This window comes from Ptychodera flava, chromosome 5, assembly GCF_041260155.1.
Source record: "Ptychodera flava strain L36383 chromosome 5, AS_Pfla_20210202, whole genome shotgun sequence".
NCBI classification, from domain to species: Eukaryota; Metazoa; Hemichordata; class Enteropneusta; family Ptychoderidae; genus Ptychodera; species Ptychodera flava.
This window is the reverse complement of record NC_091932.1, coordinates 32,010,687-32,299,044: the sequence shown is the minus strand read 5'-3', so window position 1 is coordinate 32,299,044 and position 288,358 is coordinate 32,010,687. Positions and strand designations below refer to the sequence as shown.

The following is a 288,358-nucleotide window of genomic DNA, read 5'->3' as shown; positions in this document are numbered from 1 at the left end:
ATTGTGGCCATAAACCCATCGATTTATTGCATAGTAGACCTTTATCAAGAGGAATTTCAAATATTTAAGGCGCCAAACCTTTGCGTCTGCCAACCCGTGAAGTGAATTCCTTTTATGCAATGACCTTCAGGTAATTTGCGCCTCGAAAGTGAAAGACTTAAACTTTTGCTCAAAGATTCATCAAGGAATCTTTCAACCATTCTCTTTTAAATTCAAGAATAAAAATCGGGGTGCAAATTCTGGTACTAGAGAAACAAATAACACAAGATTTACCGATACTTGAAATTCAACATGGCCGCCATCCCTGTGTTATCTTTGGGGAGATGTACATTTCCAGTTAAGAAAAAGTCAGACGATGAAAATTTCAAAACCCTTAAAATGAGCCGCCACAAGTGATAAATCGGAAAAGAATTGTTAAAGTTTGAGAGTCCGAAGATATGTCCCCGAGGCGCATTCTACCTAAAACCAATCACTGATGGCTAATTGCATTGACCTTTGACAGGAGCAACTACCATTTAAACTCCTGCAATGCTGAACACACAATCACTCTATTGTACACCAGAGCCGTAAAAACCACCACCCATGTCTTCTTATAATGCGAACGCTCTTGTCGGGAGCAATTTAAAAATCTAGTTTAATTTTAGCAAGCGTTGACGCACAATTGTCACTGGCCATAAACCTATCAACCATATCTTGCATAGCTAATTATGTAAATGTGGTCGACCACAGTGTACAAAAAAAGCGATGTAAATGAAAACTACCCGATTCTCTCCATTATGTATAAAATAAACGCAATATTAATATTGACTATTTGAGGCTACAAATGATTTCTCACAATGGAACTTGAAGAAAAACCGGGTGGACGCACAGCACCTTAATATCAAAATGAGGTCAATCAATAAAAAGCAGCCATTTTGATGACATGACTTTTAATATGATAACATCAAAATGAAGTCATCTGTTGTAACATGCATACAAGTTTTGGACAAACAAGTTCTAAAAATGCCAAGGCAAAGACAAGAGTGTAGCTTGACTATGGTCTCTTACTCAGCTGCTAGATAATGCGACATGGGGTGGTATAACAATGTTTAAACACAATTGCCTGTATCTAAAGTGTATCGGACAGTATACTCCTAAGTGTGTGTTTTATTATGGGTCAATATACATGCAGTCCTCTGATCAGTGCCACTACAATGGTAAATTCAGGAACGAGCTCTCAAAGCATTAAGTAACAACACTTAGATCAATTTCATCGTTCATTCTCACCTGGCTTTCACTGTGACATATGCAACTAGTCTCCTCTAACCGCCTCGCATTTCCACCCACAGAAAAATCTTCCATAAAGGATGCCCGGCATTGTAATCTTGATAGTATTACCTCCAGCGCAAATGGTACAGTCTATTCCATCAATCATTCCATTCACATCATGTGATCTGTGAAGTAAACCCATCACATTTTGTTCATTGTGCACTGTGCTAAGCTGTTGGCAACACCGCAAACCACAGTCCCTCAGGTGAGGCTTTTAACCATATCTACAATTGCTCTAAATCGTTTACGCGACGGCTCTTTGGAAAGTCTCGGTGTCGGAGACTTGGAATATTCTTCACAACATAATCACAGATACCGTACACCTGAGAGTATGTTTTGGAAGGTTTGCATGTTGGCGTTAAGCCTTAACTTCAGCGCGCCATCTTTTTGCCAAGCCGTCGGTCGAGATCTCACCGAATACCGCCAGGATTCGAACGAGTTTCAGTTTGCATGTACCAGTCAACCTGATGTACCTTCCGTCACCCTCTACATGGAAGAAACAATTGAAAGACTCCAAGAGAAATTCAGTAATTTGGGTGATGAAGATGGCACTGAAATGGTGATTTTCTTGCTGGATTTTCAGGAGTACGAAGGTGTAAATCCGATGCTGTACAATTTGACTCATAATTACGGGTTGAGGACTTGGTTTTGGGTTCATGGAGATTACGGAAAATCGCTTCTCAGATTTTCAATAGATGCAAAGTACTTATCCCTTGGTCTTCTGTACAGGAAGGTGGGGACGCTGCACATCAAGTTTAACAACAGAACAAACGTAAGCGATATAGCTTATCTTCCGGAGTCATGCAAGACTGACCTTGGTGTCTCATTTTTAAAAACCATTCTCGATATTCCAGACAAGGAAGATGAGGACAAGAATGACTGCTTGTGTTCTCGATATGTGAATGTGATGTCGGATTCGTTTGAAGTGATCTCTCTTACATGTTGCTGCGACCCTCACTTGCAGTTGATTGGAAACATGACACGTTGTAATTTTGAAACAACACAAGACACTTTCTTGACAACTTTGATTAAAGAAACACTTCTAGCTGCCTTTAGTATCCTGGGAATAGCTCTGATGCCGTTCATCAATTGGTGGCTTTTGTTTCGAGACATTCCTGTGAAAGCCGAATTCTCTATCTGTAGCAATACTACTAGTACTACTGCACCAACAGGATCAGTCTCTGCCGAAAACAAAGCAGATGAAACAATTTGTGTCCCCCAAAGAGATCTCATTAATTGCGACAAGAATTATGCACTGAACATCAAACAAATACTTGCTTTAATTTACCATAAACCAGTGAAAGTAAAACGGGAATTGACAGTCTCATGGTTCCTCCGCGTCTTTGTTGTCAGAGTACTGTTATTACCTCTGGGAATATGGATCTCACTCTTATACCGCGTTACATGTCTTCAGAACAGAGATGAGGAAGAGAACGCATGGAAGCAGTTTAATCCTACCAATAGAAAACTTGCAAACCGTGATTTGTTCTTTTACTTTAACATGATGTATGCATATATTACCGTGAGTGGCGTCGTTGTCATATATTTCACGATATCTTTAATATTGCAACTAAAATTTCAGGAAGTTTGCATTTATTCTCTCAGGTCTCATAATCCATGTGTTGATCATAAAATTTACAGAAACATTCTTTCACATGAATATGTTAGCGAGGACACAGACACGGTCATTTATGATATGACAGCCTCATTTGGAGAAAAATATCAACTTTACATTTACAAACGTAGTCTTAGCTTTCTGTATCGCTGGTGTTTGAAACTTCCCTGCTTGGTGCTTCTGTTAATTTTTCCGCTTTTACTGGTGATCATACTCTGCTTTGTGCTATTAGCTGTCTTTATTCATCCCATACATATATATAAGACCGTTGGACGTCTCACTTCGTCATCTGCATATAAATTTGCAATAGGCAGGGCTGAAAATTACGCTTGCCCGATGCCCGGGACAGACTTATTTCTAATACGGCTCGTGCAAAGCTAGCCCTCACTTGCCCGCGGGCAGAAAGTTTAGAGTCAACTCAGTGTTTTGTCAAGAGTGCGTTCTTTCGTCTTTTGACGCAAAAATTAGAAACAATGTCCCCCAAAAGTACAAGACATGGGTCACTCGGACGCACTCAAATCGGAGCTTATTTTTTTCGTCTCAACGGAAACACTGAAGAAAAATCAGTTACTCTGTTACAGTTTGCAATTCATGGTATAGGCAAGTTGATGTGCGTCCACTAGCCACTTGACCCTGGTGTAAATGCCGGGCCACGTACTTCTCCACTTATTTTACATGTAAAATGTAACGAGATAATAACCAGACAATGATGTTTGAAGCGGAAGCATAGATCATTTTAAATAGAACAACTAACTTTTCACCAAATAATTTGGACTGTGAAACAGTGAAGCAAACTTTATTGACAACTACGGTAACGTTACTCTGTCTCTACCCACTAACCTGCTAGCTATAGTAGTACACAGTGTGTACAGAGAATGAAATTTATAGCCACACTGCACGGAGCATCAAACGGCACTATGTGATGTGATGGAAGCTCACAACTTTACCTAAAAATATCAGTAACTCCAAAATTTTGATGAAGCACTATATCCCTGTCTTTCAAAGTAGTATTTTGCAGTCAGAAATTCTCCAGAATGAGTCTCATGCCACACTTCGATCGTACGCAGCAAGCTTGTGTAGGTCACCATGCTGCATTCCTTATATGGTCAAGACCCCCTATCTTAATTGTAGCGGACCTTAACAAAAGCCACCTAGCTTGTCAAAGCCGTGGTATGGCAAGTTGTTATTGCTAATATGAAGAGAAAGGAGTTCCTCTCAGATATTTAGTGTTTTCAACCTATCTTATTTTTGCAATTTCAATGAAAAAGTGTCAATCATTTGGGCAATTATAAAAATTAAGTGAACTTTACAGAAGTAGTGAAAAAACCATGTTAAATGTCTGCTTTATTAGACTATTGTCTTCAATCACTCCTACTTTTGTAGTCATAAGTGTGATGAAACATCTTACTAGTATTTATTTCTGTTAAACACATCTTAATGCGGTAACTGGAAAGAATTCCCATAAACAACGAAAGCATATTAAATAATTTTCATTATGGTAATGTACTTTTTTTACAATTATAAACTGTAAATACCACCAATTTGTCACAAACCATTGTAGGAGAGATCCCACAATCTGGGTAAGAGCAGAATCATTTTTTTTTTGAAAATTTTCAGGGCAAGTGAGTTTCTGCTACGGACAAGTAGAAAAATAGAGGCTACTTGTCCGGGGACAAGTGGATAAAAATTAAATTTTCAGGCCCTGATAGGTCTGCAAATGTGCCTTAATGTATTTTTCATATCATTTACTGTCTATAACTTTGCCATTATCGTTACCTATCTGCTTATTGGCCTCATACTAAATATCGATGTCATGGCCCAACCGATCACTTTTTTCGTCACTTTGTTCGTTTATATTTTTGCAGAAAATCAAAAACTTACACAGGATTACCAAGATTTAAAAAGTACTACATACGAAATTTGTGAGAAATTACTAGAGAAAAAGAAAGACAATGAGCGTGAGAAATCAATAGAAGAAAAAAACGAAAATTTAACTAAAGGAGAAAAAAAAGAACAAGAAACCAACTTAGACATAGAAGAGGTAGAATTTGTTAAAAATGTCATAGACGACAGAGAGACAAAAGAAGACGCAAAAATGCGTATTATTATTTTCAAAAATGTTCCGTTTACCGAATCAGACTGCCGGCAAAAGTGCATATCACGAGATTTGTTTTCTTACATTTGTTATTATACGGGCCCAATACCGGCGAACCTTACGTTGGTAATTTTAAAACTGCTCATGATGACGGTATTTTTGCTTTTCACATTTGCGGTGGTCAAGTCGTTTGACCAAACTACCCTCATAACAGTCACGGCGACCCTTGCAATTGGGCTCCTACCACGCTTTGTTGATTTTAGAGTAAAGAAAAGGAAAGAAAAGAGGAAATTAGAGCATTGTCAGAAAATCCGTAAAATTGAGCATGCCATGGCAGAGTACTGTGAATCGGGCAAAAGAGAAGAAACGTCCAAAGAGTATTGGATGTTCCTGAAGTCAATACTGAGCATTAAGTCTAGGCATGCTCAAAAACAGGACTATGTCCCTTTAAAAGGTAAAAATATCAAGACAACTGTATAGTGTATAAGGAAATCAAATAGAATGCACTACTTTACACATCACTAGCCATTAGATTGACAGGAAAAACCTAAACGTATGATGTTACCCGAATATGGCCAGTTGAGGTTGGTGACTACCAAAAATCAAAAGTATTTTCATATACTTGATAATTACATATGATGTAGGGCAATCCATATAGACAAAGAAAATAAAGAGAAAAAATGGTGTTCCGATTGTACTTTTTGAGATATTTGACACCGAATCACCCCTTACCCAATGATTCTATAGCTGAAATTGCACGTTTTGCTTATTCTTTTGAATCACCAGGTCGTATTATCAACAAAATATATCTTATTTGGTATTACAACTAACACAATAAATGTAAACATAGCAAAACATTCTCTAGCACAATATATTAAATCATTTTATATTGCTAGCAGACGAAGTGAGTATATCCAAAATGACCATTTGTTCCTGGACACACTCTAAAAAAGAACATGTGCAGACCTGTAACTGTTGCTGTAACTTGTTCTAATGACTATTCGATATTTCACTCATCCTTTCATAATCTTATTTTGAATATAATTGTTCATGCTCTATTAGCTATACATATATATGTTATCATTATTGTACATGTATACATTAACTTTCTTTATCCAATGCTCATACTCTGTAAATTATACCTCTGAACCCTTTGAGTGATGTATTTGTTTTCCCACCAAAATTTTAATGTCACATTTTACCAATTTATATGAATATTTCTATGATTTTTTAAAATAATTTTGGACCAAATGGACATCATATTTCATTGGCTAGTTTTTATCAAAACTTTAGCAGAAATCTGGAGACAATCGACTAGGATATATTTTATAAAGGCGACAAAAATTGACTTTGGCGCTCGGAGGGTTAAATACAGAAAAATCTTGTATTCAACTGTTTTTATAGATGAATAACACAACAACACATTTCTGACAAGTGATGATTTATTTGTGAAGAGACTAAAACTGTCATATTACATAAGAAAATGATTTGTACAAAGTATGAAAGTATACTCAGTACATGTCCTGATACCATACTCTTTTTTATTTCAATAAACACTTCTATTCATATTTTTTGCAACACAGACATTAAATGTCCCAAGATTATGTTTGGTGTTTACATAAACAAAGAACCACATCAATCCAGACAGTAAATTTGCCCTCCCCACGTTTGAAAATACAATATGCACATATTATAAAACACATCCCCTCTTTAGAAAATAAACAAAACAGTTCTGCAACATTGAAACACAAGCCACGTCCTGTGTTATGACCTTTAATAGTACTTCACAACACATGTAAATATATGCCTATAGAAACAGCACCTACTGCCATGTATATATGGCATATGTAGGTAAAACTCATCAACAGTTAGCTATATTTGATTATTCTGTAAAGGGCACATTTTTTGCACTTGTAAATTTCAGGGCACTGACCTCGTGTCAGAGTTTTACAAGAAATTGCAAAGACACTTTTTGAGCAGTGCCTTTATGACATGTGCTAAAATGGTTCATGCTTGAGACAGGGAGAATCATTTTTTTTGACATCTTCAACTGTCATTTATGCAAGTCATACAGACTATATAAAAATAGCCTCAAGATTGTACTTCTATCCATGAGAAAACAGAATATTGAATGTAACTGAAATAACAATTTTTGTCAGGTAGATGACAGTTATGACAACCTCAGACTATCAGTATGACTTTCATTTGAAATCTGAAACACTTATTATACTCATAAACACATTTGTATTGCAATAAAGCTCATCTTGTCACTTATCTGCCAACTTGTCTGTGTACAGAATATAATGTTTTTAAATAGTCAAAGTTACACCACTTACTACAATTTTATTATACAAACATTTACTAACAATACCACGCCTTTCAAGAGTATGCAAAGTTTTCAAGTTGTTTCAATTTTTAGCCCAAATATCTCATATCACTCAGGTTGCATCTGTTGGACTATAAGGATTTCCGTATGTCAATTTTGCATGATTAACGGAGTGCATAAAACATCCCCGTGTAAATATAAAGTCATAAAGGGGTAGTTGTACTTTTTAGTGATTTATAAATAGTTTTTACATCAACATGTGCACAGTGTGCATCATATTCTGCATCTACAAACTTGTAAACAAGGGCTACATGTGATAGAATGGCTATTTTGCATCTACACGTGCACAATATGCATCAGATTCTTCACCAACGAACTTACAAGCAAGGACACAACATCAGGACATTTGATTGGCAACCTGTGGAAAACATTTTCACATCTGCACATGTACATTGTGCATCATATTCTCCACTAATAAACTTGTAAACAGGGGTAACATGTGTATAATGGTATTTTACTTCTACACGACGTGCACAATGTGCATCATATTCTTCACCAATGAACTTGGAAATGAGGGCAACTTGTGAAAAACACTCATAGAGGGGTTATAGGATAATGAATCCAAGTATGTGTGATGACAAGAGACAAGCACTTTTTCCACTTTGTGAGTAGGTCGAAGCCAAGCCACTTGCTGCAATCGTATTGCACATAGATTTACTTATAATCCCGTTGCGCACAAGATCATGCAAAGGTTCATAGTTCTTACTTGTCACCGACATATTCCAATGTGAATGTAAAGTGATCAAGACGTGTCTGTACTTTTTCAATCGGTTTTCTATGAGCTGTTACATCTGCACATGCGTCATGAGCATCATATTGTTCACCAACAAACTTCGAAACAAGGGCAAATGGGAGTAATGTTCACAGTGGGGATTATTTCTGCTTATAAAAACTTAACAAAATGTTGGCTTTTTTACTTCTCAAGTTAAAGGCCAGTAAATCAAGGCATAATTCAGCCATTTCATGTGAATAATCTCTTCGTCGACCACAATTATCAATTTTGGTATCCGGTAGGGTCAAGTTTGTTGACTTCGAACAGAAGTAGATATGTTCGATTCCGTCGAATTCGTGTCAGAAATTTCTTCGCATTGATAGTTCGTGCATGGACAAGCTATTCATTGCAAACACACATCACGGTGGCCACCTTTGTGCGGACGAGTCGGACTGTCAGTGTAAACATCAGTAATCATTTGCGCAATTTGCAAATTTCAAGAAATTGACGTGATGAGTGTGTGCATGTAAGAGGTTTCACAAACCAATGAAACGAGAGTGATAACGTTTATATCCCTTTCAGAACTGAGATGACAATCGCTGAATTGATCACATCACGATTGGAACTAAGTTAGGCAAATTGGATGAAAGTTATTGTTGGGAAAGTGTAACGAAATCGAAATTATTGCAGCTGAAATTATGCAAAATAATAGAATAGTGTAAAATTTGAAATATTGTTTTCATCGAACAAAACAACTAAAACTAAACGATTATTGCATACCTCTTTCATCGGATTTATTTTTATAAAAAAAATTTTATTTTTGTGTTAATGTTATATAAAAATTGTATAAAATTTATCTAATTGACGACTTTTGAGTCAGGGCATTTTTGAAATGTCCCTGACTGACTTGACTGTAAATCAATCGAAAAACTTCATTTTGGTCGAGTCAAAGTGACAAACTGAGATTAGTGGTATTAGTATGTATGTAATGAAGAAACTACTTCAGATATGTTTTGAACAGTATTGTATTATGTACTATCATACACTAATTTCTACTCATAACATTTCAAGAGCATCGTAAATATTGAAAAAATTAAAGACGGTAAGGAAATATGGTGAAATATAAGCAATTTGTAAAATTCTTGAAAAATGTTGCCAATCCAATAATCCCAATTTAGTTCCAATCATGTTTCACATGATCATCAACAGCAAACTGAAGTTGTACGGACACATAGCTTTTTCTGTTGATGTAGTCATCATCTTGGCCTGGTGACGATGCAGTTCTGATGTGAGCGATGTCCATAGTCTGGAACCTCTCCTTAGTCTCGTTACGGTACTGTAAATTGAACTTAATTTGTTGTATTCACCAGAATCCTCAGAAATCTTCAGAACAGACCTCTAACACGCAACGTACATGATCCGTAATAATAAATCAGAAACCCCTCTTCACTGCCATGGTTTGGCCTAAACCCACTGTAATCAAGGGCGATCGTGTGCGGACCTGTTTACAGGGAATTGGGGGAGACTGGGCAGCTTATATGCTTTGAGTGCATTCGAAAATTCCCTTCTACTTTAAATTATTCTGAATTTTTGATATGTGATGACGAGATGTCTTCTCATTCTCGTCTAATTGGCTATTCCAAACATCAATTGCAAGCAAAATCGAACATCTTCATGGCAATTTAAACGATCGTCAGAATTCTTCGTTGCGAACATACATGTATTCTCCCTCAGCGACCTGTGGTTCGGTTTGTTCACAAAAATATATACCGCAGAATGTTTGGACCTTACTCGTGTCCCCTTTCTCGCCCCCAACCTTCAACCTCTCTTATTGTTGTTGTTGAGATTTCTGGCGAACAAAAATAACATGAAAGGAAAATCAGAGATCTCAGTCATTTTGAGTTCCGCCTCGTAGGTTTTGACGGTACCTTTGACCTGTTTTCACTGAAGAAAAATGGAGGTACTGATTATCCAGACCAGTATCTGCCGAATGAGAGACACCTCCCTGTCGGTTGTCAGGAGGCAGCGCCATTACGCTGCCGTAAGGCGTTAACGTAAATGAACTAGCAACACCACTACTGTTCACCGCGAGGCCCTGAAACGTGGTGCGTGTGCCTCAAAACAGTGTCTCTTTTACTAAATATAGATGACTGTCTTTTTTCGAAGAATATTGACCAACTAGAAACAGAATCATACTGGTCGATTGGAAGACTCAAATTGACGTTCTTCGATTACTTTATTGTGCAGCAGAGTAATTTAAATGAGAGCCTGATTTTTACAAATTTAATGACAAGGATTGCCCTAATTATACAGATGCACTTTTCACCAGTATGTACCTATGTAGTCAGCGAGACAGCAAGAAATTATACTTACACCCTCTAGCTCCCCTAACTATTCCCCTAACAGCATTCAACATTCTGCCGAACCATCCGTTGATGGCGCTCGTGCACGTAACGTCACGAGATACGGTGTCGTCATCGACATCTACGTCCTCCACATTACTTTCTTCTTGGGCTTCATTGAAAGAAATGTCTTCGAAGTAGGCTACGTCATCAGTTGCTGCCCACTCGTCATCAAATTCTGTCTGCACAGCTTTGTCTGCAATGGATGGAAGTGGTGATGTGTGCCTAAATGTGTGATTCAAAGAGTCGGCCCGAAATTACCCAATATGAGCTATTTTAAAAATGTTTTAATCAACAATTCTAATTTTCTGCATTAATGATATAACTTTAATATTGCAACTTTCAGCTTTGGGGCACCTATCACTTTTGATAAATTTCAACAATTAAAAAGTCATATTCTCCTAAATTAGTTCTAATCATGTTTCATTCCTACATCAACAAGTTTGTTTAAGCTCCATTATGTGTGGTAATGTTTGATGTGTTTTACATTTGGTCCTATTTTAATTTTCTATACTCCTAAAGTATGGCGAAAAGTCTTGTGTTAAACTTAAAACATGCTCTGATGTATACTTTCCGATGTCACTTTTCTCGATTAACTATGGTTTTTGTTCGGCACACCACAAAAATTTACTTTTTAAAAATAACGTTGCGTAAGGTACATTTGTTCTATTTACGGGGTGAATTATTAGTATTTCAACACTGATGGACCGGGGGATGTTCTGAGAGTTTGCATCAAAACTGATGAAAATACTGTAAACGTTAAATAACTTCCTCGCCTCCTTGACTTTAGAGGTTACTTGGTGGATTATCGACGTCAGAAGTTTAAATATTTACTGGTCATTAAGGTTTTTAAAGGTGTATTTCAGTCATCTCTTTGTTTTCTTCTCTTTCTTAATTCATATAGTTATATTGACTTTAAATTCCTTCCTTCTGTAAATTTGTCTTTCTTATAAGCATGTTTGTGTGCTCTGAAAGTAAGTAAATAAAATAACGTGAAATTATTTACCGGCTGTGGCTTGCTGTACGATTTGTTGAAAATAAACACTGCCGTCATCGCTCCATGAAAATGAATCTGTTGTATCCAGACTAATAAGTGAGCCCTGGCTTGATGATGGTGACATCAATAGGTCTGACGACACTAATGTCCAGTTGGCCAGGAACTGTACAGCGAGTACTATAGGCGAGCGGCGAATCCACAAAAAGGGCCTTATTTTAGGAGTTTAATGTACCCACCTTACATACGGCCACATCATACGTCATTTGAAAGCTTATTATCTCTACTTTAAGAAAATTGACGATGTGGAGCTGCCAAGTAAGGCAAGAACCTCCTATTTGCATAATTAACAAGGGTACCCAATTTGCATAAATGCGATATAATATTTGAAATTTATTGTTAACTTCTCTAACGATACGTTTAAACTATCGAGTGATATATCAAATGAAAGGTCTTTCCATGTAGAATACAAAATGGATATTCAAAGAGATATTTAAATTGATTATACTGAAATATTTTCATGTTTATATGGAAAACAATATTTTCCCCTTTTGAATAACAATATTTTAAAAATTTTAACACATACAGCCACAACACACAGCCACATCATACGTCATTTGAAAGCTTATTACCTCTACTTCACGAAAATCGACAATTTTGAGCTACTAAATAGGGCCATAACCCCCTAATTTGCATAATGAACATGCATACCCAATTTGCATAAATGCGATATAGTATTATAAATTTATAGTTAACTTCTCTAAACATACGTTTAAACTATCAAGTGATATATCAAATGAAAGGTAGTTACATGTAGAATACAAAATGAATATTCAAAGAGATATTAGAATTGATTTCACTGAAATATTTTCATATTTATATGGAAAAAATATTTTCCCCTTTAGAATAACAATATTTTAAAAATGTTAACACATAGAGTCCTATCATACGTCATTTGAAAGCTTGTTATATCTACTTGAAGAAAATTGACAATGTGGAGCTATCAAGGAAGGCCGTACCCTTTATGTCCATAAATTACACTGGTAAGCAATTTGCAGAAATGACATATGAAATTAGAAAATTCATTGTTAACTATTCTAAACACACTTTTACACTTTCGAGTGATATATGGTCTGTGGTAATGGTATTTGCATGTAAAACACAAAATTGATATCAAAAGTGATATTTAGATTAATTTACGGAAATATATTCATATTTCTGTCGAAATAAATATTTCGTCTTTTTAATAATGGTATTTTAAAAAATTAACTAAAATATCAATGCAACAAAAAGATCCACACGAACGACTCTATTGTAGTTGTTGAAATGTAGCTCTGTAGCTGAAACAATGTTAAAGCTGCAGTCAAAGTAATGGCATGATTCATGATCCAAATCATTCATGTCATTTCCGGTAAATCTAGTAATTGTAGGAATTCATCATCCTCTTCTTCACCAGCATTGTCATGAGTAAAAGGGTTGCCACAGTTATCGCTGCCTTGGCAGGAACAAAGGTCTGTGCAGGGAAGATTAATTCGACAGCAGACACAATTGGTGACATGTAATATGAGAAAGCAGCTCCGCAAATCGTTCATATCTTAGTTGTTTTGAATTTTGTGTATGGTACATGTGTATATTGTAAGTGTATATTTTGTTATGTTTGGCCGTTTTATGTATAGTGTTGATTTGCAATGGCGAGACGTAACCCTGATCTACATGTTCTGCCCTATGGGGTAGCAAGACTAATGTGACACTGCGATATCCTTTGATGCTACCTTTCGAGAATAGAGTTGTCTTCATCAGTCCTTCATTTTTTTTGTGAAACATGTGCACTGATTGAATGATTGTAGATGTTACCAATCGAGTTGTTCCACTGAAGTTCAGTTTGTTCAAGTACGGAAGCTAGAATGTCTACTGTTCGTTCAGGCTGTAGTCCGTGGGCTGGAGGGGCCCACCGTGCACCCCCCATAAACCTACTACATGGGTATTTTTTTGTTCTTTGGGATCTGCTGAACTAGAAAAAAGATGTTAACATTGGATATTTTGGGATGCACTACCTGTCTGCACTGGTTTTTGATTTGTATGTACCGCAAAAAATGGCAAAAAATGGGTAGGGGTAGGGGGTACTATATCCTCCCCTAAATTGAGTAAACTAGCATGAAATAGCACAAACCTTACATTTTTGGAAAGCTCAGATACTGCTCTTTTTGAGGAATACCAACTTTAGCAAAATTAATTTGTGTACATAGAATAGGACGACTTTAAAATGAATTTTTTTGACAATTTTGAAATTTTTTACCCAAAATACCATGTAACAATTGTGATTTACTTTTTATTAAGCAAAATTTCACAACTTTTTGTGTTTGAATTATTCATTCCGACATATTAAACAAGAAAAAAGTGTTAACATCAGATATTTAACTATACACTACTTCTCTGGCGTCAATTTTGAATTGCGTGTATCAGTATGGGGTGTGCAAAAGCTAGGGGTAGGGGTACAACATTCTTTCCTTGATGAAGTAAACTGGCTTGAAATGCCATATACCTTATAGTTTTAGAAAGCTTAGATACTGGTCTTTCTAAAATGCATAAGGTTTTAGTAAAAAAATATGACGTCATAGAATTGGATAACTTTAAATCGATTTTTTCTGGTAATTCAGCAATTTTAACCGGAAGAAAATACGAAAACTATTGTTTCCTCCCAATGAAGCAAATCAAACAGATTGATGGATGTTATTTACTAATTGCAATGTGCTGAAGAAGAAAATAAATGTCAAAATTGGGTATTTACAATGCATTATTGTCTCTACTCACTAAAATTGCAAGTTTTGCTACATTGGTATATCGTGAATGGGCATTTTATTGTTATGCAATGAAATAATGCACAGCCTTAAAAAGAAGACTTTAAAACGCACACACATAGTCATATTGCCATTTTCTCCTTAAAGTCAATAGATTGTTGATGACTGTCTATTTTTATAATTTACTTTTTAAATATTTTTTTATAAAATAATTTTGATAAGACGTATTTGGAAAATTGTCTATGCCTCCTTGTCTTACTTATACAGCAAGCATTACTAACAATCTATTAGGCCGTGGGCTAGAGGGGGCGTCTACGTGCACCTCCCCCCCCCCCCACCGCACAGGATAACAAACCTGTATTTTTCAGAAGCCTTGAGATCCCTAGAATAAGAAATAGGATTTTAACAGACAAAATATAGGGACTCAATAGCTGTTACGGTCATGTTTTGAAGGGTACCGCAAAGTCACGATTTTGTGACCCACATGGATTTTTGTCAAACCTGTCTTCATGTACGTCATCTGCTGAGCTTACTGTTGAACATGACCTGGCTTATGGGGTATCATTAGAAAGGTGATTTATTCGTCTTGAAAATGGTATATAGCAATATGCAATATCTTTTATATTTTCATGAAATAGGGCCATGTACCCCAAAGTTTATGTCGCAAATTACTGTCAAAACTAATCTAAATTCTACCAATTATTTACCTAGACATAATACAAAGGGTAATGCTGTGTATTAACTTTGTGTTATTTGCTACAGGTACATGTAAGAAACCTGAAATAAACTTTTGACAGAAAAAATATTGGGATCCTGTAGCTGTAACAGTCATATTTTGAAGGGTTCAACAAAATCACAGTATTACTGAATCACATTCGTTTTTGTTAAACCTGTCTTCTTGTAAGTCTTCTGCTGAGCTTATTTTGAACATAAAGAAGCATATGCGGTATCATTTGAAAGTTAATTTACTTTTCTTTAAAATGATATATTGCAATATGCAATATCTTCTATAGTTTTCATGAAATGAGACCAAAACTTACCTCATACCCAAAGTTTTATGTCGCAAGTTACAGTCAAAACTAATGTCAAATTCTACCAATTATTTTCCTAGACACTTTACAAAAGGCAATGCTTTGTATAAAATATATTTTATTTGGTACAGAGACATGTCAAAATATGAGTTAGACTTTTAACAGACAAAATATCGGATTGAATTACTCTTACTTGCATGATTTGAAGGGTACCGTGAAGTCAGAGTATTACCGACTCGCATATGTTTTTGTTAAATGTGTCGTCTTGTAAGTCATCTGCTGAGCTTACATTTTACCATAACCTAGCTTATGGGCTGCTGTTAGAAAGACAATTTATTTGGCTTTATAATGACATATTGTAACATACAATATCTTCTATAGTTATCATGAAATAGGACCAAACCATACCCCATACCCCAAAGTTTTATGTCGTAAATTACTGTCAAAACTAGTATTTAATTTTGAAAACTTCTATAAAAAAGACAGACTTTGTAAGAACCCTATTTTATTTGTTACAGAGACATTTCCAACTATGAAAGATACCATTAACGGGATAATTATTGCGATTTAATAGCTGTTAGCATCATGGTTTGAAGGATAGCAGGACATGTTACTCAAACCCGTGAAATTTATTAAACAGGTTTCCATGAAATTTATCTGCCAAGCTTTATTTTGTCCATAACCCAGATTGTAGGGTATCATTACAAAGATTTCATCACTCTTATTTTTAGCATATCATAAAGTGCATTATCATCTTAAGTTGTAATGACATAGCAAAAACCTCATCACCCCAGCCCTTAGTTTGATTTGCAAACTACATCTGTTCTAAAACTTTGCAGTTTGCGAATTTGGGATATTGGGTAAGTTTTGGTCCTATTTCGTGAAAACTATTGAAGATATTGCATATTACAATATGTCGGTCGCTTTCTGGCAAAATTGTCTTTCTAATGATAGCCCATAAGATAGGTTAGAGTAAAAAGTAAGCTCAGCAGATGACTTACAAGATGACACATTTAACAAAAACACTTACGAGTGGGCAAGACTGTAACTTTACGGTACCCTTCAAAACATGACAGCAGCAACCATTCAATCCCAGTATTTTGTCTGTTAAAAGTCTATCTCATATTTGTGACATGTCTCTGAAGCAAATAAAACAGATTTCATACAAATCATTGTCTTTTGTAATATGTCTAGGTAAAAGTTTGGTAGAATTTGAAATCAGTAGTGACAGTAATTTGCAATATAAACTTAGGGGTATGGGGTAAGTTTTGGTCTTATTTCCTGAACACTAAAGAAGATATTGTATATTACAATATGTTATATCAAAGAAAAAAAAACTTTTTAATGATACCCCAAAAACCAACTTATGTTAAAAAATAAGCTCAGCAGATGAATTACAATAAGACAGGTTAAACAAAAACGTATGCGAGTTGACAATACCATGATTTTGTGGTACCCTTCAAATATTACTGTTACGGCTACAGCATCACAATATTTTTTCTGTTAAAAGTTCGTTTCAAGTTTCTAACATGAACCTGTAGCAAATAAACTAAATTTAATACAAATCATTGCCCTTTGTATTATGTCCCGGTAAATAGTTGGCAGAATTTGAGATTAGTTTTGACTGTAATTTTGAACATAAAACTTTGGGGTGTGGGGTAAGTTGTGGTCCTATTTCATGAAAACTGTAAAAGATATTGCATATTGCAATATATTATTTTAAAGAAGAGTAAATTAACTTTCTAATGACGCCCAACTTGCCACGTTATGATAAAAAATAAGCTCAGTAGGCGACTTACAAGAAGACAGGTTTAACGAAAATGTATGCGAGTTGGCAATACTGTGATTTTGCAGTACCATTCAAAATATGACTGTTACAGCTACAGCATCCGGATATTTTTGTGTTAAAAGTTTATTTCAAGTTTATAACATGTACCTGTATCAAATAAAACAATTTGATACACAGCATTGCCTTTTGTATAATGTCAAGGTAAATAATTGGTAGAATTTAAGATTAGTTTTGACAGTAATTTACGACATAAAACTTTGGGGTATGGGGTAAGGTTTGGTCCTATTTCATGAAAACTATAGAAGATATTGTATGTTACAATATGTCATTTTAAAGCCAAATAAATTGTCTTTCTAACGGCAGCCCATAAGCTAGATTATGGTAAAAGTAAGCTCAGCAGATGACTTACAAGACGACACATTTAACAAAAACATATGCGAGTCGGTAATACTCTGACTTCACGGTACCCTTCAAATCATGCAAGTAAGAGTCATTCAATACCAATATTTTGTCTGTTAAAAGTCTAACTCATATTTTTGACATGTCCCTGTACCAAATAAAATATATTTTATACAAAGCATTGCCTTTTGTAAAGTGTCTAGGAAAATAATTGGTAGAATTTGACATAAGTTTTGACTGTAACTTGCGACACAAAACTTCTGGGTATGGGGTAAGTTTTGGTCTCATTTCATGAAAAATATAGAAGATATTGCATATTGCATATTGCAATATATCATTTTAAAGAAAATTAAATTAACTTTCAAATGATACCGCATACGCTCTTTATGTTCAAAATAAGCTCAGCAGAAGACTTACAAGAAGACAGGTTTAACAAAAACGAATGTGATTCAGTAATACTGTGATTTTGTTGAACCCTTCAAAATATGACTGTTACAGCTACAGGATCCAATATTTTTTCTGTCAAAAGTTTATTTCAGGTTTCTTACATGTACCTGTAGCAAATAACACAAAGTTACTACACAGCATTACCCTTTGTATTATGTCTAGGTAAATAATTGGTAGAATTTAGATTAGTTTTGACAGTAATTTGCGACATAAACTTTGGGGTACATGGCCCTATTTCATGAAAACTATAAAAGATATTGCATATTGCTATATACCAATTTTCAAGACGAATAAATCACCTTTCTAATGATACCCCATAAGCCAGGTCATGTTAAACAGTAAGCTCAGCAGATGACGTACATGAAGACAGGTTTGACAAAAATCCATGTGGGTCACAAAATCGTGACTTTGCGGTACCCTTCAAAACATGACCGTAACAGCTATTGAGTCCCTATATTTTGTCTGTTAAAATCCTATTTCTTATTCTAGGGATCCCAAGGCTTCTGAAAAATACAGGTTTGTTATCCTGTGCGGTGGGGGGGGGGGGAGGTGCACGTAGACGCCCCCTCTAGCCCACGGCCTAATAGATTGTTAGTAATGCTTGCTGTATAAGTAAGACAAGGAGGCATAGACAATTTTCCAAATACGTCTTATCAAAATTATTTTAAAGAGTAAATTATAAAAAATAGACAGTCATCAACAATCTATTGACTTTAAGGAGAAAATGGCAATATGACTATGTGTGTGCGTTTTAAAATCTTCTTTTAAGGCAGTGCATTATTTCATTGCATAACAATAAAATACCCATTGACGATATACCAATGTAGCAAAACTTGCAATTTTAGTGAGTAGAGACAATAATGCATTGTAAATACCCAATTTTGACATTTTTTCTTCTTCAGCACATTGCAATTAGTAAATAACATCCATCAATCTGTTTGATTTGCTTCATTGGGAGGAAACAATAGTTTTCGTATTTTCTTCCGGTTAAAATTGCTGAATTACCAGAAAAAATCGATTTAAAGTTATCCAATTCTATGACGTCATATTTTTTTACTAAAACCTTATGCATTTTAGAAAGACCAGTATCTAAGCTTTCTAAAACTATAAGGTATATGGCATTTCAAGCCAGTTTACTTCATCAAGGAAAGAATGTTGTACCCCTACCCCTAGCTTTTGCACACCCCATACTGATACACGCAATTCAAAATTGACGTCAGAGAAGTAGTGTATAGTTAAATATCTGATGTTAACACTTTTTTCTTGTTTAATATGTCGGAATGAATAATTTAAACACAAAAAGTTGTGAAAATTTTGCTTAATAAAAAGTAAATCACAATTGTTACATGGTATTTTGGGTAAAAAATTTCAAAATTGTCAAAAAAAATTCATTTTAAAGTCGTCCTATTCTATGTACACAAATTAATTTTGCTAAAGTTGGTATTCCTCAGAAAGAGCAGTATCTGAGCTTTCCAAAAATGTAAGGTTTGTGCTATTCATGCTAGTTTACTCGATTTAGGGGAGGATATAGTACCCCCTACCCCTACCCATTTTTGCCATTTTTTGCGGTACATACAAATCAAAAACCAGTGCAGACAGGTAGTGCAACCCAAAATATCCAATGTTAACATCTTTTTTCTAGTTCAGCAGATCGCAAAGAACAAAAAAATACCCATGTAGTAGGTTTATGGGGGGGGGGGGGGTGCACGGTGGGCCCCTCCAGCCCACGGACTACTGTATTTGTGTACGCTCATTTGAATCGGAGATCGGAATGTTGTAGGTTTTGTGAAGTTTGGCATCATCGTAACCCTTATATTTCCGTTTCTTATGTATGTGATTAGGCTACGCTCACAAATAACGGTGAGAGGCAGAGGAATTCGGGTTGGATTCGAAAATTTTGGGAGACTGTAGAAGGGTACCTGGAGATTTTGATCTGCAAATAGGGGACCTGAAAATGTTTTGGTTCCCTTTAACTATTTACGATTCCAAGGTTTTGAAATTAATTTAATGAAAATTACATTTAAATGTCATCCGATTGTCCAAAGTTAGTAATAGTTAAACAAGATTTAGAGTCGTTTGGTCGCATTTCATTACTTTTATCTCGAAAATATCTTGTATTCTCTATTGCCTTGTTGTTGCATGATTGTTCAAATGTATCGTAATGTTTCGCGACGCGTTTAACAAGGCCCTTGAATGTTGCCGTTTGGTTTCGTGAACCGCAATGTATCTGTTGGTTTTGTGTGTGTTTTGCAGTCGAGAATGTTCTCTTTGCTCCACCGATGACCTTTATAGATAATGAGGTCTAAAGATATGATTTCTTGAGAAGAGCTTTCGAAAATTTGAAAGTATAATGCATTTGTTCATGTTTGATATGAATTCATTAAGCTCGTGTTGAGTTCCAATGAGAATCATACATCGTTTCTTAATCTCAGTCAGAGCGATATTTGTTCTGTGTGTTGCTGAATTATTCTCATTTTGTCTTGTGAAATGTAATGTCGGGAATTTCTGGTAAAACTGGAGATCTCGTACTGCACCCAGATACATGACGGTAAAATTCACTGTCGACTTGAAAGTGTTGTTTTTCAAGATTATTTTCAGCATAGCTATCATGTATTTTGTTGTTGGTTGTTTGATTATGCAATCATTTGATGATCTTTTCTGATTTAATGCTCTGTCGACTGATTCCATTACTTCATTGTGCGTTGTATTAGTGTACATTGAAACAATGTCTAGTGTTACCAATGTCGCATTGGACGGAGCTTTTATTGTCTCAATTTTCCGGGTAAAATCAGTCGTATCTTTGATGTATGTTGTTTATTTCTTCACGATTTATTTGAGAAAATAGTCAATGAATTTTGATCTGTGAAAGGTTGAACTGCATCATCCACTTATAATTGGCGGCCTACGAACTTTCCTCGTGGGCGTCATTTTGTTCACTTGTATTTTTAGCATAGGTACCAACTTGTAAGTGGTGCTAGTATTTTACTCTTAACTAGATCGCCATGGCTAATTAACACTTTATATAAAACAGCCAAACATAATATACACTGACAATATACACAATATCATACACAAAATGCAAACAACGAAGATATGAACGGTGTGTTGAGTTGCTTTTCCTTCATTATATAACAATAAATACGATAAATGAAATATGGTGCCTTCCGTCTACATATTCAACATAACTGAACTGAAAATACAGATGTAACACAGATGTAGTAACCAATGATGTCTCCATCAAACAAGATTTCTAGAGAAATTGAAACATAAATGACATCAATAATACAAAAGGGTCATTCAAAACACACAAGATTGGAACTAATTTGGGATAATTGGATGGTGAAGTAATGTCGGTTTAATTTGCAAATTTGAGCTCATCTGCTTTTCTTTTTACTTGTTTTTAAGAGTAACTTGTTATATTTCAACACTCAACTATAGAGCACAAAACATGCTTAGAAAATTTGCAAAATATGAAGACCCAATTATCCCAAATTAGTTCCAATTGGTTTATGTATTCTTGTTGTTCACCTATATGGGAATTAGACAGGAAAATGTTCCAGTTTGCGTGTCCTTAATAAACAAAAAATCAATTGCAAAACAAATTCAGATATTTATCCCCATAACTTTAGCATTATTCGTTATTAGTACACAATATTTTGAATATTAAAAACTAGTCAAGATGTTTACGATTAATTGAAAATATTCAATAAGAAATATTTTGAATACACGTTTGGAGTTCATGCTTCTATTCAACATGTAAATACCTATCATTTGATATATCACTTGATAGTTGAAAAGTAAGTTTAGAGTACTTTACAATTGATTTTTGTAATTTTATATTGTATTCATGCAAATTAGGTACCCGTGTGCATTATGCAAATTAAATCATTACAGCCCTATTTGTCAGCTGCATATCGTCATTTTTCATGAGGCAGAGATAATAGGCTTTCAAATAACGTTTGATGTGGTTGTGTGATGCGGTTCTATGTGTTAAAATTATTATCGTTATTAAAAAGGGGAAAGTATATTGTTCTACATTAGTTCGAAAAAAAATTTAGTAAAATCATTTTAATATCTCTTTGGATATCCATTTTGTATTCTCCGTGCAAATACCTTTCATTTGATATACCACTCGAGAATTTAAAGTATGTTTATAGTAGTTAATAAATTTCTAATTTTATATCGCATTTATGCAAATAGGGTACCCGTGTAAATTATGCAAATTAAGGGCCACGTCCGTACTTCACAGCTCCACATTGTCAATTTTCTTGAAGTAGAGATAGTAAGCTTTCAAATAACGTATGATGATGTTGTAAGATTTGGCTTTTTGTATTAATTTTTTTGAAATATTGTTATTGAAAAGGGGAAAATATTTTTTCAATATAAATATGACAATATTTCAGTAAAATGAATTTAAATATCTTTTTAGATGTCTTTTTAGTATTCTACATGCAAATACCTTTCATTTGATATATCACTCGATAGTTTAAAAGTATTTTTCGAGTAGTGAATAATAAATATCTAATATTAATCGCATTTATGCAAATTGTCTACCCGTGGAATGTATGCAAATTAGGGGCTACGGCCGTACTTGACAGCTAAATGTTGTCTATTTTCTTCAAGTAGAGATAGTAAGCTTTCAAATGATGTATAATGTGGCTGTATGATGTGGCTGTATGTATTCAAATTTTTAAAATATTGTTATTCAAAAGGGTAAAATATTTTTTTCAGTATTAATATGAAAATATTTCAGTTAAACCATTTTAAATATCTTTTTGGATATCAATTTTGTATTCTACATGCAAATACCTTTCATTTGATATATCACTCAATAGTTTAAAAGTATGTTTATAGTAGTTAACAATGAATTTCCTAATTTTATATCACATTTATGCAAATTGGGTACCCATGTGAATTATGCAAATTAGGGGGTTATGGCCCTACTTTGCAGCTCCACATCGTCAATTTTCTTGAAGTAGAGATAATAAGCTTTCAAATGATGTATGATGTGGCTGTATGTAAGGTGGGTACATTAGTGTGAAAAATAGGTGAGCCTGCCGCTCGCCTACTACGATGGTCGACATCTGCCTCGGTGTTGGTAGTTTCCATTCAGTGTTTGAAGCAGAGGGCGGCGCCTGGCTAAATGTTGACGATATTTCTTCTAGAGCGGCGTCGACAGATACTTGACTTGGATCTGCAGGGAGATCTGCTCTGTTCCTGATTTCAAATCTTGGCGACACCAAAGTTTCAACAGCATCAAGACGATCTGCCTTGTCATGAGAAGTCGATTCGGAATTTTCGAATGGAGCGCCCTCATCGGTAGTTTCTCTGTATGCAGCGATATTCTCAAGTGACCGCTCATTTTGTTGGTGTTGAAAGTCATTGATCTTGAGTTATAGTGACAGGATGTTTTTCAATGTGAGATATGACTGGTGCATTGGAGTTTGATGTCCTTCTAGCAAAAGTAAAAGATATGAGTGAACGTACATGTATGCTTACATATGTCTATGTAGCCGAGAGAGAGAGAGAGAGAGAGAGAGAGAGAGAGAGAGAGAGAGATTTTCTGGGCATGGCAGGTTAGAACATTTCATGGCCGTAAACGTTTGAAATCATAGAAAACGAAAGTTCGCAACTCATACTGACGTGGTTATAGGAAAAATATACATAGTTGAAAGTTTGTCACTTTTTTCATTATTTTTCTCGAAGTAAGCTATTACAAGTTTATCGTTTTCTTCCCGAACTTCTAAAGTACAAGAATTCTGAGTGCAATGCTCTGCGCTGAATAGACAGTGTTATTGTTGACAAATTACTAGTGGTCCGGACTATGTTATTACATTATATAAATTACGCACTTATAAGCTGTGTTGGAAAGATTGATATGGAAGTTCCATATGATTTTATGAGTGGTACAAGAACGATTCTCTGCAAAAGAAGAAAAATTATTGGTATAATTCATGATAATGACGGAACTTTAAGAAAGTTTTGGTCCAATTTGTGGTTAATTTTGATCTTTTATCATCGTTTTTTTTCAATTTAACCTTTTCAGACCTAAGCTATATAGGTTGCTTTGGTTATTCAACAGAAATGTATGCCTGAGACAGTGCAGTTCCTTGCCCCAGATCTTGTCGGAATGCACATGCACAGTTTCTGGCTTGTCAATACAGCCAGTATATGTGAATGGAATAACCGATGTTGTTGATGGAAACTGAAGCCTAGTTAGAAATTGTCTTCCAACAATAACATTTCATATTATTATACTCAGTGTAAAATTTAGAGGTTGTCTCTTTTAGTTCAGTTAGGCGCGACAGGTTATTGATCGGAAGAACAAACTTATCGACCAATAAAAACAATTCACTACACATGGCAAATCTAATTACTAAAGGAAAACTTGCCAAGACTGAAGAAAAGTTGGCAAATGTTCGAGGTCCAATTTTATCAATATTGAAGGGTCGGTGTGAAAACTTGTGAGAAAGATCTAGCCCAATGTTGTTCAGGTGCGCTAAAACTGATTACACTATAAGACGTAATGGAACACAACAACGTAAAGTTTAAATTGTCATAGAAGTATAATTACATGACATTGATATCGGTTTATTGAAAAACAGAAAAAAGCGCTATTACAGAATTAAACATCGGGAATGAAATCTCGTTACCATCTGATAAATTTAGAAAGCGCACAGTACAAAATAGGATAATCCCCATAGTCTTTTCTAATGATTTCTCAAAATATTAAAAACTAGGATTATTCAGTTCTACCCATCCTTCAGCCTTATCGTACTCCATGACAACCAGTAAACCACGGTTACTTTACCCCACACCGTTAGTAAACAACGTACGACTCTAGAGGGTGTCCTTCAAAAGAATCATTTTAATGAGAGAGGAAGAGCATAGACTTTCTGCTTTTATTAGGGATTACTCGTTTTGCTTCGCCAAGAGGTCTATCCAGGTCTTCAAAATATTGGCACCCGCAGACCTTAATTTCGTCCTTAGATTATATAAAGTATTCATTTCAAGGAGACAAGCGCACAAACACCATCAACATTGCAGATTCATGTTCTCTGTTTGTCTCCGTGTTGATCATGGCGCTGGACGTCCAGAGATCGATTTTGTCGAAGCAATGGTGTTAGAATATGCCTTAAAGTCGTGACTTCAATATTCAAATAGATCTGAAATGAATGAATATATTTTGTTCATCAAATCATGATGAACGATACAGCTCTTTTAATACAGATATTACTTTGTAATCATTTCATAACATTATCATACTCCGATCACGTACATAGGACTCCAACAGAAGTCTAAATGTTTGTAAAATAATGGTTATTTTCAATAAGTAAAATAGAACAGATCTGCCCTCATTGCTGGTTATTGATCTAGTGTTCATCGACCCATTTAGTTAATTAAGGTAGAGCTGCACATAACCAACATAGTTTTTTCAAAGGAATATTTCTCATCAAGTAAACCCCCTCATACAATATATTTTCAAAAAGCAGAGAATGTAAATTTGAGTATGGTAGCAATAGATTACTCTAAGAATGAAGGAGTTACATATTTGGGGTAGCAAAACTCAATGTTGGTATTACTGATAAAAATTAATTGAAGTCAAAAACTTGATACTATTTTCTGAAAATTAATATTTCACTTGAAACAAGAGTAAACCGACTATTTTGAAGTATCTATCTTCTAAAATGGAGAGGTTGAAAAATTTACACTCAAAAAGTGATTAAAATTATGATATTGAAAATAACTTTATTGCCAAACAAAATGTTCGTTTTGTTAAATAGTATTAAAAGAACATAATGTGAAAATTTCTGAAAATTATACCCGGCCTGACTGGAGTTATATTCTTTGGACATCTTGAATCTTTGCAAATAAGCGATTTGGAGCAAAATACGCTTTGTTATGTGCAGCGCCACCTTTAACTTGTTTTACAGTATCTGTCGAGTGTGGTGTTATGTTCTAAATCCCTAATAATTATAGCATTAGGTTTGTAATTTTTACACTGTTATAAATTGTAACATCAGTACACAGAAAAAATGTTTTGCTCATCAGAAACTATGGTTATACGTGAAAATATCAAGCTGTTAATTTTAGCATTTATTACATGCCATAGCTCCTCTGGCTCTCAAGTAAGTGGATATTTTACCTGCAAGCAATGACAAAATGTAAGTGTGTGTATGTGTGTCTGTCTGCCTGCCTGTCTGTCTGTCTGTCTGTCTGTCTGTCAGAATCTTTGTGAGCATTAAATTCGTGCCATGGCTACACTTAGGACACACTTAGGAACAAGGTTGTCACTCTCCCCATCTCATTTTTCAAAAGTAGCCATTTTTGTTAGTAGGCAGCTGTCAGCTCTAGGAGTTACAGAGAGAGCTACACAAAGACTGACATTTGATCATTCCTTTGTTGTTTTCGAGGTTTTTGGAGGCTAGGGAGGCACAAACATTTTCGAATACCGATTTGCATAATAAAATGACTTTATTATCAGTTTAGTTGCATAAGGACCGGGGAAGTTATTACCGTTAGCTATTCAGATGCATTTATCATCGCACCCTGATTCGCTCTCCGCAAGTTAATACATACGTACGTACATACTACGTACATACGTACGTAAGTACATACATACATGCATACATACATACATACATACATACATGCATGCATGCATGCATGCATGCATGCATGCATGCATGTATGTATGTATGCATGTATGTATGTATGTATGTATGTATGTATGTATGTATGTATGTATGTATGTATGTATGTATTATGTAGAAAGGAAAAAAGACAAAACAAATGCGCGTTGGAAACTGTAATTTTACAATTTTTTGTGCATTTTCAGTCTTTTTGTTCATTTGTCAATGCTCTGTGTCCAACGTATAAACATAGTATGTGCAACGACAGATGTATTGATGACAACTGGAGATAGATACTTGAATTAATTGATCGATGATAACATAACCAGTTGCAATGTTGTCCATGCCCGAGCATGACTTTATTGCAATTTACTGTAGAGAATGAAAAATGTATTTGAAGAGATCTTTTGTTCAAATGCAGTCCATCCACACTGTATTCATTTAGACTACGGAGATACACCAGCCTTTGTTTAAGTGGATTCATAGAGCGCCATGTTTATCTTCATTTAGATTCCTGACTCAAAAACGCTATTCTGCTGTTCTAGTCTGGTCCTCTGGCCAATTTCTACCGCTGGCTGCGCTGCTCACGAACCGTTTCTGCTGTTCAGTAATAGTATTGCTACTGATAGAGAATCCGGCTTTCATGGGAATGTTGCGAAACAATAGTTACAAATGAATGAATGGCATCAGGGCGATACTCTGGAAACTAATGGCTACAGCCAGTGCTTGTTTAAGCAAAGTTATCAAGAACGTATCTTGTTCCAAAATTACAGCCTGTCATATTTCCTATCAACTGTAAGTGAAAGTCACAGCAACATGTGAGAGAGATCACCTCCAACGTATCCGACACCATATTAAATATATCAACAACACGAGTAGTCACTGTTGTTTTCGTCTTCTTGTCTAAATTTCTGAAACATCAATAATAATTTTTTAGAATGTGACAACAAGGCTAAGCTGCCAAACCCAGGAAGATTAACTATAGCGCCTACAGTTGTTCTCTCATCAAACATGTTGTACAATATGTCAACCTTCCTGTACAGAAGACATAAGGATAAGTACTTTGTTGAAAATCTAAGAAGTGATTTTCCGTAATTACCATGGACCCGTACGAAGTCCTTAAACCGTCATAATGAGTCAAGTTGTACAGCTTCCAATTCATACCTTCGTACTTCTGAAAATCTGGCCACAAAGTCACCATTTCAGTGCCATCTTCATCACACACATTACTGAATTTCACCTGGAGTAGTGCAATAGTTTCTTCCGTATAGAGGGTGACGGACGGGACACTAGGTGGACCCGAATATTCAAACTAAAATTCGTTCGAATCCTGGTGCTATTCGGTGAGATCTCGATCAACCACACTCGGCAAAAAAGATGGCTTACTCACATGTAAACCTTCCAAACAGTACTCTCAAGTCATTTCTGTGAAATAACATTGCCGAAACATAACTCAAACAATTTTGGCATGCATGATCATGTGCGTCAACGCTTGCTAAAATGAAAGTAGAATTTAAAATTGCTCCCGACAAGTGTGATCGTATTCAGAGAAAACATGGAAGTTGGTTTTACGGCTTAGTTCTACAATGGAGTAATTGTGTGTTCAGGATTGCAGAAGTTGATGTAATAGTTCCTCTTGTCAAAGGTCTATGCAATGAGCCATAAGTGATTGGTGTCAGGCCTTTGCGTAAAATGGAATAATGTCACTGCAGGATGTCAGTGTGAAGATAAAAATACGCAGTAGTGCGCCTTCTTTTGTCTCCCCTCCCCTTCCTTTTTTTCTTCTTTCGTTAATTTCTAACCCTGTTTATTATTTTTTGTCGATTTTTCACGCTGTTTCTCTTTCTTCCTTTTTCTATAAATGTCTCGCTTATTTTTAATGTACATGTAGTTAGTCTTAGATCTTAGTAAATCTCAGTTATTTTTCATTTTATGCAAAACTATTAACGAACAAAGTGACGAAAATAGTATCGGTTAGACCATGACATCATACTTAGTATTACGCCAATCAGCAGAAGATAACTACAATGGCAAAATTCTTGTCTGTAAATTATATGAAAATGCATTGAGGCACATTTGCACTCCTTTAGTATTGGAAATTTATATGCAGATGACGAAGTGAGACGTCCATCTGTTTTGAACAAACAAATTATGATATAAGCGGAAAAATCAACAGGAATGCCAAGAATGGAAGTTTCAAACACCAACTATATAGAAATATGAGACTAGGTTTGTATATGTATGTAATACAATTTTTCTCCAAATGACGCTCTCCTATCATAAATGTCTATGTCAGATCTAGACTTTCTGTTCTCGATAATATTTTCATTTGAAAGAATGTTTTTGTAAACTCTATTATTAAATATCATTGGACCAGAGAGAATATTTACAACCTTGCTGAAATTTTCTTTTTGATATTATAATCGCGCGAACGGCTCTACTGCTACGCACGCGCAGATTCATAATATACTACGCGAGTTACCAGAAGTTAACCCGACTTAATTCATGGGCGCCATGTTTTTTGAGTGCTCTTAAATAAAGAAATCAGAAACGTGCAATATTTAATAACATGCCATTAACGAAATATATATCTCTTTTATAAGCCAGTAAGTATTACGATCCACCATGTCACTTATACAAAATATAGTTCCTATCACGCCTAAAAAATAGAAAAAGGGAGAATAGTGTCGTGTATATGAACACCGTCCCTCCACCTACGGTTTGCAAGAACTCTATGGGTATGATTAGACTGCTTTTATGTGTTCTCTTCTTTTCCTATGCTTGGAAGATATGTAACACGCTGTAAGAGAGCCGTCATTATTTACGGCCTGAGGTCTGAGGAATTTTATCGAAAACTCTGAAATTTCGAGTAACCATCTGCAAACCATGATAAATCTTAGTAACCCCCTCCCTCTAACACAGAAATTTAGATTGACCCCTCCGCCCCTAGACACTTACAAAAGGTTAATATCAATAAATGTATTTGTAAAATTAGAAATACAGCAATATTAAAGGCCTTAAAAATCCTGGTGTACCCTATTAGATTATAAAAGCTCATGCTATAACTAGTATCCAACCATATGGCTTTTTTTAAAATTTTGATGATAGGTATCATGACAGAGGTTCAACTAGGATATCTTACAGTGCTCAGTTTGAAAGTATTGAGTGAGAACACGCCTGGGCTGAGGGGAAGTGTCAGAGGGGATGTCCTCGGTCGTGCATGGACAATTTTAGGATGATGTGTGCAATAATACAGTCTGGTGTTATTTTAGAGAAGTTTTAAATTTGTTTTTTTACTAAGTAAAACGTTAGAACACCCAAAGGGGAGAGTACAAGAGGAGTTTTTTCCATGATGCATCGAATTTTTTGAGAAATTTAAGTGTATATATTTTCTCCAAATATTGTCAAACTTGATGTGCACATGTCAACTTAAGCATACGTACTGTGCATCTGTTGGAAATCTAACAAATGATTTTCCGTAATCATCGTGGACCCGCTGTAATAACAAACCAAATTGTACAGCTTCGAATTCATACCTTCGTACTTCTTAAAATCTGGCCACAAAATCACCATTTCAGCGCCATCGTCATCACCAAAATTACTGACTTCCCCTCGTAGTGGTGCAATAGTTTCTTCCGTATAGAGGGTGACGGACGGTATACCAGGTGGACTGGAACATGCAAACTGAAATTCGTTCAAATACTGGTGGTATTCGGTGAGATCTCGATCGACTGCTAGGAACACGATTGGAACTAATTTGGGCGAATTTGATTTCATAATTTTCAAATTTCTCAAACATTATAGGTGCCCTATTGCTGAATGTTGCGATATTACAAATTACTCATAAAAACAAGTGTGTAACTTTAAAAAAAAAAGCAGATGAGCTTACATTTGCAAATGGAACAGAATTTACTTCACCATCCAATTATCCCACATTAGTTCCAATCATGTTTAGGCAAAAAGATGGGCGCCCTGAAGTTAAGGTTTAACGCCAACATGCAAACCTTCCGAACAATACTCTCAAGTCATTTCTGTGAAACCACATTGCTGACATATAATTTTGGCATGCATGATCCAAAAGATGACTTCTTTCTGATTTTTATTTAAAAAGTCAGTCTGAAATCATTTCTCACAAAATCATCAAAATGGCCGCTGCTTTCATTGACCCTATTTCGATTTTAAAGTGCTATGCGACCACTAGATTTTCTTCAAGTTACACTGTGAGAAATTACTTGCAGTCTCCGATGGTCAATATTAATGTTGCGCTTATTCTATACCCGATGGAAAGAAGCGGGGCAGATTACAGTGGACCTACATCGCCTCTTTTATAGATTTTTTTTTCCTACCACATCACTCAATCGCTATGGTTGATAGGTTTATCGCCAGAAACATTTGTGCGTCAACGCTTGCTAAGATGAAAATTGCCCCCGACAAGTATGATCGTGTTCAGAGAAAATATGGAAGTTTGTTTCACGGCTGCGGTTTTCAATGGAGTAATTGTGTGTTCAGGATTGCAGAAGTTATTATAATAGTCCCTCTTGTCAAAGGTCTATACCTTTGCAATGAGCCATAAGTGATTGGTGTCAGGCCTTTGCGTAAAAGGAATAGTGTCACTTCAGGGTGACAGTTTTTACGCAATTGCGCACCTTCTTTTGTATCTCCGTCCTTCTGCACATTTCAAAGAAATTCTCCCTTTTCAATGTATAAATTGGTTTTTTGTTCCTTTTTTCCTTCTTTTGTTAATTTCTCACGTTGTTTGTTATTTTCTTCTGTCGATTTCTCACGCTGTATCTCTTTCTCCCTTTTTTCTTTTATTGTCTCACGTATTTAACATGTAATTAGTATTTAGATCTTGGTAATCGTGACTTATTTAATTTATACTTTTGCAAAAGTATTAAGGTTAAGTACTATGAATTATATCAAAATTAGGTTGCGGTGTCATTTTGTTGAAACTTTTAACAAATATTCTTGGAAGTTGTGCAAGTGCAAAAATGAAATAAAAATGGGGGTCACCAAGCTCGTTTCCATGGAAACGGACGTTAAAATGGCGTCGTTAGAAATAAACAAAAATGACATAATTACTTAAACTTAGAATGCAATTATAAAACGCTTAGCAAATGAGTTAATTTTAATAAATACCAAGACTTAAGATCCATATCTATCGAATGTATAGTTTTCATGATGTTTGTAAAGAAATTTTAACATAAGTATCGATTACAAAATGACGATATCGAAATTATATCACTACATAATTTTCGAACTTTCTTCCTGTCGCTTTGTCATTTTGACCAAACTTGGCGAATAAAATGCTGACATAATACCATTTAGTTTACACTTTTAATAAAAGGGTGTCACCACGCTACTTTTTACAATATCTCCAGTTGAATGGGTAATATGCGCCATGTAAATGGGAAACAAATGTTAATTTTTCAATCATATTGAATAAAAACCAGCTTCCTAGGGGTCAAAATATGACAAGGTTATAGGGAACATGTATTTCTCAGAGACTGGGTCAAACAATTAAGTAAAAGCGCAATTTCAACAATGACAGGTGATGTTAAATACATGCGCAACAAAATAACCAATTTGGCGGCAGGCTGGATATAATCTGCGCAGAAACGTTCAAAAGCCTGTGTGCGTCCGAATTCGTCGCACTTTACCTTACGAACAAAGTGAAGAAAATAGTAATCGGTCGGGCCATGACATCGATATTTAGTATGAGGCCAACCAGCAGAAAGGTAACGATAATGGCAAAATTATAGTCAATAAATGATATGAAAAATGCATTGACGCACATTTGCACTCCTGTGAGAAATATATATGCAGACAACGAAGTTAGACGTCCAACGGTCTTAGATAAGTAGATTTTTCTTCAAGTTACATAGTGAGAATTCTATGGTAGTCTCCAATGGTCAATATTAATTATGCGTTTATTCTATACTCAAAGGAGAGAAGCGGGCAGATTATAGGGGAGCATCATTGTTTCTTTTGTAGATTGTTTTTCCAACCACATAACACAATCACTATGGTTGAGAGGTTTGTCGCCAGTGACAATTGTGCGTCAACGCTTGCCAAAATGATAGTAGAATTCTAAATTGCTCCCGACGAGTGTGATAGTATCAAGAGAAAACATGGAAGTTGGTTTTACGGCTGCGATGTAAAATGGAGTAATTGTGTGTTCAGGATTGCAGAACTTATTATAATAGTTGTTATTGTCAAAGGTCTATACCTTTGCAATGAGCCATAAGTGATTGGTTTCAGGCCTTTGTGTAAAATGGAATAATGCCACTTAAGGGTGACAGTGTGAAGATAAAATACGCAATTGAACACCGCCTTTTGTCTCTCCGTCGTTTTTCACATTCTAAAAAATCTCCCTTTTCAATATCTCAATTGGTTTCTCTTCCTTTTTTTTCCTTTTCGTTAATTTCTCTCCTTGTTTGTTATTTTCTTCTGTCGATTTCTTACGTTCAATCTCTACTTACCTTTTTTCTTTTAATGTCTCACATATTTCACATGTAATTAGTATTAGATCTTGGTAATCGTAAGTAATTTTTTTTCATATTTTGCAAAATTATTAACGAACAAAGTGATAAAAATAGCAATCCGTCGGGCTGTGACATTGGTATGAAGCCAATCAACAGAAAGGTAACGATAATTGCAAAGTTATAGTCAGTAAATGATATGAAAAATGCATTATGGCACATTTAAACTCCTATTGGAAATATATGCAGATAACGAGGTGAGACGTTCATCGGTCTTATATCTGTGGATAATTCTTCAAGTTACACTGTGAGAAATCACTTGTAGTCTCATATGGTCAATATTAATGTTGTGCTTATTCTATACACACACTTGAGAGGAGTTGGGCAGATGACAGTGGAGCTAGCTCGCCTCTTTTATAAATTGTCTTTCCAACCACATCACGCAATCGGCTATGGTTGATAGTTTATCGCCAGTGAAAATTGTGCGTGAACGCTTGCTAAAATTAACGTAGAATTTTAAATTGTCCAAGGTAAGTGTGATCGTATCAAGAGAAAACATGGAAGTTGGTTTTACGGCTGCGGTGTACAATAGAGTAATTGTGTGTTCAGGATTGCAGAAGTTATTATAATAGTCCCTCTTGCCAAAGGTCTATGCAATGAGCCATAAGTGATTGGTGTCAGGCCTTTGTGTAAAATGGAATAATGTCACTTCAGGATGTCAGTGTGAAGATAAAAATACGCAATTGAGCGCCACCTTTTGTGCAAAAGAAATATTCGAAATATTCGATCATGAAGAATGTCCCAAAACGCCTTGGTTAATTTTTGGTTATTTCGTATGCGAGATTTGTTTAGTCCTGTTTGGCTATTCACACTAACCCAGTTCCACGTTGCTGTTTTATGACCGTGTTTTCATCGTACCGAGACCGCCACATTTTCTAAACAACAACAAAACCTTCTTTCCATATTCACGACATGCCAGTCATAAACCGAGTCCATCAGTCGCTACCCGCAGGTCAAAGCAGTCATGACAAACTGTTGTGACATTTTTACTTTGAAATCTGAAATTCACCATTTGCAACAAAAGTGTTGATAAGAGAGGACAACCAAGACTGAACAAAATTGTCGTATCAGGTCGATGATATATCGAAAGTAAATTGTGTATATCTTCAAGTTACACTGTGAGAAGTAACTTGTAGTCTCAAAATGGTCAATTTTAATGTTGTGCTTATTCTATACACACACTTGAGAGGAGTTGGGCAGATGACAGTGGAGCTAGATCGCCTCTTTTATAAATTGTCTTTCCAACCACATCACACAATCGGCTACGGTTGATAGGTTTATCGCAAGTGACAATTGTGCGTCAACGCTTGCTAAAATGAAAGTAGAATTTTAAATTGTCCAAGGTAAGTGTGATCGTATCAAGAGAAAACATGGAAGCTGGTTTTACGGCTGCGGTGTACAAGCAGTAATTGTGTGTTCAGGATTGCAGAAGTTATTATAATAGTCCCTCTTGCCAAAGGTCTATGCAATGAGCCATAAGTGATTGGTGTCAGGCCTTTGCGTAAAATGGAATAATGTCACTTCAGGATGTCAGTGTGAAGATAAAAATACGCAATTGAGCGCCACCTTTGTGTAAAAGAAATATTCGAAATATTCGATCATGGAGAATGTCCCAAAACACGGTTAATTTTTTTGGTAATTCAGTATCCGAAATTTGTTATGTCCTGTTTGGCTATTCACACTATAATAACCCAGTTCTACGTTGCTGTTTTATGACCGTGTTTTCATCGTACTTAGACCGCCACATTTTCTAAACAACAACTAAACCTTACTGCTATACTCACTATGCCCGTCATTATCCGAGTCTATCAGTCGCTACCCGCATGTCAAATCACTCGTGACAAAGTGTGTGACCTTTTTTACTTTGAAATCTGAAATTCACCCATTTGCGACCAAAGTGTTGATAAGGGAGGACAACCAGGACTGAACAAAACTGTCGTATAGTATCAGGTCGATGATATATCGAAAGTAAATTGTGTATATCTTCAAGTTACACTGTGAGAAATAACTTGTAGTCTCAAAATGGTCAATTTTAATGTTGTGCTTATTCTATACACACACTTGAGAGGAGTTGGGCAGATGACAGTGGAGCTAGATCGCCTCTTTTATAAATTGTCTTTCCAACCACATCACATAATCGGCTATGGTTGATAGGTTTATCGCCAGTGACAATTGTGCGTGAACGCTTGCTAAAATTAAAGTAGAATTTTAAATTGTCCAAGGTAAGTGTGATCGTATCAAGAGAAAACATGGAAGTTGGTTTTACGGCTGCGGTGTACAATGGAGTAATTGTGTGTTCAGGATTGCAGAAGTTATTTAATAGTCCCTCTTGTCAAAGGTCTATGCAATGAGCCATAAGTGATTGGTGTCAGGCCTTTGTGTAAAATGGAATAATGTCACTTCAGGATGTCAGTGTGAAGATACAAATACGCAATGGAGCGCCGCCTTTTGTGCAAAAGAATATTCGAAATATTCGATCATGGAGAATGTCCCAAAACACGGTTAATTTTTTGGTATTTCAGTATCTGAAATTTCTTATGTCCTGTTTGGCTATTCACACTATAATAACCCAGTTCTACGTAGCTGTTTTATGACCGTGTTTTCATCGTACTTAGACCGCCACATTTTCTAAACAACAACTAAACCTTCTTTCCATATTCACGACATGCCAGTCATTAACCGAGTCCATCAGTCGCTACCCGCAGGTCAAAGCAGTCATGACAAACTGTTGTGACATTTTTACTTTGAAATCTGAAATTCACCATTTGCAACAAAAGTGTTGATAAGAGAGGACAACCAGGACTGAACAAAATTGTCGTATCAGATCGATGATATACCGAAAGTAAACTGACAGCATGCCGTTAATCTAAGATATCCGAACAAGATAATCTTCATTCGGCCTGAAATTTCTAGGATTTGCGTGTCTCTTCGCCATCGGTAATATACTTTATTGTGATACACTTTTATTATTTGGCAGCCGCTAGCAAAAACAAATTGCTGCGTATGATTGAATCGATTCTTTATTCTCAAATGGCGCTGTATCTGTATCGGAAACTGTCCGGGTACTGAAACACTTGACGTGGCGGGCACGGGAAAATGGCAAGGGAGCAAACGATAGATACCAGATAAAATTTTCAGCTTTAATAGAAAGGACATTGTCAGACAAAACGGACACCAGTAGAGTTCTTGGTTCCATTTTTGACTGGGCGCTTGTAATTTCAAACAAGCGATCTAACGGCCGATATAGCTCCGCTGTGTTTATGTAGAGAATAACTATTTTTAACACATGTTGATGAAGAAGGTGGAAATCTTTGATAGCTCATTTCAGTGGCAAGAAAAAAGTGGCTAAAATAGCTGCAAAAATACACAATTGAAGATTTCATCATAATTTGAATATATCACATTGGTCATCCCTAAGAAAATGTCAACCAAATTTATCTGACAAGTAGATTTTTGAGAATTAAATTTTCCGACCAAAAATGGCAAAATTTGCCCCCCAAAATAAAAATTGCAGATTTCACCATAATTTCAATATATCATATATTAAAGTGGCACTCCCACTTGTAACATTTTTAAAACACATTTTTTTAATGCCAACGGTCGATATTTGACGTGGCGACTGCGCGCGGATCGCGAGATATCGATAAAAACATGTCCTCAAAAAAGTAAAAGTTTGAATTCCGATGGCCCACCTAAATTCAGCTTCCGAACATCGAACGTTCGGCACTGGGGCCATTGTCAACTAAGCTATGGAGTACGAGTCTACGCTAACGCTGCTGTACGCCACAGTACCACTCGCGTCGGTGATCGGTCATGCCCCGTGGGGGAAAGCTGAGTCTTACTGACTCGGAGAAAAAACGGAAAACAAAGTTTGCTGATTCCACCAGAATTCGCATGGGTGACTAGCACAGATACGTGCGGTTGATACATAGCGGCCGCCGCGTGGTATGCACGCATACCACGCGGTGGCCGCTTTGTATCGAACCACGCGCAACTGTGTGGCAGACGACAAAATGTAGTCATCAGAGGCGGCTAATATTTTACACGTAAAAACTGATATCTATGTGGTATTGGTTAAAAATATAATAGAACTGATTGAGAATAATGAAAACGACAAAAACTAAGGAGAAGTTTTAAAAAAGCTTACCTCAAGTAAAGGCATAATGCTGTATATAGGCCTAAAGTCTTCGCAGTGGGAGGTAAAATTGCGTCGTTCGAACTTATTATGGACTCCCTAGAATATCGTCAATCAGCACAACAACAAACCTTCGGGGGATTTCGGGTCATAATCAGAAACGATCGTAAAACTTCGGGATGTGAAAAATACGCTCAGGAAATGACATGTTTTTATCAATATCTCGCGATCCGCGCGCAGTCGCCACCTCAAATATCGACCGTTGGCATTAAAAACATGTGTTTTAAAAATGTTACCAAGTGGGAGTGCCTCTTTAAAATAATCCCTTGGAACCTGTATACCAAATATCAAAGCTATAGACTTGCAATTTTGAGAAACAAATTTTTGACCAAAAATGACAAAAATTCCCTAAAAAATACAAAATTACAGATTTCATCATAATTTCAAAATATCACATTGTGTTCATCTCTAGGAACCTGCATATCGAATTTCAAAGCTATTTGACCAGTGCTTTTTAAGAAAGACATTTTTTGACCAAAAATAGAAAAAATTGCCCCCAAAAATACAAAATTGCAGATTTCATCATTATGTCAAAAAATGTCATAAAGATCATCTATAGGAACCTGTTTACCAATTTCAAAGCTATCAGAAAAGTAATTTTAGAGTAGTTTTGGAAATACACTTTTTGACCAAAAATGGCAAAAATTGCCCCCAAAAAACAAAATTACAGATATCATCAGAAATTCAATATATATTACTTAGTTCATCTGTAGAAACCTGAATACCAAATTTCAAAGCTATCAGACAAGTACTTTTTGAGACCCAAATTATTTGACCAAAAATGGAAAACATTGCCCCAAAAAACCAAAATTGCAGATTTCATCATAATTTCAATAATTATCATTCAGTTTTCTATAGGAACCTGTATACCACATTTGAAAGCTGTCAGATGAGTGGTTTTGGAAATACACATTTTTTTACCAAAATGGTAAAACTGCCCCCAAATACAAAATTACAGATATCATCAGAAATCTAATATATTACTAAGTTCATCTGTAGAAACCTGTATACCAAATTTAAAAGTTATGATACCCGTACTTTTTGGGAAACACATTTTGTGACCAAAAATGGCAAAATGCCCTAAAATTACAGATTTCATCATAATTTCAATAAATATCAATTGGTTTATCTAAAGGAACCTGTATACCAAATTCCAAAGCTATCAGATGAGTAGTTTTTCAAATACACATTTTTTGACCTAAAATGACAAAAATTGCCCCAAAATACAAAATTACAGATATCATCAGAAATTCAATATATTACTTAGTTTATCTATAGAAACCTGTATACCAAATTTCAAAGCCACAGACCAGCACTTTTTGAGAAACACATTTTTTGACCACAAATGGCAAAAATCGCCTTAAAAAAGCAAATTGCATATTTCTGCACAATTTGAACAAATCTGAAATAGATTATCCCTAGGGACCTATGTACCAAATATAAAAGCTATCTGGCCGATACTTTTGAAGAAGAAGATTTTTAAAGATTTTTTACCAAAAACGACAAAATTTGCCTTAAAAATACAAATATGCAAATTTCACCATGATTTTAATAAATCTAACTGAAGTCACCCTAAGTAAACTGCATATCAAATTTCAAAGCAATCGGACAAGCGGTTTTAAAGAAGAATATTTTTCACCAAAAAACAGCAGAAATATGCAAATTTCACCACATTTTGAACAAACTTTAGTGAGGTCACCTCAAGTGAACTGCATATAAAATTTCAAAGCAATCGGATTTGCGGTTTCAGAGGAGAAGGCAATGTTGACGGACGACGACGCATAATCAATCTATTTGACAAGCTCCGCGTCGCTGACAGCGGAGCTAAAAAGTAGCCACCTCGTCCAATAGTATTTGCTGATGTTTTACTTTACATATGAAACGGACATAGTCATAATGTATTTATAGTACCATGTCTCAAATGTCACAGATGTGAGCTGAGGTGGACAACAAGCCTATGGTTTATTATGTAAAAGTAGACATTTGAACTTTCACGGCTCTGCATGACAAAGAATCTGTTCAAAAACCTGAATACGCTGTTTTCTGCAGGCTACTCTACTGTTGATTCCTTCGTGCACGTACACGCTATTTCCAGATGAATTTCTTTGGGTGAAGAGTCAAAACACGATTTTTGGTTAAAATGTCAAAGAGATTTAGAAGAAAATCCGTTTTCATTATATTTCACAATAAAGTTTGCGGTTAATGTGCAACTTGTTGGGTACAATACATAAACTTTACTGCAGCATAACACGATCGGAACTAATTTGGGATAATTGGATTTTCATATTTTTCAAATTTCCCAAAAGTTTCAGTTGCCTTATGTGCCTAGGTGCTTTAAAAAAATATCTGCAAAATATTCAAAACTTGGAATTTCATATTGCTAACAAAAAGAATAAGTTGAACTCTCATCTTAAGAAATGGGGACAGTTTTTAAGATTATAAGTTTTCTTTTTCTCTTTCTTTCTGTCTCTTGTGTGTGTCAACTTGATATTCCCTTTATCTACAAGTACAAGACCTGTATTATTATAACCTGTAATACTACATGAAAACCATAAGATATGTATAATACATTCCTGTAACAATTTGAAAACAACCTTTTTGTAAACCTCAAGTAACCCAATAAAATGTTAAATACAAAAAAAAGTAGCGTGGAGCAAATTGACTGCACCTCGCACAATCATCAACCAACTGATTTATAGAAATTAAGAACAGATTGTCCTGTTAAAATATGTGCTATTCTGAAATATTTTTTTGGAAAAAAATGACAATGTAGAATAATCGCAATCATACCAATCCATAATCCAATAACACTAGGTCAAAATTTGTAAGACAATAGTTGTAAACATAGACACAAAACAGCACAGAACAGACAGTAAATAGACGGTACACAAACAAAGTCAAATTCATGAAAGAAAGATATATGGACCTCTGGCCAAAAGACCAAGAAGTGATGTCAGGTGTTTCGAAAATAGTAAGCGCATCCTGCCCCAAATGTGGCACCCGCCATATATCAATCTGTAAGTCAGATAGGTAGTAGATCTACAGTGAAATTTACGGCTGGTCGTAATTACCCTGCCCCTACAATTCCGCTGCATCTAGTCCCTATACCTCTACTTTCTACTTCAGTCTCCCAGTCACATGATTGACGCTTTTCCTATCGGCAAACCGTGCAAACAACAGTATCCTTATCCTTGCCCGCCGGTTCGCGAGGAAGATGCTTGCGAACACGTTTGCAGAGCAGATTAAATAGTCGACTCGACGATTTGTCGCCCCAGGCACTATCTGTCTGTAAAGAGGGAGCTTCTTAATTATCGGTTTTGGTCTCTATAAGCCCTACTTTTCTTTGCTTCTTGGAGGCTGAAATGTCAAAATTATCCGGGTAAATTGTAGGATGGACTGGAAAAGTGACGTGATGTGATAGAATGCTTAGTTTTCAGCTCATGTGTTTACGCACGTGAGCTATTGTCATACCGATGTATGTGTGTCTGTCTGTCTGTGTGTCTGTTTGTCTGTCTATCTGCCTGTTTACAAGATATCTCAGGAACGGATTCAAATCAGATTTGGTAGACAAGTACCATTTTCAAAGGGCAAGAAATGACTTGTTTTGGTGGTTGTATTTGCATAAATGAGCATTTGCATTCTCATTTGCATAATTAATTATTTTACAAAAACCAGCCATACAATGAGAACAGCAGCACAGAAATGGATGAGATTTGCTACAAATGCTGATTACACAAGGAGTTGTTTTTGTTTTTTACCAGTCCATCATCATCATTGTGTGTGAAGCTTTACTTAAGCAATGTTGGGGGGGGGGGGTCATGAAATTTCTATCATCTTAAAAGGAGGGTCATTAAATTTCTGGTGAAATGGGTAGGGGTTCACTTATTATGACTGACGCGCAGGAAGAATTTGCCGGCCCAGCCCCGGTCATAATAACTGAACGCTCCCTTAACATCATCGCTTTGTTGCTACACCACATCTACTACATCCTTGCCAACCCTTTAATACCCTAAAATGTATGTCTTGGTGTTGTGTCGGGTGAAGCACATCGGGAGCAAAGAATCGGGGTAAGCTGACCAAATTGTCGGAACCACTGACGATTTGGTCAACTATCCCCAACTCATGGCCCCCACTGTGCTTCACAAGAACAATGCAAACCCACTGTATTGACCCGTACGTGCTTTTCAATTGTACGTTGCAAAGTTCACCCCTGTGCGATATCAACCGCCACGCAATTTGTGTACAATGCAGATTACGTTGTTTGGTGTGAAAACAAGCCGATCGGCAAGAATACTGTCTGCGATGATGGTAACCATTTCTATATGTGAAACCTTAGCGGTACACAAATCACAACATTCGTGTCACATAACCGACATAGCCTGAGCGTCAGCCGCCACACAGCAGGTAAGCGTCTGCCCTAAAGTCCCAGCTCGTATAACCTTTGTCACCAGTGATATTTCAGGCTTCGTCTCATTGAAACCGCCCAGCGTACATCACCACGGAAACACTAAATCGCTACACATTGACATCAATAAGCCAAGATCGGCCGATTGATGATAACTGGAGGAAATTTTTATATTTTTTCGGAACAAAACAGTGAATTCCCTGTTTATTGAAAGAAAACCTAATTATTTAAACAGGAGTTTTTTTGGGTTTGGTCTGTTCCTTTATTTTCTTTTCTCTATCGTTAATTGGAAATATTGTTTTACTGTCCATTTTGCAGGAACTGTGATGAATTGTTTTAATGTCATTGAAGATTTTACGACTTTCTGAAGTTTTTAAACATTTATAGTCCCAACATTCATACAATGACAAGCAGTGCTTCTTCTGTTTGTTTAATTAAAAGAGCATGAATTTTAGTGAAACCATATTGTTTATATCCATAAATCATAGCATTAATTGATAAGAATAAATGTGTAAGGTGCAGGTTTGAAACGTTGCGTTGAAATGTTGTGGACTCATTCTCACCTTTATTTATTAAAAAGTGAAATTACAACAATTCGACGATTGATGTTTTAATTAAAATACATGGAATCCATCTGCTTTTTGTTATTTTTAGTTGGTTTTGGGATTATGTGTTCAATGTAATAAAATTAATAACACATGATAGCGAAGATAATACCACAATTTGTTGCCTACCCAAGGGATGGTACTCATTACGGTAATGTAGTATTGATGATGCCCGGGCTGAAATTGTCGTCTTTATCTTGTGTTATCATTCAACTGAATCTTTTTCGACTCTTAACGCACAACCTCGGCGAAATATTGTTGCTTGACTCTATTGGGCTGAAGGCACAGAATCTGCTAAGTAATTAACAATTGATTAAAGCGTCCTCCAATCACCTGTCTTGCCGCCCACAGAAAATCTCTCATAATAGATGCCTAGCATTGTAATGTCAATTTCAGTACCTCCCGAGCAGATCGGACAAAATTGACAACCAATAATCGTTACCATAGCCTTACCTCCAGACTCCTTAAGTTACTGTAAATAATTCAAAGCCACTAGTCAGATGTTACCTTCTGAGGCAGGACACTTCCACAGAAATCAAGTGGTAGTTTCTATCAATAATTATTGCATTTGTCATCGCCGGGGTAAATTTGACTTACTGCCTACGTCTCTTTTTTGAGTAAGTATAAATGCTTGCGCTAAGGGACCGTTCTGTTGTCAACGCCACAAACTGAGGCTTCCCCTCTTGATCCGTATCTGCTACTGACCAAATCGAAGACGTGAAATATTCGAAAGCTCTTTAGTCAACGGCAAAATCCGAGTGGCGGGCTCGACACCTTCTTTACTGTACAATTACAGATATCTTACACTTGGTAATATGGTTTGGAAGTGTTGAATGTTGGTATTAAGCCTTTACATCGGGGCTCCATCTCTTTGCCGAGCAGTCGGTCGAGATCCTGCCGATTATCATCAGGATGCCGAGTTTCATTTTGCATGTTCCAGTCACCCTAATGTGTCTTCCATCACCCTCTACACGGAAGAAACTGTCGAACAACTCCAAGAAACATTCAGTAAGGTCGTTGAAAATGATGACGCTAAAGCGGTGATTTTCTGGCTAGATTTTCAGAAGTACGAAGGTTTAAATCCGATGCTGTACAATTTGACCCATTATTACGGACTGTGGACTTGGACTTGGGTCTATGACGAATACGGAAAAACGCTTCTGAGGTTTTCGATCCAAGCAGAGTACCTGTCGTTTGGTCTGCTCCACAGGAACGTGAAGACAATGCACATCAAGTTTGACAACAGAACAAACGTAAGCGATATAGCTCATCTTCCAGAATCCTGCAAGGCTGACCTTGGTGTCATTGTTTTAGCAAGCATTATTAATGTTCAAGACATACAGGGTAAGGACGAGGACAACTGCGTGTGTTTTCGATATGTATTGAGTTCTTATATGATATCTCATGCATGTTGCTGCGATCTTCAAGTTCAACTGCAATTGTTTGAAAATACTAATATGACAGACTGTAATTCTGAACTAATACAAGATACCAAGTGGATAACTTGGTCAAAAAGAATATTATGTATTTTTGTTGTTATCATGGAATACTTGGTTTGGTCATCCCTTCATTGGCGACTATTATTTCTGAAGGGTCACACCGTGTTGGCAAAATTCAAAACTCAAAGCCAGACGCATGACGAATTTGAAATCGATCAGACCGATCTCATTGATTGCGGCGAAAAATCTAAAGTGAGCATCATAGAACTATTGACTTTCATGAAAAAAGAACAAGATTGCACTGAACGTACTTGCTGTAAAAGTTTGAAAAATGTCTGTTACAGTGGTTCATGCGGAATATCAGTCTGGCGGCTTTTCTGTAACTTAGTTGTCTCCATGGTACTTATCCCTATCGGATTATGGATTCCATTATTTGTGAGTCTCATGTATCCCGAGAGCAGAAAAGAAGAAATGCATGCATGGGAGCAGTTTAATGACGATGACATTACTGAATATAATGATATGGTCCTTTCCTTTGATGGCACGAATGTTTCCGACCTTTTGGCAGTCTTTGCGATTGTCATCTCAATATTCATAGCACGTATTTGTTTTGATAAAATCTGGAATGATCATAGTTTACAATGCATAGCTCACTCTTTTCCCTGTAAGACGTTAGATGAGGAAACTGAGGGAACCACAGAACCAATAGTTTCAAATTCTAATAATGAATCTGATCCACGAACAGAAGCCAATACCACACCTGAGGCTTATAATGGGAACGGAGAGAAATCACCATTTAATTATAACGATGATGTTCATGATATATACAATAGATTTCTGTCCTCTAAAGGCAAAAGAAACTATGGTCATGTTTATGTTAATATGCATTCTCTTGGGGCAAAACTGCATATTCATGTGTTCAGACAAGGAATAACCACTTCTTACAAAAAATTCTGCAGAACTCCCCTCAAGTTTTGTTTGTTGGCGTTACCATTGCTTGTACTGTCTTTAGTGTTCTACCTTGTCCTTCCAATTATTCTGATATACAACCTCCTTCGGCAAGTTAGTAATAAAGGTGAAAAAATCAAGAAGTCATGGTCGGTAGGTTACATCATAGCTGCCGTTCTTTACGTACATGTTGTCTGCGTCACAGTTAGTTTAATTAACTTGTCCTTATTTGTTTCTTTTCTTTTGACGGGGTTTGTACTAAATATCGAGTACATGGCCCAACCGGCGATATTCTTCGTCACTTTGTTCATTTACATCTTTACAGAATACAAAAACATTACTCAGCATTACCAAGATTTAAAGACAGCAACATATGACATATGTAACACAGAAGATAAGTCTTCCCACTGGGCAGATTTTATCTCACATCACAATTTGAACAAAAAATGTGGGAAAAACAAAACATCTAAGAAACATACACTTGTGAAAAGTGTACAATATACGAGCGAAGATGTAGATAATGTCATGCATGGTGGTTTGAATGGCAATAAAAACGGAAACAAGGTATTGATTTTCAGGGATGTTCCCTTTGTTGAATCACTTCGCTGGCAAGATTGCATATCACGTGACTTGTTTTCTCACATTTGTAAAAATATTAGTCCCATATCTAACAAACTGGTGTCGATAATGTTAAGAATGATTGCTGTTACATTATTTTTACTACTCATCTTTTGTGTGGTCAAGTCGTTCGGCCATAATCCCCTTAAATCAAGCGTTTTGGCCTTTACAATGGGGATCATACCAGTTTTAGGACAGTATAGAAATAAAGAAAAAGGCAACGAGTTTGAAAAGGGCCAAAAAGCCAGGGACATTGAGTCAGCAGTAAAAGATTATCTTGAGCTTAGTGCTCCTGAAGACAACAATAAAGAAACCGGTCAAAGTGAAGGATGCTGTACATGCTTAATTTCACTGTCGGAGAGTAAGACATCCCATAATAGTGATGAAAATGGTACAGGACAAAATGAAAATATGCCACTCCTGACAAGAAATTGAAATTTGATATTCCTCTATTCTAGGCCAAGTCACTCACAATCTTCGAATATTCCTTCAGAGTAGCTATCATTTATGGCATTTTACTTTCAAAAAATATCACTTGCAGAGTTAATACAAATTCAACCTTGCTGTTAACATCGACGTCTTAAAGTTAGACCAAGCCAGAACTAAGAGGGAGATACTGATCCGTACACCATAAGTAATTGTTCGGTAGAGAGCCGTTTCATTCTAACATAGATAAATTAAGACGGGAGTAATTTTTAATCAATTTTCGTGGGATCATTCACGAAAAGTTCAATCCTACTACCTATCCTCATTCTGCGTAAGTCTAAATGACGGAAAAAATCCTCATTATATGAAAAAGTAGACAGTAATCCCTAAGTAGAGCAATAATGTTCCCGTTAAACAAGTTTGAAAATGTTTTTTATTTTTTCACTTGTACCTGATGTTTAAGTAATCGTAGTCCTAGCACAGCTTCATTGACATGGAATTATTTTCGTATTTAGTGATTTTTTTATCTTATCAATTTTCTTAAGTCTATTTATCCAGTAACATAATTTGAAAAGATTCACTTTATACATTTCGCATAGAGGATATATATTCTGTGTATAGTGTGAAACTTGTTTTATTTAGTCAAGTTTAGATTAGTCTGAGACGCAGCTGTTGTATCTACATTGCATTCATATTCCTCATTTTAACATACGACAACTTTTGTAACGTGTTTTCCCCTTTCGACGTGTTCAAGTTCATTTTTCCACTGGCAAATTTAAAAAAATATATACTTTACACATACAAAATGTTAATTTTTGTCGATGTGTATATAATTTATTATACTTTGTCACTTTAAGCACTATATTTTGATTTAACTTGATTGATATTGGACTGATTTCAGTTATTGTGATGTTTTTGTCCTCTAATTTTTTAAGAGTATAATCATTAAGTAGAATCATTTTGAAAAATGATGTTTTTACCGAGACCCGACGGTGACAATTTTAATTTTGTATGTTGTTACTCTTCAGAAGTTTCATCATTCTAGATTTAGGGTGAAATTACTTTAAGATTGTTTCACTCAACCATTCTTTGCAACTTTATTCAATTGCTAGCACAGTTTTTAGAATGAATATTTTTTTAATTTCAATTATCTGACGTTCGCGTTTATTACCCTGTATGTAACTCTTTTTATGTGGTCGCGTAGCTTAATTATATATGATTGTTATTTCCTATCAATTTTTGATCCCAGCTATTTTTTTTAATTTCGTGAAATTACTTTTAATTTTCGTGATTTTATTTTTGTCCTATCAATTTTTGAGTTTTAAAATTAATGTCGTACAATCTAGAAAAGTTTATTTTATACCTTCTTACTCATTAAATCTAAAGCAGGTATCATTCTGTATTTTTTATCCTTTCAATTCTCGTGAGACCATTTCTCTGGTTGTATGACTTTAAGAATGCATATTGATATTTGTACGTATAAAACGTTAATTTTTATCATTGTATGTACTCGTTTTGATTTTGCACTTATAGCAGCTTTTAGCAATCGTCGTTATATCCACATGTTTTCCGAATTAGCCTGATTAATGTTGGTTTACTTAAATAACACACGATTTGTTTATCCTTTCATTGTTTGTGTGTGTATTCATCTTCTTATACAATTTTAAAAGAAGTGTATTTTTACTCCAACATATTTGATTTCTTAAATGTTGTTTAACATTGTGTCATTTATTTTGTCATATTTAGATAGCATGATAAGCCGTTGTTAACATTCAATTACTTTCATTTGTTTTTTCTTTTTATCTTCTTACTTGTTGCAAGTTTATTTACCTGGTAGCACAATTTCAATTTCTATTTCAGACTTGTACTGATATTAACCTGATATTTTAAGGTGTGTAACGCTTTCAATTTTTGCCATATTTTACAATGATTAGCGAAAAAAAAATTTTAGCTGACACTAGAGTGCACATTTCATACAATTGCAGGAGAGTCACTTTATTCTGTTCTTACTATAAGAAGACAAGATGCGGATGATATAGTACTTCACCCAAAATATCAAATCATAATACATGGGAGTCCATCAGGCAATTGCAAACTACTGACAATCCCCCCTCCACAAAACAAGCTATATCTGTACATTTATATATGTTTGATAATATATTGAAATGTACTTTGCATGAAGTGGGAAGTAAAAGGTGCATTTTTGTACAAGAAATTAGGTTTTTATATTTCATCGAAATTGTTAATTCACTATACATGGTAATCTACGAGAGAACTATGGACAATTTTTTTTCAAATACAAAACTTTGTTAATTTGTGTATTTATGTATGCTTTATTATTGATATTGATGTTCTTCATTAGACTAGGGTGGTTACGAGTCCATGTGTGTACAAGAAATTTAATTTGGAATTTCAACAAAATGTTGAATCACTATACATGATAGTCCATCAGGAAACTATAAATATTTTTTTTCAATACAAAACTAGATAAATATGTTCATCTATGTACGCTTGATTATTGATATAAATGTTCTTGATTAGACTATGGTGGTTACAAATGCATGTTTGTGCAAGAAATTTGATTTTGGAATTTCACCGAAATGTTGAGTCACTATACATGGTAGTCTTTGAAAAAATTATGAACATTTTTTTTCAAATACAAAACTTGGTAATCTGTGTATTTACGTATGCTTGATTTTGATATTATTGTTCTTAATTAGACTAGGGTGGTCACAATTCCATGCGTATGCAAAAAAATTAATTTGGAATTTCAACAAAATGTTGAATCACTATACATGGTAGTCCATCAGGAAATTATTAATATTTTTTCCGGTACAAAACTAGATAAATCTGTGCATTTATGTATGCTTGATTATTAATATTATTAATGTTAATGTTCTTGATTAGACTATGTTGATTGCAAATGCATGTGCAAGAAATTTGATTTTAGAATTTCACCGAAATGTTAATTCTATGAGAGAACTATAAACATTTTTTCCAATATAAAACTAACAATATCTGTGCATTTATAGACGTTTGATAATTGATGTACACTTTGCTACCTGTCCCATATGTTGTTGTCTCATGTCTTTCATCAGTGTTAACTTTCAAGGTGTTTGAAGTAGGATACAACTGCATCTTCTTTGCTTTTGAAACTTGTTGACTGTATGTATCTAAAAGAATCGGTGTATTTCGTCGGCGGTTTCCTATTCAGGAAATGTTACAGGGACAATCGAAGGTTTGGCCGTCAATTTAGCTTCTGTTAAAAGTAACTCTCCCCCCAAAATAGGTTAATAAATAGTGACCCTCCCCTTGGATAGCTTTCCAAAAAGTAACCCTCCTCCAATCCACAGCATACCCCCTGTAATTACTGAAGGCTCATTAATGCTTATGGTTGGATCTGAATAAAGCTCTGATTAAACTTGCAATATAATTGGTCATGATAAGATGTGCGACTTAAATTTCAAAATTAATATATTGTATCTGACCAACTTTAATCTTCACTTCATGAGGTCGGAGTTTGTAGAAATGTGCTCGCGTGGAGTTCACTTTGACTCAACGAACACTATTCTTTGGGTTACTTAACACAACGCACTCGATATAAGACGTCCAACCCTTCTGATTTCAATGGCTTGGCCAGAACCAATTGTGTTCAGTGGCCGGGTAGAACTTGTGTACTGGAGATTCAGAGGTTGCAGGCCTAAAGATGAAGTTTGAATTGCTATCCATTAGGATAAAATGGGTCACAGCCTAGCTCTCTGTTTTTGTTGTCCTTGTGCTTGTTGTTAAGAAAGTAAGCAATTGTTCACTGCCAGTGGTTCATACACAGTACCTGTATCTGAAGGTTTCGAATGTCACTTCCTGTACTGGTCATAAGACGTTCTGTTCATTCACGGGTGTGAAAATTTCACGTGAAATACATTACTCCGCCTCGTCATTTCTTGTTTTGCTGGACACCTTTTATTCAGGAATGTCATTTCAGGTATTTATGTAACTGTATTCCCTCACGCGTAGAGGTGCAAAACAGGGCAATAATAGCGTCAAGTAACTGAATACTTGATTGATCAAGCTTGACTGATCAATTGATGATCCTTTCACTGAAAGTACAAAAGCTTTCCACAGACAAACCACAAAAACTGGGTTACGTCTCAGTATTGCGTTATTCTCAAACAGACCGTGGAATTAGAGAAAAATCGCGATTTGTCGGGACGAAGCTGGTATTCAGCTGATGTTGAGCAATATTTACTCCATTTATTCATTGATCATTTTTTATTTCGCCTTCTACATTTTCTTGTCATTTTATTTGGATTGGACCTACGCCGCAATCGCCATAAAGTAACCGCGCGTCTGAACCGACACAAGGATAGCTCGATTCGACTGACAACGACGTAGTCATCACCGCGTTCCGGCACAGCATGAACACCCTCGCTTTGATTTAAATGAGATTCCATACATTACAGAAGGAACAAAAGGTTGTATTGAAACTTTTGAAGTAATTATGGGCCTCAAAAAGAGAACAAAATGCAACACAAACAAAGCGGCAACAAATCAAGAACAAGTAAAGCACTGCCGTTTGCACTTTTACTCTGGCATGTCTCGCTATTGAAGTCCATGCCTATTGAGAGTCGACAAGTAGATTTTTAAACGACAACCAAATTATTTTCACTTTCGGAAATTGCATGATTTCTTTATGATTGTCATGTACGCCCCCTCTCCCGAAAATTTCCAACCCTTTCGGTCGGCCTTCATGTGGCTTTCTCTCAAAAAGGAACATGACCGCAAATTTCTTTAGCAATGGCTGGTTAGGTGTGGATTATGTACAACAAAGATGAAATTTCACCCACAAATGTCAGTTCACTATACATCGTCTCTTTTGTGAAATTGTGTCACTTGTAATTTTCTCCAATAAGGCATTCTTAATTATTGATATAAATGTAATTGACTCGATTAGATTGATTAGAAGTGAATATACATGCAATAATAAGATATTAAAATTTGACAAAAATGTCCGTTCACTAGACATAGGAGTGCAAGGGACACATAATACACACAATGTAAACAGGTGGCATGTGCTCAATATGGGATTAATTATAAAGAGTACTTTCCTTTTGCTATGAGTAAGACCAACTGGTGTTGTATGATTAAATATGAAAAACAATGTCAAATTCAAAAGATAAGCAAAGGGTAGAGATATAAACAAGGGGTGTGAATATGAGGGTAAGGCTACGTTCACAAATACTGGTAAGGGAGGGGAGTTGAGGAATTCAGGCGGGATTTGAAAATTCTACGGGTAGTAGAGGGGGAACTTGAAAGTTTTGCCCTCCATATAGGGGGGGGGGGGCGCTGAAAATATTTTGGTTTCCTAGTATTTTTACATTTTCAGATTCCGTTGTTTGGTAGGTAACTCTATGATAAATGAATAACATTTTATGTAATCCAATGGTTCTAATGTTAGTAATAATTAAACAAAAATCTGGAATCATGAATCATTTATTTCGAAAAAAACTAAAAATGGGGCTGAAAATATTTTGGTTCCCTGGTATTTTTTTACATTTTCAGATTCCATTGTCTATGATAAATGAATAACATTTTATGTAATCCAATGGTTCTAATGTTAGTAATAATTAAACAAAATCTGGAATCATGAATCATTTATTTCGAAAAAATCTAAAAATGGGGCTGAAAATATTTTGGTTCCCTGGTATTTTTTTACATTTTCAGATTCCATTGTTTGGTCGGTAACTCTATGAAAAATACCATGAATTTTCATAAAATAAACAACAAGAATCCTTATAACGGGGCAATAGCTGCAACTGTTGATAATTTTTTTCAATATTTCTATGCAATGTATCAAATACAGTTTCTTGCTCTCTCCCTACAGGATGCTGAAACACACAATATTCAGTTTGTCGACAAAGCCTGTATATGTAAACACTATTGGTGATAATTGAATTAGAGTCCAGACTGAAAGTCATTTGTCAATGATACAAATGCACAGTACACATACACAGGCTGTGTTGGCAAGCTGAATACTGGACAGTTCAACATGCTGCAGGGAGTAGAACAAGTAGTTGTGAAAATTGGACACAAATATTGTCAAAATTATCAAAGTTAATACAGCTACTGCCCTGCTACTGTCTATGGGCAGTGTCACTGTCACTGCATACCAGCAGAGATGGAGATAGCACTGACTCTGATGTAGTTGAAGAAGAGTTTGAGTAAACTGTCGCTCATGAAAGTGAATTTATACTTATACTCCAGATCAGGCTGGGAATCAACAAATGGAAGACCAGGAGACTTGACAGTTATCAATAAACAATGGCCAAAAGGGACAATAGGTGTATCACTGTTCACAAAATAGTGTTGACTATGGTATACACAAAAAGTGCATATCTCCTTGAATGTAATGGTACAGTTTATTTCTATTCCTATATGGCTACCTGTATTTTTCATTTTACGATGAATACATTGTCCATAGAGTGTAACAAAGATGTGAATAATCAGTTGATATGTTAAACTTGATTTTTTAACATCATTTTTTGTAACTAATATCTTTTAAATCATGTTGAAATACTTTAAACGTATTCACAAAGCCTGAGTATGGATATGCAGTAGTAGTCTTTTGGTATATTGACATTTCGATGTGGGGGTATATGAAATGCACCTGACAGCAATATGAGTGTACAGGTTGAACCGCATATGAAGTGTTGATAGCCTGACTACTGAATATTTCAATATAATATTATATAGGGCTCAGCCCTTGGTGTCGTGCCAGGGGTTATTAGAAAAGTTATATTGTATTGATTCATGATTATTAATAGTAAAGGGTAAAGTAGAATTAATTGTTACTTGCTATATACGTTTGAACGACAACTATGCCCAATTTACCCTCTGATGAAAACATTTCACCTAGGCCTACACAATGTCAGACCCTGCAGGTATAGATTTTCTGTTTGATGTGTAAAAATGTTGGATATAAATTGGCAATTTTTACTATGATAACTACCTATTGTGTTTAACAAGGGACGTATTGTGCCATCATTATCGTTGCAATAGTAACTGCACTGCCCAACTTCCACTTGCAAGCTGAAAACTAGCGTTCCGTCTAAAAACTGGCAATTTTTGCATCTAGTTATTGACACAGAGGGCGCTTTTCTAAAATTCAATCCCAGCATTCTTTGCGTATGTCCTCGTTCATATGCACGACAGTTTTCTCTCTTTTTCTATTTTAGGCGTGATAGTAACGATATTTTGTATCAGTGACAAGGTGGATAATAATAATTACTGGCTAATAAAAGAGATATATTTTATTAATGGCGTGTCATAAAATAACATTTTGCACGTTCACGTTTCGTATTTGTTTATTTACCAGCACTCCAAAAACATGGCGGCGCCCATGAATTAAGTCGGGTACACTTCCGTATACTTGCATAGTATTTTATGAATCTGCGTATGCGTAGTCACTTGCCGGTGGCGCGACTATTATGACGTAAACTAGTGAGAAGAGTTAATACAAAAAGCAAAATACTCAAAAGTATCACCATTTTATGTTTGTAATATTACTTTCTTTAGGGTCTCACCATGCTCGTTGAAAAGTCTGTTTTTCATGAAAGTCACTTAGCCTACAACCAATATATAAAGCTATGCAAGTTTTGAGATTATTAAGGGGAATCTGTAAAAAAGGTTTAAATCACTATTTCTCCAGTCCCTCCCTATTATTTGTGAACGCAGCCTAAACATGGAAGTTTATCAGAGCGAAACAGTTCTGGTGAGGTCATATCTGCATTTCTAGCTTTGAAAAACGCAGCTGTTTGTGGCAGGGTTGCCGGTTTCATGCGTCTATGCGGGTCAACAAAACACAGTAGCGGGGGTTGACCTTTAGATGACCGGCATAGACCAAGCCGACCCCGCCTCAGACAACTGTATTTTTCCACAGCACTGCATTTCAAGCTTTCGTCTTTGAAGAGGTGATGATCATGTTTTACAAATTGGAAAAGTTGGGAGAGTCACATTTTTTACATGATGGAACAACCCTGAATTTCCCTGGCCGACGTCTTTGTAATTACTGAAGACTCCCGCGGTGTTAACTGTTCCTGAAAACTCTTGAAAATTCTTAAAAAAACTCTTGAGGTAGCCAGAAACACAATATGTAGGTGGAAATCGCCGATTTGACATGTTTTAGCACATTCAAGGCCAGTACGATACTTGATAAGAACAATCTGTGCCATTGCAGCCCCCCCCCCGATAAATATATTTGTGCCGAAAACTATAACTATGAATTTGTGTCTTTTTCAGGATTTAAAACAAGAAAATGAAAGCACATAGGTAGTTAAAGTTGCTTCCATTTCCCAGCTTTGGTGCAAGGAATATTCGCCAAACCTTTGCAACTCTTGTTTCACATTGTGGTCGTCACTGGACGCCGAAACGCAAAATTCTTTCTATTCACTCTGTGGCCGTTAACCTTTGCCCTAAAGAATGAAAAATACTCTCGCAAAGCTCTGAAACCTACAACTATTCCAGGTTTACCTTAGGCCCATGAGTCATTTGCCGCCTTAACAAAGCCTTAACAGTTAAACATTATCATCAAACCGTACCGGGGTAATGCTACAGACTATAACATTTGTAATCGATGGAAAACAAACACTCATGGCTCAATTTTTAGACCTTTGCCTCATGGATTTTATGACCTTTGACACACCATTTACCTTCATCAATAGCTAGCGTAGATCATTGCCGGGCGGAAAATATTTGCGCTCAACTGTTTGGGGCATCATGAACTGGATCGTTCCGGTCTTCTACTGCTGAAGTATGGCGCGTAATGCATGCCAAAATTAACATCCGTTTTCTTACACCACTGACCGAATTTTTCCACTAGTCATCCACATTCGGCTTGCCGATTTCTGAACCCACTCACTGAATTATTCAAGTGGTTAGCGATTTCTGAACCCACTTACTGCATCCTTCACGTGGTCAGCGATTTCTGAACCCACTCACTTACATTCAAGTGGTTAGCGATTTCTGAACCCACTCGCTGAATTCTTCATGTGGTCAGCGTTTTCTGAACCCACTCACTGAATCCTTCAACTGGTTAGCGATTTCTGATAGTCCGTGGGCTAGAGGGGGTCTACGTGCACCCCCCCCACAGGATAACAAACCTGTATTTTCAGAACCCTTGGGATCCCTAGAATACGAAATGGAATTTTAACAGGAAAAATATAGGGACGCAATAGCTGTTATGGTCATGTTTTGAAGGGTACCGCAAAATCACGATTTTCCAAGCCAAATGCATTTTCGTCAAATCTGTCTTCTTGTAAGTCATGTGCTGAGCTCATTTTTAACATAACCTCACTTGTTTGGTATCATTAGAAAGGGAATTTATTCCTCTTTAACATGACATATTGCACTATGCAATATCTTCTACAGTTTTTGTCAAATATAACCAAAACTTACCCCTTACCCCAAAATTAACATTGTAAATTACAGTAAAACTCAAATTCTACCAATTTTTTAGCTGGGCATAATAAAATATGCATTGCTTTGTCTGAAATCTGTTTTATTTGATACAGGGACATGTCGGAAATATGAAATAGACTTTTAACAGAAAAAATATTGGGAATCTACAGCTGTAACAGTCATATTTTGAAGGGTACCGCAAAATAACAGTGTTGCAGATTTGCATGCATTTTTGTTAAAACTGTCTTCTTATAAGTTATCTGCTGAGCTTGTTTTTGGATAAAACCTGGCTTGTTAGGTATCATTAGAAAGATAATTTACTAATCTTTGAAATGACATATTGTAACATGCAATATCGTGTGTAGTTTTCATGATATGTAACCAAAACTTACCCCATACCCTAAGTTTACATTGAAAATTTCAGTCATAGCTAAAACCAAATTCTACCATTTTTTTAGCTTGACACAAACAATCTGGCCGTTTTTGCTATGAAATCTGTTTTATTTGGTACAGGGACATGTCAGAAATATGAAATAGACTTTTAACAGAAAACATATCGGGAATCTACAGCTGTAACAGTCATATTTGAAGGGTACCGCAAAATAACAGTGTTGCAGATTTGCATGCATTTTTGTTAAAACTGTCTTCTTATAAGTTATCTGCTGAGCTTGTTTTTGGATATAACCTGGCTTGTTAGGTATCATTAGAAAGTAATTTACTAATCTTTGAAATGACATATTGTAACATGCAATATCGTGTGTAGTTTTCATGATATATAACCAAAACTTACCCCATACCCCTAAGTTACATTGAAAATTTCAGTCATAGCTAAAACCAAATTCTACCATTTTTTTAGCTTGACACAAACAATCTGGCCGTTTTTGCTATGAAATCTGTTTTATTTGGTACAGGGACATGTCGGAAATATGAAATAGACTTTTAACAGAAAAAATATTGGGAATCTACAGCTGTAACAGTCATATTTTGAAGGGTACCGCAAAGTAACAGTGTTGCAGATTTGCATGCATTTTTGTTTAATTTGTCTTCCTATAAGGTATCTGCTGAGCTTGCTTTTGAATATAACCTGGCTTGTTAGGTATCATTAGAAAGATAATTTACTAATCTTTAGAATGACATATTGTAACATGCAATATCTTGTGTAGTTTTCATGATATATAACCAAAACGTACCCCATACCCCAAAGTTTACATTGAAAATTTCAGTCATAGCTAAAACCAAATTCTACCATTTTTTTAGCTTGACACAAACAATCTGGCCGTTTTTGCTATTAAATCTGTTTTATTTGGTACAGGGATATATTAGAAACATGAAATAGACTTTTAACAGAAAAACATATCGGGAATCTACAGCTGTAACAGTCATATTATGAAGGGTACCGCAAAATCATAGTGTTGCAGATTTGCATGCATTTTTGTTAAATTTGTCTTCTTATAAGTTATCTGCTGAGCTTGTTTTTGAATATAACCTGACTTGTTAGGTATCATTAGAAAGATAATTTACTAATCTTTAGAATGAAATATTGTAACATGCAATATCGTGTGTAGTTTTCGTGATATATAACCTAAACTTACCCCATACCCCAAGTTTACATTGAAAATTTCAGTCATAGCTAAAACCAAATTCTACCATTTTTTACCTAGACATATAACATCTGGCCATTTTGCTATTAAATCTATTTTATTTGTACAGAAACATGTCAGAAATATGAAATAGACTTTTAACAGAAAGAATATTCGTATTCTATGGCTGTAACTGGCATATTCTGTGGAGTACTGCAAAATCACAGCAGTGCAGACTCATATGTGTTTTTGTTAACTTTGTCCCATTGTAGGTCATCTGCTGCGCTTATTTTATTACATAACCATGTTTATTTGGTATCATTAAAAGCTAATTACTATTGTTCTTAATGACATATTGTTATATGCCATATCTGATATAGTTTTCATGGAATATGACGAAAACTTACCCCATACCACAAAGTTTATATCGAAAATTACTTTCGTAGCTATCGTCAAATTCTACCAATTTTCTAGCTAGACATAACAAATAAGGCAATGCTTTATATGAAATCTTTTTATTTGGTACTGAGGAATGTCAGAAATATGAAATAGACTTTTAACAGAAAATATATTGGGACTCTACAGCTGTAACAGTCATATTTTGAAGGGTCTCGCAAAATCACAGTATTGCCAACTCGCTTGCTTTTTTGTTAAATCTGTCTTCTTATAAGTCACCTGCTGAGCTTGTTTTTTGACATAACCTGACTTGTTAGGTATCAATAGAAAGGTAATTTACTAGTCTTTAAAATGACATATCGTAATATGCAATGTCTTGTTTAGGTTTCATGAAATAGGACCAAAACTTACCCCATACCCCAAGGTTTATACAGCAAATTACTGCAAATCTGAAACTCTACCCTTTTTACAATTTATTAACTTTATATACCAAAGGCAATGCTTGTATGCAATCTATGAAATCTGTTTTTGTTAAAAAAGTATGTCACAAATATGAAACTAACTTTTAACAGGAACATAATATGATTTTGTAGCCTTTTGGATCATATTTGGAAGGGTACCCAGGTATCAGGGCAAATTTGCCGAAACACATACATTTGCATATATGGGTTCCCCCTCCTAAAATGATCCAAATGACTACTTAATTGTATCATCTTCCCGTTATAAGTTACTTTTATACTTGTGACATACTTTTGTAACAAATAAATCAGATTTTAAACAAGAATTGCCTTTTGTATTATGTGCAGCAAAAAATGGTTAGAATTTAAGATAAGCCGTAATTTGCGATTAGAACTTTTTGGGTATGGGGTAAAGTTTGACCATATTCCAGGAAAACTATGAATGACATTGTATATGACAATATGTCATCTTAAAGAAAAATAAATTGCCCTACTAATGATACCTCACAAGCCAGGTTGTGTCACAAAATAAGTTCAGCAGATGACTTACAAGAAGAAGAATTTAACAAAAAAGGTGCCAGTTTGCGGTACTGCGATTTTGCATTTCCCTTCAAAATATGGCTGTTACAACCATACAGTCCAAATATTTTTTCTGTTAAAAGTCTATTTCACATTTCTGACATGACCCAGTACCATATACAACAGATTTAATACCGAAACAGAGCTATTTTATCATGTCTAGCTAAAAATTCACGGAATTTGATCACGTTATCTATGACAGTACTTTCAATATAAACCTTGGGGTATGGGGTACGTTTTGGTCATATTCCATGAAAAATATACAAGATATTGCCTGTTACAATATGTCATTGTAAAGAATATTCAATTACCTTTTCAATGATACTAAACAAACCCAGTTATGATCAATAACAAGCTTAGTAGACGACTTATAAGATGACAGATTTAACAAAAACGCATGCGAATCAGGAATACTGAGATTTTGCTGTACCCTTAAAAATACAGCTGTTACAGCTATAGAATCCCAATATTTTTTCTGTTAAAAGTTCATTTCATATTTCTGATATGGCAAAATACAAAATAAAACAGATTTCATACAAAAAATTGTCTAATTTTTTATGTCTGCGTAAAAAATTGCTGGAATTTGACAGTAACTATGACAGTAGTTTTCGATGTAAATTTTGGGGTATGGGGTAAGTTTTGGTCATATTTCATAAAAATCTATACAAGATATTGCATGTTACAATATGTCATTTTAAAGACTAGTAAATAATCTTACTAATGATACCTAACAACTTACATTATATTCTATAAGAAGCTCAGCAGATGACTTAAAAGACGATAGATTCAACAAAAATGCACACAAGTCAGGAATACTGAGATTTTCCTGTACCCTTCAAAATCTGACTGTTACAGCTGTAGATTCCCAATATTTTTTCTGTTAAAAGTCTATTTCATATTTCTGATATGTTCCTGTACCAAATAAAATAGATTTCATAGCAAAAACAGCCATATTTTTTGTGTCAAGCTAAAAAAATGGTAGAATTTGGTTTTAGCTATGACTGCATTTTTCAATGTAAACTTTGGGGTATGGGGTAAGTTTTGGTTACATATCATGAAAACTACACACGATATTGCATGTTACAATATGTCATTCTAAAGATTAGTAAATTATCTTTCTAATGATACCTAACAAGCCAAGTTATATTCAAAAACAAGCTCAGCAGATAACTTATAGGAAGACAAATTAAACAAAAATGCATGCAAATCTGCAACACTGTTACTTTGCGGTACCCTTCAAAATATGACTGTTACAGCTGTAGATTCCCAATATTTTTTCTGTTAAAAGTCTATTTCATATTTCTGACATGTCTCTATACCAAATAAAACAGATTTCATAGCAAAAACGGCCAGATTGTTTGTGTCAAGCTAAAAAAATGGTAGAATTTGGTTTTAGCTATGACTGAAATTTTCAATGTAAACTTAGGGGTATGGGGTAAGTTTTGGTTATATATCATGAAAACTACACACGATATTGCATGTTACAATATGTCATTCCAAAGATTAGTAAATTATCTTTCTAATGATACCTAACAAGCCAGGTTATATCCAAAAACAAGCTCAGCAGATAACTTATAAGAAGACAGTTTTAACAAAAATGCATGCAAATCTGCAACACTGTTATTTTGCGGTACCCTTCAAAATATGACTGTTACAGCTGTAGATTCCCAATATTTTTTCTGTTAAAAGTCTATTTCATATTTCCGACATGTCCCTGTATCAAATAAAACAGATTTCAGACAAAGCAATGCATATTTTATTATGCCCAGCTAAAAAATTGGTAGAATTTGAGTTTTACTGTAATTTACAATGTTAAATTTTGGGTAAGGGGTAAGTTTTGGTTATATTTGACAAAAACTGTAGAAGATATTGCATATTGCAATATGTCATGTTAAAGAGGAATAAATTCCTTTCTAATGATACCAAACAAGTGAGGTTATGTTAAAAAATGAGCTCAGCACATGACTTACAAGAAGAAAGATTTGACGAAAATGCATTTGGCTTGGAAAATCGTGATTTTGCGGTACCCTTCAAAACATGACCATAACAGCTATTGCGTCCCTATATTTTTCTGTTAAAATTCCATTTCGTATTCTAGGGATCCCAAGGGTTCTGAAAAATACAGGTTTGTTATCCTGTGGGGGGGGGTGCACGTAGACCCCCTCTAGCCCACGGACTAAACCCACTCACTGAATTCTTCATGTGGTCAGCGTTTTCTGAACCCACTCACTGAATCCTTCAACTGGTTAGCGATTTCTGAACCCACTCACTGAATCCTTCAACTAGTCAGCGATTTCTTAACCCACTCACTGAATCCTCCAAGTGGTTAGCGATTTCTGAACCCACTCGCTGAATTCTTCATGTGGTCAGCGATTTCTGAACCCACTCACTGAATCCTTCAACTGGTTAGCGATTTCTGAACCAAGTCACTGAATTCTTCAAGTACTGAACTCCCTAAGCTCAACTTCATTAGTTTCTACTTATGACACGAAACAAGACCCCTACGTCACACAGCGTCATGCCTACGTCAAATGTCGTCACAAAAATTGTGGTGTCAATTTTTACTAGAATGCTAAGGGGTCGAAATTTACTTTGACCTCTGAGTTTTACGTCGAGAACAAGTGCGTTTACGTCAACTAACACACTCTGTCAGTAGATTATTTTTATTTTATTTTTTCTTCCAGGCCTTAAAGCCCCATTATTTTTTAACTTTTATCCTTTTTGTTCGAAATTACATGTTATTCCCTTTCATCCATCTTGAAATCTTGTTCAGTGAAGAAATAAGCCAAATTTGTGCTTCTGTATATAGTGACATACAAACGCTAAATACTGCCCGATCGAGTTGGATTGCCGCGCGGGTTTGTTGACACGCACATGTATACGTCTTGCAGCATGCCTCGCACGAGTGATCGCTCGCATGGAAGTACAGCTCTCGTCATCGTACGGTTTCAGAAAAACGACAATATGGTAATTGAATATCGTAATTTAACTGCCTGTAGCTAGATTTAACTTTACCAAAGGCGACAGAAACCTCTACATTCAGTGTTGATAACTGACTTTGAAGTCTTAAATTTCAGCTTCGAATGATCGTGATGACAATAGCCTTAACACAGAAGTGATATTTGCAATCAATACCGTTATTTCACGGTGACCTGTAATTGATTTTGAGATGTACAGTCGTGCAAAATTAATTCAGTCCGGTGATTCTTTTAAAGTGTCTTTACTCTGTACTTGATGGTGAAATAAATTTCTTCTGGTATAATGTCTCGCATTTGTTTTTTTTTAACTCGTCGCCACGTGACTTTCTTTTGTTGAAAAAGTGTCCATTTTACAAGTTCTTTTGTTTAAAAGTGTCCGATTTACTAGTAAACCGGACAGTTTTTGGGGCGACTTGCAGCGATTTCGAAGCTGTCATCCTATTGGTTGGCAGAATCTTACCGTTATAATTAAATAATACAAATAAACTCCCTAAGTTGCTGTGAACAGTGACAATCGACCAATCAGATATAACCTTGCAAACACGCTGCGAGTCAGCCGCAGTTTTTAACAAAAGAACTGTCCGATTTATTAGCAAATCGGACACTTTTAAACAAAAGAACTTGTAAATCGGACATTTTTAAACAAAAGAAAGCCAGGTGGTAATAATAAAATATTCGGTTATGGAAATTAGAAAGCATGGTTAGAACAATGGGCACGAGGCGGAGAGTGGTATAACTAAGTTAAAACAAGGAACGTTCCTAGGAAACGATAAAAGGAAATGTTCTTAACGTATTTTAAGACCTTAGAATAGTTAAGTGTCGTATAATAAGAGGCTCTCATCAGCCAACAGTCCCAAAAAATTCCTGGGGCCATGCCGCGCCCTGCCCGGGCAAATGTCCACGGTCGCTGGCTGAATGACCTGCGAATGATTTTATTTTGTTCTCCTCTTTTCAAAAACGTACTGTTACTGTGTTTCAAAGGATACAGAACTTTGGGCAAGTAAATTTACTTTAATGTGTATCCGCGCACTTGTCTTCCCTATAGCTAAAGGCATGATACTTTGTAAATTTAAAGTTCTGAATCTCCATCAAAGATCAGCGGACATTGTCAAAATTCAATGACTGTAACGAGAAAGGAGAAAAAATCGGAAAAAAAAGGGTGAGAGAAGAGAAAAATTACAAAATAATGGAAAGAATGAAAGAAAAAAGAAAAAAATTGTTCATCCGGAGTGGGATTCGAACACACTTGCTGGGGGGGGGGGGAAGCATTAATCCACACACCTCATGTTGTTGTTTGTTTGAAGCTGCAATTTTGTTTGTATATGTTCTCGAATTCATTTTAGGGGGGCACTTTGAGTCTCGAAAACGTGGAAATTGAGATCGCGAACACGATTTCATTGGTTGTTTATTATGAAACAGCGATAGGATTTTAGCAAGCTATGTCAGCAATTCAATTGTCAATTGAACACGTGGGTCTAAGGCTAATTATGGAGAACACACTTTTAGTCACACGTGGAAACTCTTTCAACACGAAAGCCATACATTTGAGACCACTTGATACAGCAAAATGGTGACATAAGTGTACAATTTGCATTTAATGGCAAGTTATCATGATTGTGTCGATAAGGTCACGGTGCTTTTTCTTGCTTACCAACACGATCATCGTGTCGATAGCCAGAACGTTATTTGGGGCCTGCCTTACGCATGGACCGAATATTAGGCTACGTTCATGCTTAGCGGTATGCCATAGCTCACTCCGAACGTCTCTAGACTACATGTCAGCCTAAGCAAATTGTGCAGATATATGTGTCATGAATTCTTTAAAAAATAAGTAAACAACAGAATCAAACCAAGAGGTTAGTTGCTGTTGGGCCGGGTGTGCACGGGGACGACTTTGCAGTGAGGCCGGCCGGGATCTCTCTTGTGTTCGAACTTCTACCATGGAGCGCCATTAATGTTGTGCTCGCATCTAGCCGGTAATTGTACTACGGTAGTCCTTATGAGGATTAGATACCCGTTACGTTTGATATTATTTGGAAATACTTTTAAATTTACTAAGTAAGACTTTTATACTGTATTTAAGATATAATTTGTTCCTTTCTATGCATTTTCAATTACGGCAACGATATGCGAAGTTGATGGGCTGTAGGCCTACATGTATTGCCTATCCTGTACATACAGCGTAGCCCGCCGGCCGTACACCAAACTTCGTTTGAGTAGACAGAGCAGAAGCAGTCCCGTCATTTATTTTCAACGAAATTTTCATAATACTGCATAATGGAAGAAACGACTAGTTCAATGATTACGATGGTGAAATATTGAATTTTTATTTATATATGTTTTTCTCTCTCAATTCATTCAGCAAACTTGATCTCCGTACCGTCGGTCACAACGTGCAATGCCTTGCATGAAGCTTACAATCGACTGCCTCCAACGTTACTTTAGCTGTTCAAGACGTTTGTTTGCACGGCTCATTATAGTCGGAAAATCTGTTACATATTTATATCTTTCCAGTATTTCGGCGAACTTTTGCGCGTCTTTGGCTGAGTCTCCAGTTTCGATTGACCAGACCTTTTCGAAGAGCATAGGTTTCTATGGACGCCACAGTAAAACAAAACTTGCGTCACAGTCCCTCTATCCATAGAGGGACTGTGCTTGCGTAGATTGACGGTGGTGCCATTACGTTTCGTCTTGTGTGTCAAGAAAGCCTGACTTCTGGTCCGGACAAGAAGTCATTTTTCACTCCTTTTACTGTCCATTGTACACGTTTTGTGAGGCGGGCTGGGCATGCGAACCACGCGATTCAGTATCTATTAGGCTACTTAGGGGAGAACCATTTGATTTCTGGGGGGGGGGATATGGAGGATTTTGAGAAAAAAAATTTTGTCACCAGGTGAGAGAGAAGAAAAAAAAATGATCCTGTCATGGCGTGAGAAAAAAATTGTCAGAACAGACAGAAGAGAAAAAAATTGTCACAATGCACCAGAAATAAGCAAAATTTGGAAACCTTATTCTCATGTATTCTTTGCCGGCGCGCCGCCATAGGCGGCGCAAATGTTTTACCACAAGCAATTCTTATGTTTCTTTTCCCAGCACTTATGATATAAGCATGCACTACATAGGTCTACTTTACACCTCAGTACACTCAATGTTTTCCTTCCCTTTTCTGACCCAAGAAATCATGTTTCAGGATTTCTGTTGCAATATCTCAATGGCATAGGCACTATCTAAAGGGGACTATTTGACTTCTGTAAATTGTGAAAATTTAAAACACAAGACAGGATTTAATAAACTAGTGTAAAAACCAATATATTATTTTTTCAATATAAATTTGTTAAAAAGATGTACCTTCACAATGAAAAATTGAGGAACAACAAATATAATGAAATACAATGTGTGAGCCTTGTTTTCTGACCACAAACACCGGATCGCAAACATACCATATCCAGGCTTTTCATTAGAAGCTGGCAGCTGGAGAAATGACACAAGAAGGTCACAGATTTTCCGTTCCTGTATATTCATTTGTCTTCAGTCTCTGGCAAACAGAACTGTTTTTCACAAATTGTATTGTCATTGTTTTGTTTTTGAATATTGTGACTCAAACACTGATCATGCAAAACATGTAAAAAATATCAGTGTTCAATGTCATTTTAAAACAGTTTTACCGAGTGCAAAATAAACTGAAACTCCTCTCAGATTGCACCATTAAACACATCAATTTCTCAAATTTTCCAATACGAGAGGGGGTTCCCCCTCTCATGCTCTCCTCCTTGGGGTATTCTAACAGTTTCACTTAGTAAAAAAATTAAAAACTCCTCTCAGACTGCACCATTGCACACATCAATATCTTAAAAATGTCCATGCAAGATAGGGGAAAGCCCCTGTGACACTTTCCCCCTAAGCCTCTCGCGTATTCTCCCCCTGTACTTTCAAATTCTGCCCGGTCAGATATCCTAGTGAAAACCCTGTCATAATATCCATCCAAATTAAACAATATACTATATGATTAGATACTGCGTGATCTTTTATATCTTTATTTTATTGTGACTTTGAATTTCATTTTGATGTGTTCACCTTTTTTTAACCATCATGAGATAACTGATGATAGTCTAGCAGGGTACATCAGGATTTCAAAGGTCTTTACTGTTGCTGTATTTTGTAAATTACATGTATTGGTATTTAACTTTTCTAAGTGGGAGGATCTGTCAAAATTTCAGAGTTAGAGATGGAGGTTACTCAAATTCATCATGGTTGGCGAAGGGGGGGGGGGGTCAATTGAAATTTCGGAGTTTCAGGCTGTAAATAATGCCCAATGACGGCTCCCTTATATACAACGCATTACAAACTTGAAAAAAAAAATTTGCACTGCTACTCAATTCAAAAAAAATTGATGCAGGTCTGACAGTAGAAAAAAAAATTGCTGTCACTCTGACAGGAAAAAAAAATTTGCTCTCATACCCTCTTCCTCCATACCCCCCCAGAAATCAAATGGTTCTCCCCTTACTCAGTAAAGATTCATTTCCGGGTCACATCTTACAAGCTTTGATAAAGACCCCCTAGCGTAATGGTCAGCCACCTTCAGAATCCGTGAGTGAATTTGACGGGTCTCTTTTGAGTGACGGATTATGATAGAAAAAATATCAAGTCTGCTGGGGTGCCTAGCGGAATGTAGGCAAGTAGTCAAAGGATTCGGTGAGTTGGTTCAGCAATCGCTGACCACTTGAAGGATTCGGTCAGTGGGTTCAGAAATCGCTAACTAGTTAAAGGATTCAGCGAGTGGGTTCAGAAAACGCTGACCACATGAAGAATTCAGTGAGTGGGTTCAGAAATCGCTAACCAGTTGAAGGATTCAGTGAGTGGGTTCAGAAAACGCTGACCACATGAAGAATTCAGTGAGTGGGTTCAGAAAACGCTGACCACATGAAGAATTCAGTGAGTGGGTTCAGAAAACGCTGACCACATGAAGAATTCAGCGAGTGGGTTCAGAAATCGCTAACCACTTGAATGTAAGTGAGTGGGTTCAGAAATCGCTGACCACGTGAAGGATGCAGTAAGTGGGTTCAGAAATCGCTAACCACTTGAATAATTCAGTGAGTGGGTTCAGAAATCGGCAAGCCGAATGTGGATGACTAGTGGAAAAATTCGGTCAGTGGTGTAAGAAACGGATGTTAATTTTGGCATGCATTACGCGCCATAGCTGAAGTAACACAGTAAAATATTGGATAGCTCTTGCAATTGACAGCGAACCGAGTGACCATTTGACATTTGGACTAGGACAGCGCATCTCGTACACTTCGTACGGACAATATCATGATGGTTAGGAATAACTGGTGTGTTTTATATGCCGCGTTCGTTCACAAACAATGGGAAGCGGAGGCTGAGTATTTAAAGGAATAGTCATCTGTAATCGAAATATGCCCATATATGGTCAAAGGGGCGTTCCTTGGTATACAAAATTCCCATGTGAGGGCGCTGTTTTTAAAAAGCGGCCACCCGCTTAATAAATACCAAATTGGTCATTGATTGGTTAGATTTTCTCTTTCCATGGTAACTAAGGCAAAATTGGAACAGGTGACAGTATACCTTTGATGAAAAGATTCCCTTATTTTTCAAGCCCCCTCTCCCAACTAGCCATACCAGGCAGGATTATCAGTGCTTCCTCCGAACAGAGACAAAATTATCAAGTGTCCTCGGTCGTACATAAACTAAAAGACTACTTTGAGAAAATTTGAAATTCTCTTTCCTACTTCACATCCACTACTTTCAAGTTTCTCATTTGAATAAATGGAAGCTTGCGTGGCAACACTAATCCCGTCTTTCCCTTCCTTAACCCTGTATGTTGGATGACCTACTACCTCCATACATGCAATCACTACTACAGTAATACCAGCCATTAGATAGAATTTGACAGGCGGCGCTCCAAAATCAATAAAATTCAAAGATTATAACCCCGCATCACAATTGTAACATGGCAAATGATGTCCCTTTGTCACATACTATTAATAGCGCTCTCAACAATAAAGATTTGTTACTTTTGTTTTTATCAGAAGAGCTAATCCTTGAATCTCTAATGACAAGCAAATGAATAACGCCTCTCTGGGATGCTTGAGGAGTGGCAGAATAGCTTCCGTGAGTCAGGAATGTAAATGAAGATAAAGATTGGCGCTTTTCTCATCCAATTTTAACAGAGACTGGTGTCTCTCCATACGCTAAATTTGTGGAAGGACAGCATTTGAACAAAAGATCTCTTCAAATACATTTTCTTTCCTTCTCTAGAGTAAATTAAAATACAGAGTAGTAGCCGTGGTAATGTAAGGAAAAACATTGGAAGAACAACATATCATGTTAACTTTACTGTCAACAAATTAATTCTAGTCTGGACTAAACTATATTTTCCATCAACACATCTGCCGTGGCACATTATATGTTTACAAGTTTAACATGAGGCATTTACATGCCTTGGTAGACAAATAAATAATCCGGAAAATCACCAAAAATTACAGGTTATGAAGAGTGAGATGTGTATTTAATGTCCGTTGTGCATTTGTTGTTTTGTCTTTATTTCTGTCTACAGACCTGAAATCTCAGTCCAATAAGTAAATACATGTTTATTGTCACAATTTCCATTATTGGCACAAAATAACTCTTGGCCATTAAAAACTGTTAGCCACTTTTCCTTGTGGTGTAAAGCTTTTTAATTCATGTGTTGCAGCTAGTTGTTTCAATGTAGAAGACACTGACACATTATATTGTTCTGTATTTACGTGCAGGGAAAATTCTGGCATGTGTATCTCAGAAAATGCTGTGCACTGATGGTATTTTCAATAAAGGATCTGTGTATAAACATTGCAACGAAGCTGTAATCTAATGTTCATGGTCTTGCATACTTGTGTGGAGTCACAACAGACTGTGTGAGAGTTTTTTAACTCCCATTTGCTATGTACATAGCGATAGGAGTGTATGGGAATCATGCCTGTTGTACCGGTATGTATGTATGTATGTATGTATGTATGTATGTATGTAGTTTAGCTCTACCACAAATTTAATGTGTACACAAGATTCTGACACACACACACACACACACACACACACACACACACACACACATTGAGTACATTGCTTGCAGGTAAAAGTTCCAGTCACTGGAGAACCAGAGGGGGTTATGTCATGTAATCAATGCTAAAATGGCAGCTTGATATTTCTACATATGTCCATCTTTTCTGATGCCTGAAAACGTTTCCTGTATACTAATAACACGATTGGAACTAATTTGGGATAATTGGATGGTGAAGTCCTGCCGATTTAACTTACAATTGTAATCTCATCTGCTTTTCTTTATACATAAAACACTTGTTCCTATGAGTTATTTTTATTATTACAACATTTAAAGTCCAAGTAATGCTAACTTTTGATGATTATTTCATTTTTTTTATTTTATAAATCAATTTAAACTTCTTATTCTACTCCCAAAAGAATGTTTAAAACACCCACTATTTAGCTTGCCAACTTAGCATCTATATGTGTAAAAATGCATTGTTATTGTTTACATGTGAATTCTAGTCCGGACCAGAAGTCAGTTTTGAACAATAACAATGCAGTTTACAACCATAGGGGCTGAGTTGACAAGCTGGATACTGTGTATATCAACATTCTTTGGGGAGAAGAACAAGGAATTATGGTTCACATTCAAAATAGAAATGGTGAATTATCATCAAATTTAGCAGCACTGGGGCTTTAACTATCTGGCATCAAACACTTTTGAGAAATTTAAAAAATATGAAAATCCAATAATCCCAAATAGTTCCAATCGTGTTTAATGTTACAACAATGTCATATATATATTTCTTTTGACTGCTGGATGCCAGAAGTTACATTTGGTAGTTTGATGGTTAAGAATGAATTGCATGAATTGAATCAGCCATCAGATGAGGGAAGCAGACTTGAAACAAAATGTGTAACAGGTAACAGCCCAGGGCATCTGTATGTCTCTTTTAATCAGATTGCTCACAAACAGGATGAAAGACTTATGTGATATCTTAAGCACCGGTATGGTGGACAGTCCAGTTGGCATCTTGCATTAGTCATACCATGGTCCCTTTGTGGAGGGAACATCAGCAAACACACAAACCTAAAAGGTGACGTCTATGGACTTGAGGGCTAAATTGATGTTAAAAACTATCTACTGTTGATTGACCAATCAGAGTGCTAAATTCAGGGTGTTTTATTTACTCGTAAAGCCTTGGTCACCAAATTCCAGAAACGAATGACAGCGCCGTAGTAAAGTACTGTCCAATCAAAAGTGAACATGTCATATTCTGTAGACATCTGGTACGTTTCTTCCCTAATATTCAAATTTGGTAACAAAGCGGAAACCAGCTGCAACACAAAATCTGCGGTGGTACAAACATAAACTAATGTGCCCTAGGGCATTTATAGGATGTTCCATTACATTTGAAGGCTATTTCACAAATAAAAGTTTTAATTCATATCCTAAACATGTTACATTGACAAAGGGGACGGTTGACGTAAACACATTGAAAACGAAAATATATCAGTTAGGGGCGATAGTTTTTAAGTCGGATAAAACCCTCGTACTCGGGCTCTTCTGGTATATAAAGTCCAACCCTACGATAAAATGTCTCGGCCTGCGGCCTCGACATTTTATCGTTGGGTTGGACTTTATGTACCAGAAGAGCCCTCGTACTCGGGCTTTATCCTATACTTATGGAACACTTTCCAAGTCAGCTTTACACTCACTAGCAGAGCAATTCATCTCTTTACTGATCACTAGCAGGTCAACATTGACCATTCCATGCACTTGTTATGTATTGTTTCACCATCTTTCTTTACAGACAGCACTTTGCACCGTCGGGACAGGTCATTACATCTTGAGAGTGGTTATTCTGAATGTTGACATGCAATGTCTTTCATTGCAAAATTTGACAAATCATTATTTTACCATTTTGCACAGCACCCATACTGCTTCTTCACCCCTAAAAAGTCACACACTTTTGTCATTTTTAACCGCAAAGAAACAGTACAGCTGCTAAAATACTTTTTATGGTAATTTTTTGAAATTGACCATTCATGCCTAATTGGGTGTTATCCCTTTGACTGGTACAGACCTTGCGAAGAAGCATTTTCTTTATGATCATGACAGGTACACATTTCCACTTCAACTGGCGCCATTTGATTGGCACCTAGTACCTAATCTCTGGTGGCATCTCTTTGAAGAGTTAAGTTTATGGTTATTATTTTGTTAACAAACAAAATGCTGAGGTTGGTTCAGGTCAAAATTCATTGTTGGACAAAAAACACTCGTACAAGCTTTATTTATTCCCGGAAAAGTGATATACAAACTTATGATAATATTTTACTAAAACCAGGGAAAATTCTGAACTATCACAGAAGTATATGTACATAATATTTACAGAGTAATGCTTTCATGAAAATTTGCTCATAACCAGAATTGTTTCATTTTTAAATATTGAGTGAAAGATAATGGATTGCTTTGATACCTGGGGATCTGTTCTTTTCTGATAAATTATAGAATCCAAAATGGGGTTGAGTCAGGAAATTATTTCCAATATTTTAAGGTGAAAACAAAACTTTTCAAAATACCAATACAGTATTGGTCCGTTCTATCCTTCCACCTCATCAAGCTAAAATGCTGGTTGTGAAAGAGACATGTCTCCATTTCAGCTCTAGAGGGCACCCATCAACATGTGACAAATACATTCTCCTAACTTAACATAGCAGACTTAATTCTTGGATGCTTCTATTTGATCCCATTTGTACATTAAATAAATCTAACAGTAACAGTTCATCTTGAAAAATGAAAAAAGTACACTCTTGTACAAGAAAAAAGTGACTATATTGCAAAATTTGAACTACACTGTACAAATCTTGCTTTGCCTTGGCGCTGCCACATGTAATCTGCATTATCTTCATCGACAACAGACATCAAACTGTCTCTATCTCTTCTCTCATCACCTCATCACTTTCATCACCTGTAAGAATTTCACAAGTTTGCCACTTGAGGGCGATCATGGACAACAAGGGGGTAGAACACTCTTAACATATTGCCATGCACACACATGGGAGAAGCTGCCACTTCAAACCTGGACTACAGATGACCGTTATCCTTTATGGAAATAGAACAAAATGGACATGTTTGAAACTAATACTGAAATATCGTCACCCCTTGGCACTTTTAGCAATGCACAATGGTTCAGTCCGGTTGTTTTCTATGGGATGAGACGTTGGGAGAGGTAGGAACAGCATACTGCAAAAATATTGGACAAAGATTTCTTGTGCACACAGACAACATTAGGTATTACCTGTCCGGCGAAAATTAAGTGCCAAGGTCAATTTTTGTCAGATTTTTGCCAAAATTTTGATAAAAAACTGTGGCCAATGAAATGTTGTGTTCATTTGGTCTAAAATTATCAGAAAATTACAGAAATGTTCACAAAATTGATAAAATTTTGCACTAAAATTTTGGTGGGAAAAATACAGCACTCATAGGGTTAAAGGGAGGGGTTATCGTATGGCAGTTGGTCTGTTCTTTAACCTGCATAATTTTGTTGTGTATCAAACACAAATACATGAATACATGCATTCTCTTATATACATACAATGCAAGCTTTATTATTCTATTAAATTTTGCAAAGTTGTGACCTTTTAAGAATTTGTAAGTTCGTGGTGATACTGTTATCAATTTAGATATTCCAAACCCATGCATTATTTCATGAAACACAGTTTCAATAATTGACTGATCATCTGAGCTAATAACTGAGCATAGACACTTGTAATTCTCTGCTGCAGCAAATTAAAGTGGCATATTCAAGTTATGCACCTCACCTTGTTGATTAAAGCATCTAGACTTATAAAACCGTTGCTTCACATTCTGAGAGTCGACCATACTACTCAGGAGTAGGGGTGAGCAGGGTACAAGCATGATGCAGCAACACAAACTAAAACAGGTCAAAGGTTATCCGACAATAGATATGCAGATTATTACCAGGTCTGTTGTCATGGTTATGAGATACTTTGCAAGGGCGTGAAATTCTTTATGAAGGTGAGTAAGCGAGAGAAGAGACAGAGACAAAATGCCCATGCCCCCGCGCGACAGAACAGTAGCAGAATGCGAAGTAGAATCCAGCAATTCTTCCTGCGTTTAAAGCTTTAAGATTTAGCCGTCTTTCCCCGGTGGGAGGCTTTCGACTGCGCCCTTGACTTACTTCCTGCTTGCTCTGTTTTCTTACTGCTCGCGCTCGGTTGACTCTTTGCCGAACTCTTCGGTGGCGATTTGATTCTTGTTGGTGGCCCGAGTGCCGCTGGTCTTGGCAGTGCAGTCTTCTCAAACAGGAAGTCCAGAGTGTCATGTCTTTCTTGGACCTTTGTTTCCAGCGTTTTCTGAGTGAACATGATATGGGCTTTGGCTGCCTCATCTATTAACTGAGATAGCTCCTGGCATATAAAAAAGTGAGAAACAACATTACCATCAAAGTTTTTTTTTTTACCCAGTCCTTTAACCAGCAGAATTTTGGTATTTTGCCTATTGAGGAACTTTGGATGAAAAAGTTGAGATGACACAAACTCAGTTTATGATTCAATATGTGTTATTATCTGAAGTATGAATATTTTCATAAAATATAGTTTTACTACAACTTACAAAAGAATGGTATCACACGATATTTACCATACATGTACATGCGCATGTTCGATTGAAGAAAAAACATTTTTTAGGTTTCAAGGGTTCAAGTTTGGAAGGACGATAATTCTCAGAATGTGACTACACTTGATAATTTATCTTTCCATGGGTCTAATATCTACTCTACCATGAAATACTAATCATGAAATACAATACAAAATGAAACCGTACTGTACTGATATACAGCAATAAACTGTTCTAAAAATGACAAAAAAAAATTATGAACCCACTTAAAAATGGAAATGTGTCAGTCATTTGAATCTCCTGATCATAGTGATCGTGTTGCTGTAGCTCTAAAGAATGTAAACACAATGAATTATATCATTTCCTCAAATGATATCTGCCGAATGATGAGGATTGACTTAAAAATGTCAGAAATTTTGCTAGGAAAGGGGTCTTGGCTATATTGCCAACACTCTAAAAAGTAGTGAAATTTCACATTGTACTATTTACACTTTCGACCTACCGTTACAAAATATACAAGGCAAGAACATGTTACAGTATCTACCTTCCTTTCCAAAGGTTCCTCAGCATCCAGACCCTGATAGGGCCCTTCCAATACTTCTTCTTTGACACTCATCAGGTCTCGTTTGTGCTGGGTCATTTCTTCATTTCTAGCTTGTTCCTTCTCTTCCATGTCCTTCACTTTCTGTGTGTAATCCCAGACAGCAAACTCTTTCCCCTTTATGAACGGCATGGGCTCCGGCGGCGGGTAGACGTGGAGTCTGTGTACGGTGATCATCTGCTCCTGTTGCTGGGTGGCGACAAACTGGTATAGTTTGTAGTGTTGCATGAACGTGGAGAAGAAGTGTTGAGTGAAAGTTTTGACGTTGTTCTCACCGACGACATTCGCTAACTCCAGCACTTTGTTCTTGTAGTGCTTGATAGCCTCTGTGATTGGCAGCCCTGGGAATATATGCAAATGAGACATTAAAACGGGACAAAGTGATTGGTCAACAATTAATACTTTGGTAAAACACACGGCACCTTAAAGTTCAACTACTATAACCATAACCTTTCAGGTGAATTCATTCCACTGGTCTGCAGGGGCCTCAGTGACATATCTGCACCGATTTATGAACACTGTTATTCATCACTTCAGGCATTGGACTCAGTGATTTGTAGAAATTATGCCATTTTTGAAGGCATTGTAAATAATTATTCAGAGAACTCCCTGAAAATGGATTTCAACCATAGCCAACAGGTACATGTAATTTAGTACAGCTACAAATGCAATATTCTGATATTTACCTATTGTTTCAGCCTGCAACTCCATTGCAAATTGAAATACTGCACACACGTCTCTCCATGGAAACCCTTTCTTGATAGTTGTCATCAGGTTGTCATAGTGATAATCCAAAATGATGGATGCTGTCAAGTCAACCTCTTCATCAAACTCATCCACATTCCAGTGTAAATATTTTGCTAACTGCAGCCTGCCAGCAGATTTCTGTGAACAATATATATAAACATAATTTTCAAGTTTTGCTAATACATGTATCATGTGCTTGTTTAAGTTGTCCCTGTGATCTCTAAAACTCCTTCTGACATATATTGAATTATCTACGCTTCAAGTTCAAGGGCAAATTTTTCCATCAAGGCATCTAATGGCAATGCAGCATAGCTTTCATGAGCTTTTAATCAATACTAATTTACATATCTATAATTATTCAATAGTTCTATGCTAAAGAGATCACATGATAGCATTACAAACAAGACCACAACAATCATACTGTGGAAAGAGTTGTATTTAAATTCATCATGGAAATTCTAGCATTCAGAATGATGGTATAGTTGTGTATAAACTTCATAACGGTCGCCGCCCGGCCAATTATAGCCCTGCGTACGATGCTGTGTGTTCCGCTACAGCTAATCGCCCCGCTCACCACAGCCCTGCAAAGACCCGTACGTAGGGTCGGTGACTTCAAATCCATTTTGGGACTTGACGTAAAAAGCCAAATTACTGCCGAAATTCAGCGTTCTTGGGCCCAAGTCGTATCCCAGCCTACCTCAGCTACTCGATCGCTTCCAAAAATGCCAGTCTTTTATTCACTTCTCGTAAATAACCGTCGATGTCGGCAACTCTCTCGCTAGCCCTGCGTACGATGCTGTGTGTTGGCCGCTACAGCTACAACACACAGCATCGTACGCAGGGCTAGGCCAATAACTACTTGCACCATGCAGCACGAAGAGTGGTTACTCGATGCTTGCACCATGATGGGATAGGAAGGGGTCCCTTCCTACCTCCATACTCGTACATAGCTCAGCACAGGTTTGTGTGTGCCGGGTGCGCAGTGCTAGACAACAGTGCAGTGCGATCGGTACTCATTCACAGTAAACAGACTCTCTGTTTACTGTGAACATGCTGTGAATCAGTACCGATCGCGAAGCCCGTGAGACCTGCAGGCAGAGCACTGCTTGTCGAGCTGTCAGTTGTCAGTTGTGGTCAAAATGCAAGTGTTTTGAAAACATTCTGACACAGAAGTAATTTTTGGAAAGTACAAATAAAACACGTTCACAGTTGTTTGGGCGTATGTAGGCAGTCGAGAGCGGACGGCGAACGATTTATATGTCGAGTACAACAACTTGAGCAACTGTACTACGAGATCGTCGCGTCGGATGTTGACACTGCACTGTTAGTGTCATTGCTATGACTCCATATGCGAACGTCTCTGAAAGCACCACGACCATTTCGATCACTGACTGATGCGACCTACAAGACTACTGATTCGTATGTCACTCCCTTCTGCCGAATAACAACGATCTAAACGTAACTTACCGGTAGATCCGAAATCTGCCTGGCTTGATCGGCAGTCAGCACGGTGGCAGCCATCTTGGCGTTGTTGCTATGCTGTAGTTGTTGGTGGGAGAGCGCCCACAATCTCGGCAAAAACAAAATAATCTTAAGTGCCTATTGCTGAGGACGCTGTTCATCATACGTATATACTATATACTACGAATAGAAAGCGACATTGTAGTGTTTATCAAAGTTGTTTCATTTTATTGTGTACTTGTGGATCCGCAGCAGCCAGTCACCATAATATTGAGCTAACTGTACAAAAAGTTATTATTCATGGAAATAATTGTAAGCCGGAGATTCCAAGTTACTATTGTCACAATAAAAACGTCTCAGTTTATGGTGTGAATCCATCTGCAATCAGAGAATTTACGTTTTATAAGTTGTAAAGTGACGTGAGGGACTTATTATGTTCATGTATTTCTCATCTCAGTGACTATACATATTATTTTTAAAAAAGTCAATGGAGAGTACATGTGTATCAGATATTACCCTTCTTTAGGGATAGACCATTTGACACTGGGGGGGAGGGCTAAGACTGTTTTTCTCGAGGGTCTATGATGTAAGTTCACGGAAGTTTTTTTCAGAGCAGTCTCATCAGAATCTTTTATTTTCACTCCTGGAGAGACTTTTGATTTTCTTTTCACACCTCATTACGGTGACCGACTTTGTTCCATTACCATATCAACTGTTTTCAAACTTGCCCATGGGGTCAAAAGTTCAGAGTGATGAAAAGAGCCAGTGAGAAATTTGAATGTTTTACGTTTTATTTTTGATGCTCTTTACGGTCTCATTTGACTGGCTTTCTGAAATTTACCTATACTGTGGGGCAAGGGCTGTCCCCTTCATTGTCAAATTTTGTTATTTACTACTGCAAAAGCTCGGTTGACTCCAAGTGAGAAATAAAGCTAGTTAGGAATATGGGTAACTTAATGCTCTGATTTCCTAAATGTGGTCACTTAATGCAAAGTGTGTTAAAGACCATTGTTTGAACATTCAAATCAACCACTATATGAATCTAGGAAGAATACTGTAAAACAATTCTTTTAGAAAGCATTCTTTTTTAGCAAATTAAGCAAAGTCTGTAAATTTGCTAATTAAAATTGCCATTTATTTAAACTTCATTATCTTTACTTTCGTTTGGATGTCATTTTAGCAGAAAACTTGATGACTGCATGCAGCTTGTTCAGAATGTTTTTACAGTATGCATCCACTTAAAATTGTACATTATATAGTACTGTAGTGTCTGGTTACGGAACTATACATTTCATTCATCCTCATTTGTATGATGATCTAGTCAAATATTCTGTACCTTTCATCCACAACTAATGGGGTGTGACAGTTGCCTGGTAACGAGGGGACCTCCCTCCAAGTTTACAATTTCAAACAGAGTGCATCTAGAGAGAACCCCGAAATGAAGAAATGTGCTTTGCAGTTTATTTATTAGTTTCAATCAAACTGATCAACTCAAAAAAAAACCCGACTGTCTCTAAGATTTCATAGGTCATGATCTTTTGTGAAAAGCATGTGAAAGGTTTGTGTGTACTGAAAGTTGAATTTGTATCATGGTATGCTGGTATCTTTTGGCTGGGCTCTCATCAACATGAATGCCTTCTAAGTATGGTACTTACTAAAGCACCATTGGTCATTTACGCTTCAAGAATTTTCCAGTATTTTTATTCTGATTGTGCAATACTGTTTCCTGCTGTACTCTGAATCGTGTCGCAATGCTTGATAAGAGTTCAACTTGTCAACTCAGCCTGCATCTGTGCGTACTGTCCAATACTTCTGCTAATAATTGAAATTTAATCCAGACTAGACTTCATTTCTCAACGATAACAATGCATATTGTAGAGAATGCTTCATCTTGCGCGGCTAAGACTTTGCATTTCAGCACTGTATTTCAGTTATGTTGTACTTGCTTTCGAGAACAAAAACTAATAAAATATTATAAAAAAGGTACATTTTTTTTCCCCGTAAGGTAGTACACACCTCAACAGTGAAAGACTTAACCCCTTCACCACCATGGTTTGGCCTAAACCCATTGTTATCAATGGTAGTTGTGGACCTGTTTACAGGGAATGGGGGGTGAACAGGTTATACTCAAAAACTTTCCTGAATGAAACTGTCAACCATTCTTCTAACCAAATCAAGGGTAAATCTGGGATCACAGTTTAGTTTAGTGCTAGAGAAACAAATGACCTCACATTTACTGATATTTGAAATTCAAAATGGCCGCCATCCCTGTCTTAGCTCTGCAGGGACAATGAATTATGAAAAAACAGAATTTAAAATTTTTGTCACTGAGAGCTTTAAAATGAGCTCCCACAAGTGGTATACCAGAAAAGTATTCAAAAAAAAATATTGACAGCTTAAATATATGTTCCCAAGGTGCCGCATTCTACCTTAATTTGGTGCAACAGAATCTAATGTTCGAAAAGAAGACATTTGACATGCAAAATTTGAAAATATGCTGAAATTTATTGTGATATGTACATTTAAAATCAATAATCAACAGTGACAGTGAATAATGTCATGATAATTTTTTGCAAAAAGTTCATAAAATATACATACCAAAATTATGGACAGTACCTTTCAAATACAGAGAAACAAAATAAACATTTTATTTACAAAGACACTAACATGTGTACTTCAAAATAATTTCTACTATTGGCATTCATAGAGTCACTTTCCCGTCACCTCTTTGAAAAAACATCCATTTGAGAGATTTATCATCTAATGGTGAGACTTCTCTGATGTGATGGTATACACAGCTATATCTTGAAATCTTGTTCTAGTGGAAGAAGGCGTCCTTAAAAAGGAATTTCAATATCTGAAGGTCACATTTTCTTCCCGTACATAACATATAAAGAAAGAACACAAATTTTGAAAAAAATTGCCAAATCATATTGACAGACTTGATATGTTCATTTTTCCACAGTTCAGATTAAAGGAAATTTAAAATTGTACAAAAAATCTAAAATCTATGCAAGACAAAATTATGCAGCTTAGTCATTGCACAAACCTTAAATGACGCCATGTTTCATAATTCCTGTGATTTTTTTCCATTTTTTTCATATTTTGAGGTTTTCATTTCTTGAAATTCTGTGCATTTCTAAGTATACTACCATTGCAATGAAAATGCCTTTCTGTATGGATTATTTTTGTGTTGGCGGCCATTTTGGGTCGACATCCAATCATGCAATAGGTAACATATACATTTTGTACGTTCAAACATAAAGAATAAGGTGTATTTCAATGATAAATAAGTATTCACTGATAAAGCTTGTGGATCTTTCTCTACATGTTGGATTTTAAAGCAGATTGTCTTATGAACAGAAACACAGTTGCAATCAAAACCACACATATCTTGGGAAGAAGTTGTTCTTGTATTTTAATTATGTACAACTGCTAATAAATTGGGCCTAGAAATGTCATGCTAAAGCTTCCCTTTGATTGTACTTTTGCACAAACTTACCAATTGGCAAAACATCTGTTTGAAACAGGTATGTGTTGAATATACTCACTCTTAAAGTTCAATGTATCTGAGGTTATTTGCCTGAAAATTGATTTCAAAATTTTAGACATGCCATTGTAATCTGATATAGAATGAGTTGTAACATGTAGGAAAAGAAACATGTTTTTGTATTTACAAGCCAAAAAACTCTCAATTAGGTGTCAATGTGTAAGATTATTCAGAAAACAGTTCTGGTAATAAAGTTAAATATGATGCTTCTTATGTATTTTTCATAAAATTGTTGTCATGGTAACTGAACGCTAATCAGAATTCAATGCTTAATTTCTCCTTTATCATATTTTGCAATTGTAGAACAAAAACCTGAATTTCAATGTTTGTTCCATACAATTTTTAATACCATTTTGTGATTCAAATTACTGTACGTAAAAGGTACTTTCTAACACTATGACCTATGAGTCTATTAAAATGTAATAGATCAAGTAATATCTATAAATTGAACTAGAAAATAATCCATTATTAAAATACCGGGCAAAGCATAAACCTTTATACTCCGAACAACTCCGCAAAGACCACCACCACTATTTGATAACCTCTATAAACCAAACACCTGCACAGCAGTTTGCTCATCAAGCTGGTGTTCACATTAAAGAGGTGATCAATACGTATCAAACATTCAAATAAGTTTATCTACAAATTTCTCATTGCTATAAACATTCAAATCACTATATTATCTACAAATCTCTCTTTACTTTACAATCTTCTTTGTAAAAATACCCCTTCTTGAATACATACAATTTTAACATATGTACACCGTCAGATCAACATTCTCCAAAGAATCTGAATTTCAAAATTATCTTGAAAACTGTTTTTGTAAGATATTAAAAAGTACAATTTTTTTATTTACACAAATTGGAACAAGTAAATCACACATCGTACACAGTAAAGTTTCTAATTTAATATTCATACTTAAATGAAAATTCAACAACTAAAAAGAACCTAGAAGAAACGAAATTAGATTTCCTGTTTTTGTGTAAACATTTCAATGAATGCACTTTGTGCATAGGTATACCTTAAGGCTTCATAAACTAATATGATTTTTTCCATTTTTATAAAACAATGTTGAATAAATAACGACCCAAGCTCTCACATATACATATTTACATACTGTAGTGTATTTGTGGTTGAGTGTGTAACAAAGAACTAAATGGAATGGTGAACTTTACACTCTCAAGTACTGTCTAATTACACTGTTACGTTTACTTTGTTTACTATAGGGTTTACTGGTTTACTTTGTTTACTACAGGGTTTACTGGTTTACTTTGTTTACTATAGGGTTACTGGTTTACTTTGTTTACTATAGGGTTTACTGGTTACTTTGTTTACTATAGGGTTTACTGGTTTACTTGTTTACTATAGGGTTTACTATAGGGTTTACTGGTTTACTTTGCTTACTATAGGGTTTACTGGTTTACTTTGTTTACTATAGGGTTTACTGGTTTACTTTGTTTACTATTGGGTTTACTGGTTTACTTTGTTTACTATAGGGTTTACTGGTTTACTTTGTTTACTATAGGGTTTACTGGTTTACTTTGTTTACTATAGGGTTTACTGGTTAACTTTGTTTACTATAGGGTTTACTGTTACGTTTACTTTGTTTACTATAGGGTTTACTGGTTTACTTTGTTTACTACAGGGTTTACTGGCTAATTGCTGGGTTTACTCAGGGTTTACTGGTTCACAGCCATGTTACCTACAGGATCTACTGGTTTTTAGTAGGTTTACTACATGGATTACTGCCACATTTACTAAAGTTTACTGTCATGTTTACTACAGAGTTTACTGGTTTACTGCTAAGTTTACTGCAGCGTTTACTGGTTCACTGTTTGCCTTATCTTTGGTTTTATTTATTCACTGCTTGGTTTCCTGCAAGGTTTTATTGTTAAGTTAAATGATTTACAGGGAAGTGTACTAGTCTAACCTACACTCTCATGGTAGTCCCATCTGATCTGTACTCCACTTGGATCGTACAGAAAGTATTCTAATGAGACGGGGTTATCCTAGATGTTTACACATCAGTGTATCCTTTGAAGATCAATTAGGTTTACTGATAAGTTTTCAATTTGATTCAAACGAATTCCACACTTGAGAATCAACCCCACTCATGATCTCAATGCCTTGTCCTTTCTGAATTCTGACAGAACCCATTGTACTCAGGAATGGGTTGAAACATTAGAGGTTGACGTTAAATCTAGTGAATAATGACTGATGTGAATAACATAGACCTTTATGAAAACACTGGTTTCCTTTGGTTTGAATCATTATTACTATCAATTGCAAACTTTCTATTTTAGCTTTTCCAAACAGTTAGACATTACAGATACTCTGACCTATCAAATTTTTTTTTTCTGTGACCTGAGCTTTCAAGGCAATTGCTTATATTTTCATATTTTTTCAAGGCAACTGGTGTGGTTTTTCAACAAGTGTATATTTGACATATTACAAGTCTGTATGCTAAGCGAATATACATTTGGAGTGATGCGTTTAATGCTGATATTGAAGTCATAAATTCTGGGCATAAATTGCAATTTATCTGACATTAAAATTTGTTGCTAGGCTATATTTTTCTAAATTGCATTGAATATCATAAAATTAAGGTAAGACTATGATAGAAACATATGGAGAGAGTTTCCTTAAATCTACATTACAGATTTTTTACGGTTGTAATAGAGTGAATGTTTGTGATAGCTGAAATACTATAGAAATACTATAGAAATGCTAATGAAACTGGTAAATAGCACTTATTCTTTTCTTTAAGCATCATTTTCTGGCACATCAAATTTCTCATCAGTTCCAGCTTCATCTTCTTCATCCTTTTTCTCCTCTTCTTCTTTATCCTTTTCTACATCAGCATCATCATAATCATCTTTCTGCTGTTCATCGTTCTTGTCGTCATTGTCATCTTCCTTCTTGTCCTGATCATCCTCATCGCCCTCTGCCACTGCCTCATCACTTTTCTCATCTTGGTCTCCTTTCTCCTCATTTTCTGTCTTCTCATCTTCATCATCTTTCACTTCTGCACTGTCTTGCTCCTCCTGTCCATCATTATTATTGTTGTTATTTTCATTGGGATTATCTGCTGCTGATTCCTCAGAATTCTCATCTTTCTCTTCTTCATCTTTTTTCTCATCATCCTTCCCATCCTTTTCCCCATCATCGCCTTCCTCATCCTGTCCATCATTGTTGTTATTGTTATTTTCATTCGGATTCTCTGCCTCTGGTTCCTCGGCAGCCTTTTCATCTTTCTCCTCTTCTTCATCTTTTTTCTCCTCTGTCTTATCTTCATCCTCAGCATCATCACCTTCCTTTTCTCCATCGCCATCTCCATCTTCATTATTGTTGTTGTTGTTGGAGTTTGGATTATCTTCTTGTGTCTCTTCTTTTTCCTCTTTTTCCTTCTCTCCATCATCTTCTTGCTCAGCATCTCCTGACTTTTCTTGCCCCACATCATCACTTTCATCCTTCTTATCATCTGCCTCACTGCTGTCATCTTTTGGTTTCTCTTCTGTTGGTGCCTCGGGTACATCTGTGGCCATCGGAGCATCCTCCTGGGCAAGATCTCCATTGTTGTTGTTGTTATTTTCATTGGGGTTGCCATCGCCATCAGCAGGGCTTTCCTCTGGAGCTGGTTCTCCTTCACCGTCACCAGAGGGCAGTGCTTCCAAATCTCGTTCTGTCTTATTGTCATCTTCATCATCAGCGAGCCATCTACAAGAGAAATGAACATATTAGCAAAATATAGACAGGAAAAAAACATGCTGAACATTCTTAATTGACCTTGACTGTGATTGACTATGATTTTGAAATTAAATGATTTACAGTTTCCTTGAAGAAATTCTGAGCAAAAGTTCAAGTTTTCAGTTTTGAGGTATACTAGATACTTTGATTAAAGTCTACAATTGACTGTCAGTGGAATATTTATTTGTACAGGACAAAAGCTTGACTTACCTATCACATGGGAAGACATGTTCCTCTGTGGCATCTGACGATTCCTTGACCACTACTTTGTCCAGATACCATCCCGATCCAGGACCTTCACCCTCGTGACCTATCGTGACCTTTTGGAGGGCGCCAAGTTGTACTGCCTCAATGAGGAATGTATCAACCTGAAGTGAAGGGGAAAAAACCACAGGTTTGTGTTACAGGTTTGTGTTACAGGGTAACAGGTTTGTTACTAAATATAGCTGCACACAAACACACGTAACATTAGACACCTGCTAGAAATTCGACCACGTTTTTCAGTGTTGCATGCGTCGCTGCTGTTGTAATCTGAGTTGTTAATTTATTGCTTGATGTGTTCAGGGTAACATTTTGCAGTTCCCTATTACACTGTATTTGCGTCGTTCTTGCAATGTAAATATAAATTTGCAGACAATCATTTATGCTTGCATAATGAGAGTTTGAGAGAATGATGACATCATTTGTTAACCGCCCCATTTATGAAATTGTACACTTGGTAGATTATGAAAACATTGGAAAACTGATATGGTTAAAGCTTTCTCATCTTAAATGCATATTGAAGCAGTAATCATGATTAACAATAGCATTTTGAGGCTGTTGTACACTAAGAGCACCTGTACCTTTGTCCTCCATTTCCCTGTACAAAGGTCAACTTTGTGAATGGAAAACAATAGGGTGAGGCGAAAAGTTTGAAGTCACAGGGTTAAGATTTCAATTTCTCTCACATTTTAGGTACACAAAAATTCTACCCCTCTTTATAACTCAAAGAGAATTGATTTACAAAATATCAAAAGGCTAGATGACTCCATACCTTTCCATGGCCAAATTTATCATCTCCTTCCAGATTCTTCCGAAGTTCCCGTTTCCCAGTGTCACCTTTCTCTCCATGGATGTTGATGTAGACGTCAGCACTGGTTCCAGCTCCGTCAAACTTGTCTCCTGTATGGACTTTAACTTCATACTTCATCACTGTTACAACAGACATCAGTAAAATAATAAATATCTGCATTGTATTGAAGTTCCATCTTGAATACTCAGAATCATTCAATACTACTAGAGGGATGATGCAATTGAGTGTCATACATGGCTGAGTCTGATGACAGCATACATGTTTAAGGTAGCTTTCCGCCTTTGTTTTGGTATTTTGAGTCAAAAACACGATTTTTCTTTTATCCCTTAAAAGTATTCCTATAATATTGATCTTCCTTGTGTGTAGAATATCTTGGTCGTGAAGTTCCTGTTTTGGGGTGAAATTTTGGAATAAAATGTACGAGAGGCACAGGTGTACATTTGGCGTTTGAGACTACCGTTTAGTCTTGATTGACAAGGGATTACGCTAAGCAAGCAGCGTCACAGTATTCACATGCACTTGGACAACATACGCTGTGAAATCCCATTAGCACCTACCGTTCACTGCGTGGGTCAAGACCACAGTGTGTACCTGGCAATTGGGCGTCGAAAGGTGGGTCTTACCGTTTTCTCATAGGGGTGGCCGCTCCCAAAAGATCACAATTTATCGACACAATCGGACAAGGTCACACTTATGACATTGTTGACGGTACAATTTCAGATTACACAAATGGCCAACGCACTAATGTTTTATCTGGGACATTTTTGTGTTTTTGTAAAAGCACCAGGAGTGGTGGATAAGTTTCGTAATGTTAAACATCTTTGAAGAGGCTGTCCCGTATACATAAATGGTACGTTCCACTGGCGGCCTTAGTGACAGCGGGAACACTTGAATACCGCAACAGACACCCTTCACATCTTCAACATTCAAGCAACATTCGGCCTCTTTCGGCCGAAGTTTCGGCTTCTTTCGGCCCCAAGACATTTCGACACCCCCGTTACGATTTATTTCTATTATTATTAGTAACTGACAGACCAGTCATATTCATAAGCGTGACCTTTGCGTTTTGACCAGTATGATTTTTACAGTGCCGTTTAGGCAACGCTTTTCAAACTTTGACAGTGTCGGCAGCTATTGCTATTGAAAATGATATGAAACTCTTTTCGACGGTTTTTCACCATGTTCTCACAAACTTTAAAGCATGTGAATGCTGACACTATACTTCTCAGTGTTTTGATTTGTAACATTTGGCACGAGTTTCCCCAACCAGATAGTGCCGAAACGTCTTTGGTCGCGTTGCCTAAACGTCTTGGGGTCGGAAATTGTGCGGCCGAAACGACTTTGCGCCAAAAGGTCTAGAAACCCGACATTGTCCGTTCGATGAGAATACTAAGTGAGTTGAACAATTTATGAATAAAAATGAAATATCAGAAGCCGCGGCACTGGAACTACTTGGGATTAGAAAATACAAGGTGGAAACAAATTGCATGGGCTGCAAGAGAGCAACAGCAAATTTTCCCAAGGCAAAATACGTAGCGATGCAGAAATCCCACGCCACAAAACAATAGCTGCTTTGGTTTACAGACGTTTTGCACAATGGCAGTGAACTGATAATGTCGAAGTCGTTTCAATCCCGCGGTCCCGTTTTTCCTTGTCCCTTTCGTTTCCGGACCGCGCTATTACCCAATAATCGTACAATGCAACCACCCTACCACTAAATGAGAAACCGACCTTGACAAGGTAAAACATACGTCGACTAACAAATGTTCATCGTACACCGGACGAATGTGAATCAAATGATTTTATGGGAATGGACACGACAGCATTGTTATCAGTTATCATGGCAGTAGCCAAAATGCTGCAGGACCGAAGACAAATTTCAATATGAATTTGAGCGTCACAACGTAATAACGTAATCGCCCTGAGTTTTCATCAACATGTCATCATTGGTCGGTAAACCATTGAATGAGACGCTTACGGGCTAACTACTTGAATACAGTGCAAAACACCATCCTAATCCTGAGATTAACATGTAATGAAGACGGGTCTGATATCATATTCGCCTGGAATCGATGGTACTCATGTTGGATACGAACAACAGCAGAGAGTTATCTATCTGTGACCATGGAGGTAGGAAGACTACTACCTCCATGCTGTGACGTATGACGCTTGACGAGAGGTCTATCGCATGCAACTTGCGCTTGATGAAATGACGTACTTTTCTCTATGTTCATGTTTTCTCAACTGCTCTCCTTTGACTTTTATGCCACCGACAGGCGATTGTGTCATGACTCCAGAAACGGTCTTCACCCACAGAAATGCTGTACAGAGTGAGGACGAACTATTCGTAGTTTGATTAGTGTTAATCGGTTTTCAAGGCGCGTGAAGATCTAAAAATGGCTGCTCACTGAATCCTCGGTTACTCTAACCGTAATGAATCACAGCATGGAGCTGTTCTTTTTATCTCCATGATCACAGACACCGCAAATGTACATCCACATACAAACGCAGATATTTTTGTTGTCAGCCAATATTGTTTTCCCTATATCACTCATCGGGCTCGCTTTCATTCCGCAGCAGTGAGTCGTTTCCGAGGTCGAATCGAATGCTGCCATAAACTTACACTGTACTGTACGCTTGTCATGGAGGTAATTAGTCCAAGCGCTCGTGTTGACGGCATCGAGATGCCGTAGCAGTTCCGACAGTTAGGTCGAACAGTTAATACTCTATTTAAACCTTACAACTAATCAGTCAACAGATTATGCATAATCCCTTCCCTGGCACTCCCCAAGTTTATTTACTCATCAGCTACTGTGTAGATTGCGCTCTAAAAAGAGTACAACGCTCCCAAAATTCACCCTTTTTAGCCTCATTTCGACCGTTGACACTGATTTCAATGAGTGAATATACTGTTGAAGTTGAACACTTTGATTTCACTATCTGGTTTTAGTGTTTTTTCGGTTGAGTACATTGTTTATTGCCATTCAAAAGGAAAAACCGAACCAATTTACTAAATCGCCTTTTTCTCAGTTCGGCATTTTGTCACATTGCAGCACGTTCAAAAGAGTTTAACTCGGAACGCGTGAACGGAAGTTCACCAGATTTTCACAGACGTTTGTCAAGTAGGTTGTCTCCAAAACCATGTCTCAGTTTCTTTATGAAGATTTTTAAAGTCGAGTTATTGCTGCTTAATTAGGCGGCGTTGTAAGAAAATCGGTGGATAAACTTTGACTCAACGATGTGAAAAAACTAAGGCCTTTTTCAAAAATCTGAGACACGGTTTTGTAGCCTGTATTCTGAAGACCAATTGCCCGTTATCAACTAAACAATAGCCCCTCTCCGCTCAGACTTAAACTTTTTTACGTGAGACCACCCATTTTCTTTACACTTTCACTAAGATCTTCAGAAAAATTCATCGCACACTAATTTTCTTGATAAAACAAAAAATTCATAGCAATAGCTTTCAGGTGATATATAATACTTGGGTAAAAGTACACATCTTGATGGCAAAATTCATGTTTGAAAATAGGTCGACGCAAAGGGGGAAAGCTACCTTAAAGCAAGAAAATATTAAACATTTGTTTTCCATCGTAACTCTCCTACAAAAATGACAAGGCAACAGTTTTTAAATTTTTTGCCTACAAGATCAGAATACCAATACATGGACAACAAAACAGCAATGTTTACTTGCATAATGGTAATTCTGACATGCAGCAAGATGGCCCCAATAAGTTCACCATTCAAAACTTTACAGAGCGTACATGTCATCCTCAGGATATTTTTATCATAGCCTTGTACATTTTTACAAAGCAAACATAAAAAGAGGGCTGACACAGCTAGTCTAGATCAGTGCGTACAAGAATGAGAAACCTTTTCTGTTTATTTGGCCACTTTTGATTATAAAAGGTGTTAGAAGTCATAGGGTAAGTTGACACTGACAGTGTTAACATTTTTTGATATTACCTTCTTTATTTTATATGACTTAACAATTTTATTTATGTGTATTACAAAACAACATTTTCACCTCAGGCATTGATAATTTACCCATTCAGATAACTTATCTAATGATGCTGAGCTGTGAATGACAGCCACTGCTGTCATCAACAAAAGTTGTAGAGATACATGTATAGTATTGGAAATTAAATTTTAATGAACAATCAATAAAGTCGCCAAGATCAAGAATTTGGTCAAACTGTCTTTGATCAAAATTCTTGTTTGTTACTGTTGACAGTACAGTACCTTCTGGTGGTTCCTCTCCTTCATGAGTGGCTGGAAGCTCCCTAACAATCTCTTCATCATCTTGTTCCCTTGACAACCACTTCTCGCAGGGGAAGGAGACTTCGCTTTGGTTTACTTTATCAACCAGAACAATCTAAATAAAAACAAAATTGTAATTATTAGAAAATACAAAATACTTGGCACAGTCATAATCAAATGAATCATGTAAAGTAGTTACGATTTTTCTGATAGCATAAAATATGATATGATGCTGATTTTGTTTCCGATGACTTCATCGGTTTTGTACATACACAGGTATGTTAAAAAATTGTGACTTCTTTGAATTCTCTGGTAAAATTTGAGAAATTTCCTGGTGTTTTGTATATAAATCCTGCATTATGGTCAATTTAATTTTTTTTTTAAAGTGATTAACTTACAAAATATAAACGAGGAAACTTTAGTTCTAGTATGTCGTCATACAACGTCTGTCTGTACTTGCACCAATAATCTGGTTTTTAGCGACATCTACTGCAACATTTTTCTGCCTCACACTAATGAATTTGTCGGTTTACTGGTCAAGAAGATCAACTGATAGAGGATGAAGAGAGCACCATATGTTGAAAGGTTGGTGTATTCGCCCACAGTTAGAACTTGAACTGGGGACATCAAATGCTAAGATTTTCATAGGCGATTATGTAAAAGCGTCAGAAGGGAGCAAGTGTTTAAACCAACATCGCTAGAAAATCTCTCTCACCTTGTCAAGGTACCATGATGGATTGTCACCACTGTTGTCATGGGATACACGCACTTTGTACAGTTTACCGATGTTATCAACATGAATCTATCGACAAAAAACATGTCTTGTGATTAATTACTAGTTGCAAAAAAAAAATTGATGAACACATATATTCTTGAAACCTTTGCAGCATTGGCATATTGCAAAATCCAAAGCGACAAATACTATGCACTCCAAAATAGTGAAAATAACTTTCATAATATGCCACAATGTTAACAAGACCTTGGATTTTATTGCAAAATGTTAATCCTCAATAATCAATATTGATACATTGATAATTTTCCAAATATAAGACACAAGTTACATATTCCTTGTTAATACATTATCAAAATGAATACATTATGAGCTGTGATTCCGTAACATAGACAACTAATTGTTATCATGGTCTCTGCATCTAGATGATATGGGGAAGAATTTATACAGTGAACTAAAAATTTTTGGAATGATCCTAAACCAAAACATATTGACAGTGGAATTTGAAGAAAAAAATTCACTAAAAAACTTGATTGCTTACATCAAATTCATCTGTTGCACCTTGTTGTAACTTGGCGCCATCTTCACCATCTAATGGGATTTCATCAGATTTGTCCTGATCACCGTACACAACGATAGTCACGTTGGCTGTCGTTCCAGCATTCTCATCATCTTTGGTGGTCACCAATACTTTGTAATCACCATCTACAATGTGACAGAAAATGTCAACATGTTTATTTTGACAATTATAATCAATACAGAAACAAAAAGATTAATAGCCTGGTTCTTGAACATTTCAAAAATTTGTTAGAACATCTGATGGTTGGAATTCGACATGCTATCACATGTGAATAAGTCATGAGCTCTGATACCATAATGGAGATGCCTAACTGCTATTCATTTAATACATGCAAATGTATTCAATAAGTATGCAAATTCCATGATGACTCATTATCAATGATGAATATTCATTGTATTGGACTTCATGCATCCTATGAAAATCTAATGAAATATACAATTTTATGACATCTCTTGGACAGAAGAAGGTAGCCGCATGACTTTGACCTCTGTCCTTGACCTACATAACCTCCTATAAAGGGAAGGTCACCATTATTCAAGAGAAACTTAGTTTGTATGAGGACAATAAAGGATTGAATTTTGGGATTCTACCTATTGGGTCTGGTGTGTCCTCACTGGCCAGTATCTCTCTCTCAGTGAGTTTATCATCTTCTACATCAGACAACCACTGATCACACTTGAAAGCCCAGGATTTCTCTGACTCGGGATTTCTGATGACAGCCTTGTTGAGGAACCATCCTCCTTCTGCAAAAGCAGAGTATAAGAACAGACTGTTATGTCAAACCTCAAAATAACGACATGCAAATGTCACATTGAAATCAACTTAAAACCCACAAATGTTAGAACCCAAATATTAGAGGGATAACAACACACATTGTTTTTGAGTTTGCTTGTCACATCATTTTTGAGTTTACTAAGCAGTACATATTCATTTCAATTTTGGGCTGTTTTCATGCTGTGAATAACTTTTATGTCAAATATCACAATAATGAGATTTAAATGTTACATTCAAACCAGTTTACAGCGGCTCCAGTTTAAAAACATTGAATTTTGATTCAGGGATAACGACGTTCATTATCTGACTTAGTACTTTGTTTTTCTGGAGCATGTTCTCTCATGAACATGTTTGGCTGCTCACATCCACTTGATAAAATATTTCTGTCTCAACAACTTTCATATATCAGTAAATTTTACGTAATTTGATTCTTCAGTAACAAAATTTGCATGCTTCCCCCGATTTTTATTCATAATTTTAGACCAAAAAGGGTTAAAAGTTTCCTTCGGGAAAGTTGGTCAAAACTTAAATCTTGCCATTTCAAGGCATGTACTGCCTTAAAGCAAATTATTCTAGCAAAGCATACCTGCATCAACACCATCATGGCCAATGACGGCCTTACTCAGTTCTCCTAGATCAACAGCTTCAAGGACAAATTTCTTCATCTAAATAAAAGAATATAAAAATCATTTATTATTTACTTGATTACTTTCATAGCGTACATATCTGAAAATGACATTGGGTATGTTCATGAATATGTGGAAACTTCAAATAGGATAAATTGGTCAATCTAACTACTTTTTTTTAATATTTCATTTTTACATTTTTCTGTCACAACAAGGTTATGTTGCATAAAAAATTACACTTTAACCCATTATTCATTTGCATGTAACCATGATTCAGGGATAACGACTCTCATCAGACTGCCCAGGACAGATTCTATGAAATTTGGCCATGCAACATTTGTTGCCAAAAGTCATCAAAACCAATACATGCTACATTTCAGACAGCATATCCTGCATATAATCCTCTTCAGTGAGCTGTGTACTGTATGCATATGCATTAATTGACTGCCCTGGCTGTGAAAATTTGGTATTTGATTGTGTGCGACACAATATCCAGCAGGACCATTCCACTTACTTTTCCCTGTGGAAACTTTTTATCTTTGTTCTGTTCATCTCCCTCCCTCTCTTCATTCTCAGCACCTCCTTCATTCTTCTCATCATCTTCCTCCTCAGGTTTGTCCAAGCGTCTCTTTCCAGTGTCTCCGTACTCTCCATACACAGTGATATAGACATTAGCATCTGTGCCTGCATTGTCCTTGTCAGCTGTATACACTTCAACGGAGTACGGAATTGATCGTAATATTTTCTTCTCCGGCCAGATGGCTGGAATCTCCTTGATGACTCCTTCATCTTTGTTGAGCCAACAGTTTGGTTTGTAACTGAACTCTTCTTTTGTGTTGACGTCTTTCAATTTGATCTGTTGGAATGGAATGAACAAAATACAACTCATATGAGAATCTCTCATTGATGTAGGATCTTTTTTCATATTTTGCTGATGTTCTGCGTTTTGCATGTTTTATTTTGCAAAATTTTGTAAATCATTGTTATCTTTTAATATAATGTTATGGGCACTGGGATTATTTGCAAAGTAATAACACTAAATAAATATAGTCATTATTAAGATCTGAAGTTCAAATTAATCATCTATCAATTTTGAAAAAGCCATAATTATTGAAAAATATTTTGTTATTACATGTACTAAATGCAGGTGAATCTTTCCACTGATTGCTTGACTATATTGGCTATCGAATGAAAACATCTTAAAAACATTTCTTTCATCTCCAATTTCTGTCTGTGTGTCTGTCTGTCTGTCTGCCATCACTTTCCCTTCAAAACAGTTTGGGGTAACCTGTCTGAATCAACAAATTTCAAGATATTTATCTTCGTCTGACCTTTTCTAGGAACCAAGATGCATCCTCTTCTGTATCATCAAGCTCAACTCGGATCTTGTAAATCAAGCCAATTTTACCAAGGTTTACCTGCACAGGATAAAAAAGACATCATGAAGAATATAGAATCACCAGGTACATGTAGTTGTCGACCACATCACCAAACTATCTTATAAATTCCTTTTACATCATTGATTCAGTCTATATACCGATTGTAATTGAGGACCTGTTTACAGGGAACTGGGATGAACAGGTTTTAAAACTTGTTGGTTTTAATCGGCTCAGCTCTATATTCACTGTGATAATGTTGAGGCAAAAGGGGTGAACACACATAATCCAGGTGGTTTGGCTCAACCCTTTATTTACTCTAGTAAATGAGGGAAATGGGATGGACTGGTTTGCAGGGAATCAAAGCAAACAGGTCAAGTTGGCAACTGAACACAGTGAGTGATACCAAAATGTGATTGTGCAGTGTTTCATCCAGGGCGACATCAACAGGGGGGATTTTCCCCCCTTTACCAGAAAATTTAGGGGAGATTTCACCAGTTCATGTGTAATACTTGTATCTCTTAGGTGTGAATGGCACCATTTCATGGGGGGCTGGTTCCCCCTTGAAAAATTACTAGGGGGTGCCAACATGTCGACAGAGGGGGAATCCCCCCGTCCCCCTCTCTAGATGAAACACTGGTTGTCAATGAGTTCACAAGGCACTTACGTCTAATTCATCCGTAGTTCCTTGCTGGAATTTCTCTTCTTTGTCTTCGCCAAGTACCTTGGTTTCACTGACACCATCCTTGCCGTATGCAGTCAGTGATACCTTGGCTGTAGTGCCGGCATTTTCCTCCTTGCCAGTTGTGATGTAAACTTTCCATTCCCCTTCTGTCAAAATTCAGAAAGATGGAAAAAGTTGAATACAATACTACCTTTGTCATGTTTTTTGTAAATGTAGCAAATTTTATACTGTACTTAACCCTTTCACCCCCATTTTCCTGTCTAGAGGTCCAATTTTACCATAGAAAACAATGGGATTGGTTCAAACCACAGTGGTAAAAGGGTTAAAGGGCAAGTAATGCTGACTGTTGATGATATTTGTTCAACCCTTTCACCCCCATTTTCCTGTCTAGAGGTCCAATTTTACCATAGAAAACAATGGGATTGGTTCAAACTACCGTGGTGATAGGGGTAAGCTAGATGCAGTCAATTGCAATTATTAAAGTACATCTATTTTTTTGGATCTATATTTTTCTATTACAATGCACCAGGTTCACTTTACAGAATACACCTCTATGTGCTGTTGTTTAATCTCTGAACAGATATTGATATTGGTACAGCATACTGTATAGCAATCTGATTAAAATCCAGCTGTAGTGATGTGCTCGGTGTTTTCGCCCTTACCGTTGTGGTCATTTACTTCCGCGTAGCCTCGCCTCACTACGCGGAAGTAAACGACCACAACGGTAAGGGTGAAAACAACGAGCACATCACTACAGCTGGATTTTAATCAGATTGACTGTATAGATGATGTACGACACACATCAATCCATCGGACCTGAGGTTGTGATGACATGGAGTTTTACCATTTTGTTATTCAATCATTTTTTTCATGTTACTCACAAATCAAAGAATATTTTGTTTACTTTAAAAATAATTCTCATTCAGGACCAACAACGTGTCATAATCCAATGGGTAAACAAATCTGCTTCAGGAAAAAGAAAGACATACAAAAAACTGGCGATACTGACAAATTTTGGTCGACTTACCTGACTCAGGTGGTGTTTCACCCTCAGGCAATGGTACAGCAATTTTCTCACTCTCCTGAACATCAGCAACTGTGAACATTTGCTCAGCTGGTGCTTCCAAATCCTCAGCTCCCAGCAATCTGGAAAAAATTCAGAAATCATATCAAAAAAGGGAAAAAATAATTAACATTCAAGATTACACCCTTGTCTCTTTCTATGGTCTATGATCCAATTGACTTGCAATCAATTAAATATAAAAGAAATTTTACATAATGTAAAAAGCAGACTAAACAGGAAAATACAAGAAAGCATACCCAAGTCTCACTGTTACTGATGTGTGGGTTTTGAAGAATGAAAAAGTTCTTTGCCTAAATTTTCTTTCAAAAATTAGACAGCTGCTTTCTAGATATATTAAACCATGATGACTGCTTCAGATGTTGAAGGGTTGATAGATGAGCAAATCCATTCAGTATTTAGTGTTCCAACCACCAGTACAAAGTAAAGTTCAGCAGTACTGCAGTTTAGTTTGCTAGCCCGGCAGTCTTGTTTGATTAATTGCTGTTTAGATTGCTAGTCTTACTTTCTAAATTGCTAGTCTATCTGTTCTGCTTTCTAGTTTGCTAGTCGTGCAGTCTACGGTACTTTGCCAGTCTTGCAGTATGGTCTACCAGTCCCATGGTCTGGTTTGCTAGTTAACTCTCTCTAGTGTGCCAGTTCTACTGTCTAGTCTGCTTGTTCTGCAGTCTTGTTTGCTTGTCCTGCAGTCTAGTTTGCTAGTCCTGCAGTCTAGTTTGCTAGTCCTGCAGTCTAAGTTGCTATTCCTGCAGTCTAGTTTGCAAGTCCTGCAGCCTGGTTTGATATTCCTGCAGTCTAGTTTGCTGGTCCTGCAGTCTAGGTTGCTAGTCCTGCAGTCTAGTTTGCTAGTCCTGCAGTCTAGTTTGCTAGTCCTGCAGTCTAGTTTGCTAGTCCTGCAGTCTAGGTTGCTAGTCCTGCAGTCTAGTTTGCTAGTCCTACTGTCTTATTTGCTAGTTGTAGAGTCTAGTTTGCTAGACCCTATTTTGCTAGTCCTACAGTCTAGTTTGCTGGTCCTGCTGTCTTATTTGCTGACTAACTATATTTTGCAGTCTAATTTATTCATTCTCTCTAATTTGCTATTCCTGTGGTCCAGTTTGCTGGTCTTGCAGTCTAGTTTGCTAGTTCTATTTTCTAGTTTGCTAGTCCTGCAGTCTAGTTTGCTGGTCCCTAGTTTTTACAGTTCTGCAGACTAGTTTGCTGGACCTGTATCCGCTCTTAATCAAACATTTACTATCTGCCACATGTTTCTGATCATGTCACTAAGTTGTTCAATTCCATCTATATATAACTATGAAATAGAGAAAAAATCTGTGTGTGGAAGATGCATGACTGTTTGCTTACTCAAGACAATGGAATTCTGTTTCTTGCTGAGCTGAGATGCCCTCTTTGATCACAACTTTCTCAACAAACCACGCTTGCCCCGGTGATTTCCACAACACAATCTGTGTGATACTGCCCAGTGATACTGCCTCCACTGTGAACTCATCAACCTGAGGATGGGAACATAAATTATGCATAATCAGAGGTGGTAATAGTAAAGTCAGATTTGAAGTTGTCAATTTGGTCCCTTTGTGGATACTTGTATATATTTAATATGGCATATGTCCGATTGTATCTGGTGCTTGCTGCATCAATATGTATACATGTGTACAGTAGTTTGAGTTGAATCAAGGCCAAATTGGGCACTAGACATACACTGTCGGGTGCAATTAACAGCTAAGCGGTAACATGAGTCGATCATAAAAAAATCAGTTATGCAAAAGTTGAAACATTGTCTAGCAGACGGTCAGACGTAGTCTAAACAACACCACCACATATGTCCAAGCACTGTCCAAGTCTTATCACTTGCTTTCAGGAGTAGTTGTTTTGACTACCTCTGACATGCTGCAAGAAGATGTTTCAACTTTGGCTGAGTTGATTTCTCTGTGGTCGACTTGAATTACTGCTCAGCTGATAATTACATCTGGCAGTGTTGGCAACACCTCATTTAGACAATATGTCTACTTCGCGTAATGTCAATGCTTCAAAGCAAACCACAGTAATGGAGGATTGCCAACACTGTCGGGTGTAACTGGGTAGGTTGTACAAGTCAATAAACATTAACTCAGTGAAAGATGAAACATGAATTTGCTCATGCTGGTTCATGCTATGCATGTTACATGTGTGTATGGGCAGGTATACCAACCTTTCCTGGTTTATCAAAGACCTTCTCATCAGTGTTTGGTTTACTCAGCAATCTCTTTCCAGTGTCTCCTCTCTCTCCAAAGATAGTGATGTAGACATCAGAATCAGTCTCTGCCTTATTGTCCTCAGCAGTGTACACAGTTACATGGTACGGAATCACTATTAATAAAGAACACATTACCAAGTACAGATTTAGATTTCTTGTTAATTATTTGCCACAACAGTCCTTCCAATACCATTTAGTTGGCACAGGATCATAAGCTTTCATCCATAATGGCAGTTTTGTTTTAGTACATAGTTTGCTTGATTTCTGTTAGCCCCTCTGTAATGAACACATAGCGTCTCATGTTGGTTGATTATTTATCATCAATTATCAACTTCCCACTGTTTATCAGGAAACAATTAAACTCTTTCCATGTAATGAAATTAACATAAGCAAATTTTTATGACGAAATTTATTTTCTTTGATATAAATTTTTGAGAATTTGCTTTCACTTTTTTCTTCATATATTTTTCTCTTAAAGAGCTCAAATTAAAAAGCAATAAAAGAAACCAAAATTGGTTTAAACAGCATCCAGATAATGGGTTTCGGGTTCAAGGAAAAATCTTATTTAGGTTTGTTCACATGATGGTTACAACATTTGAGCAACAGTGTTTTCTCCAGGATGCCGGTCTGCACAAATCCCCCCAATCTTATCAAAATCCCCCTCAAATAATCAAAACCACAGGACATGTCACCCTTTCTTCAGAGAGGTTTGAGATTATGATTTACACAGAGTATTTACAGTGGCATTCCACTTCATGATTACTGTCTATGATGTAACATCATACAGTTGATGTAATCCACTATATGTAGCCATGCGCAGTACAGTGATATGAGCTTATTATCTGCAGAAGGATGTGATAGGGTAGGTTCAAATCTATGCCAACATAAAAGTTGTAAAATTAGCATAAAATTTGGACATGTAAATTTCATAATACCAACCAAATGTCAATTTCAGATTACCAGGAATAACCTTATTTAGGTTTGTTTAGATGATGGATGGATTTGCAAATTTTATTTTGTGTCTGTGTTATGAGTGGAATTCAAAGCTGATTCTGAGAAAATCCCAAGATGTTTTGTTGTCAACTGATTATAAAGAGATGCAGTTCATGAACCTTTAAACAGTTTTATAGACATATTTAACATAAATCAAGATATTGACACACTGTAGTCATGATATCTTCAGCTTACTGTAAATCTTTAAAAAAAAATTACTTCATCATCCACAGCTATTTACTCAGCACAAAACAGCCAATACAGCTACACACACTTTTATAAAACTGTGTGATTTTTAGCATTTATTTTCCACTGTAATTGTCATTTCTGTGTCATCTTTTGAAACGAACCCTATCATACATATAGCTTTCTCCTTTGTTTTATCACTTGCAAAGTTGGATTGCTTGCAAGAAAACCTTTTTCAAAAGATTTCCACTCAACGTCAGTTCCAAACTGATATTGCAATCTTCACTTTGAAATGGGTTTGAGTTTAGGATACAGAGTTACCAAACAGTGCCTCAAGTCACATCACATCAAAATATTTGTGGAAGAAAATTATTTTTAAGTCAAAACGTTTCCTCATGAGCAGCTTATCAAGTTATAATGCCGGTTTTCAGTGCACATACACAGGGAGATATAGGGAATTAAATATTGGATAATTATTCATTGTCTCATGCACACTATATCCAGTGCAAAATTTTCAAATCCTGCGTCTACACTATCCCCATAAGTTTCAAGTCCCCCTCAAAGTCCTCCAGTCTTTCATACATAGTATTTGTGAATGCTGCCTGATCTTTAGTTTAACTGCAGATCAAACAGATGTTTAGGTGCAGTTAGAAAAATTGTAACAACTTAACTCAGTTATTGAACCATTCAGTTTAGAGGGTGGGGATTTGGCCAAACAGTTTTGACTGCCATAAGTTGTGAGTAATGGAATCTGATTGACAATCTACTGAATTTAGAACTTTTAGCCAATAGTAACACACTAAGGTAGGTGTGTCCCTATACTCTGTTGCTGATTGGTTAATATTTAGGAAGTGTCTGATCATTTCCATTTCTCCATACATGTGAACATAATAATCACTTCTGGCATTGAAATGTAAGCACAGGAGACCCAACAACAACCCAGAATTACTCTCATGCCTTTGTGTTGACATTTATACATCACTTTCAATGGGTAATTTGTGTCTTCATTGTCAGACTCTGTGGGTCCTGAAAGTTGGTTGCACAACCACTTCTTCTAGTTTAATTAAGTTATGTAAAGAAACTGCGGCATGTCAATAATTTTAGTAAACATACACGCACATTTCTATACATATGCATCTCCTCCCTCATTTGTATTCAATGCTGGGCGAGGTAGCAAATGTGTCAGTCACTGTGCATCAGCCTATACTCTTGCGCTTGCATATGTTGTTCTCTATTTTCTGCAAAACTTTTTCATATCAATAGCCATGCCAAACTGCTGTTTCTTGTGTTCTAGGATGGAAAGGTGTATATAGGCATGACACATTGTGATATGTCTTGGCTAAGTAACAGAAAGGGGGTTAGGGTTGACACATGCACCACAGAAATGCTTTCTATGTGGCACTCTGCCTCAAAAGGCTAATGGAAAACTCTTGTCTTGGAATCAAGAGTGTGAAAAGTCAGAAATGAAATAACTTGTCAAAAAGAATGATTGTGCAATTCTTCAAATTTACAGTGTTTTGACTCAAAACATATGTACTTGCTAATGCATTTCAGCTCAAAACAAACGTGCTATTTTTTAAAAAGGAAAGTATTTAACTAAAAAATGATGACATTTCTGGCCGAAAGTGCCACAACTGAAACTGGATGTGAAAACTTAATTTTGGTGTTGATTACGCACCATATTCTGTGCTTGTTTGTCAAAATTCTCACAGTAACTCACTTCAAGATTTCACTTCTTGAATATTCATTAAATTTCAAAAGGGAAGTCATTTTGTAAATCAGTACACTTGGCAACTCATACAAAGCATCAAAGCATGCTTGTGTAGCGCTGGTATAAGAACTACCCTGAAAACAGCACAGTGTTACATTCAAAATGCAGAGCTGGTCGTGTGTGGTCCTTTGTGGCCTGCTGGTCTCTATGTATGTGACTGCTGGTACTTGCCGATCTGGAAATACGTACTATGATCCTTCCACTGTGCCATGGAAAGTGTACAAGCACAGTGTCATAAATATCTCAGACAGTGAGGATGATACCATTCCACGGAACTTTCCCGTAAACATAAGAGAGCTGTATTTACGTTTTAATCTCATAAGTCTCATCTCTGCTGAGAGCTTCACCGAACTAAAACAGCTCAAGATACTGCAGATTGATTACAACCCACTGAGAGAGATTGGAAAACAACCTTTTGCAAATCTGTCTAACCTGGAAAGTCTCAGTCTAGGATGCTCAAAACTAGCAGTTACGGAATATCCAACAAAACCATACCCATATCCAGAAGTCACAGCAGATGTTTTCTATGGTTTGGAGAAACTGACTTACCTATCCTTGGGGTTATGGGCATCGAGAAGGTATACAGAGATTTCTTTCAACATGTGAAAGCCCTGCGCACTTTAAAGCTGCATAGAAATCCAATTCAAAATATTACCATGGATGCCTTCGACCTGCTGGAGAATTTAGAAATACTGGATCTCTCATTTACATTCATCACTGAGCTACATCCACAGTCTTTCAGAAAGCTGACAAACCTGAAAACATTGAATCTGTCTCCATCCAGGCTGCATACCATACCTTCAGATGCACTGTCACACCTTATCAGTCTCCAGGTCCTAGACATTGGTGGCAATTTCTCAACTATCAAGTTTGGGGAGTCCGTCAGTGAACTTGCATTACGAAAAGTTGTTATTTGTTCAATGTACACAAAAAATGAGTTTGAATACATTACAGAAAGTGAAAGTTATCTTACCCCAGATGCTTTTAAATATTTGAATACCACTTTTTTAGAGACAGAGTTTCCCATGGAAAAAACTACGTCACATGAAACCAAAAGAAACCTGTTTTCCTCTTCATTAAAGCAGTTTACATTGTCATCCAAATCCACATGTTTGAGAGAAGCAGAGAATATTATCAAAGCCTTGCCAAACAGCGTAACAAAACTGAACCTATCACATAATAAACTGAAATCAATCAACTCAACTGCTTTCAGACATCTTCAAGAATTGACATTTCTGAATTTAAGTATAAATGCATTATATTTTCTTGAAAGAGATATATTTTTTGGACTAAAGAAACTTGAGGTTTTAGATTTGTCAGACAATCCTCTTAATTCAAAAGCTCTTCTTTCCCTGCATGTGTTTTCCAACAGCGATTACAGTCTGAAGGTGCTTAACATTTCCAATAACTTGTACATGACATGTGACTCTGATTCCATTTTCAAGTCAGCGTTTAACATTTCCACCTTGAGAGAATTGGTTATGAACCAAATGGGCCTTAGATTTGAAGATGAACTATTGCAAATCAGCCTTTGCAACATTCCTAACTTACAACACTTGAAACTAAAAGGTAATAACTTTTTCAAATTCAGCTTGACTTGTCTAATGGAACTGCAGTCACTTAGGTATCTAGATCTTTCAAACAGTGCGTTAAACCCATCTGGTATTTATTATGATAATTTCACATTTTCCAAACTTCCTTATCTTGAACACTTGGATCTTGCAGGACCTAGGTTTGATCTTAAGGTATTGAAAGGTACATTTTCCATCAGGACTCTGGTCCTTTCAAACACTGGTGTATCTACAGTTACTGCTGATATATGGGTAGATATTTGGTATGACTCATTTAATTTTAAGTGGGCAAAAGTAGGTTTAAAGTTTCCAAAGCTACGTAAGTTATTTCTTTCAAACACTCGTATTTCTTACTTGTCATCTTCCGTCTTTGATAGCATTCCAATGGCTGAGGAACTTCACTTGCAAGAAAATAGGCTGACCCATCTAGATATTTCCCAGTTCAGTAATCTCACACATCTGAGATATCTTGATATGAGTGGCAATAAGATAGTCACTATCAATGGAAGTTCATGGTATTTACCTAATCTGACCACTTTGCTGTTGGCCAGGAATGGAATAGTTTCCATTCCAGAATCATTCCTGGGAGGAAAATTTCTGCCATCTCTGCAACGGGCAGATTTGCGTTGATTGCCCTACAGCTGTGACTGTCAGCTCAGCTGGTTTAGAAATTGGGCAGACAGTGACAAAGTGGTGGCTCTTCAAGCTTTTCATGATTACCGCTGTTCATCCAACCCTGACAGCCGTGAGTCAATGTATGTCAAAGACTTTAATCCTCGCTTGTTAAACTGTGATTCATACCTCACCATGTACATAAGCATTGCCTTGTCTTGTGTTGTTGTTGTTTTAGCCACTGTTTCTGCTGTGTGTGTGTACAATCGCTGGTTTATCAAGTATGCCTGGTTTGTGGTCAAGTTGAAGGTTAGAGGTTACCGTGAACTAGTCGACTTGGAAGAGAAGCAGAAGAAGTTTGATGCATTTGTGTCATACAACAGCAAAGATGAGGATTTTGTTCATGACGAGTTACTTGACCATCTTGAGACAAAATTTAGAATATGTGTTGATTTCAAACACTTCATTGGTGGGAAATCCATCATCTATAATATCATAGATTGTATCCAGGACAGCAGGAAGACCATTCTCTTGTTGACACCAAACTTTGTGAAAAGTGAGTGGTGTTACTTTGAGATGGAAATGGCTCTACATCGATTATTTGATGAAGGCAGAGATGTAGTTGTTCTTGTTTTACTAGAATCAATCCCTGAGAAAGATTTGCCACGAAGGCTGAGAAAGCTCTTTGCTAAAAAGACTTTCATAGAATGGCCCCAAGAAAACAATCCAACTGCTAGGCAGTTATTTTGGGCCAAGTTGGAAGATGCAATTAATGTTCCTGGGAAAGTTGACCGTCTGCACAAAGTTTAATCACTTTCGAGATTGTCAAAGTGCTGACCTGTTAGTGTTTCCTGAATCCTGTGAAATTTGGCATACATATGAGTAGTTAAGTGTGATTGGGAAATTTTAAGTTCTTCTTTTACACAACTGTATAGTTACTGCTTTGAGAATATTGACAAAATCTCTGTATTATCAAAAAGAGTTTAACAACATAGGGCCAAAGTCCCTGAAGCTACTAGACATGGATACAAAATTAAGTATTTCCTGACTGTATGAAATTATCTCACTAAGGTCATCCTAGGGACATGTAAACCAAATATTAAAGCTGTCTGACCAGCGGTTTTGAAAAACAAGCGACTCAACAGTTGACAGAGCTCTGCTGTGTTTAACCTTTTGTGACACATGTATTGATGAAGAAGGTGGATATCTTTGATAGCTCATTTCAGGATGGCCTGACCAAAAATGGAAAAAAATTCCGTAAAAATACAGATTTGCATATTTCATCAGACTATATTAGTCTATAATAGCAAATAAACCAGAGTTAATTACATTCTAATTAAAGTAAACAAGACTTGCTTAAATCAAGATTTAGTCATAAAAAAACAGCATATCTGTCAGGTTATAAAGAATCTTGAGCTGGTTACCTTTATCAGTATTTAATCCTATTAACCAAGCACATTTTAACTTTCAAATTAACATTGTAAGTAAGTTCTGTTGAATAAGTTGAGACTGTACGTACTCAGAGAAAGCACACTGAAGAGACAAATGTTTGAAACTTAAGAAGTTCAAGGTCTCAAAAGCATTATAAGGAATCATGTTACACTTTCATTGCACTGTTTACACAGATTGCATAATTGCTATAAATAGCACATGAGGAATCTTACAGCCAAGCTTTACCATAAAAACCCTATCACTTTGACCACTCTTTTAATTGACCACTCTATTTTTTTCCTCAAAAAGTAATCTTATTTATCCTTACCAAGTCAACCATAAATGGAAATTAGAACTTTCTCTATCTCTATTTATTTGACCACCCTATCATGACAAACTATTATGAGCAATTTCTTTTAGATAACATAAATGGTGGTTCAGAATATATCAAAGTTGGGATTCAGGAAAGTTGCCTTTACATGTTTAATCCTCCAAGATGGTAAGCATTTCACTATGAACTGTCAAAAAAAGTTGAACTTTCTGATAATTCCACACTAAAATTATTTTGGCTTTGATGATTTCCTAATTAATTCAATTATTAAAATCTTATTAATTATTGTTTCTGGGTGAATTGATAGGGTTTATACAGTACAAGAATTATATACATGTAGTTAAATCATAGACTCTCGAGAAAAACGGGACAGGCAACTGCGATAGAGAACAAAGGGTCTATGGGATTAGCAGCGTGCGATCTATCTTGGAATAATTAAGAGGTGTTAATGGGTCGGGGAAGGAATGAAGCTGGGCCCGATCGATTGCACAACGTCCGGTTCATAGACACGTGCATGCGGGTATACGGTAATAATGTTTTCGGATTACAAGTTATTCCGGATTACCCGCAAGTCCATTTTTAGAAATAAAAGTGTTACAACTATTTTGAGAAGAATTCGTCAAAATGGTTTTAAAGTACTTTTTACATATTGGTAGCGAGATTCGATGCAACTAGAAGTCTGCAGGGAGTCAGTATGTTGCTGTAAAGTGACAAAGTTTCGAATAGAAATCCGAAACACATACCGCTGCAGTTCCAGACTTGACAGCAGTTGACATCACAGAGTTGTTTACATTCCGCAATCGTCCGTGTATCTCCGAATTTTCCCTCGTTTTTGCAGTTTTTTAACCGTCGGAATATTTTCTGTGCGAGGAGTGCTCCATGATTCGGTAAAGTATGTATGTTATCTACTGAAATGTTGTTGTTTGAAAACTGTGAACGGCCAAATTTACGAGGACAGCGTTCAGCTTTGTGTAAATGCATGTCTACCTTACCGCTTCTGACTCCATCAACCGATGGATAGTCCCGATTTATCGCGAAGTTTCTCCTGACAGCGAAAGTCAGTGTTACAAATGTATTTTCTAGTACTTTGCGGATGTAAACATGTGTAGCTTATCCAACTTTGGTGTTTCTTTAGGCTAAAACAGTACCAAAATGTTAGAGGTCGTTTTTGAGCTCCGATGAGTAGTCATTTTTGTGTTCCCTGATTTTCGTCAAATGTTGCGTGACAGATGAAATAAAGGTCAGATTTTCGTTTCGCAGGACTGGGGAAGTGTAAACCTGTCTAACTTGTAAATGTTTGTTGTTATCGGAGATTTTTATGGTAGGGAATGTAAACTTATATTGTCGATATCTAGCAAGAGTTTTCTGTAGCGTCTATGGCTAAATGTACACTGTTTTTATCGTCTGGTTTTTCCCGTTGGCTTCGGCTTGAATCCAAAATGTGATCTTCATCGTTACCAGAACATTCACCATGACTAGTATCAAAAAAACCTCAAAATTCTCTGTGTCATTACTCGGAACGTGCCATGCAAGAGCAAAGTGTACATATTCAGAACGTCAGTTTGATCGTTAATGAGATTCAGTGTTAAGTACGAAGTATTGTTGTCGGGGACCGCTTGGCAAATAAACTTTAATGTATTCAAAGATAGATCGCACAAAGAAACCTCAGCAGTTGCTTGTCGCCGTTTTTTCTCGAGAGGTCTATGGTTTAATTTTGACCAAAATGACACAAAAATTACTTACAAAACACATTTGCATTTTCATCACAATTTGAACAAATCTAAGTTGGGTTATCCTAGGGACCTGTATAACAAATAACAAAGCTGTCTGACCAGCGGTTATGAAGAAGAAGATTTTTTACCAAAAACGCCTTTTTGGCGCTAATTTGCATATTTTCAACAATATCAAAAATTAAAAAAAACAGTTCCTCAAATTTTTCATCTACACAACAAATATCAAATCAGTAAGTACATGCGGTTCTCAAGATATTTGAGTGGACGGACGTCTCACAAACGGACATACATACATACATACATACATACAGAAAGACTGACGACGGACGCCGGACGGATACCCATCCCAATAGCTTCTATAGACTATAGTCTATAGTAGCTAATTATAATTAACTTTAAACTGTTACACAACTGTGTGTCAATAATTTGTATAGCACATGTGGCATAGTATAGCATGTACAGTACATTATGCAATGTGACAGTCTTATTTTTTGGTATAGTGGAATTTGAAGAAGTATGAATTTACTCCTAGTTCAATGATGTGAACGATGAAATGTGGAGTAAAATCTTTTTCAATTTATCTTCCATGAAAAGAATTGTTACAGTATATTATTCAACCATCGGATTACATAGTATGCAGTTCAGGATTTTGAAAAATTATGTCCTTTCTTTAACTTCAACATCTTTATATACACACATAAAAACATATGCATGAAAATGAACACATATTTTCAAAGAATAAATGTGATAGATTTGACTTTGACAAGGATTCAATTTAACATGAGTTTTCTCTGATTTGTTATTCTGCCTTTTAAAACTGCAGTAGTTTTTCTTGTGAATTTTTTTTTATATTTGTAGTGTAATTGTTTGATTCAGTGCCAGCATTTGAAAAATTTAATTGTTTTCCATCTTGTTACCAAATAAAAAGTCAGATATGTTATATGTGTATCTGTGTTTAGTTCTTTTCGTGATCTGCCAATACTTTACCCTGACCCAAACCTTTGAGTGCAATTCCAACTTAAAGTTTCAATGCACTTTGTGAGATAATTCATTTGGAAAAGAATCAATTAAATTCAAAATATAGATACACATATCTGCGTCATCTTTAGAAAAAACCTATCATGGTTTTCTCCTTTGTTTTAACACTTGCAATGTTGGATTGCTTTCAAGTAAACATTCCTTTTAAAAATATTTCCACTTATGTCAGAAGTTCCGAACATTGATGAGCAATCTTCAGTTTGAAATGGACTTTAGTTTTGGACACATAATTCCCAAGCAGTGCCTCAAGTCTTGATTCCATCGAATATTTATGGAAGATAGTTATTTTTAGGTCAAAACTTTTTCTCATAAGCAGCTTATCATGTTATAATGCCCGTTTTCTGTTCACATGCCTAGGGAGATATAGGGAATTAAATATTGGATAATCACTCATTTTTGATCAGAAAGTGACATTAGTGTCAAATCTGCCTGCTGGACATATGACTTCTTGTTTCAATCATTATATCCTTAATCAGACACATTGCTCATTTTAATACTTCCAGAATCTGAATCATTCAACACTGGCGTGACACAGTATTTATTATTTTTCTCAGTATAACCAACACAGTACTGTAAAAACATTTTGAATAAGCTGCATGGTATTTTTAATTAGCATTTTCTGATTTTCAATGCAATCAGCAGTTTCTTAATTTAGCTGAAAAGACATCCTAATCAAGAAAATGTGGGGAAAAGCTAAAAAGGGTCCAGCTATAAAGATATGTTTTACAGTTACTGTAGTATCCATGTGGATGATGAAAATTGTCTGCATTTCTATGTATTTCTTGCAGAAAAGATTGTGAAAAGAAGCAAATTAGGTCAACAGTAAGAGTTCATAAGGGATAATAGCTGGTAATACTGTTGGTGGACTGATAAAACCATATTTCATGTTTGGAAAGTGATATAAACTAATCTGATTTAATTCATAAAAGTGTCAGGCAAAGATTTGTTTATCAAGCTGAAAACCTGTCTCTAATTGGCCAAGTTTGCCGCAATTCACAGTCGATAAATATTGAATGCAACAAAATGTTTGACACCTATCCCCATAAGTTTCAAGTGCCCCTCAAAGTCCTCCAGTCTTTCATACATAGTATTTGTGAATGCAACCTGATCTTTAGTTTAACTGCAGATCAAACAGATGTTTAGGTTCAGTAAGAAAAATTGTAACAACTTAACTCAGTTATTGAACCATTCAGTTTAGAGGGTGTGGATTTGGCCAAACAGTTTTGACTGTGATGTCTGTGCTAGGTGACTACATGTAGGTGCCATAAGTTGTGAGTTGGAATCTGATTGACAATCTATTGAATTTAGAACTTTTAGCCAATAGTAACACACTAAGGTAGGGTGTGTCCCTATACTCTGTTGCTGATTGGTTAATATTTAGGAAGTGTCTGATCATTTCCATTTCTCCATACATGTGAACATAATAATCACTTCTGGCATTGAAATGTAAGCACAGGAAACCCTGCAACAACCAGAATTACTCTCATGCCTTTGTGTTGACATTTATACATCACTTTCAATGGGTAATTTGTGTCTTCATTGTCAGACTCTGTGGGTCCTGAAAGTTGGTTGCACAACCACTTCTTCTAGTTTAGGTTATGTAAAGAAACTGCGGCATGTCAATAATTTTAGTAAACATACACGCACATTTCTATACATATGCATCTCCTCCCTCACTGTGCATCAGCCTATACTCTGGCATTTGCGTATGTTGTTCTCTATTTTCTGCAAAACTTTTTCATATCAACAGCCATGCCAAACTGCTGTTTCTTGTGTCCTAGGATGGAAAGGAGTTGAATGACGAAGACCCTTTACTACAATCTGCGTAAATCCCACACGAACATTGTTGTCTTAAAAATATATAGGCATGACACATTGTGATACGTCTTGGTTCAGTTGTAGCAAAATGACTTGATTCACAGCAAGGGGGTTAGGGTTGACACATGCACCACAGAAATGCTTTCTATGCGGCACTCTGTCTCAAAAGGCTAATGGAAAGCTCTTGTCTTTGAATCAAGAGTGTGAAAAGTCAGAAATGATATGACTCGTCAACAATTCTTCAAATTTACAGTGTTTTGACTCAAAACTAATGTACTTGCTAATGCGTTTCAGCTCAAAACAAAAGTTCTAGTCTTCAAAAGGAAAGTATTTAAGTGCCATACTTGGAACTGGATGTGAAAACTTAATTTTGGTGTTGATTACACATAATATTCTGTGCTTCTTTGTCCTAATTCTCCAGTAACTCACTTCCAGGTTTCACTTCTGGCTACATGTATGTTCAATATATTGAATTTCAAAAGGGAAGTCATTTTGTAAAATCATTTCACTAGGCAACTCATACAAAGCATGCTTGTGTAGCGCTGGTATAAGAACTACCCTGAAAACAGCACAGTGTTACATTCAAAATGCAGAGCTGGTCGTGTGTGGTCCTTTGTGGCCTGCTGGTCTCTATGTATGTGACTGCTGGTACTTGCCAATCTGGAAATACGTACTATGATCCTTCCACTGTGCCATGGAAAGTGTACAAGCACAGTGTCATAACTATCTCAGACAGTGAGGATGATACCATTCCACAGAACTTTCCCGTAAACATAACAGAGCTGTATTTACGTTTTAATCTACTTAAGTCTCATCTCTGCTGAGAGCTTCACAGAACTAAAACAGCTCAAGATACTGCAGATTGATTACAACCCACTGAAAGAGATTGGAAAACAGCCTTTTGCAAATCTGTCTAACCTAGAGAGTCTCAGTCTAGGATGCTCAAAACTAGCAGTTACGGAATATCCAACAAAACCATACCCATATCCAGAAGTCACAGCTGATGTTTTCTATGGTTTGGAGAAACTGACTAACCTATCCCTGGGGGTTATTGGTATTGAGAAGGTATATAGAGATTTCTTTCAACATGTGAAAGCCCTGCGCACTTTAAAGCTGCGTAGAAATCCAATTCAAAATATTACCATGGATGCCTTCGACCTGCTGGAGAATTTGGAAATACTGGATCTCTCATTCACATTCATCACCGAGCTACATCCACAGTCTTTCAGAAAGCTGACAAAACTGAAAACATTGAATCTGTCTCCATCCAGGCTGCATACCATACCTTCAGATGCACTGTCAAACCTTATCAGTCTCCAGGTCCTAGACATTGGTGGCAATTTCTCAACTATCAAGTTTGAGGAGTCCGTCAGTAAACTTGCATTACGAAAAGTTGTTATTTGTTCAATGTTCACAAAAAATGAGTTTGAATACATTATAGAAAGTGAAAGTTATCTTACCCCAGATGCTTTTAAATATTTGAATACCACTTTTTTAGAGACAGAGTTTCCCATGGAAAAAACTACGTCACGTGAAACCAAAATAACCCTGTTTTCCTCTTCATTAAAGCAGTTTACATTGTCATCCAAATCCACATGTTTGAGAGAAGCAGAGAATATTATCAAAGCCTTGCCAAACAACGTAACAAAACTGAACTTATCACGTAATAAACTGAAATCGATCAACTCAACTGCTTTCAGACATCTTCAAGAATTGACATTACTGAATTTAAGTATAAATGCATTATATTTTCTTGAAAGAGATATATTTTTTGGACTAAAGAAACTTGAGGTTTTAGATTTGTCAGACAATCCTCTTAATTCAAAAGCTCTTCTTTCCCTGCATGTGTTTTCCAACAGCGATTACAGTCTGAAGGTGCTTAACATTTCCAAGAACTTGTACATGACATGTGACTCTGATTCCATTTTCAAGTCAGCGTTTAACATTTCCACCTTGAGAGAATTGGTTATGAACCAAATGGGTCTTAGATTTGAAGATGAATTATTGCAAATCAGCCTTTGCAACATTCCTAACTTACAACACTTGAAACTAAAAGGTAATAACTTTTTCAAATTCAGCTTGACTTGTCTAATGGAACTGCAGTCACTTAGGTCTCTAGATCTTTCAAACAGTGCGTTAAACCCATCTGGTATTTATTATGATAATTTCACATTTTCCAAACTTCCTTATCTTGAACACTTGGATCTTGCAGGACCTAGGTTTGATCTTAAGGTATTGAAAGGTACATTTTCCATCAGGACTCTGGTCCTTTCAAACACTGGTGTATCTACAGTTACTGCTGATATATGGGTAGATATTTGGTATGACTCATTTAATTTTAAGTGGGCAAAAGTAGGTTTAAAGTTTCCAAAGCTACGTAAGTTATTTCTTTCAAACACTCGTATTTCTTACTTGTCATCTTCCGTCTTTGATAGCATTCCAATGGCTGAGGAACTTCACTTGCAAGAAAATAGGCTGACCCATCTAGATATTTCCCAGTTCAGTAATCTCACACATCTGAGATATCTTGATATGAGTGGCAATAAGATAGTCACTATCAATGGAAGTTCATGGTATTTACCTAATCTGACCACTTTGCTGTTGGCCAGGAATGGAATAGTTTCCATTCCAGAATCATTCCTGGGAGGAAAATTTCTGCCATCTCTGCAACGGGCAGATTTGCGTCGATTGCCCTACAGCTGTGATTGTCAGCTCAGCTGGTTTAGAAATTGGGCAGACAGTGACAATGTGGTGGCTCTTCAAGCTTTTCATGATTACCGTTGTTCATCCAACCCTGACAGCCGTGAGTCAATGTATGTCAAAGACTTTAATCCATGGTTGTTAAACTGTAAATCACATCTCACCATGTACATTAGCATTGCCTTGTCTTGTGTTGCTGTTGTTTTGGCCATTGTCTGTGCTGTGTGTGTATACAACCGCTGGTACATAAAATATGCCTGCTTTGTGGTCAAGTTGAAGGTTAGAGGTTACCGTGAGCTCGTCGACTTGGAAGAGAAGCAGAAGAAGTTTGATGCATTTGTGTCATACAACAGCAAAGATGAGGATTTTGTTCATGACGAGTTACTTGACCATCTTGAGACAAAATTTAGAATATGTGTTGATTTCAAACACTTCATTGGTGGGAAATCCATCATCTATAATATCATAGATTGTATCCAGGACAGCAGGAAGACCATTCTCTTGTTGACACCAAACTTTGTGAAAAGTGAGTGGTGTTACTTTGAGATGGAAATGGCTCTACATCGATTATTTGATGAAGGCAGAGATGTAGTTGTTCTTGTTTTACTGGAACCAATTCCTGAGAAAGATTTGCCAAGAAGGCTGAGAAAGCTCTTTGCTAAAAAGACTTTCATAGAATGGCCCCGAGAAAACAATCCAACTGCTAGGCAATTATTTTGGGCAAAGTTAGAAGATGCTATTAAAGTTCCTGGGAAAGTTGACCGCCTGCATAAAGTTTAATCACTTTCAAGATTGTCAAAGTGCTGACCTGTTAGTGTTTTCTGAATTCTGTGAAATTTGGCATACATGTGAGTAGTGAAGTGTGATTGGGAAATTTTAAGTTCTTCTTTTACACAACTGCATAGTTACTGTTTTGAGAAATTTGACAAAATCTCTGTATTATCAAAAAGAGTTTTTACAATTATAATTAACTTTAAACTGTTACACAACTGTGTGTCAATAATTTGTATAGCACATGTGGCATAGTATAGCATGTACGGTACATTATGCAATGTTACAGTCTTATTTTTTGGTATAGTGGAATTTGGAGAAGTATGAATTTACTCCTAGTTAAATGATGTGAACCATAAAATGTGGAGTAAAATCTTTTTCAATTTATCTTCCATGAAAAGAATTGTTACAGTATATATTCAACCATTGGATGACAGCGTTATCAATAATCTATGCAGTTCAGGCATTTGAAAATTATGTATTTTCTTTAGACTTCAACATCTTTATTCATTAATAAATACCATTTTAAGTGTCTTATGAATATATACTCTATATGCATGAAAATGAACATATTTTCAAAGAATAAATTTGATAGATTTGACTTTGACAAGGATTCCATTTAACATGAGTTTTCTCTGATTTGTTATTCTGCCTTTTAAAACTGCAGTAGTTTTTCTTGTGAATTCTTTTTTATATTTGTAGTGTAATTGTTTGATTTTCAGTGCCAGCATTTGAAAAATTTAATTGTTTTCCATCTTGTTTCCGAATAAAAAGTCAGATATGTTATATGTGTATCTGTGTTTAGTTCTTTTTGTGACCTGCCGATACTTTACCCTGACCCAAACCTTGAGTGCAATCCAACTTAAAGTTTCAAATGCACTTTGTGAGATAATTCATTTGGAAAAGAATCAATTAATTCAAAATATAGATGCACATTGTATCTGTGTCATCCTTGGAAAAAACCTAATATGGTTTTCTCCTTTTTTTAACACTTGCAAAGTTGGATTACTTTCAAGTAAACATTCCTTTTCAAAATATTATTACTCAATGTAAGAAGTTCAAAACATTGATGAGCAATCTTCACTTTGAAATGGGTTTCAGTTTTGGATATAGAATTCCCAAGCAGTGCCTCAAGTCTGATTCCATCAAATATTTATGGAAGACAGTTATTTTTAAGTCAAAACTTTTTCTCATCAGAAGTTTATCATGTTATAATGACTGTTTCAGTGCACATGCACAGGGAGATAGGGAATTAATATTGGATAATCATTCATTTTTGATCAGAGAGTGACATTAGTATCAAATCTGCTGGCTGGACATGTGACTTCTTGTTTCAAATATTATATCCTTAATCAGACACATTGCTCATTTTAATACTTCCAGAATCTGAATCATTCAACACTGGTGTGACACAGTATTTATTATTTTCTCAGTATAACCAACACAGTACTGTAAAAACATTTTGACATGGGGCCCGGGGGCACCGACGTCCTTTGTACCTCCTTACTGTTTATTATTGCCATAATATGAAATTGGCAAAAGTCAAATTGTTTGGACATAAATGAAAATTATTTGAACTGGTTGGTTACTGCTCCAGCATAAGTTCAAGTGTGGATTCTAAGTATCAACAACCCTGATATGAAAGTGAATTAAGAATTAGAGATGGGACTCAATAGGATCAACAATATCTAAAACAGGAAACGGTGAACTTATATAATACAGAAGGGGAGAAAATTTAGCCAATGGCTAATCTAAACCAAATTACTTAAACTGGACTGTTGGCATTGATTACACATGTATTTATTGTCCATCATATAGAAAATAAATTTGGGCCATTGACTAAAAAACATTTGCTTGTTACACTCACCACACTTGTACTTAGTATTTGGAGTGTACACCTATCTACAATACAATGATAAAAAGTTTGGACTCTGTAGGTCAACAGTGCATCTTTAATGTGTGAGACTAAATAAGCTTACCCCTCAAGTATGTATAGGCCAAAGACAATATTTAATTTTGAATTATGTAGTGCAGGGAAGGACATACAATATGGTGAAAAGCAAATTAAATATAAAAACTGAATATACAATTATATGGAAATGTTGTTTTACAGTCATGAGTATCTGGTGTGTGCCGAGAGACAAATATTAAAATTGGACAGTATCATCCTGACCACAGTTTGTCTGACTGGTTGTTTCCTTCTGATTTTCTGACACGGTGATAGGTACAAAATATTATGCTATTCACGATAGTTATACAACATAGCTTGCATTTGTTCACAGTAGAACTGAGTTTTACATGTAAGATAACTTTCTCGTAAACTGTAAATTCTGGCTTCTGGCAGCTCAAACGTCGCAATACTACATTTTTTGATATGATATGGAGTGACTTCCACACATATGCAATATGCAGTGACAGTCGATATATTCATAGTAAGAGTCAACATACATGCATGCCAGTGCACGATTTCAAAGTAGCAAGGATGAAATTCTAATGGTCTTTTAGTGGAAATATAGGTATTAAACGACAGTGAAACAAACAACATTAGTTATCGTGACCTTGCTGAAGTGCAATCTCGGATCATGTATGATCTGATGATCATGCCAAATTTATACCATGTCGGATTATGCCGTGATTCTGAAGTGCGCGTACTTCCTTAGTAAATCGGTCAACATCCCTGCGTACGATGCTGTGTGTTCCGCTACAGCTAATCGCCCCGCTCACCCTACGTACGGGTCTTTGCAGGGCTGTGGTGAGCGGGGCGATTAGCTGTAGCGGAACACACAGCATCGTACGCAGGGCTAGGTCAAAGCATGCACACACTGTAATAGCGATCGGAGTCAACAATGATGTCAAAATCAATGCACAACTGTCGAAATTACCCAAAATAAGCAACAGAAAACTAAAAGTTATCGCTATGTCGAAAGGACAGTACATCAACATTGTTATGACATGGAGGTAGAAGGACAGAGCGTTCCCTCGCTCTCACCCAGCTATTAGTACGGGCCGCCGGTGGGATTGCCTCGCTGAAGCAATGGTACTGGGGAGTACCGAGTACGGAGGCCATCATTCTTCAGTCTATCGAAGGAGCGTTTCGTGCCAAAAAATACATGACAGCAACAAAAGTACCATCACTGTGAACTCCATATTTACAAAACATCATCAAATACACGCTAAAAACCCCAAAAACGTCAAGATTCGCACCAGACGCGAGAAACAAGATGGCGTAAGTCCTTGCAAAACAATGCTAACTTGTTATATGCGCATGCGCATATTAAGGGGAGACCCATTTGATTTCGGGGGGGGGGGTATGCAGGAAGTGGGTATGGGAACTTTTTTGGTCAGAGAGACAGCATTTTTTTTATTTCTACTGTCAGACCTGCATCAATTTTTTTTTCAAATGGAGTAGCAGTGAATTTTCAAATTTAAGCCACTGTTTCACATATCACAGGATGGTTTTATGTATTCATTTTACATTCCAACAAATGAAAACAAAATGGAAAGTCTAGTATATATACAACTTTCAATTGTAGAACACTTTTTTGGCAAATCAACTGTGATCATTACTATACCTGCTTTTCTTTAAAATAGTCAATTCCTTTTAAGTTCTCAGGGGGGGGGGGGGATGTTATCTTTTGTGGTCAGAGAAACAAGGCTCACACATTGTATTTCTTTATATTTGTTGTTCCTCAATTTTTCATTGTCAACTTGTAATCTTTCTAACATATTATATTGAGAGATAATGTATTGGTTTTAACACTAGTTTATTGACTCCTGTCGTGTGTTTTAAATTTTCACAATTTACAGAAGTCAAATAGTCCCATCTAGATATTGCCTATACCATTGAGATATTGCAACAGAAATCCTGAAATATGATTTCTTGGGTCACAAAAGGGAAGGGAAACATTGAGTGCACTGAGGTGTAAAGTAGTGAATGCTTATATCGTAAGCGCTGGGAAAAAAAACACATAAGAATTGCTTGTGGTAAAAACATTTGCGCTGCCTATGGCAGCATGCCAGCAAAGAATACATGAGGATGAAGTTTCCAAAATTTTGCTCATTTCAACTGCATTGTGACAATTCCTTTTTTATTTCTGTCTGTTATGAGAATTTTTTTTTCTCAAGCCATTACAGGCTTAATTTTTTCTTTTATTTCACCTGGTGACATTTTTTTTCTCAAAATCCTCCATACCCCCCCCCCCCCCCCCCCCCCCCCCCCCCCCCCCCCCCCCCCCCCCCCCCCCCCCCCCCCCCCCCCCCGGAAATCATGTGGTTCTCCCCTAAGTGAGCCCCTGACCTATACGGGCCAGTGGATTGCTTCCTCAGTAGAACTGATATGCCTGCCGGTACCGGTGTTTATCGCCTACGGAGGCCATCATTCTTCAGTCGATCAAAGGCGCCTTTCGTACCAAAAAATACACGACAGCCGCAAAAGTGCATCACTGTCAACTTCATAACATAACTATAGAATATGTTGAAATACACAGTGAAACGATCACGACGTAAAAAATGTACCCACACCGAGAAACAAGATGGCGTCCGATTCGATTCTTCAACTCAGAATTGTCCTAGAATTGTGCGCATGCGCAGACGGTAGCTTTAACGAAAGCGAGGCAAAATCAAGTAAATATAAAATAAAACATAGGGCCAAAGTCCCTGAAGCTACTATAGACATGGATACAAAATTAAGTATTTCCTGACTGTATGAAATTATCTCACTAAGGTCATCCTACGGACAAGTAAACTAAATATTAAAGCTGTCTGACCAGCGGTTTTGAAAGAACAAGCAACTCAACAGTTGACAGAGCTCTGTTGAGTTATGTAGAGAATAACCTTTTGTGATACATGTATTGATGAAGAAGGTGGATATCTTTGATTAACATTGTGAGTTCTGTTTAATAAGTTGAGACTGTACATACTCAGAGAAAGCACACTGAAGAGACAAAGGTTTGAAACTTAAGAAGTTCAAGGTCATCAAAAGCATTATAAGGAATCATGTTACACTTTCATTGCACTGTTTACACAGATTGCATAATTGCTATAAATAGCACATGAGGAATCTTTATACAGCCAGCTTTACCATAAAAACCCTATCACTTTGACCACTCTTTTAATTGACCACTCTATTTTTTCCTCAAAAAGTAATTTTATTTTATCCTTACCAAGTCAACCATAAATGGAAATTAGAACTTTCTCTATCTCTATCTCTATCTCTATCTCTATTGACTATTTTGAGCAATTTCTTTTAGATAACATACAGGGCACAATAAATGACGTTCAGAATATGTCAAGTTGGGATTCAGGAAAGTTGCCTTTACATGTTTTAATCCTCCAAGATGGTTTCACTATGAACTGTCAAAAAAAGTTGAACTTTCTGATAATTCTACACTAAAATTATTTTGGCTTTGATTATTTCCTAATTAATTCAATTATTTAAAATCATATTAATTATTTTTTCTGGGTGAATTGATAGGGTTTATACAGTACAAGAATTACATACAATGTAAGTCAAATTTTGACCAAAAATGACAAAAAAATTCCTTAAAAATACAGATTTGCATATTTCATCACAATTTGAACAAGTCTAAGTTGGGTTACCCCTAGGGACCTGTATACCAAATAACAAAGCTGTCTGACCAGCGGTTATGAAGAAGAAGATTTTTACCAAAAACACCTTTTTTGGCATTAATTTGCCTATTTTCAACAATATCAAAAAATTAAAAAAACTAGTTTCTCAAAATCGTATTTTCATCTACACAACAAATATCAAATCAGTAAGTACTGCGGTTCTCAAGATATTTGAGTGGACGGACGCCTCACAAACGGACATACATACATACATACATACATACATACATACATACATACATACATACATACATACATACAGACTGACGCCGGACGCCGGACGGATACCCATCCCAATAGCTTCTATAGACTATAGTCTATAGTAGCTAAAAATGGATAAAAATATTGTTTAAAAATAATACAAGGCATGTATCACCAAATTTTGAACATTTCTGACGGCATTGCAACTATACGAACACCCATGCCAAATATCACAATAATCAAATCAGTGGTTTTGAGGAAAAATTGAAAATAGTGGTTTTCAGAAAAAAGCTAAAAAAGTGACTTTAAAATGATTCAATCAAAAAAAGAAAAAAGACCGTTTGAGATACATGCCCAAGTGACCACCAGACCAAATTTCAGAAAAAGTTACTGAAGCGTTTCTGAGATACCTGCGTCCACAGCATACGGCCCACTGTATGCAACAACAGAGGCCGCGTCATCACATTAGTACTTTGTGCCCACAGGGCACAAAGGACTAATAAGCTGCATGGTATTTTTAATTAGCATTTTCTGATTTCAATGCAATCAGCAGTTTCTTAATTTAGCTGAAAAGACATCCTAATCAAGAAAATGTGGGGAAAAGCTAAAAAGGGTCCAGCTATAAAGATATGTTTTACAGTTACTGTAGTATCCATGTGGATGATGAAAATTGTCTGCATTTCTATGTATTTCTTGCAGAAAAGATTGTGAAAAGAAGCAAATTAGGTCAACAGTAAGAGTTCATAAGGGATAATAGCTGGTAATACTGTTGGTGGACTGATAAAACCATATTTCATGTTTGGAAAGTGATATAAAATTAATCTGATTTAATTCATAAAAGTGTCAGGCAAAGATTTGTTTATCAAGCTGAAAACCTGTCTCTAATTGGCCAAGTTTGCCGCAATTCACAGTCGATAAATATTGAATGCAACAAAATGTTTGACACCTATCCCCATAAGTTTCAAGTGCCCCTCAAAGTCCTCCAGTCTTTCATACATAGTATTTGTGAATGCAACCTGATCTTTAGTTTAACTGCAGATCAAACAGATGTTTAGGTTCAGTAAGAAAAATTGTAACAACTTAACTCAGTTATTGAACCATTCAGTTTAGAGGGTGTGGATTTGGCCAAACAGTTTTGACTGTGATGTCTGTGCTAGGTGACTACATGTAGGTGCCATAAGTTGTGAGTTGGAATCTGATTGACAATCTATTGAATTTAGAACTTTTAGCCAATAGTAACACACTAAGGTAGGGTGTGTCCCTATACTCTGTTGCTGATTGGTTAATATTTAGGAAGTGTCTGATCATTTCCATTTCTCCATACATGTGAACATAATAATCACTTCTGGCATTGAAATGTAAGCACAGGAAACCCCACAACTACCCAGAATTACTCTCATGCCTTTGTGTTGACATTTATACATCACTTTCAATGGGTAATTTGTGTCTTCATTGTAAGACTCTGTGGGTCCTGAAAGTTGGTTGCACAACCACTTCTTCTAGTTTAGGTTATGTAAAGAAACTGCGGCGTGTCAATAATTTTAGTAAACATACACGCACATTTCTATACATATGCATCTCCTCCCTCACTGTGCATCAGCCTATACTCTGGCATTTGCGTATGTTGTTCTCTATTTTCTGCAAAACTTTTTCATATCAACAGCCATGCCAAACTGCTGTTTCTTGTGTCCTAGGATGGAAAGGAGTTGAATGACGAAGACCCTTTACTACAATCTGCGTAAATCCCACACGAACATTGTTGTCTTAAAAATATATAGGCATGACACATTGTGATACGTCTTGGTTCAGTTGTAGCAAAATGACTTGATTCACAGCAAGGGGGTTAGGGTTGACACATGCACCACAGAAATGCTTTCTATGCGGCACTCTGTCTCAAAAGGCTAATGGAAAGCTCTTGTCTTTGAATCAAGAGTGTGAAAAGTCAGAAATGATATGACTCGTCAACAATTCTTCAAATTTACAGTGTTTTGACTCAAAACTAATGTACTTGCTAATGCGTTTCAGCTCAAAACAAAAGTTCTAGTCTTCAAAAGGAAAGTATTTAAGTGCCATACTTGGAACTGGATGTGAAAACTTAATTTTGGTGTTGATTACACATAATATTCTGTGCTTCTTTGTCCTAATTCTCCCAGTAACTCACTTCCAGGTTTCACTTCTTGGCTACATGTATGATCAATATATTGAATTTCAAAAAGGGAGTCATTTTGTAAAATCAGTTCACTGAGCAACTCATACAAAGCATGCTTGTGCAGCGCTGGTATAAGAACTACCCTAAAAACAGCACTGTGTTGCATTCAAAATGCAGAGCTGGTCGTGCGCGGTCCTTTGTGGCCTGCTGGTCTCTATGTATGTGACTGCTGGTACTTGCCAATCTGGAAATACATACTATGATCCTTTCACTGTGCCATGGAAAGTGTACAAGCACAGTGTCATAACTATCTCAGACAGTGAGGATGATACCATTCCACAGAACTTTCCTGTAAACATAACAGAGCTGTATTTACGTTTTAATCTCATAAGTCTCATCTCTGCTGAGAGCTTCACCGAACTAAAACAGCTCAAGATACTGCAGATTGATTACAACCCACTGAGAGAGATTGGAAAACAACCTTTTGCAAATCTGTCTAACCTGGAAAGTCTCAGTCTAGGATGCTCAAAACTAGCAGTTACGGAATATCCAACAAAACCATACCCATATCCAGAAGTCACAGCAGATGTTTTCTATGGTTTGGAGAAACTGACTTACCTATCCTTGGCGGTTATGGGCATTGAGAAGGTATATAGAGATTTCTTTCAACATGTGAAAGCCCTGCGCACTTTAAAGCTGCATAGAAATCCAATTCAAAATATTACCATGGATGCCTTTGACCTGCTGGAGAATTTGGAAGAACTGGATCTCTCATTCACATTCATCACCGAGCTACATCCACAGTCTTTCAGAAAGCTGACAAAACTGAAAACATTGAATCTGTCTCCATCCAGGCTGCATACCATACCTTCAGATGCACTGTCACACCTTATCAGTCTCCAGGTCCTAGACATTGGTGGCAATTTCTCAACTATCAAGTTTGGGGAGTCTGTCAGTGAACTTGCATTACGAAAAGTTGTTATTTGTTCAATGTTCACAAAAAATGAGTTTGAATACATTATAGAAAGTGAAAGTTATCTTACCCCGGACGCTTTTAAATATTTGAATACCACTTTTTTAGAGACTGGCTTTTCCATGGAAAAGACTACATCTAGAGAAACCAAAAGAAACCTGTTTTCCTCTTCATTAAAACAGTTTACATTGTCATTGAAATCCAAATGTTTGAGAGAAGCAGAGAATATTATCAAAGCCTTGCCAAACAAAGTAACAGAACTAAACCTGTCACAAAACAAACTGAAATCGATCAACTCAACTGCTTTCAGACATCTTCAAGAATTGACATTACTTAATTTAAGTTCAAATTCATTATATTGGCTTAGGAAGATACCTTTTTAGGATTAAAGAAACTTGAGGTTTTAGATTTGTCAAACAATCCTCTCCATTCAACAGCTCTTCTTTCTTTGCATGTATTTTCCAACAGTGATTACGGTTTAAAAGTGCTTAACATTTCAAGAACTTGTACATGACTTGTGACTCGGATTCCATTTTCAAGTCAGCGTTTAACATTTCCACCTTGAGAGAATTGGTTATGAACCAAATGGGCCTTAGATTTGAAGATGAACTGTTGCAAATCAGCCTTTGCAACATTCCGAACTTACAACACTTGAAACTTAAAGGTAATCACTTTTTCAAATTCAGCTTGACTTGTCTAATGGAACTGCAGTCACTTAGGTCTCTAGATCTTTCAAACAGTGCGTTAAACCCATTCGGTATTTATTATGATCATTTCACATTTGCTAAAATTCCTTATCTTGAACACTTGGATCTTGCAGGACCTAGGTTTGATCTCAAGGTATTGAAAGGTACATTTTCCATCAGGACTCTGGTCCTTTCAAACACTGGTCTATCTACAGTTACTGCTCATAAATGGGCAGATTTTTGGTATAACTCATTTAATTCACGGTGGGCAAAAGTAGGTTTAAAGTTTCCAAAACTTCGTAAGTTATTTCTTTCAGACACATGTATTTCTTACTTGTCATCTACTCTCTTTGATAGCTTTCAATGGCTGAGGAACTTCACTTGAAAGGAAACAAGTTGACCCACCTAGATATGTCCCAGTTCAGTAATCTTACACATCTGAGATATCTTGATATGAGTGGTAATAAGATAGTCACCATCAATGGAAGTTCATGGTATTTACCTAATTTGACTACTTTGCTGTTGTCCAGAAATGGAATAGTTTCCATTCCAGAATCGTTCCTGGCAGAGAAATTTCTTCCGTCTCTGCGTGTTGTAGATTTGCAGCGATTGCCCTTCAGCTGTGACTGTCAGCTCAGCTGGTTTAGAAAGTGGGCAGACAGTGACAACATTGTAGATCTTCAAGGTTTTAATGATTACCGCTGTTCATCAAACCCTGACAGCCGTGAGTCAATGTATGTCAAAGACTTTAATCCTCGCTTGTTAAACTGTGATTCATACCTCACCATGTACATAAGCATTGCCTTGTCTTGTGTTGTTGTTGTTTTAGCCACTGTTTCTGCTGTGTGTGTGTACAATCGCTGGTTTATCAAGTATGCCTGGTTTGTGGTCAAGTTGAAGGTTAGAGGTTACCGTGAACTAGTCGACTTGGAAGAGAAGGAGAAGAAGTTTGATGCATTTGTGTCATACAACAGCAAAGATGAAGATTTTGTTAATGATGAGTTACTTCACCATCTTGAGACAAAATTTAGAATATGTGTTGATTTCAAACACTTCATTGGTGGGAAATCCATCATCTATAATATCATAGATTGTATCCAGGACAGCAGGAAGACCATTCTCTTGTTGACACCAAACTTTGTTGAAAGTGAGTGGTGTTACTTTGAGATGCAGATGGCTCTGCATCGATTATTTGATGAAGGCAGAGATGTAGTTGTTCTTGTTTTACTGGAACCAATTCCTGAGAAAGATTTGCCAAGAAGGCTGAGAAAGCTCTTTGCTAAAAAGACTTTCATAGAATGGCCCCAAGAAAACAATCCAACTGCTAGGCAGTTATTTTGGGCAAAGTTAGAAGATGCTATTAAAGTTCCCGGGAAAGTTGACCGCCTGCATAAAGTTTAATCACTTTCAAGACTGTCAAAGTGCTGGCCTGTTTGTGTTTTCTGAATCCTGTGAAATTTGGTACACACATGAGCAGTGAAGTGTTAATAGGAAAATTGAAGTTCTTCTTTTACACATCTGTATAGTTACTCCTTTGAGAAATTTGACAAAATGTGTATATTGTCAAAAGGAATTTTTACAATTTTTTAATTAACTTTAAACTGTTACACAACTGTGTATCAATAATTTGTATAGCACAAGTGGCATAGTATAGTATATACGGTACATTATGCAAGGTGACAGTCTTAGTTTTTGGTTTAGTGGAATTTTGAGAAGTATGAATTTACTCCCAGTTCAATGATGTTAACATGAAATGTGGAGCAAAATCTTTTTCAATTTATCATTCATGTAAAGAATTGTTACAGTATATTATTCAACCATCGGATGACAGCGTTGTCGGAATATTTATGCAGTTCAGACGTTTGAAAAATTATGTACTTTCTTTAATTTCAACATCTTCATTCATTAAATAAATACCAATTTAATTTCTTATGAATAGTTTTTACAATTATAATTAACTTGGAACTCTTATACAACTGTGTGTCAATAATTTGTATACAGTAGCACAAGTGGCATAGTATAGCATATATGGTACATTATGCAATGCCTTATTTTTTGGTTTTGTGGAATTTTGAGAAATATGAATTTACTCCTAGTTCAATGATGTTAACATGAAATGTGGAGCAAAATCTTTTTCAATTTATCATCCATGAAAGGCATTGTTACAGTATATTATTCAACCATTGGAAGACAGGGTTGTCGGAAAATTTATGCAGTTGAGGCATTTGAAAAATTATGTACTTTCTTTAACTTCAACATCTTTATTCATTAAATAAATACCATTTTAAGTTTCTTATGAATATATACACATATATGAATTGAAATGAACACATACAGTATTTTCAAAGAATTAATTTGATAGATTTGACTTTGACAAGGATTCCATTCAACTTGAGTTTTCTCTGATTTGTTATTCTGCCTTTTGAAACTGCAGCAGTTTTTCAGGTGAATTCTTTTTTATATTTGTAGTGTAATTGTTTGATTTTGAGCACTAGCATTTGTAAAATTTAATTGTTTTCCATCTTGTTTCTGAATAAAAAGTCAGACATGTATCTGTGTTTAGGTCTTTTTGTGACCTGCCAATGGTTTACCCTGACCAAAACCATTGAGTGCAATTCCAGATTAAAGTTTCAATGCACTTGTGAGATAATTCATTTGGAAAAGAATCAATTAAATTCAAAATATAGATGCACAGTGGCATATCTGTGTCATCTTTGGAAAGAACTTAATATGGTTTTCTCCTTTATTTTAACGCTTGCAAAGTTGGATTACTTTCAAGTAAACATTCCTTTTCAAAATATTATTACTCAATGTAAGAAGTTCAAAACATTGATGAGCAATCTTCACTTTGAAATGGGTTTCAGTTTTGGATATAGAATTCCCAAGCAGTGCCTCAAGTCTGATTCCATCAAATATTTATGGAAGAAAATTATTTTTTGGTCAAAACTTTTCTCATGAGCAGCTTATCATGTTATAATGTCTGTTTTCAGTGCACATGCCTAGTGAGATATAAGGAATATATATTGGATAATTATTCACTTATGATCAGAGAGTTACATTAGTTTCAAATCTGCCGGCTGGACATGTGACTTCTTGTTTCAATCATTACATCCTTGATCAGACACATTGCAATATTAAAACTTCTGTATCATTCAACACTGGTGTGATACAGTGTTTATCATTTGCCTCAGTATTACCAACACAGTACTGTAAAACATTTTGTGCAATCAGCAGTTTGTTAATTTAGCTGAAAGTACATCCTAATCAAGTAAATATGTGGGAAAGGCTTAAATGAGCGTCATCTTAAATTTGCAAGTTGACAGCCTTAGCTACACTACTACCTAAAAAGGGTCCAGCTATAAAGACATGATTTACAGTAGTATCCTTCATGTAGATGATGAAAATTTTCTGCATTTTATGTATTTCCTACAGAAAAGATTGTGAAAAGAAGCAAATTACCGGTATATCATCAGTTAGAGTTCATAAGGGATAATAGCTGGTATTATTACAATAGGTTGACTGATAAAATCATCTTTCATGTTGGGAAAATGAAATGAAACAAATTTAATTTTGATGAAATAAATATTAATGCAATAATTTTTATCAGGATGATCAGTTGTCTCATAACAGCAGACTTTCCCTTCTTTAAAGCCTTTGGTTGCAATTCCATTGTCTGTGAGTGCCATAAATAATGATTGCAAAGGAACAATTGACAGAATGTGTATGAACTCAGATAAAAACCCATGTCTTCAGGATATCCTGTGCTTGTTTATGATAGGATTGTCAGTAACTCACCACACATTTTCTCTCCTTGGCCGTGTTAACCCTTTGAGTGCTGTAATTTTTTCCAACCAAAATTTTAGTGCAACATTTTACCAATTTTTGTGAATTTTTCTGTGATTTTTTTCGATAATCTTGGACCAAATGGACATCACATTTCATTGGCTACAGTTTTTATCAAAATTTTGGCAAAAATCTGAAAAAAAATCTTAATGCGATATTTTCTACAAAGACGACAAAAATTTACTTTGGTGCTCAAAGGGTTAAAATTGTACTGAATTCTACAGTTAGTACCTAGTAGAACTAGTAAAATTCTTCAGTTAGTACCCTAACTGAAGTTTTTTTATACAAAACCAGGTCACTGAGAAAATCATGAAAACTGCCCTGAACTCAGCAGTATGGTGCATTCAAAATGAGGAGCTGGTCAAATGCAGTCCTTTTTGGCCTACTGGTCTTTATGTATGTGTGTGATTATCAGATCTTGCCGATCTGGATGTATGCTTAGTTAGAAGTCATCCTTAAAGAATTGTCACCTCTCTACACCGGTAGTGGTCACCTTGTGGCAGTTCCATTACATTTTACATGTTGAAGACCTTTTATAGAACAGCCACCCCTATGTGGTCAGTGGCCATGTGTGACTGACTGTTCCAGTTTGCCACAAAACCTGTGTGTAAAGTGTCGATATCTGATTCTGAACAATCTCTGTCAAAGAACACTCAGACTGAAAGCAAGAAATGACTCAAATTCGATAAATTTTAAATCATCTCATCCTGTTTTCACAATATTTCTTCTCCTTTAATATTAACCAACATATATGTATTTAATAAGAGCTGTATGCTAAGTCATTTATTCATTATAATATGAAAATTTTGACACTAAAGTTGTACACTTTCTAGAATAGAGCAGATCATGGAGCAGATTTTGAGTTGTCACTGTTTCTGGTGCTTACAACCAATAACGTGGTATGTCAGCTTCAGTTACTCAAAGCAATATGATCCTAGAACAGTACCTTAACTCAAAGAAGGAGAATTTACAAATTGGTGGAGAATCCGGGTATAATGAGTTCAAGATTGTGACTTACAAAGAGTTAAACTGGACAAGAAGTCTGAAACAAAGGTCTGTGATGCTAAGTGCCATGTGAAAGAATTAGAGTGATAATGAAATAAATATAGCAAGACATCTTTGTTGGCATTAGGTATATCGTTTAAGGACTGATGTATTCTGAAAAGAAGGGGGCCTAGCTCTATGAACTGATAAACTACATCTGCATCATCACAGATCTTTACTTAAAAACAAATATTATTGAAAAACATTATCAACATCTACAGCTACTGGCATTTTAACATTAGGCACAAGGTATTATCAAATAAATTACCACTCCATCAGGAAATCCTGTGCTTGTTTGTCATAAGTCTGCAAGTAACTCACTTCAAGGTTTCACTTCTTGGTTATACCGGTAGTTCTACAAGGGAAGTCACTGAAATTTGTTGGACCCAAACCAGTTCACTCAGCAAATCATGCAAAACATGCTTGCATGGTACTGATATAAAAACCACCCTGAACTCAGCAGTGTGATGCATTCAAAATGAGAAGCTGGTCATATGCAGTTCTTCCAGGCCTGCTGGTCTGTCTATGTGTGACTACCAGTACTTGCAGATCTGGAAGTGAGTATTACATTGCACCATGGAAAGTGTACAATTACAGCATCATAAAAATTTCAGAGAGTATGGATGATACCATTCCAAGGAACCTCCCTGTGAACCTTACAGAGCTGCATCTACGCTCTAATCAAATCAGTCGAATCTCTTCTGAAAGCTTCTCAGAACTGAAACAGCTCAAGGTACTGCAGATCGATTACAACCCATTGCAAGTGATTGGATGCAAACCTTTCACAAGTCTGACTAACCTGGAGAGCCTGATTTTAGGATGCTCAAAACAAGCTGTGAGGGAAAGTCAAAACAACAACTACATGCACCCATATCCAGAGCTCACAGCAGATGTTTTCTTTGGTTTGGAAAAACTGACTTACCTATCACTGGGAGTTATGGGAATCAAGAACGTACATAGAGAGTTCTTTCAATATGTGCGAACATTGCACACTTTAAAGCTGTGTAGAAATCCCATTCAAAATATTACCATGGATGCCTTCGACCTGCTGGAGAATTTGGAAATACTGGATCTCTCATTCACATTCATCACTGAGCTACATCCACAGTCTTTCAGAAAACTGACAAAACTAAAAAAACTTGTACCTGTCTCCAACCAGGCTGCATACCATACCTTCAGATGCACTGTCAAACCTTATCAGTCTACAAGTCCTGTACATTGGTGGCAATTTCTCAACTATCAAGTTTGAGGAATCAGTCAGTAAACTTGCATTACAAAAAGTCATTGTTCGGTCAATGTGCACAATTAATGTCTTTGAATACACCAAAGAAAGTGTAAGTTATCTTGATCCTGACGCTTTTCAATATTTGAATACCAGTTTTTTAAAGATTGAAAAGTTTCCCATGCAAAATACATACTCTAATAGCAAAACAAAAGCACATCTATTCTCCACTTTATCAAAAATTTTGCTTCCTTTTCAGGAATTTTACCTAAGTCAAAATGTGTGAGGCATGAAGAGAATATTACCAAAGCCTTGCCTAACAACATTTTATCTCTGAACCTATCGAATAACAAACTTAAGTCGATCAGCTCCGCTGCTTTCAGACATCTTCAAGAATTGACATTACTTAATTTAAGTTCAAATTCATTACATTTGCTTGACAAAGATATTTTTTTAGGATTAAAGAAACTTCAGGTTTTAGATTTGTCAGATAATCCTCTTGATTCAACAGCTCTTCTTTCCTTGCATGTGTTTTCCAACAGTGATTACAGTTTAAAAGTGCTCAACATTTCGAAGAACTTGTACATGACATGTGATTCTGAATCAATTTTTCAGTCAGTGTTTAATATTGCCACCTTAAGAGAGTTGGTTATGAACAAAATGGGGCTGGAAGTAGATGATGAACTGTTGGCAATCAGCCTTTGCAACATTCCTAACTTACACGATTTAAAGCTAAAAGGCAACAACTTTTTCAAATTCAGCTTGACTTGTCTGATGGAACTGCAGTCACTTCAGTCTCTAGATCTTTCTAACAATGAAGTAAAGCCGACAGGTATTCATTATCATGATTTCGAATTTTCTAAACTTCCTAATCTTCAACACTTGGATCTTTCTGGTCATAAGTTCACACTCAAGGTATTAAGAGGTATATTTTCCATCAGGAGTCTGGTCATCTCAAACACTGGAGTACCCACTGTTGAAACTGATAGATGGGTAGACTTTTGGGATAACACACTCAATTCTGAGTGGGCAAAAGTAGGTTTAAATTTTCCCAAGCTACGTCAGTTATCTCTTTCAAACACACGCATTTCTTACTTGTCATCTACTGTCTTTGATAGCATTCCAATGGCTGAGGAACTTCACTTGAAAGAAAACGAGTTGACCCATCTAGATATGTCCCAGTTCAGTAATCTCACACATCTCAGACATCTTGATATGAGTCGCAATAAGATAGTCACCATCAATGGAAGTTCATGGTATTTACCTAATCTGACCACTTTGCTGTTGTCCAGAAATGGAATAGTTTCCATTCCAGAATCATTCCTGGGCAGGAAAATTTCTGCCATCTCTGCAATCGGCAGATTTGCGGCGATTGCCTTTCATCTGTGATTGTCAGCTCAGCTGGTTTAGAAAGTGGGCACAGAGTGACAAAGTAGTGGCTGTTAAAGGTTTTAGTGATTACCGCTGTTCATCTGGCACTGAAAGCCAAGTGATATACGTCAAAGATTTCAATCCTCTGGTGTTAAACTGTAGTTCACACCTTGCTAAGCTCTTAGCCATTACTTTGTCTTGTGTAGCTGTTGTTGTGGCTGTTCTCTCAGCTGTGTGCGGGTACAATCACTGGTACATCAAGTACGCCTGCTTTGTGGTCAAGTTGAAGGTTAGAGGTTATCATGAAATTGTTGACTTTGAAGAAAAGCAGAAGAAATATGATGCATTTGTGTCATACAATAGCAAGGATGAAAATTTTGTCAATGATGAATTACTTCACCATCTTGAGACAAAGTTTAGCATATGTGTACATTTCAAACATTTCATACCGGGTAAATCAATCATTGATAATATCATAGATTGTATCCAGGACAGCAGGAAGACCATTCTCCTGTTGACACCAAACTTTGTGAAAAGTGAATGGTGTTACTTTGAGATGCAGATGGCTCTGCATCGATTATTTGATGAAGGCAGAGATGTAGTTGTTCTTGTTTTACTACAACCAATCCCTGAGAGAGATTTACCAAGAAGGCTGAGAAAGCTTTTCGCTGAAAAGACTTTCATCAAATGGCCCCTAAAAAACAATGCAACTGCTAGGCAGTTATTTTGGGCGAAGTTAGAAGATGCTATTAAAGTTCCTGGGAAAGTTGACCGCTTACACAAAGTTTAAATGAATCAATTTAAAGGTTTTGAAAGTAATGACCTTTTTCTTTTGTTTGTTTTTTTGATCCGTGGAAATGCCACAAATATATCACATCGTCAAGTGTGAATAGGAAAAGTGAAGTTATATTACACAACTGTATGTTTTGAGAAATTTGACAAAATGTTTGGTTGTCAAATCGATGTTTACAATTTCAATTAACTTTTTTACCTTAGATAAGTATGTGTCATAATTTGTACAGCACAAATGTTATAGTTTGGCATACACACTATGCACTGTCTTATGCTTTGATGAAGTGGAATTTGGAGAAGTATGGACTTACCAGAGTACAATTATATAATTATATGAACCATGAAATGTGAAGCAAAATATTGTACCACTTATCTTAATTGGAGAGAATTTCTACTGTATATTATGCATCACCATTCGATGATAGGGATATTGAAAGATTTATGCAGTTCAGGTGTTTGAAAAATTACATGCTTTAACTTCAACATCTTTATTCATTAAACACTATTTAAAGTTTCTCATGAATAAATGCACATATTTTCAAAGAATGACTTAAATGGATTCGACTTTAGGAACTTCTTCCATTCACCACATTCAACAAAAGTTTCTTCTGAATCTTTTTTCTGCTTTTTAAAACTATAGTACTTAGAAATTTTGTCATGTGATTTTTTTTTTATAGTTGTAGTGTAACTGTTTGATTTTCAGTGCCAGCACTTGTAAAATTTAATTGTTTTCCATCGTGTTTCTGAATAAAAAGTCCCATATGTTACATGTGTATCTGTGTTTAGTTCTTTTTGTGATTTACCCTGGCCCACTTTGAGTGCAATTCCAACTTGACGTTATAAGATAAATCACATTTGCAAAAGAGCCAATCAAATTTAAAATGTAAATGCAAATGTTACTGCTTTGTAATATTCTAAATGAACACCTACAATCGTAGGAACCTAACAGGGATCCTACCTTCAAAAATTACCATATGTGACAAGTGTTAATTGGTGAACAATTAACCCTTTGAGTGCTGTAATTTTTCCCGCCAAAATTTTAGCTCAAAATTTTAATTTTAGTTCAAAATTTTACCAAGTTCTTAATAATTTTTTTGAGTTTTGTACTGAATGGATATCACTTTTTATTGGCTACAGTTTTTGATCAAAACCCTATTAGCAAAAATCTGAAAAAATTGTCTGGGTTACAATTTATGAAGGTGACAAAAATTGACTTGGTGTTCAAAGGGTCAAGCTAATGAATAGTCTATGGAATGAGTTTGTTTATGACCAAAATCAAACAATTTGTCAGCCTTTCTTGATAGCAAGAGTTACATATGTTCAGTTATTGGGACAAACAAGTCGAAGAACTTTGCAAAGATTGATTGTCCTTTCTGTGTACAATGCCTTATGCTTCATTACATAGATCTCTGTTTTGCAGGGCTGTCAATGTTTTTCAGAATAGAAGGGTACAAGTGAAAGAACAGGAGGGTGCAGCCTTGTGCAGAGCGAAGCGGAGCAAGGCGTGCGCTTGCTGAAGCTTTTCTAATTATTCATCTTCAATTGGTGGCCTGTGGTGGCACTTTTGAGGGCATTTTACTGTCAAGTTTATTATAACTGAAGTATCAAAAGTAACATGAAATTGAATCTTGTGAAATAAATTATGAAAGACAAACAGAAGTATTTCAGAGTTTATATGTTTATTGATACACCAGGTTATTATTATTTGCATATAAATTCTGTTGAATTACAACCTGCTTAATAAAGATCATAATCTGAACCATAATCAGAATCACTGAAGTACTCATCCAAGCCCAAGGATTGTAGAGCAGTATCAGCTGACAATACCTCAATATCTCAGGCTGATGAAACAGTAGCTTCAGAAACTACATCTGCAAAAACTATTTCTTCAGATGTAGCTTTAGAAACAACACCTGCAGAAACTATTTCTCAAGAAGCAACATCTGCAGAAAGTAATTCAATAATTGTAATACGTTCCCATTCAAAAACAGCTAATCGTATTAGAATTTTAAAAAATCTTGTCCCCACTGCAAAACTGATGTCATAATGTCACGACAAAAAATTCCGATTTACATCTGGTTGATACTGCTGTAATTTTATTTTGTCTGTTTCAAGACCTCTCCTCAGAGTTACCGGCTATGAATTTCCAGTGTGAAAATTTACAAATGTAATGGGGTAAATACGAGACCATTACCAGAGACAATTTGAGTAGACGCTACGTCATACAAACAATTACATACTCAAGTTTACATCCGCTATAGCCCTGCGTACGATGCTGTGTGTTCCGCTACAGCTAAATAGCCCCGCTCACCACAGCCCTGCAAAGACCCGTACGTAGAGTTGGTGACTTCAAATCCATTTTTGGACTTGACGTAAAAAGCCAAATTACTGCCGAAATTCAGCGTTCTTGGGCCCAAGTCGTATCCCTGCCTACCTCAGCTACTCGATCGCTTCCAAAAATGCCAGTCTTTTATTCTTTTTTCGTAAATAACCGTCGATGTCGGCAACTCTCTCGCTAGCCCTGCGTACGTACGCAGTGTACGCTGTGTGTTAGGAACGCACACAGGGAATGCACAGCGTACACTGCGTCGAAACCCACGCTGGCCAAGTGGGTAGGCTCACTTCGCTTCATGCATGATATATCCATATTCAAAACATGGTTTACCGCCGTACGTGCAAGATACCGCGAAAGTATATAGTCAAACCTAGCCAAAGTTTGTGATTGCCCTAAACATTAAAAAATGTTGGTCTTGGTAAATGATTTTGAGGGATCGGAATACCGATATTTGCTTTTGAGGAAAGATTTCGGATGTCTGAAAATATTTAGCGAACTTCAATACTCGGGCCTTCGAAACAACCACAGTACACAGCATGTACTACCGTAAGAATACATTTCATAGAACGGCGGCTTGGTGCAAACAAATTCAGTGGTAGTCAAAACTCACTAAAAATTATGTCAATCCCCACAAAGTTTTTTTTTGGGCCGAGTAAACGATTCTTACTGATTGTCAAGAGTGTTCACGATCTGCAAACGGGAAAACAAATCAAAAATTCCAGTCGCTAAATACACATAATGCTATGGCACTTTGCTCAGACGCGGCGTGAAATCTACATTGTATGCTATACCATTGATGGATTGAACCCCCGATCACTGAAATTCCTCAGGAAAATAAAATGATTTACAAATATGAACATTACTTTTATATCCAGAGCTAGTGTAAGCCTCTCGGGGTCTTTTTTTGGACCCATAAATCCAACGTGGCTGTCGTTCTTTTCGTAGCCATATCGATCGTGTACGTCCGAAAACCAATCAGAACACGCAAAGCTTTTTGACAGTACCGATTGAAACCAATCAGAAATCGGCTACCAACGAGCCTTAGGGGCTGCGCCTCTGTAGCACAGCGCAGCAAACGGTAGAATTTGGACAGGAAAGAATTCATAACGTGTGTAAAGATTATTATTGCAGGCCTTGAATAGGGAAAACAGGCGGCGGCAAGACCTGTGTCAGACGGCGATTTGCCGCCGGTGACTGGCTATAATTGACAGCCCTGGTTTTGTACAGTTTAGTTTTTGAAATGTACGTTATTCCTTTCAGGTTATTTCCAACAGATGAACTTGCTTTCAGTGAGAAAATAGCAAGACTATACATGACTAAAAGTAAGTTACTGTACTTGTAGTTGTGTAAGCTGCATTTAGGGATGACATAAAGCCACTGTACACAGTAAATCGCCTTGCATCTTCGACATCAAAAGTCAAATTTGACCTTGAGTCGCTGGGTAGGTACCAATGAGCATGGGTACAACTTGGCCACTGCCATTAATGTTTGCAATGAGGTCTTTTTTTTGAAATTAGTTTTCGGCAAGAGAAGTCAGTATAACAGCTATTGCAGTTCTCCTCATGTTTGATTTTAAAAGCATGATAGCACTTCTATTAATTATTCTTTACAGGAGAAGTTAACAGCAAACCTACATTTAGCAGATAGGTTGCTTGTTTTGTAATTAGAAAAGATTTTGATAAGAGCAGGAAATTTAAAGTTAAGGTAGTATGCACCTCGAAAGTGAAAGACTTAAACTTTTACTCTAACTTTCCTAAAGGAATCTTTCAATCATTCTCTTTCAAAATCAAGAATAAAAATAGGGGGTCACCGTGCAAATTGTGGTACTAGAGAAACAAATTACTCAAGATTCACCGATATTAGATATTCAAAATGGCCGCCCTCCCTGTGTTAACTCTATGGATAGAAATAAAAATTTTCGAATTTCGAAAAACTAAGCCGATAAAAAGTTTTCTTTCACCGAGAGCTTTAAAATGAACCCCCACATGTTGTATATCAGCAGAGAATTGTAAAAGTTTGAGAGCTCGAATGTCTGTCGCCGAGGTGCGTTCTACCTTAAGTGAAAACTGTTACATATAATTGCCTATTATGTTACATATAAATGTTGTTATGATGCAGTAAAAAGCTGTTTCATTTAATGGCTAGGATTCAAAGCTGACTCGCAGAAAATCAAAAGATATTTAGTGAGAAGGAAAACTGTGTATCCATGGAAAAGGAGGCAGGACCATTATGTTGGTCTACTTACTACTGCAATGTGTAGTATTATATGCACTAGTACTGAACTTTGCGAGGCATTAGTGAGAAACAGACACTTTCTTACTTTTGTGCAGAAGTATGTGAGAAGTCATACTATCTTCCACTTAAATTTGCAAGAATTTATTTTCTGCCAGTCAGTCAGCCACAATTGTGCTTTCTCGCTCTGCAGCTGCGAGAAATTGAATTCTCACAATAAATCTATGCAATAATTTCTTGCTGGTTGATTGCGAGAATTCAGTTTCTATCTAGTCTCTATCTAGGTATATCGGGGCACTGGTTAGTGTATGGCCGACATACATGAATTCAGAAAATATGCAAATTAGGAAATAATGATGTATCACACTCATCAAATTTTGAGTAAAGCTTGGTCTAGGTATTGCTAGTGTACCTAAGAATTTCGATTACTGTAAAAACAAGTCTATTTGGCTAGCATCCTTTTTTAGCTGATTTACCTGAGTGTAAAATTTAATATTATATAGGGCTCAGCCCTTGGTGTCGCGCCGGGGGTTAAGATTGGCAATGTTATTTGTATTGATTCATGATAAACTGTAATTGTTAGGCTACTTCATAAACCTTTATATGACAACTATGCCCAGTTTCCCTCTGATGAAAGCAGTTCACGTACGTCGACGACGTCAAACCCTGCAGCAGGGCAGGTACTAGGTATAGATTTTCTGTAGCGTGTAAAAATTTTGGACAAAAATTGGCAATTTTTACAATAATAACAGCCTATGGCGTTAAACAAGGGACGTATTATGCAATAATTATCATTGCAATGGTAACCGCACTGCCCACCTTCCACTTGCAAGCTGAAAACTATAGCGTTCCGTCTAAAAACTTGCAATTTTTGAATCTAATTATTGACACAGGGGGCGCTCTTCTATAATTCAATCCCAGCATTCTTTGCGTATGCCCCCGTTCATATGCACGACAGTTTTCTCCGTTTATCTGTATCAACGATACTTTGTATCAGCGACAAGGTGTATAATAACATTTACTGGCTAATTAAAGAGGTATATTTTATAAAAGGCATGTTATATCATAATAATTTGTTTCGTATTTGTTTATTTACGAGTACTCAAAAAAAAAAAAACATGGCGGCGCCCAATGAGAAAGAAGGGTACACTTCCGGTTACTCGCATAGTATATTATGAATAAGCGCATGCGTAGTCAGTAAGCCGCTGGCGCGACTACTAATTTAAGATGTTGCTAATTTGATTTTTCCCCATATTTACTATGGTCAAGATACCTTTTCAGCTAAATAAAAAACCTGCTGATTGCAATGAAAATCCAAAATCGTTCAAAATCTTGTAGCTAATTAAACGTGTTTTACAGTAAATTCAATACTTTCACTTTTGGTAAATGGCTCATTTAGAGAAATCACCAAACATGCAAATGAGCTAATAATTAGAATGTCATGCTTGACAATCTTACAGAATAGGTTGGCTTAAGTATAATGTAGTCAACATGAATGCCTTCAGGATTGATATATTGCGAAAATACGGAAATTACTTATTAACATACAAATAAGCTAATAATCAGTGTTTTGCTTGTTAAAACATAATTTGACCAATCTATGACCAAAGCACTTAACAGGGCTGATGAAATTCAGGAAACTGAACTAGATAAATGGCCAAATGAAAAATAAATGTGACCTGCTGGACTATTGTACAGATCTGGAAGTACTGTGAGTTTTAAGTATCATGAACCTTTCACAGTCGAGGAGTGGTCATAAATAATGAATGCACAGCAGTGTTTAAATATTGGGCAGAATATGGTATCATCTAAAAAAATACCGTCAATGACGCTGTACCTTCTCTAATGTGTGGCCAGGTCAGGTAATTGGTTGTTGGCATGGAGTTGTTGGTAAATAGTTGATGATGTAGGGGCATGAGGTGGGATATGGACCCAAAGAACCCAAAAGATGATTAAATACATCAATCAAAAAAATTCTAAGCTACAGTATAAACTGCCTAAAGATAGTTCAATGTGGGAAAAAGTTAAATAATTCAGAAATAAGAATTCACAGTCCAAAATAGTAATGACGCACTTCCTTACTGACCTGAGTGCATGTGAAATACACAACCTGGCATCTGTAAATTAAATGTATACCAAGTGATCATTTTAAGTCACTTTTAACTGTTTTTAATGGATTTTCCAAAGAGTCCTGTGAAATGATGAAAAACGCTTATCTGGTCTTGTGTTTGTATAACCTCATGGCTGATAATTGTCATAGTATTGAAAAAAAATTGAAAGTGAAGAAATTACTGTTTTAATAGGCATATTTTCCTTGAAATACATGACCGTGTAAAGAATATATGCTAAAAGTGTTTAAGAGTAAATTTCTTTTTAAAAAATAATTTAATCTGTGACCAAAGGATTTTTATTCTTTGAGTTTACAAATTCAAACATTGCAATTTGTTCAATCATCTTGTGCAGTGCAAAATTTATAAAATGACTGAAAAACAAAAAAAATGGCAGAATTACAGTCTTTGTGATGTAAAATTATGGGTTTACATCACGATAACTGTTAATCTGTTTGAAGTACTAATATACTATAATTTAAAAAAGAAAAGTTCATGCAGAAACGGTAAAATATATTGTCAGCAATGTAGTGTTAATTTTGACTTTACATCAAAATATGCCTTTGCTGGATACCAAATATATAGGGCGAAATATTAAAATCAGCCATGTTCAGCAAAATCCACACAACAGCATTGATCCTTTTCTAATTTCATTTGATTTGCTTATGTTATTCTTGTATGACAGCTAGTCAGTACAATATGGAACTTGAACACAACACAGTGAATAAGTATGCTGTAAATGAAATGGTGTGGCTGCATCCACATGCTGCCTTTGTCTCTCACCCCTCATTTCCAACCTGTCCCATCCCTGAAAAAATAGTTTGGTCTTATATTTATAATGTTAATAATTTCTGTATTTGTTAAAATGTGCGCATCTCAAAAACTTTTGATCATAAACATTTTCATTGTTTTTTATAGCTGACCAGTCAGTTAACCTGTTTATATTGAATATTTGCGCACTTTTTCCCGCAGTATTTGACATTTTCTGAATACCTTCTTATTCAGTTTGTCATTTTCTAAAAGTTTAAATGCTCCATTGTGTGGTCAAGCTTTCCACAAGCATCAAATGTGGTACTTCATATAGGAGGGTCTGCCTCTAGAGGGCGGGCATCATGAATAGTGTTTGTTGGTTAATTCTTCCACCTAAACTTCTGATTGTACTGTAAACATTGAACATGGCCGACGTCCGATTTTCCTGTCTAAAACTTTCACTCATTTTCGTTCATATGACTCTGAAACTCCAGGAAACGATTGGGAAGAAAGGGTTATCTTGAAATATTGAGGTACTCGCCGATATTTTGCAAAATTAAATGAGAAAAAATGCAAGGAAAATGCCGACAGGTTTACACAATGACAGTTATCAGACTCGGAGGCATATGATCATCTCTGCAGATTATGCAACAGGCCAAGATCACGTGAGGCCATGAGGGGATATCTACGCAACTCAGTACCAAACACTAGCGCTCACAGAGTGAGCAAACACAAAGTGAGTACCCCTTACGTCAGCTCAGTAGTCTGTAATAGATTGTAGTCAACTAAGAAACCTTGGAGAAAGGCTTAACACTGTGGCTATGCCGCTAAGTCCCTTTTCATTTTTGTCATAGCTCAAAATCGTTCTCCCACACCTCAACCTGAGCCATGAACACCCCCACCAGTTTATGATATGACCCATCACAATGGCATGACGTCAACGGATCTTGACAGACGGAAGTCTTGACAGACGGAAGTACTTGACAGCAGCATACTGGTTTTCAACTCTAATACCTTCTCTGTCTATAAATAGACACGAGAAGGTAATAAACACATTACATAAGAATCATATGCTTGTTTGCCATATGCTTGCTAGTACCTCTAGGTTCCGCTTCTAGGCTATGTTGAAATCCATTCTACAAGGGAATTACCATGTCACTGAAGTTTGTTTAATGCAAAACCAGGTCAATGAGCAAATCATGCAAAGCAAATGTGCAAGGTAATAGTATAGGAACCAATCTGAACTCAGCAGTGAGTTGTACTCAAAATGAGGAATGGGTCATATACAGATCTTTGTGCCTGCTGGTCTTCATGTGTGTATCCACATAGTTACTTCTGCAGCTGGATCTAGAAGTACAGACGGTCAAACCTGTCCTAATAGTCAACCCTAACAGAGTGGTTACCTCTCTGTAGTGGTCTCCCTGTGGCAGTCCCGTTACATTTTACAAGTAACAAACCCTCTATACAGTCAAATCTTGTATTTGGTCCGTAGCCACATTTAATTGCCCGACTTTGGTACGTGTCTGTAATGGCCAACATATCTGTCTTTGCATCAGCTTTATGAAAATGCTTAGACAGAAAGCAAGAAATGACTCTAATTTGACCAATTTTGCATTAGCACCACAATTGTTACATTAAATGAAAACCATGCATCATGATTTTCAAAAGAGTTAAGACATCACTATTTCCTCTTATCTCTTTCTACATATAATATTCATCACATCAATGCTCTAAAGAAAAGTCACTTCCATATAGTAAACACTTTTTCCAGATCCCTTGTGAGACAATTACTGTACATATTCCAACAGTGGTAACAAATAGTGAATGACAAGCAATGTTTGACTTTTTGGTAAGATCTTGAAATTATCATTGAAAACATAAGTATTTGAACAATTGTCAAAAGTTGCACCTACAAAAGTTGATACCAGAGAAACAAATTATCCAACAATTATCAAAAGTTGCACCTACTGGCCCTTTAAGGTAGTATGCGCCTTGGAAGTGATAGACCTAAACTTTTGCTCAAATTCGCCTCAATGAAATTTCAAACTATTCCCTTACCAAATCTGGAATAAAAGTCAAAGTCAAGGGTCACTGTGCAAAAGTTGGTACTACAGAAACAAATTACCCAAGATTTACCAATATTTGAAATTCAATATGGCCCCCATCCCTATTTTAACTTTATGGGCAAAAATAAAATTTTCTCACACCAAGTTTTTTAAAAATGAGCTCGTACAAGTGGTATATCAGAAAAGTAGAGAAAAAATAGAAAGCCTGAATATCTGTCACGTTTTAATCCTACCTTAACATCAGGTAGAAGGTGTTATCAACTAAGAACAAAAATAAGGAAATAGTGTGCTTGCTTGTCATAAGTTTGGCTGTATTTCATTTCAAGGTTTTATTTCCTGGGGAAAACCAGGTCACCAAGGAAATCATGAAAAGCAATTATAAGCACACCAGTATAAGAACCACCCTGAACTCAGCAGTGAGTTAATCACACTAAAAATGAGGAGGCAGATGTGTGCAGTTCTTTGTGGCCTGCTGGTCTTTATATTTTTGACTACCAGAACTTGCCGATCACCACTTAGTGCACCTTGGAAAGTGCACTCACACAGCATTATAACAATATCACACAGTAAAGATGACACCATTCCAAGGAACCTTCCTGTTGACCTAACACAGCTGCACCTACGTTATAACCAAATCAAACTCATCTCTAAAGAAAGCTTCATACAACTCAACCAGCTCAACAATCTCCAGATTGCTTACAATCCACTTACAGAGATTCAAAGCAAGGCTTTCTCCAGTCTGTCTAATCTGAAGAAGCTTACCCTGTCATGCTCAGAATACGCAGTAAAGGAATTTCCAAACAACAACTACCCATATCCAAAAGTCACAGCAGATGTATTCCTTGGTTTGGAGAAACTCACTTTCCTATCCCTACAGATTATGGGCATCAAGAATCTATCTCGAGATTTCTTTCAAAATGTGCAAAACCTGCACACGTTAATGCTGCGCAGAAATCCAATTCAAAATATTACCATGGATGCCTTTGACTTGCTGGAGAATTTGGAAATACTGGATCTCTCATTCACATTCATCACTGAGCTACATCCGCAGTCTTTCAGAAAGCTGACAAAACTGAAAACATTGAACTTGTCTCCAACTAGGCTGCATACTGTACCTTCTGATGCACTGTCAAACCTTATCAGTCTTCAGTTCCTGAACATTGGTGGCAATTTTTCAACTATCAAGTTTGAGGAGTCCATCAGGAAACTTGCATTACGAAAAGTCGTTATTAGGTCAATGTACACAAAAAGTGAGTTTGAATACGTTGCAGAAAGTAAAAGTTATCTTGCTTCAGATGCGTTTCAATATTTGAATACCACTGATTTAGTGACAGAGTTTCCCATGGAAATGACTAAGTCTAGCAAAACCAAAAGAAACCTGTTTTCCTCTTCATTAAAACAGTTTACATTGTCATCCAAATCAAAATGTTTGAGAGAAGTTGAGAATATCATCAAAGCCTTGCCACACAAAGTAAGAGTTCTGAACCTATCAAATAACAAACTGAGGTCTCTCAGCTCCACTGCTTTCAGACATCTTCAACAACTGAGATTACTTAATTTAAGTTCAAATGCATTATATTGGCTTCAGGAAGATACCTTTGTAGGATTAAAGAAACTACATGTTTTAGATTTGTCAGACAATCATCTTGATTCAACCTCTCTTCTTTCCTTGCGTGTGTTTTCCAACAGCGATTACAGTTTAAAAGTGCTCAACATTTCCAAGAACTTGTACATGACATGTGATTCTGAATCAATTTTTCGGTCAGTGTTTAATATTGCCACCTTAAGAGAGTTGGTTATGAACAAAATGGGCCTTAGATTTGATGATGAACTGTTGGCAATCAGCCTTTGCAACATTCCTAACTTGCAACACTTGAAACTAAAAGGAAACACCTTTTTCAAATTCAGCTTGACTTGTCTGATGAAACTGCAGTCACTTCAGTCTCTAGATCTTTCCAACAATGAAGTAAACCCTACAGGTATTTATTACCATAGCTTCATGTTTTCTAAACTTCCTAATCTTCAACACTTGGATCTTTCAGGACGTAGGTTTGATCTTAAGATATTGAAAGGTACATTTTCCATCAGGACTCTGGTCCTTTCAAACACTGGTGTGTCTACAGTTACTGCTGATAAATGGGTAGATTTTTGGGATAACTCACTGAACTCTGAGTGGGCAGAAGTAGGTTTAAAGTTTCCCAAGCTTCGTAAGTTATTTCTTTCAGAAACACGCATTTCTTACTTGTCATCTACTGTCTTTGATAGCATTCCAATGGCTGAGGAACTTCACTTGGAAGGAAACGAGTTGACCCACCTTGATATGTCCCAGTTCAGTAATCTAACACATCTCAGACATCTTGATATGAGTCGCAATAAGATAGTCACCATAAATGGAAGTTCATGGTATTTACCTAATCTGACCACTTTGCTGTTGTCCAGAAATGGAATAGTTTCCATTCCAGAATCATTCCTGGGAGGAAAATTTCTGCCATCTCTGCAATGGGCAGATTTGCAGCGATTGCCGTTCAGCTGTGACTGTCAGCTCAGCTGGTTTAGAAAGTGGGCAGACAGTGACAAAATTGTTGTTCTTGAAGGTTTTAATGATTACCACTGTTCATCTAGCACTGACAAGCGAGTGTCATTTGTCAAAGATTTCAATCCTTGGACATTAGACTGTGAATCACATCTCACCATGTACATTAGCATTGATTTGTCTTGTGTTGTAGTTGTTTTGGCCATTGTCTCTGCTGTGTGCATGTATTATCGCTTTTTTATCAAGTACGCCTGCTTTGTGGTCAAGTTGAAGGTTAGACGTTATTGTGAAACTGTCTAGGAAGAGAAGCGGGAGAAATATGATGCATTTGTGTCATACAATAGCAAGGATGAAAATTTTGTCCAGGTTGACTTACTTTGACATCTTGAGACAAAGTTTAACATATCTGCACATTTCAAACATTTCATACCAGGGAAATCCATCATTGATAACATCCAGGACAGCAGGAAGACCATTCTCTTGTTGACACCAAACTTTGTAAAAAGTGAGTGGTATCACTTTGAAATGAAAATGGCCCTGTATCAATTATTTGATGAAGGTAGGGATGTTATTGTTCTTGTTTACTAGAACCAATCCCTGAGAAAGATTTGCCAAGGAGGCTGAGAAAGCTCTTTGCCAAAAAGACTTTCATAAAATGGCCCAAACAAAACAATCCAAACTGCTAGGTAATTGTTTTGGGTTAAGCTAGAAGATGCTCTTAAAGTTCCTGGGAAAGTTGACTGTCTACATATAGTTTTAATGAACCAATTTTAAGAGTTTGAAAGTTTGAAAGTACTGGCCTGTTTGTTTGGTGTTTTTGTAATCCCTGGTAATGCTGCAAACAGACCAGTAGTGAAGTGTGATCAGGAAAATTGAAATTCTTCTATTACAGAGCTGGATAGTTACTGCTTTGAGAAATTTGACAAATAGTCTTGTTAAATTAGCTTTTTCAAAATTTTAATTTATACAGCACAAATGGTATAATATGGCATATACACTATGCATTGTCTTATGTTTTGGTGGTCCCCTTTGTGTAATTTGGAGAAGTGTGAATTTATCAGAGTTCAATGGTGTAATCATGAAATGGATAGCAAAATCTTGTACCAGTTATCTTTCATAGAGAGAATTGTTATATTATTCACAGCCATCAGATGATTTGAGATTCTGAAAGATTTATGCAATTCAGTTGTTTGAAAAATTATGTAATTTCTTTAACTTAAACATCTTTATTCATTACATAAAAACTATTTAAAGTTTCTCATGAATATATGCACATATTTTCAAAGAATGACTTAAATGGATTCAACTTGGACGAGGAGGGCATCTACTTCCATTCAACACGAGTTTTCTCTGAGCTGTTTTTCTGCTTTTTAAAACTTCTTTATAACAGTAGTTAGACAATTTTTCTTGTGAATTCTTTTTTATATTTGAAGTGTAATTATTTGATTTTTAGAGCCAGCATTTGTAAAATTTAATGGTTTTCCATCGTGTTTTTGAATAAAAAAGTCACACGTGTTACATGTGTATCTGTGTTTAGTTCTTTTTTGTGATGTACAAATGGTTTACCCTGACCCCTTTGAGTGCATTTCCAACGTAAAGTCACAATACACTTGTAAAATAAAACATATTTGGAAAAGAATCAATCAAATTGAAAATGTAAATGCAAATGTACTGCTTTGTAATATTCTAACTAAACACACCCTACCATCACAAATTATGTTACAAATGTTGATCAGTGAACAAGTACACTACTTTCATTATCTAAGGAGAGTGTTTGGTTATTACCAAAATTGAACAATATGTCAGCCTCATTTCAAGTGACAGCAAGAGTTACTACTCAACTAAAATGTTTACAGTTATGGGGACAGATAAGTCGAAAACATTGCAAAGATCTAATGTCATTTCTGTGTCCAATGTCAGGTTCAGTTTTCGAAATGTAGGTCATTTTTTCAGGTAATTTCAAACAGATGAACTTGCTTTCAATGAGAAAATTGCAAGGCTATGTTATAACATGACTACAAGTATAAAGCTACATTCAGGGATGACATACAGCCACAGTAAATTTCCCTGCATCTTCGACATCAAACGTCACCTTTGACCTACAGTCCCTGCGAATGTATCAATGAGCATGGGCATAACTTGGCCTCTGCTATTAATGTTTGGATAAATATGTTCTATTTTTGAAATTAATTTTCTGCAAGAGATGTCAATATAAACTGAGCTACTGCAGTTGTCCTCATGTTTCATTTTAAAGCCATTTCTGGTGATCCCTGGGATTGCCTTTGTTCTGGTCTGTAAGAGGATTATGGAGGTGTGATAGCCTTTTGTTTTCCATTGAAATTATAATCTTGTTGGTAAATTTTCTGATGAGACAATCTGGCGCCAACGAATGCCTTTAAAAGCATAATAGCACTTCTATTAATTATTTTTACAGAAAAAGTTAACAGCAAACTTACATCAGCATCTAGGTTGCTTGTCTTTGTAATATGAACAGTTTTTGATAATAGCAGGAAATAAGAGTTGAAAAGCCAATATAGCTACTAGCACTTTTATTTTAAATGTGCAATTTTAGCATTTATTTTCCATTGCAATTATCTGAGTCCTGTTTTGAAATATATTGCTAAAGAGTCTTTCATTTTGTTTTATCACCGGAAAAGTTGGATTGCCTTCAAGTGAACAATCCTTTACAAAAGAGGACTGCAGCCACTCAATGACAGAAGTTCCAAACATTTACAGTGGTTTGTGTTGACCCATTGGCATTAGACGAACTAAACACAATGTCTAAATCGAGGTGTTGCCAACACTGTCAGGTGCAATTATCAGCTAAGCGGTAATATGAGTCATTCATAAAGGAATCAACTCTGCAAAAGTTGAACATTGTCTAGCAGTAGGTTAGATGCAGTCAAAACAACACCACACAAGTCAACACACTGTCAAAGTCATATCACTTGCTTTCAGGTGTAGTTGTTTTGACTACGTAATGCAAATGCGTCAAAGCAAACCTCTGTATGTGCAATCTTCACTTTAAAATGAGTTTAAGTTTTGGATAGAGTTCCCAAGCAGTGCATAAAGTCAAATTTGATCAAATGTTTATGAAAGATTATTAGTTTTTGGTCAAAACTTTTTCTGATGAGTATTTTGTCAATGTAATATTGCCATTTTGATGCATATGCCGGGAATGATGAGGTAAATAAATATTGCATGTTTTTCATTTTCGATCATAAAGATATAATTTTCAAAAAATGCTAGTTAGACATGTACATTTTGTTTGATATCTTCTTTCCATCGTTTTCATCCTTGGTTAGGCACATAACCCATTTTCATAGTTCTGTTCAATTTCAACATAGTGTTGTTGGTTTGATACAGTATATACATCTATCATAATTTTTATTGAAATACAGCAATAGTATCTATCCCTTATGTGGATTTTATGCATTTTCTGCACTTTTATATCTTTCCTACTGAACAAATGGTTACAAAAAAAGAAGCAAATTATATCATCAGTCAGAAATCATAAGGGAAAATAGCAAGAATTACTATTGGTTGAACAACAAACAATCTTTCATATTGGGAAAATGATATGAAACCAAGCTAATTTTAATCAGAGAAAGTGCAGTGCAAGGATTTGTTTATCATGCTGAACTCATGTCTGTGATTTTCCAAGTTTGCTATGATTCACAGGAGGTGCAGTCATAAATATTGAATGCAACAAAATATTTGACATTAAGATTAAAAACAGATAAAACCTCGGTCCTTCAATAATTAACTCATATATTTGTTATCATGTGATTGCTGGAGATCACTTCATGGTTTTTTCCCCTATTTGCAGTAAATACCAATGGGAAAGTCATTGACGTTCTCTTATATGCAAAACAAAGTCACTGAGCAAAGCATGTATGCACAGCAGTGGTATGAAAACTACCCAGAACTTTGTGTTATGTAGACTTGCTTGTTTATATCAAATTTATATCAAATCAAAGTAATACACTTTTGCAGACAGTTGGTGGTGGGATGAACAAGAAAACCACTTGTATAAAAAATGTACCTTGCAGGGTTTGCATTGTCATAAAAATAAGCATGTAATTCATAACGATGTCAGGCCTTACTTAATGTGCATGAAAGGGGCGGCAGACTTTTCTCAGAAGTTTTTCATGACCTCGTTACTCTTTATTATATATGTTAATTTTTTTAAAGAACACTCAATGTTACAACTTATGACTCATTCTTTTTTAAATTTGGTAGATTATAAACTTGATTTAGTGAGAAGAAAAACCATGTATCCATGGAGCAAGGAGGCAGGTCCATAATGTTGGTCTACTCACTACTGCAATGTGTAGCATCATATGCACTTGTACTGAAATTTACAAGAAATTAGTGAGAAAGAATTCATACTATCTTGCACATAATTTACAAGTCTTAGAATTTTATTTCGTGCAATCAATTAGTGAGAATTGTGCTTTCTCACTCTGCAGCTGCAAGAAATTGAATTCTCGCAATCAATCTGCTAACTAATTTCTTGCTGGTTGATTGTGAGAATTCAATTTCTCTGTCTGGGTATATCAGGGCAGTGGTTAATGTATGGCCTACATACATGAACTCAGAAAATATGCAATTTAACAAATAATGATCTATCAGACTCATCAATTTTTAGTTTAGCTTTATCTAGGTATTGCTAGTGTACCTAAGAATTTAGACTAAACTCAATACATTAACTTTTGGTAAATTACCCAATTACAGAAATTCATCAAATATGCAAATGAGCTAATAATCAGAATGTCATGCTTGACAAACTTACAGAACAGGTTAACCTAACTATGATTAAGTCAACATACCGGTAAATGGTTTCAGGATTGATATATAGCCCAACTACAGAAATTACTTAAGCATGCAAATGAGCTAATAATCAGTATTGTGCTTATAAAAACTTGACCTTCCATGACCAAGGCACCTAACAAGGCTGATGAAATTCAGGGCACTGAACTACATACCGGTATATGGCCAAATGAAAAATAACTGACCTGCTGGACTTTTTTATGGATCTGGAAGTACTGTGAGATCATGAACCTATTACAGTCGAGGAGTGGTCATAAATTATGAATGCATAGCAGTGTTTAAAATTTTGGGCAGAATGTTATCATCTAAAATAAACACATTACAAAAGAATCATGTGCTTGTTTGCCATATGCTTGCTAGTACCTCTAGGTTCCGCTTCTTAGGCTATGTTGAAATCCATTCTACAAGGGAATTACCATGTCACTGAAGTTTGTTTTATGCAAAAGCAGGTCACTGAGCAAATCATGCAAAGCAAAGGTAATAGTACAATCTGAACTCAGCAGTGAGTTGTACTCAAAATGAGGAATGGTCATACACAGATCTTTGTGCATGCTGGTCTTCATGTGCGTATCTACATGCGGTACTTGTAGATTCAGAATTACAGTCAGTTACGTGCAGAGAAAACGAACAAAAGGGTGAACTCAGCAGTTAACGTTTAAACAAAATTTATTACGAAAATAAACTAATTGCTAAGTCAGGGATAGAGTACAAGCTTTAAAAGTGTACAGACTACTTATCTCAGCTGGGACGGCAAAGCTCCAGTCTCAGAGTTGTAACAGTCAGTCGGATGAATGAACAGTCCTTTGGCTTGCAGGCTTGAAGCTGCACAAAGTCCACAGTATAAATCCAGCGTTGACAGTGAAGGTCTTGAAAAGTCTTGAGAATGACTACTGCTGGAGTTTAGTAACACACAAGAGACACGATCCCAAAAGTCTGACTGGAAGCTGTGCACGTCCCTTTTATAAAGGCATGTAAGAACAATCTAGAACTTTTATTGACATGCTAATTACTGTTCTAAAATTATCTCCCTTACACAACTAATCAACTTTCCAGAACATTCCAAACATGACTAATTGAATTCAAGGTTGTGAGGTCATCAAGGGCAGTGACCTTGGAATGTTCTAGACTAATTGAACTCAGGTCATGATGAGTGTGGGGGAAATGACCTACATAACACACCCCCTCTTCAAAAAAAGAAAATTTTTCAAAGAAAAATCTTTCTTTTACAAATGTAATCTTGAAAGGATTTAAGTACTCAAATTTGTTTTACTCTAAAGTAAAATTTCTTGAAAGTGAACAACAATAAACTCTAAATACGAGAGAGACAGTCTGCAATTAAATTGTCTCTGCCTTTGATATGTCTAATGTCAAGATTAAACTCCTGTAACATTAAACTCCATCTTAGCAATCTCTGATTTTGCCTTTAAATTTCTGCAGAAAAACAAGAGGGTTGTGATCAATATAAACCACTATTGGCTGATTTGAAGAAGTAACATAAACTTCAAAATGCTGTAAAGCTAATATCAAAGATAAACACTCTTTTTCAATTGTAGAGTAGTTTCTCTGGGATTTGTTAAATTTGCGTGAAAAATAGCAAACAGGATGATCTATACCATGACTATCCTCTTGCAATAAACAGCACCAGCAGCCGTATCACTAGCATCTACAGCTAATTTGAATGGCAAAGTGAAATCTGGTGCAGACAACACTGGGGCACTTTGCAGTATGGCTTTAAGTGTATGAAATGCCTGTTGGCATTGCTCTGACCAAACAAACTTTACTTTCTTTTTAAGTAAGTTAGTCAAAGGCTCAGTAATTGTGGAGAAATTTGGACAGAATTTTCTGTAGTAACCAGCCATACCGAGAAAGCGCATCAGTTGTCGTTTGCAGTTTGGTATGGGAAAACTTGAAATGGCACTGATTTTGGCATCAACAGGTTTTACCTCACCCTGTCCTACAGTATGTCCGAGGTAAGTTACCCTTGCCCAACCAAACTCAGATTTGGCAAGGTTGACAGTCAACATTGCTTTGCTCAGTCTCTCAAAGAACTTCCGCATGAGCTTGATGTGTTCCTCCCAGGTGTCACTATACAGGACGACGTCGTCAACGTAGGCTGCACACCCGTCTAGCCCGGATATGACGTCGTTGATCATCCGTTGGAACGTTGCCGGAGAGTTCTTCATTCCGAATGGCATCACCTTGTACTGGAACAATCCGTCTGGTGTAACAAAGGCGGATATTTCACCGAGCACGATCCGTCAGAGGGACTTGCCAAAATCCCTTCAGTAGGTCAAATTTCGTCACATACTTGGCTTTTCCCACTCGGTCGATGCAGTCATCAATCCTCGGAATTGGAAAGTGTCTGTCTTTGTTAAAGTGTTGACCTTCCAAAGTCCGTGCACATACTATAACTGTGATCTGATTTGGGAACAAGTATGCACGGCGAACTCCAGTTACTTTTACTGGGTTCAATAAAGTCATTGTCCAGCAGGTATTTGACTTCTTCCTGGAGATATTTCGCTTTTGTTGGATTCAGTCTGTATGGATGTTGTTTTACAGGCTTACTGTCCCCAACATCAACGTCGTGATAGATGACGTTTGTCCTCGTTGGAACATCTTGAAACAGGTGTTTATATCATGGAGCAGTTCTTTCACCTGTTGTTGTTGTTCTGGCTGGAGGTGTGCCAACTTTGTAGACTCCAGCTTCTCCAGGATTTCTGAGTTCTGAAGCTTGACCGAGCCCAGCTTTGAGTTTAGAGTATTTTCACTCAAGTCAGTTTCAGTATCACTATCTTCATAATGGTTTGAACTGACGGTACTGACAGGCTGAGTTATAGTAGGATTATCCCTATCCAAATATGGCTTAAGCATATTTATGTGACATAGCTGTTTTTGTTTTCGCCTGTCAGGTGTTATTATGATGTAATTTAAATCACTCAATTTCTTATCAATTAGGTATGGCCCAAAGTAACGAGCATGGAGTGGTTTGCCAGGAATTGGAAGTAGAACAAGAACTTTTTGACCTGGTTCAAACTTCCGTTTTGAGGTGCTTTTATCATATTTGGTTTTCATTGACTGTTGAGATGACTCAAGATTTTCTCTGGCTAATTCACATGCTTTAGAGAGTTTTGTACGAAAATCTGACACATATTGCAAAATATTCAGACAATCATCATCGTCTGATAGGAATTTCTCTTTAACGAGCTTAAGTGGGCCACGGACTGTATGTCCAAATACAAGCTCAAATGGGCTAAAACCAAGAGACTCTTGAATTGACTCTCTAACAGCAAAGAGCAAAAAATGAATTCCTTCATCCCACTGCTTCTCTGTGTCAAAACAGTAGGTCCTAATCATGTTTTTCAAAGTTTGATGAAATCGCTCAAGAGCACCCTGACTTTCTGGATGATAGGCGGATGACCTATACTGTTTAATGCCTAGCTGATCCATTACTTGTTGAAAAATTCCAGACATAAAGTTGGAGCCTTGATCGGACTGGACACATTTAGGGAGGCCAAATAAAGTGAAAAATTTGACTAAAGCTCTCACTATAGTCTTTGTCTTTATGTTTCTCAGTGGTATGGCTTCTGGGAACCGAGTTGATGTACACATAATTGTCAACATGTACTCATTTCCTGATCTTGTTTTTGGTAGGGGCCCAACACAGTCTATTAGTATCCTACTAAATGGTTCTTGAAATGCAGGAATTGGCTGTAAAGGGGCCTTTGGAATAGTCTGATTTGGCTTTCCTACCATTTGACATGTGTGACAAGTTTTACAGAAATGTGCTACATCCTGCCTGAGATTAGGCAATCAAAGTGACTGAGAATTTTATGATAAGTTTCCTGACTCCTAAGTGACCAGCCCAGGGCGTTTCATGGGCCAGGCGCAATATTTCAGCACGGTAGGGCTTTGGAACCACAATTTGATGTTTTATAGCCCAATCGTCATCAACCAAAACATCTGGAGGTCTCCATTTACGCATGAGAATACCAGACTTTGTATAATAGGAAACAGAGCTATCTGAAGTTTTACCTTCATCATCTACCCTGTCAAACAAAGACAAAATATCTGGGTCTTTGTGTTGTTCTGCAATGAGATTTGATCTAGAAAATGTCTGACTTTGGTCAGCAGAAGTTTTACTGGAAGTTTCAAATCCATGAGGGATAACGGAATGATCCGTGTCAAACACCTGACTGAGAAAGGTGTCATTTAAGTCAACATCTGTGACATTATTTTTGAGAGTATTTTGATTCTCGGAAGTTTTCTTTGACATGGCTCGAGTAATAGCACATGAAGGAAATAAATCGGGTATCTCTTGTTCAATTGGCTCTGGATCCTGATCTAAACTAGGATTATCAGTCACAAGTGGATTAGTAATGACCTGTCCCCAGCAAGGTCGTTTCCAAGAAGAAGGTGAATCCCTTCAAAAGGCAAAAAAGGCCTAATACCTAAAGTCACAGGTCCAGAAACAAAGTCCGAAGACAAATAGACATTATGGAGAGGAACAGGAATGTAGTCATTGCAATCTACCCCCTTAATAAGAACTTTAGAACCTGAAAATGACTTTTCAGAAAACGGCAGGGTATCTGCCAACAAAAGAGACTGGGAAGCCCCGGTATCTCTTAAAATTTTGACAGGGGTAGCGGAAGAGAAATCACTAGAAAGTGATATAAAACCATTATGAATAAATGGTTCGAAAATACCCATAATGCTATCTTGAGAAGAATTGACCTTGACCTCATTAATTGGGGATAAGAGGGGTTTAACCTCAGAAAATGTGTTGCACACATTATTAGACTCTAATTGAGTTGATGAAGAAATAAAGCCGGTGGGCTTAGATCCACTTTGACCACTTTGACCTTCACGTTTTCTTTTCAATTTGAAACAATCTGACATTAAATGGCCGTCTTTCTTGCAATAATTACAAGAAAGTGTACCGAACTGTTTGTCAGAAGGAGATTGAGACTTGGGATCTGATGATGTGGAAGTGTTACTTGAATTTTGTGAACTGTTGTCATTTGATTTCCTACTCTCCTTTGAAAAATTCTTGGATGAAAAGGAGGAGTTAAATTTACCTGCATTGTTTCTGTAGGAAAAGGACTGGGATGGTTTGCTGAGAAATGAAGATTTGTGAGTCAATGAGTAATCATCGGCCAAACGTGCAGCAACCTCCAATGTATCTGCCTTTTGTTCATTGATAAACGTCTTGATGTCACTCCGAATGCACCTCTTAAATTCTTCAATCAAAACAAGCTGTCGTAATTTGTCATAATTCTGACTGACCTTTTCAGAAGAGCACCAACGATCAAACAGTTGTTCTTTTGTTCGAGCAAATTCAACATAAGTTTGATCCTTCACCTTCTCAGAATCCCTAAATTTCTGACGGTAAGCTTCAGGCACCAACTCATAGCCCTTGAGAATTAATTCCTTCACAGAATCATAATCTGAAGCCTGCTCTACTGACAACTGAATGTAAATTTCTCTGGCTTTACCCACCAAAGCACTCTGCAAAAGCATAGACCAGGACTCCTTAGGCCAATTCAGACTCTGAGCAATTTTCTCAAAATGAAGGAAATATTTATCAACTCCTTTTCTTGGAAAGGGGGAACTAACCTGAAATGCTTAGTGATGTCAAACTTGTCTGAAGGGAAGAATTTTCCTGACTGTCCAAGCTCTAAACGTTTTATTTCTACCTGTAATCGCTGTTCTTCTAATCGCAATTCTTTTTCTCTCTGTCTTTCTTCCATTTCTAATCTTTCCTGCCTTTCTTTTTCTTTCTGTCTTTCTTCCATTTCTAACTGCATTCGTATTTTTTCTTTTTCTAATGCCTGTCTCTCTTTTTCCATTTGTAATTCTTTTTCTTTCTGTCTTTCTTCCATTTGTAATTCTAGTTTCTTAATCTCCAAATTTGTCTGCAATTCTAATTCTAATTTTCTTAGTTCAGAGGAAGACTCAGGCTCATAATCTTTTAAGGCAGACTCTTCAAAATGGCCAGAATTAACTAAATGTTTGCAATCTTGAACTGTATTTCTCGCTTGCGCATAGATCTTTTGACATCTACTTTAAGGAAATTTGCCAGTGTTGCTATTTGCCAGTGCTATGAGGTTGTCTTTTCTGAGGGAATTAAATGTGTCCTGATCAAGGTCATCCATAAATTCGTCTGGCTTGAATTCCGCCATGATTGAATTTCGCTGAGTTCACAGTATACAGTAGTTTTGAAAAGGCTGTCAAAATGTTGTCAAACGGCTCAAAATATTCGTATCCCGGACGAGCCCCCAATTTGTTACGTGCAGAGAAAACGAACAAAAGGGTGAACTCAGCAGTTAACGTTTAAACAAAATTTATTACGAAAATAAAACTAATTGCTAAGTCAGGGATAGAGTACAAGCTTTAAAAGTGTACAGACTACTCATCTCAGCTGGGACGGCAAAGCTCCAGTCTCAGAGTTGTAACAGTCAGTCGGATGAATGAACAGTCCTTTGGCTTGCAGGCTTGAAGCTGCACAAGTCCACAGTATAAATCCAGCGTTGACAGTGAAGGTCTTGAAAAGTCTTGAGAATGACTACTGCTGGAGTTAGTAACACACAAGAGACACGATCCCAAAAGTCTGACTGGAAGCTGTGCACGTCCCTTTTATAAAGGCATGTAAGAACAATCTAGAACTTTTATTGACATGCTAATTACTGTTCTAAAATTATCTCCCTTACACAACTAATCAACTTTCCAGAACATTCCAAACATGACTAATTGAATTCAAGGTTGTGAGGTCATCAAGGGCAGTGACCTTGGGAATGTTCTAGACTAATTGAACTCAGGTCATGATGAGTGTGGGGGAAATGACCTACATAATTACAGACAGTCAAATCTGTCCTTGAGTCACTTTATATATAAACAGAGAGGTCACATGTCTATAGTGAGTTCCTGTGGCAGTACTGTTACATTTCACAAGTTACAAACCATCTACACTAAACAGTCAAATCTTGTATTTGGTCTGTAGCCACATGTAATTGCCAGACTTTGGTACATATGTGTAATGGCCAATGTATCTGTCTTTGTATTACCTTTATCAAAGTCCTTTTACAGAAAGCAAGATGACTCTAATTTGACCAATTTGCATCAGCACCACAATTGCTCCATAATTAAAAAATGCATCATGATTTTCAAATGAGTTACAACATCACATTTTTCCTGTTATCTTTTTCTACATTCACCATTCAACACATCAATGCTCTGAAGAAAGGCCACTTCCATGTAGCAGTCACTTTTTCCAGGTCCCTTGTGTGACAACTGTGCAGTCTGACAGTGGTCACAAATAATGAATGACAAGCAATGTTTGACAATTGGTAAGATCCTGAAGTTGTCATTGAAAACAAAAATATTGGAACAATTATAAAAAGTTGCAGCTACTGGCCCTTTAAGGTAGTATGAGCCTCAGAAGTGAAATACTTAAATATTTGCTTAAATTTGCCTAAATGAAATTTCAAACTATTCCCTCACCAAATCTAGAATAAAAGTCAAGGGTCACTGTGCAAAAGTTGGTACTAGAGAAACAAATTACCCAACATTTACCAATATTTGAAATTCAGTATGACCGCCATCCCTGTTAATGCTATTGGCAAAAATAAAATTTTCTCACACAAAGTGTTTTAAAATTAGTCTCTACAAGTGGTATATCAGAAAAGTAGTGAACAAAATAGAAAGCCTGAATATCTGTCCCCAGGCACATTTTACATTTACATCAGGTAGGTGTTATCAATTATTATAGAAGAACAAACATAAGGAAATAGTGTGCTTGCTTGTCATAAGTTTGATATTAACTCATTTTAATGTGTTACTTCCTGGGGAAAACCAGGTAACTAAGGAAATCATGAAAAGCATATCAGCACACCAGTATAAGAACCACTCTGAACTCAGCAGTGAGTTTATAATCACACTAAAAATGAGAAGCCAGCCGTGTGCAGTTCTTTGTGGCCTGCTACTTTTCATGTGTGTGACTACATGTACCTATGGATCACCTCACATTTCACCTTGGAAAGTGTACTCACACAGCATTATAGCAATATCAAACAGCAAAGATAATACCATTCCAAGGGATCTTCCTGTCAGCCTAACACAGCTGCACCTACGTTATAACCAAATCAAGCTCATCTCTAATGAAAGTTTCTTACAACTCAAACAGCTCACCCATCTCCAGATTGCTTACAATCCACTGAGAGAAATACGAAGCAAGGCTTTCTCCAGTCTGTCTACTCTGAAGAACCTTACCCTATCATGCTCAGAATACGCAGTAAAGGAATTTCCAAACAACAACTACCCATATCCAAAAGTCACCGCAGATGTCTTCCTTGGTTTGGAGAAATTGACTTTCCTATCCCTACAGATTATGGGCATCAAGAATGTATCTCAAGATTTCTTTCAACATGTGAAAACCCTGCGGACTTTAAAGCTGCGTAGGAATCCGATTCAAAATATTACCATGGATGCCTTTGACCTGCTGGAGAATTTAGAAATACTGGATCTCTCATTCACATTCATCACTGAGCTACATCCACAGTCTTTCAGAAAGCTGACGAAACTGAAAACACTGTACCTATCTCCAACCAGGCTGCATACCATACCTTCAGATGCACTGTCACACCTTATCTGTCTCCGGTTCCTGCGCATTGGTGGCAATTTTTCAACTATTAAGTTCGAAGAGTCTGTCAGGAAACTTGTATTACAAAAAGTCGTCATTTGGTCAATGTACACGAAAAGTGAATTTGAATATATCAAGGAAAGTAAAAGTTATCTTGCTCCGGATGCTTTTAAACATTTGAGTACAACCGTATTAGAGACAGAGTTTCCAATGGAAAAGTCTACATCTAGAGAAACCAAAATAAGCCTGTTTTCCTCTTCGTTAAAACAGCTTACATTGTCATTGAAATCAAAATGTTTGAGAGAAGCAGAGAATATTATCAATGCCTTGCCAAACAATGTAACAGAACTGAACTTATCAAATAACAAACTGAAGTCAATCAATAACACCGCTTTCAGACATCTTCAACATTTGAGATTGCTTAATTTGAGTTCAAATGCATTACATTGGCTTGACAAAGATACCTTTGTAGGATTGAAGAAACTTCAAATTTTGGATTTGTCAGATAATCCTCTTGATTCAACAGCTCTTCTTTCCTTGCATGTGTTTTCCAACAGCGATTACAATTTAAAAATGCTCAACATTTCAAAGAACTTGTACATGACATGTGACTCTGATTCTATTTTCGAGTCAGTGTTTAATATTTCAACCTTGAGAGAGTTGGTTATGAACAAAATGGGCCTTAGATTTGATGATGAACTGTTGGCAATCAGCCTTTGTAATATTCCTAACTTACAAGACTTGAAACTACAACATAACAACTTTTTCAAATTCAGCTTGACTTGTCTGATGAAACTGCAGTCACTTAGGTCTCTTGATCTTTCTAATAGTGAAGTAAACCCTACAGGTATTTATTACCATAACTTCATGTTTTCTAAACTTCCTGATCTTCAACACTTGGATCTTTCAGGACGTAGGTTTGATCTTAAGGTACTGAAAGGTACATTTTCCCTCAGGACTTTGGTCCTTTCAAACACTGGTGTATCTACGGTTACTGCTGATAATTGGGAAGATTTTTGGGATAACTCACTCAATTCTGAGTGGGCAGAAGTAGGTTTAAAGTTTCCAAAGCTTCGTAAGTTATTTCTTTCAGACACACGTATTTCTTACTTGTCATCTACTGTCTTTGATAGCATTCCAATGGCCGAGGAACTTCACTTGCAAGAAAATGGGTTGACCCACATTGATATGTCCCAGTTCAGTAATCTTACACATCTGAGATATCTTGATATGAGTGGTAATAAGATAGTCACCATCAATGGAAGTTCATGGTATTTACCTAATCTGACTACTCTGCTTTTGGCAAGAAACGGAATAGTTTCCATTCCAGAATCATTCCTGGGAGGAAAATTTCTGCCATCTCTGCGATGGGCAGATTTGCGGCGACTGCCCTTCAGCTGTGACTGTCAACTCAGCTGGTTTAGAAAGTGGGCAGAGAATGACAAAATTGTTATGCTTGATGGTTTTAATGATTACCACTGTTCATCTAGCACTGACAAGCAAGTGTCATTTGTCAAAAATTTCAATCCTTGGACGTTAGACTGTGATTCACACCTCACCATGTACGTAAGCATTGCCTTGTCTTGTGTTGCTGTTGTTTTGGCCATTGTCTCTGCTCTGTGTGTGTACAATCGCTGGTACATCAAGTACGCCTGCTTTGTGGTCAAGTTGAAGGTTAGGGGTTATCGTGAAATTGTTGACTTGGAAGAGAAGCAGAAGAAATATGATGCGTTTGTGTCATACAATAGCAAGGATGAAAATTTTGTCCAGAATGAGTTACTTGGCCATCTAGAGACAAAGTTTAGCATATGTGTTGATTTCAAACATTTCATACCGGGGAAATCCATCATTGATAATATCATTGACTGCATACAAGACAGCAGGAAGACCATTCTCTTGTTGACGCCAAACTTTGTGAAAAGTGAGTGGTGTTACTTTGAGATGGAAATGGCTCTGCATAGATTGTTTGATGAAGGCAGAGATGTAGTTGTTCTTGTTTTACTGGAACCGATCCCAGAGAGAGATTTACCAAGAAGGCTGAGAAAGCTTTTTACTAAAAAGACTTTCATAGAATGGCCCAAAGAAAACAATCCAACTGCTAGGCAATTATTTTGGGCTAAGTTGGAAGATGCTATCCAAGTTCCTGGGAAAGTTGATCGTTTAAACAAAGTTTAAGTGAATCATTTTTAAAGGTTTTGAAAGCACTGCCCTCATTCGTTATGTTATTTTTTAATCCTGGGAAATGCGGCATACATATATGAGTAGTCAAGTATGAATAGGAAAATTGAAGATATTCTATTACACAGCTGTGTAGTTATTACTTTGAGAAAGGTTCTAAAACATCTCCTTTGTCAAATTGACTTTTTTATAATTAACTTTTGTCACATATGTGTGTGTTAAAGATTAGTATAGCATAAAAAGTATAGTATATAGCACATAACTTATAAGCTTTGGAGAAGTATAAAGTTACTAGAGTTCAACAGTGTTTCATCTAGACAGGGGATGAGGGTATTCCTTCTCTGTTGACATTTTGACATCCCCTAGTAATTTGTCAAGGGGGGACCAGGCCCTCCTCCCCATATGAAATGGTGCTAGTCACACCAGGGATACAAGTAGAACACATGAACTGGTGAAATCCCTCAAAATAGTCTGGTAAAAGGGGGGGGGTCCCTCCCTGTTGATGCCCTCCTTGGCACTGGCTCATTGCTGTGAACCATGAAATGTGGAGCAAAATCTTGTACTGGTTATCTGCCATGGAGAGCATTGTTAAAGTATATTATCTGTCACCATCATATGATTGGGATTTTCAAAGATTACAAAATCAGAAGTTTGAAAAAATTATGATACTTTCTTGAAATTTATCATTGTTAGCCATTTATTACATACTATTTTATGTTTCTGATCAATAAATGCACATTTGTAAAAACTTCTAAAACCAAGAATCATGACAAAACCCTAATGGGGTGACTAAAATGTCCAAAACACTGTACAATGAACTTAGGATTGGATCAAATTTCTAGCATGGATTAGGCAGCTTTGTTACTCCTTCATACATGAAGAAGGTTAGAAAACACATGTGTCAGTTGACAATGCAAAGCTGGTAGCATCCTAATCCTTATGACATGGAGTATGTGACATCTAAGATGTTGCCTTTTTCAGGAAGGTTTTATCATTTTGCTAAAAACACTTGGACAGAATTCTTACCACTGCCGCAAGAAAATATTTTTTGCAATTTAAAAAAAAATATGCACATAAGAAAATGTAACATACTAAGAGGGAAAAGTATGCCTGCAATATTTGATGCTGTTGTAATTGTTTCTTTTTAACAACCAGATATGAACTGAAAATGCTCCTGTGCTTCAATATCAGTTGCAGCAATTGTCTGTAAATTGACACTTTTCTCTGACATTATTGCAACAAGGTTGTAACCTCATTAACATTGTTAGAACAAGCGTTACGAGCAATATTCATTATGTGAAATTTCACTTGAATTATTTTACAGTATGTGAATCAGAAATTTTCAGAAATAAAAATGCTGTATTTCTTTCACTGCTGTCACATCATTGCATCATCACTTAAATAGCAAGTTTGATCGTCTGTAATCTAGTCCTTAAAGCCTTATATTTGTGAAGTGCATCAAATATGCAAATGACAAATAATAACTGTAAATTCAAAATATCCCTCACTATTACAAGAATACTGGTGTATCCTTATAAATAGTAAGTTTCCTCATCTATGGCAAAGTCCTTTCAGCTACATTTCATTGAAGAGGCAATTTTCAATCCCTGGTTTTCACTTTTAGTGGCTGTTGACATTGACTGTTTTATGTGATTTAAGTTCTTTGTTCTCCTTTGAAATTTGTGCATAGTTAGTCAATTTGCTCAGAGATAAAGCTGACAAAGAACCTTTCAAGACTGTTACGTCATCATATTCATGACATAAATGTCAAATTTCATCAACTTTGGTCATGCACTTCCAGTCTTATGTTTGTATTTGGTAAAAGATACTTTAATATGCATATTAGTAATTAGCCAATGTAATGTTGTACCATGTTGTATATTGCAAGTTTTGTGAACTAAGGTCTGATCAATTCAATATATCCTAATTAGGAAAGTTCATTAAATATGCAAAATAGTACTTAGCTGGTGTTAAAATGCTAAATGAATTCCATTACTGTAAGTTATGATATGTTTTAGTATCAACAATGTACACTGCAAGTTCCTCAACTTTGGTCAAGTCTATCAATTAAGATATACTCTGGTATATCCTGAATTAGGAAATTAGATTTAACATGCAAAAAAGTAATTAGCTGAATGATTTCAAAATATGAAATGACTTTCGTTACTACAACATCATAATATCTTCAATGCATGTAGCAAGTGTCATCAACTTTGGTCGAGTCAATCCAGACTTAATTCCCTGATTAGGAAAGTTTGTTAAATATGCAAATTAGTAGTGTTATTGTCATACAACTTCTATGACTTGAAATCAGTCACATGATCCCTTCATGAACATCTTCATAAATGATTTTTTGACAAATAATTTTGCAAATTTGGATTAATTATGCAAGCAACACCCTTCAAAAGCTAACCAGTTACTGCAATTACCAAGCAGAATGCATGCACTAGATTGGGACCCAATCTAGTGCATGCATTCTGTTTGGTAATTGCAGTAACTGGTTACTGCAATTACCAAACAGAATGCATGCACTAGATTGGGACCAAATCCAATGAGCCATTATTGAGATATTGAGCTAACAGACAGACAGACAGGCAATGGAACATTTACACTAGCTCACATATATGCATACGTGCACCAAAAAGTACTTATATTAGGAAGCAAATTCTGAAATATTTTTAGAACAAGAAATTCTCATTGTTTCTGTTTTATGACTTTTCTAACACTTCCTCAATGGTCTGAGTGATTTACATTTTGCTGAACGACTAAAATAATTGCCAAATATTTCCAGAATTTTGAATTTTGAAAAGAATTTTGCTGTCTGTGTGATCTTTGATGTTTGTTGTTATCATTATGTGAAATCATGTCATTTGCAAGTCACAATCCACATCAGTAATTATTCAACTGATATATGTCAAGTTAAGCACACCAATACTGAGTGTTACCATTTTGTGCATAGTCTGGTCAAATTTGCAGATTATTTACTATCTTATTCAGCTGTTTCACCTAAGTCCTCTTTTATACTTGGAGTCAAATTTTTATGAAAAATTTTTCTCATGGCTTTCTCATATCTGAATCTGAATGACCATTGTCAAAAATCACTGACACTGACAGCACACAAAAACTGGTTTCATGTGTGCGTTAACATTGTCTCAGAAGTTAAATGTATGTACTATGATTTTAAAATCATTTATGATATTGAATTTTACCGGTAGTATTGCTGTCACAGTAATCTCTTTTTTTTTTCACAAGTCAACAACCAACTCACACTGAATGTATGACTCAGTAATACTCAATATGGTCACTTCCACAAGGCGGTCACCTTTGTGCTTTACCACTGTACACAGTTATGACTTAAAGGTATACTGTCACCTGTTCCAATTTTGCCACAGTTACCATGGAAAGTAGAAAATCTAACCAATCACAGATTTTAAGCGAGTGGCCGCTCTTTAAAAACAGCGCCCTCACATGGGCATTTTGAATTCCAAGGAACGCCCCTTTGACCATATATGGGCATATTTAGATTACAGGTGACTGTATACCTTTAATTATGATGAACTTTTCATCTCTGAGAGTGGTCATAAATAATGAATGCAAAGCAGTGTTTAACACAGGGTAGGTGTATCAAGTAAGATAAAAGCCTATGCCTTCAGGATATCATGTGCCTATTTGTCATAATGACGACGCTTGTTAACCATTTCAAGGTTTCACTTCCTGGCTACGTCTGAATTCTGAAAGCCAAGCCACTGAAGGTTATGTCAAATTAGGTTACAAAGAAATCCTGCATGCACCTTATACATGCACAAACCTGGTACAGGCAATTAACCACCCTCAGCTCATTAGCACATCACATTCAAAATGGGAAGCTGGTCATATGCAGTTCTTCCTGGCCTGCTGGTCTGTCTATCTATGATTACCAGTACTTGCAGATCTGGGAGTGCGTATTACTCACATGATGTTGCACCATGGAAAGTGTACAATCACAGCATCATTACAATATCAGAGAGTATGGATGACATCATTCCTAGGAACCTCCCTGTGAACTTGACCCAGCTGCATCTGCATTCTAATCAGATTCGTCTCATCTCTGCTGAAAGCTTCAAAGAACTAAAACAGCTCAAGATACTGCAGATTGATTACAACCCACTGACAGAGATTGGAAGACAACCTTTTGCAAATCTGTCTAACCTCGAAAGTCTCAGTCTAGGATGCTCAAAACAAGCTGTGAAGGAATTTCCGAACAACAACTACCCATATCCAGAAGTCACGGCAGATGTTTTCCATGGTTTGGAGAAACTGACTTACCTATCCCTGGAGATCATGGGTATCAAAAAGGTAGAAAGAGATTTCTTTCAACATGTGAGAACCCTACGCACTTTACTGCTGCGTAGAAATCCAATTCAAAATATCATCATAGGATCCTTTGACCTGCTGGAGAATTTGGAAAAACTGGATCTCTCATTCACATTTATCACCGAGCTACATCCGCAGTCTTTCAGAGGGCTGACAAAACTGAAAACATTATACCTGTCTCCAACCAAGCTGCATACCATACCTTCAGATGCATTGTCAAATCTCATCAATCTTCGAGTCCTATTCGTAGGTGGTAATTTCTCAATGATCAAGTTTGAAGAGCCTGTCAGTAAACTAACATTACGAAAAGTTCTCGTCCGGTCAATGTACACAATCAGTGAATTTGAATATATCAAGGAGAGTGAAAGTTATCTCGCTCCGGATGCTTTTCAGCACTTGAATACTGGTTTATTGATGATTGAACAGTTTCCCATACAAAAAGCTGCTTCTAATGAAACAAAGCAACACCTATTCTCCTCCTCATTACAACTTCTAGCCTACTTTTCTGGATTTTTACCTAAGTCACTGTGTGTGAAACAAGAAGAGAACATTATCAAAGCCTTGCCAAAGAACATAACCTTGTTGAACCTATCAAACAACAAACTGAAGTCAATCGGCTCCACTGCTTTCAGACATCTTCAAAAACTGAGGTTACTTAATTTAACTTCAAACGCATTATATATGCTTGAAAGAGATACCTTTTTAGGATTAAAGAAACTTCAGGTTTTAGATTTGTCGGACAATCGTCTTGATTCAACAGCTCTTGCTTCCTTGTATGTGTTTTCACAAAGTGACTATAGTTTGAAGATTCTGAACATATCAAAAAACACATACCTCATATGTGACTCTGATTCCGTTTTCGAGTCTGTGTTTAATATTGCCACATTAAGAGAGTTGGTTATGAACAAAATGGGCCTTAAAGTTTATGATGAACTGTTGACAATCAGCCTTTGTAATATTCCTAACTTACACGATTTAAAACTAAAAGGTAACACATTTTCTAAATTCAGCTTGACTTGTCTAATGAAACTGCAATCACTTACATCCCTAGATCTTTCTAACAGTGAGGTACACCCTACAGGCGTTTATTATGATGACTTCACATTTTCTGAACTTCCTAATCTTGAATATTTGGATTTATCAGGCCGTAGGTTTGACCTAAAGGTGCTACAAAATGCTTCTTCCATTAAGACTCTGGTCCTAACAAACAGAGAAGTACCCTCAGTAACCACCAGTATCTGGGTAGATTTCTGGGACAACTCACTTAATTCCGTGTGGGCAGATCTGGGCTTAAAGTTTCCCAAGCTTTGTAAGTTATTTCTATCAGACACGCATATTTCTTACTTGTCATCTACTGTCTTTGATAGCATTCCTATGACTGAGGAACTTCACTTGGAAAGAAATGACTTCACTTATCTTGATATGTCCCAATTCGGAAAGCTTACTCATTTGAGATATCTTGATATGAGTGGCAATAAGATAGTCACCATCAATGGAAGTTCATGGTATTTACCTAATCTGACCACTTTGCTGTTGGCCAGAAATGGAATAGTTTCCATTCCAGAATCATTCCTGGGAGGAAAATTTCTGCCCTCTCTACGTTTTGTTGATTTCAAGCGATTGCCCTTCAGTTGTGACTGTAAACTCAGCTGGTTTAGAAAGTGGGCAGACAGTGACAACATTGTGGCTCTTGAAGGTTTTAATGATTACCACTGTTCATCTAGCACTGACAAGCGAGTGTCATATCTCAAAGACTTCAATCCTTGGAATTTAAACTGTGGATCACACCTTGCCATTTACATAAGCGTTACCTTGTCTTGTGTTGCTGTTGTTTTGACAATTGTCTCTGCTGTGTGCGTGTACAATCGCTGGTACATCAAGTATACCTGCTTTGTGTTCCAGATGAAGGTCAGAGGTTATCGTCAAGTTGTTGACTTGGAAGAACAGCAGAAAAAGTTTGACGCATTTTTGGCATACAATAGTAAGGATGCAGATGTTGTCCAGGGAGAGTTACTTGACCATCTTGAGACAAAGTTTAGCATTTGTGTACACTTCAAGCATTTCATACCAGGGAAATCCATCATTGATAATATCATTGAATGTATCCAGGACAGTAGGAAGACCATTCTCTTGTTGACACCAAACTTTGTAAAAAGTGAGTGGTGTTACTTTGAGATGGAAATGGCCCTGCATCAATTATTTGATGAAGGTAGGGATGTAATTGTTCTTGTTTTGCTGGAACCAATCCCAGAGAAAGATTTGCCAAGAAGGCTAAGAAAGCTCTTTGCAAAAAAGACTTTCATAGAATGGCCTAAAGAACACAATCAAATTGCTGAGCAATTATTTTGGGCGAAGTTGGAACATGCTATTAAAGTTCCTGGGAAAGTTGATCGCCTACATGAAGTTTAAATTAGTAACTTTTAAGGTTTTGAGAATAGTGACCTTTTATGTTATGTGTTTTCTTAATCCTAGGAAATGTGGCAAACACATCAGTAATCAAGTGTGAATAGGAAAATTGAAGTTCTTCTATTACGCACTGTATAATTGTTGCTTTGAAAAAGGTGACAAAATGTTCCCGTTGTCAAATTGACGTTTTACTACTACATGTATATAGCTTTCAACTGTTGTATCGGTATATAACTGTGTAGTATATCATTTGTACAGAACAAATAGTATAGGATAGTATATACATGTGTTGACTTAATTATTTTTGTTGGAGTGGAATTTCGGAGAAGTATAAATTTACCAGAGCTTAATAGCATGAACTGTTATCAGTGGTTAACAAAATCTACTGCAAGTTTACTTCCATGGAGAGAATTATTGTAGTAAGTTATATCCATCACCATCAGGTGATTGGGATTTTGAAAGATTTATATACCAGGTCAGAAGTTCGAAAATAATAGTACTTTAATGTAATACTATACTTCCTCTGTTCAGAGTGGTTGAAGTGAACTGGAAGGCAAAAACTTTTACAAATGTTTTCAAGATCACTTCTGACAACATGCAGCAAGACAAAATTACTTTAAAACCACTCCCGAAAAATTAATGTCTATGGCAGTGTGAGAAAAATGGAATATTTGTTATAAGACTTCAAAGAATTTGTTGGGCAAGTTTCCCAACAATATTTCCACCACCATAAAGAGTGCTGCCTTTGGTTTTACGACATTTGTTATATATGTGAGATCATGTGATATCTTGAATATTAAGTGACTGGAATTTTCAAGTCACTTTTCACACAATGTCAAGAGATCATTCATAATTTGAATTTTTTCTGACCAAAGGTTGTTATGATACACACATCATAAACACGCATCGCCATTTCATATGTATTCTTGTTATATTCACAGATTCTTCTCTCTCAAATTTAACTGCTTCACAATACACATGTCGTAGTTCATTTTAGCATAATTTACGATTGAAAATTTATGCTTTGATATATGATATGTGACATTTAAGAATGCAAAACCAATTGACTTCCCTATTCAGTGAAGTTTTCAATAGTTATTCAGTTGCTATGGGCGAAACTAACAATGTCACATAATCAAAATATTTTAGTAATAAAACAAGATATATTTTTTTCAACTGTAAAATACATGGTCATTTATTTAAGACCAGTATCAACTTTATTCAGGTGGTCCTGTAGCCTAGTTAGCTAGTTCTCCTAGCATTCTTAATCAAAGTATTTCATCAGGTCTTGCCCCACTACATTTGATCACCCCTGTTTGAATCATGTGATATACCCGGTACTTATGTGACATTAACCTGTGAGTATCCATCCCCTTTTGTCAACTGTGAATTTTACAAGGGAAAAAGCAAAGAATCAAAAGATCTGACCTGCTAGAGGTTCTTCGTTATCCTTGATTGCCGGCAGCTCTCTGAGGACCATGCAGTCTTCCTCTGTCTTCGACAACCACTTGTTGACTTCAAATTTCAATTCAGTGCTGTTGTCATCCTTAAGGACAATGTTGCTGATGTGTAGTGATGGTGATTTCTTTTCTCCAGTGTCTCCTGCTTCTTCTTCATCAGCGTCTTGAGGTTCTTCCAACCAGACCCTTATCTTGTAGACTTGGTGGAGTTGTGTGGTTCCAGGGTCAAGCTGTGTGGAAAATATTGAAACTATCATTGTATCTTTGTTGACCTGGTATTTCATACTTACTAACTATGAATTAGAGTTCATCAGAATATTGGTACAAACATTCTGACATTTTTTGTGATGTGTTTGATGGATGTTAAGGTACAATTTGAATGGTCAATAATTACACAAAAAGTGGTGGTGTGTAGGCAAACTGATGTAATAAATTTCTGACTTATCTACATGCATCAATAGAAATGTATTTGTTATACACAAATCCATAATAACAACAACAGGGTGTGTTACCCTAGCCATTCTCAAAACAACATAGAAGACAAACTGAAGTCATAGGTGAACCAGTGATGTCATAGACTTAGACTCCCCTGGCTAGCAAAGATTTTCCCTGCTTTCAGGTGCAACAGTGGAGGTGTTTTTTTCTTATGCCAAAAGAGATGATGAGTATGTAACAAAAATCTAAAATCGGAGCTTCTTATCTATTCACTCTTTTGTCATCAAATTTTGGTATACGTGACCCCCATTGTTTTCTGGATCATTCAATTGGAAAGAAGGGATGTACAGTGCAACCAGTGCATATTTCCTCACCTCAAATTCATCCATTTTTCCCGGCGTAAACATGTCTTCCACTGAATCATCCAATGTCATCAATTCTGACATGTGAGATGAGATCCTCTCTCTCATTTCGTAGGCAACAAGTCTGACCTTAGCACCATTCAAATTACTCTCATGGTCTTGGCTTGTCTCCACAGAACACTTCCAGTTGGCTGAATGGAAAAAGAAACATCGTTTGGAATATTTTATATCATACATGTCGTTTTGCGTCATTGCTAGTGCATGTCAAACATTCACAGCTGTTCAACCATGCTATGAGTACGGCTGAATAAACGTTTTAGATGATGGAATGAAATTACAAAGAGGTTTCATTGTACATGCCTAAAAAATGAACGACTAAGTCTTTTGCTCAAACTTTTATCGATGAAATTTCCAACCATTCTCTTACCAAATCAAGAACACAAAGCAGGGGTCATAGTGCAAAGTTTGGTACTACAGAAAAAACTTACATAACATTAACCAATACTTGAAATTCAAAATGGCCACCAACGCTTTGTCAACTTTATGATAAAAAAATTTACAGTAAGAATTTTTCATACTCTAAGAGCCTCTGCAAGCAGTTGACCAGAAAAATATTGTGAAAGGTTTAATGTCCAAATACCTGAAGTGGATTCTACCTTAAGCAAAATCCAATATTGTACCTGATGATGACGGAAATGTTTCAAGTTACCAAATGATGGAGTCTTTGAATACAGGAAGTATGTAATGAAGACATTTTTGAACGACAATGCTGAACAAATATGATGTAATTGAGCATGATGCTATCCATATCAATTTGGCCAAGGAATACATCTCCTCACCGCGAGACTGCCTGGTATGGAAGTATATCATGTAAAAAGAGACAAATTGATAATATCATGGGCTTGATAGAAAACACAATCTTAGTGTCTGCCCTCATGGTGGCTTATTTCTTTTTAATCTGAGCAATTTTTCCAGTGTTAAGAACTGCATTTTCATGAGCATTCTGAAGCAGCTCAGAAACATTCACTTGCTTGCATCTGGCGATGCAGTCCCTTCCCCGATTGAACTGTGCGCTGGCATTGTGCAAACCTTTCTACGGTCATATTGTTATGGTACCCTGCAATGCTTTTTGAAGACAAGAAACCAGCCAATTCTGACTAATTTAAACAGCTTTTTTCTTGTGCTTTGGGGTTGGGGTGGGGGGGAGGGTGGGTGGGGGAACACTACATGATACTGAAAAGCATTGTGGGTAAAAAGTCCACTTCTTACCACAGCAAGAATTTGAGATGGTGATCTCATAAATACTTTTAACACAAATGTAATCATTTTCATGGCAAAAAGTTCTTTTTGTTGGTGAAACTGGTGACATGTAAACTCATTCATCTGTTCATCTTTTTAGACATTTCTGGCATTAAATGCCTGTATAACCTAAAACTTTACTGTTTCTTCTGTAATCTTATGTGTTTTACCTCTAGAAATCAGCCATGTTGAAAACTTGTCGACCACCTTAGATTTTTATGACTCACTTAGGTGGCAAAATCGTATTTCAGGTACCAAGAATGACACATATCTAAGAATGTCTTTCGATAGAGTACCTTGTGGATAGAGAGTCAGCAATGTGTCTTCCTCTCCCAGCCACTGCTTGCAGTCAAACAGGATCTCTTTAGCATCATCATTCACTGAGTACTTGATGACCAGTTTTTCAAGGAACCACTTCTTATCAACATCCTCTGAGTCAATTCCAATAAAAACGCTCTCCAGTATACCCAAGTCTATGGCCTCAAATGCAAAGGAATCCATCTGGAAACAAACACAATTCATAAGTGAGTTTGCTATGGTAATATCTTGCTTTCTACAACTAAAATTACACAAATTTTTGATTGATAAATATTAATTATTGATAATCTGACATTGTTATTTAATTTGCATACACATATTTGCTCATACAATGTATGCAGACTCACTTTGCATAAATTATCATTGTAAACGTGACAACACTCTCTTTTTTCCCATTGCAGTTATCTTTCTGCTCTTTGTTTCTTTTCAAACTTTATTTTCATGTATAAAAAGCATGTTATGATTGGATAACTTATTTGAACTTTGACCTTTTAGTTACCTATTATATTAGGAAATTAAACACTTACTTGACCTTTCTGGAATTTCTGGTTGTTTTCAGATTGGCTCTTTTTCAGATCCCTCCTGCCAGTATCACCTTTGTTACCATTGACCAAAATGAAAACACTTGCATCTGTTCCACTATCCTCCTCATCACCAGTGTAAACTTCCACCTCATATTGTATTGCTGAATGGGATAAATTCAAAGGAATAAATTTTTGATTTGCATAGCAGTATTAATAAGAAGGAACTAACCTTCGAGAAATTTGTAGTTACTATTATAATTTCCATACTGAAAGTCAGGTACAAGCTCAAAGTTGAGGAAATTTTATAGAGATGTTGTTGCCACCCAATATATGAAACATAGATACCTTGTTTGTAATGAACATTAAACAAAAGTAAATCCCATGTGTGCAAAATCGTTTGCCCGATATACTACTTTGAATTAAATAGACAGACCATGCTAAAGCTATTCAAATTAAAAAATTGGTCCACAGGAAAGACAGAATAATACTGCTGTTACTGCAAATTTTCTCAATGCAGGGAGTGCCAGTAGGTTTTGACTCTCGTTACTCAAGATTTTTGTAGTTTAAGCTTCATTTGTCTTTTATAATTCAGACCTACCAAAGCCTTATCTCCAACCATCTGTCTTGCCTCCTAATGCCTCACGACAAATACTCATCAGTGTCATGTTTATTTTTGTTACCTCCAGCAAAGACCATTCAAAATATTAATTCATTTCTGTTACATTCAGCACAGACTGGTCAAATCTACTGGCATTGTATCTCAGGTACATTTAGGGACTTAATATGAATCTGTGAGTAAGAAAAGAATATAGATTTTGTATATTTTAACAATTAAATAGACAGACCTTGAAGAGGTTCTTCATCTTCCCTCTTGGCAGCAACTTCTTTGCATATTGTGCCGTCTCCGTCCTCTTCTCCTATCCAGCAGTCAAAGTGGAATTCCAGTACCTCTCCGGTATGCTGGTCTTCCATTTTGACCTTGAATCATCATCACATCAATTTTGATCAGTTACGCATGGATTTCAGACTGATTTTAAGTTACAATATAGCAACAAGGCTCACCAGGAAAGGGATAGAAATAACATTCATTTTGCAAAATTTTCCTCCACATTTCATGGTACCTTAATACTGCATTGAAAGATTCGGTTTTCTGATCTAATCGTACATACATGTAAAAATCTCTCACCCTTTGATTTTAAGCAACATCAGTTTTTCCAAATTACTTTCACTCACAAATTGTCCATCAGTAATTTACCACACCCTTTCTCTATACTCCTCAAGTAACTCTTTCCTTCACCTCACAAACATATTATCTTGAAGATAAATGCTGCATCATCATTATGTACACTGTTCTCTTTGCTGTAGCAACCAGTCTACATCTGTAGGTATAAATGCTGACTTACTTTGCTGACTTTCCACCTTGGATCAGGATTGGTGTTGTTGTGGAACAGTCTGACCTTGGAGATTTTACCAATATCCCCAATATTAATCTAAAGAAGAGAGAAACACCAGTTAGTACTTCACCCCTTAACCATAAGGCATCACTCCACAGTTCATGGGTAACTCTTACCTTACCAAAATACCCTGGTATTCCACACAAGAGGAGTCCTGGTGGATTCTCATTGGACTCTGATACAGTCTGGTACATACACAAATAATCTATGTCCAATAAGTCAAGTTTGCCTTAATGTTTGCAATAGGTCGAGTGATTTAACCATCATCAAAGCAGTCTTAAATTTAATTAGGCATTCTCAACTGAAGATTGAAAAAGTTGTCTGAGTTTATTACACTTTCCATTTTTACTGAAAGAGAGCTTTTATTCAAATAATACTGTTGCATCACTAAAATTAAAATAACATAATCAAATGGTCTTGTTTCGAATGAACACCAGTCTTAGTGAAAAATGAACGATATTGACTTACATCAATCTTATCTTCGTTGCCAGGATCAAATGTTTGTGAGTTCATCGATCCGTCACTGAGTTCATGTTTCGAGCTCATTGCGTTCTCGCCGTACACAATCAGATACACCAGGGCTTTAGTTCCGGCATCATCTTCATCAGATGTTACTATGGTAACATTCCAGAAGCCCTCTGTAAAATTCAAAGGGAAAAGAGCATATAACTTTGTAATCAGTCAAGAAATTCCAACAGAATCTTATTGCACAGTTTTTCTACAACGTTGGATGACAGCTCTATAAAGTAAATTTTGACTGAAGCCTAGATAGTCAAATGTGAATGTAAAAATTACACAGTTGACAAACATTCAATGTAACAAATTTTTGATAGATTGCCGTAATCTGAATCATAATTCATATTTTTAGCTGAAAGGAAATGTCTTGTAATACCTTTCACCCCTAGTGTAGAGTAACAAGACACCCTAATAAATCAATAGGATTGACCCAAATCACTCATAAAGAAAGGGGTAATGAGGTTAATATGGATGCAAACAAAGGTCAAATGGGATGTCTGTATTTCAAAATTGTGTCATAACCAACAGTGACTCCTATACTGCTAAATTTTGATACAGCTGTATCATTTCCTGTGGGAAAAATTTGGACCATTACATGTGGAAAAGGGGGTGGAAGGGTTAACTTCTGCCATGAACTTTACCTGATTTTGGTCCTTTGTCATTTTCATCAACTAGTGGAACTGGCATTTCTCCCAAGAGGGTAAGCTTTCTCTCTGTCTTTCTGTCATCAACTCCAGTATCAAGCCATCTACATGAAAAAGATAATAAATTGTTAATCTACAATCAACTAATTAAAATTATTGTCACATTGTGATATATTACTGGGCGAAAAGCTATTATATTGCCGAGCAAAATCAGAATTTCAAATGGCACTTGCAGATAGTGGGTTGTTTTGGCCATATGGATGTCTGGAATAATATATGTGTATCAACTTTATATCATTGCACTTTATACTTAGTAGCTATTATTTATTTATTTAGAAGTAGTTAAACAAGAACATCGTAACATCTTCAACTCATTAACAAAATATACTTGAACTTCACTGAACAATTAGTCGGCATGGCACTATTACTGATGTTCATTCTGAAAAGAGCTGACGTTTGAAATAAAACGCAACAATGATACGCATACTTCACTGAGAAAGTCACTGTTCAGAAATGACAACAATATGCATCTGATGATGTATCAGAAAAAGAAAGGTAAAAAATTGTTAAATACCATCTAAGAACCAAAAAATATTTCATTACAGTTCAATTATTCTGTGAAAGCTGCATCAGAAAGGTAATTCAGGTTTCCTGCTATAAAACAATACTTTGTATGTTAACCTATGCTTCAATCAAGTTGAAGTTGTGAAAACAATACTCCTTGATGGGAGAATGTAAACAGTTGTTGTTTAGTCCGTGTGATTTAGTAGGCAAACCATCCGATAATCTTACCTGTGACATGGGAAGTAGTACATGGTCTTGGCATCTTTGCTTTCTTTGACAGTGACTTTGTCAATGTACCATCCTGCACCGTAGCCCTCCTCATTATGGCCTATCACAATGCTCTGTGGTTTTACGACATCCACCGATGTTATGTAGAATATGTCAGTCTGACAAACAGAATAAAAAATTATGTTTTACAAACTCATGGGACAGAATGAGAGGAGCACTGTTATGTGTGCATCTTACTTGTCGTCTGTTATGATGTTTGCAGTATTGGGAATTTTTGGAAAATAACGACAAGACACACAGCAAACTAGGACCCATCCTGATGAATGCTGACTATACCTCCATACTCACTACTACCCACTGTGCAATGTAGTTATTTAACTCCCAAGTATTTTATCAAATGTTATTATTGCTCTCTGGTTTTGATAGCAATAGGATTATCCTTCTCTGGTTTTGATAGGAATGCAATGTACCATTGTTAAATATTTACCTGTCCTTGTTGGAATTTCACCTCGTTGTTTGTAGATTTTTTCAGATTTCGTCTACCAGTGTCTCCATATTTCGTTTCACCATACACGGTCATGTAGACGTCAACTGTATCCGTAGCAGATGCACCTCTGTCTCCAGTGTGCACCGCTACCTCATATGTGTAAACTGTGCAGGAGAGAGTGATGCAATTGTTACAGTCAAAAGTCCCTTATTTTTTTCAGTCTGGATTTATGTAAACACTTGACAGATTAAAAACAGTGCTAAAAATGTGATCTGCATAAACTTGTACTGACTTTTTTCTGCAGCACCATCATCACAAAAGAAATTGGTTTCACCTGTTCATGATCGAAATATCATGTACCACTGAATGTATTGTGACTACGAATATATTTATCTAGTCATTGCTTACCAAAATACATCTAGAAACTTCTGGTGTAGGACATTTTCATTGACATAAGAAGAAATTACTTCTCACTCAACTGATGATGCGACTGTTCAACATACACATAGACTTACATGTACAATATTTTTTTCAAATTTCAATTCACTGATTCACCATGCGTGTGACTCAGAATCCAAACAGCATGTTTATAAAACAATATCAAGTATGTAGCAAGCAAGTGAAGATTGTACCATCATCATGTACCAAAACTACTGAAGAATAAATCTTTACATTCTCAGAGCAATGCACTGATCTTGCACTCACCTGGTGGTGGTGGGATATCCGGTCTGATTGCTGGCAATTCCACCATGATGTCGTCTTCCTCCTTCTCCTCAGACTCCTCATCATCTTTTTTCTCCTCATCAGCACTTCTTCCTGCATCCCCATCACCAGGGTTGCCTGCATTCTCTCCCTCCTCTTTTGTTTTGCTTGACTCATCCGCCTCTCGTAACCATTTCTTGGCAAAGAAGTGGAATTCTTGATTTGTGTCGCTGTCTTTCATCTTGATCTGTAATCAAATCAATGGAGGAAATTTTATTAAATTTTTGCAGTTTCTTAAAATGCTAATTACCTGACCAATTTTTGCCTTTTAAAATATCAGCAATTATAGAAAACTTGTGCAAATTCAATGTTTCTTGCACAGATATTAACAATTTTCAAAGTAATGATCGAACTTATTGTGAAATTTTGTCGTTAGTGAATACAAATTAGCTGAAACATTTTGAGTGGAAGAGCCACAGAAAGCAAATTTCCGCATTGAAAATATTTTTATTTGAGCATTTTTACTTATTTATAAGTGTTATTACAAGTGAAAATCAGAAAGGTGAAAATTTCATAAAAATATATTTTTTTTTGACAATTATACATAAATTTTCTCACCTTTTCAAGGAACCAAGATGGGCTTTCACCAGTGTTGTCATGGAAAACACGGATTTTGTAAAGTGGTCCAATGTCACCAACGTCAACCTGGAAGTACAGGTAAATGTAAATGTATGATAAACAAATTATATCAATCACCTAAGGTCATACAGTGATGGTTAACAAAATATATATATATATATACATGCCCAGAATCTTATTTTGATTGTGAAATAACAGCAGAAAAGAATCAAAACGTCCAGATTAGTTTCAATAAGAATAATAAAATTAAGCAATAACCTACGCCGCAGGAGGGTATACACGAGATTTTGGTACAATGCGTGACATATAGCACGAGCCGATAGGCGAGTGCTATATGGAGCGAATTGTACCAAAATCGAGTGTATACCCGACTGAGAAGGCGGTTATTGCTATTATATTATATCAACTTGTGTGTATTTGTTGTCTTACTTGGGTATTTTCATCACTCTAAGCGCGAAATGCAGAAAACGGACGTCTGAGGGATCGAACGTCGGAAATTCTGCGCCCGAGACCGAGCATTTTTATAAGTTGGGATTCCGTACAGGCACAAAGTATCCTACGATAAATACGCATTACGTCCATATCGACATTGCATTTTATTCGCATGCAACACGAACGATACTTGTCAAAAATACCTGCTGCACTCACACAGAAAATGGGTCAAGAGTTCAAATCAAAAGAAAAAAGTAACAATTTTTTTCGTAAATTTACATAAGAACAATAGTCCTGGCTTTTTTGGCATACTAAAAATAGATTTGTCTCATTCTGTACCGCATACCGTCGCGACATTCAGTGGTGGCACAGTGAAGTTACAGGATCTATTTTTGATGGATAATTTGGACGTTAATTGTACCAGAAAACAAGCAGTTTTAAAATAATCCAGACTTGCGATGACTGCAACTGTGATGAACAGTTGTGCAGATTCTGAGTGTGTTGCCCGATGCAGGGAGAGCTGGACGCTGACACTGCTCGTTGCATTTGATGTCAAATATCGTCGCAGTCGCCAGGAGTCATCCCATTGTTATTTTGAACTTCTTGGTCTACATCGTGAGGACATCCCGATCTGTTATAGCCCAAACTTTGGTAAATAATATCTGACATACCGTTACTGTGAGGAAGTGTCAATTTATTTGTGTATGAACGAATACTATCTACATTTTAAAGAGGGGTACGAGGATATATCGCGTCTCGACTCCCGCAAAGTGCACGGTGCGCTGTCGCCCTAATATTTGTGTACATCATACCCCAAACGTGCTGCTTCAGAGATGTCTTTCATCATCGATCCCAACTTATTAACACCAAGAGGTGAGTTACAGACCCACACTTTATCTGTGTATCGAAATTCGGTCTTCGGTCACCGTCTTTCTCGAGGGTCTGTGGTTTAGATAGGTACGTTCAAATGCACCGACCTGGCAAATTTCGAAAATGCTGGTTTAGGGGCCCGTTTTAGCACTGCTACCAGTGCTAAAACAGTATTTTAGCATCGGTGGAATGAGCTCTCGTCCAATCAGAATGGTACATGATAGCATGATATAATATAATTTAAGTTTACTGAGAGAAATAAATTAAATGATAATTTCTGATGGTTTATATAAGCATGGTAAGAACAACAAGTTTGTTTAAGATTTTGAATACCTAAATAGCGTGGAAAGGTGAAGGTACATGTATTGTTACCACTTTCTCATATTAAATTGCTTGAAAAGACAATTATGAACACTGAAAGTAATACAATTATTCAGACTTACATCAAACTCCTCAGTAGAGCCAGGTTTCAATTTGAGGTTGCCATCTTTGTCATCCTCACTAGGAGCTTCATGTTCGTGTGTTTCCTCTTCTTCTGTTTCTTTCCTCAAGGGTATGGGTTCAGTGCAGCCTCTGCTGCCATAGACCACCATACACACCTGGGCAGTTGTTCCCATGGATAATTCCTTCCCAGTTCTCACCCAGACGTGCCATTTCCCTTTGGAGTTGGATTCTCCATCATCTTCCTCATCTTCCGTCTTTTCCTTCTCATCTGAGTCCTCTTCTGTATCTTTCTTTTCTTCATCATCTGTCTTCTCCGGTGGAGGAACAGGCATTTCACCTTGGAAGGAAATAAAGAGTAATTTAAAATTTTGTGAGCACCATCAGAGATATGTGGTACATTGTACCTCACAAGAAAGAATGTATACACACTACTCCAAAAATATTGAACATAATATCAATGACAAATTTTTCACAAGTGAGCTTGAAAACGATGCAATTGAAGAAAAGAAAACATCATTTGGAGGTTTTGAATAATGATTAATAGTGAATCAAATTACAAATTTAATTAAATTTTTTGTTCTCTTTTCATACTGGTTTGCCTTTTAAGTTTCATTGATTTTGAAATAATGTTTCTGCATGGTTTTAAAAATTCTTAGCAAATCTTTTCATGAGTGTAGATGGATTTCACCAGTGATACGATTACCAGATAAATCCACTGATGTTATTCTCTTAGTGTACAAAAACTACATAACAGATTAGATTTTGTAAATGGAAAATCAAACAACAGTTCCTACAAAACTTACTTCCTAATATTTCCCTTTCCACAAAGATATTTCCATCATCTTCAGCCTTGCCAAACCATTCCTGGCTCTGGAACACGTACTGAGTCTTTGCCATCTCCGATTCCATCACTGTGATTTGGTCCAGGTGCCATGCGTCATCTTCACCTGCAGAGGCTATGCTGACTGTGATCTTTTCTAACTGACCTAGGGAGACTGCTTCCACCAGGAAAGTGTCAGTCTAAAAGAGTGATAGCACACAAAAGAGGTGATACAGTAAATATTTGATTTACAACATGACTGGCACAACAAGAAATTACCACACAGGTGTCACTTTTAGCTGACAGAGGAAATTTGGAAATTTTCTTAATTCAAGAGCACTTACAGCAAGTGTACTGATTTTCACCAAAGCAGGGTGCAAAGGCTTAAAACACCACCTCATCTCAATATTGAAATGTTTTGGCTAGGTATTCTTGATGGAAATAACTCGTACATGTCACTATCCATATTGCTTAAGGAATGGCTACATATTGTATATACACTAAGTCATTTTCTGGACTTCCAATCTCACACCACCAAGTCTTCTCAAGCAAAGCATGATTTCATAAATGACTGACAAATGGTTTTTATTTGCTGTTACAGTTTTGATCAACCACAGATGTACATGGGTACAAGCCAAGATCACCAGTGCTAGAAGTATGAAAAACAATTATGTTCACCACAACCATACACCCATATATGTGAGCAAAGAACGTCACTATTAACATCAATAATACCTGTCCTTGCTGGAAGAACTTCTCATCTTTTTCACTTTCATCCTTGGAATCTTTCTGGGCCTCATCTTCATCACCTTGTCCATCTTTCTTCTCATCCTTCTTCTCATCTTTCTTGGGCTTCTTTCTCATGAGTTGTCTTTTCCCAGAGTCTCCAGTCTCTCCGTGGAGTGTGACGAAGACATTGCCGTTGGTGCCTGAGTTCTCTTCCTCACTTGTCTTCACTTCAAGGATGTATGTGATTACTGAGAAATACCAAATTAAGACTTTCATGTTACCCAGGCAAGTTTTTCTTTTGAATGAATACACTATTTTATCGACAAAATGTTTCCAAAAGAGACAGAATATGTTGGTGCGTCATATTGGCATTTTAGACCACTAGAACATATAGGCGATAAAGTTAAGATGGAGCTGTGTTTTATTTCAATTATGTTTGCCGTGTGATCTGACATAGAAGTATTGTTTTGTAATTCATTTGCAAATTTATTGAATTTTTAAAGATCATGGCAGAAAAGGACCACTGGAAAACTATGGGATACAGTCTATTATTGGAGGATTTACAAGGCAGTGTAAAACCCCATCCTAATATTCACCATTGTGGATTTTCAAGAATTGGTTGAAAGTGAAAACATATGAGATTGCATAAAACATAGATATCAGTGATCATTTTCAAATTCCAATGCTCAGTGGCGTGCAGAGGTATTTACTTTCTTTTGTTCTGTTTCATTCACAATAAATCACACTTACATGGCATGGGATCTTTTCCTGCTCTGAGAAGTGGTGCTTCCTTGTAGATGTCACACTGCCCTTCGTCTTTAGACAGTACACTGTTCACGGTGAATTCTAACTGTTCTTGGCTGTCCTTGTCTGTCATTTCAACCTTTTCAGAGGAGGAAAAAATAAATTGTTGGGTTTTTTCATTTTTCAGTGCAAAGAGAAACTCAGGAGAAAAGCTAAATATTTAAAATGGCTGAGCTTAAAAATTGGATAGACTTGCCACCGCAGATTGATATTATATGTATTTCAGCAACAGTATATGTAGGTAAGTTCTAATCTGGTACCGTATGTGGACACTTTATGGGAGGCACCTTGCATTTTGCAATGCTTGCCAGTCAGATAGATTTGAAACTGCACACTATCGAGTGTCTGTCATTACTAAAATCATGAAGACAACCTAAGATCATTGACAAGATTAATTCAGATTTTAAACATTTAAATCCTGATCATATGGAAAAAATGATTTCAATTAACAAATTAAGTGCCGTATTTTTTTCCACCAAAATTTTAGTGCAACATTTTACCATTTTTATGAATTTTCCAGTAATTTTTTTTGATAATTTTGACATCACATTTCATTGGCTACATTTTTTTATCAAAATTTTGGCAAAAACCTGAAAAAAAATTGACTTGCGTATATTTTGTGGTGGTGACAAAAATTGACTTTGGTACTCAAAGGGTTAAAAGGGCAGAAACTCAGTAGAAAAATGCCTCTCTTGAAACATTGTTTGTTAGACAATACCTTGTTTATATGCCAGGCTGGGTTTTCACCATTATTGTCATGCTGTATTCTGATTTTATAGATTTCACCAATCCTACCGACCTTGACCTGAAAAAAATTCAGTAAATTATTGACTGCATGAGTGTTTGCAAACATATTTGTATGTCATAATTTGAGTAATATATCCATGAAACTTCTGTTGGGAGCATGAATACAAAAAGATTGGTCTAGTACACAAGCCTTTAATTTTATATGGAGACATAAGGGTTTTGTAGACACTTTGTGATTGCTTTGGCAGTGACAAAATTTGTATTGATTTTAAAGGGTCATCTTCTATAGTATGGCACATAAAAAATTTTGTATCATTTATAGGTAGGGAAACATACCGGTACAATGATATGCAAACAATCTTGCATGAAAAAATACAATCATTTGCTTTCTTAGTTGCATGACTAATAATGGATGTCAGTCTTTCAATTTTCAAATCTGCTAGACTTGCTTGTCAGGGAACCAAGAACTAATATACGATGTTCCGCTGATTGCGAGATCTCGCGAGACTTTAATACATGCCCGTAGAAACAGGTTTCCAGCGCCTGAGTAATACAAGTCAAACTTTGTATGGAAGTAGAAAAAGTGCATAACTGAGCAAAGATTGCAACTTCATATATTTTATGCAGTGTTTAACGTAATTAGCGACTTGTCCTGTTTTGCGCAGTTTGTCCTGTGTTGCGAGAACACGTCCACTGCGAACCACATATTCTCGCGATATCTCGGAATGTCTCGCGCGGTTCGGAACATGGTCTATTGTGACACACAAATGCAATTTAAATACATATCAGTATACTTCAAACGGCATATAACACTTCCAAAGACATGCTAACCCTCTGTTCAATCTGAAGTTCAGTGTCATTGAATCATGTTTAATACTGACCTTGGATTACAAAAAAACGGAATATGAAACTCAGGGCACAAGGACAAAAACTTACATCTATTTTCTTATCATCCATAAGTTTCTTGGTGTTCAAAGGCAGTAGTGGTGACTGGCCCTCTGCACCACACACAACAAGAGAGAGTTGTGATGTTGGCAGGACATCGTCCTTCTTGCTAACTTTCACGCTGACTGTCCATTTGCCCTCTGTAAAAATCAAAGTAAATATAAAATATTACAATTTTGACACAAAAATGTGTTAAAAAACATATTGTTGTCCAATATTTGAAAATTTTGGACATTTTTTTAATTACTTTCTTCTGTTAGGAATATAAAACAGCGACATGCCATGTCACTTAACTTCCATCCTAATTTTAACAGGACTAACAGGTGACAAGAGTCTGGGTTTAGCATTCAGTTTTCATACATGCCTTTCGGTGAGACAATCTGGTTTAATCCTTTTGTTTTGAATGGTGTTTTTGCACTTGCTTTAAGGTAGAACGCACCTCGGGGACAGACATTCGGACTCTCAAACTGTTACAATTCTCTTCTGATATACCACTTGTTGGGATTCATTTTAAAGCTCTTGGTGAAAGGAAACTTTTAACCGGCTTAGTTTTTCGAAATTCGAAATTTTTTATTTTTCTCCATAGAGTTAACACAGGGATGGCGGCCATTTTGAATTTCTAATATCGGTAAATCTTGGGTAATTTGTTTCTCTAGTACCAAATTTTGCGCGGTGACCCCCTATTTTTATTCTTGATTATGAAAGAAAATGATTGAAAGATTAATTGAGGAAAGTTAGAGCAAAAGTTTAAGTCTTTTACTTTCGAGGTGCATACTACCTTCGGAGAATCACAGTGAAGGAATTGCAAGCAGCAGTCAAAGAGAGATGGATCAATTAATTGCCAACAAGCTTCACTTTTTAATGGGTATTTCAGGAAGGGCTGAAATGCCAGGGAGGTTAGGGGGGCCGTGTGGGGCAATTTTGAGTTACTCACTTGATTCTTTTTTCTTCTTTCCATCCTCCTCCTTTTCTTGTTCCACTGGTCTCACACCTGTAGTGATTGTACATTATATCAATAGATGTGAGCAAATTATACAAATATGAATGGACAGGGCAACCTTAAACTGGAGATGTATAGTATATCCTCTTATTGGTTTTACAAGTGTTACATGGCATTGGACCGGGTATGTTTTAGATTAATTGGTATGTTTTACATTGGTATGTTTAATTTACTACATGCAAACTTTAAATTTCATTTAAAGGTTTTGAGAATACAGACAATATTCACTTTTATCCTGCCCTGAGGAGTTAAAATATTTTGGCTTGGAAGGTGAAATTTGACGGAAACCTGCCAAATGGACAGGTGGAAATCATTTTTGACTTTCTGTTGGTTAACATCAGTACAGTATGCAAAACATAATCAGGGCAGGGACTAATTAATTATCTTTGGAATGAAATTTTTCAAGTTACCAGGATGAATGTCTTGGTAGTTAGTTCCATAAATTTTTTACACTGGTAGATGATGTGTTGGAATTATTTCTGTCACACTGAGTCGACAGAATCATGCCCTAACTACATCAGAGTTCAAGATCACCATAAAAATGGATGTATTCAAAGGAAAATGTGATCTTTATATTATTGCCTTACAAATACTTCTTGTATGTGTATGGTACCAGTACTGCAAATACTGAAACACAGCAAAGGCCAAAAGTTTACATAGATTTCTCACATCTTACCAAGTAATGGGAGTTGTCGACATGTCTTTCTATCACCGACGTGATCATCAAGCCACTGATCACACCAGAAGACGTATTCAGATTCAGCTTCCTCTGAATCTCGTATGAGAATCTTCTGAATGAATACACCAGCACCTGCATCCAGAAACCAATGCACGTCAAAATGTGAAGCAATGGAACTATCACCAAACTGGTACAGAAATTCTACATGTTGAATGTGATACTGGTACTTATAGTTGTTGGATTATGAATAATGTAAACTTTAGAAAACAGCACAGAATGCACAAATGCAAAAGAAAAATCAAAGGTATCTGACAAATTCTTAGTGTATATTTTTTGCTGTGGAAGTGACCAAAATATTTACAGTCCATAGTGTCTGCTCTACACATTCCATTAAGTCCTTCAAAATGTATCGGTCAGATATTATTTCATGTTCTGCCAAGCTTGAAAATTTTAAATGAATATTTTAAACATTTTTGTTTTTTTTTGCATAGGAAGTTTTTACAAATGCTGAAAGAAATAAAACCCAAAGCACTGGATCACAGAACTATGACTACGTCAATAAAATAAATTGTGAAAATATTACATTACCATAGCCAATACCATCCTGGGATACTTCTATCATAGTCAACTCTCCTAATGACACAGCTTCCAAACCAAAGGAATCCATCTATGTGAGGAGTGATAATACAGTATATTAGGGTTAAGGAAAGAAAGACATGAGTGATAAAAGCTTTCCTTCAGATTGTACAAATTGACGTTTAAAGAGTGACAAAAGGTTTGAAACAAGGTCTTTCAGTGACTTTGGACTTACAGAAGTATTTGCACATAAAAGAGTAAAATAAAACAGAAAAATGTGTGCAGATAACACAGATGGTAAACAACATTGTATTGTTAACATGTATGGAACTGAAGACAAGAATAAACTGTTCAGTGGGGCAGACATGGCATGACATGGCAAAAAAGTTGCAACTTTAAAAAGATCAATGCACAATTGAGATTGAAAATGCAAAAATGGCCACTTCTATCAACAAAATGGCCATTTCAGTGACTGCTAAATGACCAGACGTCCTGGTATTTTGGTTGCTACAAATGTACAAGTTTGACTGAAAATTAAGTAACAGCAAGTCATATTCACTGAAATCTGTACTTAATCACCACTGTCACTAAAACTTGAATTTTCTTGCATCAAACTGATGGAATTTGAATGATGCAATCCAACCAAAAAATGTCAGATAGTGAACTCATGAGGGTTCTCAATAAAATGGTCTATTGTAATTCACCAGGTGTACTGGTTTTGTCAAATGGATATACAGATATTCAAAGTGTAAAAGCCTCAATGGCTGTCAGTTTGACACCTACCTGATCTCTTTGGAACATTTCATCGTTATTTTTGGAGTAGAAGAGACGTCTCTGGCCGCTGTCGCCTCGCTCACCATACAATGTAACATGAACAGGAGCATCAGTGTTGGCAGCCCATCTATCACCAGTGTAAACCAACACATTGTACCTGAGAACTGAAACAACCAACAAACAAACAAACATCACTATGACAACTCACTCATTCAACAAATAACCCTCATTACAACATTTCTTTATCCCTCTTGCAACAATCAGTCTTATTCTTGATAAAAAGAATTGAAAATTCCCTTTGCTTTGAAAAAACAGATCGTGAAAAGCTACAAACTGAATGACATGCTTGTGATAATGTTGAGCAAAACTCACAGATACGCATTATCTCCAGAGATACGTTTAGTATACATAGTACATAAAAGATACATAAAAATGTCATTGTATTGCAAAATGTTTGGAGACATGTGTATTAATCCTTTTTCTACCAGGCTCCATAGACAAACCACAGAAATAAATACAACTTGGGAGAAAGAGGTTAAAAAAGCACAACATTTGATATGTTTTGGGCAGGAACCTCAAAAATGCAAGGATCTCAAGGTAATTATGCATGCACTAAAACAATGAAAGTTTGAAACTTTTGCTTGCACTTTGTGCAAAAAAACCCAACTTAAACCTATTTAACGCTATCCTCTTTCATTATTGAGAAAACTAGGCATGTTTTAGCGTTTCATCACTAAGAATCTGAGCATCATATTTACCTCAAATATATCATCATTTTCTATTTCAAATAACTGTCTTTTTCTATGTCATCTCTGAGCAAAATAAATTAATTTCTTATCTTTCACTGAAACAAGATGGTGAAAGCATCTTACCGGTTTCAAGAAGAGTCAATACATCCTAACTCAATACAACAACAGAATGGTATGACTCTTTTGAGTAAAAATTCTGAGCATGAATTCTGCCGTGAAAGTCTTACCTGGTAAAGTTTCTTGTCCTTCCCTGATAGTTGGCAATTCTCTGGCAATGTCATAATCATCCCTTGTTCTGGACAGCCATCTGTTAAAGCTGTACGTCAGCTTTTCACCGCTGGCCTTGTCCGTCATTTCAACTTCTTCCAAGTACCAGCCTTCCCAGTTGTCCTTGTCTTGGTGTTCCACTCTTATCTTGTACATCTCTCCAATGGCATCCAGGGTGATCTGCAGAGGTGAACAAACAATGTCATGGCTGTATAATTTGGCTCTGATGGTGAACCAATTTTTTTTGGTTGAAAAAATCTGTGCAAATTTACAGTTGCCTCCACGTCTGCTGCAACATCCTTCAGAGACTGAAAGATCCGTCACTCATTGGCACTCTACGCTCCCCTCTCTAGGGAGGAAGGCAGGGGGGGGGGGGGGTGTAGAGAGCGCCCTCAAGCAACAGATCTTTCAGTCTGCATCCTTCATGGACATAAAAAAACTTGTCAGCAGACTCTCTTGTGTTGAATAATGCTCATTGAAAAATATTTAGAAAAAGGGAAATACTCATTCAATACAACTGTTACAATACTTTCTACTCCAGACAAAGATTCAAAAGGATGATAACATACAACAAAACCTGTTTCTACAGATATCTGTCTAATGCAGACTCCTCCGCATTCAGGACACATTTTTAGAGCCAATGTTAAAAGTTGAATTGAATTTACCCAGTTTCCCTGTTTCATAAAGGACACTAACTATGGGCACTTTTGTTTTTCCAGAGGTTGTCCATAAACAGACAGTCAGTGGTTACTGTGATGATTAACATGTAGTATTCTGTCGACAGTAACAATATAATGGGGGCTACACTTTAATGCGACTGGCCACCAGAGGGCTCTGTATAGTCATACTGATGCATCATTTATTCAAGAGAATATTACCCATACACTCTTTGTTTAGGACTGACTCAGAGAAATTCGAAAATTGACTCTGACAGTTCATATACATTGTTACTTTGAAGGCTCACTACTGTTGCCAATGGGATTACATTGCATTGGGGCAGAAATCAGGTACCATTATTACTTGAACGACGATAGATAACAGAACCATACTTCGAGGATTTCAAGTTTGGCTCAAAAAAACTATTAGGAGCTAAGTTTAAGCTTATGATCTTGTTCATTTGAAAGCAAACAAAATGCAAATTAATGGAAGGGGAACATGTTCTAGGTAAAAATATCTGTCTTACATCAAACTCATCAAGATTATTAGGTTGTAACGCTGGCTCTCCACCGATGTTGATCGAATCTGATTTCCCCTTGTCGCCATAGACGACCAGGTAAGCTGATGAGTCGGTGGGTGGCGGAATGGAGTCCTTGTGTGTGGTGATGACAACCTTCCACTCTCCCTCTGCTGATGAATTGAATGTTTAGCAAAGAGAACAGATGCAAGTTAGAAACAGCGGGGGTTAGTGGTTAGCCGACGGGGTAGATCGTGACAAACAAACCTCTTCCAATAGTTTATCTGTGATATCACCGTCCATGACATATCCGCTTTACTAACTTTTTAAGAAAATACATATGGAAGTTGACAGAGAATCACAAAAATCAAAATTTTGTTCCCAGCATCAAGAATTTCCTGCATAGGAAGAAGGAATTTCGGAAAATTTATTTCTGAAAATATTTTTTAATTTTCACCCAAAGTGCTATTTATACAATAGGGTTTGGCAATTTTTTCATTCTGCAAGATATCAAATAATTTGCAAAAGAACTAAATGAGTACATTAAAACTGTCACATTTTAAAGATTGAAATTATATCAGCCAAAATGTACCCTGTAACTGATTATGCCAGCAATACTATTTACAACTTCTGGGTACCCTGAAACTGACATGTCATTTTATATGTATTTGTGATAGCCAATCAAATGAGCAGGTAAATCTTTGGGTATCTTGAAACTGCTGACCTGCTTTAAATTACGGTCACTTGAAAAAACCTAAACATTTCTTTTGGTACAATATCAAGAAACAATGATTGAGTTGAGAGAGAACTGGGTCTTTTGTGCCAGACATATTAATTCAACCAAAAAAGGTGACATTTCAGCTCTGAGACTCTCATGTCAATGGATGGTGATATCACAGATGGTGTATAGAAAATATCTCTGGAACAGGTTTTAGGGATTGGTGACTGCAACTGACTAGCTGGGCATAGCTGTGACCATGGTAGTACGCTGATGTCAATACGGTGGTGTTTTGCCTGAGCAAAATTACCAAACAACGGCAATAAAACATACTTAACATGAACTGAAAAAAATGTGTTAACACTTGTGTTTGTAAGTATACACATTTTGATAATAAAGCTTACATAATTTATGTTTTTTGGGTAACTTAAACCTGTGTACATAGTGCATACAGCTATATGCTGTGGTTGTTTTCACAACAAACGTGTGGAGTTGGCAGTGGTGGAGTCTGTGGGTTGTAGTGGGCAGGATGGATCAAAACACTTAAAACACAGAATAAGTTATAAATATTTATGATTCATCAACACAACATGTGTGGAAAATGTTTCTTAGCAGCAGTACCTTTACCCTTCTTTCAAGAAAACCTTTCTCTCTTCAACTTGAATAGATTTATTTGCTCATGTGAAAATTTGCCACAAATTTAAAGAGTCTGTGACGATCAGGTGTGTCAACTTAACAAAGATTTTTATTTCATACAGAGCCTTTTATACTGAATGAATGATTGTTTTATATAGTGAATCTCATCTTTCATAAACAAAATAACCATGAAAATGCACCGAAAACAAAGAAGTTGTATTCATATGTCAATAATATACTGATGGCTGTCTGTAAGGTAAGGTCAAATGCACCTTGGGGACTAATATTCAGACTCTCATATATTTACAATTCTTTTCTGACCTACCCCTTGTCGGCGCTCATTTTCAAGCTCTTATTTCGAAAATCAAAGATTTTTTCCCCCATAGAGTTAACACAGGGATGGCGGCCATTTTGAATGTTAACTAATTTGTTTCTCTGGTACCAAACTTTCCGCCTTGACCCCTGATTTGTATTCTTGATTTGGTGACAGAATGGTTGAAAATTTCATGGAGGAAAGTCGGAGCAAAAGCTTAAGTCTTTACTTTCAAGGCGCATACTTCCTTAATTTCTGATGATATTGAGGAATTTTCAGGAACTAGAATGCCTAATTTCTTTCTATGAAACTACAGTGTACTGATTAATATGTTGAATGTCTGCTGTGCACTCCAAATGATACAAAATTGTGGATTAAATAAAAGTTATGTTGGCTTACGTGGTTTTCCAAGCAACAGTTCTCTTTCAATTGCTTGGTCATCCTGCCCAGCATCTAGCCATCTGTAAGAGAACAAAATTTTATAACTCGACTGAGACTTGAGAACACATACAATGACTCTTTTAAACAGCCTATATGTGGTTTGCTTTTAATTTATAAACCTGTAGCCACCTGGTCTCTCCAATGTTTTGCATGAAAAGTTGACGTTACCAATTGACAACATAAGAAGAAACCAAAATACCAATGGTAAGACCCTTTTGAAACTGCTATAATGGCTTGTGCATATTTTCAAAGATCTAGCAGTGAACAGACACATTTTATGAAATATTTTTAAATATCTTTCATGAAGGTTATTTCCATTTTAATGCCACTATATTGTTGTACTTTTTTCAAGCCAAAGTACCAATACAATTGTACTATTGACATACTAAAGCACTGACTACTGTGGATTACATTTCATTGGTAAACAAAATTTCAAAATAACTAAAGATTCATACTATTGGCAGACAATATTTCAAAATTGTAAACTGTCATCCTATTGGCTGATCAAATTGAACACAATGCACGACAGCCAATCACACTGACCTGTTACATGGGAAGTGGAACTCTGCCTCTGAATCTTGAGCTTCTTTGATGATCACCTTCTCACAGAACCATCCCTGCCCGTCCTCCTTCCCATCATGCCCTACAACCACTTTTTCCAGCTGGCCGAGTGACACAGCCTCAATTTCAAACATGTCCACCTGTCCCTTCTGGAACTTCTCGTCATTGTTCAGAGATTTGAAGAGCACCCTGTTTCCGGTGTCTCCCCTCTCACCATAGATGCACATGTACATTGTGGCTTCCGTCTCTGCGTTTTCTTCCTCACCAGTGAACACGGAGATGAAATACCGGAATACTGTGGACAGGATCAGAGGATAAAATGATGCCCAATACTATAATCAAGGCAAGTTTTTATCAGATTGCCAACTTACAGTGATACAGAAACATTCGTCTTGAATTTCTCGTGATCAGACTGGCAGAGTATTGGGATTTTTGTTTATTTTCTTCAATGGATTTCATGGTTTATACTATAATCTGGAGGACAAAAATTCAGACATTAATCTAGGAAAAAATTCTCATTAAAAACGCCTGACTTCGTTTCCACTGAATGTGTTGTTAATTTTATTAATCCTATCACCTCAGAGCCATCTTCTCTCGCTTCTACAAATATCCCAAATAGGTTTAGGGACAGATTGAATAGTGTTGAAATTTCCACAACCTCTGGCATAAAGGTGAATATATACTATCTTGACACCAAAAATCAGACATGTCAGTTCCCAGATCAACATAAACTACAACTGCAAAGTATTTCTATAATTTCATGACAGTTATTGCTCCTTACACTAAGAACAAATATCACTCTTTATAATTTATTACATACCAGGCAATTGTTCCTCTTCCTCCCTGATAGCCGGCATTTCCCTCAAGATATCCAAATCATCCTGAGTTCTTGACATCCATCTGTCAAATTTGAAAGTCAACTTCTCCTCTGTACTTCTCTCCTTCATGTGAACTTCTTGTAGATGCCATCCTTCCCACTTGTCAGTGTCATCATGGCCGATACGAATCTTGTAGATTTTACCAACGCTGATTTTAATCTGAAAGATGTACAATATGACAATTAAGCATAAGTTATCTTATATGTGATTGTATTGGTTAACAGTTATTTTATATATCCATGAATATGAAAAGGATTAACTAAGTATAGATTGTAGATGGTGACACATAAAATAAGACACATATAGCTTGATATTATCTGGAATGAGCAAATCTAATGTGATGTGATGCAGGACCATACAATTTTTGTTAGAAGTTGTGAATTTGTCATTTTACAAATGTCCAATGGACAAGTGGATACCATTTGAATTGTATGATAGTGAGTTTATGCAGGACTGACAAATAATGCTGATGGACTACTGGACACATTTTGATACTGGTCTCAGGATCGACAATTCCTCAATGGATATTTGTGTGCTCTTACCCTTTCAAAGAGATCCGTCTTTCCTGGTTCAAAGTACTCTGTTCCATCCTGTCCAAGTGGTATTGGATCTGATTTGCCACCATCTCCGTAAACCACAAGATACACAGTTGCATCCATGGCAGGGGTGGAATCCTCAGCTGTTACTATGGTAACATCCCATTCTCCCTCTGGTTGTCCTGGATACAGTTCTCTTTCTATTGCTTTATCATCCTGCCCAGCATCAAGCCATCTAATTGTAAATGGTAACATATTATTCATCATATGTTTCAAAACTATGCAAAGACACTTGATGAAAACTTGTTTTGGGAGTTTGATAAGAATTCAAAATAAACCACTTTCTATGTGTCCCAATTTAGTGCAGCACTTTTAAAGTAGTACATGACTGACAATGAAACTCGGATTTGCATTTGGTCATGTCTTTGACCTTGTTTGAAACTGAATGCTGCAAAAGAAAAATCCATTTTCTGCTGCTTCAAGCTTCCTGTACATTAAAAACTACTGGCTCTAACACATCTGAGTGAGATGCACTCTGTTAATGAAAGGATATCTTTACAACCTACACAAATGTGACCATATTTTACGATACTCTTTGCAAATTTATAAAACCTGGATTTTTCTTCATACGAATGCTAACCTGTCATTCTTGAAGAAGACTTCCTTCTCAGCGTCTTCAGATTCTTTGACCATGACATGACTCAGATACCATCCTTGATCAGCTTCTTTACCGTCATGTCCAACTACAACTTTCTTCAAGTCACCGAGGTGAACAGCTTCAATCTCAAAGATGTCTTTCTGACCTTTCTGGAATTTGTTGTCATTGGTCTTGGATTTGAAGAGAACTCTGTTGCCGGTGTCTCCTCTCTCACCATAGATACACAGATAGCAAGTTGCCTCTGTCTCAGCGTTCTCTTCATCACCGGTCTGAACCACAACATAGTACTTGATAACTGTTTGCAACAAAATGAACAGAAGGTTTTAAATTGAAATCATTATGTGAATAAAAATGCTTGGCAAGTTTTCAACTTTGTTTTGTATTCAAACACAATGACAAAATGTATGAAAACTAATGGTTATGATAACTTTTGCTGTTGTTTGAGATAGAAATAATTTGGACATTTTTAAAAATGTAACTGAAATCCATTTCAACTTGGTACAAGACGCCCTGTACGTTACAGTTTCTCTATCAAAAATATGGACATGAACAGCATGTATTGTTGGTTACAATTTTGCATTTATGTAAAGAAAAGTGGTTTTGCGAAAGTTCGTGCATACCCATGAAAAGCCACAGTATATGAACAGTTTGTTATGAGAGATTTGAAAATTCAGCATCACAGCCCATAAATTACAACAAAGAATAGAATAGCCATGACAGAATCTCTTGAAACCTTTCATCGATAAACTGTGGCCTAATCCTATTGTTTTGTATAGGTTGGGTGGACCCATATACAGTGCATGGGGGTAAAATGTTGATGCGAGTGGTATATTTTCCATACCTGGTAGTTCATCCTCTTCCTCCCTGATAGCCGGCATTTCCCTCAAGATATCCAAATCATCCTGAGTTCTTGACATCCATCTGTCAAATTTGAAAGTCAACTTCTCCTCTGTACTTCTCTCCTTCATGTGAACTTCTTGTAGATGCCATCCTTCCCACTTGTCAGTGTCATCATGGCCGATACGAATCTTGTAGATTTTACCAACGCTGATTTTAATCTGGCGACAGAAACATCATCACGGTGAACTTTACAAAGTGTACATGGAAATATTAAAACATTACGGGTCATAAAAGCAGCCATGGTGGTCGATTTTAATTCTATAATCAGTTGAAAAGTTGAAATAATGTGAAAAATGGTAGCAAGGCACATTATTGTCAGATTGTTTCTGCTCAGCTTTATTTCAAATATTTTCCTGAACTTACTATAGCAAATATTTTGAAGCAAAAATCCAAGCATTTATCTGATCAAAGTAACTTATTAACAAAATAGAATATATCAACAAAAGTCACAATATTGATTTTATGAGTAATTTGAATGAAAAAAGGAACATTATGAGTTGAATATGACCTAAATATGTTCATAAACTGGTAAATAATATAAAAGGTAAAAGGTGGTAGGCTTTGATCTTTACTTGTCCTTAGGTTTATTCAATAAAAAATTAAAACTCTGTAAATATTTCTAGTCTGTCTGTCTGCTTTCCACTGAGCTTCAACCAATGACGATAAATATTAGTGTGTACTTACAAAGGAAAGAATTTGGAAAACCAACAAGCATATGCTACTATCATATCTCATTCAAATTCTTTCGTGTCTTTATTCCTTGACAGGTTTCAGTGTCTAATTTGCTGGTTTACATGATATCTTTGAACATTGCCATTGAAATACCTGGAAGGATGGCAAGGTGAAAGCTTACCCTTTCAAAGAGATCTGTCTTTCCTGGTTCAAAGTACTCCGTTCCATCCTGTCCAAGTGGTATTGGATCTGATTTGCCACCATCTCCATAAACCACAAGATAAACCGTTGCATCCATGGCAGGGGTGGAGTCCTCAGCTGTTACTATGGTAACATCCCATTCTCCCTCTGGTTGTCCTGGATACAATTCTCTTTCTATTGCTTTATCATCCTGTCCAGCATCAAGCCATCTAAACAATGGAAACAAAGTAGATATATTTATCAGTGAAATGTCTGATGATAATAAACGAAATCTTTCTAATGGTCAGAAATGTGTGCAGATACAATGGTGACCCGCAGCTGTAGAGTTTGAGAACATTGGGGTCATGGTGACCTGTACAGTTTGAGAACATTGGGGGTCATGGTGACCTACAGTACTGTATACAGTTTGAGAACATTGGGGTCATGGTGTCCTGTAGAGTTTGAAAACATTGGTGTCATGGTGACCTGTACAGTTTGAAAACATTGGGGTCATCATTCTATTGACTTGGCCTGCAAAAATATCATTTCACCGACCTAATGTGGTTAGCTATTGTGTTGGTTGTGTAGGCTTCTGAGTTCAGTGACCTGACGAGACTGAACAATCGGTTTTGAACAGGTGTACTGGTTAACTTAGCTACTGAGCCGAATGATCAATGAGGTTGCTTTGCAACCCACTTGGGTTGAGTAACCTACTGGGTTCTGAAACCCATTCAATGTGATAGGTGCCACACTAATTGAATGCCTGATACTAACCTGTCATTCTTGAAGAAGACTTCCTTCTCATCATCTTCAGATTCTTTGACAATGACATGACTCAGATACCATCCTTGACCAGCTGCTTTACCATCATGTCCAACGACAACTTTCTTCAAGTCACCGAGGTGAACAGCTTCAATTTCAAAGATGTCTTTCTGACCTTTCTGGAATTTGTTGTCATTGGTCTTGGATTTGAAGAGGACTCTGTTGCCGGTGTCTCCTCTCTCACCATAGATACACAGATAGCAAGTTGCCTCTGTCTCCGCGTTCTCTTCATCACCGGTCTGGACCACAACATAGTACTTGATAACTGTGACATGAAAAATGACACAATTCATTCAGTAAAGAGAAAATTTTAATTTCTGATGAAGTCATGGAAGAGAAAACAAGTCTGCGCTGTTTGATTATCAGGTGTAAAACAATCTTTAGCATGCAGTAAGTAACCAGATATTGTTACTGCACACAGACCTTTGACCAATTTTTGGCCAATGAACTTAAAATATTTTCATTTAGAATGGCTATCAAAAAGAGCAAATTTTAAGATTATTTTCTGATTATTCAATGATATGGCCATACACATATCTATTGATGTAAACTAAAATTTGAAAATCACGACAAATTGTGAATGGTGCATCCAGTGTACAACACATGAGAAACGACATTCCATTTCACGGTAAATATAATATTTTTGACACAAAAAAAACATCAAACAATGAAATAATCTGATTCAAAATTCAAAGCATGTTCAAAACTGCTGACTAGGAGAATCATTGCATACCTGGCAGAACATCTTCCCCTTCTCTGATTGCTGGCAACTCCCTGACGATTTCCAAGTCGTCGTCATCCCTTGACATCCAGCGGTCAAACTTGTATTCCAGGATTTCGCCAGATTTCCTGGCTTTCATTTTGACCTGGTCCAGATGCCATCCGTCCCATGAGTCGCCGTGGTCGTGGCCGATTCTGATCTTGTAGATTTTGCCAATCTTACCAACATCAATCTGAATGGATAATATCATTATGAAACAGAGTAATAAATTAGATATGTTGTTGCATTTTCATTTGTTTGCATATAAACAACAATGTACGTTGAGTGTTTAGAAGATGAGAAACATACATAGTGTATACACACATGCATACACTCAATTTTCCACCTATCATATTAGCTCCAATTATCATACCCATATGACAACAAGGGAGCCATCAACAAATATTTCTTCTTTTTAATGCAATCTGACATCAAATTTGACATCCCAATGATTAAACCATCTTTTTTGATCCCTTAAATATTTAAAGGTCTGGTGAAATGCCCATGTTGCAAAATCACAGAAATACAGTTGATGGTCTATAAAACAGTTACGTTCATTTCTTTTTTCGTTTATCGCGCGTGATTTTGAAATATGGCAAAAGAAAAATGCAATGTGGGCGTGTCCCCCGAACCTCTCCAGTCGACTTTTTTCGGCTTTCCGAAGTTTGCCCGACGCCGTATCTCATAACGGGAACTAAAGTATTTCACACCTCCGTAAGCTCCCTACGGGGGTAACTTCTAGGGTTTCCGCTTACATGATCAGGATAGTGTCCTCATTCACTATGGGAGAACGTTGTTCTTTTGGTGGCTGTGACAGCGGCAAGAACATGAACGGCTCAACTGTAAATTATTTTAAGTTCCCGTCAAGTGTTGAGTGTTTGAACCATAGGATGAGCTTGTCTCTGCTGGTTCGTACGATCGGCCACGGTCCCTCGGCTGAGCCTGCCTCGCTACTCGCTACACAGAAGGTTGGGACCGCAATGCAAATCAACAGCATGAACACCAACACTGAACGATGTGACTGCCATTAAAATGCACTTGTCTACAACACGGAACGTCGAGACCGCAATGCAAATCGACAGTAACTTAAAACGTAAATGGGACCGTGATTAAAATGCACTACAAGTACAACCACAACACGGAAGGTTGAGACCACGATGCAAATTAGCTGCATGAACAGCAACACTGAATGTTGAGGCTACCATTAAAACGAACAACAACACGGAACGTAGAGATCGCGATACCAATCATGGAGGTAGAGTCCTCCTTGATACAAATCGACAGCAACATGGAACGCGTCGTTGGGACGGCAATTAAATTGAAGAACAACGAAGAATACCGGACCGTGAGGACCGCGATGCAAATCGACCGCAACATGGAATGTTGAAGACCGTGATGAAAATCCACAACACAGAACATCTAGACCGCAATGTAAATCAACTGCAACACCGAACTTTGTTGCCTCGATTAACATGCGTATGTCTGCTATGTATAGCAAAAGTTTCAATTCTCGCGAGCGAGCGTTCCTATGCCCGCTGTACACTAGACAAAATGACGTCAAATTTATGTCGAGGGCTCGATTGCGTGTGTCTTAGTTTCAATTCTCACGAGAGCCATTTATGCATGCTGTACACTAGACTAAATGACGTCAAATCTCTCGCGAGACTTGGCACGATTGCAAATACGTACGACGGAAAGAACGCAATAATACAGAAGTAGACACAGTTTTTGCATATCGCCGAGAGAGAAGCGCAGATTAAACAAAAGACTAAAAAACCCACGTTTTTTCTTTATTTTACCATATTTTTTAAACAAAATTCAGTTTCGCCGCTGTGGCGAATTAGGATCGATTTTTTTTTGGCCACTTCGGATTTCGATTCGCATTGGCGAACGTGGCAAATGGGCAGCGCGAACAGTGTTTTGTTAGCGGATACCGGGCAGAGATAAGGCGGCGTTGGACCGCTATTCGATGTAAATGAACACACCAGTGACGTCACAGACGGCCAACCATTATCCCCGCTATGGGCGTGACCTGAGTGTCGCAAAATGACCCCATGAAAGCCGCGCATAGAAATATCAAAAAAATTAACACTTGCGCGTACTTTTAGGTTGCAATTCTGTTGCGAGTGTAATAGTATTGACCCCCTGGAAGATATTCAGTCACACGAACGGGACCATTTCACCAGACCTTTAATGTGACATATATTGATACTGGGCTGACTCAAGAAAATTTCAAGATATATCTATATTGATACAGGACATCAAAAAAGGTTAAAGCCCATACAGCTTCTATTCACTGATTTTTGCCAAATTGACCACCATGAAATTTTCTGGAGTTTCATTGATCAGAATCACAAATTGTATACCATACTTACATCCATTTCATCAGTGGTATTAGGTTCAAAGTACTCTGGTTTTCCAACACCAAGCCGGATGGGTTCTGTCTTATCTTTTTCGCCATAGACAACCAGGTGAACTGAGTTTTCATTGCGTGGTTTGGAGTCTTCTGCTGTTGTGATCCACAATGTCCATTCATTATCTGTGGGTAATACAGGAACACAGTGTGTTAATATTTGTTTGAAATGAAGGAAAATTGCACAAAGTATTCTATTTTGAACGTTTTCAAATGCTGTCAAACATCTTAAACTCATATTCCGGGAATCACAAATTACCATTTTTCCATAAATATTTTACTTGGAAAATGTACAAACATCTGGACACAGTTGTTACATCATTTTGAATATTGTACAATTCAGTAGATTTTCGATCATATTTGAACTAACAATGCACGGCACCCAGTCATCAAGTGAAGACATCACAGTCAAAACCGCTCGGCCAAATCTCAAACCTTACAAAGAATGGCTCAATAGCAGAGCTAAATTGTTACAATCATTCTGACTGAATAGAAGTTGATTTCATCCTGTTCTTGTACAGCTACCCTGCCATCGGGTGAGACAAGTCTAGCAAAGTCAACCTACCTGGTATTGACGGTTTGAGTTCTCTTTCAATTTTCCTGTCATCTTTACCAACATCAAGCCATCTGAATTGTAAAGGAATAATAAATTTGGCAGTTAATTTATTGCAGTAATTTTCAAGACAAATTCTTCTGCTTATTCTTAATTTTGATATTCCGCTTGGGTCTAAAGGATAGGCAAATTTCTTTAGGCCCTTGAGGTTTTGTGAGTGAAGTAAAACATATAATGACAGTAAAATGACAGTGAAACGGATATTTTAATTATATACTGACCTCTCAGTTTTCACATCTGTACTTTACGTGGTTTTGAAACTTTTATACTTTGTTGAACTATCTGTCTAGTACATTTGTATCTATACAGTCACTTGCAAAAAAAATCTGTACAAAAAATAGAGCACTCTTATTCAAGTCCATGCCTAACACAACTGACTGAAGACTTACTGTCCCCTACTTGGACGTTGGAATCCAGTAGGACCAGTTGAGAATTGTGCATGATAATGAGGCATTCTTATGCAAACAAAATGCAAATCAATATGCGAATAAGCATTCTACAAACCTGTCACATGGGAAGTACCACCCCTTATCTGTGTCTTCAGATTCCTTGATCAACACCTTCTCAACAAACCAACCCTCCCCTGCTTTCTTGCCATCATGTCCAACGACAACTTTCTTCAAGTCGCCTAGATGAACAGCTTCAATCTCAAAGATGTCTTTCTGACCCTTCTGGAATTTGTTGTCATTGGTCTTGGATTTGAAGAGAACTCTGTTGCCGGTGTCTCCTCTCTCACCATAGATACACAGATGGCAAGTTGCCTCCGTCTCTGCATTCTCTTCCATACCAGTGTACACTTGTACAATGTACTTCATCACTGTCAACAGAAATGGAGAAGAGTTTCAATTTCTGATTTTTCTGCTAAGCTCAAAGTTCTACATAACAGTTTATTTATGTACACTGTATTCATGGTATGTTGGGGTAGTATGCGTCTCGAAAGTGAAAGACTTAAACTTGTGCTATAGCTTCCCTCGATGAAACTTTCAACCATTCTATTACCAAATCAACAATAAAAATTAGGGGTCACCATGCAAATTTTGGTACATGAGAAACAAATTAGCTGACATTTGCCGATATTTAAAATTCAAAATGGTCGCCATCCTTGTGTTAACTCTATAAGGAAAAATAAAATTTTCAATTTTCAAAAAAACTAAGATTGTGAAACATTTTATTACTATAAATGAGGCCCCACAAGCGGTAGATCAGTAAAGAACTGTAACAGTAATAATTTGGTGCATTCTACCTTAAGGTGTGTAAATCTATTGAAAATTAATCATTATTGCTAAATGCAAATTCACATAATTTGATCACGGTTATTTTAAAAACCGTAGCCAAATATGCAAACATGGACGGTATTATTGCTTTCAAGAGATTTACAAAATGACAGAGTCAAATCTGAGACACATCTTACGTGCTTGGAAATACAAAAGATGTACTGATTCAAAGACAAAGGAAGTTCTAAAATTTTCAATTTTTGTAAATCTTTGTCATTCCAGTAATTTGTTCTCACCTGGCAGAGGATCTTCACCATCTCTGATGACTGGCAACTCTCTGACAACGTCAAGATCATCTTCAGTTTTTGACATCCATCTGTCAAAACTGAAGACCAATTCCTCCTTGGATTTTCTCTCTTTCATTTTCACCTGAAATGTTGATCACATCGCGCTTTATTGATCATCATAGAAGTATGTGCAACCAGAAAATTTGAAGATGTTACAACAGTAATTTACTACAACTACCATCATTGTATATACACTGTAGTTAGGCAATAATATACCCCCTCCAGGCCCTTAATGGATGAAAAAAAATGTACAAGGTGAAGCCAAGTACATTATGGAGTGCAAAGTTTGCTTCAGTACATTACAGAAGATTTTGTTTGAGACTGGTGTATTTGGAAATAGAGATTTTTGGTGTTTTAGGGTTGTGAGACAAAATAAAATTAGAAATTGGGTGACTGCAAAGATTTTTAGTGATACGTACCTGATCTAGATGCCATCCCACCCAGCTGTCACCGTGATCATGTCCAATTCTGATCTTGTAGATTTTACCGATGCTACCAACATTGATCTGTGAGTTACAAAAGAGGAAATTAACTACACTTTCAAAAGTTTTAATTACAATTAACTTCATTTACCATAATTTTGAAACTTATATGCAGAAAGGATTTATATTGCCTTTTTTTAATTCCTTGTGTTGCCTGTGCACACATAAGACATAATAGACTAAGCAAATTTCGGTACTTTGCAGATAATTTTGGTTTCTGGATACCAACATTTTTGAACTACATTATCTTTCTCAAAAGTTGAAGTGAACTTATAGCTCTAAATTATTGGAAGACTGATTTTTCTGATTTTTGTTACATCCCAGTGTTACTCTGCACCTTGGTCATTTTGGCAGATTTTTTGTATCCTGTTCAGAAAGACTTTGTTGTATTATTAGTGCACTGTAGTGTTTCAACACTACTTAATCCGGATGTGAAGTGAAGTGTTCAGATTCTGGAAGTGTAAAATTCTGGGACCCCGGACGCACGTACCAAATGAGGTCTCTGCTTGCAAAACAAATTATACTTATTCAGTCATTTGTACCTATAGCAGTAAATTGTTGACTTGGAGATTGTCATGCAGAAAAAATTCAACCATCGAAATAGTGTTGCGTTACTGACATCCTTCAAATAAACATGGCTGACATGCCTCTTTTAACATATATGGATATATGCAAATTTGTATTGACCAAGTAACTCTAAATGTACATTGCAAAATGACATCACAGTTAGAAACAAACAACATACATCAATTTCATTGGTGGTATTAGGTTCAAAGTACTCTGGTTTTCCAGCACCAAGTGGGATGGGTTCTGTCTTATCTTTGTTGCCATAGACAACCAGGTGAACTGAGCTTTCATTGCGTGGTTTGGAGTCTTCTGCCGTGGTGATCCACAACGTCCATTCACCGTCTTTAAGATAAAACATTTGTGTTATGAACTGCTTGTGTCTTAAATGTGGGAGCCATGTGTCATCTGACATTGACTGAGATTATTTTCCGTATTGTATATTTCATTTCCTCAAATTCGAAATGGAAAATACAAAAAACATTCACTTTGTCATACAAATATACTAGTATTGGAATGGGGGGTGGGGGGTGGAGCAGATATTTCAACAGCAATATTGACAGTCTTAAATTCATAGCTTACTACATAAACCTACATATATTACAGTGAATGGTAAAAAATAGTTCATTTTCCAAAAATGAAAAAGTAAGGTGAAATAAAATCCTACTGCACTTTATGGATTGATTCATAATAATATTTTTATTACTGAAAAGGATACTCCCAAGGCAATGCAACGCATATTACATGTTTCATCACCGAGCTTTGATATATTCTACTTTGTTTGATGTTGAAGTTTAATGAATTTAGAAGGAAATTGGGTAAAATTCAAGATGAACCGCCACAATTTCTGCCTTCTTCTATCAACTTTTCGTCAGATTTCAGATTTTTTTGCCAAAAATCTCAGTCTTACCTGGTGATGAGGGTTTCAATGTTCTTTCTATCTTGTTATCATCTCTGCCAGCATCAAGCCACCTGAAGATTAAAGTAGGAATCATCGATTAGCATTAATCACAGATGAGACGCACTGAATTCTGATGGCATAAATATTACTTTTTTTGATAAAATATTGCACTAATAACAATTTAATCCTGTTGAAGGATGATGAGGTCACATTGGAGCATACAGTAATCATAATGAAACTTTCCTATGCAAAACCTGCTTCATAAAAAATAACAACACATTTTGGTAGAGAGTGTGTTTTCTACATAAGTTGAGATGCAGCTCACTGAATATTAATCCCTGATGATCAAAGGTAAGTCTCATACATTGCATTTTCCATACACCAATAATTTGACTTTGAATACTGTACATACCTCTTGCATGGGAAGAACCATTCCTTCTCAGCTTCTTCCGATTCCTTGATAACAACTTTGTCCAGCTGCCAGCCCTGTCCAGCAATATTCTTATCATGGCCGATTATAACTTTCTTCAACTGACCAAGATGGACGGCTTCGATTTCAAAGATGTCCAACTGACCCTTCTGGAATTTCTCCTCGTTGTTTTTGGATTTGTAGAGAACTCTGCGACCTGTGTCTCCCCTCTCTCCGTGAATTTCCATGTAAATTTTGGCATCAGTACTGGCCTTCTCGTCTTCATCAGTGTAGACTTGTACGTAGTATTTTAGTACTGGTGGAGGAAAATTTAACAGAAATGTTATCTGAAAATCGGGGTGCCAATTCTTTATGTCATTTCCACAAGATTAAACAATGAACAATAAATATCCGTTCTTGTGTCCTTTATTTTGTTGGATTTGTGACAATTTACTTCCCTATTAATTATTACTGCTAATTATTGAAAAAATATGCAGTCAAACTTTAGTACAATTATTTATATTTTGTTTGCTCATGAATCTATCATTTTTCATGTTTGTGTAATCATTAAATTGTGTACATGGACAAAACCTATGACTTTTATTCTAACAGTGAACTTGGCACGGTGAAATGCAATAAATTTAACCTGATGCTAAATAAGGAGCACAGTACCACAGCAAGCTAAGTCAACAATGTGAAAATTCCATTTTTGACATTTGAAATTTCAATATTTGATGGCTGCTGCAATTTTTTGTGGAGAAAAGAAGGAAAACAAACACTAAAGTCATGCCAGTACTGACCTGGTAGTGTGTCTTTGCCTGCCCGTTCCGCTGGCAATTCCCTGACGATGTCCAAATCATCTTCAGTCCTTGACATCCATCGGTCAAAGTCAAACACCAACTCTTCATGGCTGTATCTGTCTCTCATCTTGACTTCTCTCAAGTGCCATCCCTCCCACTTCTTATCGTCTTCATAGCCTATCCTGATCTTGTAAATCTCACCGACTTTACCGGTGTTTATCTGGTGGATGTGTAGACAGAATGATGTATAACCTTTTACATTGCATTGGCCAGTGTTTGGAATTTTAAGTAACAAGTTTGAAATCTCTGGAACATTTGCACTTGTCAATGAATCAACCCATCATTTTGTTTACCAAACAGAGTTTTTCGAGTACATGAGACTAACGACAAACAAATCCCATCTTGCTATTCACATCATATGTTTTACAACATTTATCTTATGCAAGTAACTTGACTTGGTTGACTGCAGTCTAAATTTGAAATGTCAAAATAAATACATGATATAATTCATTTATGTTATAATTTTCTGAACTTGAACTTTTGGTATATTTGGAAGTATCTTGAGCCGAGATAAACAAAGTTCAACATATCCAGAGGATTGACATTATTTAACAACAGTTTCACAGCTTGAATTAAGGGATGGTTCAACAATATTTACTTGAACTTTTTAGCAACAAAATGACACGTTATTTTCATGTCAAATTCATCAACCATTCAACTTTAAGTGATTTCTGATACTTTGACTACAGAACAGAAAATTCCTCTAAACTCAGATTTATACAAGTTTCAGTGTCATTTTAATATTTCAATACTGACTACAGAACTACAAGTTATTTTCGCCTCAAATTTATCAACCATAGAACATAGTGTCGTTTCTGATACTTTGAAGACAGAACAGAAAGTTCCACTGACCTTAAATTTATCAACGGTTCAGTATTTTAACACTTTAACAACCAATTAGTTATTCTCACCTCAAATTCATCCACAGTTCCTGGATTGATTGTGTTCAATCTCGCATTGCCTAGAGGTATAGGATCACTCTTTCCCTTGGAACCATAGACAACCATGTGAGCTGGGACATCATTGCGAGATTTGGAATCATCAGCTGTGTTGATCCAGACTGTCCATTCATTTTCTACAAACAAAGGAAAAATAAAATGTTATGATGAAGGAAAACTTGCAGGTACTGATAAATTTCTATTTCAAATTCTAGATAAGTTGACTTTACAGAGAAAAACAAATATTCTCACCTGGTTTTCCGACTTTGATTTCTCTTTCAATTTTCTTATCATCCTGTTCAGCATCTAGCCACCTGTAAACCGAATCAAATGGAATGGTCACTGTCAAATGTCTCTCCTGTTTCAGGATAATTATAGTCTTGCAAATTCTTCTCAGTGTACCTGAGATAATATCAATCTTTGCATGCAAAACAAAATACTACATCCTTTCCTTGGTAGAATTCAATACATCCCAATTATTTTCAATAAGTCCACTAGAGGGCGCTGTGGACAAATTGGAGTGTAATGGTTTCATGACTGGGCCTTTCCCTTCTGTTCCATGACTGTGTATATTTTGTTAGTTGGCAATCAGTTAACAGCAAATTTCAGTTTCAGTACTAGTGTTTATTCTATAACTTTTTTCGGTTCATTTTCTGAAGACTCAGTAAGATTAAGCATAAAAATCCTTATATGATATGTACTATGTGGCAAACATCACTGCTTGAAATATATACTTACTTGAAACACGGGAAGTAGAATTCCTTCTCTGCATCTTCTGATTCCTTGATGATCACTTTGGACAAAAACCATCCTTTTCCGGCCACTTTACCGTCATGTCCAATGACGATCTTTTTCAAATCCATCAGATGAACTGCCTCAATTTCAAAGATGTCTTTCTGCTCTCGCTGGAATTTTTCCTCATGGTTCTTGGACTTGTAAAGCGTTCTCTTTCCGGAGTCTCCCTTCTTTCCAAAGATTGTCATGTAGACGTTGGCACTGGTGTCGGCTTTCTCAATGCTTCCAGTGAAGACTTCAATGTAGTATTTCAGAACTGTGAATGACCGCAGTAAGCAAATGTCAAAATTTCCACTTTTAATTTGATCAAAAGATTAAAGTAAAGATTAGGGGTCATCATACAAATTTTGGTACTACCCAAACAATTTGCCCACACTTTACTGACATTTGAAATTCAAAATGGCTGCCATCCCTGCGTTAACTCGACAAGGAAATACTACATTTTTGATGCTAACAAAAATAAGATGGTAAAAGCTTCATTTACTCCAACAGCTTCAAAACGAGTCCCAATAAGTGTTATACCAGAACAGCACAGTAAAAATTCAAGAGCCGAACATCTGTCCCTCAACAGAATTTGACCATAAAAACAAAATGCTTACAACAATATGCAGTTTAAGTATGAAACAACATGAGTACATCTGCAGACATTTCAAGAATCAGATGATGCATACTTTGTCACTGTACAACCCTGTTCTTGAGCACTTTTGCCCAATAATGTTATGAAAAATGAACATGACTGCACCAGTGCTTTGCGGTTTATGTATGAACACACTGAGCATCTACTGTACACATGGTAGCTCATGGAGGTGCAGCAATACTCACCAGGGAGTGGATCTATGCCATCTCTGACAAGTGGTATTTCTCTGACGATATCCAAATCATCCTCATTGCGTGACAGCCATCTGTCCACTGTGTATGCATAGTCATCGTTAGTTTTGTTGTCGTGCATTCTTACCTGTGCCAGGAAAAAATTCATCAAAATCTATTTGTTAGAATATGTTTCACTGTAATCATTTGCAGGAAACGTACCCCATTCCCAAAAGGTTTTGCTTACAAGCTTCATGTTTTCTTCCATTTTATGAAATTTACCGCTCGGTGACATTACATTTCTCCTATACTTTTTGCATGAAAATATTGCCCTGCTAACTTGAGCACTAATGTCAACTTGAACATGGCTATACATTTGAGCTGATACAATGCAATTACTGATGAGCTATTCAAATCAAAAGTATTGACAGAAGTGGACAGTGTCATGTGAACTTCATTGAATATTTTAATCTGGAAATGTCGTCAAATCACAAGTTACATGTATGTGTTATGAAACCATTTGAGAAGTGCAATGGAATTATTTCAGTTTGACATTTCAAAACATAACAACAGTCAGATTGAAGGAGAAAAGCAGATTCTAGAGACAACACATATATAATATTAGAGTTAGTGTGGGTATTTTACCTCATGGACATGCCATCCTTGCCACTTGTCCTTGTCATCATGCTCTACCCTCACTTTGTAGAGTTCACCAAGTTTGCTCTCAAAGTTGATCTGCAAGAAACCAATAAAATAATTATGCACAATGTATGGCAATGACATTCATTGAAACAGACTAAAACTACGGGAACAATTCACTTTTATACATTAATTAGCAGCTGCATTTGTCAGTTTCTCTGTCGTAAAAACCCCAAACGTTTATGAATCTCACGGCTGGCGATTCCTTACATGTAAGACAAAACGTTGCAATTAGCAGAAAATCTTAGAATTAGCCAGCTTGGCAATGCCACATGTAAGGATACTGCTAACATACTGGCAGCCAACATACTCTAGCATTTCTTTCTATAGTTTCTGGTATATTATAAATCCTGTTCATGAAATATGACGTACTTCTCTTTTATTGAAAAGTTAAACTGAGTAAAATGTTTGTTATAACTTTCAAAGAAGCTACATCAGGTTTGGCTGTTGGAGATCTGGCTTGACAAGAAAATTTTAGGCTCTTCAAGCTGAGCAGTCACAGATATTTTACACTCAATAGAGACACTGCTTACATCAAACTTGTCAGTCTTTCCAGGTTCAAAAGAGTCGGGTCCTGATAGTGGTATGCGGTCTGACTTATTCTTCTGTCCGTAGACCGTGATGTAGGCCACAGCACCACGCGGCGGCTTGGAGTCATTGGCAGTCTCTATCCACAGCTGCCAGCCATCACCTTGGCAACAAACAGATAACAACACACACAGTATGTCAAACTAAATCTCAGACTGAGAGTATTGGGCAATCAGTACCCTCTGCTTGATATCACATTTTGCAATATGCATAAAATGATTACATTAAAAACACCTTTGTATTTGATGCAGAAAGGGAAACCAAAAATCATTTTATGGTTGAAGTGACAGCAGCTGTACCTTTTGAATACTATAGTCAATATTTTTGTCCTGGAAAACAAATGCATGTTCTTATTCTTGAAGTATGGTAAAAATACTGAGTACTCATATCTGCCTTGCCAACATAATTCCTTGTGCATCGTGAGCAATATTTTGTCAACAGTTGAATTCTAGTCGAAAATTCATTGAACAATAACATTCTGTACAAAAAGGCTTTCTTAACCAACTCAACACTATTCATTGAATAGAAGTACAACAAGAAACAGCATAATACAGATGAAACAAAAATACGAAAAAAAATTGCAGTTAACACAGTATATTTCCTAAACTACTGCAATGATCTGCTATAAATAAGTTGTAAATATACTCACTTGGCTCTGGAGTTGGTGGTTTGGGGATGTCTGAAAAATATGAACAGATAAGAAACAATTACAATATGCCACTTTTCAGAGAAATTCTGTATCAATGATATCATATTGATTGAAGTGATGCAGTAAATGCAAATTATATTGGCATTTTGATGTCTTCCTTTTATGATTCAGGTCTTCAGTAACAAATTCAGTGTCTTGATTATATTCTGCACTCCACACAAAATGTTTATGCTTGAGAGATTTGTCTAAGAGATGTAACTCTCTTTTTGAGGTGATTTGAGCAAAATGTCAGTTTCTCATCTGAGTATCACACCTGTATCAAATAATATACAAGACTAAGCACAAACAAAGTACTCTTCACGTAATATGATTGGCTGTTGCCAAGGTGCGCACCTGGTTTCCCTGTGGTAAGCTCTCTCTCAATCTTTCTGTCATCTTTGCTGACATCAAACCATCGGTTGCAGGGAAAGTACCACTCCTTCTCTGCATCTTCTGTCTCCTTGACGACGACGTGGTCCACATGCCAGCCTTGCCCTGGCTCCCTGCCATCATGTCTGAGCACCACGCTTTTAATGTCGTCAAGATCGACAGCTTCGATTTCAAAGATGTCCATCTGTCCCCTTTGGAATTTCTCTCGGTTGTTTTTGGACGTGTAGAGCGCCCTTTCACCCGTGTCACCTCTTTTACCATATATGGTAACAAAGACTTTAGAATCGGTATCTGCATTGTCAAGGTCGCTAGTGTACACTTGAACATGGTATCTGAATACTAAAAATAAATGAAGCAAAGTTGTAGACTTTGTGAAATGATCGTATGGAAATTCAATTTTTGAGGATTTTTTAAAGGTTTGTGTTACAGAGTGACGTATCAGTGCCAAATAAAAGATGAGAAAATTTGAATTTGTAAGCAGAATAAGGATGGATGTTGATATTTGGACAGCAAGTCAGTCATACAGACATACAGTCAGCCAAACAGTTACACTGACAGTCACATTGACAGACTGACTTATGGTTGCAAATTTGAATTTGAACATCATCTTCATGAAAGCCTGTCCAAAACACACACCTCTTTCTGTACTAGCATTTGGTAGCACCCTGCTGTTTTCACTAGGAAGGACCTTTGTACTTAGGAATCGCAGAGTGGGAAATAACTGCCTGCTGGAAGTAAGTAAATTTTTTGCCAAGCTGATGAGATGGACAGGTGGAAGTAATTTCTTTTCTTGGTTTGCTGAAATCTTAGTTGAGCTACACAGAGTATAAAGTAAGTGAAACAATTGTAGGGGAGGTGCTATTTTGCTCAGGCAGGCAGGCAACTTTTGGAATTACCCGTCTGGATGTCAGGTGTTTATTTCAATGAATTTCTGATACTGGAAATAAGGTGAATTTTTAGATGTATCCATCTTGGTTACTGTTGTCAGGACACACCCTAAAACCAATGAACATATGAAACACAATTACCTGTCAATGGGCCTTTATTTCCTCTCAAAGCTGGTAATTCCCGTACAATGTCGGAATCATCTTCTGACCTTGACATCCATCTATCAACAGGGAATGTCAGGATATCTTTACTGGCACGTTCTTTCAACCTCACCTGGAAAATGTCAAAAAAAGACCAAATCATTTTGACATAAAGTTTGTAATGATTTATCTGAAGCAAGTATTTATCACCAGATTTTACAAGCATTGACTAGATAGACCTGTAAGCAAATATCAGAAGTATCACTGTCAGAAGTACCCGGTGATCCAAATGAAAAGAATGAGAAATCCACACTTACCTCTTCCACATGCCAGCCATCCCATTTGTCATCATCCTCATAGCCAATACGGATCTTGTACACTTTGCCAACTTTGTTTGTTTGAATCTGTTACAAGAAAACCAAGAAAAATGAATAAAAGTTATTAACAATTTAACCTCAATTTCTATACAGTCATGTGCGATACTTTACAAAAAATCATATCATACAGGTTTTGGTAAAAATTGTTATCAGGCTTTGAAATGTATGATACAGTGCATTTATTTTAGCCAGACATCAAAGAAGTCACCAACTATTTAGTAATTTCCACTTGCTATTTTCCCATCATAAATTCCTTCTTCACTTTCTTCAATAGAGGGATACACCCAAGGGGGCATTTCTAAGAATATCTCCCACTCCCAGCTATCTATCATTTGCATATCATTTACATATCATATTTGAAGACTGATCACATGCCATGAAACAACATTACATTTGCATTCTTGCTTGTGAATTAAAAACAGTGAAAGGACATTTTCACTGACCTCAAATTCATCAGTCTGTCCAGCCATGAGAGTCTTTGGTCTGGCATCTCCAAGCGGTATCATATCACTTTTGCCTTTATCACCGTAAACCACAATGTGGGCAGGAGCACCATTACGATTTGAAGACCTGCTTCCTGTTGTGATCCACACTGTCCATTCATACTCTGAAAATAACAGGGAAAATCATTACAAGGTGATGCACATCTCATAAAGAGATACTAATATATCTAAACTCTTACACACATAGAGTCAGTTGTTCTACAAAAAATTAGACAAGTCTGGTGACATTCTACTATCCTGTAATGTGAGATCTCAACTTGGGAACCTTTGTAACATGTTCAAGTAACTGCTCTACACAAGAAACTTTTGTCATAGTGTACTATGGATAGCAATCTTCTAGTTTGCTATAGATATATACTGAATTCAAAATGACTACAATTTCACTGAAATGCTGTATTGAGCCTGACCGTTTGAATTTCATCAACTCACCTGGTTTGCTGGGTTTGAGTTCCCGTTCAATCTTTCTGCCATTTTTAGAGCTGTCTAGCCATCTTCACATGGAAAGTAAAAAATGTAGACCGAATTAAATATATTCCACACCCAAAATATTTCTTCAACTTACACTGCATCACATAACTTCCTGATGCTTTAATGCAGTTGTCAACATACAGCTTGGAAAGACTGAAAAATACCGGATCAATGCTGATCTATGGTACACTTCAACATTATCTTAGGGGGTTAATGGTATTTATTGACAGTGAAAGGCACCCCCAGACAAGCACCGATTCTACCATAATGAGGATGTGGCCCAGTGTTCGTTAGGTGCACCATATTATCTGACACATTATTTTCTGTCTTTGCCTAATTATAATTTTTATGCAAAGAGTGTGTGGAAAATCATAGATTCAAGCATGACTGGAAGGAAAATACATACAAAGGAAAGTTTCAGTGAAATGCAATTCAGAAATATAATGATGAAAATATGTTTAATTTTAAAGTGTTATGCAGCTGTATAAACTACTCACTTCCTGCATAGAAAGTACCACTCTTCATCTGAATCCGGATGTTCCTTGATGATGATTTTTTCCAGGAACCATCCTTCCCCACCTATCATTCCGTCATGTCCGATGACTACTTTCCTGAGATCCATCAGGTGAACTGCCTCGATTTCAAAGATGTCTTTCTGGTCACGTTGGAATTTCTCCTCATTGTTCTTGGACTTGTACAGGATTCTTCTACCGCAGTCTCCGTTCTTGCCGAAGATTGTCATGTAGACATTGGCTTTGGTGTCTGCATTGGCCATACTTCCAGTGTAAACTTCAATGTGGTACTTCACAACTGAAAACAATAAAACAATTTTTGATTAGTTATTTGCATTATTATAACTCTCATTAATATCGAGTATCTCTCCTTGAGCACATCTCATCAAGCTGTTTGTCTAGATCAAAGTAAATCATTTGTAAATTATTTCGTGAATTACACAACTTAGTTAATTTTTTGGCTGCCTTCACATCTTGCAATACAAACTTAACAGTAGGAATAAGTAAACAGCATTCTTATAGACAAGTTTTTTGTTTACAGGAATGTTTTAGGATCTTGTATCATATTAAGAACAGATATCGAGAGTATTATTGATTAAAAATTTAAAGTTTTACATTTCTTTGTGGGTAATTTGCAAAAGTCTAAAAATTTCACACATATATTTACAGAACTGCACTGGTATTATGGTATTAGAGGTCAGCCCCATTTTACATATTTCCCTTCTTTCACATGCAGTAACTCTAACAGGAATGCTATACGTACGTGGTAATGAGTCTTTGCCAGGTCTCTCTGTGGGCATTTCCCTGACAATATCCAGATCATCCTCAGTCCTGGACATCCATCTGTCACATTTATAGACCACTGTCTGTTTCTTGAGTCTGTCAAGCATCTTGACTTCTTTAAGGTACCATCCGTCCCATTTCTGCTCATCACGGTGACTGACGCGGATTTTGTATATGTCTCCTATATCACCAACGTTGACCTGAAGAGATGAAATTTAGAAATTTAATTTCTCATATTATTTTGGCCATGTCTGATTAATGTGAGTCCTGTACTTACACTTCTACATGGTGTTTTATTATAGCTACAAATTTGTAAATGATAAAAGTTTCAGTTCAAAACTTTGTTCTCAGTGCTTCATCTTAAATTACTTCATGCTATTCACACTGCAACATAGGCATTTATTTTTCCGAAGAGAAACTTATCAATTATTACTGTATACCTTGTGCCAGGTATTTGTAAAATGTTTGAAAGTATCCCCATTTTAGTTCATGGTCAAGGCAAATCTATCACAAAGAATTCACGTTTTTATGAGTTTCAAGTCATCCAATGAGATTATCAGAAATCAATCACATGACCTGGATGACCAATCACCATTTAGCATTTGTGCAAGCACTGAAGAGCTCACCTCAAAGCGGTCAACGCCTCCAGGTGAGAAATACTCCTTCTTTGTAGCACCAAGAACGAAGGGATCTGTGTAGCCATTGTCACCGTAGACTTCAAAATAGACCTTGGCATCCCCTCTACTCATTGAGTCATCCCCTGTGACAAAGGTCACGGAATACTCTCCAACTGTAAAGTAGAGAAAATAGGGACTCGTTATGGAACTTTCCATGGTCCTTTTATCAAACAAATAAATCCACAAAGCAATAACAGGTATTTGCATGAAAACTAAATATACGTACCTCGCTCTTAAAATAACACTTTTCAGTCTCTTTTTTTGCATTAGCAAAATTAAGATGTACTGCAAAATCCATTAGCACATTCCTTGTAATCCTGTGTCAGTTGACTTTAAGTGAAGTCAACTTTGCTCTGTATACATCAACTTTTTCAAGTGAAACAATAACACTGAACCAATGTCGATGGAAGACTAGTAATTAAACTTGTTTCCCCTTGAGCTATCTGTATCTTCTGTGTCACTCAAAACTACCTTAGATCTTGTTGGGTATGAAAACTGACTAAAATTTGTGGATTGTCTACTCAAAATTGCCTCCAGTCAATTTTTCTGCAGCACTTGGTGAAATTCATAATGTATGACACTTTTGTGGCAAAAGAGTGTGTAGATGAAGATATGTGTCTAAACTCACCAGGTTTTTCTGCACTCAATTCTCTCTCTATTTTCTTATCCTCTAAACCTTTATCAAACCACCTGAAACAACAACAAAAGTACGTTATAGGAAAACACACACATATGAGGTGGGTTCTAAAAGCAGTCGTGGGATTCTTAGTAGAATCTATATAAATATTTCATTTCAAAAGTGTGTCATGCATTTCAAAAAATCTATATCATCTAGACAATATTTACTTTCTACATGGGAAGAACATTTCCTTGTTGCTGTCCTGTGATTCCTTGACGATGACTTTATCCAAATACCACCCTTGACCAGGTGTCTTTCCGTCATGGCCAATCAGAACCTTTTTCACGTCACCCAGGTGCACGGCTTCAATTTCAAACTCGTCCATCTGGTTGATCTCAAACTTTTCATCATGGTTTTTGGACTTGAATAGCACCCTTTTGCCGCAGTCCGCTCTCTTGCCGTGCAAGTTGATGAAGACAGTGGCTGAGGTCTTGGCTTTGTCAAAGTCACCAGTGAACACTTGAACAACATACTTCATGACTAAAAATCAAAGGAAAGAAAACAATTAATATAACAAATTAACTGATTCACCTTATAAGATAACCTCTCTTTGGTATATATACATATACCAAATGTGAGCTAAAAATTAATATATCAGTTCTTTAGAATGTTTTATATTATGCATATTTGATCTGTACTAAGGGTATTGTGTATATTTTTTTATTATTGTTCTAGGCCCCTTGGATGTTAGAAATACAAGAGCAATTTTCTGAGAATGATAAAGAGTCTTGTACATTTTATTACTTTTACTATACTGGCCTGATTGCCGCTATTCTGATGTTATGTATCACCATTGTAAACGGTACCTAGGGTGAAATGAGTGTTATGCTAATAAAGTTCAATTAAGTCAAAATTCTTTGTAACTCTATCAAAATCTGAAAGACTGAATCCAGGAATGACTGACCCAGTGCCTGGGGGCAAAGCTCACCATTAAGTAAAATAATTATGAATACAGTTTAATGACACATTCAGATGCCACACTGAGACTCTTAAGTTTCATCATTCTTTTCCTGATAGTTCAACACATTGTTAGTTTTGGAGACAATCATCATTTAAACTGTCACAAAATATTACATATGTGCCCCATATACCAATGGCTCTTAATTAAATGAGTATACACCTTTCCATCCCTAAATTCTAAATAGTCAGGTCCAAAGTTTTAAAGAAAACAACAAGCTGGACCATTACAAACAGGCATGGAAGGAAAAACCTAGCCTGGCTCCCAGCTATGGTTTTCAGACATACAGGTGAGTGTGTAAACAATGTTCTATGGACACGATCAAAAAAATCACTTTTGTCCACAGCCCACTACGTGCATACATGGAAGTAAATACCACAGCTAGACTAGTCATGGAAAAACCCTTCTTCACAAACCTGGCAGTGGTTCTTTTCCAGGCAATGCTATCGGCAGTTCCCTCCAGACATCAAGGTCGTCGTGTTCCCTTGACAACCAGCGATTGACATCGAGAGAATGCAGAGTACCATCATTCATATCTCTCATTCTCACTTTTTCCAGGTACCATGACGGTTCATCATCAGCGTTGTTGTGGCCAATACGTACTTTAAACAGATCACCAATGCTGCCAAGATTGACCTACAGATACAAACAAACGAAAAAATGGAGTTTTTTACCTGATTGTATGGATATTCACTGTGGTCTTTTTTGCTTACACACATTTCTAGTGATACAGAGGCATACGATTTTACTTTTAGAGAATGAAACTGCTCCAAATGTTACCGTTTCCAAGGATCATACGGAGACACTTTTATTACATAACTGTTCAATTTTTTTGTGAAAAGTGAACATTTATTTCCCCACATATTCAACACTGGTACAGATATAGATCTTGTTGCAAAGTTGTTCATGAAATTATGTGTTTTTTAAAAGCTTATGACTACATTGTATGGCAAGTCATTACAGCCATTCATCAGACTTCATCTACAAATTCATTGGTAGATACTTCAAGTTGCTTGGTTATCAAAAACGTACTACACAGTATAACATTTAGTTATGAGTTGGGACATGGTATCTACAACCCAGCAGTTTCATGAGTTGCGATTGTAACATATTAAACAAAAGACAACTGAAAGTTTTCAAACAATGAAAGTGATTAACAACAATACTGACACTGGATTCAGATGCATTTCTGAATTTCTACTGTACCTTGAATTCATCGGTGACACCTGGATAAAAGTATCCATCTTTGCCACTTCCAAGTACAAGGCCTTCTGATGGGCCCTTGGAGCCATATGCAAATAGCATAACCTTGGATGTGGTTGATGATGACCCCTCGCGACCTGTGGTCACCCACACTAACCAATCATTGGCTGAAACAAAAACAAACAAACAATTAATTGCTAAGCATCAATCATTAATAAAAATCTTTTCATCACTCCGTGAAGTTACTGTATGACAATTTGAAAATTCAACAATTAAAGTCTAGTGCAGACTGATCAGCCAAACCTATAGTCGTAGGAAAAAATTACATGTTGCAAAAGTTCAACAATTATAATAAGCTTACAAACCAAATTACACAACAATTGTATTGTGTGGAAATCACAACTCTTCTTGTTGAGAAATCTACAGTTTGTACATTGGGTAAAGAAAGAGCTCACTGTCAAAAGTGGCTTGGAAGACTTTGGTGAGAGAACGAATGCATAATTGTGTTACATGGGACTCAAAATAATGTTTCACTTGCCTATCCAGGTCACAAAACTAAGATTTGTCTATTCTGATCAGATATACGTTACTGTCTAAAAATATTCACTTAGTATGATTAACGTACTGTATTCCAATTTGGCTAACTTGGATGTACAGGTAAGAAGTAATTGTCATGAATGATTGAATTTAGTTTTACCTTGATTGGTTCATGTGAAAACAATTATTCTGAAACTTTCATGAACTGAACTATTACATGTGGTTTTGTGCAAAGAGACTGTAATTTTGATGACAGACTGAAAATTACACGCTTCTATATGGTCAAGTACTTTTCAGAACTGCTAGTCCAATTGACGTCAAAATGGCCGTCTGGGACACGCAGACAATGAACCTTGGTATTGGATCATTGTTCGTCTTTTGTATGTAGCTACTTACGTTGTATTTCTCTCTCTTCTTTCAACAGGAGTTCTCGTTCAATCTTTTTGTCGTCAAGTCCCTCATCTAACCACTTGTTACATGGGAACACAAATTCCTTTTTGGCGTCTTTCTTGTCTCTGATGACCACACTCTGACAGAACCATCCTGCACCGGGGCCTTTGCCGTCGTGTGAAATGACGACCTTGTTGAGTTTGCTGAGAGAGACAGCTTCAAGTTCAAAGCAATCAACCTTTAAGAAAACAAAACGATGAAAAAAGTTATGATCATCATCAAGAGAAATGCAATTTTCTTCAACAATCAGTCATAACTGCTTTGAAATTTCAAAGTATCCTCGATTACTCTTTCTACATGTAAGAAAGTTAGATTTTCTCTTCTTATCTCTTGTATTCTTGAATAGAGAAAGATACAGACTTGTCCATGATGAAGGTCAATGCAGTTTATCTGTACATGGTGCTCTAAAACTAGAACACTGTTTAAGTTGTCCTTTACATAGACCCTCAAAAAAAACCCTGACCCTCAAGAAAACTGTCTACGGCCTTTAGTAATCTTCATTGTATAGAAATGCAAATTTGACTTCAAAAACAGAACAAAAAGAAATAAAAAGAATTATCAATTATTACTATACAATGCAAGATCCGAGGTACATGAATATTCTACATTGATTAAGGGTCATTAGCATAGAATTTTAATACCGAAACAATGCTCATTAATGTAATCTGCATATTTGAATATCATTATACCTCGCATCTTGCACTAATAGATTATTACAGCTACCATACTGCTTGAAACTTTTTGTGATTTCCACTGAGTTAATTCCAGTCTTTCATATGTTACTTGTCAGGAATCCCTTAGTCATCTTACAAATGGGAATTCACCCTTGACCTCCCCTTAGTATTCCTCTGCTGAAACTCAAATGGTGTATTTTTTGATAGCACAGAGCTGAAAAGACACTTTTTATTTTAATCAAACTTTGCAAGACTAATGCAAAAATACCATGCGTTAGAAAACATGAGTTGCTACTGTATTTTCACCCAGGTGCAATGGGCTGAGTAAGCCATTGATAGAAAACTGGGCTGCACTTACTGCTAGGTATTGCAAAAGGACAAAACTGGGAGATGTGAGTCGTGACTACACGTACCTGACCCTGCTGGAAGAGTTCTTTGTTGTCCGACCTGTGCAGCAACCTCTTTCCAGTGTCTCCTCTGTCACCATAGATACAGATGTAAACATTGGCATCAGTGTCAGCACCAGGCTCATCTCCAGTGTAAACATGGATGAAATACTTGAAAGCTGTCAAGAGAAAAATTAAATAAATATCATGACTAGGAAACAAACAATTATAGACTTTTATAATGGATAAAACTATTATGTCACATAAAGACAGTTTACTAGACCACTTGGACAACAAAATATTTGCTTTTTTACTGTTTTTACCCCCACATTATGGTTAAAGCCCATTGTTTTCTTCAGCAAAGTTGGAACTCTGTAAGTGGCAATAGGGATGACAAGTTCAAGTAAACTCTCTGACTACCAGTTTTTTGGTATGATTAATTTTTGGGTTTTGATAAGATTGTTTGATCAATATCCAGAAATATGGGGTGAAAAGTTCAAATCTTTGATACAGAGAAACTTTGAACCATTCATGTTTCCATACATAGCATAGATACATATGGCTTCTTGAAAATCTGAATGTATATTAAAGGCAGAATATACCTCTAGGATAGATATTCAGACTCTCAAACTTTTACAATATTCCTTTGGCCTACAACTTGTGAGGGCTCGTTTTGAAGCTTATGGAGTAAAGAAAGTTTTCATTTGCTTATCTTTGTGGAAATCAGGAATTTATCGGATGGCAGCCATTTTGAATTTTAAATATCAGTAAATATCGGGTATCTTGTTTCTCTTGTACAAAAATTTGCACGGTGACAATTTTATTATTGATTTTGAAAGAGAATGGTTGAAAATTTGTTTGAGAATAGTTTAAGCAAAAGTTTAAGTCTTTCATTTCCTTAAGATACTGGTTGGGATCCCATACAATTATACTTGTGAAATATGTTATGAAAAAATTGCAATGTCAATGAGGACAGCAAATCTGCACTCACTTGGTAGGGGTTTCTTCTGTGGTCGGACCACGGCTAATTCCCTGAGTGTATCGCCGTCATCTTCAGACCTGGACAACCAGCGTTGCACTTTGAATTTCAGTTGCTCATTGCTCGTCATGTCCTGCATGCGTACTTGGTTGAGATGCCAGGACTCCGAGGCTGCATGCTTGTCGGTCAGCCCGAGTCGTATTTTGTACATGTCACTGACCCCACTGAGGTTGACCTGGAGGTCAAAGTTCAAAAATTCATTACTTACGATACTTGCACCAGCCTTGATCTCAATAAGGGGGGGGGGGGGGGGGGGGTCAGTTTTTGTTTGCAATTCATTACTATAGTTTCTATATAATTTCATGTATTTTGAACATTTTTAGCAATAAAGTAAAGTTAAGAATTCTCAGTAAGTTTAAAAGAGAAGTAGATGAGATTGCTCAAGTACAAGTGCTTACTGTACATGAATATGAATGGATTACAGTCGTGCTCTGTCGTGCTTTGATTTATGTACTGTCTCATAAAAGTATCTTGAAAAGCTAACTTGTTGGCTCATGACTGCATTGATGACATTGCTGCCTGTACAGGTTTGTAAATGGAATAGCAAAGCCTTTTACAATATTTGGTAAACAGGAGAGAATGATTTTTTTTAATTTGTCTGAGTACAAAATGTACATTCTGGATTTTATTACACACAAAGTTGCCTGCCTACGTGCATAAACCAGGACATGTAAGTTTTTTATGTAGATGTAACTTACCACAAATTCTTCTTCGCCACCACTTTGGAGGACCTCCCCTTCTTTGCCGATGGTCAGCAGATCTGAGGTTCCTTTCTTGCCGTATGCTATGACTGTGATTGGCAGTTTGGTTCCCTTCTTGCCAGACTTCAACCAGATCTTCCACTCTCCGTCTAAATTTCCATGGAAAAGTTTTACAATATCATGAAATCATATCAGTGCATCATGGTGTTACCAAATTCACTCAAAATATCAAAATTAGACGCATACTGTATATCGAGTGGTTCATGTCATACTAAACCGGCACTACATTCAGTGTTTTTTCACTAAGCCTTGGGAACATGTGTAAATAGTGTGGGAGCTCCCGGTAACATTTGTTGTCCTGTAATTGGATTATATATAGAACCCCAGCAACATGACTGGGGAAATCTGGTAAAATATACCTGGGTATTGGCCTATACAACACACAGATCATTCTTTATTAAAATGTGCTACACTACAAAAGGTTACCATTGTAACAGCGGCTAAAGGGTCTACATTCTGATATACCAATATCAATTCTTGAATTAAATCTGTTCCTGTAAAATTCATCTTCCAGAAAATTCAAGATTTACGATAGTTTGTGAAGGAAATTATTTACAATCAAAACCTTATCACTCACTGTTCCCTTTAACACTTTGCTGGAAATTCATAAAATTTGAACATTTGACAAAATGAAAGTCATTGCCTTCAATTAACCCTTTGAGTGCTGTAATTTTTTTCCCACCAAAATTTTCAAGCAACATTTTACCCATTTTTATGAACTTTTCTGTAATTTTTTATAATTTTGGACCAAACGGATATGCCATTTCATTGGCTACAGGTTTTTATAAAAATTTTGCCAAAAATCTGAAAAAATTGACCAGAGAATATTTTATAAAGGTGACAAAAATTGACTATGGCACTCAATGGTTTAAGATGCAAAAAAGAAACATCGAAACCTCTACCACTAGTTTTGCCCTGCACACATACTGCACTTAGACTACAGTACCGGTAGATCAATATCATAAATTCAAAATATCAGTATACGACATACAGTTCTAATGGTTGATTGAAAAAGTAAATAGAAACTTCAGTGAATCTTTTATACTATTTTCCCTTGTATTCTCTTTCTTACCTTTCGACGGTTTCTGATTTCCGATGACAAGAGGTGATTCTGGTATTGGTGACGGTATTTGATCTGTCCCTTTCTTTCTTCCCCCTGTGGCAGACAAATTAATTTTGCATATTTAAATAATACATCATGTATTATTAAATGACAACATTGTAAGAATTATAAAGTATTTTTATTGCCTGTCATAATGTAACAGATTTTACCTTAATATGATTATAAATGGACAGGTAAATGGTATTTGTTATGAACGAGAACATGTTACCATGCCACAAAATGTGTATGTGTTCATTGTGAGACCTTATTTGACAATCCCAGCAACAGTTCTTTGTATTATATGCACAGTTCCATTCACATCCACCAGGCTTTATCATAATCTATGCATATTGCACTGTATCTATGCATTATTTATTAAATTCTAATTTTCAATTTAATTATGTTATATTTACAGTTAATGGATTTATGGAATTCAAATGATGATGTGTGTTTACTACATTCTTAGAAAAAATACAAGGATCCAACCAATGACTTGCTAGTTTGTATTTTTTATTTCTTTATACTCTATGGTCATACTTTAATTTGATGGTGATCATATTCTTTGTCAATAAAGACCTCAAACATTATTTGGTGCTACAGACTTATCAAATTTCAATGGCCTGCATAAAGAGGGCAGCCATAATAACACACAGATGAACAATACACATTCACTCCCTAGTACACACACAAACATGCACACACACTCATACAAACACACATACACACTCACATACACACACATACAAACACATATACACACACATACACAAACATTCATCTACATACACATATGCATAAAACAAAGATCACACACATACATGTATGCACTCATGGGGACACACTAGTTGACACACATACATACATCCAGGCCTGGCCTATGCATATACACAGGGCACACACACACACAGACATATAACCCTTACTCTGTGGTTTTGGTGATACTGGGGGTGTGGGTATCCTGGGTGGAGTTGGAACCTTGAGTGTAGGGGATGGGGAGAGGGGTTCGCTGTGTGCCCCAGGAGTTGGGGTGGGTGATTTTGGTGGCAAGATGAAGGGGGAGCCAGTAGCTGAGGGGAACCTGGATGACCCCTCTTCCTCGATGATTTCCACTGATGCAAAGCAGCATGCAAAGAAGATGAAGCATTTTAGGATTAAATGTTGCACAAAATAAATAACTGCAGAAGATTAACAAGTAGTGCTGAGATAGACACGGCAAACAAAATAAATAACACACAATGCCTTTGAGGGCGCTGTTTGGACTTGAGTTCGTTTGCAAACAGTTATTTAGCATACAAATTATTAAAGAGCACACTTTATTTGTGGGTGTTAGTACAGGGAAAATGTAATCTATGTTATGTATTAATGGTAACAATAAATTTAATTCCTACTTTTAGTTTGATAAAGAATGGTTCAAATGTTGACGGCATATAATATATATTTTTTGTTTTTGGATATTTACAAAATGTACCGGTATTTGAGTTGTGCATATGGAGCTTGGCAAATCAAAAGAAAGGTAAGAAATGTCCATTCACATTGTGGGATTAATAAGTAATGTTACTTCAAAACCAAAATCACACATACTAATGTGACATTTACAATGGCAATTTACAAATGTGAAATATACATGTTTTTGAAACATTCCTTGACATTAAAGCCTCATTTTCAATTTCAGTTTTGCCTTTTTTCAGTATCCATTTGACAATATTGTAAGTTGCAGATATTGATATGTGTTGTTCAGTTTGAATGGTCAAAGCAACTCAACACTTTGATAATATAATTTCATATAATCATCAGCAAATGATGATTATGATGTTGAACCAATTTCAAAAATTATGATCTACAATCACAACACTTCAGTAAGTTGACAAAGTTCAGTCTAGAATTTGATAGTGAAGAGACTTGAAATGATCATAATTGGTAAACCAAAAAAGATATTGTTTAAATGCAAACTTGTGGCAGAAAAAAAGCAACTATCGGTTTAGGATTTTCTGTCGTGCAAACCTTTTGCAGCAAAGATGGCAAACACAGAGAAAAGTTCAGAATATACAAACGTAAGCTGCAATACATATATTGATTCAGTATTTCATTCACTTGATACAGTAGCATATTGCTACAGTGGAGGCTCTGTTGTGGTATTTTTGAATAAGAAATTTTGCAGGCTTAACCTGTGTTCACCCCTAATTCCCTGTAAACAGGTCCACAATCACCATTGGTAACAATGGAATTGGGCCAAACCATAGTGGTGAAGGGGGTTAAATTACAATGAAAAGCATGTTAGTCAGAGTGTTAGTAATCATGGAAGCTGACAATGTCACAACCAACATATCACTCGATATCTTACATCTTTGATATAGCAATGTAGGTGAAGGTTCAGGGCCAAGGGCAGGGTCAACAGTCAAGTATGGCACTGGACCCATATCCACCTCATTGTCAAATCTCTCTTTCTCCACACCAACTGATCCGTTTGATAGCATTTGGGGGGTCAAAGGTGAAAGTTCATTTGAAACAATATTTGTAATCACAAAATCTCTCAGGTACAAATGTTTCTGTTTGTGTAATAAAATATGCTTGCATTATGTGATAGTACATACTCTCAACACTGGTTCTTTAGTTACTACCATTTTATGAGTAATAATACTCTGCGACAGTGATAAGTTGGAGATGGCTGTTTCACTGAACAAGAACCATAAATACTGAAGGAAATAGTGTTTATTTTAGCTGCTATTAACAATTTGTTGTTGTTTAGACTGAACCAAGTCTTGGATTTCAGAAAAGTTTAAGTACAAGTATTTCTATAAGATGCCACAATAGCTGGGCAAATTTTTAAGAACTATGTAGGAAGGAAAATTCTAAAACATATTTTGGCAGAGAACAGAACTACTTATCGTTCTGCAATAAGTATCCAACTGATAAACTAGCATGACTGGGAGAATAATAGAAAAATTCTGATGGCAGTTTCTGGCAAAATGGACAGACCTTAAAAGCTTACACTCACATTGTATGATCTCTGGATACAAACGGACATTCCTTTCACCGGTGTCCACTGTCGGTCTGGCTGCACCATCCGGTGTAAAGCCTACGTACAGGCCTCTACTCTTGGCAGACTGGAGGGAGATAAACCCTTTGTCTTTGGCTCTCTTGATTATGAAATGGCAGTCCGCATCACCAGTACCCTGTCATGTGAAATAAAAGAAAAAGGTTCCCCTCTGAAAACTAGTCACTAGTTCACCTGGCATAAACTAAGATACTGTTACTACCCCTTTTTATGACATTGTCCAATTAGAATTGCTGCATGTATTCAGGTGAGTACTATCATCCAATCAGAGCACACTACAGTATAGGTCAAAGTTCAACCACATCCTATCAGTTGAGATGTATGTTTTGTTTTGTAAAAGAGTTGGGTACTCTTGAATGTTGGTACTTTTTATGACATTTTAACAGCATTCTCTATCAAGTTTTCTCAAAAGGATGACACAAGATAATTTATGTAAACCTGCTTAGGAATGAATTTACGATCTAATATCTCCAAGATTTTCATTCAAATAATAAGGTACCATTCATCAATCCAATCCAATCACAGTATCTGTTACAACCATACCTGACACTCAGAAGACAACCAATCACAGTCGCTGTTACAAACATACCTGGCAATCACACTGCCCTTCCTTGATCCTCAAAAATGTGTTAGGGTACGCCTCGCTTTCTAACATGCGAATTCCGCCTTCATCAACTTTGTGAATTTTCCAGTACGCCCGTTGAGATCGCCTACCGTCTGCCCGGCACTCGCCCTTGGCATTGGTCACAAAGACCTGGATCTTGGATGTGTGCAAGACAATGATTCCTTCATCCCGGAACATACCCTGTAAGTAGAATTATAATATGGAAACTTATCATGGAAATGGTGTGACGACTGACTGTCATGCAACATCATTCAATCTTACACTCTTATTTATGTGGATCGATACAAATTTGATGACAGCTGAACTCAAGTAGGAGCAATGTTAGGACATTAAAGTTTTCATTTTGATTCAACGGCTAATCATGATTTAGTTTCAATAAATTCTTTTGAACCATCCATCTGGCATTCAAGCAAAACGTTGGGCAATTTTGATGGAGTTTAAATTAATATGGCACATCCTCCATGTATAGAATTCCTGTATGAATAAATACAGTTTCCTTTGGCAAGTTAAGAAAACATGACAGTTTGGATAATTTCAACAGGTTCAATCCAATGTTAGAGGGCCACCATGAGGTAAGATGGGAGTTATTTCAGTCTTTCACATAGAAAACTAAACAAGACAGTGACAGTGACATATGTAAATAAAATTTATGTGTGATTTCCTTCTGCTGAACTTAAATAAAAGCGCCACCATGATGTGATAGACTGCCATCTTCACATCATTTGAGTATGAACTGACAATAGGAAAATTTACTTGCAGGACTCTCCTACCTTCATGTATGTAACAAATTGTCTCGCTGGACCGGTGCCGTGACCCCTGGTGTCTCCTGTTCTGCCATTGGTTAGGAATGTCACGTACTGTCCAGGCGTCTTCACTGATTCCAGGGTAACACTTCTGTCCTGTTGAACGTGAACTCTGAACTCGCAGTATGCACCACCTTTACCCTGTAAACGACAATGAAGGTGAAAAGGTCAGACGAACAAGTTCATTAACAGATATGAATTTGCATCTGCGCTGATATAGAGACTCACTTTTGCATGAGTGAACAATACTGGACCCATAGTAAGGTGTTTACTAATTCAACATCATCTCAGGATTTATATTTGTCAGCCAAGCACTGATTATTACCATATGGATAATGTGGGCCTGTGTTCTTCAGGTTTACCTTAACTGATTGCTCATTGCAGCACTGTCTGTCTTTTGATTGTCTGAGGAGCATGCATTTCATATGAAATTTACTATATACTCGACGGAAAAGGTGCCTTTAGCCATAGCACCACTGTTGTTAAACAGTGGGTTGGTAAAATAAATATTTCACGGTATGCCATTGCCAACATCAACTTATACGATCTCTGAATGGGTAACAGTGGTCACATGGTCAATTTGCATAATCAACAGCCAATCAGCTCCTTCAAGTCTGCCAAAATATTCTTGAATGGAATACACATCGGAGAAAACAAAAAGTACTGATGATAGAATACCAGAAAGTTACAGCAGATTACATACCTGGCCGAGTACTTTACTGTGATCAACTGCTAGGTGATAGGATGGATTGATGACACTGCTGAGCACACGGATGTTGGTTTTCCTCTTGTGAACTTCAAAATGAGCTAAAAGGAGACAAATTTAAAGAAAAAAGTTTGTGTTAGGTTCAAAATGCATGTTTCTGTTCATATTGAAGGAAAGAAGCCTCTAAATCCTGTTTCCATGTCTGCTTTCTGTGAACATGGTTTCAAATTATCAATCTAAAGTGCCAGGATTTTACCAAAGTTGTACGGTTCTACACGGGTGAGGTCTGGTACCTAGTTTACACCCTTTCACCCCCATATCATGTATATAGGTTCACCCACCTGGTAGAAAACAATAGGGTTATCCCACATGTTTAGTGGTGAAAGGGTGATACCTTATGAGTATTACATCATATAGAGTGCAAATTTTTGTTGTCGATTGATCAAATCTAGTCGTAGACTGTCAAACCACTTACTGAAGGGATCTTTCCCATTGATGTCACCGAGGGCGTCCACTGTAGCATCTGCTTTGATACGCACTGGTTTGCCTGTTCCTTTACAGTACAGGATAATCTGATTACCCTTGTTGTACTTCCATTTCTCAAGTTCCCACTGAACAACAAAAAACAAAACAAAACAAGAGAATTATTTGTTGAATATTAAATTGGCTATGAGAAGCTAAGCATGTAGTATACATTACTATGGATGGAGGTATTCTATGTTACAGTGAAATTAGAATTCCTATTTGTCTATTTTAAACAAAAATGACCCTAGATGAATAAACCAAAGGCCTAGGAAGTGTAAAATAAACCAAACTAGATGGATAATAGTCAGTCAAAGGCAGAAATGCTAAAATCAGACACTTCATGCTCCATGACTTTTCAGTTTGTTGAGCACAAGTGACTGCACACATTCGCACAAAATGTAAGACATGAGAGACGTATAAAAAAAAGGAAAACAAAACTGCTTTACAATAAGGAGACTTTTAAAATAACTTTAAGACACAGAGTATAACCTAGATTTGAAAGCGCTGACATTTTTTTCAAATTCAGGAATGGTTTACTAGATTTTCAGTAAAACTTACCATTTCTCTTTCAGAACCTGTGCAGCAAATGAAAAGACGGCAAAAATATAAAGAATTAGAAAAAAATTGCTGCTGAGTTACATGTAAATCAAACAGCTCATAGGTATGTGAGTTGATATAGTGTATGATAAAATCAATGCCAGGATGGAGGAATACATTGACTTTGATTGTTCACTAGGAACCTGAAAAGAATCAAGATAATACAAAAGCACACCCAGCTCTTACCACTGGTGGCGCTATACCATGTTGGCTCTCCACACTCCTTCACTGAAAAGATCCTTCAGTGAATGTGAAAAGTTCTTTACTTTTTGAGAGATTTACTACAGCAAGCTTTTTCCAAAACTGAAATCATGTCAAAAAAGTTTATTTAACTGCTTCAAATCTGTTCTCGGTCTACAAAATGAACTCATTAGCAAGGTATATTGAAGGGGGAAAATATCATTCGGTAAGAGGATCACTTACCGCGACGAGGTTTGTTGTCAACAAAAAGTTCTCTGACTGTCTTTGCATCATCTTCTCCTTCATCAAGCCACCTGCATTGATAGTAAACAAGACATAAACATACATCAGTAGCTAAAAGAAGACCCAGTTTTTTCCTTCTTTGCATGGATCAATGAACTTAATGGCAGAATGCTTGACTGCTCATCTTGGGAAAAGACTATCCTGTAATAAAAATGTCTATCAATAAAATATCATGGGAATTCACGATGCACTTACACGAGCAGTCTGTTTTTGACTCTCTTAAAAGTTGCAAAGTTTTAAAACTCCATGGTTACAAGAAGTCATTGATTATCAGTTCCTACTGATGCAGAACAATTTTATCCTTGAAACTACTTTGCAGGCCATGGTCATGTCAACATACTTCCTGTCATGTGACACAGTTTAGCAATGTCATTGGCTGGCAGTCCAAGGAATCCCCTCATATGCAAGTGAGTTGATAATTGGCACAACAGCAGAAACCAATGACAACACCGATATTTTGTTTTCTGATCACTGAACACATGGTGGCCACAACTCCCCATTTTATTTTGCATTCTCCGTATAGACCGTGTATGCACATTGATTCACCTTTTTAAGGCAGAAACCAATATTAAAAAATCACAACAACACATTGAAATATTTCATAAACACTGTGTAATATCTCTGAAAAATTATTTATGGAAAAATTTGTGAAAAAATTGCAATGTGTTATCCAATGATAAAACAAGGTACCATGAATAATAAACAGTCATAAAATTACTGCAAATTTATGAACTATTCATGAAATATATCACCATCATGAGATCTACAATTGTTTCAGTAATTGTGTACACTGGAATTTGTTTGAGTATGAGATGAGATGAAAAAAGTTGGTCTTTGCCATATAAAGAAATGATAAGAGCTCTCTCACAAAATGACAAGTAAATCAAGCAAAATGTGTGCAAAAACAGTTACAAAATTTACCTTTGACAAGGGAAAGTATACTCAATCTGGCTGTCTTGTGATTCTCTGACCACAACCCTCTCAAGATACCAGCCTTGCCCTGTATGGATAACAGAATAAATGGAAGGTCACAAACACAAACACCGACAAAAACTTGTTGTATGAGTACAAATATATAGTGACAATGGAAAGAAGGCTTGTTCATGAGACTATGGGTAAATACTTAATAAATTAACATATGTGTATGATTTTCACCCACATACAGAAGTCCGACTTAGTTACAGAAAATAATTCAGTGGTACTACTATTGATGTGAACTGGTCCATTAATTGTGTAGACTATCTATAAAGTTAGTTTCTGGTATTTCTCTGTGACCAGAACCGCACCTTTTCTGATTACAAAAACAATACAAAAGCCTAACCTTTTAAAAGTTTTTTTCTGATATAAAAGAGGAAAATTTATATTGAAAGCAAACCAAAATTTTGTGAAATACATTTTAAATCTTGTCAATCAAACCTGCATAATTCAAACCAAAAACATTATTTATTTTACTGTATCAGCTTTTTATAAATTAATTTTCTTTTGAGTTGGTGGATGATACACTATTTAAAAATCTTAAGAACTAGAAGACAGTAGTAAATTGGCTCAAACAAACTATGAGTAGAATGTGATGTAGACAATTATGATAGAAATTTTCATCCAAAAGTTGTTCACAACTGACATGTGAAGGTACATACCTGGTTCTGTACTGTCATTGCCTATTGTCAATTTCTGAAGAGATCCTAAAGACACTGCTTCGACTGAGAAGATGTCAGTCTGTCCCTTCTGGAATTTCTGTGATCTCTTGGCACGGTGGAGATGCCGGGGTCCCGTGTCTCCTCTTTCTCCGTACATGGTGATGAAGACGTTTGCGGCTGTACCGGCATTCCAGTAATCTCCTGTCACCGTGGCAACTTCATATTGCCAGACTGTAAACAAACAGACAAAAATCACAAAAGTTATTACTACATGCAAGAATATTTCAAGATCTTTAATAAGTTAAACCATTTAATCATATTTCTGCTCCAAGCTCACATCTTTACCAGCTTTTGACAATACTCATGTTTTCTCCTTTATCAACTTCTGCTGAAAATGCACAGTACCCTCAACATGGTTCCTGAACACATGGAATACTGACCAAAAGACGGATATGTACCGAAGAGAGATATATATGGAATAAATCATGAGAAATCTATCAGAAGACTGTTCTCACTCATCTTATTATGTTGAGTCTATCATAATCTTCCTCTTATATCACTACATCTTACTGAACAAAAGGCATCTATCAGCCCTCTCCCTGACTGAGCAGCTAAAACATTTTGGTATTGAACTTGAGTCTTTGTTAGAGGTGTGGATTGTACAGTTGGAAAAATAATTGGTGGCATTCTTTGCTTGAAAATCTCACACAGGTCCTTCAGATCATTAAATTTTCCCTCTTAGATGGGAAAGGCAATTCTTCACATCACAAAGACTACAACCACAGACTTGTGGAAAGCTGCACACATACGTAAATCAGCATAGGTATTGGTACATGATCATACATGTAGACAGTAGAGAGATAAGTAAAGAATTTAGACAGTTGCACTTGTTACATGTAGGTTCAAACTTAGGCATTGGGCCGCCTCTGGGCCTGGTCAAAGATTATCATGAGATAGACAAACTTTGGTCGGCGTTTGTACTATATTTGAATCTCTAGCCTCTGAGTCACTTACAGACCTCATTCTTAAGCCAATGGTAAGGGTGTTAACTGGGCCCACGGCCAACTGAAACCATTCACACACAATTTATTGGCCTGGTCTAAAAGTTTAGTCGGCTCAGACCCAGCAAAAAAAAAATAGGCCAGCCAAACATCAACCCAGGGAGTTCACATTGGTTTGCGTAAAACCAGGGCTGCCTCAGAGGCAACATAAACCCTATAGTGTGAACTTAGTACCTGATACAAATACGAGGACAGCCCAACATATATGAATATAAATAAAAGAGGAGAAACACATTTCACTTTAACTCTTTTAGTGCTGTAAAATTTTAGGTGCAGACACATTTTACCGATATTTGTGAATAATTCGGTAGTTTTTGGATAATTTTGGACCAAAAGGACATTACATTTTACTGGCTACAAGCTTTTATCAAAATTTTGGCAAACATCCGAAAAAAATTGACTACGGTATATGTTTTACAAAGCTGACAAAAATTGACTTTGGCACTCAAAGAGTTAATCCGATTAGCTGTTTCTTGCTTTAAATATCAAAGCAATAAGCAGATACACAGATTTGTATGATTTTTATCCTTACAGTGTGAACATAGGCTCTAAAAATAAAACTTTTTTCCCATCATCGTGGCAATTCTCTGAATATCTGTAAGATACATTTCAAAATTCACACATGACTGTACATGAATTCAAATGAAACTGATGAGAAGCCAGTCACTGGAACAGATAAGTAATAATGGTATTACTACTTAAAGGCTGAAGATAAATGTATGTGTATCCAGTGTCAAAATTTGTTTTAAGTCACCACTGAAGGAAAAGATGACAATTGTATGATTAATTGCTGAAAGGTATTCATCCACAGGCAGATAAATACAGACCTGGATATCAGTAAACCAATACTGCATTGTGGTAATATTGTAAACCTTTGAGTGCTGTTATTTCTCCCATCAAAATTTTAGTGCAACATTTTACACATTTTTTATGAATTTTTTTTTAATTTTTTGATAATTTTGGACTAAATAGACACCACTTTTCATTTGCTGCAGTCTTTAATCAAAATTTCATCAAAAATTCGCAAAAAATTTTTCTAGAACTGAAAATACATTATCTTGGTTGTTATCAATATAGGAGACAAAAACTGACATCAGTAGTCAAAAGGTTAAGCATAGGCAAAGACCTCAATGTTCATGGAAGGGAGACTGGTTACCATGTCAACAAAACAATGCTAGCTCATGCTTTCGTTATCATCTTTGGCTTACAAATTATATATCAACCATCAACCATCGGGGTAAATTTGTTAATTAGAAAGTGCCATGTACAGTAACAGACTTAATTGCCCTGCTAAGTGACTTTTACAAGATATTAAATGACTGTGGTATTTACATGTAATTGAGTGTCCCACAACGCAGGACAAACACTGAAAAGCGATGTGTCATGAAGACAGGGATGTCAAACATGGCCATCAATATAAGAGACAAATTGGATAATCTATCAAAACTTGTCAAAAATGTGTTGATTTACCAACGTGAACACTTTTTGTGCTTGTACCACTGATAACATCAAAATTGAATTTTGACAGGAATGATTAATTATGGTCCGATGGCATTTAAACTAAACCAAACTTCATAATTGCAGAGCAAACGATGTAAAAGGGACTTTCTTGAAAAAGTTGAAAGATGGATTTAGGACCTACGGAAGGGTCTGCTTTCATTATGAATAATAGATGAGTGTGGTAGAAAATCCTGATATCATATTTGTATGGCAAATCTGACATTATATGTATATCCTCTGAAAACCAAAGCAAAGCAACTACTTAATCTCCTTGGAATTGTCCTTGATGCTGTCACTGAAGAAACTTCAAACCATTCCCTTCCAAATAAGTAATAAAAGTTTGGGGTCAAAATGCAAAATTTGGTGCTAGAGACACAAATTACCCAATATCAGCCGATATTTGAAATTCAAAATGGCCGCCATCCCAGAGTTATCTCAATGGGGAAAAATTAAATTTTCAGTTTCACAAAACAAAGCCAGTGAAAGGTTTATTTACACTAAGAGCTTCAGAGTGAGCCTCCCCGACAAGTGGAAGACCAAAAAAATATTGTAAAAGTTTGACAGTCCGAATATCTGTCCCTGAGGTGTATGATACAGCTTTGAACCTGATTGTGTTGCTTTTGAAAAAAAGTAAAAAGAGATAGCTTAGCAATTAAAAATGAAAGTCAAAAGAGATCCTTTTGCGTCTGTAACACAAAATAGAACTCTGTATTTTTATTGTTTGATAGTGTCCAGGTTGTAAAACAAATTTCCATCTGGGGACTACAGCACAAATTTCATTAATAATAAGTCCTTTTTAAATGCATTTAATAAAATGTGTGATGAGGAGAATTTCAGTCCTCCATGTAGTATTATTACTGACTAGAAACTATAAAAGTTGATTAAGAGCATCCATGCAGTTAAGCCTGAATTTTGATACAGATTTAAATTTTTACAGCACAGTATATTTACTTGAGTTTACAGTCAGCAATGATTCAGTTAGACTATTTTTATTTGGAGGCAGAGTGAGTAATACGCTTGTAGCATTGTAACATGTGAAAACAGATGTAAGATATGGTGGTTACTTCAACGGCGGCGTCTTGTAAAAGGCAAAACCTTTTCACACAAATTGTTGAAGAATTCCAAACAATTAGAGTTTGCTAATGCCAAACTCCATACAGTATTCATCAAATTTCATGAAGTTGAAAAACATTGAATAGTTGCCTACAGAGGGCACTGTTTATATCAGCAGGCAACTGGTTGCCTAGTAACAATGCCATTGAGTATATGTAGCTTTGCAAGACAACACTGCTAAAAATTATGAACAAAATGTGAAAATCTGAAAAGCAGGCTCTGTCTGCACCAATTCACAACCATTTTCAACTTTACTATGTACACATTTATCATATCACTGAAAAACCATCAGATGACTGCACACATTAAACAAACATTAACAAAAAATAAAGATAGAGAAATATGCACTTTTATACGTACCCGGTACATAAGTATGACTAAAAAGGTTATTGTAATAAAGAATACCATGAAATAATATTTCATATTTTATCTTACGTGGATAGAGAGGTTCTCCGTGACGTAGGACTGACATTTCCCGGCATGTTTCTCCGTCGTCATCTTCTTTTGACAGCCACTTATTGCAATGGAACTTCAGTTCCTCACCAGTGTGGATGTCTTTCAATATCACCTAAAAATCAAAATATTTGAATATAAGTTTAGAAATATTTCACTCAATGTTCCATACAGTGATTTAAAACCCCTGCATATATGGCAGAAAACCTTGAAGGGTGTCAGTTATAAATTCAATGATATTATTTCAATTCAGACACCCACAGCTTTACAATACTTTTCTGATCTACCACTTGTGTGGGCTCAATTTGAACCTCTTAGTTTCATTGAAATATAAATTTTATTCTTCCCACAGAGTTAACTTAGGGATGGAGCCATCTTGAAAATCAAAATATCATTTAATCTAACATAATTTGTTTCTCCAGTTTCAAAATTTGCAATGGTAGCTCAAAATATTTATTAATGATAATGATTATGAAAGAGAACAGTTTAGAGTTTTCTTGAGGAAAGTTCGAGCAAAAGTTGAAGTACATCGGTTTAGAGGCACATCCTGACGTAATTACTTTTTTCACCCATTTGTAAAAAATGTTAGTCCTAGACAAAACCACTGAAAGTGGTGGGACAAGTGTGCCATCTTATATATTATTGCCTGAATACATGGGTTTAGGTGTCCGAGAGCAGGTGACAATTTGCCCGATGCCAGGAGGGCAAATTGTCTCCTGCTGCGAGGGCACATAAACCCATGTATTCAGGCAATAATATTTTTATTACATGCCTCTTCACAGTTAATGCTATATGACATTTAGTTACAGTTTTTTATTATTAAACACATAACTTCCCTCTGAAGGGAAGAAAAGGGTTACAAAAACAAAAGAGAAAGTTACTCAAACGAAACCAAAAGTGTTTCGAAGTAATAATACGAAAAGAAATAAATTCAAACCAAAAAAAAAACCAAATCAAATGATGATTACATTTCTGATAGGCGTTCCATTCTCAATTTCATACATGTAGATATGTATTGTGCTAGAGGAATTGATATGCTAGTATTTTTCATTATGAATTCAAATTTGTTAGGCATATCATAAAATGCGGTATTATATTTTGCAGCTGCAGCAAACAAGAGATTTCTTTGGCTGGTGTAAAATTTGCAAGAAATGATGAAATGTTGTTCATCTTCTACAAATTTACTATCGCAAAGTTTGCAGATTCTTTCATGTACCGGAATTTTATTGTGGCGTCCTGTTTCAATTTTTAATGAATGATTACTTAATCTAAATTTGACAAGACTGTCTCGGAGATCAATATTATTGATAGTAGTAATGTAATTTTCAAGCTCGATACTTTGTTTAAATATTCTGTATGTTCTCAATTAATTTTTGCATCTTTTATCATCTTGGATTTCTCTTTCCCACAATTCATCGTATGTGCCTTTAAGTTTGCCATAAATTTTGGTCAATTCAGACCTAGTGATAATTTGATCGGAATTAACAAGTTGCATTTCCCCGATATTAGTACAGATTGACTCAATCTTACAATACCACTTGCTTTTCAGAGTTTTGTTAACAAGGAATGCTTCCTTTAACAGACAGTGTTCGCTAATTATTAAGTCTATTAAAGTATTTGATCATCTGTTTTTGAATAAAAATTTCGATGGGATAACGACCAAGTTCACTGTATGTTGCAAGTTTTGATGTGTTTCTTGAAATTCCCAATAAGAATCGGCAAAAGCTGAGGTGAACGTCTTCTATAGCTGATTTGGAGGTACACTCGTGTCCCCATACCTCACAACCATACACAAGAATGGGTCTGATAAGTTTATCAAATACTGATTGTGCTAATGGGACATTTAGATTTCTACCAATTTTTTCTTTTAAAAGGTACACTGCTTTCATACCCTTTTTCTTCAGATTTTCCTGCCCTGTTTTAAATTTTCCATTTGCACTTAAGACCAAACCAAGGTAGTTAAATTGTTTAACTATTTTAAGCTCCTTGCCCCCAATAAAGAATACGTGATTATCCAAATATCTGTTAGACTTATTAAATATCATAATATTTGATTTATCCGTGTTGACCGTTAAGTGCCATTTTGTAGTGTACATGGCTAATTTGTCCAAACAATTTTGTAGTCCTTTTTTGGACTTTGACAGAATGACGATGTCGTCAGCGTAGAGAAGACAGCTGATGCTGGTCTTATCAAGGGTTGGTGGGTCACACTTTTCATTATCAAAGATGTTTGGAAGGTCATTAATGAACAGGTTGAAGAGTGTTGGACTTAGGTTACATCCCTGTTTTACCCCTACGGTAGATTGGAATTGTTTGGTTAGACCCCCATTAGTTTTAATCTTGTACGTCATATTGCTATACATGGATTTTATAATACTATACATTTTGCCTGTTATATTGTTTCTCAAGAGTTTCACGTAGAGGCCACCATGCCAAACACTGTCAAATGCTTTTTTTAAATCGATGAAGCACGCATATATTTTAGTACATTTTTTACTTTTGTTTGTATTCGAACATTCACTGTGATACAGATACTTATTGACAATGGTTTGTAGTCCATATGTACTTGGCTTCACCTTGTACATTATGTTATGCAAATTTTTAGTTTCTTTTTGTCCTTTCTAGTATAGTTACAAGCAGGGCATTTTCAAACAATTTTACCGTTATCAACCAGCATCAAACAGATTTTAACGAAAGTCAAAATAGCAGTGCGTGCATGGATATTTTGCATCTGGCGTTAAGCGCCTACTTTGACGTCGAAAACATTGAAAGGCTTCACTGGCCCGGGTAACCATGGAAACCAGTCAGTATCCCAGATGTTCCTATTCAAATCAATGCACTGATTTGCATTCATCTCGAGGCATGTAATAAATGTCAGATTGGCACACTTTTGTCCCAAGGGTATTATTTTTGACTCAAGGAAATTTTTACACATTGCATAAAGTGATACAGGTGGTTCTACCGGTAGAACATTTCTAGTCAAAATTCCTACATTGACTCAATTAGTCCTATAATCTCAAACATTATCAGAAAGCATACTGACTCATAGAGGTAAAGGGATGCTGGTAGGCCAATATAAATACATTACCTCATCACATAACCAAGCTGAAAATTCGGTACTGTCGTCTTGGCTGACACGAACTTTGTAGACCTGTCCAAGATCTCCTGCAGTTATCTGAAATGACAAAGTCAAGTTTGGTCAGCTCATGGTACAACATCAGATATTATAGCTTTTGTCAATACAATTGAATTTTGCAATGTAATCCCCCATCCCCATTATTACTGATAATGTAATATCCAACTATCAAGTGTTGTGTTCTAGATGTATTCTATATCTACCAATTCCCTGGCATTGCCAAAACTATAAAATAATAGCAACAATGTATCCCTCCCAGCCTATAATTGACTCAAGCAAACTTTGCAGTCCATATGTACTTGGCTTCACCTTGTACATTATGTTATGCAAATTTTTAGTTTCTTTTTGTCCTTTCTAGTATAGTTTAGGATAGCCAGGGTCCAACTGCTTGGAATCCCATCACTAAACAGCTCTTGATTTTACTTCGATATTGCAGGGGGTAGGGGGTTAGCTTGCAACTGTGACGAGCATGTCAGAAAAACCGTATATGTTTGCACTGAAATATGGGCAAAAAGAAATTCAAAGTCATGACATTTTGAATCCATAGGTATAAAACCCATGAAATATCAAAGGTTGGCAGAGGCTTAGGATAGACAGCTTGTCAACTTGTATCAAATTAGAGAAGCACCAGCTTGCATACATAACATGTATATTTTCAGAAGATGACTTGGGAATTCTATGGTATATTGCTTGGCATTCACTGATTTCATCTGTAAGTATTCCAGTACATTGCAATTCTCATTATGATATCAATCAATCAATCAATCACATGACCAATCAATCAATCACATGACCAATCAATCAATCAATCAATCACATGATCAATCAATCAAAATATCTATAACAAGTCAAAATAAAAAAATTGTTTGCAGTCAAACATGTCCTAGTCACGTTGGTCACCCTTACAGAGATGTCTCTTTTTGTAGTGGTCATCTTGTTGAAGTCCCAAAAACATTTTACGTGTTAAAGTCCCGAGCCTCTACAGAACAGCCATTTTTCTTATGTGATCACTGGTCTTATGTAATTTCTCCAATTTGGCACGAAACATGCATGGTGTGTATAATGGTCAATATACACTGTATCTGACTTAAAATGACCTCAGTCAAAAAAATGCTGGGACTGGAAAGTGAGAAATGAGTCTATTTTGACTGATTTTCTATCTCCATCACAATTGTTTAAGTAATTAAATGCATGTTTCATGATTTTTCAAGAGAATTATGACATTGAATTTTATCGTTATACAGTTCTTTCTTCCAAAATTCACCACTCAGCACACCACCCACACTGAAAGCAATGCTACACCCACCCTCTACCCACCATACTCAACTTTCACTATATTCTCATGGGCACAAAGTAATTAATGTACATTGTGTACCATTGATAAGTAATTAATCTTTCATTTATTTCTGAAGCTGGAATTTTAACAAGGGCTTGGTGCTTCACAATATAATTAATGTACATTGTGTACCTTTTGCAAAGCAATTGGTCTTTCATTTATTTCTAACGCTGAAATTTTCAGAGAGGATGTTTGTCAAGTTTTACACTTTCATGGGGAAAGTCACGTGTTTGAGCTATATTTGTTTTCTGTCTGCACTGAAATACATACGTGAGTAGGAATGCAATAAATAACTTGGTTTGTATTGTACTATGGTCTTTGCAGATCATGATGTGTGTACAATAAACTTTGGCTTTAGTCTTGAGAGCCTTAAGTATGTGATCAGTAAAATTTTGTAGTCTGGTCTCTGTGGACTGGCAACCAGCTCTATCTTGCCAACTTTATTTTTATACAGCAAGCATACTTTGACCTTTGGCACTATGATAATCGCATTACAACCAAGTTAGAGGGTACTGATTTAAGGTTTGCAGGTAATGTATGTAAGCATCACCCTTAACTTACTGTAAATTCATCAGTGTTTCCAGGGAGGAATGTCTTGCCATCTCCACCTCCCAATTCTAGTGGTCCTGAGTTGCCTCTCATTCCGTACACAGTTAGGGAGATTACAGCATCTGTGCCAGCAGATGGGTTCGGATTCGTCTTCACCAAAACTTTGTACTTTCCTTCTGTACATACAAAACACGATGATATGCAAATTGTGAGTGAAAATACTCCCAGTATTTTTCATTGGTTTTTTAAGTAGCTCATCAGGAAGAAGAATGATGGAGTTATACAGACAAGTTAAAGAGGACCTTCGATTACATTATTTAGAAATAATAGGACAAGAGAAACAAAACAAGTGAATTTAAAATTATGACAAAATCGTAAACTTTCCTACAATATTCATAACAGCTGGTTGAAATATTACTAACACAGGGCTCTGCATATAGAAAATTTATGATGTGGTTTGAGCCTATCTACTCTGGATAGTTTGTTACTCATTGGTCATTTTATTGGCCAAAGTATTTGTGTACATCACTTCTATTGGCTATACCCGAATTACCCTTAAACTGGTACTTTCAGGGTTACGCCTGAAAAGATAACGGTATTATTGGTTTTGAAGACATCCTGGTAAGTATATAGAGTGCATTGGAAATGCTGATGGGATGTACGTGCAGTCAATGACATCATTAATCCAAGTTAGCAGATTGCTGTGACAATGGAAGTCTTAGTACCCAAAAAGTGCATCGACTTTGAGTTTTTGATGATCAATGATTGTGATTTATAATTTACAATACAGATGTTCCATGTTAAATACATGTACAATAAGATACCATAAACCCAAGTTGTATTGTGTGTTTGTGAGGTATATCAATTTAAATGAAAAAAAATATAAGTGCAGTTTCATAAAGTCAATGTACCAAATTGAAGGCTTGATTAAAGCTAGATTTTGACTCCTATAATAGAATAGCCAATTTAAATATGCAGCAGTACTATGGGTAGAAAGGTATGTAATAAATTGCCAGGTTTTCCAATCCACAATGACATCAGGACTCTGTTAAAGGTATACTGTCACCTGTTCCAATTTGCCACAGTTACCATGGATAGAGAAAATCTATCCAATCACAGATTTTAAGCGGGTGGCCGCTTTTTAAAAACAGCGCCCTCATATGGGCAGTTTGAATACCAAGCAACGCCCCTCTGACCATATATGGGCACATTTAGATTACAGGTGACTGTATACCTTTAAAGGGCCAGTAGCTTATTTTTTTTTCACTATATTTTTTTGTATGTCTATTGCTCAATCTTGTTTTACTTCGTAAAATATCTGGAAACACTTAAAATTCAGCTTGTCAACATAGCATCTATATGTTTAAAATGCATTGTTATTGTTTCTGAATGAATTAAATTCACGTGTCAACAATGAATAATGCAGTCTACAGATCTACAGGCTGAGTTGACAAGTTGAATACTGTGTATTTGGTACATGCAGAAAAAAACTGTATGTTGACATTAAAAAAACAAAAATAGAGAAAAAAGCATCAAAAGTTAAAGCTACTGTGGTTCTTTAAATAGACGTCTTGAATTTGAAATGATAAATAATGTTCTTAACAATTATACATTAACCCTGTGAGTGCCGTAATTTTTCCATCAAAATTATTGTGCAAGAGTTTACCAATTTTTTTAATTTTTCTAGAATTTCTTTTATAATGTTGGACCAAATGGCCATAACCTTTCATTGGCTAAAATTTTTTATCAAGAATTTGGGAAAAATCCAAAAAAACTATCTGGAACTGAAAAAAAATTGTTTGCTTAATATTTCATAAAGGTGACAAAAATTAAGTTGGCACTCAAAGGGTTCAATAGCAAAAGGAGCATGTAAAGTCTCTTTGTTGAATCCATGATGCAAAACACTTGTTGATATCCTATTGGACTGAAAATAGAATTTTGAAAAGAATTTCATATTTGAGTAAATTGTGACTTCATTTTACAAGAATAACAACAAGATGCAACAGGAGTTTTGCATAATTTGTTTAGAGTAATTGTGCTGAAAAGAAAAGTTACAGGCAAGTATGGAATCCTGCTCAGAAATTTCATTCAGAAAGTCACTTTTTGTTTCATATTGATAAAACAAAGAGAGGGATAAGACAGTGTAAGGTACAGGGCACAATGCCGCTACTCCACATGAGATATCCTGATCAAGCTTTGCCATTTATGAATCCTGTAGACAGCAGAATAAATTCTACTTTGCATTCTGAAAGGCAATCCTATATCACAGCAACTTTGCAATGGCTTTTATTACAAGAAACGCAAAGGCCTGCCACAGGATCAGTTGTACATTCATGTGGTTAGCTGCATAGGATTTGTACAGGCTATTCATAGAGTGTTTAGTCATGGACGTTATTAAGTTATTTGAGAAGGTTAACCCTTTGAGTGCCGTAATTTTTCCCACCAAAATTTTAGTGCAGCATTTTACCACTTTATATGAATTTTCTGTAATTTTTTTATAATTTTGAACTAAATGGACATCACATTTCATTGGCTACAGTTTTTTTATCAAAATTTAGGCAAAAATCTGAAAAAAAATGAAATGGGGTATATTTTTTAAAAGGTGACAAAAAACGACTTTGGCGCTCAAAGGGTTAATGCAAACGACCAATATACGTGTAGTTACCTATGTTTACCACACTATCATAACTGGGGTGTGATTCACCTGCAAAAATTCAATAACATGGTCAAGTTCATGTATTCCATATTAGCTCTCTTCCACACATTTTAAATTCGAGAATATTTATTTCTAGACCTCTTACTTTTTTAAAATTATATTTTTAAGTGATAAGAAGGACAGTTACTTTATTTGAAGTACATGTATATGGAAACAAAACATTAAGCGTTCAGATCCAGCTTATCTAGTAATTAAAACCCTACCGGTTTAGTGAAATGGATTTACAGATGCCGTGTTTATACATGGATCAAAAAAGCTAGTCGTATCACCAAGTACTGGTATATGTACCATGTATATGTACCATTCATCAAATATGATTTTTTTTATTATAAATCATCACATAAAAATATAAAAGGAATGAAAGTAAACACAGAATATAAAGTTTACAGACAGAGATGTTTACTTGACATGCATTATTGTACAGTTGCCAGACAATAAATATCACAAATTGGTTTAATTAACGGAGACGTACATGTATCTTTAGTGACTGTGGGTGGACTTTGCAAAAGGTACGTATCACTGGAAACCACAAACTTGTAACACTAATTTTGGTCAAGTTTGTGGAAAAAGCAACTCAACTGACTGCATCATTGGTTTTCATGGCACTCAACGCAGCCTGGCTTTACGCTTGACGAGAACAAAATTTACTGATACAATTTAGCAAGAACTTGTTACAGAAACATTGCAGGATAGTATGATGCCAGACATAATTAATCATAAGCTGTTTTTAATCATTAAAAAGTATCTTTATCACCCATAAATAAAGTATGTGGTAATATATGAAAGTATAAAAATAGACTTGATATTGGAACCAACAACAAAGCAGCAAGTTGCAAAGAATTCCCACTTGACATAAATTTGATATTATTATTGGATGGTTATCTTTTCCATGGAATGCTTATTAATTTGGTTGAGAAAAAACTTATACAAAAAATTTAGGGCACCATTTTGTTACAGGCTCATGCCATCTCTTGGTACAAGATGTGAGGTGGATTATTGTTCACTTTATATGCAGATGACATTAACCCTTTGAGTGCCAAATGAACATAAAACCCTTACTATTTTTTTTCATATTTTTTTCAGAAATTATGATAGAATACTAAAGCCAATAGGAGATTTATGGAGATTCAGTCCAAAACTATAAAAAATTACAGAAAAATGCGAGAAATTTTTACAAAATGATGACCAAAATTTTGGACGGAAAAATTATAGCACTCGACAGGTTAATGAGCATTGTTTTGGTATCAAAATTTTATGCAAATGATTCTTTATCAATGTGGAATATTCAAGTACTGTACGTCATATCTTGCACAAAATGACTGATATTCATAACGTAAGAATAATGACAGGAATACTGTACTTACTGCTTCGTCTGGCTGGTTTCTGTTCAGTGTCTCTCTTGGGTTTTGTCTTGGGTTTCAGAGGAGGTCTGACTGGTACGTCCCCGTAGTGTTTTGGTTTGAATTTCTCCCTGCCTGCAGCAACAAATGTGGTGTCTGGCCAGTTGAAGATGGCAGATAGACTCTCAACCTAGAAAGAAAGAAATAATTCAATAAATAATTCAATAAATAAATAAATAAATAATTCAATAAATAAAATGAATAAATAAATAAATTAATAAATAAATAAATAAATAAATAAATAAATAAATAAAACTTAAAACCACATTGTCCCAGACAGAATATTGTACTTTTGGTTGAAAAGCTGATTTAAACAAATTACTAGGGTATATTTTTGTCCCATTAATATTACAAAACAAACACAAACTTCAAATTCCAACAGTCTGTGAGAGTGTAGTTGGAGATTTTTCTCACTATTAGTTATCTTAGAAAGCACAAGAGAATTCACTTTAAATCCCTTCAAAAACATCCTTGATGGTAAATATGTCATGAGTTCAATTTTAGCTGACCATGAAATAAATTGACAATTACTGTAACTCACTAATTTTAGACACATACTTTCTGCTGAGCAAAACTATCAGATGAAATAATTTTTGCCTATTCCTTTCCATTACCTAGATATGTTTAGATAATTACTACCGGTATAATTGTCCACACTTACCGGTAAATAGACAAAAGAGTGCAATGTTTTTTAATTGTGTTGGTATATCGTTTGTAAATTGCTGCACTGGGTGACATGCTGTTATGTTATCAGCGTAATTATGATGAAGTAGCTGTGGTGCCAGAATTTGAATTCCTGGATGCAAATGAGGATGAATTTAAATTCCTTGATGCAAATGAGGGAGAATGTGGATGGAAAGGAGGATACCTTAGTAATTTTTGATATGCTACATACTGATACACTATGTTGATCAATTCATGCTTCCACAGGCAGTTACAGCAAGACAGGCCAAACAACGGTAAATGACTTAAATGGCACATCAGCTGTTGACAGACCAACAGCATGGCCTACCCTCATCATATGACTGAACAATCATGATAATTTTCATTTAATCAATTTATGCAATATCATGTTTGTCTGCAGGTTGGCAACTATTTCTAATAATGAATCAATATGAATTGAATAATAAGTACGGGTTAGAATCTGTAACATAGCCTCAGGATTTTTATGATTACAATAAGATGTATTTTGCCTTGGGGTGCACTGTTTGCAAGTGCTGTCCACATGATCATGATAGAACAAATCCTCCTAACAGAATAGAGTGTAATTATTGATTTCTGTTTGCGGAACTACAATTGCATAATCTTTTGAAGTTTGAATTATAATACTACATAATTACATCAGAAAACAAAATCTGTCCTCCCATGTTCGATGAAAGTATTACAAGACCAATTTATAAACAACACATTTGCTGATCGCAGATGAATAGCAACATGACTGCAAATATAAATTTTTTTTTAACCCTTTTCCTGCCAAGTCGGTGAAAATCCGCTTGAAATTCGGTGTAGCCAGAATCTAAGCACTGGTGACCGTTATTCTCCCAACCCGGTGGAAATCGGGCCCTTTTTGGGTACCCCCTTTCCTGCCAAGTCGACGGCACTACGTTTTGCTATCCCCTGTGCATTTAGGGGTCATCCAAGGAGAGGTTTTCTGACAAGGAACGCCTTTTCCCCTCGAAATGGGTTCGCAGGGAGTCGATAGACAGGGAAAGGTGCAGAAACCTGTCCGCCAGTCCCCCACACCCGAGGGGGGCTGGGGTTTTTTTTACCGCTTTTTAGCGGACTTGGCAGGATAGCATGGTGACGTTTTCTGGCGGAGTTGGACGTACTTGGCTGCCTGGCACTATAGAGATTGCTGCCGAACTTGACCAACTCGGCAATGCTAATCTAGAAGGCTACCTCTTGCAAACGACTTGGCAGATATGCCGATGGTGCGAGACGAAAGTCACTTATTCAGTTGTGCGTGACTGAAAATGAGAACGTATTTTTGACGGGACGGCTCGACTTGTTCCTCCGATGGAACGGATATGAACGACTCGGAAATACCATTACAAACTGGTGTCCGACGTACTAAGCTGGGCTTCAGCTCTGCAAGTTCAAGCCAGGCAACGTCCTTCACCACCTGGCCGTGCCATTCAATGGACGTAGCTTTGGATTTTTTATTTATTCCATCGTCCGAAGTATTGGCTCTGGTTTGCAGGCAAACGTATCCTCTTGCCGACGCATTGGTAACTACGTACGCTGTTTGCGTACAGAGAATTCAAAAGGTGACATAAGGTCAATATGCTACGGGGATACCGCCTGCATTTAGCAGGGACTGCTTTTGTTATGCAAACCAGCTAGCAGTACAATATGGCTGCCAGGCATGTGGACACGTCGATGGCTAGAACAATGGAAGCATATTGCGTTGTACCCATGCATCGCAAAAGTGAGACTGACGACTTGGGTGTAGTGACTGGTTATCACTGGTTAGCTGCAGCCCAAGCCATGTCGGTACAAACCCGTACCTGACTGAGGACCACTCGATTAAGTCAGTAATGAACGGTAACACTCGTAAACCAACTCCCAACTGAGCTGGCTAAACTACGTGGAGCTGTGCTTCAATGGCTCAGCCATGTCGTTAATACAACGGCAAAAACGTAGTTTTTGTGCTACACTGCCAAGTCGTTGAAGGTACGTATTCAATTGGCCCTACCCTGGGGAAACAGGACAGGTTTGCCGGTGCTGCTGCACCCCTAGCACGACCCTCAGGGTCTCTGACTAACAGACGAGTGAGGTGATGTTTGTGCCTAGCTGACGTGCGTAATACTGAATGAGTTTATTTCCGAAAAAATAAACATGAAACGGCAATAAAATGACGCACTCCCAGGGGCAAACAAAGCCGGTGACCTCAATTTTTTTCTGCAGTAACCCTTGAGCTCCTTCCCCTGTCTACGGGCATGTAGAAATTATCGAAGTCTAACACGTATAAGTACGGCTAAAACAACCCTGAAAATGTGCGATTTCTGCCAAAATGCCTGGCAGGATAACATGCAGGAGAGCCAATCTTTTGCAGGCACATATTATGGGGCGTTTTTCTACTGACTTGGCAGGATAACGGACAAGGGCGCTTGGCAGGAAAAGGGTTAAGTATAATATGAATTTTTTCAATGTTATTTTCACACTTCTCCCTTTTTTATTGGCAACAAGGCAATCCAAGTACTTGTGAGTAAAATGATCAGAAATAGTACATCAGTTAAACTAAAGCATTGCAAAAATTAATCCCCAGCCCGTACATGTACATGGTATAGTGACATATGTGTTTGATAGTTAAGCCAAAGTAAAGTTTCTTATCTCCAATTCTATCTATGGAAACACTTACAAGTACTTGAGATACCTCCACAAGCAGTGGTGTTACCTTGTAATCGTTTTGGAAGTACAATTTCCATTAAGTTTACGATTTCATGCAGTTAGTTTTACCCTTTCACCACCATGGTTTGGCCAAAACCCATTTTTGTCAATAGCGATTGTGGACCTGTCTACAGTGACTTGGGATGAACAGATTTCAACATGTACCTATAATTTTCCATTTGTATTTTTGACGTTTACAATAAAAGATGCGATGTAGCGTACATGAATATTTGATACAGAAAAGAAATCATTTGCATAAATTTTAATATCGAAACAATGCTCATTTATATGATTTGCATAAATTATGCAAATCCCCTTTGCATGTTGCACTGAGAGTTTTGTGGATTTAACTAAAAGTAGCATACTGCTGGCATGCAAAGACATGAAATAGCTCTACATGTACACACCGGTACAGACTTCAATCAAAATGTACCCACTATCAGCATGTATTGTACAATACCTCAACAGATCAAAAGCCCCAAGGTTTCTTAAATTCAGGGTCCATACACGAATACATGTAATCCCTTAAAATTTACGGACTTTTTCAGCAATTTTCGAGTGCTTTTTTGAGGTCCAAAGTACCATTTTGCAGATAATGTTTTTCCATGTCATTTTTACAATATCCTGACTCCTTGAGGTTTTCAAATTGTGGGTGGATACCCAGGACTTTTCATGACTCAATTTCATTCTCAAGGACTTTCAAGGATTTTCCATAATTGATTGTTTGACATTGACAATTATCATATACTTAAAGAACAGTGTAAAACATTTCAAGCCATAATTCTGTGATCACGTATAACACCTTAACGGCTCAAAATGATTTCATTATAGACGTACACGAGCCAATGAAGAGGCGTACTTGGAATTTCACGGCTGGTTGCTAGGGTTTCCCAAAACACAAATAGTCACTTCTAAAAGTGTAATGAGAGGATCATGGTAGCTTATTGTCAAGGAACACCGAGTTTTTGATTACTACGCATTTGTGGAACAATTCTATAGGAACATCCTCTGAGGACAAAAAGCCATGTCTTCTGTTCCAGGATGAATAGAGTCCTTTAGGGACCCATGGTTAAACATCTGAATTCATTCTAAAGGACTTCTTGGGGGTAATTTTTCTTTTTTAATAGAGTGCTGACCTTCTCAGATAGCTTTGACATGCACTCAAAAGCAAGCCTTTCACTTTGTAATAATGTCCTGATATTTTGCAGAATTAATTACTGACATGTGTCTTTATCTATAATGAGCAGAGTATGGAGTGCGCGATGTACATGTAACTCTACAGTTACTTGCTGATAGCAACGCCAAAAGCAGTGTATCAGTGACAGAGTATTTTGAATACTCCTGTATTAAAATGTGTATACTGCCTGATAGCTGCTCTGTGACAGACATGGCAGTGCTACATGTATTACAATGCAGTGCTCTTTCACTACAGAGTATCACTGTAACAACTCTGTCCATAGGTCACTTTGTAGTGTAATATACATGTAGTCTGTATCAGTAGCGCTCATCAGAAATATTTAGGCAATTTGAACAGTACCAAATGTGAAAACTACAGGCCCTTGGGGTAAATACAATGGAGCTTGAAGGTGCAGTGATATTGCAACAAAGTGAGAGACACTGTACCATACAGCACAGTGGTCTGGGTACCAGCTTAAGTATCAGAGAATGAAATTGAGACTTAATATAGTGAGTGTGAAAATCTGGTATGAAAATGTATGAGAAGTGAGACTTTGATGGATTCATAATAAACCACTGGTAATCAATAGACTTGCCAATGGCAAATCAAAGTTGTATAAATAAATATATACATATGGCAATATGGGAGCTACAAAGTGAGCTCCAAAAAGGCCGTTCCTCCAATTTACTTTTTACTCATCCAGCCACTATGTTTGTGAATTGCTGTAGAAAAGCTGCTGCTACGTGACAGAGGGTTACACAATCCAAATATTAGCGCTGTGAAGGCTGCCGTTTACGGAACAACAGCACGGTTGGCTCATTGTAGTACATTAAGGTTAATGTAACATTGTTGCCACAACAAAACCAAGCGGCAATTCAGCAGCCGGGTCACAGATGTACCACATCCATCCACACAATACTGAAGTAGTTTTATACATGAAATGTCATAGCACGTCATGGAGGTCAGATAGCCATGGGAAGTAGATGACAAAACATGATAAAATAATCATTTACACCGGATGATTAACCCTTTTCCTGCCAGACAGTATCACTTCCCCTTCAGCCAAGTCAGTAAAAAGCGGTATTGAGCCAAAACATGACGTATTTTCACACACTTGGTTTGGTCTATTGTAGCTTCTTTTGTCAAAAAAAATCAAGTTTACAGTATTTATCTTTTCAACAGCCTTCAAATGTACAGTATTATGTTAAAATACACCATATGGAATAAGTTGTGTTTCATTAATTTTAACCATCTGGACCTGATGGTGAAATATGGACTTGGCAGGAAAAGGGTTAAACTGTAAGGGAAATGCATGTACCATGACATTATCACCATTCCACATTTAGAATGTCATAGTGATGTAACTGCCAGGTCAAATTGTTTCTATTAATGTACATAACCTGGATACGTCTGAACATATACCAGTACATGTATATATATATTTTTTTCAGATCTGTAAGTGGGTTTGCCCATTTATCTGCATTTTAAATAAATAAAAAAGATATTCATCAAAGTTTAAATGTGATAGATTGATAGCTTTTTATATATAGTAAGACCTCTCTCTCTCTCTCTCTTTCTATATATATATATATATATATATATATATATATATATATATATATATATATATATATATATATATATATATATATTATATGTATGTGTGTATATTTGTGTGTAGATATAACTTCTCATGAAATCTTTTCAAATGCTGGACTATTATCTGAAATGATCATTTAAAACAAATACATGGTACAGCATTTGAAAACTATGAAATTCATCTTTCTCTTCACTTTCCCAATCACTCTGTCTTGAAATGATCTTTGCAACACTTAAGAAATCTTTGCTGTACCACTGAGTCAAGAATGAAATCCATCTTTCTCTCTTCATTTTCTGATCACTGACGGTCTTAAGATGATCTCTGTAACACTTAGAATTCTCCACTGTGCCAGTGACATATGAATATGAAGTATTGATTTTCTGCAAAGAATGAATGCATCCGCCACAAATGAACGCCACAAATGAAAGCTGTTGTGTGTTGATTGATGGCTGTGCTGACCTCCACATATGACAACATTAGCTTCAGTTTTGCATAGATATACTATTAAAGATTAATTTCTACATTTACAAAATCTGCTCATTTCACAAGAGACCTGGCCTGTGCCTTGCACATTGGCATTAAAAATTAGTGAAAACATTTAAAAACTGTCAAGTTTATCAATTTAAGATTAATTCGTAAATAATGACTTCCACACTGGCCGAGCCCACATATTAGACAAATACAGATACAGAGTTAAAACAGAGACGAGACATACAAACTAACAATTTCTGAGACCACAAAGTCAGTGATAGACTTAGCATCATCGGGCTACTTCACAGAAATATCAACGGAAATCAGGAAAGATGTTACATCTCACTGTTTCTGATTAATGTACACCAAAAAAAAATAAACTTGACATATTTATTCCATTTACAATAGACTCATTGGACTTTTAACGAAATCCCTGAAATGTATGAGTACCGTACGCTGCATCACTGACATGTAATATGATGTATGTAACGATACGGTAAATCAGAAACATGGTGAAGTAATCTTCAGCGATTTTGTATAAAATGTAAAAAATTAATAAACTTTGCAGATTCCATTCAGAATAGGGCTTGATTTAATTCCCACACAATATCAGTTCAGTGCTTATCTTTCTACATAGAATATTTATCACAATGGGCTCCACACTCCACAACGAGTACCCTTAACTTGAATCTGTTGCAGTCTCAAGTGTGTGTTTGCACAATTGTGTTCGTTGCTATGGAAAGAAACAGACAGATAACTTCCTAGCAACCGTCTGTAATTTATTACTTTTTGGTCCTCATTTTCTCATAACACGAGCCGCAGTATATGTGAACATTTCAATATCAAAGCAGCCGTTTCTGCAATTAGACATGATAACAGTTTCCACTTTGCCGTACCTTGTCTTCGTTTTCGTAATTATACTTTTGATAGTTTGAATGTTGATTCCCATTCATTTTTTACAAAAATTTGTTGAGGAAAAGTTCTTCATTTTTCATTCATTTTTCACAAAAATTTATCAATGAAAAAATCTTCAAAACCAATTCTATGGTGCATTCCGGCACATTTAGTGGGTTAGCTTGTTATAGTGTTTAGTGATTTTCTTTTTACCTTGAAAAATACTTGCTATCTATCGTTGCTGGCTTTTGTGAATTTTCTTGGTAAAAATCATCAATCAATGCTTCAAATATGTCAGCATCAAATGATTTAGAATTCAACAATTATGATGAATAATTGAAAAGTTTGGTTTTTATGCAGATAATGAAGTCTGTCTGTAAAAAACTAATTTTCTAATGTTTAATTTGTGTCAGCTCACAACCACAAGCATGGCTTTTGAGTCTCATGCTATCGCGTATTGCTATAGAACAATTTCGAGTCTCAATTAACTTCTTGATGAATACCGTTCTCCTGCATGTGAGTGATTACCATGGCAACATGATGAATATGCATTAAAAGCTGCTGATTATTCCCATGAAGATTGTAGATAGCCATTAATTGATCTCACATCAATCATGAAGAAAGTAATTGCTTGTCTTGTAGGCGTTTTGTGAAATGTATAGACCAGAAAAAATTCATACACACAAGCATAAGGAAACAGCATTAAGGGAGAATGCACCTCCGACATATTTTTTATGAATTTTTTCTGATCTACCTCTCTTGGGGAGCATTTTGAAGCTCTTAGAGTGAAAAAAAAATTTGCACTCTCAGTTTATCTGAAATCAAAAATCCTACTTTTCCCCATAGAGTTAAATAAAACAGGGATGGTGGCCATTTTGAATTTCAAAAGTCAGTAAATATAATAATTTGTTTCCCAAGTACCAAAGTTTGCACAGTTACCCCTGATTTTTATCCTTGCTTTTGAAAGGGGATGGTTTAAATTTTCCTTATGGTAAGTTTGAGCAAAAGTTTAAGTCTTTCAATCTTGAGGCATAAAGAATTTTCTATATTTTCTATTACTACCATAAAGAACTTTCCTTTTGAAAAGAATATTCAAGATCAAGGGAATCCCTGCATGGATCCTACAGTTACATTGTGGGTATAGATGGAATGGTTGGATATATGGTTGGATTATTCCAAGAAGGGAAGTTGGGAGGGGAGGAACGAAGGGGGAAGGAAGGAAAGAATTGACGGAAAAATGGGACAGAAAAGACAGGCATAGACTGGCCACGGTGTATAGCAGGGTGAGTGATTGATAAAGATGAGTGGTTGCCACAGCCTCTTGCTTTAATTAAAGACAAAAGTACGGTACAATGTACATTGTGCAGTTAGGATTACCCTGGAAGCATGTCCTTGAGATTAAATGAAGTGCTATTCTTACCTTTCATTGATTTATGTTTTAGTCCAGAAAGTAAAGAATATTGTTTATCAGCCCTGTACTGTATAATGTTGAAAATCGCATGACTGATACATGTATACACATAGTATTTCTACTTTCTGTTTATTTCCTTCTGTCTGAAAATTCTATTTAATGTTGAACCAGAATAAAAAGTTACATATTGATTTATGGCCATGCCATGGGCGTTTGGAAATTGAAGGGAAAAAAGCCCAGATGCACACATTATACATTAATATGCCCTTTGGTGAAGAAAAAAGTCTTTGGAGTCTTGGTTACAGATACACTTGTGAATACAACACACCTGCATCTCCATATTGCAAGTAAAACCTGATAAGATAAATTTACCTACAGAATAGAATGTGTAGCACTCTGTTATGGAAATCATCTTGACTGCAATTCTTTATTTAAACAGTCAAATTCACGGTACTACATTGAACTCATTCTGACAAAATGAAGAGCACGAATCACTTCCTACTCGGTCTTTGAAAGGAAATTAAGAATTTCAAACTTCCTAAGGGAACCAAGATAAATTTATTCACATCGTGAATGAATACCAAAACTAACAAGCCAAGATCAGACATGACCTTGATGTTTTTTTTATTTCAGTCCTTTTCAAATATCTTAGATCTTTTACAAGAAAGCGTTGTGACTACCAGGTGTACCTCAAATATATGTATAACTGGTAGTAATCATTTCAAACCAAAAAATTCTCTCAAGCTGCTGCAATTTTTGGGAAGGCATAAGCATAAAACTAAATATTCCTTATAAATTAGAGCATTCCTTACGAAAACAAGCGCCCTAGCGGCCGATATAGCTCCGCTGTGTTTATGTAGAGAATAACTATTTTTGACACATGTTGATGAAGAAGGGTGGAAATCTTTGATAGCTCGATGCAGTGGCCAGAAAAAAGTGGCTAAAATAAGCTGCAAAAATACGCAATTGAAGATTTAATCATACTTTGAATGTATCACATAGGATCATCCCTAAGAACATGTCAACCAAAGCTATCTGATGAGTAGTTTTTGAGAATAAATTTTTTGACCTAAAATGGCAACAATTGCCCCCAAAAGTAAAAATTGCAGATTTCATCATAATTTCAAAAGATCAAATTTAGTTCATCTATAGAAACCTGTATACCAAATTTCAAAGCTGTTAGACAAGTACTTTTTGAGAAACGCATTTTTTGACCAAAAATAGGAAAAATTGCCCCAAAAATTCAAAATTGCAGATTTCATCATAATTTCAATAAATATCATTTAGTTCATCTATGGAAACCTGTATACCAAATTTCAAAGCTATCAGATGAGTAGTTTTGATTATACACATTTTTTGACCAAAAATGGCAAAAATTGCCCCAAAAATACAAAATTGCAGATTTCATCAGATATTCAATATATATTACTTAGCTCATCTGTAGAAACCTGTATACTAAACTTCAAAGCTATCAGACCAGTACTTTTTGAGAAACACATGTTTTGACCAAAAATGGCAAAAATTGCCCCAAAATTACAAAATTGCAGATTTCATCATAATTTCAATAATTATCATTTAGTTCATCTGTAGGAACCTGTACACTAAATTTCAAAGCTATGGGATGAGTAGTTTTGGAAATACACATTTTTTGACCAAAACTGGTAAAAATTGCCCTAAAATTACAAAATTGTAGATTTCATCATAATTTCAATAACTATCATTTAGTTAATCTGTAGGAACCTGTATACCAAATTTCAAAGCTATCGGATCAGTAGTTTTGGAAATACACATTATCGGATGAGTAGTTTTGGAAATACACATTTTTGACCAAAAATGGCAAAAATTGCCCCAAAAATACAAAATTTCAGATTTCATCAGAAATTCAATACATATTACTTAGTTCATCGATAGAAAGCTGTATACCAAATTTCAAAACTATCAGACCAGTACTTTTTGAGAAATAAATTTTTTGACCAAAAATGGCAAAAATTACCTTAAAAATGCAAATTTGCATATTTCTGCACAATTTGAACAAATCTGAAATAGATCATCCCTAGGGACCTATGTACCAAATATCAAAGCTATCTGACAGGCAGTTTTGAAGAAGAAGATTTTTAAAGATTTTTTTACCAGAAATGACAAAAATTGCCTTAAAAATACAAATATGCAAATTTTGCCACGATTTGAACAAATCTGACTGAAGTCACCCTAAGCAAACTGCATATCAAATTTCAAAGCAATTGGACAAGCGGTTTTCAGAGAAGAAGATTTTTTTACCAAAAACACCAAAAAATGCCCCAAAAATACAAATATGCAAATTTCACCACGATTTGAACAAACTGAAGTGAGGTCACCTTAAGTCAACTGCATGTAAAATTTCAAAGCAATTGGACTTGCGGTTTCAGAGGAGAAGGCAATTGTTGACGGACGACGACGGACGACGGACGACGGACGACGACGACGACGGACGACGACGGACGACGACGGAAAATCAACCTATTTGATAAGCTCCGCGTCGCTGACAGCGGAGCTAAAAAGGTTTCAAACTGATTGACAAGTTAATTATGACCTTATATTATCAAAAGAATGTCAAAATAAAATCTGCAAATAATTCAGGCATTTTCAATAACAATGCATTTCTAGAACTTAGGTTTGACAGTTTTGATTTTTATGAATTCAAGATACATTCTTACACAACGAACAAAACTTTGCATCATAAATCTGCATTATTTTAAACTTCTCCTAGCTGTAATTTGTCAAGTGTTGGAGAATTGTGAATAAATATTGCTCTTCATAAACATAGGAATATGCAACAAAAGCAGAAAAATATGCATCAAAATTTCAACAGGAAGGTGTAAGATGAACATTACTGTAAAAATTCTGCGACAAGGGCTTATGATGCATTATGGGAAATTTTCTGAGACAACTTAGAAACAGCATTTTCAGATGACGATATTGTACATATAAGTTTTCATGCAATGAAATAATTAATCATGCAAGTTATCATCATTCAAAGCATCTCAATCCAGAGCTATATCCAAATAAACACAAACCGAGGCAAAGAAGTTCATTATGACTTCACTTGATAAGGGGATAAAAAGTTTTTATATTTGAGTAAACAAAAGAAAATAAAGTCGTGCTAAATATGAATGTACTGTCATTTTCATCGTCTTTTATGATGTCCTCACTATGTACAAGGGAGACATTAATATGAGCATGATACTTAGATCGTTATATTATCACGCTTGGCTGCTTTATTACCAGGTACCAATAGTAATGAAAAGATGAAGAGGAATTAAAGCATTCATACCGGTACACGTGTGTACTTTACAGTTTATTTACTTTTCTCATATTTGTTTTGCATATAGCAAAATTTTACTACAGCCAGGGTTTATATAAGATCAAACAACGTTACGATAGAAACTTCTATTTGTAAACTTTAACTTTATAAACCTTACAAACATTTTTTGAACAGCTTCTAGATATTGCTAGGAAAACGCGGTTATAGTTATACCCCTAAATGCACACTGTATTGTATATCTGCCAATAATGTAATGTACATTTGCTAGAAGTAATGTTCATTTTTATTATATTTGCCTTTCTTAATGCTGAATTTTTCAATGAAACTGTATTGATTGAAGGCTTGCTTTGCATATATTCTGAATTTTTATGAGAACTTTGTTTGCTACCACACAGGCTGTTCTTCTCTGCTCCTTAGTATATTTCTATGTACCTTTTTTTGAGAGTGGGGATTTGGCCGAGCAGTTCTGTCTGTTGCTTCTCTGCTAGGTGACTGATACCATCCATAGGTTGTGGGTTCGAACACGATTGAAAACACTGTATATTCTATGTACCTCAATCTTTGTTGATGACATATTCACTGAAAATGACTGCTATTGGCTTGCTGCCTGGGGCAATTTGTCATGCTGGTAATTTGAAGTCTGTATGTACATCAGATACATACATACATACATGTACATGTACATGTAAATATACACATGCAATTGTCAACTGCAGGACTGCCTTTAATATACTTTCATGTATGAGTAGATGAATACATTCACTACATGTACACACAAAGTCTACCAAGATCACGACCATACAAACACCATGCTACAGCTTCAGGGCCACACAGTGGGTGTGTTTTCATGAGAAAGCCATTCTTCAATTGTCTCTCACTATCTGCTCGCGTACACACAAGGATACATCACTATACAACTGTTGTCTGCCCTGTGATTGTGTTGAAGTGTACACCCGAAGTCACTATACCAAAGGGCATGTTTAGGCTCAGCCGCTGTAGAGTACGTGTTACTTTCTCACCATTGAACAACAACTGTGAGTGAGTTGCCCGGGGACATGTCCACTGGCTGACTAGGACAGTAGTGCCTATTTTCAGACCAAAAGTCCTAAAGCTGTCATTGTGTGATTTCTGATTGACCTATTTTGCCCTCATTTCCTCTTTGAAACATCAATCACAGTGGGATTTGGGCTGTATAACTGCTAAGGAAGGGTTTAAGCTGCTATTGATAGCATCACTGAATTGTTTTGTTTCTATGCTTGTAGATGTTTGTTTCCCTTTTCCTTGATAACAATGCAAATTCAGCTGACCTAACTGGGTGGGTTGAATCAAATTTGAAATTAAACATACTTATCACAGCGTTACACTAGGAAAACAATAGTTTGTTTTGATGGTCAATTCTATAAATTTTAAAAGTTTCCAGCCTCAAGTTTCTGTACGGTAACTATCTCAGAATCCAACACAATTTATAATGCACCTTTCAATGTTTTCCAATGTGGGGGTAGGGGGTGTTGTGGGGCAATAGGGGAAATTGATCACAAATTGTACCCTGGGACAGAAGAATTTGACCAACACAGGAAAATTTATCTACATTTAGTTTTTATTTCCCCCACCCTTGGGTAGTTGACATATCTTTGTTTCCTGTCCGAGGGGAATTCGACATGGCTTGAAATATAAAATCAAATTCCCCTGTTAGTCCAGCACTTCCCCTCTGGTGGAAAACATTGATAGATGCATTATGCTAAAAGATTACTGCTGCTGCAGCAACGCATGTGCAGAGTATATTTTATGGCAACACACTAGTAACCAAAAGTTTTACAGGGTCTCATATAACGCACAAAAATGTACAGTTAATACGACATTTTCTTTTTATGGTATGCCAGTTTTACACTTCATAGAGCAATGGGAATCAGAGGTTAAACTGTTCAACATAGTTTCACAATGCATGATTGAGTATAAGTCTGGACAATTTACAAAATGAATACACACGTGGGTGTGGTGCTCCCTTGGGCAGACCTTGAGAAATATAACCACACCCTTCAGATGATCTTAATACCATACATGTCCATTCATAGTATGCAGAGTTAATTTAATTTGTCTAGGATACTGTATGGTGCACATTTTTCCTAAAAGCAATATCGCTTTTCAGAACAATGGAGAAAACAATATATATGCATCTCTGATGTACAGAGTTTACCGGGGGTGTCGCTGTACAACAGTACCCTGATCATTTCCAGGGGTGTCACACTACAGATACAGTGCAAAAGTTAACTGGTACAGCATGAAGCATTGCCGTCCTCTCATTTTCTGCAACTATGGTATCACATTCCCTTTTTTACCATTTGACTTGAACAGCTGCTTTCCTATAGTTTTTAGCTAGGAGGATAGACCTTTCAACTAGGAGATGGGGATAAGAGCGTTCAAAGAATGACTGGAATAGATCAGAGAGTTTGAACTCAACTCACCTTCTGTCCATCCCCTGTGTACAGTAAAGCTACTTGCATTCTGAACATATCACTGATATCTTGAAGCAGCTGTTCAAATGAATGGGCTGACCGTCTGTTCAACAACATCAAATGTTTGATATCTGGTTCTCCATTCTTACACACACATATTTTCTTCGGTCGTTTGAACGGCGGAGGCGGTGCTGACGCCGCTCCCGGGGAATCACCAGAGGGAAGTCCTCGGCCGTCTGGCAGACTTGCCGACCGCCTGCGCACAGCGAGAAACCTGGCTTGATTTGGCGTGAGGATCCGGGCATTGTGCCATGCTTTGGGCTTACTGACTTTGCTGAGATCAAGAGGCTTTGGTTTCTTGGTTGACGAGAGCATGTACGCCCGTCCATCTTCCAACTGGTCCACTTCTCGAATCCCATGAATACCTCCTGGAGTGTAAATGTTTCGGACGCCGAACGGCAGCGATACTTTGCCGCTGAGTTCATTGAGTAAAGTGTCGATGGTACGATATTTTCTCTGAGAGACTGCCAGCTGCAGACCAGCAAAGTTAGTATCCCCACTTTTGTAGAACATCACTTTCTTTGCCTTTGATTTCCCACCCAGGCTGGAGCCACCTCCGGGTGGTGGAGGTTCCGGCGGTGTTGGATTCATCCTATTTACGATTCACACTGTAAGGAGAAAGTAAGGACAAGATTCAGTGTTATACATAATTCAATGCTGATGTGATGCTAATAATTGTTTTCCCTGTTTGTAATCCTATGGCAAGGCACTGGTCAGGTCAGGTTGTTGGAATATTAAAGTTCAAATCCCACCGCTGACACCAAATGTAACATTGAAAACAGTCACCATCTGGTAGTGATGATCATCTACATTGCATATTTATTGGCCATTGGCAAGATTGAAATCTCTTACTAATAACTGCAATGTCAAATTTAGTTGAAAGTAAAAGCAGAATACTTGACATAGTTGATCCAAACTATCACCAACAAATGCTATGTGATGGAATTTTTAAATAATTCAATGCTCACAACTATCATGGATGTTGGAGGGTATTTTTTGAATGTAGAAATTACAGAACACATTGCACACAGTTGGAAGAGACACAAGTGTAAAGCAATGTTCAACAAGTGGCAAAACTAGGGTTTTACTGTAAGAGGGGATCAACCATACTGTATGTCCTACAACACAAATGAAAACAGCACACTCTACATGGTATGACAATTGCCATGCAATTGATACATGTACACTTCTTCATCAACAATGAAAAGTGTACTTAACACAGAGTTCCTCAAGAATACTATGGTCTAAACCTCTGAATACATTACATATCAGATAGCATTGTGGATAGATTGATGTGAAAGATGGCAGCTGGCATACAGAATACAAACAGTGCCTTTCAAGAACATGACACTTATTATGGTAACATACTTGTAACCCAAACCCTGCATTTCATTCACTGTTAGACATGAAATGAAATTACTGTCACTATAGCCGTCTTGCCTATTGTACTCCCAGTCTCATTTTCAATAGCAAGACAGTAAAAACAGCTCCCGCATGTTTTTGGTTTGACTCTTCAGGGTATGTAATCAAATTAGCAACGCTAATTAGCTTGGACTGCAACATGTTAACTGTAAAAGGCCACTGTCTCTGGACACTGGCTCTCTAATTGATCAATACATGTGCATTCAAACTGAAAACAGTAATACAAATTTTAAAGCTAATCACACTCAGCAGTTGAAACTACATTTAACATAATTGGTTCATCTTAATTCTTACCTCTGTGTCTTCCAAAAGTGTGACTATGTAAATGTATTTCTAGAGACATGTATTTCCTTCAGACACACAGACGAAAGAGCAACTTTAACATCTGCCAAGTTTTTTGCACTTTCATTGTCCCTCACTGCTGGACCAGAAATGTCCTTAAAGTAACTGTGTGTCCTGTATGCACTGTCAGTCACCCTTTTGACCTGCGACCTTATTTGACCCCTGGTTCTATTCCACAACATATGATTGGGTGACCAGACACAGTCGTTCCACATGGATGGTTGAATATACTGTCTCTCATTTGTCTTAGATGCACACTACTGACACCCTTTTGAATTTTTATCAGTAACCAAGGTGACTTTAGTCATAGCTGAATGGGGCAAAAACAGGAATGTCACAAAAAGTAAAAAGGCCAAGCTTTCCGTTTGATTCTTTTTGGATTTCCAATTTCCAATTGAAAGTCCATGAGACTGAAAAACTACCCTGTATGATTAAATGAAACCACAGACAAACTTTTATAGATGAATTGAAAATCGATGTAATTTATCATAAATGCATTGCATAATTTCTTGGATTTTCAATGAAGTATTTGGTGGCCATTTTGAATGACAAGATACATGTACAACAACTGTTTTGAGATTTATTAGGAACTTGAAAATTGATTTGTCACTAAATGTTCAAATTTAGAGTATATTATTTTGCCTGACAGTTTTTCAACAATTTTCAAGAATGGACTCATGATAATTTATCCTTTCCTTCATAGAAAAAAGTTACAAAGGATCCACTAATACTTACAACTACTACTATGTGAAAAATACCTCATGTCTGATGTGATTGTTACCCTGGGAGTAGACAATTCCACTTATTTGTTACAAAACAAGCTGTAAGTAATGGGGATGACTTTAAGACAGTCTTCATAAAAGTTGATACAGCATAGGTTATTGAAGACAACAATTATAGTTTACTCTTACAAGACATACTGGTCTGATTGGGATGATTGAAACAACATACACGGTCAGGGTCGTTAGTATTACAAAGTCATAAAGTCTATTATGAAAATTACTTTTTGACTGTCAGAGTCATCGCCTCTGATGGCCTTTTGAACTCTTCAGTGGTTTTCCTCAGAACATTCAACAGGTTGTTGATTACCGGTTGAGTTGAAATTTATGAGCATCATTTGAATATGTAAATCAGCTGCTTTGGTTTATTTATCGACAAGGAAATATCATTGGCTAAAATTGTACATTGAATAAGAAATATTATGCAATAAAGGTATCACTCACTTTAACAGAATGTTTTAAAGTCAGAAAAGTTTATTATGAAGAATAATTAATGGAATATAATTTGTAATTTTATGACGACAATTGAATTTGTACATTTCCATATTGACAGTTATAAGTGATGTGACATAATACATCATATGTAGAAATCAATGTCTGGCAATATTACTGGTATATGCACATATGGTTGGTCTTAGAGGGTCATTTTACCATGTGTGGATTGACAACTTTGGATTTTAAATGTCACACTTTTCTTTTGTCGTGCAGATTGAAGTCATTAAGTGGATGAAGAATAGATTTTCATCAACCTTTTACTTTTGCAGGAAATATAAAGACACTGTATCCCATTAATTACATAGTATTGAATGCAAATCCTGCTCTTTCACATTTTTGATCCGTTCAACCCTTTGGATGAAAAACTCATCCCTCTTTCTCTGTAGACTAAGAACTGTTTTATTGGATGTGCCTATCATCATATCCAATCACAAAAAAATTAAGTCGTAGACAATCTCTGTTGCCATGGTTGCAAACAAATAAAAGGATGATGGATTACAAGCCTCAGCCAGACTTTGGTCTGCTGTAGATCAGTAATAGCTTAGGAAATGAGTTTGTGACACCTGCTGTTGCCGTGTCCTTGCTGACCTTTGACCCTTCATGTTTCTCTGTCTGCTGTACAGTGCAGTGTATGGACATGTCAGATGATGCTAACTGCAACACACTGAATCAGTATGTGACATGATTTTTTCCATTCTTGTTTTTAGGTACAATAAGGCCAAAAAAAATGTGAGACTTGTTTGAGCTCATCACCCACATCATCACTTTTCCTATTCCTTGTGTCTTTTTTTTTGTTTTGTGGTACAATTCAGCAAAATTTCACCACTGTCCAGTGTTCATAACAATGAAACTGTAGCACGGTCTAATTATTGCATCAACAAACTGTAGTCTATGGGTAGAGGTGCCTTCCCTTCATGCGGATACAATGTCCCAAAAAAGAAAAGAAAGAAATTAATTTTCATTGCATAAATAAAAGCAGTAATCATTGGGGTATGGGGAAAATCAGAAAAAAAGCGTCACTATGCAATGCTCAAAGTACTTGGATGCATGCTAAACTATGCATGCACATTCATATTACCTTAACACAGGTAGATAGAAAGACCAATGTGCACATTTGTCTTTGTCGTAAATAATACCAACAGCAGATCTTCCAATCCTTACCTGGACATGTTTAACTACTCCAGCTTTTGGCCAATTGATGGGCAAATTAATTTTTCACGTTATTTATTGGGAAATTACAAAAAATTTACTGATGACAGAAAATCTCCGAATATGGAAGTATGAATGTACGAACATGTACATATATAAATATACACAGGGAAGGCTCAATACATTGGCCATCTGGAAGAACTAGTGTGGAATGAGGCACAGGATGACTTTGAATATTGATAAATTACATGTATCACCTTGTCACTGTACACAACAGGAAGCTGGGTAGTTGATGTAAATCTGGCATGTACATTGTGTAATGTTGGCAAAAAATCTATCTTACGCCCCAAAATTTGCCAATTGTCAAGGACTAGCAACAAATACTTTACCTTTGAATATATTTTCTTAAACTGGTTGATGAAATCATCAAATTACTACGATGCAGTGACACTGAACATACATGTACATCATACTTGATCTAAACGCCCGAAAAATTTGGTCTTATGACTTCCATATCATTCTAATCTTATTATACTTATCTGGCTAATCTTCAAACTTGACACCACAATATTTGGTTATCAACTTGCTGACTTATAAACTTGCAGTTATGTGATATTTAAATTACCAATGATTTAGTGTCTTCACTATTTGGGTGATAAGGAAATATAATGTTTGCTTTACGATCGTAAAATTTTTCTTTGTTTTTTGATGTGTTGATTTCTCACACTACTGTGAGCTTTTGTTTGTTCACATATTCTGTGATCCTAGAGTCTGTGCTATTCTAATGTGCAGTAAGTACACGCAAACCAGGTACGGCATTAGATTGTCTAAACAGCCATGATAAAGTGCATCTATCATTGCTCTGTCACCTGCTGGGGATCTTATCCCTTTGAGCGCCAAAGTCAATGTTTGTTGCCTTTTGAAAATTATATCCCAGTCAATTTTTTAAAGATTTTTGCCAAAATTTTGATAAGAAACTGTAGCCGTTAAATGTTATGACCATTTGGTTCAAAATTATCAAAGAAATTACAGAAAAATTCATAAAAATTGGTAGAATGTTGCACTAAAATTATAGTGGAAAAATTACAGCACTCCAAGGGTTAATGAGTATCATGATGGTGATGAGACTGTCATTAAAGTATTGCTTGGTTTGACAAAGATGAATTATAAATGAAGGAAAACAAGACACTAAATCATTATGATTGAAAGTAAATGGTTTCTCAGCGAGGGGTGAAATTTGTTTCTGGCGAGAATGCATCTTGCAAGTATACGCAAATATTGATAGTCTAGAAGTAATCAGTCAGTTAGCCTTATAATAACACTGATGGTTAGAATCTTAATGTCTTTCTGTCTTTACATATTTCTACTTTGTTTAAAGAGCTAGTAATGCTAACATTTTTTTTATGTTTGTTTTTAATGTCAACAATAATTTCTTGTGCTTCTCCTCAAAGCATGTTGATTTACACAGTAGTCTGCTGATCAAGTCAGCCTGTAGGTGAGTGAACTGCATCGTTATTGTTGACAAGTAAATTCTGGTCCGGAATGTAATTCAAATGTAAACAGTAACAATGCATTATAAACATATAGACGCTATGTTGGCAAGCTAAATTGTGAGTGTTTCAACATTCTTGGGAGTAGAATGGGAACTTGTCATTGACATACAAAAAATGAAAATATCACCAAAAGTTACCGTGACTGGCCCTTTACGTGTTATGGTGACCAGCATTAAAAACAAGATGATATCAATAAAGCAAGGGTTAGTTTTTAAGCCAGGACATTAATTATTGAGCAAGTCTGAATTTGAATTTGACAAATAGTAACATCATTTATCAGAAAATCTCTATAAGTAATCAGACATGAAAAATATCCTCAGTCTGCATCTTGCTTGCTTACACAATACAATATCAGCACTGTACCTGCAAATTGTTACTTTGTAAAATTTATAACCAACCAATCAGCATTAATCTGAACGCATATATCACACAGGTTTGATTGCATGGAAACCTACATAGAGATAATGAAACATTCATACATTGGCACTTTTAATTCCATAAGGTGAAAAGAATGTAAATCTCTCAGATATATCACATCCTCTAAATCAGTAACTGTTGGCTTAATCTACTGCAGTGTTACGTTGACTTGTGTTGCAGAATAGTTTGACAGGTTTATTTTGCATCTGAAGGTTCCTGTGAATGTGCCAAATGTGTTTTCCTGTATCAGGGGACATTGTAAGGCAGCTAGGAAACAGGTGATCAAAGGCTAACTATTATAGCTGGTAGAATATCCACTCAGCTTTACTGTCTGTCAGTGGTTGGATTGTCAGATCTACGACAGAATAATTACAAAACTACGATGATGAAAAGTCCATTTTCTCAACAGCTTACAGAACAAGTTTAACCTGTTCACCCCCAAGTCACGGTAAACAGGTCCATAGTCACCATTGATAATGATAGGTTAGGGCCAAACCATGGTGGTGAAAGGGTTAATAGTGGCATAAACCAGCAAATGACCTGCAAGATTTTGAAGAAAACTGTAAAAGAAGAATTGACTGGAAAATACTAATTTTCAGCATCAATTCCCATTGACCCTAGACTAGAATCTGTGCTCGCAAACTCTGACACATCATTTTAATACAGGCCCTTTTCGTTAAGTTTTTTTATGCACACATATAAAAATTATTTTGTTTTCTGATATTTTTCTTGTCTGAAATTCTTCAAAAGGAGCTGATGATGCATGTATGCTTTGTCGACAGTGTTTTTGTATATTCCTCATGACAACCACATTCATAAATCACCGGTACCTGACCCACAGGATGTGAAGATGTAGATGACTGAATGGGATGGTGTTAGCAACACAGCAAATATGTACAAATCTCAGAGCATATTGAGTTACTAAATGTACCTCACTGATGTCATCCGTATCAGAAAAGCACTTAGCTCATCCTCATAAATAAAATTCCTCTTCAGCACTTATTTAGCATATTATGAATTTGAAAATGTTGATGTTTCTAAACGATGTATCACGTAGGATTTGGACTTTTGAAACAGCAATGCCGAAAAAAATAAAACTAGAGAAAATTTTTATCAGACATCTGACGCATGTCTCGCAAATACTAAGTCTTAATGCCTATACTGAGACCAGATTAAAGTATTACACTTAATGCATACACAGATCATACAGATAACTGAGTGGTTTTTGAAAAATACACGTTTCTATTAAATTTCATAATATTTTACTAGTAACTGGCATAAAAGTAGAGATTTGTTTTACCAGCTGAGTCTAGAAGACACAAAGCAAACTCTGAGTTCAGCATAAACATTAAATCATAAATGTGTTTTTCCCATTAAATGCAAAAATGATGTGAAAATTTTTTTTAAAGATATTATTTGGCATTTTTCAGCTGTCAAGATCCCTCCACCTACAAAACCACAACACAGGAGTGTAAACAAGCAACTGTAAATTTGACAAACCATAAGATACGACATGCCGTAAGACACGACAAGATAACATCACTTCTCTAAACTTCTCTGACAGAAATTTTTTACAATTTGTGGCACTGATATTTTTTCTATATATTTTTTAGTTTTTAATCCGAACTTGCTCCAGCATGACACATTGGTCTAGATAAGTGTGCATAAAGGTGTAAGATTGTAAGATTAAGAAATAAAACTTTCCCGTATTTTGTTACAGTACAACATTTACATATAACCGGTACACATGTATATGCGTGTAATGCCAATCCTGCTGATGCAGAGACCATATGACCCAGCAGGTTAACATTGCTATTAGTGCAAGATGCGAGGTATAATTATATTCAAATATGCAGATTACATTAATGAGCATTGTTTCGGTATTAAAATTCTATGCTAATGACCCTTAATCAATGTGGAATATTCATGTACCTCGGATCTTGCATTGTATATAACATTGGATTTATATTATAGCTACATAAATTTTACTGTAACACAAAATTATTTAGCAGAGAGTGTACTGTCTAAATTTATGACCACTTGATATTGATACCATTGTGTGACCAGGTAATGTTTTCTAGCCTTCCAGTAGCCTTACTCATACTGATTATAGATTTAGACTTTGATCATGTTAGTTTGTGGATAAAACAGCTTGGATACAAGACTGACTTTTTTTAAACAGCTTTCAATAAGCTACATACAACCCTTACAAGGCTTTGATCAATTTCATTGAAGGTTAACAACGTTTATATTGGCCTAACTTGATGTTAACACAAACTCGATTAGGAGTACAAAGAACAGCGTATCTCAAGTAGACATGAAAATTGACAAGTTTTCCTGTCACATTGTCCTTGTTACACCCTTGACTATTTATAACATTTATTGATCTAGTCACACGTCAGTTGTCCAGGAAATTCTAGCGCTGTTAATATTTAATTGCAAAAACATCATCCACCAAAATATTAACGTTTTCTGTAATAATAAAGATTAACAGCCCATGATGAACACATTATACTGTAAGTACTTATAATGCTGTCCATGATACTCAATTCACAGCAAAACTGCCAGCATATAGTAATTTTAATTTTAATTTTACATTGTATTTCTGACCAAAGAATTTTACATCAGTCCATTAATGCTGCATGAAACCAATTAACATTAATATAACGCTACAATAATTTTTTTTTTTTCTGGTGAAAAAAAAATTGACTTGATGTAACGGTATTGATATAATTAACCAATTGCAATGGGTATTTCCAGTATGGTAAATTATGAATTTTGGTATGTATTCGTTGACCACAATAAATGTTGTAACGGTGTACATGGTACTTTACATGTATATGGCATAACTGTAACATCATAGACGTGATTGGGATGGTGACAGCTGTACAGTGAAGCAATATGGTACTTATACTACAAAAAAAATGTGAACTAAAAAAAGTTTGGTGATCTCTCTAAATATCCAGTTACCACTTTGCTTTGCTCTTTTATGATTGGCGCGAAAAACTCCTGATAAAACCTGTATGAAGTGACTACACATTGCCTAACTACCACACATACCCTCAGCACACTATCATACGTATACACAGTTTTCAATGATGGATAAAACATACCGGTACAGTTTATAACACAGGGCATGCTTGTTGTCTATATATTCCCTGTCTGTGATTTAGATCTGTGATTCACGTCTGGAGATAGCATATCAAAACTCTTTGGGGAGACCAGATTGTTAAGCTACAGGCCTGACTTAATAAGTAAGCAGATGATATAATGCCATCAATATGAACACGTTGTACCATAGTTGAGTTCAGAACGCAGGTAGTACACGGTACCTAACAAAACATTGTTTTTGTTTGTTATAGTTACAGCATACCAAGGTGCATAACTCAGAAGAGCAACTGATAGCCTATCTCACACCTATCAAATGACCTCCAGAAACGATCTTCTGGAGATACTTCTTAAATTGTTTCGTCTCGCTAGTCTGTAATTTTACTCTCAAGGAACGGTTGTAGAGACAATCAATACGTTTATCCATGTGGGTCGGATTTTGGCTAAGTCATTGTTTGAGGACAAAAAGATTACGTCAAATACATTGTGTGCTTTTCCAGACTAATCAATACTGGAATTGGAATTCCACTTGCACCTGAACGACATTGAAAATAAAACTGAGTGATAATTTAAATTTGGATATGCCAAGAAGTATATGAGATGCCATTAATAGAAATGTATGCATTCATCAGATGTTATATAGAAAGGCAGATATTTACATGCTGTAAGAATATCGACCATGAACCTCAAGATCTGTACATTTATACATACTGTAGACTACCAACAATCACTGAAGTCACAGTGAACACTCTGATACAACGGCTATACAACATTGTACAGCACCGTGACCTCAACTTGTTCATGTTCAAATAAACTGTTATCATCGTCTTGCTGGCAGAACGGCCTGTACTCACCTACGATTTCCGATACCCTGACCTGGTAACACTAACAGTTAAATCCGTGCATTGCGACAAAACTCGCCGAGCCTTTGAAATCTTAATGCCTCTGGTCGCGGATCGCCATTTTGCATATTGGTTATATTTCATGGGCTTAGCAGGCATTGACAATTACGCGCCTGTTGTTGACATCAGTACACATAGAAACGCCTATTGTTATGCAAATTGGCTTAGTGTGACCGAGCAGGCCAGTTACACACAGCAGTTTTACACACCAGAAGCGTGTCAGATAACACTGCCATCTGCAGTCAGGAAGCTAAAATTCAAAGTGTTACAATCTATGCGGAAAAACTCTAACTGTCAAGGAGCTATTTACGAGTACAAGCATTATATAATAGCCTGTATTCATACACTGTTTGTGGAAGGACTGTGATCAATCATACAAGCTGGTTTAATTTCATTTCCAATTAGTGGAAAATTGCTATTATAACTGTACTAAACCAGTTATTACTGTTGTTTATGTAACAGATTAAACCGGTAACTCTCGGTAGGGCCCTACCGAGAAAAATCGATAAAAATGGGCGGAGCAAAACATAACTAATATGGTATCTTTGTGAACAAAAGTAGCAAATTAAAACAGCTGGTTGAACACCTCCAAAATAGAACGTGCACGCCACATAATGTAAACATTGACTGCACGGTGACTTTACGTATACTATTTTCACCCAATTTTACGGTTTACTTTCCATACGATACATCCACTCATTTCCCCAATAGGTTTGTCTTGAACATAGACTTTTTCGAAGTCTTACTGGAGCAGAGGTTCGGCGCGGCGTCTCCTCGGATTTGTACAAACCGTGATGACGTTGCCAGGCGATCGATCGACACTCCTTAGTTCTCATGCGTCATGGTATACGTTTCTCGTCCGAAAACGAAGCGTTTGTCATTGTTTCAGCGCGTTTTTGAATGATTCAACATAATGCATATCATGACAGTGGCAATAGCTATCCGCATCTTTGTATACGGGTAAACGATGCAGAAATCGTAGAAAATGTAGTTTTTCTGCCACGGGATCTATTATCGGGGTTTTCCTCGGCTCAGTCATAGTATATATAGTGTACATCACTCTTGCAGGGAGTCTTGATTGAAGATAATAATGAAGCACCGTTTTGTCCAAACGCCGTCCTAGAAATGCCGCATTTCAGGAAAGAACGGGGAAAAATCAAAACAGTTCTGAAGGAACAGCAAATTCGCCTACTAGATGTCCAAATTTATCGAGTGTGGTTATTTCAATAGATGACGGACATTTACCACAATGCTCAACGGCCAAGTCGTCTACCAAATTTTGTAGAGCTTTTGTCTTACAAACAATCCTTTCCTCATTCGACCTTAGTTCAGCGAGGCAGGGCTGTGTCTCCATTATAAAACGTAGTTTTCCACAGTTCTTGGATGGTAGTTGTAGTTTCCTTTTCAAAAATTTCGTTGTCTCATGAACTCGGCGCTGTCGGATGGGAGGGTACCGACGACTATTCCCCCGGCTTCGATTACAAGTTTTATGGTGACCGAAATGAAATGTGGTGTCGATTTGTTGTCTTATGATTATTTCAAAAAGCTTCTGAAAAGTACTTATTTTAGAAATCAAACCTGTTAATATTTAATCACCAAAAATAAAATCAGAATAAAGTGATTTCATGAATTCTCGGAGCATTCGTTTCGATGTTCATCCCTCCTTATAAAATGGTGAGTTCTAGTATTTCGCTACTTTGAACGATCCCGCCAAAATCGAGTGCACTGCACTTCTACACTCTCCACGCAGTCGCGATACTAGTCATTACAAACGCGTGGTAGTCAGAGTCAGACTGCTAATCACACTATGTCAGCTGGCTTTATGAAGATAGCGGTCACTGATGAGCACTAGAGGTAGCCTCGGGAATTTTCTTTGCCAGGAATGAATTGGAGCTAGCTGTGATGATGGGGATCGAGCGCGGACATTTGAGTGCAACTTATGGGACTGATTAGTATGTACGGTGACCTCAGCTGCCGCCGGCGACGTTTGTCAACTCGACGTCTGATCACTGAGATCAGCACAAGTGACCCAGCAGTGACGACCGAATATGCCGAAGGCGATTGCAGGCGTCAAAAAAATCCCGGTTTTGTCAGCACATTGGAGGCTACTTGTTTTTTGAATTTTGACTTTGTTCGCTTTGTGTTACATAGGCATGCACGGCTTTTATAGATCGGGAAAGAAAATGTATATCACTTTTGGAAACAGCTAAGCGATAGTTACGCATATCGCATTGCGATGATTGCGCTTTCAACCGTACCGTTGACTAGAGGGTAAAACTTGAAATTTGAAAAGAAGACAGAAGATATACAGACAGTGTAGACAAAGTGAAAGATCATGCCAGAATTTGTGCTGGTACTTGTCCGTGGTCTCAACCCGAACATACCAGACGTACTTTATGCCGGGCATGAATGACAGCATAGGCCTTCCTGTCTGTAAAATGTACGGCTCAGGTAGGCCAACATAAATGAAAACGGTCCTTTTCAGGACCAACAAATTTTCCAAAAAAGAGAACTACCGAATCAAATGTGTTTGCATGTATTTGTTCTACACAGTGTGTGTGCGTTTGTATCTTTCGGTACGCTCCGAGTATTTGGTGTTTTTCCCCGCCTTGAACAATCAACGCTACGTACGGAAAAAGTAAACAACGTATCGCTAATGACTCATTTGTAATTTGCATATCATGTCAATCATGCAGATTCAAACTGAACATCGAACGTTATACCGGCGATATTACCGGCAAATATTTTATCCTTTTTCTGGTTCCAGACGTCATTTCAAATTAATTTCGTCAGAAACCAAGTATATTGTGCTCCAAATACTTATACACATATCCCATAATTTCCAAGAAAAAAATTAATCGGTAGATTTCTAAATTAACGGTTTTATGGACGGCGTCCAGAGCGTACCGAGTACGTTTGAATATCCCACCATTATGACCACTCTCGTAGGTTCTCGCGCTTTTATACGGGAGTTGGGCTTTAACAATCACAGTTTACACCAGCTGGTTAAAACAAACATTGGTGGGCATTTTGCATATTGTGGAAGAGCTTGATGTAATCACAGTTGTATGTAACAGTTATACCTGTTATGTGTGTAAATCTTTGAAGTACAGTACTGTAATTTTTCCCAACAAAATTTCAGTACAACATATTACCAATTTTGGAGTTTCTTTGTTATTTTTTTGATAAATTAGACCAAATGGACAAAGATTTTCATTGGTTTCACAGTTTTTGGTCAAAATTTTGGCAAAAATATGGAAAACAAATTGTCTTGATTGGAAAAAAATTGTTCGCATGATATTTTTAACGCAACAACTGTGTCAGTACATCACACTGGCTATAATGTTCTACACAACACTGGAATTCTATCCACTAGAAACTTGTTTTATCTTTTGGCTCACATCGTTCCTGGACTGGTATAAATATTATTCTATTTACTTGACATGGCATCTTGAAAAATCTGACTCTTGCATGTTTTTGAACAAACAGTGTTTCCAGCTGAATTAATGCATAGTTTTGCTGTTGGAAAGGTAGACATGGCTACACCTCCAAGCTTGTATGCATGGTCACAGTATAGCTATGTGTACTTCAGTGTTTATGTTGATTGTAACCATAGACCCAAAGGCTTTGTAGCATGGAACTTTGCTTCAGGGTGTATGCTATATAAAGTCAGTGTTTAGCTATCAGAATCCAAATTTGCAACATGGGATAAATGCATCGCTAACAGACCCTTGGCCTTGCTTTTTACAGTACTTATGCATTAATCACGCACATGAACACCAGTCACATTCTTTCCGCAGCTCAATAGAAGCCAGGGGTTTGACACTTTTCATTATCTTCAAGAATATGAAAAAAATCCTCAACTGGACAATATTTTATTTCTGAACAAATTTGATGAATTTAATTTCATAAGTTCTCAATCAAAATTTCCAGTGAGGAACTGCATCTATAAATTTTTTTGCAAACTAACCAATGATCATTCATTGCAACTTGAAAGAGCTTGAGACTCAATTTACAATTACAAAAGATCAAAAATTTGTTGGGCAGATCATATCAGAAAATATTGTCAATTTTATCTTCAAGGTGAAGACTAAATCAGGCCAAATAAAGAAAATTTTATTTTTTACTCTCATGTGCATTTTCCTAATGTTTGTTGGAAAAAAAGTTGAGTATAAGAAAATGCTAGAGTCCTAAACAAAACCGAAAATGTTCAAAGGGACATTATCTTTCAGAAACGTTCAGTATACATCTATCATTTTAATACCAAAAGTCCATATTTGACCTTAAAATTGTGTGAAATTGAGATGAAAAGGAAGATTTTGGCGAACAACCTTTTGAATTCGACACTTCATCAAAATTGAGATCTGACTTTGAGTGGAAAAAAGCAGTCAAAACATGAAGTACTTGTAAATCTTTTCAACTTCAAAGCACAATATTTGAAACTTTTTAATCTGAAGACCCCATATGGTTGATGTGTACATTGTACAATAGCCATTTAAATAAATTATTTAGTACCTTTATTGTCAGAATTTTTCTCAATATATTTATCTGTCAGATAGTGCTACTTATTTTTATGGTTGAATAAGTAAACAGCTACAATAATCTGTATTGGTGTGGAACAAATTACATCATTATTATTACATGATGTCATATGATCAAGATACACACATTTACACATTTTCCAGTGCAGTTGGATACTTTTGCAAGTGATAATGACAGAAATATTAAGATTCTATCAACAATATCCAGGGATAGAAATATCTTTTTATTTCTTGTGGCAAAAGTTTGCCACCGGATATAAAATCAGGTGGCAATTATGAAAAATCGGGTGGCAGTTTAATACATCATGTGATCGGTATAATACAACATTTTGTCATTGCCACATACTCATTCTAATTTATAAATTCTTGAAAATATGGTGAGTACACATCACAAAAAATCAACCCATACTGCAGGCCTCGAAAAAAAATTTTCAAACTTACCAACCGTGGGACACGTGAATTTCATTTTTACTTGCCCGACAGGAAAAGTTACTTGCCCTAAATTTCTAATAACTGTACTAGTAATTTGTAACAGAAAGCAAGAGTTTGGCCATATGAAGTGAATTCAAAGAGGGAAAAAACAGATTCAAACATGAACTACATTCTTGTTAAAATGAAGGACTATTACCAAATCTGAAATGTCGCTGAAGAAACGTGAGAATACTTTAGTTTTTTTTCTGTAGATTTGGCCATCTAGAAAACATCTTTGAATTTGGAATTTTTCCACAACCTAATCCAAATTAAAATCTTTGCATAAGAGTAATAAGATTGTGTGATTTACGATGTGCATAGCTGGCTGCTGCTCTTTGTTATCAAGCTGAGATCACAAACAACTGCTCTGCTAGTGTTTATCTGCCAATGCATACGCACATGTACATCTGCAACCCTTTTACCTGTTTACATGTTTACTCACAGAGCAAAAACGTCTTTCAAAGTTTTATTTTGATAAATGTATTCGTCAAGAGAGCAGATTCAAGTTTCGTTTTCGTTACTCTTCAGTGCAGATTTGTTTTCTGTAAGTGAGAGCCGATCCCTAACAACCAAGGTCACGTAATTTGAAACTGTCTGCATCTCACGCACTACGTAGCTGCAATATGTGGCCTCCTTGGTCGACTGAGCCCGTTTCGACTACGATGTAAACTTGTACTTTTTCATCTGGGTGTTGATTTACGTTGAACAGTAAGCATTGCCGAGATCCATGGCTTCGAATAAGTTTACATCCATTTACCAAGCACAGGGTGCAATTACACTATCGCGTGAAGCCGATCGACTGTCATACGACTTATGCTGCACTTGCACAAAGAGAATGGCAACCACTGTCAAGAGCATACCACTTTACGGCACACATACAAAACAGTAAGTTCACTCCGTGTCGTCGGAGAGAACATGTCGCAAAACTGTATTTTTACGACTTTTGTGTTTTACAACAGCAAGAACGATTAATTATTTTGCGATGTCTGGCGGATTTTCAAGGGTTTCAGAAAAAACTTTTGAGAGTTGAAGGACTTACAATGATTGTAGGCGTGTACAGACCTAATGAAATACGTTTTCAAGCTTGAATTGTCCAGAGCTTGGTATAATTAGATAATTCAACCGCTGGTGCACTTGCCCGTCGGACGGGAAGCGTATTGATTTTACTTGCCCGAACGCAAAATTCACTAGCCACGGGCGTCGGGCGATAGGAATTTTTGAGCCCTGTACTGGCTAATGAATTGCAAGTATTTATTGTTATTTAATTCACGCAGGCTGCAGTTTGGCTTTGTTTTCAAAATGTCACAACATGCTTTTATCTTGTGCCGTATGACTGCATATGCGGCTATCACAGAGGGCAACAACATGTCCAGTGTACAAAAGCTGCTGTCATCGATATGGAGATTAGCCAATCACAAGTTTGGATTCACGCTGTGTTTTCATTCGTGCCAAATGTCGCAATTAGTTTGGGGGTTTTTTTGGCTAATGAGTTTTTCAGCCGTCAGACAACGCGTGTTCCTTCAGACTAGTGTTCCTTCATTCAAGCTGTAGGATCGATGACATGATGACCCACAATTTAGTGGCAGAAAAATACCACCAGAAAAAAATTGTCTATTGACAGGCGCCTGTCAATAGACAGAATCCGGCTATTGACAGGCGCCTGTCAATAGACAAAAAATGGCTATTGACACGCGGGACGTTTTTCGCCAAAATTCACCGCATTTTAGCAAAATAAACTGTTCTTTCTCCACTTAAATGAAGAACACATTATTTTTCCATGAAAAATTTACAAAATAAGTGCCAACACGTCACAAATTCAACGTTTTGAACGCAGTAGCGAAAGCCGGTCATCCGCGGTGCCGTAAAGCTTCATCACCGAGCTCTAGCACGTACATGCTCTGCACAGTGCACGTATATTTTGGCCTATAGATCATACTTGTACTGTACAATACAATGTTTCGGTGTTGATTAAGCCCGTTTTGCAGTGTAAATGTTGAAAAAAGTACTTAACGTCACAACTGTCAAGGCATTCATTGCGATTTTCGACGGCCGCCGGCCGCGACACTCTGATCGCCTTCAACATGGCTCCGCGGCTGCGCTGAGAAATGGCTATTACAGTGGTGAAGACATTGTAAAATATCGGCAGATGGCCCAAAATAACAAGGTAAAAGTACCAGAAGCACAACAAGTTGAACTTTACAGCGAAGTACGGCTTGCGGCAGGAGCCAGAGCGAAAGATTCGTTAAGTCTCAACTAACGATCGGAGAGCCAACACTGTAACCTTTGACCCCCAGATCGGTTGATGTCCACCCTCTGCATGCGGCCTTGCATGTTCGTGGCATCGCAAAGTCAATGACCTTGGGTACTACAAAACTGTATCCGGAATTAAACCGTTTGGGTAATAATTTTTCCTCATTTTAAACTTAGGATTAAACATTGCAATAACTTTTAACATCATGCCTTTCTTTTTGAACGTGCTAAAAAGTTCTACAATATGGATCTTCTATATAAACTTGGCAGATAAGTTGGAGGGGGAAGCAAAATTAAGTCACACTACTCTCACAAAATTGAAACTTCTTTCTCTAACAAACATTGCTTTCTTTATAACAATATTCACAGTGCTATTCCCAAAGATGTTACAAGCTTGTTTGGTTAGTGAAAAATATTCCTGTATGTTTGACGATTGCTACAGAGATGAAAAATGAACTCTGATTGCCTTTTTACTCAACAAATAATTTTTCTCAGCTACACTTATTAGGCTTTCAGCTGATGCCGGAAGATTTAAGATTTTTCTCCAAGCATAAGTACAATTAAAACACATGGAGCAATATAGTTTAAATGTGAAAACCTCACTTTATTTACATGCCAAAATTTGAGATTAGACAAGTGAAATATAGTTAAATATTTTAATATTAACATATACATATCTTTTGTATTTATATTTGTAATCCAAAAAAATAAAATAATTTATAGAAAATGCTAATAATATATGTTGTTCATGGAGTCACACTCTGCAGCTCCACTTGGCATCTTCATGTTGAAAAATATTTTCTGTGATTTCTACACAGTCTTCATGATATCATTCATTTCATTTATAACATTGTGCAATAAATATTCTCTATTCCTTCCAGGTTGTCTACAAATACAATAAACATTATATTGAATTACTTCAGATTTTCCTTTGTCTATTTGTGGATCTATATTTCAGAAAGGGATAAAAAATCATTTTTTTCGAAACAATCACAAGGGTGCTTCCTCATCCATTTATGATCAAACAGTGAAAGTGGTTCTGCAAAGCAAAGAGAGACTGCGAAAGCAATCGCAACCAATTAAGCCACAATCTCTACCTCTCTCTTGTTTCTGGACTGGAATGCGGTTATCCCTAACAGATTTGCCTTGAACCTGCAAGTGATCATTGTTTGATATTATTTGAAATTAATTCTATCAGCAAACATCAGAATTCCTTAAATATATTGAAGGTTCCGAAAATTCTGTTTCACAATCTTTATCATATCTCACATTTTTGCTTTAATACTCATACAAAAATCTGTTCCATTTTTCTGACTGAGAGATGCGACTCTTGCATGTGAATAAAGAGTGAAAATCATCTCTATTACATTGCTATCACATCTCAAACAAATTAAGGTAAATGATGTTTACATTTCCTACAAATTTCAACACGCAAATTATGATCACTTAATTTGTATTTTGTCAAACTTCTACGTAACCCGAAATCTGAAATATCTCCTACATATTTCCAAACTTTGTCTTGAAAATTCTGCAAAGACATGCCAGTATCTGTCAAATTTACTTGCCACATGATATGTTATACACCTAAGCTCAATAGCCTGTGTCGCAATGGTACATCATTAACACAACAGCGAAAGTTGATATCTGTGCAGTGTACTTTCATTTACCATTTTGCCTGTCTTTGCCTTTGTAAAAACCACCTGCGGTCAATGGTCATTTCGTTGAAACGGGACCGTTTTAGACAAGAAGCCCTAGTTCGAGTCTGCATTCCGTTATGATATAAGGGTAGAGAGTTTCGTGCCAGTAACTGAACTTACACAAGTAGATGCCTTTCAAAAATGTGCCTCGAAACTTTTACCGAAATGGTATTCGAATAAATTTTACATGGCAGTGTATGTCGACAGTGACGTCACCTGGTCACCGTTGATGACACGTATCGGTTAGGGTTATGACTGGGTCTTACACATGATGAAAGAGTTCGCGCTCTAATGTTGTAAACAGTGTACAACGCTGCATTTGTATTGCCTTTTCGTCGTTGTTTCTTCGTCTTTTGATCAAAGACAAGGAAAAATCTTGTCAACTGCAATTGAGATCGAAAATGGTGCATGTCAACAGGACCGAAACCCTGCCGCTTCCAGTATGCACCGTGTACCGTAAGATGGCGGCATCATCGATCGCCGACTCGGATGCCATAGTCCAATTACACCATGCATGGTAAAGTCGACGGCGACTTTGTCCATTTTCTCGTGCAAATGGCTAAGTAAAGTATTCTGAGAAGATTGAGGCAGTTTCTCTCGCCAAAATCACGTAAAGTTTGGCGAAAAAAGTCTCGCGTGTCAATAGCCAACTTTTGTCTATTGACAGGCGCCTGTCAATAGCCGGATTCTGTCTATTGACAGGCGTTGATACGACACAGTACAAGATAAAGAATAAAGCGCCTCGTCCGTATTTTAGTGCAAAAACAGGCAGTATAAAACATTCTTAGGAGCATGGGCCGGTGTGTTTCGCTAAAAAAATCCATTAAAATTTGGAGAGCGAGTCCCGCGTGTCAATATTATAGCCAGCTCTTGGCTATATATTGACAGGCGCGGCGTTGGTGCAACATCGTACGCGGTAAAGTCTAAAATTACTAAGAATTACGGCGACTTTGTCGACTTTGTCCATAATTCAGTGTACAAATGCTTTATCAAGCCTTCTAACAAGCATTGGGCACTTTATAAGGCTAAAATGTGGTGAATTTTGGTGAAAAACATCCCGCGTGTCAATAGCCACATCCTGGCTATTGACAGGCGCGGCGTTGGTGCAACCGTATCGTAAGCCTTACACGGTAAAGTGTACAATTACTCAAAAATCGCGGCGAGTTTGTCTATAATTTAGTGTACAAAGGCTTTATCAAGCACTCCAACAAGCATTGGGCAGTTTATTAGGCTAAAATGTGGTGAATTTTGGCGAAAAACCTCCCGCGTGTCAATAGCCAAATTTTGGCTATTGACAGGCGCCTGTCAATAGCCGGATTCTGGCTATTGACAGGCGCCTGTCAATAGCCACGGCCAAAAAATTTTGGTGGCAGATTGACAGTTTTTGGTGGCAAATGCCACCATTGCCACCGATTATTTCGATCACTGAATATCAATAATAATAACCTTAACCCGGTTTGCATATGTATGACATCACCAGGCCATGGTCTGCAGTATGCAACTGTGTATCTTGTACACCCAGGATCAGAGTGTATCTATACACCCAGGATCAGATATCGTGCTGTTCGTGGTATTAACAGGTTTTATATAGCTTTGACAAGCATTGTAATGTAATGATTACGCTCTTTAACTAACTAGTTGAAGTTTCAAGATTGCCCCTGACTTGTTTTTATATAGTACATGAAGCAAAACTATACATAATTTTGTGACTGGCAACATGTCACATGGCAAGCTTCATACATCCAAATCAGTACGTGGTATTGACTTTCATTCAGTATAAAATGTAATCCATGTACACCACAAAATGCTGGGACTATATCACTTGAACTTGGAAGGTGCCACTCTGTGCCTGCCTATCTGAGTCTGCTGTTTTTACTCAACAGCTCTTGTGACATTGCATTGACTGTGCAATGTCACATGAGCTGTGTTGAGTGATTACAGAAGATTCAAACTGCATGGTCCACATTTTGTCAGTCGAGTGCTAGTCTTGGTTACCCAGACTGCTATGCGGGGCTCTCTTTCAGCATGTTCAGCCGCCCCTGTGGAAGAGTGAATGTGTCCCACAGAGCAGTCTGGGTAACTGAGACTAGTTGAAGGCAAGCGCAGTGTATTACACAATTTTCAGAGTGCAGTCTTTGGAGATGGCCTACGCTACAGATCTTATTCTTTGTTCTCTGATTCTCGTAGCAGGAGTTTGGATAGGATGGAAGCTGAACGCTGCAAGAAGAGATTGTGTCTCTTTTATTTCCTTTTGGGTACGTATCTGTCAAGCACTCCCTGAATAACAAATATTTATGCCCCTAACATAATACATGGTACATGTACATTGTGTAACACTGCCAGCAAAGTCTGCTATATATCAGTAAGGGTCATTTGAGGTCAGTTCAGCATCCCAATCTGCTCGTCAATTCAATGAAAGAGTGGACAAACAACACTTATCTCGAATTCAGAGTGAGGTGATACCACCCTTTAATGATTCTGAAGTGACTCAACAGAAATACTGTTACATGTAGGATGTATATAAGAGCGATAGCATTTGTAGATCGTAGGAGATTTAGGTGGGTTTGGATAGTGACTTGAATCCTCTTGCAATTTAATGTGACCCGGTTGCATGGCTACCCTTGGAATGTCAGGATCTATACTTTCAAAAACTGCCCAGAGAATAGAGTTTAATCACAGTCTCATAGAGATTCAGCCAGGTTTAATTCAGAATTTTGAGTGATACAATAAAACATGATTATCCCTTTCCTGCCAGACAGTAATAACTGTATCACTTCCCCATCAGCCAAGTCAGTAAAAAGCGGTATTGAGCCAAAAAATGACGTATTTTCACCCACTTGGCTTGGTATGTTATAGCATCTTTTGTCCAAATAAAATCAACTTTACAGTATTATGTTTTCAACAGCCTTCAAATGCAAAGTATTATGTTAAAATACATCATATGGAATACGTTGTGTTTCATTAATTTTAATCATCTTGACCTGGTGGTGAAATATGGACTTGGCAGGAAAAGGGTTAAATGAAAATCAGTGTTTACTTAATGTCTACTAGAAGACCAGTTTCCCTGGATACTAGACTGCAAACGTATTGTGTTATTATGCGATGCTCAAACACGCTACCTGTAAACAAATCAATGTGAGAAATCTATGTCTGATTATGTCTCTAATTGGTAAATATGCCCAATATATCTTTGACCTTCACAATTTCTCGACTATACTGTTTCACTGAAACTAGGGTAGTTTTTAAATTGTTCACTACAAAATTGTTCACAGTATACGTATTCACAGGTTCACTTTTGGAGGTATGTACAGCTTTTGAAGTCATGAAAAATCTATGTTGAAGCCACACAATCCCTGAAATGTTTGTTACAGAGGTACACTCGCATCCATTTTTATTCTTCCTGTGCTAAGACTCTATGAGAACATATTTTTACAATATCAAATTTATGTTACTTTTACAGATTATGGTGGTTGTGGCAGTTTGTATCTTCCTATGGTTGAGATAATAGCAAAGACTGACAAGAATCTTTGGCACGGTGATATCTACAACTTGTCTACTCTACATAAGGCATTTTCAAGCCATGACATTGTGACTGGTCACCCCTGCTGGGAAGACAAGAATCTTAGCATTTATTTGGATTCAGCAAGTGGCACGTTCGAAGAGAGAGACTGCAACTATAACACCAGACTGCTTAAACGGGAAGTTACAGGACCGTAGGCGCACAATAGGGGGATAACTGATGACACAGACATTTGCATACACTGGGCGGGACTTTTTGAATTCTCAGAGCATCACTTTGGCTGTATGATAAATTTGAATAATTTTGATGGACACTTTCGTGACATATGCAAAGAAGGGTAATGGTCGTACAGGGAACACATTTTGAAACATGGATTCTCCGACAAAAACGGAAAATTTTTTCAGTTTATTTTCGACAAAGAAGATGAACAAGGTCCAATGACAATGAACACCTGAAACACGACAAACTTACGGAATTCTGGGACCAAACATGGCACGTCTGATCAGTAGTGTAGTTTTTCTACATTTCCATAGATTTACGATGATCTGGTTTTTGCAGGGGAAGTTCCTGTTTAACACTTCAGTTATTGAAAGCTGCCTTCATGATGATACTTTGCTCCTCATCTTTTTAAAGTCTGATGTATTTTTTCTGAAATTTATTGCCTGTGTTCTGCAGGGTACAATCAATTATGCCATCTTTGGAATAAACACTGCTCTTAGATTATTGAATGCAAAAATGTCAAACATCCTCTACGGCAGTTCTAGATCCACATTTCGCTGTTATAGATTGGTTTCAGAGCTGTGGCAGTTCAAAGCAGCTCAAACGCCGATCTGCACAGAATGTTTGGAGCTGTCATTTGTCTGTTGCAAATTTGAGTATCTCTGAAAGACGAAATTCAGATGTGTGCAGCTCTTAGTGGATCAACAGCCTTTATACAGCTTAAAATCTTCCACGGTAAAAACTTTGTTGACACTCTGCTTGGCACAGTGCGATGGCAGCTCAAAACAGCTCTACACAGCTCGATGGCAGCCAAAAATGAACATAGGTAACTTAGATGAGCTCATAAATTGAGTGTTCCATATTCATAAAGTCTAAAAGTGAAGTATAGTTAAGTATTGAATGAATTCACTCCATTCTTAAATGGAATTTCCATGCATCTGTTTTCCGATCTCGGCTCAAAAAATTGATTGTGAGTATGCATAAAATGATATACTTGGTATCCTAAGTGCATGTATGCATCAATGTCTTCAATTTCACAAGCTGTCATTTTATTCAACCCAAATCATGATTATGAATTAATAATGAATACAAACAATTTAGTGATTAGATTATGCTTTGATTCACAGTACAATAAAGTACTACAACCATTCAGGTGTGGTAAACCCTTGTAATCGTGACTATGTTAATCAAACACACCGTATTGCCAGCATTGTGTCTTGAAATATACAATAGCCATCAATCCAGGGCTTGACAATTTTTTTTCCAGTTCACTTGTCCGTCGGACAAGTGGATTTTCAATTTCACTTGTCCTCTCAATAATTTCACTTGTCCTCCATTTGTAATAATCAAGACCAAAATGCTTGCGACGAAGTCCGTAGCGGCTTTCAGGGCTTTCTTATCTTGGTAATTTTCGCCGATGTTGACGCCGATTTTTTTCAAAAGTTTACATTGAAGTAGGCCTGCGTACGTTCTGTGTGTGTCCGGCGTCATACGACCTCCATCACAAGAGGCCGTATAACGCCGGGAACTCACAGACCTGTACGCAGAGCTAACATTGAATTTGAAGGTACATATCATACATCGGCTTCCCGTTTTTGGCAAGCATAAATGCCGTCGTAAAAAGATTGGTCAGTTTCTATCGCTGGTCGTCGTCATTCGGTTCACGCATTGCGAGTGCATGCGATCGGATTGTTGGCAAGTGAAACCATGGAAACCGTACTATCGGGCTCAGCGGGACCCACAAAATTTCCACATTGTCCCCGTCACGATCTCATCTGCGATGCGCCAAACAGTCCAAATGCGGTTGACTAAACTCGTGAGACCTTATCGATTCAACGCGAAACATGTCGTATCTGTCAAGAAAAGCATTTCGCTTGGTTTGGTCATGGAGGTAGTCTCTTCCTACCTCCATGCTTTGGCAATGGTGGGGTAGCCCTATTTGAGACACGACGTACTGAACATTTTGGAACCGTCATATTTCAACCAAGGCCACTCTGCTTTCCAAATTCCATTTCGGGAGATAACATCTACGGCGTTTTTCCTCATCATAACGCTTATGTTTAGATCTTTTGTCAGAAACATCGATCATCACATCGAGTCGTCGATTCTCAGACGATCCCCACTCACGCTGGCCCTCGTGGCGCCGTCGTAAATCATCACAATGTCGTTTCTCAGAGTTACACAATGCCCATCGTCGTAAACTACCTGCCTCTTTACGGCAACAACTTTGCTTGGTTTTTGCGTAGGTCTGCGGAGCGGAAATTACGCTCTGGCTCGCGAAAATGCACAATGCCTTGTTTGCATTAGTGGAAATATTACCGTAAAATACTCATATTTACAGCGATCACTCCACAAACTATCTGCCAACAATGTTCATCTACCTCGCGAGGCCGCATAAATGATTTTGAAGTACTGCACGGTCGATTGTCAATAAGCACTATGGCATTGGGTTTTGCAATTTTTTACCTAATTTGTTGGGGCGGAGCAGTCAGCATACAACAAAGAAATGCTGTTTACGCCAAGTTTTAAGCAACTTTTTAATTGGACGATGAAACAATGTCATGTCGATCATCGAAAAATTGCAACATTGTGTGAGTCGGCAAATGAATCGCAGAAGAACGTCACAATTGTATCTAAAAAAAGTCAGTGATTGACATTTATTTTGTGTGAACGACAACGCAAATCGGGCGACACCGCAACTTAGGTTCGCGTTGATTGCGCCAGAAGTTGTATAAACAACTTGTCCGGCGGGCGACCAGATTTTATTTTTGACTTGCCCGAACGTAAATTTCACTTGTCCCGGGCGTCGGGCGATAGGAATTGTCAAGCCCTGCAATCATCAGCAACAAAGAACTGAGCACTATATTGCAAGGTATTATGTAGAGCATCTTTCACTTCAGTTACTCTCACATCTTCCCACCAAGTATCGCTATGGTGCATGCTACCGTTCTCAAGCCTTTTCTGTTGACGGACAGAAAAAAACGAATGAAGTCTAGCCAGTATACTCCCTGCATGGAAGCATACAAATGTCTTTCTGTATTCATCCATTGTAAAATTAGCAGTTACCTACTAAGTTGTATTTTATTTGTCCTTGCATGTGTTACAGTGTAATTTAAGAATGCAGACGAATATTCAATTTTGCATATTAATGAGAACTGTGATGTCATTTCCAAACAGCCTATTGACATAATTTGCTTACAAGAAAATTCACAGAAATATATGTCTGTGAAAATAAAACTTGCTTTGAATCCTAAATGTTTTCGCCTCCAGGCATTGGAGGTATGAAACATTTTATAGCTTTTTAATACAATGCTTACATATGATATATGTGCATTATAGGTAATGTTTGAAAAACCTTGTATTGTATAGTGATGAATTTCTGCTGTTCATTACTTTTATTAATCTTCCTTCATATTTCATTCTATTCTTTAATTTCTCTTTTCCTATCTTCACTGAAATTTTTTTGAAGGTGAATATACCGCAAACATGTTAACAGCAGATTGGTTCAAGGACTGCACTTTACTCAGTGTTTTTACGAAAGTTGTCTTCACAGAACACCCACGTTAACAGTATCCAGGGCTCAAAATTAACTTTTTTTCCTGGTAGTCCCATTGGGCTACCATTTTCTGAAGTTGGTTATCCAGTGACAATGGCTGGTAGCCCATGCATATTTAAGTTAAGGGATTTTTTTCATTAACCAGACAAGAAAAAGCTATTTTTCAAGATTCTGCCCATGAAGTGAATGTGTTAGTCATTTGATGTATACCTGCACACCGTTAGTACCCAAAGGAAACTGGTATAATTGACGACAGTGATACTCAAAAGTTTGGTGACTTATCATTGTATTGACAACCCTTTAGAGTTGTATGCAAATTTTGATAGCCGTCATTGCAACGACCACGATCCTCTCAGCACGACTGTAGCTGGGCTAAAAACAGACCATGGGCTTTCTGTAGTTGGGAGGAGGCATTATAAGTTTCCGTGTGCAGTAAAAATTTTGCCGACTAGCGGGAAATACAATACTTGTTAAGATAAAAACTGCAAAGTTAAAACAAATCCAGTAGTGTATTTCCCGCTAGTCGGCCAAATTTTTACTATTTTCATTTACACTTGCTGCAGTTTTATCCCTCTTTTGAGGTAGTTTAATTTTTAGTACTTTGTGCCCTGTGGGCACAAGGTACTAATGTGATGGCGCGGCCCAATATGGCCAACATAGTGGGCCGTATGCTGTGGACGCAGGTATCTCAGAAACGCTTCAGTAACTTTTTCTGAAATTTGGTCTGGTGGTCACTTGGGCATGTATCTCAAACGGTCTTTTTTCTTTTTTTGATTGAATCATTTTAAAGTCACTTTTTTAGCTTTTTTCTGAAAACCACTATTTTCACTTTTTCCTCAAAACCACTGATTTGATTATTGTGATGTTTGGCATGGGTGTTCGTATAGTTGAAATAACGTCAGAAATGTTCAAGATTTGGTGATACATGCCTCACATTATTTTTAAACAATATTTTTATCCATTTTTATTTTATATTTACTTGATTTTGCCTCACTTTCGCTAAAGCTACCGTCTGCGCATGCGCACAACTGTAGGACAAAATCTGAGTTGAAGAATCGAAACGGACGCCATCTTGTTTCTCGGTATGGGCACATTTTTGGTAAAGTTGACAGTGATGCACTTTTGCAGCTGTCGTGTATTTTTTGGTACGAAAGGCGCCTTTGATCGACTGAAGAATTATGGCCTCCGTAGGCGATAAACACCGGTACTGGTAGGCATATCAGTTCTACTGAGGAAGTAATCCACTGGCCCGTATAGGTCAGGGGTCACTTAGGGGAGAACCACTTGATTTCTGGGGGGGGGTATAGAGGATTTCGAGGAAAAAAAATTGTCACCAGGTGAAATAAAAGAAAAAAATTAAGCCTGTAATGGCTTGAGAAAAAAATATTCTCATAACAGACAGAAATAAAAAAGGAATTGTCACAATGCTGTTGAAATGAGCAAAATTTTGGAAACTTCATTCTCATGTATTCTTTGCTGGCATGCTGCCAAAGGCAAACAAATGTTTTTACCACAAGTAATTCTTATGTGTTTTCTTCCAGCACTTATGATATAAGCATTCACTACTTTACACCTCGGTGCACTCGATGTTTTTCTTCCCTTTTCTGACCCAAGAAATCATGTTTCAGGATTTCTGTTGCAATATCTCAATGCTATAGGCAATATCTAGATGGGACTATTTGACTTCTGTAAATCGTGAAAATTTAAAACACAAGATAGGAGTCAATAAACTAGTGTTAAAACCAATACATTATTCTCTCAATATAAATATGTTTATGTTAGAAAGATTACAAGTTGACAATGAAAATTGAGGAACAACAAATATAATGAAATACAATGTGTGAGCCTTGTTTCTCTGACCACAAAAGATAACATCTCCCCTGAGAACATAAAAGGAATTGACTGTTTTAAAGAAAAGCAGGTATAGTAAATGATCACAGTTGATTTGCTAAAAAGTGTTCTATAATTTAAAGTTGTATATATAATAGTCTTTCCATTTTGTTTGTCATTTGTTGGAATGTAAAATGAATAAATAAAAACATCCTGTGATATGTGAAACACTGGCTTAAATTTGAAAAATTGCACTGCTACTCCATTTGAAAAAAAAATTGATGCAGGTCTGACTGTAGAAATCAAAAAATGCTGTCTCTCTAACAAAAAAAAAGTTCCCATACCCACTTCCTGCATACCCCCCCCGAAATCAAATGGGTCTCCCCTTAATATGCGCATGCGCACATAACAAGTTAGCGTTGTTTTTCGAGGACTTTGAAAAAAAACCCCGAGGTCTTCATGTTTCTCGGTCAGTTGCGAATTTTGACGTTTTAAAGGTTTTAGCGTATATTTGATTGCTGTCATGTATTTTTTGGCACGAAACGCTCCTTCGATAGACTGAAGAATGATGGCCTCCGAGGCTCCGTACTCGGTACTCCCAGTACCGGCGAATCCATTGCTTTTAATAGCGAGGCAACCCGACCGGCGGCCCGTACTAATAGCTGGGTGAGAGCGAGGGAATGCTCTGTCCTTCTACCTCCGGCCTCCATGTCATAACAAACTGGCGTCTTTTTATGTTAACGTACTGTCCTTTCGACACAGCGATTCCTTTTAGTTTTCTGTTGCTTATTTTGGGTAATTTCGACAGTTGTGCATTGATTTGGACATCATTTTTGACTTCGATCGCTAAAGTGTGTGCTTTTAAAGTTTTATGTTGACCGATTTACTAAGGAAGTACGCGCACTTCAGAATCACGGCATAATCCGACATGGCAATTTGGCATGATCATCAGATTATACATGATCCGAGATTGCACTTTAGCAAGGTCACGATAACTAATGTTGTTTGTTTCACTGTCGTTTAATACCTATATTTCCACTAAAAGACCATTAGAATTTCCTCCTGGCTACTTTGAAATCGTGCACTGGCATGCATGTAGTTGTCAACATCACTATGCTTGTTTGTGGCGAACAAAAACCCATCGGCAATCGCCACGATCTCAAAAGCGTGGCGACAGCTGATTTCGTCGAAATTGATAAAACTAAGCAGTCCAAATATATGCTAAAGACAAAATAAAAAACTCTTTATTTAAAGCGCTTCCTTGAAATTGTAAAGGAAGACAAAATATTACAATTACATTCTCGCGATCTCCATGAACTGGCCTTCCGATCACGCTGATACTGAGATCATGGAGGTAGTGCTGAGATAGACAACCATAGCCAAAAGCAGCAAAACTCAGCGACAATTCTGAGCTTTATTGACACAATATTTCATATCGCAGTATCAAATCAAACTGATTACAAAATCCCTGGATCAGCGATATTTTAGTGAAATTTCCACATTAATCATAACTTGTGAAAAGTAAACGTGAAACAAAGACGTCGTGTATACTGTCGATCGACAGCATTGTGTGAACCATAAAACCAGCTGGCATGGCATGTGCATTGACTGCACATGATAAAAGCAAGTCGACATTGCAATATCAAACGGTCTACATCTTGTGAAAACAACGACGTAGCAGTGAAAGTTGTAATAGTCATCGGTAAAAACTCTTCACTGATGAACTGATAATAGCGTCAAACAAATGAAATTGCATATTTAGAGAAGGAAAACCAACGTCTCATCGTGGCCTTGAGTGAGAATAAACAATGGCGGATGTGCGGAGTGGGACTATTCTATTTAGGTAACGGGGGTACGGAGGGACACAGATTCATGAAGGTACTGGCAAAACGTGCCATTTTCCTAGCGATGCTGTCGCGGGAACTTCAATGTCCATTGTTGTAACACCTTTTCAATAGTTTTTCTGATCGGAAAAGTAATTTTATTAACTGTAATGATCTATTATACGCTCATCACCTTTCTGTATCGGGGTTTAACCAGGGTAAGAGCACATAAAGTAAAGTGAAGTAAGCCTTTATTGAAATCCTATCCCCATTGGGGATCTTGATCATAAAGTGCAATACAGGTTTTGCAAAATCAACAACAAAAGAGTATATATAGATGAGGATGTAACATGTTCATCAATATTTTACTCTTTTTCATTTTTATTTTGGTCTGAGTTCAAACAATTTTCCCAAATCACATAATGATGATTTGTCTGTTCTTGAAAAATGTTTATAAGGTTTTGTGTGTCTTATCTCTGAATGTGTTTTTACAAATGTTTTAATTAGTTTACTTAAACATCATGTCTACTGTGTGGCTAACGAAAGTTGCGTGTGGCTAATAAAATTAGGACCAAATTAGCCACACTGAGTAAGTGTGGCTACTAACTTGAAAATCCTACCGCTTACCCTGATTGTATGTCCTTTCCTGCACTACATAATTCAAAATTAAATATTGTTTTTGGCCTATACATACTTGAGGGGTAAGCTTATTTAGTCTCATACATTAAAGATGCACTGTTGACCTACAGAGTCCAAACTTTTTATCATTGCAGTGTTCTCCACAAGGGGTTTTTGACGGGCGGTGCGCCCGGCTTCTTTTTGTCGCCGCCCACCTTTAATCTCGCCCGCCCGCCTTTAATCTCGCCCGCCCACCTTTGTTTTCTGTCGCCTAAACTGTTTTCACAGTCAGTTGTCCGAACAATATCTGAAAGCCTATTGAATAAAAATGACAGCAACTGACAACGTCGTGTAATAAAGAGGGACCGTTCACACATCTGTCGGTTTGTTTTGCGACTGCATGCAATCCTCAATGTTCTCCCCAGGCCCCGACGGCCCCGATCCTTTATTTTTTTCGCCCGATCCTGTTTCATATCCGCCGGCGCCGATACTCTTTAGTAAATGTGGTTGAAGACCTATGTTTCTCAGCGGCGATTTTGTCACGCTCTTATTTCAGCAAGCTTTTCAAGTGTGAAACGGCCGTAGTGCCGATGAACACTGGCTAAGACTTCAATTCAAAAAGCTTGAAATGTGTTAAGCTGCCGACCGTACCATACAGACACCGTCCATTTCATACAACGGACACGGTACACTCGAAGGCTCGGTGTTGCATTTTTGCCAGCGGACACTCAGTCAAAGCATCTATGCTATTGTCAACTGCCATTGCCGCCAATGTCTCGTACTTGTAAGGATCCGAAGGTCAGGAAAAGTGATTTCGATCAGATCTGGCTAAAATCGTACGATTGGTTGAGACAAATATCAGATGCAAAAAAGTATGGTACTTCGCGTGCTCAGGTCGTTGCGTATCCGAGCCAAGTTAGCCATTTTGAGATCCGTGTACGTCCACATGACGTTGAAGCCATGTGTGTCATTTCCTGTCACGCATTCGTAACTTGCATGGATTCATTCGATTGACTTTGAGAAGCAGTTGCGCTTGATCAAGTTTCAAAATCCGTGACCGTTTTAAAATATCAAAGGCATAATGAAATGAGGTAAAAAGAAACTGCACGAGCTAAAATCATCATTCGTGTGATCATCCGAATACAGCAGCTATGTACCGTACATACGGTTCTGTAGGCCTACTGTATAGTTCAAAGGTCGCGTGTGATCGGGATCTAGTGCGCCAGCATGCTCCACACAAACATGCATGGCAGCCCACGCCGCGCAGTTGTCGAAGTTTTGTACGTTTGCCGAACTAAGAGTCGATGAAATTTCAAATCTTTCTCTTGGAAATACTTGGTATCATTTTTTTCGGGCCTCCCTTTATTATGAATTGAGTTTTAAAGTCAACGTGTGTTTCTCTGCAGGCATGCTCCGCTGACTCCGCATTGTAACTTAGTGCATTATTCAGTCCCGTGTCAACTTGTCATGGACGTAAAAAAAAGACGTTCATGGCTTTTAACCCAATCCGGCTACAGACAAACATATAGTAACAGAGGGTCACATGAAAACGTGCCACCATTTGCCACCCATTATTTCGAACACTGATTACTTCTCATGTAGGCCTACTTTTGAATTTTCATGTTGGTATTGTGCAATATATTTACTAAATTGTGTATTGTTTGTACGTTTTTTTTTCACTTTTGATGTTTTATTATTTATTTAAAGTAAATAGACAGGATTTAAATGTAAAAATAAATTGTATAGCTTGCCATTAATCACTGCTGAATGGAGAAAAATATTGAGAATGTCAGAAGTATATCTCATCACTGGAGTGCCTTGTGAATAGCCCTGGTGATATGTAAATTGTATGCAAATATTATGCAAATACATATGCTAATTAGCCGCCCGCCTTTAATTTTCATTTGTGGAGAACACTGCATTGTATTGTAGATAGGTGTACACTCCAAATACTAAGTACAAGTGTGGTGAGTGTAACAAGCAAATGTTTTTTAGTCAATGGTTCATATCAAGGTTGTTGATACTTACAATCCACACTTGAACTTATGCTGGAGCGGTAACCAACCAGTTCAAATAACTTTCATTTATGTCAAAACAATTTGACATTTTGCCAAATTTCACATTTATGGCAATTAATAAACAGTAAGGAGGTACAAAGGACGTCGGTGCCCCCGGGCCCCATGTTATAGTTTCCGTGTGACCGCATTTAGCTTATCCCAAAGAGATGGTCCAGACATAGCATGCCTAGTACTGACTGAATTTTATGTCCCAGGCTTTGGTACTATGGTAGTCCGTGTGGGCTACCATTTCATTGACTTTGGTAGCCGAAGAGAAAAGTTGGTAGTCTGTGGACGCGGGACTACCGCTAATCTCGAGCCCTGGTATCACATATTCAGTCATTGATATCAATTTGCATTATTACTTGAACTATGCTTTACCTACAATCTTTCTAAATATTTACCTTCGCAACATCATACGCCATTCTCAATCCCAGTTTCTGGCATTAGGCCCTCTGACTATGGGACACCACCGAACCCACAGGCTCTTGACTCAATGAACCCCGGCGAACCGCCCAGCTGGCCGTCGTCATTGATGCAATAGAATATCAGTGACGGTTAGCGGTTCGCCTGCATTGAGTCAAGAGCCTGTGACCAAACCTAAGGCACAGTCGAAGACAAACTAAAGTTGTTGTGTAAGTTGAACTCACCACAGTCGCTCGAGAGCTATTCAGCTCTGGGACTATTCGCCCCATAGACGAGTGTATAATATAAGCGAGAAACAACCCTCGCTTATATTATACACTCGTCTATGGGGCGAATAGTCCCAGAGCTGAATAGCTCTCGAGCGACTGTGAACTCACCTTCGCGAACGTTGGCAAATCCAGAGCTCTCCTTTGATCATGTTCCACTGTTCCATGCCATGCAGCTGCACTGCACTGTCAATGCGAATTGACATCCGAATACCGAATTATAAGTGCAGATTTGGCAATGCACTCTAATGGTGTTGGACTTTTACGACTGAAGATATTCAATCACACAGTCCACACTTGTATACATAAAAACGTATTTCTTGACGGGTAACTTGCACGCGATTCAAGACATATTTCTCTGCATCCCCTCCGTTTCATTTTGAAAATTCCAATTTCAACATTCCCTGTAAAAAGATTCGGCTGTGTGAGAGTAGATAAGGAAAGAAAATATATACCAGACCGTGATATAAAGCGGTATTTCGGATATTTCCAGTCAGAGCGAAGAGCAACCAGCAACTTGAGCGAGACCGCCAGATTTTAAAGCAGAGCGCTGCCGCGTTGTCATCTAGGTCGTGTCAGGTCAAAAGGTCACTGGGTAAGAAGCTTTCTCTGTACAGTGAAGCATAGACTTGGTTCAAGTCTGTGATTTGTGAATGTTTGAGTGGAGTGAACGCAATGATTTGTATTTTGCTTTCATGTGAAACGCGCGCGTGAGTGGACGCGATGAGCAGGGTGAACGCGATGAGTGGAGTGAACGCTATACAGCGGAGTTTCACCCGGAATCACAGAAACTAACTCACTACTGCGCAGACTCAAACGTGACGCATTCAATCGCTGGGAAAACCTGGCGTGAGCTGCCAAATTCCGGATAGGTTTGTACGAAATAGGAGAGACACAAGAGAAACTATTATAAATGATTTTATTTTTTTTAAATTCACCGACTTGAACCAAGTCTAAGTGAAGCAGTACGTACACAATGTAAAGTAAAGTAAAGTAAGCCTTTATTGAAATCGTATCCCAGTTGGGATCTTGATCATAAAGTACAATAAAGGTTTTGCAAAAAACAACAATAAAAGAGTATATATAATATATATATAAAATATAAATATCTATACATGAGGTCAATATAAAGGTTCATAAATAGTTTACTTTGTCTTTTTCATTACAATTGTATTACAATTG

General features: G+C 36.6%; 3 protein-coding genes across 7 annotated transcripts; 1 reads left to right on the top strand and 2 right to left on the bottom strand.

The window, feature by feature from the left end:
* Positions 1-70,527: 70,527 nt before the first annotated feature.
* Positions 70,528-75,821, bottom strand: LOC139133521 (uncharacterized protein C8orf74 homolog). 2 transcript variants are annotated; one of them, XM_070700173.1, is made up of 5 exons: positions 75,727-75,821; positions 74,199-74,397; positions 73,456-73,853; positions 72,475-72,703; positions 70,528-71,241 (listed from the first exon to the last, which is right to left on the bottom strand). In XM_070700173.1, the coding sequence occupies exons 1-5, from the start codon at positions 75,778-75,780 to the stop codon at positions 71,195-71,197; spliced, it is 927 nt and encodes a 308-aa protein (XP_070556274.1). In that variant the 5' UTR covers positions 75,781-75,821; the 3' UTR covers positions 70,528-71,194. The 2 variants fall into 2 exon arrangements, with proteins under 2 accessions (XP_070556274.1, XP_070556273.1); XM_070700172.1 differs by lacking the exon at positions 70,528-71,241 and having other exon boundaries at positions 72,274-72,703.
* Positions 75,822-81,635: 5,814 nt separating this feature from the next.
* LOC139133522 (uncharacterized) lies at positions 81,636-287,434 on the bottom strand. Of its 4 annotated transcripts, none has more exons than XM_070700175.1 (98): positions 287,288-287,434; positions 253,685-254,343; positions 238,943-239,108; positions 237,528-237,566; positions 234,875-235,038; positions 232,930-233,016; positions 229,824-229,956; positions 225,715-225,945; positions 224,999-225,077; positions 224,018-224,088; positions 223,556-223,572; positions 222,948-223,083; positions 222,470-222,573; positions 221,734-221,907; positions 220,928-221,143; positions 220,279-220,456; positions 219,625-219,738; positions 218,207-218,392; positions 217,254-217,337; positions 216,119-216,270; positions 215,373-215,595; positions 214,409-214,560; positions 213,268-213,499; positions 212,338-212,501; positions 211,548-211,767; positions 210,341-210,653; positions 210,123-210,184; positions 209,444-209,607; positions 208,798-209,017; positions 208,020-208,332; positions 207,484-207,545; positions 206,995-207,158; positions 206,492-206,578; positions 206,175-206,307; positions 205,111-205,485; positions 204,718-204,747; positions 204,014-204,171; positions 203,427-203,516; positions 202,797-202,929; positions 201,918-202,230; positions 201,432-201,493; positions 201,153-201,316; positions 200,182-200,401; positions 199,385-199,697; positions 198,982-199,043; positions 198,253-198,416; positions 197,445-197,531; positions 196,975-197,107; positions 195,969-196,281; positions 195,417-195,478; positions 194,814-194,977; positions 192,412-192,631; positions 191,631-191,943; positions 190,858-191,086; positions 189,946-190,162; positions 189,087-189,399; positions 188,453-188,681; positions 187,853-188,069; positions 187,015-187,327; positions 186,430-186,491; positions 184,373-184,536; positions 183,150-183,369; positions 182,183-182,337; positions 181,412-181,490; positions 180,821-180,955; positions 180,079-180,135; positions 179,136-179,284; positions 178,171-178,257; positions 177,399-177,531; positions 176,655-176,896; positions 175,903-176,119; positions 175,099-175,436; positions 173,333-173,419; positions 172,718-172,961; positions 172,013-172,176; positions 171,526-171,683; positions 170,731-170,837; positions 170,042-170,211; positions 169,523-169,609; positions 168,965-169,097; positions 168,123-168,280; positions 167,574-167,778; positions 165,991-166,169; positions 165,150-165,411; positions 96,384-96,541; positions 95,540-95,688; positions 94,145-94,263; positions 93,100-93,263; positions 92,388-92,474; positions 91,571-91,912; positions 91,017-91,095; positions 90,247-90,399; positions 89,618-89,781; positions 89,062-89,148; positions 88,329-88,461; positions 84,051-84,208; positions 83,228-83,385; positions 81,636-82,987 (listed from the first exon to the last, which is right to left on the bottom strand). In XM_070700175.1, the coding sequence occupies exons 2-98, from the start codon at positions 254,324-254,326 to the stop codon at positions 82,033-82,035; spliced, it is 17,274 nt and encodes a 5,757-aa protein (XP_070556276.1). In that variant the 5' UTR covers positions 254,327-254,343; positions 287,288-287,434; the 3' UTR covers positions 81,636-82,032. The 4 variants fall into 4 exon arrangements, with proteins under 4 accessions (XP_070556276.1, XP_070556275.1, XP_070556277.1 ...); XM_070700174.1 differs by lacking the exon at positions 287,288-287,434 and adding an exon at positions 263,855-263,994; XM_070700176.1 differs by lacking the exons at positions 237,528-237,566; positions 287,288-287,434 and adding an exon at positions 263,855-263,994.
* On the top strand, positions 139,220-163,797 carry LOC139132636 (uncharacterized). The gene is made up of 4 exons (XM_070698905.1): positions 139,220-140,033; positions 140,826-141,589; positions 154,002-156,953; positions 160,806-163,797. Exons 1-4 carry the CDS (start codon positions 139,220-139,222, stop codon positions 163,722-163,724), a joined length of 7,449 nt encoding a protein of 2,482 aa, XP_070555006.1. The 3' UTR covers positions 163,725-163,797.
* Positions 287,435-288,358: the final 924 nt, after the last annotated feature.

What these genes read in the sequence shown, in the direction of transcription:
- LOC139132636 (XM_070698905.1), top strand. Translation starts at nt 139,220, where the DNA reads ATGAGGAGGCAGATGTGTGCAGTTCTTTGTGGCCTGCTGGTCTTTATA. An exon ending in GCTTTGTGGTCAAGTTGAAG is followed by an intron (nt 141,590 to 154,001) that starts GTTAGACGTTAT and finishes GGGGAAAACCAG; the next exon opens with GTAACTAAGGAAATCATGAA. An exon ending in AAGTTGATCGTTTAAACAAA is followed by an intron (nt 156,954 to 160,805) that starts GTTTAAGTGAAT and finishes TCAGCTCATTAG; the next exon opens with CACATCACATTCAAAATGGG.
- LOC139133521 (XM_070700172.1), bottom strand. Translation starts at nt 75,780, where the DNA reads ATGGCTGCCACCGTGCTGACTGCCGATCAAGCCAGGCAGATTTCGGAT. An exon ending in GGCAGATTTCGGATCTACCG is followed by an intron (nt 74,398 to 75,726) that starts GTAAGTTACGTT and finishes TATTGTTCACAG; the next exon opens with AAATCTGCTGGCAGGCTGCA. An exon ending in GTTGCAGGCTGAAACAATAG is followed by an intron (nt 73,854 to 74,198) that starts GTAAATATCAGA and finishes ATATATTCCCAG; the next exon opens with GGCTGCCAATCACAGAGGCT.
- LOC139133522 (XM_070700175.1), bottom strand. Translation starts at nt 254,326, where the DNA reads ATGAATCCAACACCGCCGGAACCTCCACCACCCGGAGGTGGCTCCAGC. An exon ending in TGGAAAAGAACCACTGCCAG is followed by an intron (nt 210,654 to 211,547) that starts GTTTGTGAAGAA and finishes TTTGATTTTTAG; the next exon opens with TCATGAAGTATGTTGTTCAA. An exon ending in TACTACTTCCCATGTCACAG is followed by an intron (nt 170,838 to 171,525) that starts GTAAGATTATCG and finishes TTTTTCATGTAG; the next exon opens with ATGGCTTGATACTGGAGTTG.